General features: G+C 39.3%; 13 protein-coding genes across 26 annotated transcripts; 6 read left to right on the top strand and 7 right to left on the bottom strand.

The window, feature by feature from the left end:
* Positions 1–6,590: 6,590 nt before the first annotated feature.
* On the top strand, positions 6,591–14,232 carry LOC133515350 (neuronal acetylcholine receptor subunit alpha-4-like). Of its 3 annotated transcripts, none has more exons than XM_061847876.1 (6): positions 6,591–7,950; positions 8,844–10,639; positions 11,085–11,231; positions 12,360–12,601; positions 12,963–13,170; positions 13,509–14,232. In XM_061847876.1, the coding sequence occupies exons 2-6, from the start codon at positions 10,514–10,516 to the stop codon at positions 13,617–13,619; spliced, it is 834 nt and encodes a 277-aa protein (XP_061703860.1). In that variant the 5' UTR covers positions 6,591–7,950; positions 8,844–10,513; the 3' UTR covers positions 13,620–14,232. The 3 variants fall into 3 exon arrangements, with proteins under 3 accessions (XP_061703860.1, XP_061703861.1, XP_061703859.1); XM_061847877.1 differs by lacking the exon at positions 6,591–7,950 and having other exon boundaries at positions 7,957–9,335; positions 10,475–10,639; XM_061847875.1 differs by lacking the exon at positions 6,591–7,950 and having other exon boundaries at positions 7,957–10,639.
* A 1,399-nt stretch (positions 14,233–15,631) lies between these two features.
* Positions 15,632–21,633, bottom strand: LOC133515345 (glutamate receptor ionotropic, delta-2-like). Its single transcript, XM_061847870.1, has 12 exons — positions 21,414–21,633; positions 20,875–21,032; positions 20,230–20,412; positions 19,773–19,874; positions 19,418–19,533; positions 18,967–19,134; positions 18,284–18,510; positions 17,763–17,971; positions 17,390–17,512; positions 16,966–17,114; positions 16,733–16,865; positions 15,632–16,356 (listed from the first exon to the last, which is right to left on the bottom strand). Exons 1-12 carry the CDS (start codon positions 21,493–21,495, stop codon positions 16,264–16,266), a joined length of 1,743 nt encoding a protein of 580 aa, XP_061703854.1. The 5' UTR covers positions 21,496–21,633; the 3' UTR covers positions 15,632–16,263.
* Positions 21,634–25,879: 4,246 nt separating this feature from the next.
* On the top strand, positions 25,880–43,595 carry LOC133534879 (solute carrier family 52, riboflavin transporter, member 3). 5 transcript variants are annotated; one of them, XM_061874181.1, is made up of 4 exons: positions 25,880–27,053; positions 27,687–27,791; positions 41,609–42,686; positions 43,218–43,595. In XM_061874181.1, the coding sequence occupies exons 3-4, from the start codon at positions 41,664–41,666 to the stop codon at positions 43,422–43,424; spliced, it is 1,230 nt and encodes a 409-aa protein (XP_061730165.1). In that variant the 5' UTR covers positions 25,880–27,053; positions 27,687–27,791; positions 41,609–41,663; the 3' UTR covers positions 43,425–43,595. The 5 variants fall into 5 exon arrangements, with proteins under 5 accessions (XP_061730165.1, XP_061730163.1, XP_061730162.1 ...); XM_061874179.1 differs by lacking the exon at positions 27,687–27,791 and having other exon boundaries at positions 25,883–27,053; XM_061874178.1 differs by lacking the exons at positions 25,880–27,053; positions 27,687–27,791 and adding an exon at positions 30,086–30,714.
* Positions 43,596–47,779: 4,184 nt separating this feature from the next.
* LOC133534880 (reticulon-3-B) lies at positions 47,780–83,695 on the bottom strand. 7 transcript variants are annotated; one of them, XM_061874184.1, is made up of 7 exons: positions 82,628–83,695; positions 70,062–70,097; positions 57,624–57,831; positions 54,206–54,307; positions 53,265–53,371; positions 51,691–51,796; positions 47,780–48,038 (listed from the first exon to the last, which is right to left on the bottom strand). In XM_061874184.1, exons 1-7 carry the CDS (start codon positions 83,292–83,294, stop codon positions 47,984–47,986), a joined length of 1,281 nt encoding a protein of 426 aa, XP_061730168.1. In that variant the 5' UTR covers positions 83,295–83,695; the 3' UTR covers positions 47,780–47,983. The 7 variants fall into 7 exon arrangements, with proteins under 7 accessions (XP_061730168.1, XP_061703762.1, XP_061730170.1 ...); XM_061847778.1 differs by lacking the exon at positions 82,628–83,695 and adding an exon at positions 80,990–81,136; XM_061874186.1 differs by lacking the exon at positions 82,628–83,695 and adding an exon at positions 70,174–70,329.
* An 866-nt stretch (positions 83,696–84,561) lies between these two features.
* Positions 84,562–103,859, top strand: LOC133534878 (serine palmitoyltransferase 2). Of its 2 annotated transcripts, none has more exons than XM_061874177.1 (9): positions 84,562–84,898; positions 89,771–89,953; positions 97,093–97,247; positions 97,540–97,732; positions 98,090–98,317; positions 100,004–100,235; positions 101,287–101,461; positions 102,574–102,744; positions 103,580–103,859. In XM_061874177.1, the coding sequence occupies exons 1-9, from the start codon at positions 84,743–84,745 to the stop codon at positions 103,695–103,697; spliced, it is 1,611 nt and encodes a 536-aa protein (XP_061730161.1). In that variant the 5' UTR covers positions 84,562–84,742; the 3' UTR covers positions 103,698–103,859. The 2 variants fall into 2 exon arrangements, 1 of the variants encoding a protein (XP_061730161.1); XR_009802091.1 differs by lacking the exon at positions 103,580–103,859 and adding an exon at positions 102,211–102,335 and having other exon boundaries at positions 84,569–84,898; positions 102,574–102,690.
* An 8,983-nt stretch (positions 103,860–112,842) lies between these two features.
* On the top strand, positions 112,843–118,044 carry LOC133515518 (uncharacterized). The gene has a single exon (XM_061848064.1). It carries the CDS (start codon positions 112,843–112,845, stop codon positions 118,042–118,044), a length of 5,202 nt encoding a protein of 1,733 aa, XP_061704048.1.
* Positions 118,045–119,819: 1,775 nt separating this feature from the next.
* Positions 119,820–147,400, bottom strand: LOC133534877 (WD repeat-containing protein 26). Its single transcript, XM_061874176.1, has 13 exons — positions 146,716–147,400; positions 141,907–142,075; positions 135,496–135,677; positions 135,108–135,234; positions 134,475–134,588; positions 134,096–134,229; positions 132,436–132,553; positions 132,038–132,166; positions 131,438–131,574; positions 128,906–129,006; positions 127,860–127,975; positions 126,764–126,920; positions 119,820–123,925 (listed from the first exon to the last, which is right to left on the bottom strand). Exons 1-12 carry the CDS (start codon positions 146,865–146,867, stop codon positions 126,765–126,767), a joined length of 1,635 nt encoding a protein of 544 aa, XP_061730160.1. The 5' UTR covers positions 146,868–147,400; the 3' UTR covers positions 119,820–123,925; position 126,764.
* On the bottom strand, positions 124,889–125,615 carry LOC133515517 (uncharacterized). The gene is made up of 5 exons (XM_061848063.1): positions 125,573–125,615; positions 125,430–125,525; positions 125,171–125,257; positions 125,037–125,123; positions 124,889–124,989 (listed from the first exon to the last, which is right to left on the bottom strand). The coding sequence occupies exons 1-5, from the start codon at positions 125,613–125,615 to the stop codon at positions 124,889–124,891; spliced, it is 414 nt and encodes a 137-aa protein (XP_061704047.1).
* Positions 136,934–138,200, bottom strand: LOC133534875 (histidine-rich glycoprotein-like). Its single transcript, XM_061874174.1, has one exon. The coding sequence runs from the start codon at positions 137,774–137,776 to the stop codon at positions 137,042–137,044; it is 735 nt and encodes a 244-aa protein (XP_061730158.1). The 5' UTR covers positions 137,777–138,200; the 3' UTR covers positions 136,934–137,041.
* A 577-nt stretch (positions 147,401–147,977) lies between the features above and the next one.
* On the top strand, positions 147,978–153,343 carry LOC133534874 (out at first protein). The gene is made up of 7 exons (XM_061874172.1): positions 147,978–148,134; positions 148,390–148,503; positions 148,922–149,056; positions 150,712–150,892; positions 151,749–151,879; positions 152,398–152,520; positions 153,151–153,343. The coding sequence occupies exons 1-7, from the start codon at positions 148,051–148,053 to the stop codon at positions 153,178–153,180; spliced, it is 798 nt and encodes a 265-aa protein (XP_061730156.1). The 5' UTR covers positions 147,978–148,050; the 3' UTR covers positions 153,181–153,343.
* LOC133534876 (small ribosomal subunit protein bS21m) lies at positions 153,335–154,527 on the bottom strand. Its single transcript, XM_061874175.1, has 2 exons — positions 154,247–154,527; positions 153,335–154,112 (listed from the first exon to the last, which is right to left on the bottom strand). The coding sequence occupies exons 1-2, from the start codon at positions 154,418–154,420 to the stop codon at positions 153,996–153,998; spliced, it is 291 nt and encodes a 96-aa protein (XP_061730159.1). The 5' UTR covers positions 154,421–154,527; the 3' UTR covers positions 153,335–153,995.
* LOC133534873 (WD repeat-containing protein on Y chromosome-like) lies at positions 154,443–168,824 on the top strand. The gene is made up of 18 exons (XM_061874171.1): positions 154,443–155,057; positions 155,433–155,624; positions 157,500–157,611; positions 157,922–158,079; positions 158,375–158,551; positions 158,757–158,933; positions 159,283–159,516; positions 162,712–162,964; positions 163,182–163,318; positions 163,624–163,712; positions 163,786–163,980; positions 164,480–164,605; positions 165,074–165,234; positions 165,566–165,777; positions 166,375–166,556; positions 166,843–166,984; positions 167,432–167,629; positions 168,071–168,824. The coding sequence occupies exons 1-18, from the start codon at positions 154,800–154,802 to the stop codon at positions 168,254–168,256; spliced, it is 3,189 nt and encodes a 1,062-aa protein (XP_061730155.1). The 5' UTR covers positions 154,443–154,799; the 3' UTR covers positions 168,257–168,824.
* Positions 168,825–172,431: 3,607 nt separating this feature from the next.
* On the bottom strand, positions 172,432–177,841 carry LOC133534872 (ELAV-like protein 1). Its single transcript, XM_061874170.1, has one exon. It carries the CDS (start codon positions 177,430–177,432, stop codon positions 176,350–176,352), a length of 1,083 nt encoding a protein of 360 aa, XP_061730154.1. The 5' UTR covers positions 177,433–177,841; the 3' UTR covers positions 172,432–176,349.
* Between the last annotated feature and the right edge of the window lie 30,082 nt (positions 177,842–207,923).

Raw genomic sequence — 207,923 nt, 5'->3', positions numbered from 1 at the left:
AAAATACACTATAGAAATACATTAAATGTCAAAAAGAAATAATTTATTTTAAAGATGAAATTGTTAAATATGTCAATTGAGATTTTTATACAAGTCAATGCTTAATATTATAGAATTCAGTCATTGAGTAAAAACAGTGCTCATTCAAAAACTTCACCAAAAGATTCTTAAAAACTACCTCGTCATCTATCAACCTCAGTGATTTTGGCAACCCGTTATAGATTTTCGGCGCCATTGCAAAAATACTCTTCTGGAAAAGAGCTGATTTGCCAGGAACTGGGTAAAGTTTATCACAATGTCGTACACTAGCAACATTTTTAAAAAGATGTGGATTTCTTTTGACGAACATTGTAGTCTCCAAAATGTACAAATCGGACACGGTTAGTAAGTGAAGTTGCTTAAAATATGGTCTGCAGCTGTCATTATACCGCAACTTACAGATCGATCTTACGCACCGTTTTTGTGCTTTGAAAACATCGTTGGCTTGGCTAGAGTTCCCCCAGAAAATAATTCCATATCTTAAAGCAGAAGATACGTAGCCGTGATAAGCAGACATAACAGCAGTGCGATTTACGACTTTACTTAGCATATATAAGGTATACGAATATTGCATAAGTTTTTTACAGAGATTGTCAGTGTGAGTTGTCCAATTCATTTTGTCGTCTATGTATAGTCCTAGGAATTTTGTGACATGTGTGCTAGCAATGTTGGTATCGTTAAATGCTACAGCAGTGCTATCCTCAGTTTTTCTTTGGCTAAAACTCATTATTGTAGTTTTTTGTAAATTTATTTTCAGGTTATTTTTATCTAGCCACTGTACTATTGATTCTAGACTGCTAGTTATTTGATTTTTGTGTGTAAGCACAACCGTACAATCATCTGCATACAAAACTGTAGGATGTATGATAGCTCCTGGGAGGTCATTTATGTACACAAGGAAAAGTAGGGGACCTAAAATACTACCTTGTGGCACTCCATAAGTAACTATTCTTTTATCAGAAAGAAAATCTGATTCAGTTTTAGTCTGAGGTGATATTCTTGTTATATTTGTCCTTTGAGTTCGACCAGTAAGGTACGATTTTATCAAATTGTACACATTGCCTCTAACACCGTATAAATATAATTTGTCCAGTAGTATCTTGTGGTCAACATAATCAAATGCCTTAGTCATATCTATGAAGACAGCATAGACTGGGAGACTATCATCCATTCTAGTATATATTTTATGTAAAAAGTCATATATGGCCATGTTTATTGATAAGTTTTTCCTGAATCCCTTTTGTTCATCACATAAAATATTATTCAATTCTATGTATTTATATAGTCGGTCATATATTGCCCTTTCGAAATTTTTGGAAAATATTGTTAACAAAGCAATAGGTCGATAAGAATTCATGTCTAATTTGTCGCCTTTTTTGAAAAGTGGTTTAATGATAGTTACTTTTAACTTGTCAGGGAAAGATCCTTCTTCTATACACCTATTGAGTATGAAACTTAATAAAGGAGAGATTATGTAAGCTGTTGATTTAACTACACTAGTTGTGATGGTATCGTAGCCTGTGCTTGTTGTGTTCTTAAGGCTATTAATTATTTTAAAAATTTCATTTTCGTCTGTTGGCTGCATGAATATGGAATTATGTTTATTATAGGTACGTGATAAAGTTGTTTTTACTGATTTATTAGGGTTATCTTTAACCTGATTTGCAAAAAACTCGTTAAATTTTTCGGTTATTACTTTAGCATCACAAACCTTTTGGCCATCCGCTACAATGGCTGCAATATTTTCCTTTGGGAAGTTAGTCTTTGAGTTGTTTATAATTTTCCAGGTTGCTTTAACTTTATTTTTGGCCGCTAAGATTTCATAATTGTTTTGACACTTCTTGGTTTGTTGAATAATTTGCTTTAGTTTCTTAGAGTAAGCTTTGTATTTAGTTTTGTGTGTTTCATTTTTAGTTGACCTATATGTCCAAAGCATTTTTCTTTTATTTCTGCAGCATAGTTTTATTCCTCGTGAGATCCATTTCGGTTTTTTTGTTGTGTAATTTCTTACTTGTAATATAGGGAAACAAAGATCATAAAAAAGCTTATAAATTTCCAAGAAATGATTAAATGAATCGTTTGCGGTCGGCGCAGAATACATTTCGTCAAAATTAAGTTTGCTTAGATAATATGCGAATTTAGACATATTTTCCTGGCAATAATCTCGTCTTGATACGTACCAATATCTCAACTTGCAATGTTTCCTCACTGGACATTTTAATAGCTGAGCATTGTGGTCGGATAAAGCAAATTCAAAAAGATCTACTGCACAACCACGAACATTATGTACGATATTGTCTATGCAGGTCCCATTGCTTAGACGTGTAGGCTTATTTACTGATAGCTTCATATTAAAACCTTCTAGCATGTTCTTAAATTCCTTACTGTATTTGGTATCTTCAAGAAAGTTAATGTTAAAGTCACCACACAATATTAACTTCTTGTTTTGGTCATAACAATGTAAATTAAGAATGTCATAAAGATTATTAAAAAATATGTCAAAGTGTTGATTTAAGTTTCTAGGTGGTCTATACATACAATAAACAACAATGTTAAAGTCTGTCAATTCCACAGCACAACATTCAAAAATACCAGAGACACAGTATTTTGAGGCTGTGTCTATTACTTTATGATTTATACCATTTTTGATAAGAATGCAAGTACCTCGTAGTAGTTAATATATTGAGCATTTCAAGATCATTGCTTATCATATTATGCTCAGAGATACAAAGAACATCGACTGGTTTCTTGTTGGTTGAAAGATCATCTAGGGCTAAAGTTAAAACGTCGGATTTATTCAATAATCCGTTAATATTTTGGTGCATAATATTTATATGATTAGTGACGAAAAAATGTGTCATCAGTATCACTTAAATTATCATTATCATTGTTTGCATTTTCATCTGTGTCATTAACTTTGTCAGTAGAAAGATTCGGGTCCAAGTCACTTAAATTATCATTATCATTGTTTGCATTTTTATCTGTGTCATTAACTTTGTCAGTAGAAAGATTCGGGTCCAAGTCACTTAAATTATCATTATCATTGTTTGCATTTTCATCTGTGTTATTAACTTTGTCAGTAGAAAGATTCGGGTCCAATTCATGTGGAGTATTCGCTTCGATGTAAATAGCATCATTACATGCGTTATATGGTAAATAATTATAATCGATATATTCCAAGATGCTAGCTAAATCATTGATAATAGTTCGCATGCCTTTGTTATTTAGGACACCCAAACTACCTGCAAACATGTTTTCATTGTAATCAAGATTTCGATTAGAGTCTAGTAACCAAGCATATTCATGTGTAGCCACATCTAAATGCAACATGTTATTAAAAATTTCAATCCTGGTATTGAAAATGTTTGAGAAAGCCCCAGATCTATATGTAGGAGCGCATAAAACGAAGTTAGTGTGAGTAAGATCTTTAAGGGTTTCACGGATGTGAGTAATTAAATTTGGATAGTTGCACGTAGATGTGAAGTCATTGTGCCCTATCAAAACTATACAATAGTCATTATTGGTTAAATCTAGAGTCATTTCTTTTATATTTTTAAGTAGTTCCGCTACTCCCCCACCTGGAGTGATAAAATGACATATATCGAAATCATCGTTGAACATGTTTAGGGCTATGTTTGTGATATTGTTTCTACGATTTGTACTTTAGGTTCTCAGTTATGTCAGTAACAACCGTAACCTAATAAAATATATAAATAATAGTGACTTTGTCCGCTGACCCATTGCCCACAACAGAGGACAATCTAGCTTATTAGCTATCATGTTTAGAATGAATGAATGTTTTTGGTTGGGCTTAAAAAAAACAAAGGATCGTTTTACCGTATTTTTATTACTTAAATGTTACATTTCTAAATAATAAATGAATGTGCCAAACTTCCAAAAATGTCTACAAAAATATTTTACGTGACGCTGACAGGTAAGTAGGTACTCCATATAAAAATGAACTATCATAAAAAGTCAAAAGCTATCATTCGGTGCGAGAGGTATATAAAACCTAATCCTAAGTATGTGATGAATTCAAATAAATTTAAGAAAATAATTATGGCTATCAAAGCCGTAGGACTTATAGAAGACCATATAATAATAATTACATGTTTTTTTTTACAAGTATGTCTGTATATATGAATTGTCAATTATACTAGCTACCTCACTAACCTAGCCTAATCCTAAATCCCAGTCACGTCTAGCCTCGAGTTGGGCGATAACTTTCTTGTCAATGCGTTTTTATTTGTAATATAAATATAGAAGAACTTGTTTATAACGTTAGCATATAAAAGTAGATTATAGTACGAATCGCCTGCCCTAAAACAAAACTCTAAAATGGGTATTCTTGAGTACGATTTTATAAAGCGCTCAATATTAAAGCGAATACTAGATTTTGATTTAGAACATCGAATTATGTATATTTTTATAGCAATCAGTTTTGTTTATGCAACCTAATGAAAAGTTAATTTAGTTTTTAGTTTAAATCCAGTGCTTGTAATAATTTAATTTTCAACGTTGAAAACGTATTTATATTTACCTAATTAATTTAACAAATATAGTATTAGTATTGAATATTTAACATTACAATTTTCAATGCATTTTTTGACGTCTAGCGTCACCTTTTGATGAGTAGCAGTACTATACTCAAGGTAATGTAAGGGGGGCGAAGTGCGCCATGTCGTCTAAGTGCGCCAACCTTTAATATATCGAATACTGCTTATAGAATACTTAGTAATATTACTAGTAGTTTGCAGTTTTATTAGTAGTATTACTAGTATTCGATAAGCAGTTTTAGATATATTATATTAAAGGAAGGCACACTTAGACGGCATGGCGCACTTCACCCCCCTCACAGTGAGTTTTGAACTTTACCTGCTTTTGACAACCATTACATACACAAGTTTTGACAACCATACTATAACTGCTTAATGTACGGAGCCGTACAACGCCATCTACATCGCTGTGCAATTTATCTTAGATTTTACATGTACAATCAATCAATTATTGATTATAATTAAGCTCTCTGAGAATGTTGCCCGATTGGTAGTTGGTTTAATATTTAATAAACTTAATTGTTATTATTAGATTTATAATTTGTTTTACATGTTAATTGTTCTTGCTACGAGTACTGTTAATAGTGAGTAAGTTATTTGTTTCTGTAGTATTTAATTAGATTAGTAATGTAGTTCTGTATTATATTACCATTCGCATTTTATTTTCAGTAAATCTACAAATTAAAAATAGAGAGGTTTCAAAATTGCACCCAGTTGACGGCAATGAATAATGCAAAAAATTTCGCACATGTCACGCATCTCTTGTTTTTTTTTTTTTAATTCAGAGACAAACTAGAGTCATATCGTTCGATATACAGCGAAGAGATATCAATTATCATGCGAGATCAAATTTGTTTGCAAGTGACATCATCTCGATTGATATTAGAATAGAGGCCTAGGAGGTTTTTCAGAGATGTTCTGAATGTAATTAAGGTATCGGTTAGAGTCTGTTCGGAAAGAGAAGAGTCGTAAAATGTATTGGGCCCCATATATTCCACGACTTCTCTTTCCGCACAGACTCTATCGATACATTAAACTGAAAATAACGATGCACCTACTGATACAGGTTTGTTAATATATGCCGTTAGCTTATCGTGTCTAAATATATATATGGTTATGATATGGCTTCTATAACCTATAATAATATTTGTGTATTGCCTGTGTCATGCATATTGGCCACTGTAAGCCAAAATGGGTCATTATTTGAGGGTTGAACCATCTCACAACACAATACATGTTTGCCTGTAGATTTTTAACAGACTGGTAGGAGTGATAGAGTGCCCTAGCGTAGCCTACGTGTCAATGGCTAATCGACAATTCTTTTCAGACATTATTGATTAAGCGAAAACCTGGGACTAATGAAAAGGGGTACAGTACAAGTCTCGCGCAGCTCAGGCGGCTAAGGGTACTTGCAAGTGTTATATTATATTATATGGAACTTATATTACCCCTTTAAAATATTATATGGAACTTATTTTGTATCCTTTTTCACCTACGCTATACGAGACTCGTACCCCTTTTCACTAGAACCACAGATTACGTTTTAGACAATTAAAAAAAAATCCAATGTACATAATTAGCGCAATAAAGTTCCTTACCAAATAACTACGAGTTTACATCTAACCTTTTTGTTTAATAAATCATGGGTTCAAAGTGTCCATTGAACACTATATAAACCATGATAACGCCGTATAAAGCAACTGGAAAAATTCACTAGAGGATGAGGAGGACAACATGGCGACTTTTTGCAACAATTCAATAGCGCGATAGTAGCGATGCAGAAGAGTGAAGTATAGCACTTGACGATACATAAAGAGAAAACAGGAAAAAAAGGAAGTTTTTTCACTTTTAAATATTTTCCATTCTCCATGATTTTTTTAGTATGTTATTGACACAATGAAAAACTAGATTTATGTTTTCCTTTTTTTTTCAAAATTAGCAAAACAAAAAAAAAGTTTTTTTTTTTTTAAGCTAAACGAATATTTTATCCTGAAGCGATCGACATCAAAATCAAAGTGATTTGATAAGATTTAATTAGAGGAAAACGATATTTCCCGAAATGGGATTTCATAGAAAAATACCGTTATTTCGTTATATTTGAAAAGCTATTCTTCCCACTTAATTATGCGAGGGTATTTATATGACCAGCGACAGCATCGCTACTGTACCGATACTGTATCACGGTTGTATCGCTACTGAATGATACATTAAAAATAATGTTAATTATTAAAAATAGGAGTTTTAGTAAAAATACTGAAGGGTCTGATAGGAGCCGCGCCCGCCGTCCGCGGCCTTGCCGCTCCGGGCGGAAGCTGGGCGATAGCGCCCACGCGACTGTGCGGGCGCACGTCGACAACATTTTATAAAATAATGTGCCTTCTTTGCTCCTAAATTCGAACATTAATTAAAGATTCAAAATTCATTATAAGTATTGTGGTAGCTATGTTATTGATATATATATATATATAAGTATGTCAATTTAAAGTAGACCATGTCATCACTAATATGATGTTGTAAAACTTAAATGAGGTGTTATAGTTTTCGCTAGCAAACCGCCCCGGTTTCGCACGCCATAATCACTTTATTGATAGGTGAAAAACGCATGAAAATCCGTTCAGTAGTTTTTGATTTTATGGCAAATATACATACATACAGACAGCCAAACAGACGCGGCGGGGAACGTTGTTTTATAAGCCTATAAGGTATAGTGATAGTGATAATTATATGAAAACTGAGGGAGCACAATTACCCAGTGGGGAGCAAAGTAGGCACATTCTACGGTACTATACATAACAGCTAAATGAAGGAAAATAAAGGAATGAAGGCAACCGAGTTCAACTTCCGACCCTGGTTCAGCTTACAAAAGAAATCATAAATCACCAAGTGAATACTTAGAAAATGTCATCAGATAAACAAAAGTAAATAGTATAGTATAGTAACTCGGTGTTGTTGCGGTTTGTCGCTGCAGACTATCCCGTTTTTGGAGTCAGTTGAAAGACAAATAACTTTAACGAGAAGAAATTTAAAAAATAGCTAACTAATCACAGAATAAAGTATTTAAAGTAATTAACTTCTGTAATATGAATCCTGACTAAACAGCGATTGTTGCAGTCATGTCACAGAAGGAGTCAAGGAACTGGATAGGATCAAATCAAAACATGTACCTGCATTCTTCATCCGCTACGCCACATTAGCAATAAATACGTGATGACTTGATGAAGGTTTTAATTTTAAACAAATTGCAAAAGGTTGTCGACGCCTGCGTGCGGTCGCAAGCTGGCACGGCCCGCAGTGCACAGTGCGGCTGGTTACAAGATGGTGTCGCGGCTCCTAGTGCTGCTGGCTACCGTGCACGGTAATACTGCTTACAAGATAACTCTGTACCCGTCTTTGACTTGACAAAGTGTAGCACTGCCATGATAAGCGTCATATTTTCCACACTTTGTTATTGCAAAGTCTGTTCATTTTGATTTTGGAGAGAGGTAGATTGGTCCGACTATGTCTCGATGACTGTGACTTGGTACGACTCTGGAAGCCCTGGTACAAGTAGTTCTTGAAAGCTGTACAACCCTTCGAAAACGCGGTTTCATGGGTTCTGTAAACATACCTAACCTAACGCGCTATAGGACTATGAATCGCAGGCGCATTGCAGGAAGTGCTGTGCTAAGACTGAAGAGGACTTCCCCTTTTGACATTATTTTGTTGTATTTGTCTTGAACGTGAGACTGGGCCGGATCATGGGAGTTTCGTGTGAAGTTGTGTATTTGTGTTATATGTGCATCAGTGTTTGGACGACGTGGCAATTTGATATATTTACATTACCGGCCAAAAGTACTACTGCGAAAAGTATATATTTACCTACTGCTTCTTTTCACAATAAAGTAAGGTATTCTATGAAAGGAAAAACAAAAACAGATTGCTTTTTTACAACATAATGTAATATATCCTCTGAAAATGACCTAATCATAAGACGTTTGAATCAACTAAATCCGCAATATGTACCTACGTGCATTTAAATACTTAATACATAGAACATCATTCTTATCACTGCAAACGAATGCGGAAATAACAACTAATCTATATAGTCCGTCACGGTAGGCTTTTATCATATCAGTAGAATGCACACCCCTATAAGAGTATTTTTTTTTAAATATTGTTAAGTACAATTACTTAAATTGTAATCAAAATTACAAAGTTAACTTTCGTATTTTGTTTTAAATTATTCATGTATCCTCTACTGTGTTTCAGTGAGCAGAGCGGCTGCAGCGTGCAACAATGTGTCGGCTGTGAGCGCCGCCTTAGACACACTGTTTGCCGAATATGCGCAGTACATGGCGCCTGTGACGCCTGTAGTCGTTCGGGCGGCGTTGGACGTCCGCCACGCCTCCGTGGACGAAGGGGCGGCTGTAGTGCGCCTGCTGGCAGACCTACGACTAGTAAGTACAACGTGTGTTACTGGACAAGCTGCTAGCATGCGCGGCATATTGAGCCTGCGAAGTCTGTGGCCGTCCGGGCGGCGTTGGACGTCCACCACGCCTCCGTGGACGAAGGGGCGGCTGTAGTGCGCCTGCTGGCAGACCTACGACTAGTAAGTACAACGTGTGTTACTGGACAAGGTGCTAGCATGCGCAGCATATTGAGCCTGCGAAGTCTGTGGCTGCTCGGGCGGTGCTGGACGTCCACCACGCCTCCGTGGACGAAGGGGCGGCTGTAGTGCGCCTGCTGGCAGACCTACGACTAGTAAGTACAACGTGTGTTACTGGACAAGCTGCTAGCATGCGCAGCATATTGAGCCTGCGAAGTCTGTGGCCGCCCGGGCGGCGTTGGACGTCCACCACGCCTCCGTGGACGAAGGGGCGGCTGTAGTGCGCCTGCTGGCAGACTTACGACTGGTTAAAACAAAGAGTCTAACTGGACAAGCTGTTAGTAATGCGCAGTAGATGGGACTTGCTGAGCCTGCGACACCTGTGGCCGTCCAAGCAGAGCTGGGCGTCCAACATAACTTCGCAGATGCAGAGAAATTGTACCCTTAGGTATGTTGATTGAAAACTAAGCCATTTGTACGAAATACTACACATCAAATTAAGCTTAGCTGAGTCGACTCATTCAGAGCAGACCCTTAGCAGATCCATTAACAACAGAATAATATTATATTGACTATCTGCTGAAATTGAGTCCATCGAAGAACACGACGTATTTAGTATTTATTTATTTATTGAGGAGATAACACAGAAAACATACATGGCATGAACAAACACTTATATAGCATAAATGTCCTTAAATACAGATGCTTCCATATATGTATCTCACGAAGAACATATACCTAATACCACTTAATACTTAACACTAACATGCGGTTTACAACATTATAAGTGTTTAGAGAGACTTAGTGTATATACGTATGTACTTAAACTTAGTATATATGTAACTAAATAGAAAGGAAAAAGTTACCTATGTATTTATAATTTTATTTCTATATAAATTTGTGACTGCTGTCTTGAACTGGGCGCGGGATTGTGAGAAAATATCGATCTCGAGAAGAGACTTATTGTAGTGGTCGCACATTCTGTATACAGGTGCACGTTATCCGGCGTTAGTCTTTGTTTTCGGTAGACTGACGAGGTGTGTAGACCGCGTTAGTTTGAGAGGAGCTCGAAAGTATATTTTGGATAGGAGACTTGGACAGTCTAAGTCGCCTGCACATACGTCACGTAGCATGACTGCGTGGGCGACGCAACGGCGGTCCCGCAATCTTAGTATAAGAATTAAAGCGTAGTTAGGTTACCTACAAATGTGTATGTTACGTAGCATAATTATTCAACATTCCAGAGATTTCAGATATAAATATAAAAAGCACACTTTATCAAATTTTATTACAGAGCTGGCAAGATCCGCGCCTAGCATGGAGCGATACCGAGATGGAGTGCAAGTCCGTCTTGGTGCCGGCCGAGCGTCTATGGCGTCCAGACGTGGAACTGCTTAATGGAGCGGCGGGCGGAGGCGCTGACGGCTCGGTGCGCGCACGGCTGACTTCAGACTCTAAGGTTAAGCCAATTGGCCACGTAATTAAAATTTTTCATAAACTTGTCTTCACGTACAACGTACATATATGGCGCTCAAACGTGGAACACTTGTATGGCGTGGCGGGAGCGGGCGCCCACTATACGACTAACATCTCTCTCTCAAACAGACTCTGAGTTACGCCAAGTAATGTAGCTGACGCAGACGACGACGGGTGTCGTATCATCAAAAAACGTCCTATTACTCAGCACTGTTCACTTTCTAATGCAATAATATTGCGAAGCCACACGGCACATTTCGAACTTGGCTTGGATTCTTAGGTCTAGACAAGCCCTAATATTTGACGTATCTTAAAGTTCGTATCGGGCCGACAGTAGATCTGATCGGATCTTTTCGTTTTCATGCCTAAAATCTATCTTTAAGGTTACTACGACTGCATAATGCAATATGTTTCTTTTCTCCTTTCAGGTGCTATGGATTCAGCGTCTCAATGTGGCTGTGCCACTAGCAATTGATTTGTCAGATTGGCCGAGCGATCAACAATCCGCTGTCTTCACTTTCGGCTCAAGGGAACATACGGCGGAAGAAATTGCTTTAGGCATCGATGATTTTAAGGTAATAGCTGGGGAGCCGGCGATGCTTAATGTGGAGTTACTCGAGCGTCGTAGAGACCAATTGGAATCGAAAGATTAGACTAAGTAGGTTGGAAGAAAAAAAAAAAAAATTCCGTCGTCTTCAGATTTTTTTTCAAATTTGGGGGGGGGGGGGTTGGTGGAACGTTAAAAAAACCGGCCAAGTGCGAGTCGGACTCGCACAGGAAGGGTTCCGTACCATTATCTATAAAACCGGTTACCCATCCAAGTAGTATTTGTTTTTATAGCGGCAACAGAAATACATAATCTGTAGAAATTTCAACTGGCTAACTATCACGGTTCATGAGATACAGCCTGGTGACAGACGGACGGACAGCGGAGTCTCAGTAATAGGGTCCCGTTTGACCCTTTGGGTACGGAACCCTAAAAACGATCAAAAGTTCGACGCCCGATTTTCACATTGTAACCGTTAGATTATGAAAATGCGTACCTATAAATAATTGTCACATTTAGTAATAGCACAATGAAAGCATTAATTTGGACTAAAATTACGATTAGTTAAACCTCCCCCCTCCCCCCCCCCCCCACTAACCCCCTCTCAACATAAACGCATCAACATAGACGGCTAAATTTAAGGTACACTCCATCACGGGTTAGCAAGATATATCACTCATATCTGAATCTAACGCGCTCGAGTAACATAATAAGTTATACACAAAAATCATAATAAGTTCATTTCATTTATCAGGTGGTCAAAACTTCAACTGTTGAGGTACCTATATATTCCGATGTCGGCCTGACTGTCACATTTTTCTTAAATCTCCTCATTTGTACAGTAAAAGTACTTAACAGATCACATATTGTGAAACAGAAACATAAAGAAAATATTGAGATGGCCATTTTATGTAATTTTTGTTGTATGCAGCTACCCCCCACTCCTCACCCCTGGATCTCAAATTTTACATACAACGTTTGCCCCTCTGCAGCGTCTGCCCCCTCCCCCCTCCCCTTAGGCCTCCGGCGATATCAACTTGCCCCCCTAGTTCACTGGCTGGCTACGCCCTTGGCTACCCCCTTGGCTACCTAACTTAGAAATATGTGTATGTTATTTCCTTGCAGAGACTTTAACTCTGTAAATATTAACTTTCAGTACGCAACAGTATGGGAGTCTGGTACCTGGATGATCGAATCCGTGGTCGGCGAAAAGGGCACCCTGGGCTCGAAGCCCGTAACCTCCTGGAGCGTCATTCTACGGAGGCGCGCGGCAGCCCACATACTGGCCAGTGGCGCCGTGCTGATGGCGGCTGCTCTGGTGCTGCTTACGGCCGTGGTTCTGCCGCCGCAGCAGAGACATTCGCTGTGTGCCTGCGCTGCTTTTACTGCTGCGCTTTGGTTAGTTCGGAGTAACCATTCCGAATACTTTAGGATCAATACTTTTTCTTTATGTTAAATTTTGATTGATGCTATTCGGATAAATTAAGAACCCCGCGTACCGAACCTGGAAATTTTCGAGCAGCAAGTTAAAGCTACTAAGTGATAGCAGGGGTCAATAGCATAGCTCGATAAGTAGGTATATACTATTAGGTATACTATCATCGAAAAATAATATTTCAAAAATGTTCCATGATGCTCTTTTGTTGCAAGAATCTTCATTGTACACGTATAGTCAGCAAAACTTTTAGCTTAGCACCTCTAGTCGGCCTACATGCTTCTTCTCTGATTAATTGAAAACTATTTCACTGAATCATTACAGGTTGACCTCAGCGTTGCTACGACTTCCAGGCTCGGCCACATGTCCGCGCACACTGTCGTGCATGGCGGGCGTGCTGGGCGCAGCTGGTGCGTGCTGTGCTGTCGCCGCAATGCTGGCGCGCCTGGCGCGGGTGCAGCGCCCGCCGCCACCGCAGCTGCGCGCGCTGCTCAGCAAAGCGCCCGCGTGGGCCGTCGCCACTTCACCGCAAGTAGGTTATGTATACATCTCTCAAGACTGGGAGCTGTCGTCTGACGTATTGCGCAAACGTTGTAGCTGCGCGTTCTGCTGAGCAAAGCACCTATAAGTAGCTATTTTAAGTCAAGTAAATTACGTATACCTCTCTTAACCCACGTTTTCTGCCGTACATGCTAATGATGGCCAGTGTTCCTAGACTTGGTGCAATTGTGTCATTAAAAATGCGCAAAATTCAAACTGCATTGGTTTACTACTATTGTTGCACATTAATGCATAAATATGTAAAAGATAAAAATTATTATTTTAATTAAATAAATGACCAAGAAAATATATAAATTCGTCTGTATACAGGACGGCGACAGCTCTTCCGCGTCCTGGGCGGCAGCAGCGCAGCTCCTGGACAACGTGCTGCGTGCAGCGCTCGCGCTGACGTTACTCGTTCTTGTTTGCGTTGCGCTATAGCAGAACCACCACTACACTCCTCGTGTCTATAGCACCACTAGACTCTCCTATCTTCCGCGTCCTGGACGGCAGCAGCGCAGCTCCTGAACAACGTGCTGCGCGCAGCGCTCGCGCTAACGTTACTCGTTCTTGTTTGCATTTCTCTATACCAGAATCACCACTACACCCCTCGTATCTATAGCACCACTAGACTCTCCTATCTTCCGCGTCCTGGGCGGCAGCAGCGCAGCTCCTGGTCAACGTGCTGCGCGCAGCGCTCGCGGACGTTACTCGTTCTTGTTTACATTGCGTTATACCACAACGACCATGTCAATTGACGACGCGGTGTCGTCGACACCCCTCCTATTTTGTAAAGCCGTCTCCACACGTCACCGATAATCGCATGCGATTTGCGATACATTCGGTCATAATCGCATGTCATTTGTTGCAAGGTGTGTAGACTAGGGCTTGCAAACCGAGATTCCGGAATTTCGAAATTCCGGAATCTCCGTCAATTTTCCGATATTACAATTCCGGAATTGAGACCACTGAATATCGAAAATTCCGGAATTTGATTTATGTACTTTAATTAGATTTGATTACGTTTAATACTGAAAATCGTTAAGAAACTACACTATGCTGGTATTATTAGCCGTCGCTGACAAGTCTAGCAGCATTAACCATCGATTTTTTTTACTTTTGATACTTATAAGCTAGGATTCGTTTTTTTAGCGTCAGAAAGAATGTGAGCAATATTTGACATGTATTTTTATTGAATAACGCGTTTGAAAAATTAGTTAATATGTAACAATTATAAATCATACGATTGAAAAATAAAACATTACTTTGCTGTCATAAGTAAAAGTTACTTATTTCTAAAAAGCGTTTTGCAATAACAAGACACGTCAAGATTTGATTGTTTACCCTTTTTTATAATGCTATAAACGAAGTTTAAAGCAAAACCATACAACTATATTTTCCCAGAAACCTAACTACCCGAAACTTTTGTATTAAAATTTATAAATATTTGGATATTTTATCCACAATTCAGAAAGAAGTTTCCTTGATGAAAGATTTCGGATCCTGTAGCGGAACATATTATATTCTGAATTAGGAACTGATAGGAAAAAACCAAACTTGAAAAGCGTAACGTTTAAGTACATGTTTTGCATTAAGTCTATGAGGCTCTGATGATAAAAAGGCGCATCCGGCTGTAATGAAGCGCTAATAAAATAATTTTAATCATTTGGTTTAATCTTAATAAGGCTTGAGTTTTGGGCACTAGTCGGCAATGCATAAAGGTAATAGGCATAGCTGAATACTTTAATACATAAAACACAATAAATGCCCTTACCGAGATCGGAACCCCAGGACCTTCATCTTCGTAAACAGAGCCACTAGGATACGCAGCCGTTATATTTAAATATTATATAAAATTTGGCATCAAATGGTTTTCTAGCATCCGTAGTTTCCCCAAATAAATACGCCGTATCATTGAAGTGTATAAAAGTGACCATAGTAATAAGGTGCTAAAATAAGAGGTGCAAAGATGGCACTACACAATTTATTAATATTTCTCGATTAATAATACTTCAAACTAATTTCTATTGAAACAATACTTTCTTTGATAAACGTAAATTATCAGAATTTTAATTTTTTGTAAGTTTTTTATTAAAAAATGTAATAAAATTATGGTGAACCTCAATTCCGGAACCAGTTCCAGAATTCCGGAATTGGGACTCAATATCGAAAATCAGTTCCGGAATTGGAAACCGTCCGATATTGTAAGCCCTACTGTAGACGCCTTAATTTTCTAACTTTCTTTGTGAAACTTGACAATATTTAAGAGATTCTCAATAGAAATGTGATACATTTTACTCCATTCTGAATCAAATTACCTCAATGAAAACTGTCAGAAAAATAGTTTACAAATCTTGGTAAAACAGGCATCAGTTCTCTTCTAACTTTTACATGACCTAATTTTAATAAGTAAAAGAAACAATAAACGAAATATCACCTATGTTTTTGTTACCTACTTACTTTAAAATAAACTGAAAATTTGGGAGTAGATTATTCTTCTATCTGTGGAGTGTAGCTATGCTCTTTCTTTCTGCAGTGTGTGTTTTGAATGAATAAACCATTAAGTTAAGGTATATTTTGCTATAGTGCTAAGATAAGGACGCTTAGCACGAAGAATTTCGTACATTGACCCGCCTATTCCTATCTCATTCGCATGCGAATATTTATAGTTAGACCAAGCTAAGCAACTTAGCTTGGTCGGACTCTATTGCTGTCCCGCTTGCACTGATCGCCGGCGCCGGCATCATGGGCGGGATAGTAATATAATTACGCGCGTACGATAAAGATAGGAATAGGCGGTTCAATAGAAATACTCTTTATTGCACACTCCAATAAAATAAAATAAATACAGAAAGAAAACAGCAACACAAGTACCGGCAAGAAATAGGTCAATGTACGAAATTCTTCGTGATTAGCGTCCTTACTTTATCAAGTAACATTCAGGAAAGTTACCCTGAAAAAAGAGACAGAGCGCAAGTAAGCATACGCAAAATCATTCTACAAAGACCATATTTCTGCTCTCCATGCATTAATATGTGCAAAATCCATGACTACAGTTCCTTAGGCATAACTTTCTCACGTAGCGTTAGGAGCCGCGGACTCCACAGCACTTTAGGCGCGCCATGCTGCGCTCGAGGACCAGGAACAACACCGACGCTACCATTCCTGCAGCCAGCACCTGCCGTTAGGTAATACTTCTGTTGTTATGATATGATCGAGAACGAAATAAACACTGAGAGAAAAATTAATCTCACACCAATTAAAAAGCGTAATCAAATGCGCAATTTTAAAGAGTAAGTAGACTAGAACTATTTTCAAGCAATAAAGTGTTATTCCAATGTCAGCATCAATAGTTGCGGATGAAACAATGTACCACAAGTATCTGACACCCTGGAATACTTTTTCAAATTGCTATTTCTACAGTTCGCGTTCAAAAGTCACAGTCTAATTGTTAAACATATAGAGACATATTCCTTTATGTTGAGTTATTAGAAGTAGATACTTCTGATCTGCTGCTTTTGACGTTGACTGTACTGTACTGTGTAGTAACGTACATGCAGAGCAGGCAAGATGTCGATGATGCCGACGCTCACGAATCCGCCCGAGTTGGCGTCACAGCGCGGCTTGCTCGCCAGCCAAATGCGTCGAGTGCGATCCATCAGCCCAGTCTCGCGCTGCCATCGTAACCTGTCAACAACGTTTCATCACGAATTTATAGCTTGCTTAAACTTAAACTTAATTCAGACGCATACGCCAGATCTGGACAAAAGTTAATATAGACTCAAACCTGGTGGCGAAGAGTTCCTTATAACCGGAATGTTTCCGTATGGGCACAGCCACCATGGGTAACTTGAAGGCCTGGATCTGCATGAGGCCGCATTTTTCGCGCTCTGTGAAAGTTTTGCTGATGATATCGTAGCCTGATGGCTCTTCAACCTGCATTCAAACAGAAGAAAAATGTCCTTACAGATAAGGTAGTGGTCCCTAACCTTTTCAATTTTATGTTACCACTGTATGAGAGACCGATTTTACTCCCTATTTAAAATGATTTGAAAAGTTAGACGTAAAATTACGTTTCACGAAATAACGCTATAGGTATCTAATGTTGCTCTCGATATGATTTGTAGAACGTTGTAAACATAGGAACTCGTATAAATTGTAACTGAAACTGTAGAATTTTTAAAGATCTGTGTTAACAAAAGAGAACAGACCTGGAAGGCGAAAAGGCCTGTACGCATGGCCGCCACGCCATCCACAACGCTGAGGTACGCTCGGTCGCCGAGAGGCAACAGCTTGTGCCGGTACAGCCTCTGTGTCGCCGGCTGAGTGCTCTCCTGCAAGCATATCGGTAAAACTTTAGGAGATGGCTTGGTTGAATTGAGAGAAGTGGAGGCCATACCATGGAGCCAATGTAACTCGACCATACTTGGCTAATTTTACAGGTGCGTCTGGTGATTATACTATCAACATAGCATAAAATATTAGTTAAGAAAGTCAGAAAAAAATTGTGAAGACTTAAATTTTTTCCTGTAGCCGGATATATCTCGAGAGAAAATGGATAGTGATTATTATAAATTCCCGTACAGCAAAATAAACCCTCTTGTACGTGGTCTCCTGAACTCCCATGGTCATGGGCGAGTTCGTGAGATCATCGATGGTGCGGATTGCATCACTGGGCGTCTGCAAGATTGCCACAATCTTGGCGGAGTACGCGGTGAACGCGAACAGGGCCGTCATCAGGGCGCAGAACATCACCACGCGCGCTGAAGCCAGTTCAGGCACGATGTGGAACCCTTAGAGACAATAGAATGTTAACTACCAGTTTTGTATTTCGTCAAGTTCAATGATAAATTAGACTTTCTGCCAATTTAGGCAGACAGATAGCCCAATGTAAACTAATAAATTCACGGATTGCTAATCGGTAGGCAATTAATTTAATATAATAATATATTTAATTACACTTAGAGAAATTGTGGGAATATACTTTTCACACACAATGAGTGCTTGCGCAATGAGCATACGAGATATGTTAACTTTACAATGACCTGCACAGAACAAGGGGACATGAGATGTGGGGCGGGTGTGAGAACCTTGCATCTACACACCTTGCTGGCACGCGGTGCCGACGGTAAAGATGACAGCCTCCCCTATCGAGAGCTGTTCCAACGACGCATCGACTGCTCGTAGCCGTGGCCGCCGCGCCAGCAGCGCCAGCGTTACTGCAGCGAGCACCAGCGTCAGTGCCGTCGCTATCCACACTCCGCGGCTAAACGGCAGAAGGAACACATTGGAGACTGCGGATTTTGACGGCTGTCGGAACATGAATGCTCCCCTGTGAATATACACATATAAATTTTCATAATGGCTCATATAATATCACATTATCTTACAGTACTTAACAAATTCGCAGTCAGTCACTTACCCTATCATCTAAAAACTTTTGGAGACTATGATAAAATCTCAAACAAAATAAGAATAGAATAAAGTCCTTTCGGTGAAAAAAACGATCACACGGTTCGACCAATGGTAGACACAGAAAAGGTGCTGAGACATGTGGCGTCCCACAGCAGACCTTGCTTATGCTTACCCGTTTCCTACATGATAATTGTCAACCCGCCAGATCCTCTGGGTGTACTATTTACACCATTCTCTAGACTGCAAGCAAATTATAGAAACAAAAATCGTAATTCAAACCCAAATATTCACTTGTCACAATTCGCAATATGACATAGCCTGGATATTAAAAGCGGAATTGGCGGAATGTGAAGGGTATGTTAGTAGGCCAGACCTGAGTTCAACGGTCTCGGAGCAGAAGTGCAGAACTTGCATGCGATCGGCACGGAGGAACATGGAAGTGATGCCGACTTCGATCTCCTGGCGCTGCAGCTGCCCCGCCAGGCCGTCGAACGATCCATTCCGGTTCTCGCCATATAAGTCCACTTGTATCAAGTTGTACCTGTATTGATTTTTTTTTAAAGCAGCCTTTTATTGTGAGTTTGAATGGCGGGGTCGCTAGCTACTTAACGGCGATCATTGCTCATGGTACTCCTATTTTTTTTTCACAGTTTTATTAGTGCTTAATTGAGTACTGTTAAAGTAATGGAAATATAAATAGGAATGATATACAGGGGTCGGCGAATCAAACGGAGTAGGAGAATCAAATTGGCATTGGGAGTATAAAATATAAATTCATTGTTCTTCTTTTAAAAGTATGCCAATTCCTGGTAAAGTGAAAGCACCTGAAGTGTAAGTCGTCTGCCAGCAGGTGCATGAGCGGCCACGTAAGTTTGGGGAAGGTGTCAATTTGCCGCACCGTCAGGTCATTCCAGCCCTTGAAGAATTGCGGCTGCGATATCTGTGGCATAAATCATTGTTTAGATATAAATGCGATAATTTTATACTAAGTAAGTATTTATGGTAAAAATATTATGTATATTGCAAGAAGTTAATAAAAAAGACCAAGTGCGGGAAATTTGAAAAAACGTGCCGCCTAGATGAACATGTCTTCTATTGCCAATATTTCTCCGGGATCGCGAGGCTCACGATCAAGTCTCGTTTTAGTGAACAATAAATCAGTTCATTTAATATTCTTACTATAGTGGAACTCCTCAAGTACACGTTGTTGAGGTCTCGCCTCCTAGTTGGGGCAGCAGGGAGTGCTACACGTGCCGCGTCGTCCCCCAACGGCATAGTAATCTGCAAAATTCAGTATTATCGCTATCAGTTGATAGAAGTGCTTCGTGCTTCCCTATTTTAATAGCGTTTTGTAGTTTATTTTAGACTAAAACACAACAGCCTTCTATTTGAAAACTTATTTTAATCGTAGGTTTATAGTATTTCCTTTTTTTCAAAATTTGCATAACAAAAAAAAAGCCTTTAAACCTATAAACCTAGAAATATGATGCTGAAGCGATCGACATCAAAATCAAAGTAATTTAATAAGATTTAGCGAGTGGAAACTGAGTGGAAATGGAATTTCATAGAAAATGTACCGTAATTTCGTTAGGATCGCAAAGCTATTCTTCCCTCTTAAGTAATTGGCTGGACTAACCAGCGCCTGGTCGTGCTTGATTCGATACACATCCAGAAATTGGTCGTTGGCCACCCAAGCGACGTCAGCGTCTGGTAGCACTAGTGTTGAGTCCAGGGTAACCTCCATCAGGGATGCGTTGAACGGTGCGTTGTGCAACAATAGCCAGGTGTGGCGGAGATTGAAAGCGCGGGTTGAAGACGCCTGGTAACAGATGAAGTTTTGTATATAGACATGATAGCCCATTTTAAGGCTCAGTCTAGATATGTCAAATGCCCGCTCTCGTGACCTCTTGCGTATTTTAAATCATGCTAAGAAATGCTCGCGAACAGCAAGTGATTCACAAGATCTACCTTGTAAGCAAGTTTTCGCGTCTTTAATGGTGAGGTGGCGATTATCCTTACAGCTTTACCCTCTACTTATTCCTTTTCTAACACGATCGAGGCGTCGGGAAGTCATTGTAGCAGCATGAATTCCCTATGTGTCCCGTACAGTTTGAGCGCTGGCAGCCACACCTAGTCCTAGCAATGCTTAAGGCAAACGTGTACCCTTTCTAAAACAAGTGGGTCGCCAGGACAGATCACGTCCAACAGGGTTCCGTCCTTTCCTGGTGCATCCCACCAGATATGTTTAAGTTGAGGCACGATTGTTTAAGTTGTTGTCAACCTTTTCTAAAACGAGTGGGGCGTCGGGACAGGTAACGTCCAGCAGCATGCCTTCCCGATGTGTCGCATAGGGCTCGAGTGGCGGCAGATGCGTCCAGTCGGCTATGCTGATTCGCATGCCTTGGCGCTGCGCGTCTCGACATAGCGCTGACAGCTCCTCTGTATCAAAGAGAAGTTAAATTATTTGAGGCACACAGTAATTGTTCGGTAAAGTGACACATTGCAAATAAACTGGAATAATTCCAATAAAGCCTAATTACATGTATTAAGCTTTATCACTTTCGTAAATACTAGTGCAGCGCACACGAATTTTGGAATTAGCTGAGCTGAGATATTCTCGAAGGACTACAGTATGGAATTATTCAAAAAATGAGTTTAGTACAGGTTTTTAAAGGTTTGGCAACGTTGCCATAAGCTGCGGTGACAGCTTACCATCAGACGGGCCGTATGCTCGTTTGCCGACGTGGTATAAAAAAGCCTCCATTAGGAACGATGCTTACCGAGAAAGCGCTAAGAAGAAAAGTGTTCAGGAGAACGAACCTGGTCTCCAACAGAGAAAGGCCGTGAGCAGCGACAGTCGCTTGGCAGCGAAGTACGCCAATGCGAACGACACCAGCTCCATGCCAGCGAAGATCCTCGTCTGGACTTGGAGTTATACCACAGACGCCGCTCACTAATAGGCACGTTCTAATTTTAGCACGACGTATTATGACGACAATACTTATAAAGGCGAAGTTCGCATTTATACCTACATAGGTTCATAATTTACAGATAAACGTCCGATGCGGAACAAAAGATCTTTATTGTGGGATCTTTGGTATAAGTATAAATTATAACGACCAACATAGAAAAAAATATAAACCAAATAAATATAATAATGAACCTCCAGGTATATGATTCTTAAGTATGTTAAGTACTCTACATTGTACTTCAAATCCATTTGTATATGTGACTGTTTGTGTTATAAATAAATTAAAAAAATATATATATTTTCTTGAATCTATTGTACGTATACAAGGTGCCCGTGAGCATTGCGAGACATTTTAACTAAGCATTCCTGGTAATATTTAGAAACTAAAATGTCATATAAAATTTTCTGGATTAGGCCTAGTTTCAGAGATAATTAAATGATTTTCGAAATCATTCTTTCGCCATAAGTCGGTACAAAACACATTTTTGACTGCGGTATTGCCACTTCGAGGTCTAGTCTGGACATACCTATTGATTGACATCGAAAAATTAAAAAAATTTATTCGAGAGGCTACCCCCAAATAAAAAAAAACTTTTTAAGTTAATTTTAGGTTATGTGTTTATCAATAAAAATTACGTTTTATGTACAGGAGTGTTCAAAAAAGGGGAAAAAAAACCAAAAAATTAATTTTTTTTTTCGAATTTCACAAAAAGTCATATAACTTTTTTTGCTTCTGTTGCCATCAGGAATGCACCGTTAAAATCTCTCGCAATGCTCACGGGCACCTTGTATATAAAATTTGTACCAATAGACCTTGAATAAAATACATAGTTTATTTTAATAAACTACAATTTTCGATGTTCACATAACCCTGCCAAATGAAATAATCATTTGAATCTGATGTCTGAAAATGAGCGTTATTATTGACGCACAATATTGCGCTAAATATTTTCCTCTTAATCTAATTATAACTTAATGACTTGCAGCAAAATTCTGATCATTACTAGAGCTAACAACTAATGTGGCCCATCATTATTGTCGTATACCGTATTTGCGGAACAATTTTCTGTGCCTCATTTAGGTACCATCTACTTACGCGAAGTTCAACTGTATTGATTTGCATGTCAAGGATATTGATATTGTAAAGCTTATCGTATGTAATGTACGTGTTTCGTTGTAAGGTCATTATAACACTAAAGTCCATCTAAGGCTACGAAAAGGGCTAAGGGTGTACGAGAGGCATTCCAAAAAAATTGATACTCAATGCTCATTCATTTGATACTGGCATGTTATATACCATCGAACCGACTGATTATTCAGTTATAAATTTAAAACCGGCCAAGAGCATGTCGGGCCACGCTCAGTGTAGGGTTCCGTAGTTACTCTTCCGTTACAATAAGCTAAACTGGAGCTTAAAGTATAGTAAATTGTTAACCAAGGGATGAAACGGTACCTTTCACCCGAGTTAAACAAATAGGCAAATTTGCATAATCAGTACCTAATTAAAGTAAGTCGTTTTACTATGAAGGGAAAACTTTTTGCGATAACTCAAAAACGGCTAAACTGATCATGTCCGCTATAGTTTTCATTTAATGTCTTTCTTAAGCTCTACTTCCATGACTTTTTTCATATTTTTTGGACCTATGGTTCAAAAGTTAGAGGGGGGGGGGACACATTTTTTTTCTTTCGGAGCGATTATCTCCGAATATATTCACTTTATCAAAAAATGTTTCTTGAAAATCCCTATTAGTTTTGAAAGACCTTTCCAACGATATACACTCTGGAGTTGAAGCGAAAAAAAATTTTCACCCCCACTTTACGTGTAGGGGAGGTACCCTAAAAAAAATTAAATTTTTAGATTTTATTGTACGACTTTGTCGGCTTTATTGATTTATATATCCATGCCAAATTTCAGCTTTCTAGCACTAACGACCACGGAGCAAAGCCTCGGACAGACAGACAGACAGACAGACGGACATGGCGAAACTATAAGGGTTCCTAGTTGACTACGGAACCCTAAAAATGGAACACCTGGTTAAACAGAGTCATATTTTTTAAATTATTTTGTTTTTCTGAATGAATCTGGCGGGATTCGCCACAACGATGAAGCTCATTAACAGACGTCCGAACGGGTTTTGATTTAAGTGATTTAATTATGACTTCAAAAAAGGTTTAAAGCCTTAAGAATATTTCGACTTTTATTTACAACTTTCGGTGAATCTGTGTGTCCTCGTGCAACAGCTTTTAATTGGTTTTCTGAATTCAAATGAGGGCGTGCTAGATTTAAAAATGAGCAGCCTAAGACGGGGCGGTCGCCAACCTCAGTTACTCTTCACAATGTGCAAGCTATAGAAAAATATTCGTGAGAACAGGTGAATTACATACCTACTTGAGCGAGAACTGGGCATTGGATCAGCAGCATTACAAACAATTATTCACGAGCAGCTGTCTCTTGGTAAGCGTTGTTCGAGAGGGGTGCCTCACAAACTCAACGACTTGCAGAAAGAGTATCGCGTAGATTGGTGTAAATTTATGATATGATAGAAAAATTCGGTGCCGATGAAAAAAAAAAACGTATACGACATACTGACAGGTGACGAAACGAAACATAACCACGATCCTGAAATAAAGCGGTAGTCGGCGGTATGGTGCTTTGAAGATAAACAGACTCCAACAAAATGTCGCCGAGCGCGCAGCACACAGAAACAAATGGTTGCCTCATTTTTTTTTAATACTACGTCGGTGGTAAACAAGCATACGGCCAGCCTGATGGTAAGCAGTCTCCGTAGCATATGTACACCTGCAACTCCAGAGGAGTTACATGCGCATTGCCGACCCTAACACTCGACTCCCTCGTTGAGCTCTGGCAACCTTACTCACCGGCAGGAACACAACACTATGAGTTGGGTCTAGTCTTATTTGGCTGCGGTTTTCTGCAAGACGTCCGTCTTGGGATATTTTGCTATTGTGGTGCTGGAGGATCAACGAACAGTTAACTCTGAATGGTGTGTCACCGTTTGTGCCCCAAAAGTTTTATCAGCTTGATGTGACAAAGCGACCGAAGTCAGGAACCCGGCACCTGCTCTGGTACCACGACTGGCACCACTTCAGCAAGAACACTCAACTCAACTATTAATTTTGCTTCAAAAAATATCTCTATTCTGCCTGATGAGACACCATATTCCCCTGACCTAGCACCCTGTGATTTTTACTTGTTTCCGAAAATTTAAGAAGAAAGCGGTATGTCATGCATGACGAAACCGACTTACATCTTTTCTCGCTGCTGAAAGTTACTTCGTCGCAACTCGAGCCAGCATTCGAAGATATTATGGCAAAATAAACAACAATTTTATATGTCTCACACAACCATGGCAGGACCGTCCAATTTTTTTTATTTATTTAAATATGTTTACATGACATTACATAAATCTAATGCGTCATGCAACTAAGATTAAACAACAGCACATAATAAAAGAAGATACAATAAAAGTGTACCTACACAAAACAAAACAATATTACATTACACTCGAGGGCCTGGCATCCACCACCTCACAGAACCTCAAACATTAATTTCTCACACTCACCAATAATGGGTCGTCCAGAAAAACCGTCATATTTTTAAGAACTTGACATTTCTGGAGACATTTGTTCACATTCTTTTGACTTTGGACTGATGTTACTAATGTCTGACCCTCTGGTTTTGGCTTTGACGAATAACCCTAAAAACCCTAAATATATTATCTATTATCTATCGCCCTTAATAATAATAGATACTTATAGCTAAATAATTCAGGCCATAATGGCTTAATCATCTCATGATTGCTACCAAATACCTAAATTACCTGCAAGTTAATGCCAGCCAATAGCTATGAATTTTACTTTGAATGTGATAATAGTGAATGTGATTTTGTTTGTGGTGAGCGTTGCCAGCGTTCCGACTGAACGTCTAGTGACCTTCAAGAAGGAGGAGTTTTGGCCGAAGGGTGTCATGTTTCGGTGGTTCCGAGGCCGTCCGGCTCCCTGACACTGCGGGGTTGCGTTATGCATCGCAACCATTATATGATTTGTAGTGTTTAGTTTTAAAATATATCATTGTAATATGTATGTTAGTTTTACGGTATTTATCTATTTTTTAATAAATAAATTAAATTAAGATTTTCATACGTTCATAGCCGATGACTTGATTGATAAATGATAATGACAATGCGCGCAGTGTAATGACAATGACTGTGCGCCTGAAATATTTGCAAAGCAATCTTTTTACCTCGTTACGCGAAGCTTAATTATATTGACTAGGCGCCGAGATTTGCATTTATAATAATAGAAATAACTAGTAGTTCGCCTTTAACAAGCTGTTTTGTTACCTTTTATTTTGAAATAACTTCAAAATATAGAAATCATTATCTCTTAGGACAAATGATGCCTGTGCTTTTGATTAATATCATATCTAACATAATATTTTTCTACTTAAGAAATGCTTATAAACCGGCTGTCAATTTTAGTTCTGAGATACAAAGAGAGCGCTACTAGACTAGTATAAACGAAGTTTTGAAAGGGACATTTTCTTGTATGGAGGTAACGTTCTTATGGAAGGTAGAGGCAAGGAATAGAATCTCCATAGGCAGAACTGTTGCAAAAGTGTCCAGCTGTGAGCTATAAATAATAGTTCTAAATCTCTCCAGCGCTAGAGTAGCTAATAACCTAGGCGTTATTGACGGTATGAAGTGCGCTGTCTATGATTAGATTTTTTTCTCCTAGTGAGTATTGTATTCCTTGGTCTACAGCGTCTACAGGGTTTAATAAACTTCATCTGGCAGCACTGGCCGTAGTGTCAATGCGTGGTCAATGCCAATACTTGACAGTTGAGTAGACATTGACAATCAGCTGATCCTTTTTCCTTGACCCAAGTTTCGCGTTTGATGTAGCATATTCTCGAAATCGCTGTCCTTTTTTTATTTGTGCAACTTATATGTATTCATCCTTTTTTATCGACATCGGACTAGGAATATTACATTATGAAATCATGATCGCCACGTCTATCGCCTATCAGTTTCAGACGTTCAGTTTGATAGCTCACGTAAAGAGTTATCAGGACGGCTGCGATAAGTTAACATAATCCTGACGGTGTTTTTATTGAAATCCCAGCCGTGACAAATGTACTGAAAAAGTTTATATTTCTGTGATCGAAAATCTTTACATAATTGCAAACTTACAAAACACATGATGATGCAATAAAAGTTTGACTACAGAAATCAAGTTCAAAGTGCTAAACAATTGGCGTTGAATCGAATTCTACAGCGAAGCAATCTCGTGCGTCACTCGCTTATAAAGCTAGGTTAATTGAGAGGAACATGATTGGATTGTGTGGAAAATATTGTAATGTATTGTAAATGTGTGAAGTGATTTAAATGGTGGCACATGCTGGACAGTTAGGACCCGCGAGCGATCCTGTTGGAAAGGCCTACAATGACTGATATCAGTGCCGTCAGGTGAGTACTTAACATTACTAACAGTGCCGTCAGGTGAGGACCTAACATTACTAACCAAGTTCTGTCTGCACATGTCAAAAATGCCCATGTCCTCATTGTGGGGACAAAATCATCTGATCAACAGGTAGTATTTTTTGACCTCTCCCTCATATTTGTGCTGGCCATAAGCCACTTATTAGACACATGGCTCTGTCTCATTTGAAATATCCAAACATACACCGACCATCACATCTGAAATTTCCATAATTTGCCATAGATTGGAATCTGTCCAGGGATTGTCAAATTGAAATCTGGAAAGTTATACCTACAAATAATCCGATTCTTCCAATAAGAATTGTTTTCTAAAACTAGCTTGGGAAGAAATTATACTATAACCTTAATTTTTGTTGTGCATCTGCAAGGTGAATGACAATAACAATTCTAACCAATGGCTTCTAGAATTCCAGATGATTATGGCCCCACAATAAAAAAAAAATTAATATTTTATTCCTTTTCTGTCTAAACTTCAATTCCATTACCATATTACATAATATCTTATTGGAATTGGACATATTTATTACACAACATGCAGATTTGATATCCATTAACACAATTTTGTCCCATTAGTTTTGATGTTAAGTGTGTGCATTGCAGGTATCTTCTCACTAAGTAGCTATTCTCCACACCCTTCCGTTGCTTGCTGTGCCCCGCACGGTCTCACTGTTCTGACACACTAGCACTCTTCATTAAGACTCACTTGTAAGTTGCTTCTTATTTTATTTCTATTATATGGTTCTCTGCTAAATTATCTTTTGCTTCTTATTTTTTCATTTTGGTAATCTCATATAGAGTCAAGGTATTAAATATTGACACAAAGTGCCAAAAATATGTATACACTACCTTAATACCTTGGCAATAAAGTCTGGCCAATGCTGCTGAGAAGTACCGGTACTGTTTTCGTACAAAAATTGACAAAATTTGAATCTCAATTGATCGTCAACTTACAAATTGCTTGTAAAATATCAATACGAAAAAAGTGCCAAATATATGTTTGCTATTTAGACATTGGGTTTTGTGACTGTGGAGGCTGATATGTGAGTGGCACAACCTCCCACATTTTCGCCAGAGAAAGCTCATGCTACCTGAGGCTCCAGTCCCGGGTTGCTTTCTGCTACACCTTCTGCTAACTAACACATTAAACCAGGCTTCTTCCCTTTCACAACACGCGTGTGCCATCCAACATTGTCTGCAGCTAAGGTTTCCCAGGCATGGTGTTCGATTGGAAATGATGACATGTCTTGCTTAATATAGTACTAAGGTAGTGTATACATATTTTTGGCACTTTTTTTTCGTATCGATATTTTCAGACTACTGTACATATCCCTTTAGTTTGGGGCAACTAAACTGTCATGTCATGAAAATATAATTAGATTGGATTACCAACCAATAAAACGACGAAAAATAACAGAATGATAAAACTAAAAAAATATATATGATAATATTACCATGCAAACTTCCATCGAAAATTGGTTTGAACGAGATCTAGTAAGTAGTTTTTTTAATACGTCATAAATGGTATGGAACCCTTCATGGGCGAGCCTGACTCGCACTTGGCTGCTTTTTTTAAATCTATGACCTGTCTAATGCTTTGTAGACATTCGGCAACACTATGCATTTAAGGGTTAAATTTAAGCCTGTTTCACACACATTTATTACCTACATTTTCACAATCCACTTTCCACTTCATTCTTACAAATAAATTTAGACTCGAATTGTTTAACTAACTTTAAAGTCTGACAAGATGTTTACATAGTTTGGCAACATGTTACATTAGATAAGCCTTGCAGCCTTATCACTGTATACTTTGGCCCAGGGCATGCATTCAGTGATACCAATTTGCTTATCAGATAACAAACCGTGACAATGTTAATCCTTAGACAAATCGTAAGATGTCACTGACTGCCACTTGCTATTTCATAACAAAGATGTACTTCTAATACTGGTTTTCTATACAAAAGGTGGGGTTGTCCACCAAACATAGTCCACATGATTCTCCATACATAGTCCCCATTTTGGTCTCTGAATATTAGCATTATAGAAAATATTTATATGTAATTTGATGTATTTTATCCATAGTTATGCCCCTTCGTTCGATTTATTTAGATTTTTTAATTATTATAAGAGTTAAGACTTAACTCTTAAGCTTAGCTTAAGCTCTTAACTTAAGACCTTCCAATAATTTGTATAATACTTTTTTTCGCTCGTAAGTCTTATAATAATAAAAAATCGAAAAAACGCATAGCTATAGCATAGGTTGATGTATGATGTACATAAAATAGTCTATTAATATTATGCATAATGTCAATATCCAAAGAGGAAATTGGTGGCTACAGCCTCCTAAGAAACACATCCAAAATTTACCAGTGAACATTTGGACCCTATAACATAGGAAATAGAGTTAATTTTACTGTTTTGAAATTTTACCAAGCAAAATAAATACAAATTAACAATTAATTTATTTGAAAATTATTTATATTTCATCCAGCTAAATAATAAAGTACATTCGACCTTGAGCCTTCGAAGGATAGAAAAGCAGTCGTCCACTATCTTCTTAACCAGTAACCAGAGTATTAGGAGCTGGGAGCATTTATTGTACATAATTCATATTCACTAATCAAGATTATGGAACTTGGTACATAACTGAATATAACAGAAGTAGGTATGTTGGTCAGATAAAGTTACTTTACTAATATACTTTTTATTTTAATGTCATTACTTCTTAATATACTTAGTAATAATAGGCACTAATTATTATTCATCATCATTAGTACAAGAGTGGACTTAATTAAATAATTATTTTACGATGTCAGCTTTTAAGTCAGCTAAGAAAGTTAAATCTAAGGGACACTGCACACCGCGTTTTTCATTCCATGAGGCATGCCTCACTACCCCGTCTTAAGCTGGGGGGAGAGTCCAAACGTTTCTGACCCTCCCCTCCACTGGCGCGGGTGCCCCGGCGTGGCGTGGCGGTAACCGCTAACCGCAATCCTACAACGTCAAAGTACTAGGGAATAGGACATATGTGGAATTGGAATAGGCGCATTTCGTACCGCAACCCATTGTTAAAGGATAGGTAAGTATTTGAGTAATTTCAAATGTCCTTTTTTAGTTGCCCAACATCGTAGTGTGCTTAATGATAATTAGATATGATTTTTATCCGGCATCAGTACGTCAGAGCGTTACAGCGGTTCATTTGCACAGTTCGTTAATGAAAGTAGTTATTGTATAATTAGCTACGTACGCATGAAGTTTTCTGTTCTCTACTCAACAGAAGGTCGATTGATCACTTCTCGTTCAATCACTTTATGTTTATACTAATAACTTTTAATGCGTCCATTAAGAGTTTTTACTTGGAACTGACCGGTTTTTTGATAACACGCACATTTAGATAAAGATTAAAAATTCCTATAAAACTAAACGAAACTTCTCATATAATTTAGTCGTTTCAAACCAAGTTTTATTGTTGTTTGTATAACTAGTGTCGGTAAAATATTGTACAGTAAGTGTGTGTTATGGTGACTGAAGGCTCCGAAGACGAGCGCGCAGGCGCGGGCGCGGAGCCCGGAGCGGCGCCGGCGTCGCTCGCAGACCTGGGACAAGCTCTTACGCATGCAGTAGATAGGTACGGTAACTTTTTATACTACTTTATAGAAGTTCATCAAGAAAATATAGTTATAAATCCGTAGATTATATTGGTTCCAACTGGAATCCTTAGCAAACTCTGGTGTCCATGATATACTCCGTTTGTTTTTGTTGGTTATCATTATTAGACTAACATAAAATATTATATTTTGCCTTGTTTACCATATAAATGCAGTACTTTCATTTGAAAACTCGTTTAAACCCTGTTAGTATGTACTACGTATGTTGTTATTGTGGGTCAAATCTTGGAAGCAAAATTTGACCCACTTCCCGATTTCCGATAGAGCTGAAATTTTGCATACCTACATATGTAAATCGGATGACAATGCATTATTATCATGACATAGGGCTGATCTGATGATAGATACAGGAGATGGCCATAGGAACTCCGATGTGATAAAACAAAAAAAACGAATTGTGTTGTGTTTTTAAAATTGTCTCGGTTTTATGTTGTATATTAAAAATTGTCTCTATTAGTTGCCGGTGGGAAGAAAAATACAGTCAGCGATAAAAGCTTGTACCAAAAATGAAATTTTTGCCAGAAACTTGTTTATAAAATCTAAACCTGGATCTTGCAGTTGCACACACAGAAGATGGAATCGATCGCTTTGTGCGTTTATTTTCAATGAACTTTAAATATACCCACGCGCAACGAATCAAATTGAGGAAATTAAACACAAATGAGTCTGAAGTATTTTCATCTCGCTTAGGTGACAGAGGTAACCGCAAGAGAATACCTACCGCAGCTGAGTAAACCATGTAAGTAGTGTTTAAGAAAGCAAATTGTTCTTGTATAATAGTTATTAAATTATAATAAAATTATTTTAAACTAATCTTTATGAATGACAAATCAACACTATAATTATATTGAAATTCATTATGAGTAATAAATAATTAGTGAGTTCTAGTTCTACTTACAAATTACGGCAGCATATCTTAAATTTATAGATCTAAATTAGTTTATAGAAAATTTTTTTTTCTTTCAATAACGTCTTAAATTACTTAATACTAACCTAACCTATCTAACAAACTACACTCGAAATTCACTCCGCGACCCCCCCCGACGCAAAAGTACCCATGACGCTCGCCGCGTTGCCATGTTGAACGGCTATGGATAACCTTTGCATCAAGAAGGTCCCTGTGCGAGGATCCAACCCTCTCCCTCGCATGCGTCTCCCTTCTTCTTTAATCGTTATTTGGAATTATAGAACCCCTAAACATCGAAACATAATAAGGAAAGCGATACCCAAAGCCGTGACCTATTTATTGCTGGTTCGGTTTTACGTCGCCAATCCGATAACTGCGAAACGTCTAGATAAAAGGGGAACGACCGCTTATCCATACAAACGTAGTAACCATTCTCCTCTCTGGATATTTATTTATTTAACACAATTAATTAAGCACAAAGTACAAAAAAATACTTACAAATGGTAGACTTAAAGGCATTCCCTGCCAGTCAACCATTAGGGTTAAACAGAAATGTAAAAATAGCGCAAGAAGAAAAGTAAAAGAATTTCATTTAAAACTATTGCAATAACTAAAAAATATAACAAACTGAGGGCAATAGCTGAGGTTGGTGTACTTGATATACATCAAATTGTGTCACATTAATGTTAATATCCAGAGGAACTTAGGGACTGCGTTTGTACGAGTATGGAAAGGCGGCTTTGCTGCGGTCGTTCACTTTCGTCTTAGCCTAAGCTCTTTGCAGGTACTTTTATTTTCATACCAAATTAAATATTGTATTGCGTTAGTAACCACTACTAACTTCTCGCCATATTAATGTATGTATGTATGTATGTATGTATGTATGTATATACTTTATTGTACATAGAAATAAAAACACGAAAAACACAGTTACAGAGTAAATTAAATACAACAAAGGCGAACTTATCCCTGTATGGGATGTATTTTCAGTAACTGTGATTTAACAATACCTGAATAGCTACGCTTATTAATACAGTAAACATTATAATATGAACTATATTATGTAGGTATATAGGTCGTGTCATCCACGATGACGCGCAGATTTATCAAATCTAACCTTAACCCTTAATTTGATTTTGTCCGGTGCGGCGGACATGACATTTACATTACGAATCAAGGCACACGTCTTCGTGAATAACACGATATACATATATATATATATATATATATATTTTAATTTATTTAGGATCACCAACATATATATCATTGACATGTACTCGTATCTAAGGACGGGTCTTACGGGCACTCAAAATGGTGCTAGTGCAGTGGTGTCACTCACGAGTTCAAGCCAATCGTGCAGTCTAACGCAACTAGTTGCGAGGTTGTGACCAATCGCGCGCGTGATTCGAACTCATCAACCAATCGCGTTGTGGCATTAGTCTGCACGATTTTTCTGGAATTCGTGTGCTTGACACCGCTCTACTGGCCCCATACTCATTGCCCTTAAGGCCCGTCCTTAAATATATGTCAATGATCTATACATCGTACAACGCCAAATCTGCATGGGAAGTGACACTTTTTAGGGTTCCGTAGTCAACTAGGAACCCTTATAGTTTCGCCATGTCCGTCTGTCTGTCTGTCTGTCCGAGGCTTTGCTCCGTGGTCGTTAGTGCTAGAAAGCTGAAATTCGGCATGGATATATAAATCAATAAAGCCGACAAAGTCGTACAATAAAATATAAAAATTTAATTTTTTTGAGGATATCTCCCCTACACGTAAAGTGGGGGTGAATTTTTTTTTTGCTTCAACCCTACAGTGTGGGGTATCGTTGGAAAGGTCTTTCAAAACTAATAGGGGTCTTCAGCAAACATTTTTTGATAAAGTAAATATATTCGGAGATAATCGCTCCGAAAGAGAAAAAAAATGTGTCCCCCCCCCTCTAACTTTTGAACCATAGGTGCAAAAAATATGAAAAAAATCGTGGAAGTAGAGCTTAAGAAAGACATTAAATGAAAACTATAGCGGACATGATCAGTTTAGCTGTTTTTGGTTTTATCGCAAAAAGGTTCTCCCATAGTAAAAAGACTTACTTTAATTAGGTACTGATTATGCAAATTTGCCTATTTGTTTAACTCGCGTGAAAGGTACCGTTTCATCCCTTGGTTAACAATTTACTATACTTTAAGCTCCAGTTTAGCTTATTGTGACGGAGGAGTAACTACGGAACCCTACACTGAGCGTGGCCCGACATGCTCTTGGCCGGCTTTTTATTTTATAGAACATTTCAAACACCAAAGTCCCTTACTGAAAGAGGATCAAGGCATCAACATACGTCTCGAACTTTTCTTTTCACGAAAATTTCACGTTATTTAAACGGTACCGATTTTTTTAAATAAGTGATAATTAAATAAGTATATAATTATATATATATATATATATATATATATATATATATATGTACATGAGTTTTTCTAGGACACAATTTGTAATATAAGTATCAATGATTACTAATCACCTAATCATGATTTTTTTTACTTAACTTACCTAAATGAAATAGGAGAATTTGCATTCTTGCACATACACCTAGTTAATACACATCTGATGTTAATGCTAACTTTATTGCGCAAAACAGTGAAAAATACTTATGTTATAAAAACGCACTTACTTTAGCAACAGTTATTTAAAAAATAATATAAGTATAAGATGCTGTTAGTTTAATGCTTCTTACTAATTTATTTTTTTGCTAGTTTCGTTTCACGGCAAGTGGTCAGTGTAGTGAGTATTTTACTGGTAATTTAATAACTGATATTTACAGTACATATGGTGCTACTTTACCTCACTAGTGCGAAAATTAGCATATTACGTTACTGCGTCGAACATTTAAACGGCCATATGTACTGTAAAACGTTGTACTATACATGTGCGAATAGGTAATTCGCCACTCGTTTCGAATTTCCTATTTTTCGCACTTGTATCGTAATGTACTATTTGCGGATCGGAAAACCAACACTTCTGTCGTCTTAAGACGTAAGGAGACAATGCCTCGTGACCGCTTTTCCATTCAAACGTAGTCTCCATTTTTCTGTCTGGATATTAACATTATACGAAATCTTTTTACGCAATTTTATGCCCCTTCGTTTGATTTTGTTAGATTTTTCCTGAATTTTGTTAGACCTTTCAAAAATTTGTTATTTTTTTTCTTTCATAACTCTTATAATAATCGAAAAATAAATAAACGAAGGGGCATAGCTATGGTTAATAAACAATAAATTGTGTAAAAATATTTCTCATAATGTTACTCGTAATGTCCAGAGAGGAAAACGGCACTACGTTTGTATGGAGAAGCGGTCGTCCACTATCCTCTTAATTAACTTTTCATGACGCCGTACACATAATACAAAAAGTGAACTTTTACTAGGGTCACTTTTGGTTCGGTGCCTCTTTCTGGTGATGGTGTCACTGCTGCGAGCCATTTGTGGGTCATTCTGTACATTTAACTTTTTTTTTAAATATTTAGCTTTCTTAAATTATCGAGATTCAATCCTAGTGTAAATTTTATCGACATCATAACGTGACGAACGCGTTTGCGTTAAGTCTCATTTTGTATAGGATTTTGAGTTTCCAAAACGTCCCGCTTGGCGCGCTCTTTCTAAATCCAATATAAAATGAGACTAAACGCAAACGCGTACGTCACGTTTCAAAATCGAATTTATTTACACTAGGGGTACAGAACTGTTTTGAAACTTTAAATCTAGATAAAGGCAACAGACGCAGGTCTTTTATAAACATGGGTATAGGGGGAATTGTTTTGACTACATTTTGCGGAAGCACTGAAAGAAATGTTTGCATAACTATTTTTTATCACACTTACTCGAAAAGATCTTATTTTACGCAGGTGTACTGAAGGAGAAAGGCCTATATTATTCCCACGGGAGTGAAAAATAAAGCTTTAACAAAGCTAAAACTCCCAATGGGCGTTATATATGTAGCTTCTTTTTAATTATGTCACTAATTCATACAAACCAAGTACGAGTAGCGTAAATGAGTTTTACTTTAAAAATACTGACGTTTATAATTTAATATTTTTGTTTATGTTTAAAAATATTTAATTTGATTATATGATAGCCTTTTAAAATATTTTTACATAATTTGCAATCGTGGCTGAATGCCGCATAGGCTTCAATATGGCGAACGAATGTTTGATATGTTAAGAATTGTTTCGCTTAAAATTTAGTTTTTTCTTGATCAAATGTGTAACACCGAAGGTAAGAATATTGAAAACTCGGGTCTTTAATTCCACCCTCGTTTCCAAAATTTAATTTACCCCCCTCGTTGCACAATGTACTATTGTTATCGACACAAAAATTGGGACTTGCGAACTATGTGTTACACCGGCCAACAGTACCCCTAGTGTAAATAAATTCGATTTTGAAACGTGACGTACGCGTTTGCGTTTAGTCTCATTTTGTATTGGATTTAGAAAGAGCGCGCCAAGCGGGACGTTTTGGAAACTCAAAATCCTATACAAAATGAAACTTAACGCAAACGCGTTCGTCACGATATGATGTCGATAAAATTTACACTAGGGGTACTGGTCGGGTCGTAACTACAAAATCGGTTTTACGATATTGATTAAAATTTATTATTACTTAGATTCAGTTATTTTTTTGAGAAATTAATTTGAGTTCGGCTAATTATTTTTTCAGTCATATAATGAGAGACTGTGTTAAATGTGCGAATGATTGTTCACGTATGATATTTTGATCAAAGATTGTTGTTTGATGATCGGGGTGACTTTGTCCCGTAATTATTTTTTGATTTTGCTACTGGGGGGATTTCATACAGACTGTTTTAACTCTTCTCGGTTATATTTTGTTTGGCTAAACTGATAGTAAGATGAACTTACTGTGGGACTTAGTCAATTTGTGTAATAACGACCCATAATATTTATTGATCTATAAAATATTTGCATCTAATAATGTACCCTGGTCGTGTCCCTTTTCACCTGAATCTCTCATTCCGAAGGTTCCACCAAGGAACGCAAAATACCAGATTGGTTTTAACCAATACTCCAATTAAAAATAAGATTATTATTTAACAATACCTAAATAGCTGCTTCTTATTTACCTATAATACATATATACGTCATAATTTTATAGAAGTTTGACGTTCATAGAAGTACGAGAAAGAAGTGCATAGAAATCGTTGCACACTAATCTTGGTCTAACTTTATTTATCTAGGTTCTTTTAGTTAGCTGCTTAAAATAGCTAAATAAGTTTCAGGTTTCATATTTTAATGGAAACAAAACGCTATAAATAGAAGATAAATAATCATGAAAACATCAAAGTCTGTGCCTTTATATCAATAATAATTACTTACTTCTTTAATTAATATTATATTTGTTGATTCTGATCTCACTTCACTCGCGATGGGTAAATAATAGAGCACTTAAACACTGCGTTTGCTTCAGACTCTCTCAGTTCCTTAGCTAGAGGCTCTTGATGCGGACCGTGTTCTAATTAATTTAATTTACTTAAATGTTCCTTCCCGTTCTTCAAATCATTTATTACAACTTAGCATTTTATGCTGAATTTTACCTCGTGTTAATTGTTTGTTAATCAACATGACTGACGGGTATGTCCTCATTGCATATTATTTCATTGTTATTTCAGTTCGCTTACGTATATCTATTACGTGTAGGTATTTAATAATAAAATTATTAACGAGTTCCGACCTAATAATCATGCGCCGCGATATCGATTGGTAAAATCCTTAAAAAGCGACTACATAATCGCTAGTTCAATCATCATTAAATAAATTTTAAGTGGCCAAGGTTGGTCGATGTTCATTAATGATATGTACTTTATATGAAGTTTCAAATGCAGGAATTTCTGATTTATAATTTAGCTATACTTGTGGAAGTAGGTTATCGTATCGAGCTTCGAGTCGATCTGAAACTTATATTCTCGCAAGATACGTTACGTTATATTCTCGTAAGTACCTACTGGTAAAGGTTCTACTTATTTTTCAAAAACGGATGAGAAAGTTCCATTTTATTCACAACAACTCCGGCTCCGACTTCAAACATATCATTTGCTAGTGCATGTAAATAAAAGGGATTAGGTATATTTTATTTTATCCTTTTTGAAGTCGGTTTTATTAATTTTTTTAAGTTCCGTCTTCCTAATTATTGATCTTCTTTTATGTAAGGTGTCATTTAAATCGTCTGTTCTTCTACTCCAAGTTTTTGTCAAAAAAAAATGTTGATACAAGCTTTTAACTGACTGACTGACTGACTGACGTACTTTTATTTCTACGGCAACTAATTAATACTTATCGAGACAATTCTAACAACCCCAAACACAATTAGTTTGCGTTGTTTTATTACAGAGTTCCCATGGCCACCATTTCTTTCATTTCATGGTTTCTATCTCCATCATCAGGTCAGCTCCATGTCATCATTATAATAAATTTTCAGCTCAATCGGAAATCGGGAAATGGGTCAAATTTAGCTTCCAAGATTTGACCCACACTAACTAACAGACATACTAACAGGGCAAGTTAAATAAAACATTGTAAAAATTACTTTTACAGTACATATGGGGCTACTTTATAGCACTAGTGCGAGAAGTAGCATATTATGTTACTGTGTCGAACATTTAAAGGGCCATATGTACTGTAAAACGTTGTACGATACATGTGCGAATAGGTAATTCGCAACTCGTGTCGATTTAAAACACTCCCTTCGGTCGTGTTTTAATTTATCGCCACTCGTTTCGAATTTCCTATTTTTCGCACTTGTATCGTAATGTACTATTTTACTTGTTTTTGACCAAGCCATAGCGAAGATCTCCGTTTCAGCTTGGGTAAGAATACTTTCGTATGTCCGGATGTTCTCCTCTACACGTCGCAATTCTCAACCTATTTTGTGAGTAGGATCGATGATTAAATATAATGTTTTTATCGATTTATTTACTTTTACGTTATGCTCACGAGGTCTACGCAGGTCACAGAGCCAATAGTTTAATTGACTTTTTACTTGAATTAATAAAGTGACGTGGTTTATGAAATCATTGTCTAATAAGCACCCACAACACAAGCCTTATTGAGCTTACTGTGGGACTTGTGGGAGTTAGTCAATTTGTCTATGGCCTGTCCGATTTCTAAGATCAAGTATACATTAAGAGAGGTATGGGCATTGTGAATGTCATCTCGCTCTGTGTGGTAGGGCACAGCACAGCGGATGTCATTCCAGATCTAGAGCAGAGCCCAACTGGGTAAGTACCTCCACCTTACAGAAAATCGCAGCCAAATAACACTAGACCCTACTCATAGTGTTGTGTTCCTGCCGGTGAGTAAGGTTGCCAGAGCTCAACGAGGGTGGGAGGGGGTTAGGGTCGGCAACGCGCATGTAACTCCTCTGGAGTTGCAGGCGTACATAGGCTACGGATACTGCTTACCATCAGGCAGGCCGTATGTTTGTTTGCCACCGACGTAGTATAACAAAAAATATATATATATATACATTTACTATGGCTTACTTGATCTTCGAAAAACGGACCAACTATAAGAATGTTCTATATTATTTAATATTATTATTATAATACTATTACTTTACCTACACATAACTTCATATTAGTTGCTAGGACACTTTGTAATCCTATCGAAGCATTGTAACAGGTTATAGTATTTTATGCAACAGTTGTATAAGAAGGGTCAAAAAAGGCGAGTGGCGTGAGTTACCTTCGGCTCCGGCTCACATTGTAAAGGAATACGCCACGAGAATTTTTTGACCTACTTATACAACGTTGCATACAATATTTTTCCTACGAGTCAACAAAAATAAATCTTAATTTAGGTAAACAAATTACAGCAAAAGTATATAGCCAAGACGCGCGAGCATACCTTGTTACGCGCCCGGCCCGCCCCGGGCCGCGGCCGGCCGGTCGGCGACACCTCCTCGTAACTCATGAGGCCCTGGTACTTGCTAGTTGCTAAATTAATTTTTTGGACAGTTTTTTCTCAATTTTGGCCACCGTAGCCTACGGAGACTAACAAGCAACGCTAAGCGGTCTTCGTAGTCTATGGGTGTTGCTATATTACGGGTGTCACATGCGTGTTTCTGACTTATGAAGTAATTATTTTTACTATGCAACCAAATTAATATTTTGTAAGTTTGTTAGGTTGGTAGCCATTAATCGCAGTAACGTTATAGCTTATAAAAGCACAAGAGCTTTTATGAGGAATAGACAATATAGATTTTTCTTGAAACCTTTTATGTATGTTCTTATATTCGTGTTAGTGAATGCATAAATGACAGATAACAGTAGAGGAGTAGGAAAATAAAATAACATAACCACTTGTTTTTGTGTCCTCGATTCTAGTGGACATATGACTTGTGTATTGTCATCTATAGTTATAGTTTAGTTGTCCAGTAAAATGTTTTCAGCTATCATTTCAGGAATCAAGATAATTCATTAATTCAGCCATCTAATACTTAATTCAGCCTGGTGTTACATATAGGATAGCTGATCAACTCCTTTAAATTAGGCAAGCCAGTGGGAATCAAGTTCAATGGGCGCTGGTGCCGCTGCTGATACCAACGTATTCCTATTTACTATATCGTTTTTTAGGGTTCCGTACCCAAAGGGTCGAACGGGACCGTATTACTGGGACTCCGCTGTCCGTCCGTCCGTCTGTCACCAGGCTGTATCTCATGAACCGTGATAGTTAGCCAGTTGAAATTTCTACAGATTATGTATTTCTGTTGCCGCTATAGCAACAAATACTAAAAATAGAATAAAATTAATATATCTTTCCAATCTCGAGGTTCTCATCCAATCACCGAAGTTAAGCAACGTCGGGCGGGGACAGTACTTGGATGGGTGACCGTTTTTAAAGATAATGGTACGAAACCCTTCCTGTGCGAATCCGACTCGAACTTGGCCGGTTTTTTAACGCTTCGTACAGTATATTTGGCCACTTTGGCTATCACTACTTATTTGATTCTGACACCAACGACCAATTTATAACTGAAAAAGTTTGGACGTGGGTGTACACCATATGATTGGCCTTGATCGGAATTGGTTGTTTATTGATTTGAAACTTTGGTAAATAGCTGTCGCGTCTCATTTGCCAGACGGTCAACGATCGATCGTCCTTATCTTTCATTTAATTCCGAAGTTGTCTACATTAAAACGTTGCCAAAGGATGCGTTGCTTATAGACAAAAACCTTTAACTCGCTTGCTCTGAAGGTGGAACCAGTTGGAACCAATGATAGGTATTATAATAGATAGGTTATAGGCGTTCCAAAATGGAAGCGTTTACCTTGTACATGTTGCCTTAAGTCGCGCATAGGCAGGTGAGAAATGTGCACGTGCTAACGATCTCCAGCACACCGATAGAGACAAGCTTATATTTGACGAGTATAACAAAGATGAATGGTATGTGAAAATTAATCAACAAAAACAGATTAATTCATAGGTAATGAAATAAATATGAAAGTATTATAACTATCTAATCTATCTATAGTAATATTAATATCATTGGTTGGAACACAAAACTTGTGTTTAGGTATATACCTGCAGTCTGCGGTAATCTGAGTCATATCTTGTACATGTAGTAACAACTTAATATTATCTGGTAATATTTACAATCGTTATCATAATCGACGACTATACATATATTATATTATATCAAATGGTGTTTAAATACACCTGCCGCAGCATTCGCACAACATTAGAACAACCGCGGTCGCTTGACTTGGTCTTCTCCGCTCTAGGCCTCCTCGCTTTAAGACAGTTGACATCCACTCTCTTAATCGCAGGTAGTTCCAAGTAATCATAAAGTGAGAAAGCGTACACAAGTTTAAGCTTTAATTTTACCTGTGTCAAGTAATTCATCATCTATTCAAAAGCGCCTCATTTTGAACCTCGCTTGTTACAGGTTGAACGAGGACCGAGAGCGCATACCGTGCCTGAGCTCAGACAGCGACCGCACGATGTGGGGAGCACAGCGTCGCGTCCTCCTGGACGTGCTGCTAGCCTGCTGGGGCGTGGGCACGTGGCTGGGCGTCAACGGGCTCTTCGTCCAGCTGCCGCTGCTCGTGGAGCGCCTACCCGAGGGCTGGGCTCTACCCTCCTCCATGGTCTTAGCTATCCAACTCGCCAACTTGGGATTAGTGGCTTACGCGCTGTTACGCCGTTTCCGACCGCGAGCTTCCGACTCTCCCTACATATACGGATTGCTAGTTGTAGGAACCCTCGCACTTGCACTCAATGCCTTCCTCTACGAGCAGACAGTCGCTAACCGCTCCCTCGCATTCCTCTTCCTAACCTTCTTCGCGGCGCTCGTAGGATGTACGAGCTCTGTTTTATTCTATCCGTACTTGAGGCACTTCCGCGAAGTGTATCTCGCGACGTATTTAGTCGGAGAAGGGTTGAGCGGATTCATCCCGGCTGTCTTAGCTTTGATTCAGGGTATCGGCGGCGAGCCCACGTGCATACTCAACGATGAAGGCACAGGGATGGTACCGATCTATCCGCCGCCACGATTCGACACGACTGTGTTCCTACTGCTGCTGTCAGGCTTGTCAGCGATGAGTTTGACCAGCTTCGTGATATTAGATCGATACAGTGGGTTCGCATCGGAGCGTGTGGAACCTGCTGCCGCTGCGAAGGACGATGAAGCGACATCGGAGCCGGTAGTGCTTCATCGCGGGCGTTGGCTTTCCGTGTTGGTTCTCATGGGAGTTCTCAACGCGCTTTCAAATGGAATTCTTCCGTCCGTGCAGTCGTACTCGTGTATGCCGTACGGGAACCTGGCGTACCACCTGGCGGTGACGTTGGGCTCGATATCAAACCCGGCGGTATGTTTGGCGGGCGTGTGGCTGGCGCCGATGCCGGGCCGCGTGCTGGCGGCGCTGCTCTCGGCCGCGGCGGTGCCGCTCGCCTACATCCTGGCCACGGCGCTGCTGAGCCCCACGCCGCCGCTCCACCACCACGCCGGCGGAGCTGTTTTAGTGGTAAGTTTACATTACCTTTTAGATATTTGATGAAAACGAGCCCAAAACGAGCTAGACCTCGTTTCTTTCAATGTCTTAACGTTAACACAACACATACATGTGCAAGTGAGACTGACTGTAGTTTTCTCATTTACCGGGTCCGGTTCGATAATCGGATCTAGCGATCTCGGTAAATAAAAATTTAAGCATTTCAGTTACATTCTAGTGGCTTTACATTTCCACCGAATAATAGATATAGGTACCTCTACCTACATACAATCACAACTCATGTGCGACACTAATCAAAAACTAGAGAATACAATTTCTCCTCCTCCCATTGGCCATCGGCTGGCGACGTCCTTGTCTTAACTTTTTAAAAATGATCTATGATACTGCCCTCCTAAGCACAATTATGGTGTCTCAAAAGCAAATGACTTTGAAAATCGACTTTCAAGTAGAGAATTATTTTTATTTAATATTGGTAATTGGCTCAGTAGGGTGTTCTGAATATCATGAACATAATATAACAGAATGAGTTCATGTTCGTTCCAGATCTTGTCGTGGACGGTGGTGAGCGCGGCGGTGTCGTACGCGCGCATGTGGGTGTACGGCTGGGCGCGGCGAGGCGGCGCGCGCGGCATGCGCGCCACGGGCGTGGCCACGCAGGCGGGCTCGTCGGCCGGCTCGGTGCTGCTCTACTTCGTCGTCAACTATACCAGCGTCTTCACGCAGCCGCCCGCCTGCCCGCCGCTCAGCTAGTACCTCCACTATAAAGTTGATGGCCACCAACTTAAAACGTGTTTGGGGTTGATGGTGCTTGCTTTGTAGTTCGGTAAAAAGCACACGACGCTCGGTATCAGTTACAGTTAGTGAATTATGTCCGTTAGAACCGCACGTTGATGGCCACAACTTACATGTGTGTTTTGGTTGATGGCCACAACTTACATGTGTGTTTTGGTTGATGGCGCTTGATTTACACTTGTAGTTTGTATAAAGCTTACGACGCTGGATGTCAATGAAAGTTACTAAATATTGTGTGTTCTTAGTTTTACTATAAGTATTTGTTAACAGTGATATCAAAATATCAAAAATGCCTGTTTTGTGACGAGTGGAAGGCTTGTTTGATTCGTAAGGCTAAGGTTTTTTTCGAGTTTAGTAGGGGAATTTTCATAAGTATGCACGGGTAGTTAGCGGCTGTAACAAAACTGAGAGTTAAATGTGATTTAAACTTATGTTAAGGTAAATTATGCAACTTAAAATGAAAATGCACAAGTACTTACCTAAAATGGACTGACGGCTGGCCGTTGAAGTGAGCTTTACGGGCGATCTAAGTATCTATGTAGACACTGAATATGTTTGATCATTTGCAGGTAGAGTACCTGCTCCATATTTGTTCCTTTCTAAATGAGTTTCATAGATACTTATTTGTAGTATCAGGTCCGTGAAACTTTATAAAAAATATTTAATTGACAGCTTTTTTTGTACTTATACGTATAGGACTAGTCTGGACAAGTCTAATGGACTTCAATTATATTAAAACATTGAGTGCCGGGAATCCGCTTGGCGGGTTTTCTGTTCGAAGTCGCTTTCGTCTACAAAGCGGGAAAACGCTGGGATCGAATCGCTGGGAGCGTAGCACTACGAAAACGTTGGCAGTAAATGTGTTAAAGCGATTGCAAAAGCATGTTGACTTCACTTGACAAAGACGGCGCATAGTAAATGCACTTTTTTAAAATAAAGTAATTAAGTATATGAAATATAGACAATATTATTTAGTTAGGTAATGTAAATAATTACTTGTATTAATATTATGAAATTGAAAAATAAAAGAGATATTATTCAAGTGTTTCAAACGCTTCGCTTTCTTGGACACATTTTTGGCTAATTGACATACTTATTCGTTATTTGGTACAGGATCTCTACCAGTTAACTGGAAACTCCTTCATAATATATTTCTACATTTACCTAAAATTGTCCACTAAAGCGATAAGGATGAAACGCTCGCATAATAATAGCCTCGACGAGGTCGTTCAATGCGCCATTAGCATACCAGAGGGCCTAGAGAAGACGCTAATCGTATGCGCCGTACCGAACGAAACGCTAATGTCTCTCTGGCGCACTTATACAGAGAAGAGTGATAGAGAGATATTACCGGCAACGATTTTCTAGGCTAGGCCCTCAGGTTACTGTATGGAGCTACGGGTAACTCATTCTTCACCTTAAGTGTAAGGCCTGAGTGGACGCTCGAGTTGGGCGTGCAGCGGGGCGGGGCGTGCGGCGTGCATGTTAAACAAATGCAAGCGTATAGGAGCGGCCGCAGTGCACGCTGCTCGAAGCACTCGTGAGCCCGACGCCACGCTGCACGCTCCGCTTCGAGCGTCCACTCAGGCCTTACACTTACGGGAGAAGGGTTGTGCGTAGCGATGGAGGCGTATAGTTTGGCTGTGGACGTTTCATGGGCCATTCGGCATGAATCTCGTCAGATATTGATAGACACTAATATCATTATATTACAAAAGAGGTACAGTGTATCTAGAACGACATCTTATCTTTGATCCAGTATAATGAACCCACTGTTATCTATTACACAATATAGGTTGACGTTTAGATGTATAAGTGTACTTGTATCCAGAGATAGATAAATCACCGTTTCATAGTGTTACCTTATGATTAAAATTTTATTCACATGGTTCCATGCATTTTTAATGACATTTTATAAATATGCTTAAATCTTGTTGTTTCTAACTGGTGTCTTTACTTTTCCTTCTGGAACTTCTGGATAACGGTATACTTAGATTATCTAAATCAATTGAATAGGTAGTAGATATATACTCAGTGCTACCTTTTTACTTATTAACCTACCTACCAAATTATGTTTATTTTAATAGTTGCTTAAATTATACTAAATTGTTATACTTTAATAAAGTTTCCGTTTAGGTTTTTGTAATTTGAGTTATTATCCTATCTTTCGTGGTACTTATATAGTTACTGAAGTTTTATAGATGATTATGGTCAGTAATACTTACCTACTTATACCTAATAAATTGTTTATAATTTGCAGAGTTACCTAAATTATGATATTATACCTTGTTATGGACATTTTCGTTAATATCACGTTTTAATTATCCTATGAACCGGGTCTGTATTCAATGTAATATATGAGCAATAAAGATGTTACGAGTTATGTTACTTATGAAGTTTTAGATACTTACCAACAATTATACAAAGCTGACAATAATGTTGTTTTTTGATTTCAAACATTCTCAATTCTCATACATAACTCGTACAAACAATATACATAGTTACGAGAAAAGTTTTTGGCCTATGTACAAAATAGAGTTTGTGCGGAAAGAGAAGAATCGTGGAATATAAGGGAACTAATACATTCCATTACTTTTCTCTTTTCGCACATACGCTATCAATCGCATTTAAGAAATTGTTTTAAAGTCAGATGACAGTGGTCCTTCGGATTACACGACCCCGAGCTATTTGATAACATTTTACAGAAGTTTTCACAACTTGTCTCACTTGACTGTTCTGTTTTTTTTTGTTTTATCACTGTTATACTTTAGCATTCGGCACCTTTAGGTGGCACCGCAGATGCACCACGCCTTTTGCTGTAAAGATAGTCGTCTACTTTGTCAAGCATGTTTTCCGAGAGACTAGCAATGATGAATTTGGACATAATAATCCTCCTGACCCGCCCTCTTTTACTAGCGCTTCTGCTTTTCTTTCAACAGTCAGCTAATACGTATTGAGACAATTTTAACAAACCCAAACACAGTGAGGTTGTGCTGTTTTATCACAGAGTTTCTGTGCCCACCTCCGGTATCTGCTGTGGGTATCCGTCATCAGTTCTGAACCCCTAATGTAAATTTATTCGATAGCGTGACGTGACGTACCTACGCGTTTGCGTTAGGACTCATTTTGTATGGGATTTAGAAACAGCGCCAAGCGGGACGTTTTGCAAACTCAAAATCCTATACAAAATGAGACTTGATGCAAACGCGTACGTCACGTCACGATATGGAATAAATGTACACTAGGGGTACAGTTAGATGGTACCATAACATTGCATTGTCACCCAACTTACATAATAAGTATGTGTAGTTTCAGCTCAATCACTCAAGAACCTAGTAAATTAAGAAAATTGGCAACCCTCATACAACCCCGCGAGGATCATGTTGTAGATGGCTTTCAATATTATTTTTAAATATTATTTATTTGGCGTATGAAAACTGCACGAAAACGTTAAGAAGACATAAATATCGGTAGGCGACATATTTTATACGTATAAAGCTAAAATGGAAAATAGTAAAAAGGCACGGGAGGAACATATTGTGTGGAGGTTGTCCGTTGTTCTTTATATTTACTAGTCTGGCTCAATCGCATAATGGGAAGTAGGTCTATTTAGGGCTAACGCGTACGAGTTCGCCGCTAGAGGCACTAGTGTAGCGTGAGGTCTACCAAACGTCAATTGTCACTGTTTCTGGGTGGGTTACGCATTTCGAGCTACACCGGCTTCCGACACGTCGTTCCGAAGCCCTAGCGATAAATTTTACCGTGGAAATCGTTCTGCCATTTTTGGCGGGGAGAAACGTGCACACAGTCGCACTTCTCACTCACTACATACAAAAGCCAATCTGTAATGACGACACATTTGGATTTGGACATGTATGCTTTGGCAGAGGGGAAATAGTCCGGATGCCGACTCCCTTCTCGGTGTTGCTCGAAAGTTACAAACGTTATTTTGTGAACTTTTCGTTATATCTCGGATTATTTATTGAAAATGTGAGTTGCGAATCAAGTACTTTAAAAACGGAGTTAAGAGGTGCAAAACTAAGCATGTCGAACATAACGGGACTTTACGGGATTGCGCAACACAGCGGAATGCTCGATATTTTGACGTTATGGTGTTAGTCTTGTATTAAAAAACATTTGAAATTAAAAACTTTGTGGTGCCCATAATAACAATGACTTTGACAGCTGTACTTTGGATCTACTCAACAGTGGCGCCAACGGGTGAGAACAAAAACAGGAGCTCTTATTTGGCTTGCAAGATTTTATAGGACGGCAACAGGACAGAATAATAGCTTTTAATAAAAACACCTGACTGGTTCGACAGTTATTTTAATTTAAAATTTCAAAAAGCAAATACAATCTCCGCATGACTCGTCATAAAGCTTTACACATAAAGTATTATCTTTAATAGTACAATAAATATAATAACAAAGAGTGAAGTACTCCGGCGCTAATTAAAGATCTGTCTGCACGCGCTCTCGCTCGCTCCCGCGTCGCTCCCCATCTCCCGTCCCGCTTTACTTGTCCTTCTCGCTCTCGGACTTCCTGCCGAGTGGGACTGCTGCTCGCACTCTGTAAATACGAAAACATAGAATTAGCATCGGTTGTTTCAAAGCCAGAGTCTGGCTAGCCAAATATTGTTGACAGATTTTTCCTTGTTGTATCACCAATTGACTATGATTTAAAAAAAAAACCTAAAGGCTGTTGTCAATTTATGTCATTCATTCAAATTATTCGCGGTCTATAAGCGAATATACCGAGTGGGGTCCGCAAACTATTATTTAAGCTCGTAAATAATTACGACAATGTGCGAAGTTGACGTGAAGCGTTGTATAACGAAAAACTGCTATGTTTACAAGTCGTAAACAATTTAGTAGGTTGGTGCTCTATTACTATTTTAATACTGTAAGTACTAGTTCTAACATTTGCCTATAACTTTAATTAATTACGTGAATTTATTAATCTCTGAATCTCATGAATAGGACAATGTCTGTAAAGAAACGGATAAACTAGAAGTTCTGGAAAATAACAATAAAATCCAAACATTGGAACATAACGAGTTACTGAAAACCAATATTTAGAAGAAATCTGTGGAGTGAAGTGACTGGTCAGTAGTAATTTGATTTAACAATATAAAATATATAAAAATATCTTGGCGAAACATGTCTATGTATGTCTTTGTATTTTACATAGTGGTATGAATTATGTGTGCACGTCAACGTATATTTAACTGGTTTCCTTAGGTACCTTACGTGTGCACAGAAAATAAAAAAAATGTTCTAGTATCAAAACTATAATTCCTACTACACAAAGTGTGACCAGCCCAAGATTTTTTTAATTTCCCGCCAAAAATTTGTGTAATGGCTCCTCTACATGATGGCCCAGCGTAGGCCAGTCCTAGGGACGCATTTATGCGTTAGAGGGAGCATCGTGTAGAGGAGCCCTAATATTTCGGTAGCCAGACTCTAGCATGAAATGATCGGTTGGCCAAATCATGAAGAAGTCAAACGTTACCTAGCGATATCATGAAGTGATTTTTTAAACATTTCAAGTACATAATAGCATATTTTTTTTAATTTTCTTTTTTTTGCATGTTTTACAGAATCGAAAAACTCCTACATTTTTTAATTTGTACTGTGACGTCATTTTTCCGTAGGGCAAATCTTGATAATAATATGCAAGGACGCGAAAACATCACGATGACCGATTTGACTGAAAGTCACAAAAACACGATTCATAAAGTGTGTATCATATTCGCTATTGATGTAATTAAATTAGAGACACGAACAGCGTTGTCTCGCTCAAACTTTGGAGCGACGTGCGAACCAGTGTGATAGCTGCCTAACATGAATAGGAAATTAAATGACAGATTGAAACTGACAGCTTATTTCATAGGGAAAATCGTTGCCATGTAAATTATTTAAAAAAATGCATATGACACACACAGAACAAACTTTAATGATGATTAAAACTAGGGAATTAGGTAATCAAATTACATATTGTGTCTTATTCAATTGGAGCGGGTACCGCCGTAAGATGGCCTAGAAGTAATGGCCACGGCTGCTAACCTAAGAAACCAGAGCTTAAGCCGTTTAAATTGAAGCCGGTTCGATTCTGGCTTCGGCCACTAACCTCGCCATATCATGATTATCATGAAGTGATCAATTTTAACATGGCATTTAATGAAATGATGAATATCTATGATCTAACAACAGCAAGTAGAGTCTGTGCGGACAGAGAAGAGTCGTGGAATATATGGGGCCCAATACATTCCACGACTCTTCTCTTTCCGAACAGACTATACAGGGTGTTTTTTTTATTTCCGTTAATTTCAAGGGCATCCCCGAGCTTAAATTAAGTACCTTTCTCAATAGTTAGGGAGGCGAGGTAGCTAAATGGCGTAATTCAACGGCGCCGTCGAGACTTATCAAAATCGAAAGATAAAATGATTTCGAAAAGAAAAGCTCGTATGGTAAAAACCATTTTAGCGGTGGGTTTGGCGTGTACGGTTTTTCAAAAATGTAAAAAAAAACAGTTACTTGGGCATTCTCGAGCGCGTCAGATATTCATACTACGTATGCCCCAAGTGCCTCTGATAACAACGGTATACTAATCTGCCGGTTTGCGTGGTGGGGGTAGGAATATAAAGTAGTCAAAAATGCAAAAAAAAAAAAATTTACTCGAGCGCGTCAGATTTTCGGAAGGGGTGTTAAGTAGGCCCCAAGGCTCCCTTTAAAAAAACTGACGATTTTGGCGTGACGATAAGTTACGATGAATTTTTGAAAATGCAAAAAAAAAAGTTTTTTTGAAATACTCGAGCGCGTCAGATTTTCATAGGGGAGGTTTATCTCGGTATCCTGAAAGCATATTTTCTTAATCTGCCAAAAATGTTGGTGGGTTCTCTTAATCTGACCGCAAAAGGTTTTTTGGTTTTTTCCTTTCTTTCTCCTTGATAAAACGGAGATTTTAAGAATGACAATAAAGCGATAGATGCAACCAACGTAAATGTAGATGAAATGTAGTACGAATTGTATTATTTATTGTATAAAAAAATGAAATGATATAAAAATTGTATTATAATTGTATTGTTATGTATGACCTTTACATTTTTGCTCAATACAATTCATCTTCTTCTTCTTCACTGGAACTTTCATATTGTTCTTTCATTTTCACTCGGAAGACAAAATGGCTCCTCCACACTTCCGGTCATGCGGAAACCGGCAGATTTTGTATTTTTAGTAAGTTTTAGATTATATTCTTCAAAATAAAAAAATAAAAAATCGCGTTCGAGAATGCCGGATTAACGTTTTTTTTTTACAAGTTCGCGACCCTATAACTCGGCGGCGTCAAGGACTTATCGTCAGATTAGTTAAATTTAGTCTTAAAACACTAAAATCAACCCCCAATATCTTAATCTGACGCGCTCGAGTATTTCAGACTATCGATTTTTTTTTACTAATCTGATCGTCTATCCTAGGCGCGCGTCACTACATATAGAGCTAAATACTTTACAAGGTTGTTCTATTAGGTCTAAGGTATCTCTCATATCTTAAACTGCCACGCTCGAGTATTACCGAAAATTCCCCTATTCGCCGCCCTAACTACAAAGACACCGGTATTCTAATTAATTCCATTTCGGATATAATATATATATATTTTTTTTATTATAAGGCCCTTACGAGCGTGTACACTTGGCTTAGGGCCTTTTTTTTTTTATACTACGTCGGTGGCAAACAAGCATACGGCCTGCCTGATGGTAAGCAGTCTTCGTAGCCTATGTACACCTGCAACTCCAGAGGAGTTACATGCGCGTTGCCGACCCTAACCCCACCCCCCTCGTTGAGCTCTGGCAACCTTACTCACCGGCAGGAACGCAACACTATGAGTAGGCCTCTTTACATATTGATTAGTGTTTAGTATGAGTTAATACATTTGCTACAAAACGTAAGTACTATCTCGGACAATTGATGTTCGAAATGACATTGTATGTTTCAATTGTTTGGTTAAGTTCAACGTAATACCCATGTTACAACAACGCTATATGCAACATTTAATTACTTTTTACAAAAATAAAAAAAATAAAAAAATTATTATATATATTTTTTTAATGAACTATACCATTTAGTTTCCTTAAACGTACTTACCGATACCCCAAAGTTAACGCAATTCAATAAAAACACGGTGTATATATGACAAGTATTTCAGTTTAGACGACAACACTTACTTGGCGGAGATCTCGTTGATCTTGGCGCGCGCCAGCTCGAGGTTGGCGTCCACCTGCGCCTTGTTCATCTCGTAAGCCTTCGGCAGCGTGAACAGCGCTATCCAGCCTGCAATACACCACATATATCCATGTTAAATATAGTTTTCTCTTGTGTTTTTAAACCGGCATTTTGGAATTGCAAAATTTACTTATTTATTTTCACCACACCAGCGGGTAAAGAGAATTTGAAATAGAGGTGGAACGGTGGAAATGTCGCTCGAAACGATGTCGCCATGGCTTTGGCCTATGACCTATTAGATGGCGCTATTTTCTGATATTTAACACATCGGTGAATGAATAAGGATTAAAGTCAAAAAGCGTTCTAATAGTTTTAATAATGTGTCGAAAGATGGCAGTAAGTTTACTGTGACTCAGTGGCGGCGCGTCACAAATATTCGTAGGGAACTCGGAGCTAATTTTGCTTTCCTTTTGTTCATGAACCGATCGTGAAAGTACTCAACGGGCTGAAATTAGACAAGCCGATGGGAATCGAGTTCTTTGAACGATCCGCCACTGCTGTGACTACAAAGTTTATTTGACAATCCACCTCTATATCAAATTCTCTATGCCAGCGGGTAAAGGCTCTCTTGATTGTTCAAAAACATGAGAAGTTGCATATTATCCACATGTGAGGCAAAGTAATTAGATGCAAATTTTGAGTTGTTTCCTTAGCTGGTAGAATTGACTTTTAAATGATGATTTTGAGTGAGAAATATTTAATGACGTTCATTTGGATTTGATATTGTTTGATATCTTAGGGTTAAAATTTTCTTCAGGTTAGTGTAGTGAAAAATTTTGTATTTCACTCAGTGGCAAAATTTGTTTAACCCTCGACATATACTTGAAACCCTAGCAACGCTCAAGATTCCATTTTTCGAATCACTCGCTACTCTCGTTGCTCAATTTTGGAATCTTTCGCTTGCTCGGGTATCAATATTAGCACGAACAGTTAAAAAACAACTTTGCCCCCTTGTAAAGCAAATAACTATTAAACATCATTACACAATAAATGAAAGTATCGAAAGAATAATTTAGCTTTTGGAAAAACTAGTTACAACCAATAAAACACGCCGTAAAATGCCATATATTCGTAGCTGTCATAGCGTCCTTAGTGAATTCATTGATGAAGTGATTGTTTTTGTGAGTGAGAAAGATCGACCCAGTGTCGGCAAGGTTCTAAGGTTAAATAGCTTCATAGGAGGTAGTTTAGCAAAAAGGATTCATCCCGAAATTTGGCGTTGAAACCAATATAACCTACATGAAAATCGTTTGCAGAAGTCGAAACGAATCGCTAAAATAAGCTTAAATAATTTATGGAAATGATAGGGTTATCTTGGCTCGGCCCCCAGGTCTTTTTTCTTAAATTAAGTCCAAAGTCCGTACTGCTTAGAAATATAGGAAAAAGTGGTTCTGGGATACCAAGACATTTGGTATCGTTTGCAGAAGTTTCTTCTTAATACATAATTAATTATCCCTATAAAAAACGCTGGTTCCTTACAATTCGCTAACCAAATTCTATTAAAAACAATACTGACCCAGGATGATGAGCGTCATGCCGTTGAAGCAGGCGCCCACGTACGTGAGGCACCACAGCAGCACGCCGAACTTCAGCGAGTCCACCAGGTCCTCCACCAGGAACAGCCTGCAACGTTACAAAGGGCACTTAACAACACATCCAATATACCTAATGTCCGGGGGACACATCTATTGGCGTAGTGCGGTGGAAGAAATAAAAGCGACAACGCACAGCTAAATATTAAACTTTTTTTTTATATTTATTTAGGAAACAAACAGTCACATATATATAAGCTTAAGTGATAACAAACAGACCTTTAGTTCCATTGAAAATAAAAACACGACTTTTAGGCACGATATCTTCATACCTATTTGACACTGTCAATAATCTGACAACTTCTGTCCCATAAACGCCATGGTGGTAACACCGCCATGCGCAATGCGAATTCATATATAAGTAAGGGTAATAGCATGTGTTCCCATGAAAAGACGGCAAACAGCCCCTACGGAGGAAGTGCTTCCTGTAGGCTTAGCACAGGAGCGCTGCTACAGTATCGGCGCGCAAAATATACTACTCGTCCGTCTCTAATTAATACAGTTAGAACAAGACGGGTAGTCTATCTCGCGTGAGAGAAACTGTCGCGTCCCTCCTCTGCTAAGCATGCCTGTCTATAATATGACCGCCACGTAACGAGAAACTGGTAACGATGAGCGGAGGTTTATCCAAAAAAATATCTTCACCGGCAGCGTGTAAACAGTCAATGAATATCATCTCTTTTATTCACATGGTGTCTAAATCTAACGCGAAAAGTTAGTCGGTGGCTACTCGATCTCTAGCCGCCCGCCAGACGGCTGTCTAAGACATAACTGTGTCAATGTTGTACAACAGAGTTAAAAAACAGTTTTCAAACACATTTAAAAGTGTTGGCTGCCAGAATGTTAGAATGTACGAAACGTTTACCTGCGAAGTTCGCTGACTGCAGCATTGAGGTGCGCCGTGGCAGAGGCGGCCAGCGACTGCACGCGCTCAGCGGGCACGCTTATGTCTTTCTCCAAGAGGAATCTGGAACGGAAAAGATTAATTTTAGTCTCAGCTATATATAATGCTACCAAATTCAGAAAGTTCACGTGTTCGAAGAATTCCGCGAAACTTACAAACTAATGTTTTTAGGAGTTTTTTCTGCGTCTTGAATCTATGATTATTGTAATGTGCATTTTTTTAATGCTTTGTCACAGAAAAATACTGGAATGCTCTATTGCGTCCTACAGATGAATTAAATATGTACTAATCAGTCGTCAACTAGCGACAGCTGCTTGTTAGAACGACTGTAGGTGTGTGCCAATAGAGACGGTGATCTGTTTCCTTTAATACTAATCTATTGGTAAATTGTACGCATCGACTCAAGCATCGGTCGAGTAACTCAAGTAATATTAGGGTGAATCAACTTTTTTTGTTTTGTTATCCAGTCCCGTTGTCCAAGGGACAACAGTAGCACAGTTTGTTTGAAGAGACGTTGTATGCCGTTCTAATAACATGCTTAGTAGGGGGCCCATTATGGACATTGGTTATAACGACCACAAAAACGCAAGTTTAATACATTTAAGTACCATAAAATCAGTATTTCAATGAACTTTTGTCCCCTGGACAACTAATCGTAACCATGGCAACGAGTGACGCTAAAAAGTTGATTCTCCCATTAAATAGATAGCATTGGCGTGTTACAATTAACGGTTGGTAAACATGACAAGTTACGTTGACGACCGAAACAGTTTTAAATTAGAACGTCGATAGTTCAATCCTCGATAAGGCGAAATCCTCGTTACCACTAAGTACTAGTGTACTAGTGTACTAAGAACGTTAAAGATGTCATGTTACTAGCAATGACAACCATAAATCAAGAAAACACTTATACCATCGATCGGTTTTGACAGTTTGCTACATCTTGTCGAAAAACCATTTACGAACGTGATCTTACCGCAGCTTTCCCGATCTGCGGCAATTTTATACCCTCGACCGGGGATACGAGTATTTATACGTTTTTCCGATAGAGTAGCTTTCTATCTTTGGATCTGCCAAATGCCAGGTCATCTAAACAAGGCTTACAGGCTATAAGAATATGTTTTAATGTGTTAAATGTGTAAAAATATTGTTTAAAGCTACAAGTATCTTAAAATATACGAAACTAGTTTCTAAAAATTGCAACAAAATTCGAGCACTTCGTGTCGTTTTGAAAGCTTAACCAGACTGGAGAAGTTAACTTCCAAAATTGACAATATCACCACCATGTCACAAGATTTGCGATGCCATTTTCTGTCAAAAAGCAAAGTTGAAACCAATCTTGTATGTTTAGTCTAACATCGCCCACGAACGAGTGTCTAGTTGGTGACAATGATGACAATTATGACGCGTGCCCTGGCGCTTATCGCGCGCGATAGTCTCACCACGGCCAAGGCCAAGGTCTTCAGCCAAAGCTCCAAAACTCTCAACAGTTTCAGAAACTTCATTGACAAAGTTGAAACTGCTCTTGTCTGTTTAGAACATCGCCCACAAACGAGTGTCTAGTTGATGACAATTTTGACGCGCGTCCTGGCGCCCATCGCGCGCGATACTCTCACCAAGGCCAAGGTCTTCAACCAAAGCTTCGAAACTCTCAACAGTCTCAGAAACTTCGTTGACAAAGTTGAAACCGCTCTTGTCCGTTTAGAACATCGCCCACGAACGGGTGTCTAGTTGTCGGCGATGACGATTATGACGTACCCTGGCGCTTATCGCGCGCGATAGCCTCGCCACGGTCAAGGCCAAGGTCTTCAAAGCTCCCAAACTCTCGACAGTCTCCGAAACTTCCATTCTCCAATAATAATGCATTTAAGACTCTATTTAATATTTAGAGAAGGAATTTTAAGAAACATCAACAGAATAGAGGTGGTCACAATGATCAGCCATGTGATTTAATCTTTCACAGACTTTTATTGTCGTTTTGTGACATTTCGGCGTTCTTTTTGTCTGTCCTTCAACTTTAGTTAGTCTATTTGGAGTATTCTATAAGAAATTTAACGATTTCTTTAACCTAATATGAAAGGCAATTCACTCAACTGGTTGTTACGTGACTATTATCTATCCCTTGCTCTTTACTTATGCAAGAGTATGGTAAAAGGAGTAGAGAGAGTTTATAGTTGTTATGATTTATGATACCTATAGTATTTTCTCATTAAAGCAGAAACTGCAGTAATTTAATAATATATTAGCCATGCCATATAATCGACTTCAGAAAGATGAAAATCATTAGGTGCTTAGGTACAATTATTTATGGAAAAGCTCAAAAATATGTAAGTGTGTACGCGCTAAATTAATAGAAAAAATCGGTGAACAAAAGACGGTCGAAGACTGTTCAAACACAAGTGTTCTCTACTGTTCAATCCAAGACAGAAAGGTATCTACAGACTGTCACGGAAGCTAATTACGTTAAAATTAACGACATTACGAATAATAGCGAGTGAAAAAATACTTTTGAAACGAATTTAACGGAGCAAGAATGGATAACAGGCTCGATTATTACATTTATTTAGTAACCAGTTTAAACACTGTCAATAGATTTAAATTAAGTAAAAGTTATAAGACTACGATAAATTTGTTATCTTCTATTTATCAAGTGATAAAGCGACCATCACTGTCATAAAAGAGTCTACGAATACAGTGAAAAAGTTTTGATATTAACTCAAGAGGTATCGCTATTACTATCAAGAGTGTCAAAGTGTTTCAGTGATGGCGATACAGAATCGCGGTGAATTTCAAGTAGAAGATACCTAGTTACTGTTAAACTTAAGTTTTCAACTAAGCATTGCACACGGCCAAACCAAACCTTAAACCTACGGTGCAGTCAACCACTTTGTATTAAGACGATATTTAAACCTATATTTATAATGTGAGACGGGCTTTTCCTTCCCTGTTTTACGTCTTAAAGAAAGAGATGGCACATTAATATTTTGCAAGTTCCCGTTGCGGTCACCGTCACGGATAAAAGAGATGTCTGACCGAAAATGTACATTACATACATAATTATATATATGAATGTGTCGAGAGGTCCCCTATCGAGTTTCTTTTTCACGCTTGCGCGGCTGACGCGACTGGTTGCGCATCTCGGCTCTATCGCTGTTGCATATATAAGTATAGGTCCCTGTATTTACATACCTATATTATGTATCCCTTGTTTGTTACAATAACTTTGGGGTTTTTGGTACGCGAATTATTTGTTACTAATACTAAAAAAATACTATCTTCTCTCTCTCCCTCTCTACGTGTTTGAAATTTAATATGCAATTCTATTGCACACTGCATGATATACTTTTTCGCTATACTTTCATAAGTAGCAGGCACTCACTTGAAGGGATGTCCCTCGTTAGTCTTCTGCACTGCCTGGAGCACATTCTTGTAGATGCGGAAGGCAACGGCCGCGCTCAGCGCCAACAACGAGACGTAGGCCGCCACCGACACCACGGAGCAGCACGCCAGCGCCAGCAGCAGCGCCAGGCCCGCGCCCAGCGCGGCACCCGAGCGCGCCGCACTGCGCCAGTATATTAGCGCCTCCACTGAAACACACAAACGCATTGTTAGTATCTTATATTGAAAGAAACACCGTTTACGATGCCGGTCGCTAGTGCCAGTCTAGCACGGTCTTATAGCTACGAGTATTACACAGGTTTTTTACTGGCAAGTAAAATAACCCAAATCATTTAACTGTTTGAGCGCTGGCGGACTGGTAAGAAAATAAATGTTTACAACAACTGACAAGATTGTCAACTCTGACATTCCAGGGAGATTGGCACTAGTATTGGCATAGTCTAATTAAACTACCTAAGCATAATGACAGGTTCAACCGAGAGAAGACTTGTCGTGCGTCAACAATGCAAAATCAGAACTTCTGTTGAGAAAAAAACTGATCTCAAAATATACTACGAAACGAAAATTTGTGATATACCTAACCAGTCTGATATTTAATGTTACAGTGTGTGGCAAAGTTTAGCGAGTCGTCTCTCAGTCCAGCACGCATTTTGCATGTTAATAAGCTCAGACTAACGTGGGTGGGTGTCGATCGAAGCAGTGAGGAACATTTCAACTCAAAGTAACAATGTGTCGGGTGCATCATTTTCGGATTTGCCATTTCAGCCGATGCCAAAAATTGTGCAACTTCGTTTGTTGAATATTCAAGTTTATTTTACTAGTAGGTACATAGTACAATTACCATAGGTAGGTAGGTTCCTGGAACTAGGACTAAAATACTTTTTCGGCGATTATAAATTATGTCTAAAGAATTTTAACAGGTCCACGGAAAGAAAGGAAGTTAATCCAATAATCTCAGTGCAAACTTAGTAAGTAAATACAAAGTTGCGCAAAGGCATCCCGCCTACTGGGTCATCTGCTGAGTAAGCTCGCGGGATGCGGTGAATAACCCCGGACCGGTCCCGTGCACACTACGGCCCATTGTGCCTGTCTCCTTCTAACCGAACAAACAAAACAACTAAATACACGAAACCAATCGAAACAGCAAAACAGGAAGACACTATAACGGGGAAAACAAAACCGCACCTTATGGGTCACTCACAACACTTATTCCACTACGAAGCACCTGGAACTATATACGAATACAACTCAAAAGTAAGCATAAAATGAATTAAACTACATACATACACAAACACGTTCACTCTCAAGTGCATCTTGAAAATGATAAGATAAGTATATCGTGGCAGTTTCGGCGCAGACATCATGTTATGATCCCGACACGTCGACAGAAAGTCCGCGGCGCTCGCCGATCCCAACAAATTTATGTTTTTGTGCTTTGTGTGAGGGTTCGGGGGAAGGTATGACGGGAAATTTTAGTGATGATAATGTGGTGTACCTGGACCGCGGGGCGGGAGGTCCTCGTATTGAGCGGCGTGCCGGGGCGACTGCTTTGAACGCACCATGGCGGCGGAGTGAGCGAGCGCACGTGTGAGAGGCCGCGCCGCGCCGCGCGCGCAGCCACGAGGGCACACGTCACCGCGCAACTACTGACACCACGACAACCCCAGCTCGGTAGCCTTATCGCGGCGCCTTTCTTTTATTTCGCTACGATAAACTTGCGGCACAGATGCCTTAATTAGCCAGTCAAAACTCATTCGTGGAAAGGTTTAGCGAGACAAAACAAACTTATGAAAGTTATGAATAAGCTTGAAAGTAGATTACGGAAAATTTTAGTCTCGTTGGCTGCAATAATATTTCAATTGCTTTGAAGTATCGATAAAATATAAACCGGCGTCTGTTCGTTTCGATTATTGAAAACGGTGACTCACAATACTAAATCGGCCTCGAATCTCGAGCCTCGGTCAACGACTTCGATACGATTAAGTTAATGGGGCTATTCATTTTGAGATACTTACATGTCTAAGTGAATGCATTAGTATCTAAAGTAGGCTGATCGAACAAAGTAGACCTGCATACATAAATATACATGTGTGTGTTTCGGTCTAATGCGAGACGTGTTGGACTAGATAACAGGAATATTTTATCCACAATTAATTTTTTAATAAGTTGGACGTGTCATGTTTTTCATGGCCACCCTACACACAAAGCATAGTGAAAAATTTACTTTCATTCCAACACGTATTTGCGTGATCGGTCCGTAAAGCCCGTGCCTATACTTCATAAACTTGACATGAGGCTGACACGAAGCATCATTCGGGGGCAGGGAGTGGTACAAATATGAAAGTAAAAGTTTAAGAGAATAGAGAGTAACAATGATTTCGGCAAAGAGTGAAAGGCACATCCTCCCACATTAGTCTGAGCCCCCCGGCTATTTGTTACTTCTTCCCAGCATTTACATACTGTTTCTAACGAACTAGAGATAGTATACCTGTGACCTCGAGATCCGTAAAGAAATGTGTACTTAATCGGAGACCAGGCTCAGACTAGTTCATCTGAGGCTAGTTCACTGAATACGATTGGAACAACCGCTTTGGGATGAAGTTGCACTACAATATCTCCGAGTCTGAATATTTATGAGGAAAAACAATTCTCTTGTGAAAGAATGCTTGCTTATTTACTTATTCAAGCATTTCACACTCCAATTACTTATTTGCCTCGTCAATTAGTTACTGCAAACAATATGACAGTTAGCAAAACTATTTGTGTGTGTGTAGATATCTAATTATCTAAGCATATCAAATATTCGTTTCTCCATTCTAATATAACTCAAATTCTATTACCATTTAATAAAAGTAACCTACATTTTTATTTACACAAAATAAGAAATACAACAAGTCAATAACACAGGCAAATTCAGTTTAAATTCTGTAGGTATAAGATTAGAATTAGAAATTCTTACCTCCATTTCGAAACAATAGCTTTAATAGATTCCGTCTAAGCTAACTTTGCACGGATTTGGACAGTTGCCATCAGATGTACCGGGGCGGCCAAGGTGCTCACAAATATCTGAACACGCACTCTAACGCCTTAACAATAGAGGCATGTTCAGATATTTGTGAGCGCCTAGACCGCTCCGATATATCTGATAGCGACTGAACAGAACAAAGTTGGGTAATGCCATTATTCACGTCATATTTTCATACAAATTTGACATTAATCACGACATTGCCACACGGTATTATTACAAATGCCATGCACAGATAGCTTAATCGAACTCTATTTAATACTGGAGATCGCCAATATCAGTAGACATATGAATTTCAGTTCAGTACGTCCAGGTTAAAAACACCAAAATTTTGGGATATATTTAAACTCTCGACATGTTAATGACATTCAAAATGAAATTGAATGCTTAATTTATAATGGGTTAAGAATGGTGCATGGCAATTGACGAGCAAACTTCAAGAGCAATGTCTGCGTCGTGAGCATTGCCAAAAGCAACACGCAGGCGTCGCGTGCGCACCGCGATTGCAGCAACGATCAACGTATCTAAGCCACTCTAAGCTCTGTTTTCAGTGAAAACTTTTCTACGAACATTACTAGCAAATAATCCTACCCTTGTACTTATGTACTAGGATCGGTTAAACAAGTTGGAGCAATCAAACTGTCATTTTAGTATCTGTACAATCGAGTACCTTTTCATTACATAGGTTTCGAAAAAAGGATACCAATTTAACTCTGGCTTGCCTACTCATAAGTTTGTTACCCCTGTCTCCATCTCTATATGCACATCTTCCGGTTTAGGATCAATTCGGCCATATACGGTATCATGTAGTCAAAATCCTCAATCACCAAATTGGCTATATCGTCTTTGGACCGAACTCGACGAGGGTGCAACCGGAATTAATTCTAAGATGAAAGGTGTGGGTTCCTCCTAAATCCCGATCCCTACTTGATCCTATGGAATCAAATTAAGGAATTAAGGACCCGGAAAGCCCATCTTCTAATTAAGCTGTCAAATTGGACTCTTGTTTTTTTAGGGTTCCGTAGCCAAATGGCAAAAAACGGAACCCTTATAGATTCGTCATGTCCGTCTGTCTGTCCGTTTATGTCACAGCCACTTTATTCCGAAACTATAAGAGCTATACTGTTCAAACTTGGTAAGTAGATGTGTTCTATGAACCGCATTAAGATTTTTACACAAAAATAGAAAAAACAATAAATTTTGGGGGTTCCCCATACTTAGAACTGAAACTCAAAAAATATTTTTTCATCAAACCCATACGTGTGGGATATCTATGGATAGGTCTTCAAAAATAGATGAATAGTTTGCGCGAGAGACACTTCCAAAGTGAAAAAATGTGCCCCCCCCCCCCCATGTAACTTCTAAAATAACAGAATGAAAAATCTAAAAAAAATATATGATATACATTACCATGCAAACTTCCACCGAAAATTGGTTTGAACGAGATCTAGTAAGTAGTTTTTTTTAATACGTCATAAATGGTACGGAACCCTTCATGGCCGAGTCCGACTCGCACTTGGCCGCTTTTTTCATCTTAATGAGAGACAAGAAGGCACAAAATTCAGTTAATATGACAATAGACTAAATATGCGCAGACAGTAGCTATAAATATGCGTTCCCACCACCACAAAGATACATTCTGTCTGTCATCAATGCTCCTCGGCGTCGTAATTTCGTACTTGTAGCCTGCGTATTAAGCTGAGTTTTGAGAACTACATAACAATTTAATAATGAGAATAATTGTCTCATTAATTTAGGTTTAAACAGGACCAGGACAGAATAGCAGGTTGTGCTTTTGTCTCGCCCAGGCGCCATTGAAACTAGGATTCGTTTCGTTCTGATTTTAATCCCGTTACCGGTGGTGTTTATTTCTTGATGTAAATAAGAAAAATACGAATTTAAATAAGCAGGTTCTACATTAGTGGTTTTAGACTTCACATCGAAAACCGACATCCCACAACGCCTTAACACAGATCTGCAACAGACTTATAGCAAAAGATATGAAACGCTGCAGCAAACTCTCATACTGTAACAATGTTTATTAATGTTAAACTTTATTATAACCACTAAGCCACTGATAACATCGTCACTTCAATACAAAAACATGTACTGGTGAAATGGTTTTGCTCTAAAGAAAACATTGTTCTTCAAAAACCAACTTTAATCAACGTTCATTATTACTAAACCATAAGCGAAGGACTAAGTAAACATTCGGAGACCTTAAACGATCAAGGTCTACTAATTGGCCTGTTAATTGTATCTGTTCAATTGTTGATACAGACGTGAGGTACATACATTTACGCAGTGCGGAGACCCAGCCTACCTACTCAGTATATCATTACCGTACATTACGCGAGTAAACAAACTACCTACCTAATCTATACCTACCACCACCTATACATTGTGTATGTTTTTTACTTTGTGTACGTTTTCCTAGTGTACTTTATGTAAGTTCGTAAATCTTTGGCTCGCTCTGTAGCTCAATATTTTTTGTGTCCAAAACGTTGGAGATGTTCGCGGAAAAAATATGGAAATTTTCCCAAGGCAAAAGAAATTTATATTACGGAAAGAGGAAATTTCGTATTACATACTAAATTGGGAGAAGTTTTCCAGATCTTTCCGTGTGGAAAATTTCTGTCGGTTGGCAATGTGAAGTGTCGTTAGAGTTGTTCAGACGTTTGAGACATTAAGACATTATTCATTACATTGTCATTGTTGGTTGACAAAAAGACGATTTATATATTAATAAGGTATTTGCGTCTTATTATCAGCCGACAAGTTAACCAAAGTAGTAACAATACTAACAATTACAAATTGTTTTAAGACGGGTATTTATTAAAGTGCTAGGAAATGACTAAGGCATATTGCAAAGATGTTTTTATCACGCTGCAGAACCAGTCCGGTCGTCCTGAGGCACTGACCTAGCCCAAGAAAACTGGCCTATTTTTCATCACTTACGGAGAGTTGGATACAGTCCGGCACACTAAGACCAGGCTAAGCGGAGTCTCAGAATAAGCAGTTGTTACGGATCTCGAAATCACATTTATACTGGCTGATTGGCTTACGGCGAACTAACGGCACTTGTGATGTATAAAAAATTAAAATAACAACTACCTTGTTAGTACAAATAGTACGACATTATACACGAAGCGGGTATATTTTATTCACCACAGCAACCCGTAAAGGCTTTCTTTATTTTTGAAAAACTTTTGAGAACGTTGCATTTTATCCACAAGCGTAACAAAGTCATTTCATATAAATTTTGATTTTTTTCCTCATGTTGGCTGGTAGAATTGACTTTTAAGTGATGATTTTCAACGATAAATAATCAAACGTCACAGTTTGGGGAGTTTTATGAACTTTATAAAATGTATTTTATTTACTTTATCATGATTTAAAAAAAAAGAGTAGCGATGCTCCAAGGTGATATTTATAATGAGTGGCTGGTGGTACTTTAATTATTTAACCCTAAATCACGTTAGCAAAGCAATTTAGTTTAAACATTACGTGTCATGTATGTGGATTTCAATCAACTTAACATTGTAACAGCACTATGAACAGAGTAACGCGTGTAATGGTTAATAAGCATTTACTTTCCTTTGTTTTTTGCTGTCCAGTTAATAAAATCGCTTACGGAGCGTACGAGAACTGAACGCAAGAGTTAACCAGTACAAAAGAGCTCTGTGATTGGTCAAAAAAAATTTTTTTTTTCATTTTCCCGGATCCTAAAATGACAGGTTGATATGTTCCATTAACATCTATTCCAGTAGCATTCCTGTCCAGTGATCGAATCCAGCACTGGAATCTGGAATATATTTATTGCAGTGCGCATTCCAGTACCGTGACTGACAGTCTACTTTTCGATTCCTGCTCGTCCAACAGCACCACTGGGAAAGTGAAGACAGCCAATCCAGTGCTGGATTGAACGTTAAACAATGAACGCTTATTGTTATTTTTGGTTAGTCTCTATGAATTTACTGGATGATGAAAGTAGCTGGAATTAATGTAAAGGATATGATCCAGTTCACCACTGACTCCGATCACTGGACTGGAATGCTACAGGAATAAATGTAAACCGCTGATTTAAACTTTCACGATTTTTACACATTATCAAAGTGCGGGTAGTTTGAAAAACTCGCGCGGCTAGAAGATGTTGATGTCAACTTTAACCAGTCTTCTCCGAGACCACAGGGACAACGCCGTCCTCGAAACGTCGGAGGTAAATTTAAGACTTAATACGCGATTAAGTCCCGTTTCTATAATTTAATAATAATAATAATAACCGGGCATAAAACTGAGAAGTAATGTGGCTCGCCGCAACAAAATTTGACCTTTTGTTTTGATTATCTAAACAACTATTGTTTTTTTTTTTGAAGGAGACATAATGTCCTTATCGACCTGTAAATAACACCTCCCTAATGTTAAAATAGTAATATCGATAAAATAAATGAAACTGAAAATTTAGCAAAAATATAGAATCTGGGATAGGTATACATAGAAATAGTTCAAATAATTGTGACATTGGTTATACGAGTGTTACATTCCTGCCTGCACTTCATAAGCTGGGACAATAATCGGTCTGCGCATGAGTGAAGCTGCGTCCACGCAACTGTTGCGCATAATCAACGTAACGAAAGTGAATCGCAATTACAATGCAGTTGCATAGACGGGAGATAAGACCTAACCTGTTTTTCCATTGGTTTACAGAATGATGCCTTAAGCTAACTAGTATAAGCACGATCTTCGAAGCATTTCAAGCCTAAGTTTTTCCTTGGGGTTTGAATGACAGATAGCAGTTCCTTCTGTAAAATTTAGTACCAGCGCCAATTACTAGATCAGGGAATTCTTGAGATAAGGAGTCGTAAAACTTGTAACGAATTATAGGGAGTAAATCTGCAGTGACAGTATAGTGTAAATATTTAGTAAATTAATTACAACGTTGTTATTGGGTATTAGCTTTATCAAGTGAGAAAGCCTGGGTACTGTAATTTTATATGTTTAACAAAAGTTGTCAATAAGTGATAAGTAACGATAAGTTTAAGTTAGTTATTAAATATAACTCCATATTGTTGTCAACAGGACGGTTTCAAGTTCAAGTCACAACTGGAGATAAACTAAGAACAATGGACACATTAATGGAATTTATTGTACTTTATTACCTAAAGCGATTAATTAAATAATAAACGAAATAAAATATTAGAAAATATACGGACCGATAATTTTGGGAATCGAATGGTTTGTAAGTAGCAGAGACCGGAATTCTCGTGCAGTTTGAATTGTCATTAGGGACTTCTCATTTAATGACTTGATACACCTATATCGATACTATATATGTAGAATACAACATACTAAAAAAGATTAAAAGTAGAGGTCAATAACAAGCAATCTTATCGCTAAAGAGCGATCTCTTCCAGATAACTTTTGAGTAATTAAAAATGCGAAATAGAGATGTGCAATAAAAACAATGAAAACTTGAATAGTTAATAGTTTCAGAACTTTCACATTTAATTAATTCAGTTCAAAAATGCCACAATAATTCCGGTCTCTGGACTAAGTAGGTATTATAATAAATAGAAACCCTGTCTATTGATGATTGTACAGTTGCAATTTCTGACGACCTCTCTGGCCTAGGCGGGAGTGACACTAGAGACCCTGCCTACGAAGTAGATGGTCCTGATAAAGGCGAACTTATATTTATTTAATTTGAAACAGATGCTCATGGCCAAAACTTCTAATTCTAACGTTTAATTTTTAATCTTCATTGTGACAAGGCAGGTGTACTTTGATAGCATCAGTTAGTCGGGCACCAGCCAACGACCAACAGTTTAAAACTAAATTACAAATAGAAATACAATGGCTGTCCTTGTCGCTAAATATACCGGCCACTTCCGCGCAATGGGGGACGTAGACTCCTTTAGAAAGAATGCGAACTTGCCCACATCAAACATATTCCGTTTAAATGCTCTGAAATTTGACAGTGTACGACATGCAGAAACTATCCACTAACTTTTAAGTCAAACATTACGCGGAAACCCGATAAATAATTTCGTTATCACATTTTATTCGCGATCATAAAGATAAACAGGCGGCGAAAGAGTGCACTGTCAATTTTGAGGCCAAACGTTATCATAACGATGAAATTTTTGCTTGAACTAATTAGCTAAATACCTAGTAAATTAAAGCTTAAGCAATAAACAAAAGGTTTAAGACAAGGTCTCAAACAAAAACACGGCCTCAATTTAAATCAACGTCATTATAAACTGCAATCAGTGGAGCTAAAATTAGAAAATGATAGTGCAAGTGTGACCGTCACGTCCTTCCACGAAAGTTTCAAATTTGACGTAAACAATGATGAAACTCTGTCTGCATTACAATTTACATTTTACCTATACCAAGTAATATACCTACTTCTGTGGATATAATTTGTCTTGAATCTTGATGATTAGCTACTAACTAACACATGTTCACATTTGAAAAAAGATACACTTAGGTAATCAAGCCGAACACGTCAAACATTTGTCCAGACCAGTTAGTTTAGTCGTTCTGAGAGCGCTGATAAATCTTGTTGACTTTGAGGAAAGTAATAACGGATAAATGTAGGTAGGTACATGTACAGACATGTATGAGCGAGTTGCACGCGCGAATGATAAAAAAATGACACCTTTGTATGGCAAATAATAAATTATAGTTATCTCCGGTAAATGAGCGGGTCACTGCTAATGTACATGCATAGTATAGCTCTGTAACCAATATGAAGCAACCGTCCGCCGATAATTGTCACGGAAGCCCAACAGTGCTCTTATCTCATGTCAAGAATTACCGACATTTCTACAAATATGTCAACTTAGAAAAATTACCTGTTTCACGAAACAATTGTCCGCGACATATGTCACAGCTTTTCTATGAACTTGTCACCTGACGCTTGACATATGTCGAATTGTCGGCCGACATATGTCGCCGACAATTGTCAGTTTGGTGAAAAAGGGGCCTGATGGAGGTAACCACCACCACTTTTCAGCCTGGCAACATCGGGTTTCTTGAAGCCCAGGACCACCACAAGGATCAGAAGTCAAACTGCATTGCAGTCTAATAATTATGCATACGACACAGTTCTAGAGTTCCTCAAATCCTCATCTACTTCCACAACATTATTTTAGTAAGACCTCTCAGATGGTGTTGTTTCCGAGTAGATGATTATTTCGATACAAGTAGCTAAACCTGTCGTGTGTAAAAACACGTGTCGGCTATCGGGTCCCACGGGACGGGAATCACGATAAAAACGTTTCGCCATACGTATCAGCACCACGTGTAATCGGCGTGTCCTGGCGGTAGATATATATATCTATTGTAAGTACCGATAGTCGACGGACGCGGGAAGCGACTCATCTGGCCTCTAGCTTAGCTACCTACGAGTAGCTTTATGTTATGTTGGGGCCTAGTCTGTCAAACCTTCATATCACATATGTATGTTAACTGTGATTTTTTACCGAATATGAAGACCGTTTCGTCGTATGGAACAAATTAAGAGTTTTACCCCAAACCTAATGTAGTTTTAGAGAAGAATCAAAAAGAATTATCCCATGCTGTTAGTTGTATACTATGTATTCATATTTTTCATCACTTGTATAACTAGCATTTTGTTTAGTAATAGAGCATTAGTTAATTTTCAAACGAATGGACGAGTCGAGAACACGTGGCAGCCTGACAGTTTTGTCTTTAGTGACGGCACGTGACAGCCTCTGTCTTTAGTACCATACTATGGTATTAAAGACAAAAGAGACAACGTAGGAAATTAATTGCAATGTAAAATATCGATCGTCGGATGTTAATACTCGAAACCTCAATAATACCTACTACAAAACAAAACTAAACTAACTACAAAACCTAAGAGTTAACGTAAATCTCGTCTAATATGTTACTTCAATATTATATATAAACTATCAAGCAAAATGACCAATTTATCAAATACAGTAGTCAGTCATGACTGAATATTAGTCTTGAAGAAGTTCCAGGGTCACTTTAGATCAGTAATTAATTTCCAGCTTTGATTTGCTGATCACCGGAGTCAAAAACAGAGTAAAACGTTGTTAAGGAATGGCCGATATGAACAGATTATTAAAAAGAGATGGGATACGAGCACCGCGGCCGGATCGTGTTCCGTAGTGCAACAGTAGTCATCAGGTACACGCGGAACCAACGAGGAAATAGCATCGCAATCGCAACCCTGTGTGGACGAGATAGCCTACAGGTTTACTTGCTCGCCCTCGTCTGGCCTACATGACATCAGAGCGAATTCGCTTCTAATTTAATTAGACCCAGCGTAACGTAGACGTAAGTGTCGGGTATTAAAGAGAATCGCATTAGTCAATACAATAGCTTAAACCCGAGCTGTGTTGGCAACTGACTACTGTCTTCGCGAGACTTTTAAGGGTCAAACAGTCATACCGCTAACCGAATTATAAGTACAAATTTACATGCAAATCATGCAAACTACACAATACACATTCAACAATCACAGACAGAAGCAAACTACGTTGTCCTGTACACAACGGACCGCGCATCACGGCCCGACCTCATTCTTCCCGAGCCCTCCTGCCCTCACTAATTGCTTATTCTATAAATGAGCACTTATTTATCTACATGCGACGGGTCAATCACGACAGTTTGTATTGTTTAGGCGTCAATGTCAGTTCGAAATTAGTCTAATTTGATCTTGGCAGAGCTGAAGTTCGCGAGATGAGAGTGCGCGTGTGCGAACTACATTGGGCGATAATTTCGAAACAAAAACTATTGAAGGAATTTATGAATTGTTTCGAGGATGAGACACGCGGCCAAGCTCGGTTCCGCATTGCGGGGACAGTGGCGTCCTTCGCACGTTTGGGCATTAGGACAGATATAAATACACGGAGGCAACAACCTCAACGAGGAATACCGGATAGTAATATTTTTGAGCGCCAATATATTTTGGCAGATACCAGCCAAAGTTTAATGATCCCCATACTGAACTGGGCTATGGAAACTGACATGTGGTTTACGTCTGTATCGAGTTTAGCAATGTAATTTTCGATGTACCCAGCACCGTGACAAAGCAGAGCGCTGAATGATAATCGCAAGTGTTTGAATGAGGTCGGGCACGTCGGAGTGACACGCGAGGTTATATATCGGTCTGCGTCGTCGTGAAGTGTGTGTGTCATGTGTGATGGATTTCATGGGAGGAACCGAGGGCTTCAGGGGACACTGTGCACTGTCAACACTGGGCTCACAACACCGACGCCGTCGGTCACTGGGTCACAGTGCAGGGGGCGCGACGAGCGCTCCCGGGCGGCGGCGGCCCACTTGGCGGCGCGCCGACCTAAGCGGTCCTCCTATTTCTGCCCTCTGCCTTGGACTCACCTTCGGGATGCAGCCTCTGCGGGTCGAACCAAGCATCTGCAAGAGAAGGCTGCGAGTTAGCGGGTTAGTCGCGACAGAGGCAAGCGAGCGAAGCGGGCCATCGGGCACTTACGGGGGTTGAGCACAGAGCACAGGGTAGGCCCGGAGTCCGCCATGGCCGCGTTTTACGTAACGCGCGCTCTACAGTACGGCGGGTGCGGGTGACACGCGCGGCGCGCCAGACTCTCGCGTCGATACTGGCACCACTGGCGCGCCGCCGCGCCCCGCCCGCGCATGCGTCCCGCGCACCCTCGCCCTGCCCAGCACCACCACCCGCCGGTGCATGCGCTTGCATTAACAGGTGTTAGTTGCGAAATCGGTTAGTTGGGAAGCGTGCATACAATACATTTTGTAAAATCCCTCAGCTGTAGCATATATATACAGGTATGATGATGGTGACTGCATCAGATTTATCGGAGCGACCCAGGTGCTCAAAAATATCTGAACATGGAATTTAACGTCTTGATCATAGAGGCCTTGATCAGATATTTGTGAATACCTTGGCCGTTCCGACATATCTGATGGCGACTGTACATCCCTAGCATACAATAGCACCCGAAGCCATAGATAAGATGCAGCGCCTACGAGTCGAGTCGTAGGCAAATAGTCAAACGGCACTGCTGTCAAGGGTCAGCCGACTACAGATAACAGTAACACAATCGTCTAGGGTCCAGACCGATTAATTCCTAGGGCCGCAATAATGGCTAGTGCTGGCCGCTCTCCCATTGCCTGTCGCAGACAGGTCGCGAGACATCATCGCAGCGACCTTGCCCTGTTGTTGTCCACCGGTGACTCACCCGGTCTTGATGCTGCGTCATGTTATGTAGCTTTACTTAATCACTTAATGCGCGTCAACACATTACTTATCAGAGATTACCGCATAACATCGAGGCCGGTATTCATATCATCGTATTCACTGTCAGGTAACTATAACTTCATGGATTTTTCCTTTAGCTTATCGCTAGTTTATGATAAGTTAATCTTAAAGGAAATTTGTTAACCACAACGACGACGACCGGTCTGACCTAGAGGGTCACTACCCTGCCTATGAAGCCGATGGTCCTGGGTTCGAATGCCGGTAAGGGCAATTATTTGGGTGATGAGCACAGATATTATTTAAGTATTTGTATATTATATATATCGTTGTCTGAGTACCCACAATGTAAGCCTTCTTGGCTTACCGTGGGATTTAGTCAGTTTGTGTAAGAATGGGACATAATATTTATTTATTTATTTAGCGTTAAAAACGATACAAGTAGCTAAACTTTTCTAACAAATCACTTGTCGAATTGGAATCCCAACCTTGCTTGAACTTGACTGCCGAGAGAAAAGGTCAGAAGAGAGTCAAGTGCAGTAGCAATGTTATGAACATCGGCGACGTAAATTAACCATACACACGACACGTGTAACCGAGACAAGACAATGCAACCTTTGCAGGAAACACGTGCTTCGGCAAATGTACTCGTATGATGACATAACATAAGTCAATTTGTCTGGTAGCATAGTTTACACATGTTGTTTTATTTATCAGCACTTCAAATTGTTATTAATATACCTACGTATTAGCTATAATTTATTAATGGTATTTTCAAGTGAGGCAGCTAAATAAGTAGCTATCTCAAGCCTAAAAGGCATTCATGAGAAACCGAGAACCACTAACAAGGAACGGCGGCAAACGTTTGTATCCGAAGTCTAAAGGGAGGAGGTTCTCGTTTCCTCGGGGTCTATGTCTATGTTTATGTTCTCCTTTTTTACGTAGGTATGCAACTGGATTTCACGAAAACGGCTAGAACTGAAACCGCCCAATTGGGGGGGGGGATTTAAATCCACTCGGGTCAGAGGTGTAGGGTTAGAGCCGACGTAGCTTTATTTGACGTTCCTAAGCGCATTGTGTATATTGTGTACTTGCCTACTTGAATAATAAACTATTTTTATCTTTATCGTATCTACAGTTTCTTTTAAAAGCATAATATATTGACAGGTGGTCCAACTGTCATCATCATCACATACAATATAAGCATCGTGATTGTTGGATTTTCTTTCAGAGAGCACCATTTCGCGAAGTGCTGCTGAATTGCTAATGAAAACAATGAAATGACACACCTGTTTTGTGAAGTCGATTTTGTTAACACTATTTAAGTAGAAAGGCCAAGCCACATATTTTGAATAAGGTGAAAAATTTCCAAAATTAGGGCTTGTAGACGTTATGTATAGACTGTAGAGTTAGTAGCTTCGATCTACATGAGATCTGAACACTTTTTGACAATGCGAGCCATATGGTCTCGTCTTAGCAACATTTTACATGAAAATTTGGTGGGGATATACATGTATATACGATAAAATAAAATAATTTAAGAAAAAGGGAGAAATTATTGTTATATGTATATGCCTAATATTTATAACTTAAAACTTAAAAAAAATCGGAAAATTTCCTGAATTGAAAAGTACGTATCTCAAAATTTTCTAGAAAATTTCAGCGAAATTTCAAATTTAGAAACGGAAAGTTTCAATATCCACACAAAAGTATGAGAACTTTTCAAAATTTACACTTGTAAAAATTTCAGTTTTTTGTAAACTTTCCAGCGGCACATCAAACTGCATTGTATGTGGATGCGGTAGTCGGATTTAAAATAATTCTATTCAATTCATTTTAAGATTTAAAAAAACAATGTAACTAATCCGCTAAATTGTGAATAAAAAAATAGTCTAGTGATATAATAATATTATGTTTAAATAAATAATTATCTCAATCTAAAGAGCACGTATGAAAAAACTACCCGTGCGACAGTGCCAAACTCGATTGTGTATTGTGTTGTTTCAGCATCGCCCAGAACACACTAAAGTGTGTACCAAGTGCGAGTCGGACTCGCACAGGAAGGGTTCCGTACCATTATCTATAAAAAACGGTCACCCATCCAAGTACTGACCCCGCCCGACGTTGCTTAACTTCGGTGATTGGATGAGAACCTCGAAATTGGAAAGAAATATTTTTATTTCTTTTAGTATTTTTTCTTATAGCGGCAACAGAAATACATAATCTGTAGAAATTTCAACTGGCTAACTATCACGATTCATGAGATACAGCCTGGTGACAGACGGACGGACGGACTGACGGACAGCGGAGTCTCAGTAATAGGGTCCCGTTTAAGTCTTTGGGTACGGAACCCTAAAATCTGTAAACTTCAAATGAAAAACACTGATGCAATTGATAAGAGACTATGTTTTAAAGAATAACTACAATGAAAAGCTACTTTTAATTTAGATAATTATCAGTTTTTTAATTATTATTTTTTCTTGCTATGAATACAATAGGCAGCTTCTTCCTATTGCATTCAGTGGCAGCTTTTTTTCATATTTGTCTGCATCAGCCCATCTGGAGTTGTTAAATTTTTTGGCTGTTTTATCCTTCCCTTTTAAAACACTTTTGATTTGAGCCCAATAATAGTCGAGAGAACGGCACTGCAGGACGTTTGGTGCTCTTACCTACTCTGCTTTTCGTCAATAGACAACAGAGTATTACTGCAATGTTCTATCGCCAGAGTGCAGCACTAGCACCTATCTTTAAACCATAGAGTAACTTATACATACTGTGCCTTAAACTGTTTTTTTACGAGTTATACAGATATAAAATAAAACATTGATGCATCAAGGCGGTTTGTTTACAAAGGGCCTACCGGGAAACGCGTAACTCGAAATGAAGTTATCTATCGCTCGATTATGCAAGAGTGATAGGGAGGTTAGATAACGAAATTTCCATCTTCTCGTTTCTCGGTAGACCCTCAGATTGTGATGGATTGTGGTAGTGGCGCCCCCTAAGCAGAATTTCGCGTAATATTCCTTGTTACCCAATGCGATTTTTGTACGAAGGAAATTGTATGATTTTCGACTTGGCTTAGAATTAAATAATGCAAATTTTCAGTTACTTTAGCTATCCCAACCTTCGTACGAAGAACTAACTGACTTTCGTCGTAGTTTGTTGCACTTTAGCCGCATATGGGCTCCAGATTTTCCGATAAATATGTCAGGCATGCTTCGTTTCCGCAAATTCTATTAACAATCTTTCTGATGGGCCCTAGGGTCACTCTTTCTGATGGGCCCTAGGGTCACTCTTTCTGATGGGCCCTAGGGTCACATAGTATGGGACTGCCGCTTCGAGGCCTCTGTTCAAAATACAACATAGTAAATTAGTTATTTATTATGAAATGCACGAAACTTCGTGGTCATTTTAAGTGTTTCGAAATCAAGAATGTAGGATGTAGCAAATTTTCTTGCTATTTGGAAAATACCAATTTTCAGTTAATGACTATTTACCAGTGTAACGTCGCACAGCGTAAAACTAAGGTAGAAGTACTAGTGCTCGACGCTGCACTAGTACTCGACATGGGCACTTTATGTCAAAGTGACAAGGATTAAGTTCGAATACAGAAAAATCTTCGTTGTTCAAATTTGACCCATATTTCCATGAAATAAAGTGCCCATGTCGGTGACTAGTGCAGCGTCGAGCACTAGTACTTCTACCTTATATATTGGAATATATAATATAATAGTAAGACTTTCTGATGATGATGTCCTCCTAGACGTATCCGTCAACGGCGACATCCTGACAAGATTTTTCTATTAAGTCTTTCTATCGGGGTAAGAAAGCCGTAGTGATCTTGTTTAGAAAAAAAATTACAGCCGTTTAAAATTTACAGTTTTTTATAGCACGTGCAAGTGTTATTTTAAACGTCAAACTTCTATAAAATACGCGACGAAATCGCTGAAGAGGTATCTTAGTCAGACTCTATAAGACTGTATGAATGAATGAACATACACTGAAAAATATTGGTGATGCCGATGCTACAGAAATTAGAAATAATTCGAAAATTACAAAGTTTTATGATTAGCGAATCGTGGAAGAGAGCCAACTTTCCTACTAATAAAGACCATACAAAAAAAAGATCGTGAAGAAATGTATGAGGCCGTGGTAGTGGAAACGCACATACACTTCGAAGAGTCTGACCATCAACCCACCAACCAATTACATTATATTCTAGATTTATCACATAATACCAATACACAATTGTCAGACAAAACGATTACGATAAGTAGAAAACCGGCCAAGAGCATGTCGGGCCACGCTCAGTGTAGGGTTCCGTAGTTACTCTTTCGTCACAATAAGCTAAACTGGAGCTTAAAGTATAGTAAATTGTTAACCAAGGGATAAAACGGTACCTTTCACAAGAGTTAAACAAATAGGCAAATTTGCATAATCAGTACCTAATTAAAGTAAGTCTTTTACTATGGGAGCAACTTTTTGCGATAACTCAAAAACAGCTAAACTGATCATGTCCGCTATAGTTTTCATTTAATGTCTTTCTTAAGCTCTACTTCCACGATTTTTTTCATATTTTTTGGACCTATGGTTCAAAAGTTAGAGGGGAGGGGACACATTTTTTTTCTCTTTCGGAGCGATTATCTCCGAATCTATTCACGTTATCAAAAAAATGATTGTTGAAAACCCCTATTCGTTTTGAAAGAACTTTCCAACGATACCCCACACTGTAGGGTTGAAGCAAAAAAAATTCACCCCCACTTTACGTGTAGGGGAGGTACCCTCAAAAAAATTAAATTTTTATATTTTATTGTACGACTTTGTCGGCTTTATTGATTTATATATCCATGCCGAATTTCAGCTTTCTAGCACTAACGACCACGGAGCAAAGCCTCGGACAGACAGACAGACAGACAGACAGACAGACAGACAGACAGACAGACAGACAGACAGACAGACAGACAGACAGACAGACAGACAGACAGACAGACAGACAGACAGACAGACGGACGGACATGGCGAAACTATAAGGGTTCCTAGTTGACTACGGAACCCTAAAAAGCAGTAAACGAAAACTCCGAAGATTTAAGTCTAAGCAGGATTTCTGTTTGTTTTTCCTTGTTTGGAATTAATGATCGACGGTAGATAGGAATGGGCAACAAACTACTATCACTAAAATGTCATACAACGTCTTCTGACATCGGTCTTGTTTTAGAGATAATCACAATTGTTGTGAAACTTTGTTTCTGCCACAACTCATGCAAAAAACGCCTTTTTGGCTGCGATTTGACCAAAAGTACACATTATATAACCAAGTCATGTAAAATTGTTTGCTCATTTCGGCCTCAGGAATACGTGGTAAAAATCTGTCAGGTTACTCGAGCCCACGGTGTACATATAACCGATTTTAGCTAACACATTGTCATTAGAAATTTTGGTGTCCAATTTAGGCATAAAGTCAACCTACGGCGGTGCCCAGAGTGAGTCAGGCACTGTCACACACTCAGGTCAGGGGCTGTTTTACCCTCGCATGATATCTACTAACACCCGCATGATTCATACCAGTTACGATAATTAGATGCTTTGATTCGGGGAAGTTATAAATGTAGTATAATTAATGTAGATGGGGAAGTTTTCACATTTTACGATCTCATATTCCCAACCCCCTTTGTTTAACATTAAACCACGGAGTTTGTGTAAAAGTACATATTAATCTCCTGAACATAAACAAAACAAGGACGGTTGAGTTGGAAACTTAGTTCCTGGTGACAAATAATGTTTTAGAACATCGGTTAAAGCACTGGGATGACATTGCGGGACCCGAATTTGTCAAAACTGTGAATCCACAACTTTAAGAAGGCGCATGTGATGGGACATGTGGCAACGAATGCAATTCAGGATTGATCTAGTTGGGCTCGCCAGTATTCGATAAAAACATGAAGTTTAAATCACATGGGCTTACCTAACATCGGAATGGGAAGATTATTGCTTAATTTGTTACATGCCATTAAATTCAGAAAAAGTTTTATGCATCTAAAAGTACTTAACCGATCCTAACTCCCCATCTACTCCACAAAACTTGCTTGTAACTTAGTTATGTACAATAACTAGTCAAAACTGTAGGTAATATCCTCCTGTTTCACAAATCGCCCTGACTCGTAAATAATGACAAATGGAAATGACCACGTTGTGAACGGAACTCAGACCGAGGGGCATTTCTACTTCCGCATACATAATTAGGATCAATATGGTTAATAACTGTATACCACCGGCTCCCTAAGCGGAGTAGTTCCGTTCCATTCCGTCGAGACAAGTCAGGCACGGCAGACGACATAAATATAGACGTGACGTCACCGCACCTGCAGCACGCGACAAATACCCATCTGTCTGTCAAGATTTCGACCAGGCCGTGTATTCCGAATACTCATCGTGTGCATTCGAGTTCTCAGAAGTACTTTGAGTATCTGAGCTCAAACAATCGCTGCTGAGATCTTTGCCGTGTCTAATTAAAAAGCCTACTTGATTTGCATTTACTCGCTAAGAAATTGAAATTACATCCCACGCTCCAACAATAACCACATTGACTCTGTTCCCCTACAAGCAGTAACTAGTCAAAGAGACCTGGGCATAACCACATTGACTCTGTTCCCCTACAAGCAGTAACTAGTCAAAGAGACCTGGGCATCACTATTTCACATAACTTAAAATGGGACACGCATATCACCAAAATTACCAAGAGAGCAAATTCTATGCTGTATATGATCCGGAAAGCATTCCATGTAATTACTAAGGATCTATTTGTTACAATATACAAGTCATATCTCCGTCCTTTACTTGAGTATGCTTTTCAGATATGGTCCCCCTACTTTAAAAAGGACATCACTTTGCTGGAAAAAGTACAGCGAAGAGCAACTAAAATGGTTGCTTCACTGAAAGACAAGCCATATGAAGAACGGCTTCAGGAATTAGGTCTTACAACATTGGAGGACAGAAGGAAGCGAGGCGATCTTATTGAGACATACAAAGTCTTGTCTGGACACTACAATGTTCCAAATATTAAAGACCTATACATATCAAGCCAGAATGTAAGGTTAAGAGGACACTCTAAAAAACTTGTCAAACCTCCATGTGCTAGCAACCCTAGGAAACACTTCTTGCCAAATCGTGTAGTAAATGTGTGGAACTCTCTACCAGAAACTGTTGTTAGTGCACCGTCAGTGAAGTCTTTCAAAAATAGACTAGATACACATTTTAGAACATTAAAAAGTGCTAAATAAACACAAGTGCTGCGATATACACGCATCAGCTCCAAGAGCTGCTAGTGTATCAAATAAAATAATAATAATAAATAAATAAATAATAAATAATAAGTGTCGTATGCATTCAACAACACGTGTTTCGAAAGCCTATCGATCTTTGACGAAAATAACTTGAATAAATTCTTAATTTGACAAGTTGAACACAAAATGACATTTGCCCCGTTGCATAAAATTAATAGAATCTAGTCAATCAACAGAAGTAGCGCTTTAGTCTCCATCGGAGTATTCGAAGTTCTAAATAAATGAAGACGCATTTATAGAGCCATTTGGAAATAATGTAAACTGTATTTCAATGCGATAACGTCTGCTACTTTGTTTCCAAGAAAACCACAAACTTGTATAGAAAATAGCTGAGCTCACCACCATAGGAAACAATGTTACCCTTGTTATTTATTAACCTTCGGGCTTAAAATATTTACGTTAACACAAAATTATACATGAGCCAATACTAATAGCAATAATAGAAATAAATAACTAGCTAATAATAATAGGGTTACCAATAGACATAGGTACAACTCAAACTCTTTATTGAAGTCGAGTGTAAATTTAGACTCAGTCATAACAGTACTCGAACTGCAACACCGCGAATAAGTATGTACATAAATTTACATAGAATAATAGATTGGTGTGAGTCATTCTTAAGCGATAGGTACTTAGTGAACTCATGCGGGAGATGTCATCGTCTAGCTACTTATACAACTTAATGTCTTAATCAATAGGTGACGCACTTCCTTATTATAACATAAGTATATTCTTTTTAGCACTAGTTTTACGTGTATTCAGCAAGTCGCCGAGATAGCCAAGCCCAGATAGACAGCCAAGAGAAATTGACTATAGTGAGATTAGTGAGTAAAAGAACAGGAAAATCTTTGACAAGTCAAGATCAAAGAGACGATCAGCACGATCGATAATGAGTTCAGAGTTACCACTAGTCAGTGCCAGGTAATAACAATCTTCACTGATGATCATAGTCGTATCATGGCAGGACGGCTACAGACAAACATATACATAAAGCAAAGATAACGCACGCGACATCATAGCTTTTCAGATAAGTAGGTACATATTTAATATATCAGAGTAAAAAACACGAAGGTATCATTGATCATCACACTTCAACTTTATTAGATCAGTTCATGTATAAGGGTTGTTATAAAAATAAATGATGCGAAAGAAGTAAGAATTCGTGTCTCCTGCTACCTCTGCGGATTAGCCGTCATGTTTATATGTGAAAATGCTTCAATTTTTATAAGTGGCAAGTAAATAATGGTCGAAGCGACTCGCGCGGTTTATTCGCCTTATCGATTGCTGTCTATTAACTGGGACAAGAAACATCCTATACATGACGGATTACTATATGGTAAACCTTTTCAAGCGAGACACCCCATCCGAGAGCTAACACAAGATACCCGATAACACAAATGCAATAAAATAGACCTACTTTCCAAACATTTGACCTACTTAATCTTTACAAAAGGACAATATCTTTCAAATGACACGGTTGCTTAGTCACCCAGAATGTTGCCGAAATTAACTTTCTCCCCACAATGCACGCGGGCACGAAGAATGGAAACCATTGTTCGCAAAACTGTACTAAAGGGGTGACAATGTCGTCGACTCGTCGCACGCCGCAGCGGAATGCTTACATTATTGAGTCGCTTTCGAACTTAGATTCATACTTTTTATTCAGTTTCAGTGGTGAATGTAAACTGCTGCTCGTTCGTCAGTAAACGAAGTTCGAGACGGTAGGTATGCGTCGGCCGCACGATATCGATCCAGGCTTCACCGCGCGACCCCTCGCCCCGTTACAACCCGTCTAGGCTTTCCGGAAAACCCAACTACGGTGCACTGCAACTAAATAATTTGAGTGCTGTCTATCAACTTGAGCTTTTTGATCCCGGAGGAATATAACCATCATCAATATGCGTTTGCATAGTAAAAGTAATGTTCAGTTTTTAAACCCGGGTGTTGAAATATTACAAAAGTCTGAACTAGTTTTGCAAACGTCTAGAGATCACTATTCCAAGGCAATTGCCATTTAGCTGTGTGCTAACCAAAATACCACTTAGCGTCTGTTGTTTTTCCGCCGGCTAGCGACGAATAAGAAACGATTACAGCTCCTGAACATCTGAAGTTCCACCCTTTGTGTGTGCCTGCTTAACGTGAGGGGAGGGTCGCTCGCTACTGCCCACTGCGTCGCATTTTTGAAGGGCTGGAATTAGGTCAGCAGTGTTTAGAGATCTGCTGACGTATCACCGGCATATCTATATACACATATCTACAAAACTATACGACGCGCGGAATTTTTATACGCAAACGTTGCATATAATGCGAGACATAAATAGCACGACGACTTTAAAGACGCCAGTTGTAGTGGATGCGCCTTAGCGACGCCCATGGCACTTGATCAATGACAGATAATTGCAGATAATGGGGCACAGGCCTGCCAAAACCAGCCGTGTAGATAACAGAAAACAAGGAAAAGGTTATGTATTACACAAAGTCCTTCAGGGGCACAGGATATTTTTTAGCGTCGCCAAGTGGCAAACGCTCCGTCAAAACGAGTAAGCAAAACTTTTGAAATTCAAATAATGTACTGACTCGGTTATCCTTCTACGGTGCCGTCAAATTGAAAACACAACTAACATTCCAATAATCGTCAAACGCGGCTGATCATCTGTTACACTCGTGAACGCCGGAAAAAATAGCAACTCCACCCAAAACTAGAACATTTGGAAGGAAGTGAACTCGATACTCACGAGTGATGTCATCGGATCCCATTTTGATTAGATCACAACAAACACACAAAAGGTAATGGTCCTTTAATGAGTCACTAGGCACGGTGTTCGCGAGGCTGCATGGATCGCAGGTGCGGGCGACGTGAGCGCGGCGGCAGGTCGCGCGCTTGTGAGCTGCCCGCGGTTCGCGACTGCTGCTAAAAATAGCGATGGTGGCACCCGCCCATCCCGCACCACCAGACTATACCCTATCTATGGAACGCCAATGATCATGCAATATTTGTTGTTATTGCTAGCTCTATTGCTGCTGACGTAGATGCTCGTATTATTTAATAGAAGTCTGGTGGTTTTTCTTCTGTAGCAATACTATCTAAATTCGACAGAGGCGTGGTTGTGAGGCAATATAATTATGAGTTGCACGCGACATTATGAATTGGTCCGAATTGCGATTATTCGCGGGACTTTCACTTCACGTTGTTGGCTCTCTGCCGCTTTCATGAGATAAGATAGTGCTATCGTCCTCTCCCTGTTAATTGCTGATAATGGGCAAACAGCGAAATGTTTGCGATGTACATTCATCTTTTAGGATACCTAGGTATATATCTATTATCATCGTGGTATGAAAGTCACAAGATTCAATTTTTACAAAAGTTAGCTACTAAAATTAAAAAGGATTCATAATTTTGTCTCAATACGTTTCCGTCAACATTTTTCTAGATATCGCTTAAATGGTAAATAATCAACGGTTATAGCGGAGGAACAAATTTTGAACCCAATTAAATGACATTTACCTACTTGCGGGCGCAATTATTTTGTGTCTGCAAACGCTCAACTCAAACTACCCATTGTTTAATAGCCGACAGAAAGATTTAATATAATTTCGGGAGGAAATCGATAAAAATAAAAAGTGTACATATGGTAGCTGTGGTAACCATCAAATGCGTCCGTGAGTCACCACGTCCGCTTTGGGCCGTGGATAACATGCATCGATTTTTATGCCGATGCGACACGTATGCCACGGGTGGCTTTGGCACGACTACGATACGCGAGCATGGATGCAGTAACTCGAGGGTCCTTAATGCAGTACGAATAAAAATGCAACTATACACAACCTGATTACAATAACATAAAACCCACTTAGGTATTAAGTTTGTACAGCTTCCGGGGTGCTCTCATTGTTGGCGGACGTCCTTTCTTTCCGCCTGCAACGTGGGTCGTTGCGCCGTTAGTGCAGCGGTCAACGCTCTTGCCGCTCCGCCACCTCTCAGACCCCCGCAATCCCGCACCCCGCGCGCATCACAATCTTAATACCTACTTACTGAAGTCTTCGTCGTGAAAAAACTTAATGACCCATGATTCATCGCCGTCACGCGCCTACCAGTTTTTACTCAGGCTTTTTGAGACCTTGAACGGCCATTGTTGCTTAAGATCCAGCGCGTGCAGCGCCGGTTCGAGACGAAACTGGACAATGAAATCATGAGATGCAAATAGCATTCCCTTCAAAATATTAAACACGCTACTCTAACTTTGCAATCACAATCATTTCCCAGACTTGTGACTAATCTTGAGAACATAAGTCATTTTAACGAAGGGTCCTGTAAATAGCAGTGCTGACGAGAAAAAGAGAATTAATGGTTAATAAGTTCGTACAAGCCTTACCAAGTCCCATCTGGCAGAAGATGACTTCAGCTTCGATGACGTGGGCGACCGGCGTGCGGCTGGGCTCGGGCGCGGGTTTGGGCGGTTCTGGGGCCGGTTTGGGCGCCGCCACAGGCACGGGCGCTGGCGCGGGCGCGGGTGCGGGTGCGGGCGCGGGCTCGACTGGCTTTGGCGGCTCGGGCCGCGGAACCTCCACCGGCGGGGCGGGTGCTGGAGCCAGTGCCGGGGCGGGTGCTGGAGCCGGCGCCGGCGCGGGCGCGGGCGTGACTACGGGTGCGGGGCTGGGAGCCGGAGCAAGCACGGGCGTGGGGTCGGGCGCGGGCGCCGTCACGGGCGCGACCGGCGCGGGCCGGTGCAGCGGGGACTCGCCGGCCGTGTCCGCGTCCGACTCGCTGTCGGTGAACTTGTCGGCTAGCTGGTCGGCCAGCTTGTCCGCCGCGGAGGGCGCGCGCGGCGGGTCCGCGAACACGTCCCGTTCCATGTCCAGGAAGTTCTGGGTGGCGAGGCGCGCTGGCCCGTGACGCGGCGATTCGCTGTCGTCGCGACCCTCGCGGCCCAGGTGCTCAAAGTCATCCGTTGAGTCCTGCTCGCGCTTCATCGGAGGCAGGGGTGCCGCCGCCGGCATCTGGTCGCCGAACCCTCCTAGAAGATCATCGGTGCCGTCCATTCTAGTGTAGTGGTGGAAGAGTGTGATCGGAAGATGGGCGCGTCTCTAGGGCGCGGTGGAAAATCGTTAGTGCGCAGTTGAGACGGTTGCCGTGTCGTGGGGGCGCCGGGCGCCGGAGGACTGAGGCTCGCGAGTGAGCGGCTGTGTGGGGTACTGTGCGACGTCACTCTGCAAGACGAGCGGTATTACTCATCGCCGGCCCGCCAATGTGAGGAGCCCACCCTTGCCTTACTACGTGAGCGCGCTTACAAAAAATATAATGCTAATGCAATACAAACTAAAATGTATATATAATAAAGCTCCAATATTTTTTTACTACAATTTTACACGGACTATGCCAATCTTTTAGCGTTAGCGAACTCAATGCAGGAAAATGCAAAATTATCGACTTCCAGTTCCAGAGTTTCTGCTTTACCGACGGAGCTTATTTGACAATTCGAAAATTGATTAGAGTGCGGTCAGAATGCAATATTTGTTTTCAATTTATGTTGCACTGTGAATGGCGCTAAAACACCAGGTTTGAATAACAAAGTATTGTTTATTACGCCAGCAAATTATTTAAACATTTTTTTCTTTAATGATATGGTCAATGATTTGGTACCCATTTACGTATTTGAACGCCGCTCTTAAGACGTTTTTCAAATTTGATTAACCTTAAAAATTCTTCAAACACGATTAAATAAAATTAATTATTCAAAAATCGCAGAAAGCTTACTCATATTGTGATTTGATTTGATATAAATTGTAATAGAAATAATATATTTTACAAGATTCTACTTCGTCATAATTAGTTGACTGACTACTAGTTTTGGCCTCTCCAAAAGTTATCGATAATCGGATGTGATTTGCAATCAAAGAATTTTGCAATACATTGCGGCATTCGATTGATCGATTGAATTAGTTGCTCCTATTTAGCCATCAATTATCTAAAATCTCATGTCATTCTTTGCAAGATCTCGTCTCTTTGGATCTCGTCTAATTCGTCTATGTATAATATAGCCAGTCAATATGTTTGTCAGTAGGAAATCGCGCGAATTTCAAATTTTCTATGGGGCGATAACCTTTCACAGCTGCATTCGTTAAATTTGCCGCTTTTTTCTACTGACGGAAACATGGACATCCCTCTACGGACGGAAACGGTTTGACAAACTATAAAAAAACCACTCAGCGGTGGCGTAGGGCCGGCAGCTGTCACTGTCAACGTCAGTCGTTGTGTCATTTGTCAGATTTGTTTGAGAATTGAGAGGCACGCCCAGTGGATAAAGCAGATACGCAGGCAGCAGTTTCTGGTTGGTTGTAAAGCGCATAAAGCGCTTGTATAACACGACATAAATAAAGCTAAAATTTCTATTTCTACGCCTTGATCAGACAGCAGAAACATCGCTGCAAGATATTGTAGTTCAATCTGAAGTTTGTACACTGCACAGTGCTGAGTGCAGTGCACAAGGATGGCGGCGACTGCTGCGAACGGTAGTGTCGGCTCGAGTGAGGCGGGACCGTTGAAGAAACCACAGCATTGTAACGGAAAGGAATCTAGTGCTAATGGCAAGATAAACAATCACAAAAATGGATACACAAAGTCTACTCAGCACAGTAGTCATGACGTGAGTAATTGCGATATTTTCCGTGTTGTACCTCGTGCATAAACGTTTGAGGGAAAGTTTTCCTAGTTCCTTTGGGCGCATACATATTAGCCCCAGGACTCCAAGCAGGTGTCCAGGTCCTCATGGCGGCGAAGAACTGTAGTCTGAGTACCTCAACAAAGTGAATGTTGCGAGATATCATGTCCGGTGTCCCGAGTGTGGTTACGGGCGGTACTGCCCAGGCCCCGCTGCGATAGCAACTGAACCATGAAACATTCCAATAACTACTGTCACTAGTAGTATCAAATGTGATCATGAATGAGTGTATTTTTACAAGCTTTTATTTAACTTGTCCTGTTAGTATGTATGTTTCCCAGGTTTAGATTGAACTGAAATTTGCATACATATAATAACCCGATTTACGGGTTACAATGCAATATTATGGAACCATCAAGCTGATCTGATGATGGAGACAGGACATGGCCAATTGGCCATGGGAACTCCGGGATGCAATTATTATTATTATTAAAGCTTTTTTTTTCACTTAACAAGTTTTGCAATGTGTTTCTGTTTCTAATTTATAACTATTTCTTCCATCTTTGTTATGTGGCCCCTCTGAGGGTAAAAGCCTCCTCCATTCCTTTCCACCTTCCTCTGTCCTTTGCCATATGCATCCAACATTTTCCTGCTGTGGTTATTATATCATCGGCCCATCTTTTCTTTTGTCTTCCCCATTTTCTTTTGCCTGTTGGGCCTGGCCATTTAGTTATTTGGTAAGTCCATCTCCTGTCTTCGTATCTTGACAAGTGCCCGGCCCAGTTCCACTTCTGTTTTAAACTAAATTCAAGGGCATCTGTCAATTTAGTTTTCATGCGGATGTCTGCGTTTCTCGTTTTTTGTATTTTTCTCAGCCTCAGTATACTTCGTTCCATAGCATGTTGACAAGATACAATTTTATTTTTTACTTTTTCGGTGTAGACCCATGTCTGGCTAGCGTAAGTTAAGCTTGGCAGAATGGAAGAGTCCATTATAGTCTTTTTTATATTGAGACTATAGTTCCCTTTAAGAATTTCTTTTTGGGCCCAGTATTTCTTCCAAGCTATACTTATTCGTCTGTCTATTTCCTTTTCATTGCTTCCGGGATGTAATAACGCAACCTAATTACATTTGGGGTTTTTAGAATTGTCACGATGAGTATTAGTTACCAGTGGAAAGAAAAGTACAGTTAATGATAAAAGCTTGTACCAAAATAGTACATTACGATACAAGTGCGAAAAATAGGAAATTCGAAACGAGTGGCGATAAATTAAAACACGACCGAAGGGAGTGTTTTAAATCGACACGAGTTGCGAATTACCTATTCGCACATGTATCGTACAACGTTTTACAGTACATATGGCCCTTTAAATGTTCGACACAGTAACATAATATGCTACTTCTCGCACTAGTGCTATAAAGTACTGTAAATGTACTGTAAATGTAATTTTTGCTGAAAACTTATTGTTTAGTTTGATAGCAGAAATGATTAATGTGTTCATTCTAAATTCAAAAGTGGTTTTGTATTATTTTTCATTGCTACCTGACAAGTTCTATCCATTTATTTTGTACAAATGACTATAACCACGCTACACCCTACTCATACTGTTGTGTTCCTGCCACGGAGTAAGGTTGCCAGAGCTAAAAGGGGTTAATTCCTCTGAAGTTGCAGGTGTACATAGGCTACAGAGATGGCTTAAATACCATCAGGTGGGCCATATGCTTGTTTGCTAACAATGTAGTATTAAAAAAATCGGCAATGTGTGAGTCGGACTCGCACAGGAAGGGTTCCGTACCATTATCTATAAAAACGGTCACCCATCGAAGTACTGACCCCGCCCGACATTGCTTAACTTCGGTGATTGGATGAGAACCTCGAGATTGGAAAGAAATATTTATTTTATTCTGTTTTTAGATTTGTTGTTATAGCGGCAACATAAATACATAATCTGTAGAACTTTCAACATGCTAACTATCACAGTTCATGAGATACAGCCTGGTGACAGACGGACGGACGGACGGACAGACAGCGGAGTCTCAGTAATAGGGTCCTGTTGGACCATTTGGGTATGGAACACTAAAAAACAAATTACAAAAAACTTACACTGAAGTAAGTGATGTTGTCTTTATTTTCACAAGATTTTATTTAGTATTGTGGGCAGTGGCGGCTTTAACCATAGAGAGGCTCCGGGCGGCCCTTGTAAAAATCTGATCTGCGAGGCCCTTGTAAACATGTGATCGGGTTGATGTGAGGACCTCGCTAGCGCTAGGCCCCAGGTGACTGCCCTGCTCGCCACCCCCTAAGGCTGCCACTGATTATGGGTCATATCTTGGAAACTAAATTTGACCCACTTCCTGATTTCCAATTGGGCTGAAATTTTGCATACATATGTAAATTAGATGACAAAGCAATGTTATGTTTTGGAGTTATTTGGTCAGAGCCACTACCTATATTGGAACTATTGGAAGTAAAAATTGTCATCATCTTACTTGATTTGTCCCGACTTTCACCACGGCTCATTAGAAGTCAAAATATTATTTGTAACTCAAATTATAACTAATATGGAAGATTTTCATATGCTGCTCATACCCAGACAGAAGACAGGCAGATAGTACTATGTACATAGAACTTTAAAAAGTGCTAAATAAACACAAGTGCTGTGAGATACACGCATCAGCTCCAAGAGCTGCTAGTGTAAAATAAATAAATAGTCTATCTAAGCTCACTTTGCATGGACTTGAATAGAACAAAGTGGGGATGTGTCACTCTAAATGTCATATTTTCATATAAATTTGACATTATTGATGATATTGCCATTTTGCCATAGCATTCCCCATGCAGAGAGTGATTGGTCTGCCTCTAGATAACCAATTTTAATAAATATTAGTAGAACCAAAAAGTAAATATAAAGCCACCAGTGTGTGGTGCTGTGCGGCACAAGTATATTCAGTACAAAAATGCTTGTGCCACACACTGGTGAAATCCTTACATACATGAAGAAATAGGTACCACATGGATTTACAACTGCAATCTTACAGTTTTATAGTGCCACAACCAGCAAGTATGATATGAGATAAGCTAGTTGTTGAATGCACTGAAATCATGACCAAGTAAAATGTTAAAAAAACTACTACCCAACTACTATGTTATTTTGTAGAGAACTCCTTCTCTCAAAGCCAGTTGTACTGTATAGTTGTGTATAAAGCCAGTTGTAGCCTATGTTAGCTATTGATTCACAAAAAAGTCCCGTAGTCAAGTCCCATATTATCTTTTGAAATTATAAACAGCAGTAGGGTGGGCAGTTCTCATACTCCAATAAATAAAATGTAAAAATGATATTCAATGCCACCTACAACATTGTTAATTCTCGAGGCGTTGCATTAGGATTTTTAGTCATCTTAATAGAATCACACTCGCACACTCTGTCACCTTTGTTCCTTCCTTCACTGTCTGTGTTTTTGCACCTTGCAAAGTATGTTTTTTTCATATATCAATTTTTGTTTAAATAATAAGCCCTACTATAATTACCTAATGAACTTTGGTGTGCTGATTTAGGTTTTTTGTGGTTTGGTTGAATGTTAACCATTCTGAGTGGAAAGAGACACTTGTTGGACTGATGGTTTAGGTGTGCAACTAACCCCTAATTTCTAGTCAAGATTTAGACCATCTTATTTAGAAAAACTTATTTAGGATGTTTTAGAAACAACAATTTAACACAGACAGTTACGCTAAATGTGTTCCGAGCATACAGTTGACGTACAGCTAACATTTATTCCTAACTGTTCACTATGATACTTTAAATGCACGCGCTCGCTCCATCGGCACAGAACAATCGCACCATAATGCGCAGGTGCCATGGCGATGACTGTCTGAATGATGAGTGCATTTATTGTGAGACTGTAGTAAAGGTATCAGATCCAATGGTACTACTTAGGATTTATTTATACCACGTCAGTACCAAACAAGTATACAGATTACAGCCCAGCCAGATTATGATAAGTTTACCATAGCCTATGGAGGCCTGAAACTGAAGTGACACATGCACATAGCTGGCCATTTAGAAACCTTCAATAGTGTGCACTATACTATTAGAGTCATTTGAGTAGATAATTTTGAAATCAAGGTTTAAAATTATGAATAATGCGTTTTACCATATTGTGACTTATTTCTCTACTAACAAAAACTGAATTTTTATTCTCACTATAAGAATGTGGCGTGGCCCAATTTCTTCAATGAATTTAGTACCTATCAGATAGTAGCCGCAGCGCGTAGGCAATCGCGGCAGTCGCTTGAACAAACTATTGTGTGACAATTAATACACCTTATGCCATTAATATAAGGTTTAAAAATAGCCATCAATGAATGTCAACGTTAGTGTAATACTCAAGTGTCCATTTATTTATCTGCCTTACAACAACGTAACCTTGCGTAGACCCACTTTAATTTGACTCTGTCCTTGTCTAGGCCATGCAGGCTTGTTTCACTTGAGCAGTCAAGAAAAACATTGCTTTCCAGTTTCTATACTACATAATACATTAAACGAATGAATGGAAGATCATGTTCAGTTCCTTGATACTATTCACATCAAAAACAGTCACGCTGTGGCTGTGAAATGGGGTTTTTCAAAAAACGAATACTCAGGATTCTCGGTGGTTAGCAACGTATAGAAGGTTCTTTTAATGTTACTGATGTCAACACAACATGTTATCACACTGATGCGGATCCGCAATCCGCTTCGGTGTGTGAGCGAAACGCATTATCCATCGCATATAGCGATGTGCCGCTCGCACACCGGGGCGGCGTGCGGCCCCGCATCGCATATATTTAAAAGTGCTCAATAAAACTGATGTTCACAGAACCGAGCGCCACCCATACCTCCCCTGGACTGGAAGACATTGGGCGGTACCGAGGAGTCCTTCGAGCGCTGTTCACTCATCACTGCAGCTCTCACGCAGTTCAGCTTCTTCCTCCTTATCTTCTTGAGCTACATTAATCAGTTGCTCTTCCCGCCCAAGGTCGCCACAGAAAGGAAGAGAGAGGTATGTCCTAACTGAAAAATATCTCTCCTTATCCTTATAGCAGCTAAATTTTTACCACGTCATCTTGTGCTAAGTATATCAACATAGCTGAGCTTCTTCCTTCTCATCGTAAAAAAGTAGCCGAAAAAACCTCGCGTGATTTGTGCACAAGCCCTTATTGCAGCTCTGAAAATTGTACTTGTAACTTGAAATAGGACAACTCGAGCACTGATATTTATTGTACCTACGTTTGATGAATGAGTCAGCAGGCAAAGTATTGGCATTATCAGGATTCAGCGAGCGATAACTCCAGACACATCGGACCATGTTTATAATCTTATAATCTCATTCGTTCATGTCATGTTACCTTATCTGCATGATGTTCTCAATTGTGAAGACAGATCATAAGGTCGATTTTTATTGTCTTGTTTTCTGCTTACGATAAATGTAGCATTCGTGTTTTTTAGCAAATAATAAGGAACTAAAAAGGACCATAAAATGATATCGCATCTGTTTATTTTCTGATCGAAGTCACATTCAAGTCGCCACAGAGTACAAGAGTTAGATTAGAATACAACACAGCTAGGAGTTAGAAAAACACTCAGGTTAGGTCAGGGTAAGTAATAAGGTCGATGAAAATACTTTCAAATGAAACATTTTTATTTCTTTGATAGTGTATAGTAAATATAATACAGAATTATAGGCTATGTGCGAAGTGCTTCGTAGATGAAAGTGATGGTGCCCGCTATGGGCGAAAAGTTATTCTGATATTGGTTGGTTCATTGATATTGGCTTTAGTTAGGCATAAAAACAACTATGTATGTAGATGCAAATTATGCAAAAGTGAACATGAGTAGTGTTGTTGAATGAATGAATATGAATATGCAAACATAGCAGATTAGGCAACTTGTAAACGCGGCAATCATGTTTAACAGTTAACAGACATGGCTTAAATTATCTGGGATGAGAAAATTTTACATAACCTTTTGAAATATAGACCTTAATGTTAGGCTGTAAAGTTTAATATAAACTAATATTGGTTAGTAAATGATGTCCATCTCAAATAATTTCAAATATAAAGGTGAGTATATTGTCAGTCTATCTACAGTTTTTTTACTTTTTGTGTTGTAAAAATGTAGTGATAAGATGCGACATGTCGTAGTTTTCGTAACAATGACAAAAGTCCTTACTTATTAATTATATTGAAAGTAAATGATATACTCTTAGTTATAAATAAATATTTAGCAACAATTAGTTGAGCATAGTCGACACAATAATTGTGGGCTCATTAGGTTAAATGTGGTCTGGCTTGTATCGTATGAAAAGTTTTTGTACTACCTATAAGTGGCTGTTATTTTATCATATTCTTAGAAGTAATTGAAAACTAGTTAATGATCTTGTTGACCAAATTATTGACGTGATTTAAACTAGGTACCTTATTTGAATAATTAGATGAGAGCGTTTAACTGGTCAAATGTAATATGTATTCGACAATTTACCTAGGTGACCTAGGTGTACATCATCATCTTCCTCGCGTTGTCCCGGCATTTTGCCACGGGAGTCTGGAGTCCGCTTGGCAACTAATCCTAAGAATTCGCGTAGGCACTATTTTTTTACGAAAGCGTCAGACCTTCCAAGCAAGAGGGTAAACTAGGCCTAATTGGGATTAGTCCGGTTTCCAGGTGAACTAGGTGTACGATGCACTTGTGATCGCCAAAGTTGGTGCCACACCGCGGGATTCCAAGTAGAAATCTTCTTGTTTTGCATGTTTTTGTTCTACCTGACACACACCACTTTTATTATATTAGATTGTTTTTCTACTACTTACTAGCGCGGCACCATTATTTATGTGTTTACTTTTATCGCTCACTAATTTAATTTGTAATGGATTGTTGTTTTTTCTCATATAAGTGAATAATTGTTATTCTTTTGAGAAATAAATCTTTAAACGGAAATCTTAATATGGACATGACTCAAATGCCGCGATCTTGTTCGAAAATTAAGTTGAGTATTAGAATATTTAAATTTATTTATTAAAAGATAGACATTAATTAAAAACATTGATACACTTTAAACGAGAATTGTTTCAATTTCCAGTATAACTAACCTTTCTTTTTTATGCGGTTGGTGTATCTAGAAAACTGGACCGAACTTGCAAAATATTTGAGTTTTTCTTTGATTTATACACTAAACACTAATTGTATTCTAAATTTGAAGCTTCTATGTCTGCTAAGAGTGCCTTAGAGTTTTGATGATCGGTCAGTCAGTAAGTGAGTGACAAAATTAAGAAACTTTGACTAGTTATCATTCTTAAAGTACTGGTTGAAATTGAATGAAATTTGAAATATACTGTGTTTATACAATGCCTGTTTGGTTACTGAAAATTAAGGCGTCCAGATTTATCCACAACGAAGATATAGGGGGGTCGAAAATGGCCTGAACTGCTCCGAGAAAAGGATGGTACGGCCGTGCCGCTTTTTTTGCTCGACTTGGCAGGGGCACTGCCATGCCCCTAGATAAATCATTCCTCTTATTTTTAACACGGGTGTTAAACATAGTATTGTTTAAAATATACTTATCTAAAGTGATAAATCAATAACCCTTTACCCGACTACCTGGCTTGTCGAAGGTTACTGTTGGATTTTCTATTCTTTGCGTCGTGCAAAGAATGCATAGTTGAAACTACCGCGAAAGAGATAGCAAACAGTGTCCCTTTATTAGTTAATGCCATCCTTTTCTAATTGAATGATAAATAATGATGAATATGTAGTTTTATTTTATGGTAAAACCTTTACCCCTGTTCATTATTATACTGTAATATATATTTATATCATTAACTTATTAAAATGAGGAACATTGTAATAGAAAGTAATACAACACTAATCCCGGGATTCCCGCGGCATATCCGTATTAGCATAATGATTGAGGTCATTAACCCCGTATGGCACCGACTTCCCCGATCAATAGTTGTACTAAACGTATAGGATCTGCCTACCAAGGACCTACGCAATCGGAGTTGCCTACTAAACCTAACTCATATTACTCCTCGTCGTCGTTAGATATTCGTCAAAAATGTATACGCGTAATCATTCTATGAAATCATTCTATGAAGGCAAAGAGTTCAAGAGCTTGGATGTTCTATTGTATTGTAGGTTATAAATAGTACTAACAGCAAGCTTCTATCTGTTAATTGGTAGACCTTATGTTGTTGAAATATGGTTTAAAAAATGGTCAGATAACAGTGTTGACGATAGTACTTATACATACATTTATATTCTAGTCTCGTGGGTACTACGAGTATGTAGGCTTCGGAACTTTAACGCGTTTCATAGATATAAAATGCGTACATAAAGTAGTGTGACATATTTTCAACTTTACTAAGTACTTATTTATATTGTTTTTTATTCCATTTATAGTTTCCTTCCTGTTTCCTCATTTTATGTTTCTAGCTTGTTAGAGTAAATTATTTTTATTCTTATCATTCATTATTCTTTTCTGCTTCCCCTTTTGCCGTTTCTTATAAATAATTTTATACATAATATAAAGTAGAGTTACCCTCTCCACCATAGGTTGCGTTGATCCGAATTTGAAGGCGAAATCCTGCCGTGTCTGGTAATTGATCTAAACGAGCCCGTGAACTCCATTAGCTGCCTCTAACAACGCTTACCCTTGTCCTGCTTACACAATCGCTCGCAACTAACAGGAGCAAGGTATGAATATACACTCGAGAGCAAAGTAAACGGGTACATGGTAATTTCTATACAAAAGTCTGTAAAATGACGGATAATCTCAAGATCCTCAGTTCAGAAAAACTTATTGTGTATCAATCACGGTCAAGTTTCGGATCCATGAATCTAAATGTCGCATGCATTCCCTTCGGTACTACCACGAAACTTACACCATTGCCTACCTAAAGGTACTTTCAGATTTAGCGAACGTGCCGCGTCTGCCCAGTTGCCCTCGCGTGTTTGCTTCAGATTACGTGTCCAATTAGCGTATCTTACACAAATACAAGAAAGCGATATCTACACCAAATTCCCTAGATCTAGTCGTGCCTTAGCCTCAACAATCGCCATATCGTTTTATGACATGCGACAATTCCCGTATCGATTTCATATTCATGTGCGTGGGAATAGACGTACGGTGTGGCCCATTGCTTTACGTCTTTGTGTTTTTATTCGAGGGCAACATTACTGGTTTTCGGTGGCATAATAATGCATATATCTAAAAAAAGAAAAGTGAACCCGACTACAAATTTTCTCGTTTTAAGGCTTGTTTGGAGGTATGTCAAAACGTAACGTACGTGAGAGTTTTGAGTTTAAATCTCAAATATCTAACAGGCTTTATAGAATAAATATTTGCCAAAGTTTTTAGCGAGTGTTTTTTTTTTTATTGTAATCCTTATTAAGTATTCTACTGCTGTGCATTGCAATTGCACAACTTTTCTAGAACAGCTAGAAAGGGTTTTTGTTTTATTATATCGACCGATGCCACCGATGGTCTCGTAGCTATTCCAGAAGGTTCACCACTTTGTGACACTGCCCTTAATGGATGGATGAACAAGTATAAATGCTGAACTATATAATAAATAATAACACAACTAGTGGCTGGAGCTATAGACCTCGCGATAGTTCCTACGAACTTTGAAGTCACATCAAGCTGGTTCGACCGAGAAATTTCGCCGGCAGTCGTGTAACTAATAAGAATAGTCGTCAGGTTTCACGCAGGAAAGTAGGTTACAGACTACCGCAGTGACGTCACTTCCACGGGCCTGTCCACGTCGCACCTTCCCGAGAAATGACACCAGGCAAAGTACTCTCATTAGAAACTACACTTAGAAATATAAAAAAATATATATTATAGGACATTATTACACAAATTGACTAAGTCCCACAGTAAGCTCAATAAGGCTTGTGTTGAGGGTACTTAGACAACGATATATATAATATATAAATATTTATAAATACTTAAATACATATGAAACACCCATGACTCAGGAACAAATATCCATGCTCATCGCACGAATAAATGCCCTTACCAGGATTTGAACCCGGGACCATCAGCTTCGTAGGCAGGGTCACTACCCACTAGGCCAAACCGGTCGTCAAAAGAAATATGAGATATAACCCAATATGTAGGGGATGAGCCCCACGTGGTGAAAGTAAAGGAATTTTACGAGTTTCATTTAACTCTTCGCAAGTTATTCCAGCTCTTGCTGGTTCGCTATGAAATTAAGAATTTGGAATTCCACCTGTGAGAAATAATCATCCCAACTGGTTTCCTGACAAGAAAAGGTTTTCCTTATCATTATTTTACAATACGCATTTCTTAAAGGCTCTACACAGTGTGTAGTACACACCTACATGAGCTGCTATTTTAAACTGATTGTATATGTATTTTGTGTTCAGCTCAGTAGCATTTATTCCGTGTAGAGGTTTTATTATCTCGTTTTATTTTTTATTCGCAATTGTTGTTTATAATCAAACGAGTTATTTTTATAGCATATTCTAGAAATGAATAACATGCCCCAATAACATAATATTTTGGCCGAGTCGATTGGGTTTAAAAACAATGTAAAAATATCTAGTAAAATAACCCGTCCATTCTATCGAGATAAAGTACTAAAACATCCGGTCAGGGTACGAATCAATATCTCCCTCAAGAGGACCTACCGCGGACACCGGAATTCGCAAATTGCGGGGGCACCTTTCTCTTTTACTCCAATTAAGATTTAATTAGAGTGACAGAAAAATATGCCCGCAATTGGCGAACCTCGGTGTTCGCGGTAGGCCCTCTGATGTGCCATCAGCCATCACATTTGATTTATTTATTTAACCTTCATTGCACAATATAAGTAAAGTACAATATTCCCCGTTGCATTGACTGTACGAAGATCATTAAAAGTACCTTGAAATATTTATCAAACAAAGTAGGTGCCTATTTGTGATTCATGGAACAATATCAGTTGTGGGCGGAAATGCAACATTTAAGCGCGTTAAAAACAAGTCATGTCTGTTTCCATTGACACTGCTCATTCGTATTTAGATTTGGTAAATAAATGTATTAAATAAAATTTGGTAACGAATACAACTTAGTGTGTAGCGCAGTCGACGAGTCTTCTATTAATTGGAACGACTGGTCGTTGTAATCAATTTAATGGATCAGATTGACGACAGTCTATGTTTCGCTTGAAGCTCGGTAAGTCGGTACGGTACGTTACGGTAAATTTTCTCCATAGACTCTAAATCCGTCCGTTTGTGTGCAGTGGTGCAAAAATACGTCTAGTCGGCTATGCTCCAAAATTTGCACTAAGATTCGAAATTCGAAATATTTTTTTTAATGAATATATTATAGTATGTTAATATAGCCATCCCTACTAACATGTAAGACTTATGTAAACGAGGTTATTATATAGTTTCAACGTATAAATAAAAACTGTTGCACTGTTGGTGTGCAATTACCCGTCCGGGAAAAAGGTAAGCACGTTCTACGGTACCTGTTTGCACTGGATGTAGAAGTAGTAGTAGGATGTAGATAACGATACAATACTAGAGTACTCAGGCACAGTGGATCGATCGCTATCGCCACTGATAAGCACCTGAGTCACGAAGAGGCACGGCATGTGTACACTGACTGACGAGTATGTACTAATTGTATTTGATATTTTTGTCCAATGAAAAGTCTTCTAAATATTTTGAATTTTGTTCATGTCACTACAGGGTACTTAGGTAAGATGCCGATCGTTTACGTAGTCATCAATCTTTTCCTTTGCAATATTAGTGCGACGGACACATTTGCGTTTCGTTCGCTACGGAGCGTAAACGATTGTCAATAGTTAGAATTCGTAAATACGATGCGTAATCAGGTTTGCAGGATGAGGTTCTCTGAAAGTGAAAGGCGACTTCTGCAGAAATGTAGTCACAAAGTGCAGGAGTTTTTGGAATCATGATATGACACTACCTAATAATTCTGACCATACTTTGGATGAGTAAAGACTCACCATATCATCATAAAGATCCAACAGGAGACTTCTTGCTCTGTCACGTTGTAACTAAGTACTGTATGTATTGTTTATGTAAGAAAGTTTACTAGCCCAAAATAGCGCCAGTTATTGCATCGAAAGGACTACTCTTATTGATGATACATATTTGTCTTCGCAGGGCTACGCACCGCTATACAACCCGTTCGATCAGTTCTACTCGCGCTATGTGTACCGACGGGTGCGACACTGCTTCAATCGACCGGTTTGCTCCACTCCTGAAGCGGAGATCACGCTGAAAGAACGCGCCACCGACGATTATAACTGGACCTTCAGGTAACCCTTGACAGTTTTCAAAATTCCTTGCCACATGATGTTACAAAGTTACCTAGACTTCTTTCTTCACCTTTAAACATAGGCCTCCACTCTATTCTTCCACTTCAACTTATGACAGTTCATAGACAGATTTCGTCTTTCTTACTGAATTTCAATGGTTTGGTTTGCCTACAGTTGTGTGGTATTCGTTCGGGGACTGCTTACGAGATTATCCCGACCAACGCATTTCGAATTTCTGCGTTTGATTCTATGATTTTATTTGTACCGCTAAATATCTCTACTCTGATTTCAGGTTCACGGGACGCGAGTTGAAATGCGTGAATTTGGGCTCGTACAACTACTTGGGCTACCGCGGCGGCAACGCCGACGTGGAGGCGGCCACTCGCCGCTACGGGCTCGCCCTGGGCTCGTCGCGGGCGGAGCTGGGTTCCTGCCCGTTGCATGCTCAGCTCGAGTCTGAGCTTGCTGAGTTTTTAGGTGTTGAGGTAAGATAGAAGTTACTGTCTCAGGTTCGCGACAGCCGCCGCAGCCGAAAGGCGGAAGCGGCCTCTCATACCCCCCTGACGGGGGGTATCGAACGACGTCCAGTCACTGTCTCACGTAACAATCCTCCAAAAATCTACGGGCGCCCACAATTATCATAAGGGTTACTCGTCTGGTATTAACATCGTTTTCTTAAGAATTTAGGTTACTTTTTAGGGAGCTTGAGGTTACTTTTATATTTTTCAGGTTTTTAAAAAGTTTGCCAGTCAAGAAATGCATAATGATCTAATAGTTCATATTCATTGTAAGTTTTTTTTTGTCCTTTACGTGTTTTCAAATGTTTAAATGTTTGTCTTCAGGCAGCAGTGGTAGTAGGAATGGGTTTCGCCACCAACTCCCTCATGCTGCCCGGGCTGCTAGCGCCGGGCGCGCTAGTGCTGAGCGACGAGAACAACCACGCGAGTTTAATACTAGGGCTGCGGCTAGCGGGAGTGGCGGTGCGCGTGTTCCGCCACAACGACGTGCGCCACCTCGAGCAGCTCGCGCGCCGGGCCAGGGCGGAGGGGAAGTGGGACAAGATTGTTATCGTACGTCTTTTGTTTGTGAACTTTGGCTTGCAACATATATATTCTTAGTATCTAACACATATGGCTTTTTTCTTCCATCGCTTCGAAATACTCGTTTAAAGTATAAAATACGTTTTTGGTATATATTTGGTATATGTATAGATATGGAGGGTAGAACCAGTCTTGCAATAAATGATATTCTGAACGCACGCCTATTATTTGTCACTGGCGAACGAGGCGTGGTTTTGTTACTGTATTTTAGTAAATACGTGCTTAAATCAAGTATTATCCAGTGTATGTGTGATATATGTAGTGTTAAAAACAATGGGCGTCGGAAAAATACCCGAGTTCGATGTGAAAACGGGAAATTGGACTATGTATTGTGAGAGGTTAGAAATGTATTTCCTCGCGAACGATATTAAGGATGAAGTGAAGTTACCAACACTAATCGCAGTAATGGGAGAAGATGCATATCACTTGTTATCTACGTTAGCAAGCCCCAGCCAACCTTCATCTTTGACCTTCACTAGCGCGGTGACACTGCTCAAAAATCACTTACAACCGAAACCCTCCATCTTGGCCGAGCGCTACAGATTTCGGCAGCGGCGCCAGGCAGAGGGAGAAAGTGTAGCTGAGTATGTGGCGGAACTGAAGAAGCTAGCAAAAACATGCGATTTTGGGTCGTCTTTAGAAGAAAATCTCCGCGACCAACTTGTTTGCGGCATTGTAAGTGAGTCGACGCGGCAACGATTGTTCGCGGAGGACGGCATCGGCTACGCGAGGGCGGTCAGTTTGGCTACGACATTGGAGGCGGCAGAAAAGAATGCAGTCGCGGTAGATCGAGACGCTAATAATGTTAACACGGGTGTAAATAAACTGGAAGCGAACCATAAATGTATGGCGTGCGGGGAGATTGGGCATAAAACGGAAGGTTGTAAATATAAAAACTTTGAATGTAGTTGGTGTAAGAAACCGTTTTAATTGAATTTTAAATTGATTACCATCCAATATTTTAATATAATTAGGTAGGGAATTAAATACACGTATGGAAGTGAAGAAGGCGCTTTTGTAGTACAATGTGTTATTCGCTTTTGGACACTCTAGGTTATACTTGTACTCTTCCCTTAGATTATCTCTTAATAAAGACTTTTTAGCAAAATATTCAATATTATTCTTAACGAAAAGACGAGAGTTCAAGTACATAAATACCCGTAAGGGTGAGTATCCGTTTGTCTTTAAATACCTTTCGAAGCGATTACTCGCTATACATACGGTATATAGTACGTACGCATCTCTTTTGTAAAAGAAAATTGCTTTGTACATCTACAGAATTTCCCCAAAAAATAATTCCGTAGGTAAGCAGTGGAAAAACATTTCCATAGTAAGAATTTTTAACAATGATTTCGGAGCAAATGCCCGATAAGATTGACAAAGCATAACATTGGCTAGAAATTAATTATTAATTCGAGCAATATGCTCTTTTCAGTTAAGAAAAGTATCAATAGTAACACCCAGGAAACTTTTATTAACTTTTTCTATTGTCGTTCCCCCTTCTGTGATATTTAATTCCATGGGATTTGTTTTATAATTCCTAAACTGGATATATTTAGTTTTATTCAAGTTGACTTTAAGATTTAGTGTGTGAAGCCAATCTATTACTTTTTCTCTTACAACCTTCGTTCTATAAAAAGTGTCTCTTCCTTGCAGGTAGTGGAAGGCGTGTACAGCATGGAGGGGTCCGTGGCGGCGCTGCCCGCCGTGATAGCGCTGAAGAAGCGTCTCGGCCTGCAGCTGTACCTGGACGAGGCGCACAGCATCGGCGCACTCGGGCCGCGCGGGCGCGGCGCCACGGACGCGTGCGGCGTGGACCCCAAGGACGTGGACGTGCTCATGGGCACCTTCACCAAGAGCTTTAGGGCTGCGGGCGGCTACATCGCGGGTGCGTACTTTATAATAAACGGTAATATGTACCTACGCGAGGCACACAGTATTAAAGCGCGGTGCCACGGACGCCTGTGGTGTGTCCACACGCTTGTGGGCACGTTTACTAAGCTTTAGGGCTGCGGGCGACTGTATCGCGGGTACGCCCCTATTTATACTATTAGCTCTGTGAGCTGTACATTTGTGTCTACAACTCGCGAACCATTCGCACTGGCTCGGTTAATAAATGGCTATACGGTTCTCGACGAAGCACACAGTATTGGAGGCCCGAGAAAACATGGCGCTACTGATACGTGCGGCGTCGTAGTAGTGCGTCGTTAAGAAAAAAGAGAAATTAATTTTATTGGGATTAAGCAGATAAAATATATGACAGTGCTTAATGTTTAAGACACTTTGAAATTGATATATTCCGTCGCTGGATATAATAGGTAAGAAAATTGAAGCTTGAAGTTTTCATTTCGTTTATACCCTGTTCTCACACTGACATCGTAGTCTAGAAAATCACGGAAAACGATACGAAATTTCCGTAGTTCACGACGTCAGTGTGCAGTAGGTAGAGGTCATATACAATGGGTGTAAACACATTAAAAAAATTGTTTAAAATAATTAAATAACCTATTTATTAAACCTATTTATACCTATATATTTTTTATACCTATGAACTGCTGTAAAAAGTAATTAAATAAACGTATTTGTATTTTTTTGTTTGCAAAATACCAATCGAAATTTTCATCATAAATGTTAACTTTAGTAACATGTTTTTTGTAACATTTAGATATTTTCATTCACTCATTCGATCCATTCGTGCCAGCTCTACTGTAATCATCTATAGGTACTAATGATCAAGGCTTACACTCTATCCCCCTTATTCATAAACGCCTACTAAAGTTACGATGCCGCTAATAATCGTTTGTCCCTTTCCATCATACCAATACGTCGAAAAGAGACAAACGATGACTAGCGGCATCGCAACTTTAGTACACGTTTATGAATAAGGGGGTACGTTGAGCAGTTTTCCCAACGTGTAACGTCCGCCTCGCCACGCGCAGGTTCCCGGCGCCTCGTGAGCTGGGTGCGCCTGCACGGGCACGCGCACGCCTACGCGCACAGCATGGCGCCGCCCGTCGCCGCGCAGGTGCTGAGCGCGCTGCGGGACCTGCGCGCCGCGCCCGGCCAGGCGCGAGTGGCCGCGCTTAGGGATAACACGAGATACTTCCGCGAACGGTCAGTATTGCTATGTGGCTCCTGTCAGGTTTATGTCTTACTCTCGTCAGGTTTCGGTTCGGAGCATGGCACCGCCCTTCGTAGCCCAAGTGCTTAGCGCGTTTAACGATTTCCGAGCGGAGTACGTCCAGGCGCGGGTGGGTTGCGCTTAGGCGTAATATGTACGAAGTAAGTTCCGCGAATGGTTAGTATTACTCTCACGGTGTCTCGTGAATTAAACACAAGGTATGAAGCTTGTTGTTGCGCAAGTGCTCAGCGCGCTCAGAGTTCTTCGTGCTTAGTTTGGGCAGGCACGCGTGGCTGTTCTTAGAGATAATATGAGATACTTCCGCGAACGGTAATAGTGCTATTTCTCCCTCTCTCTCTCTCCACCTTTCGCTGTCTCTCTCTCTCTCTCTCTCTCTTTCAAGACTTCAGTAGGTATTACATTTACAGTGGCTTTCGTAAGGTTTACGCGCAGAGAATGACGTCACCCGTCGTAATGCTTAGAATCTGCGCGCGGAATCCGGACCGCGCTTAGGAATAACATGAGATATTTCCGCGGACAGTATTGTATTACTCTCATGGGCTCTTGTCTGGTTTACGCGCAGAGCATTGCCGGCAGTCTTCGCGCAAGTGTTTAACGCGCATATACATCTACGCGCCGAATCCGACCAGACGCGCGTGGCCGCTGTTTGAGATAATACGAGATTCTTCTGTGAACTATAATCGTAGTATTACCAGGTATTACTCTCACTGGTTCTCGACAGGTATAGGTGCAGAGCTTGAGGCCTGCTGTTACGCAAGTACTCAGCGCGCTTAGAGAACTACGCGCTGAATCTGACCAGGTGCGCATGGCTGCGCTTAGGGATAACAGGAGATACTTCCGCAACCGGTTAGTATCACTATCTCTCTCTCAAGAAGTCATTTACAGTGTCATTCGGTTTAGGCGCAGAGCATAGCGCCGCCCGTCCTCGCGCAAGTGCTTAGTGCGCACAGATCTACGTGCCGAGTCAGGGCATGGATATTAGATGTAAAGGGTGGTTATTATTGTCTTCTGAAATATTTCCACCGGATTATTTTAAAACGGGCAATTATGAACAATAACAATCTCATTGTTTATTTTATTACAGACTACGCGCGATGGGAGTAGTCACGTACGGGCACCCGCAGTCGCCCGTGGTGCCCATGATGGTGTACTCGTTCAGCAAGATGGCCGCGTGCGTGGAGCGGCTGACGGCGGCCGGCGTGGCCGCGGTGGGCGTGGGCTTCCCCGCCACGCCGCTGCACCAGGCCCGCATACGGTGAGCTACGACTCCGTTCTGGGCAACTGAATGATGTTTTTCTAAGAGGTGATATCACATTTATCAGTATCAAGCCGTATTCTTTATATATGAAAATCGCTCGTTGTAATTATGAAGATACGTACGCATCTTCATACTAACGAGCGATTTCTCATAAAATCATCAAGTGCGGCTCCAAGCTTATAGATGTGGTTCCACCCTAAGTCACCACAGAGATACCTGGGTCCGCCATAAGTCTGCGCCACGCTTTCCTATCCTCAGCAATACTTTTAGTTTCGCACTAATAGCTTGCCTCCGATGGACCGTCGCCATCAATGTGTAGGACGCCACGGCTTCCGTCCGAATGTGTCCATCCGGAAGCGATGCTGACGTTATTCGCTTCAACCAATTACCCCCTTATTCATAAATGTCTACTAAAGTTAACAAGCCGCTAATAATCGTTTGTCCCTTTCCATCATACCAATACGTCGGAAAGGGACAAACGATTATTAGCGGCTTGTTAAATTTAGTAAACGTTTATGAATAAGGGGGTTAGTGTTTGACAACCTTGTTACTGCATAGGATAGGTTACAATACTTTGCATTGCGCGTCTTACTTATCATTTGTCCATGGTTTATCTAAAGCCCATTCACATCATGTTTCGCCCGTTGTTAAGTAAAAAAAAAATCTCATAACATTGTCATATCGCAATTTTTTTCTAAACGAATAACACTTGCAACTAGACAACAATTAAAATTATTTTATTAAATATTTTTGATTTGTTTTAAGTAGTCACACTACTATATATAAATCTTCCGGCCACCTGGTCACTTATCATCTAGCACCTCGTCCACAGGTTCTGCCTATCGGCGGCGCACACACGCGAGCAGCTGGACAAGGCGCTGGCGGCCATCGAGGCGGCGGCCGACGAGCTCGGCCTGCGGTACTCGCGCCTCCCGCGCGTGACGCACTAGCTGTACGTTACTCCTACTTTACACGGTTATCATACTGGTGTGAGCGAGACACCGCGTGTGCGTTGTCCCGCTTGCACACTGGAGCGGCGATCCGCATCCAATGTGAAGACCGCCTTAGCGTACGAGTGTATGCGAGATTACTCAATAAATTATTTTATGTTGCTTGGTGTATCATTTTCATTTACCAAAGGACCGTCCCGATTTTGGTTAAAAACTTGTTTCGCGAATAAAATCAATAGAAACTTAATTTCTGAGAAATGTATAAGTACCTACTTATTTATTGTATCGTAAATATTTATTAGGCGGGTCCACACAGAGCGAGCGCGCGCGTTTTCCTCGCCTGAGCGCGCCGCTTCGGCCGAGGCACGTCTACACTGGCCGGTTTGTGCGTGAGGAAATTGCCTCGTGGGTATGCTCTCTGTGTGGACTCGCTTATTGTGTTTATATAAGAAAGTAATTAAACGAAAGAAATTGTCCAATTTGCTTGATTGTTTTCGATCGTTAACAAAAGTCAAATAACACAATACGTTCTATATGTAGTTCATATATTGTTATTAAGTAGACACCTTTCTAATATAATCTTTTTTTTTTTCAATGTTATAAATTGGTACACGGAAGTTCAATAAATAATATGTTTGCCTTTCTAGCTCACAACTAATGAGAATGCTTTTACACAAATGAGGTTGTCAACTTGTCAAACATAAGGTGAAGGCACACTATTGGAGTATTTTAAGTGACTTTGAGAAATAATCATAAAAAGTAAATTACGTTTCTCAGTGGTGCATAATATTTAAAAGTAAATAATGGTTTTGTAAAACTTGCTTGTTTTGCTTAGTCCACATATAATATGAGTGCAAATCTTAATAAATATGTGCGTGTTCGTAAATGAAAATGGATGAAAGAAGCATTTTTCATACTTCACGTTTGCAATATGATTTGCGGTTTTCGTGTTTATAAGCGTAAAAAAAATATTTAGGTAGTAAGGTATTAAATACATGGCAACATCTAAAGTAGCTGATCAGACTCCGCCCCAAAGGATACCATTCTCAAGTAACAAACAGGGATATGTATCAAAAATTATTTGAATTTGGCGCCATCTAACCGGGCATCGGCTAAAGTTTGTGGCGCCATCGCTCAAAACGATGCCATTGATCTATTAAATGGCGCCACTTATGATATTTAACACATATCAATAAAAGAATAAGGATCAAAGGCAAATGGCGTTCTAAAAGTTTTAATCATGTGTCAAAAGATGACGGTAAATTTACTGAGGCTACAGTTTTCTTTGATCCACCTCTTTCAAATTCTCTTCTCTATCTATCTCTGTTTTTTATCTCTGATATGTAGGTAAAACAATTAGACTATAACGGATACTTTTATTTATTTATTTAATCTTTATTTCACAATACATGAAGGTACAAATGGCGGACTTAATGCCTTAAAACATTCTCTACCAGTCAACCAATGGGTTAAACCAGAAAGATTAAGTAGGTGCTGTGGTGTCTTTTAAAGTTAATAAATTTGTAAGCAAGACTATATTATGAATATATACTTTTGAATACGAACTGTAAAGATATATCCCAACTTAGGAAAGTATTCTATGGTGGCAGATACTTTAAGCGCGTTGTTTCATACGCTACTTTTGTTGATGACTGTACCTACTATACCGACATAATGTTACCTTAACTACTTAAATAATAGTTTATCTAAGATCTACCACTTCCGATAAGTAATGCTTATTCGGCTCCTCAAACAAGACAGAACTACCGCGTGAAGTGAAATAAAATGAATAAAAATTATAAAAACAATAACAGACACGTAGGATGCCTGCTTGAGAATTACATTGAAAAGGAAATCCTAGACGCCAATTGGCCATTATTTTTCTGCCAATCTGTGCTTCTCATGCCCCCATTTTGTGTAACCAACGGTTATGTAACGCCAGTTGACAAAAAGTATTATATAAAAATACTTCTTGGCGTTTGCTTACATATCGCAGCCAGAGTGTACTACTACATTTGTTTATACGAATTATTCCTGCAAATATCCATGAATCCGTTTGTTATCTTCATGGCAACGGCTAATTCTGCTACATACTGCATTGCAATAATCGTGATATACTTCGTTAATGTAATACAAAGTCATAATAATCTGCAAGTTATGTTGAAGTTACGCCAAGCGTTATTTACTATTAATTTGGAAAAACAAGAAATTTTAAAGGATCACAAAATCTGGAATTTTATTTACATCATAGGTCTTGTGTCGATCGAAGTCGTTGTTAGCATATGTCACTGTAGAATGGAACAACGTATGTCATTTATTTTCTCAAAAATTACCTTTTTAGTTTGTGATATTAATCTCGTCTGCCTTTACCGAACCGTTTCATTCGGAGCTAGTCTACTAGCGTCATGGAATCGCAAGATGATGATATATACGAACCAAATAGTAACTAAAAAAGAGATTGAATCGATGTTTAATGCATATATGCATATCATCGATGCATTGGGCCTCTGTAAAAAAATATATCAATTTACGGTATGTCGTTACAGATTATAATTATTTTTCATTTCTCATGTTCTGAAACTCTTTGTTGTTCTATAAAGTGTACCGAAAATGTAACGTTTCTGCTCTAGAGCATTTTACTTTCCAAATACGTTGTTTTTTTTTCATTTGTTTACGATAGCCAATTAGGTTTTAAATGCATTGTTGTACAATTTCCATTCTGATATTTAACTCCCCATCTTTGGATAAAACATAACGTTGTCATGATTTATTTTTTAGGTATTGTATCAGTTAATAGTTTTCTTTAACCACGCTTTGTATTATGTGGAGCTGGAGATTTCAAAATTAAATATTGAAAAGGATACACAGGTGAGTTTTATTTGATTATTTCTATTTTTATACCTATTTGACTACACCTGTAGATGGGTAAGGCCACGTCTAAAAATATAGATACGGAGGATAAAGTGCCAAAATACGTATACACCTTAATACATGGGCAATAAGATCGTGTATACATATCGTATTTTTGGGACATTGTTGGTATCGATATTTTCAGACGTGACTGTACTACATTGACCTACTACTGAAATGTAGTGACGTACATCACAGTGGGTAAGACGGTAGGTAATTAGGTATCACAGGATTGATGTGGTTACGAAATTCGGAATTATGAATTAATCTAAGTATATCTTTATTACTCGTATATTATGTACTTTTAAGCACGAACGGATCATTCTACGATATTGTATGGTATTTGTGTGGGCAACGAAAAATATCGTGCTTCTGGTCAGCCTGAGTGCGGCCTGCGAGCGGTTCTATAAAAACAAGCGAGCCGCCGAAATGGTCTGCGCGCAGGCTACAAACGATGTTTTAACGGATGTTGATGCAGGTACGATATGTTTACAGTTATTTATATATGTCGGCACTTCGGCAGCCGATCGTAAAGTTCCTGAGTAATGTTATGACGGTACATTAAATCAATAGATAAGTAGGATAGTCGATAGGTTCGTTAGGTTGCTTCAGATGCCCGCTTGCCCTGCGGACTGTCTATAAATAGAAGCCCCGCATGGAGGGGCTCCGTCGACTCAGGGAACGAGAAGATGATATTTACGATATGCTTAGGAGTTTCATGATCTGCCTGAATTTACGATCGGTCGCCGACTTATATTATTATCTAAGTACCTAATTTGGCACCAATAGATGGTGTTTATAAACTTTCTAATTTAATAGCTTAATTTACATAGGTATACCATCTCACCGAACTGGTTAGGTAGGTACATGTCCGAATTGTCCGATTCTTTCTCTATTTAGACAATTCGAATCCCGGTAAGAGCATTTATTTGTGTGATGAACACTAACATTTGTTCGAGTCATGGGTGTGTTCTATGCATATAAGTTATGTATTTATCTATATACGTATGCATATGTATATTATTATATAAAACGTTATTATTATTATATATATATCGTCGCCTAGTACAGTCAAGGTATTAAATATCGATACGGACAAAGTGACAAAAATATGTACACACTACCTTAATATATAGACAATAAGATCGTGTATACATACATCTGGCACTTTGTCCGTATCGATATTTAATACCTTGACTGTACCCATAGTAGCTTTGCTTAGTTTGGGGCTAGGTCGATCTATGAAAGATCAACAAAGAGAATTTGAAATAGAGGTGGATTGGCAAAGTAAATTTTGTAGGCACAGTAAATATACTGCCATCTTTGGACACATGATTAAAACTAGAACATGATTAGAACGCCATTTGACTTTGCTCCTTATTAGGCGGGTCCACACAGAGCGAGTGAGCGAGCACGTACGTGCGAGACAATTTCCTCACGCACAAACCAGCCAGTGTAGACGTGCCTCGGCCGAGGAAAACGCACGCGCCGCCTCGGCCGAGGCACGTCTACACTGGCCGGTTTGTGCGTGAGGAAATTGCCTCGCGCGTATGCTCGCTCTGTGTGGACCCGGCTATTATTGTACTGATATGTGTCAAAATTGTTAAATATCAAATAATTTCCCTGTAGTAGTTACCATCTACTAGATCTTAGGCCAAAGGTATGACGGCATCTTTGCGAGCGAAAGGATGTGACGTCACATATTTGACAATATTGTTTTCAACGAAATCAGCAATATTATTTTAATGTTTTTTTTTTTAAATACGAGTAATAATAAAAATTGTACGACTCAAAAACGATTAGTAAAAAATTAAACGAATAGATAAATATTTATCATTGCAAATACTAGTTATTTAGCTGTAAAGTGAATACAAAAAAAAAAAAAACAATTTTCGTTTACTGGTAAAGTTAAAGTGACATTCAAAGTTGATTAATCCCCGCTCCCCCTTGTCGCAAAATGTCACATTTTCTATTTGATTTTGTTATGTTAGTAGCTATTAATTGCAGTAATGTTATAGCGATTTTAAAGCACAAGTGCTGTTATGACAAATATACAATATAGACTTTTCTTCAAACCTATTATGTTCTCATTTTCGTGTTCATGAATGTAAAAATGACATAACAATAGAGGAGTAGGAAATAAATATTATTATTGTGTGTAAAATATCTATGGGTCTTAGTTGCCTGATAATAAATGATATTTGATGATCAGTTACAGAAACGCGAAGGATTTATAAGAACGTGGTACGCTACAACCGGGCTGTATTCACGCGGCTGTCCGTGTACAACGCTTTCGAGATTGACGCGACGACTCCGCTTCGAATCGTGCTCGCAGTCGGCACCTATACCGTGGTTTTGCTGCAATTTGCTCTGTAAATGACCTTTCAAGCTGTAAGTATTACACATATAGGGACATTTGCCAAGTCAGCTCATATTCAAGTGCGCGTGTACCGCGATATGAGCTGACTAGGCAGTGCCCGCGAGTCAGCTCATATCGCGGTACACGCGCACTTGAATATGAGCTGACTTGGCAAATGTCCCTATACACATAAAACATAGCTTTAATTAGTTAAACCTCGAAGGAGGTGGCGGGCACGATATTGGCGTCTTTCGGAAAGTTTGAAATCAGAACTCATCGTATTTATGGCATCGCAGATTGGCCTAATATTGCCATAGACCGAGAAGCGTGGAAGAAAGAGTGGGAGGCCTTTGCCCAGCAGCGGGATACGACAGGCTAGCAAATAAAAATAATGTTTAAACCGATTGCATAATAATATGTATGACGTTTATGGTGGAGCTCCCACGCTGCCGCTTACCAGGGTGTGTAGCCAACATGCCAATCGTTTATGCTCCGTAGCGAACGAAACACAACTGTCACTGTCGCACTAATATGGAAGAGTGATAGAGAGACACAAAGCGTTTCGTTGACGTAGCGCAAGCGTCACGTTGGCTAGGCACCCAGGTCACTTTACTTCAAAGTAATAGGATTTAATGTTGCATAATTTCTGATACCGTCATACAGCTTTTGTATTAAAGTGACAGATCGATTGGACAGATTCTTTTTTTTTTTTATATATTATAGGACAGTATTTAAATAGGTACATAGAAAACACCCATGACTCAGGAACATGATCCATGCTCATCACACGAATAAATGCCCTTACCAGGATTTGAACCCGGGACCATCAGCTTCGTAGGCAGGGTCACTACCCACTAGGCCAAACCGGTCGTCAAAATTAGTTATTTTCTCGATTGATCGATTGTGCCACATTATTATAATGAGGCGCAGGAATAGGTAGCTGCACCCAGGTAGTGTTGCTGCAAATCGCCGACACATATTTACATAATATACTATGTGTTAAGTCGAAATTTGATTAGCTATACGCACCTATACATGTATACCTATATGTACCTATGATGAGCCAACCCACCGCTCAGTGCCGGATTAACCATTAAGCAAAATAAGCACTTGCTTAGGGCACCACGTCTAGGGGGGCACCAAAATCGTAGGAAAAAAAAACGCGCAGGCTGCATCAGCATCGCAGTCGTAGTGTAGTACTTATGTACACGAAACTTTTTTATATGTGTGCAAGTACCCATCTAATAACGAAGGGTCGTAAGAGAGTGAGAACACGTAAGCACATCTCCAACCTTACGCGGAGGCCATCAAAGTTCATGGCCAAAAAATTTTACCGTCGGGCTTGTGGCCACCCGATTTTCTCGACGTAGATTACCGATTTTGTAGCGTATTTTGCTCTCTTACACACCAGATGTATCGGCCAGGCCGAGTGCTGCAGAGCCGCGATCCTGCGACCTAATTGTCAAAGTGTAATAAAGGGCCCTGCAAAGGCCGAAAAACAAAAGCATCTTATCAAGTTGCGCTTTCGAGTTAAGCCAAAGGCCGAGCAGTAGGATTACATAGGTTTGATTTCAAGCCACTCCTTTGCAGTTCGGCGTTAGGTCTTATGCGACGCCAGGCCTTCTACTTTATGCAAACTGCCTCACTTTTGCTTGGCCACGGATCCAAATCCATGCTGTCCTCTTTCGCAGCTGAGCTGCCTTGCTCACACCTCGCCATTGGTTGTATTATACGATAACGCGCCGCGATCCGAGGCTCCGGACCAGGGATCGGAAACCGGTATTTTTTGTATGGGAACGAAAACGGTATTTTTTCGTTCTTTGTTAATTACTTCATTTCTAATTAGGCAATCTAATAATACGAAGTCGTTATCTGAAAACACAACTGAGTCCTACATTTAGAGTATAAAATAAACCGAAATATATGGTTATTTCGATGTTTTTGCAAAAAACCGGTTCCGATCCCTGCTCCGGACGTCCAGCTATTCATACCTCGCCATTGGTCAAATTCAAGCCTTGTTTTCTTCCAGCTCGACCTTTGGCCTCATCCGTAAGCGCCGATCGAACGCTCCGCGCATTCAGCCTTAGAAGTTGCCTTTAAAAACACTGTTGGCCTAAATGGCCAATTAAATTAGATCCTAAAATAGCGTTTTGAGGAATTAATTCCCAGCAAGCTGGAAATTGTTTTAATACATTTATTTGATCCTAAATACGTGTAATGCGAGTTTGCTCTATCCCAGGAGGTGTGCAAACATTTTGGGATCCTTAGGAGATAATTTTTTCCTTTGGATTGCCAAACCACTCGATGTAGAAGGAACCCATTATCAATTACAATAGCACTTGGTGGATCAGACACTGTTAAGAAAGCGTTTTCGGATCATTAACATGATTTTTTAAAAAATAAAAAATGTCGACCTTTTTTTACAATTTACTACGAAGGTACTTACCTTAAATCAATCAATCAATATATTTTATTGTAAGAACATAGTTAAATTACATTTCGGATCCTCAGATATCAATTTTAATAATACTCGTAATTAGAACAGATTTTCCGTCGGCCGTACCGTTTTCGATTTAGGTACAAGCAAAAAAACTGAAAATAAGGAAACATTTATGCACACCTCCTGGAATGGAGCAAACTTGGATTACACGTATTTTTAAGTCGATAAAATCTAATTGTATTGGCCTAATTGTGACACATTATTATTAAAAAAAACGGGACTTCATTGCGTTTGATTAAGTTCTAAAATTACCTCCAACGTCAAAATAATGATGTCGACTTTACACAGTCTTCTCCGAGACCATGGGGACAACGCCGTCCTTGAAACGTCTAGTCAGAGGTTATTTTTTAACCGTACCCTATTAAGTCCCGTTTTCGTAAACAATAATTTGCTATTTAAGACATTTGTTGCCATTGGTACTGGTTCTGACAAGAACCAATGGCCAATGGCTAAGCCTCTACTGAAGCTCGGCCTCACATGAATGAGCTTCGCAGGAAAGCTCTAGAGGTTGCAAAACCCTGCGGAGAACGGCCTATGTCTTACGTCTTCGCATACACTTGGACAATGGTTGGCTTGGCCTCCGGACTTATGCAAAACACGGTCTTCGAATTTGCTTACACTTGACCTTACCTACTCTTGGAACAATACTGCTGCAATACTGTCAATTTCCGTGATAAAATGATGTGACGCATTGAAAATTCTATTCTCAGCAGTAATGCGGCAATAAACGTCACTCAATTTACCAATAAAATTCAATGTAATCTTGATGAGGGGGCACCATGGTCTAGAAATGCTTAGGGCACCAAAATGTCTTAATCCGGCACTGCCACCGCTGCATTTTTAGTTGCAATAAATAGTCATAAGCGTATGGACCTGTTTTAATTTCTTCTAACACCTTCACTCCAAAATGAACCTTAACGTCTAGAACATATGGTCCATCGACCACGGATATCATTTACGGTGACCTATTTCGCGGAGTGAATTTAATGTAATTTGGAGTTAAATATGGACAAATCAGTGCAAAAAAGTGGACAATATAGCGGATTATAAAGTGTTAAAGTGAATTAAAGTGAAAAGAACGATATAGATTGGTAACTTCGGGATTTACAACAAAATGTTTCTACAACCGTTATTGTTCGAACTAAATTGAACTGAGTGATTTGGCAGGTTTCAAGGGACAGTGGAATAGTGCATTTATACATATACAGCGGCAAAATAAGATAGCAGTGGACATTACGTACTTATATGAAGCGCGAACTTACCTACGTACTTATGCGCTTACCCTACACGGTAAAAAGTGAGTGCCGCGTTGGAACATTCTAGAACTTAGTGATTCGGTATTTAATTTGGTGATATTGTGGCAGTGAAATTACACAATGGAGCAAATAGAAAAACGTATATTACTTCAGAAAGATACTTATGAAAAGATAAAAAAGGCTTATAGCAACTACAAAAAGTCGCCTAAGGAAAGGATAACTATTGGATATGTACAAGGAAGAATGGATACTTTAGATACATATTGGAAGGAGTTTAAGACAGTTCACGAGGAGATACTCTTATCGATTTCAATAGAAGATAGACAATTACTTCCGTACTTCGCCGATGATATGTTCGACCAGTTTGAGGAGTTAGTTTATACATATAAAGGAGAGTTAAAGACGGCGTTATTGAAGCTTAGTTCTGAAATCGCACCTGTAAACACGTCCAACCAAATCACTGTGAGTAACACAAGTACATCCAATAGTGAAGTCCGTTTGCCTAGAATTTCCATACCGACTTTTAATGGGAATTATACAGAGTGGCAATCATTTCACGATCTTTTTGTGGCATTAATTCATAACAACTCGTCATTGGAAAACGTACAGAAATTACACTACCTGAAAAGTAGTCTGACGGGCGATGCTGAAGTATTATTACGGCAGTTCTCAATCACCGGAGAGAATTATACTGAGGCGTGGGCTATTCTGAAAAAGAGATATAATAACAAGAGATATATCGCGAATACCGTTTTTAAGAAGTTTTTTGGACAACGAGCGTTGTCTCAAGAATCGGCTTCTGCGATTAAGCAGCTGTTAGATACTACTGTTGAATGTATGAACGCGCTGAAGAATTTGGGTTTGCCTACCGATCAGTGGGGTGCAATCGTCACGTTTGTCGTCATATCTAAGTTAGATGTCAACAGTCATAAACAGTGGGAAGAGACAATTAGTGAAGATAGTTCTGATGATCTGCCTGGATTTGAAAGATTGAAGCAATTCTTGGAAACGCGGTTTCGCACACTAGAGATGGTAGAACCTGCAAGTAGAAGTTACAAACAACCACCGAGTATTAAACCGAAGTCATTTCATACAACGGCAAGCAACGATGATCTGCAATGCACCTTCTGCAAAGAAAAGCACTACATACATAATTGTAAGCAGTTTAGTAAGCTACCCATTGAAGAGAGATATAGCCACGTTCAAGGCAACAACTTGTGCTATAATTGTCTTATACCGAATCACACCGTGTTTAAATGCAAACAACGCACGACATGTCAAATCTGCAAGAGGAAACACCACTCCTTATTACATAGAGAGAAGGAGCAAATAAGTGAAGATAAACAGGTTACAACTGCAACGAAAGAGGATCCGCCTGCACACACAAACGAAGAAAAGTTTGTCACCAAGGTCACAGCGCATGTGGCAAGCGGAGAACATCCTGGTGAGAATATATGGTTAGCCACAGCACTGGTAGACGTCACATCGAGTTCAGGTCAGTCACACGTCTTCCGTGCTCTCATAGATCCAGGTTCAGAGGTGTCACTAGTAACATCAAGAGTCGTCGATTTATTAGGTTTAAAGAAAAACGAGATCAGCGGCGTCATGTTTGGTGTTGGTGAAGGTAATCGCACATCTCTTAAGCACTTAGTAGATTTACAGATTACGTCTAGATATGATACAAATTTCTCATTTAATGTAAACAATGCATATGTATTGAGGTCTATAACGCGTTGGTTGCCTGAAAGGGAAATTAGAGGCTATAATTGGCCACAGCTTAAGGATATACAACTGGCTGACCCCACCTTCAACGTACCAGGTAGGATAGATATTTTACTTAGTACGAAAATCTATGCAAAGATAATAGATAGTGGTTTGATTAGGGGGCCAGGTGACGTAATCGCGCAGCACACCCGTCTCGGGTGGATCTTGTCAGGTGATATTGAGGTAAATTCAAATAGGTCTCATAATGTCAGGAGCTTTCACATCACAAGACAGGTCGAGGAAGATAACAATCTACTAAGAAAATTCTGGGAATTGGAAACAGAACTTTACACAACCAAGAAAGCTTGGTCCAAGGAGGAAGAAAGTTGTGAAGAAGTCTACAAAAATACAACGGTAAGAGATGAAACAGGAAGATATGAAGTACATCTGCCTCTGAAACAAACTAAAGAAGAAACAATAAAGCTTTGCGGTGAAACAAAGCAGCAAGCAATCACTAGGTTCCAACAACTAGAAAGGAAGTTCCAGAGAAATGACAAATTGAAAGAAGAATATACAAAGGTCATCAATGAATATTTGAATTTAGGACATATGAAGAGGGCAGAGAAGGACGATGAAAAGGAAGCTATTTACCTACCCCACCACCCTGTAATTCGCGAGGACAAGGACACTACAAAGGTGCGGATAGTATACGATGCGTCTTCAAAGGGCTCCAACGGTCGATCCTTAAATGACAGCATGCTCGTAGGGCCTACCTTGCAGCCTGACCTACGCAGCCTCATCATTCGCTGGAGATGTCACAAAATCTGTGTGGTAGGCGATATAGTCAAGATGTATCGCCAAGTAAAAATGACAAACAACCATACCGATTTACAGCGGATAGTGTGGAGAGATGAAGCTACTGGCAACTTGGAAAGTTATCAGCTGTTAACCGTCACTTTTGGAACCGCTGCAGCACCTTGGTTAGCAGTACGAACCCTACTTCAACTCGCTGACGATGAATCTGAAAGGTATCCACGAGGTGCAGCAGTGGTTAAGGACTCCTTCTACATGGATGACTTGATGACTGGCCATGAAGACTTATCTGAAATGAAAGTAATATGTAACGAAGTTAATATGTTATTAAAGGCAGGTGGTTTTCACATGCAGAAATGGTCAAGCAACTCTGAGGAGTTGTTAAAGTTCTTACAAGAGGTCAGTGACAGTAAAGAAACAGTGAACACTCTGGAAATAAAGCTAGATAAAGTAATCAAGATACTTGGACTTACCTGGGACAGGAACGACGACACCTTTAAAATAACGGTGAACTTACCGGAACTCAGGAATCCTGTAACAAAAAGGATAGTTTTATCAGATGTGGCCAGTCTCTTCGATCCCTTAGGATGGCTGGCTCCAGTCGTCATAACAGCGAAGGTCATGATACAGAAATTATGGCTTTGCAACCATGGGTGGGATGAAGAACTGCCCGCTGAATTGGTCAATGAATGGGTTACTTACCGAGATGAGCTGAACGAACTGCAAATGATGGGAATCCCACGGTGGATGAGAATCACAGCAGACTGCAAGGATATTCAACTGCATGGGTTTGCTGATGCTTCATCTGTGGCCTACGCCGCAGTAGCTTATGTGAGAGTAGTAGATCAGAATGACGAAGTCCATGTCACAATGATAGCAGCCAAAACTAAAGTGGCGCCACTGAAGCAATTGAGTACCCCTAAATTAGAACTGTGCGGCGCAGTCCTACTTGCGAAATTATTGCATGAGCTCTCTAACTTACTAAAGATTCCGATGGCGAAGATATTTGCTTGGACAGACTCCATGGTAGTTCTAGCCTGGTTACAGTCACAGCCAGGTCGATGGCAAGTTTTTGTGGGCAACAGAGTCTCAGAAATCATACAAATAATCGACAATAACAGATGGCGACACGTTCAGTCAAGAGACAACCCTGCTGATCTTGCCTCTAGGGGAATCAGAGCAAGAGAGATAATAGATAATGAACTATGGTGGACTGGACCAGAGTGGCTGAAAGACAAAAACACCGAGTTCACTAGAGTTGACATTCTACCAACAAGTTTAGAAATGAAGAAGACGTTCCACATTAACCTAGGTGACACTCCTATCTGGGAAAGGTTTTCATCCTTGACAAAGTTAAAGAGAGTACTAGCTCACTGCAGAAGATTTATAAACTGGAAAAACAAAACAAGTCGAGAAGATTATTTGTCAGCGGCTGAACTGGAAGAAATAGAAAGAAGATGTATAAAATACTACCAATATTTGATATATGAAGATGAAATTAAGGATCTGAAAAGGAATGGTAAAATTAAGGCAAAGAGTTCTTTAATCACGCTGACCCCATACTTAGATGAACACGGTATATTGAGGGTCGGTGGCCGCCTCAACAACTCTTCTATAACAGAAGAAGCAAAACATCCTATCATCATTCCCAGTAAGCAACATATCACCAAACTGTTGATAAAAGAGGCACACGTCAGAACTTTCCACGGAGATATACTGGCTATGATGACATACATTCGAAGCAAATATTGGATTATTAGTCTAAAGGCAGCTGTCAGACAGATTACGCACGGTTGCAGGACATGTATTGTGGAAAAGGCTAAAACCCAACAGCAACTGATGGGTCAGTTGCCCGCTCCGAGGGTCACGCCTCACCGTGCGTTCCTTAACAGTGGAGTAGACTACGCAGGACCCGTGCAGCTGAGGACGTCAAAGGGTCGGGGTCACACGTCGACGAAGGGCTATATTTGTCTTTTCATCTGCATGTCCACCCGAGCAATACACTTGGAGGCTGTAACGGATCTCACAGCGCAAGCCTTCATTGCAGCTTTCCGTAGATTTGTTGCCAGAAGAGGCCGCTGCTTACATCTTTGGAGCGACAATGGGACTAATTTTGTAAAAGCCGACAAAGAGCTAAGAGACATGTTCGCAAAGAGCAACTCAAGTGTAGCTAAGGAAATAGCGGAATTATTAGCCAATGATGGCACAACCTGGCATTTTATTCCCCCAAAGGCTCCCAACTTTGGTGGACTTTGGGAAGCTGGAGTACGCTCAGTGAAAAGACATCTAAATCGTGTTAATGGCACCACAAAGTTGACATACGAAGAGATAGCGACTCAGCTGGCTCAAATTGAGGCTTGTTGTAATTCAAGGCCTTTGTCACATTTAGATGAAACGTTAGATACCTTAAATCCACTTACACCTGCCCATTTTCTGATCGGAGAACCGATAACTAGCGTTCCAGATACAAATTACGAAAATAGAAATGTTAACATGCTGACCAGATGGCAGCTTATACAAAAACAGACACAAGATTTTTGGCGAAGATGGAAAGCGGAATATTTAAACACCTTACAACAACGTTACAAGTGGCAGGACACAGTTAATCCGCCTACTGTTGGAGATATCGTGGTAATCAAAGAAGATGATATGCCGCCGGCAAAGTGGCTATTAGGAAAAATAATGGCCTTACATCCAGGACCTGATCAGCTGGTGCGAGTCGTTACGGTGCAGTGTAAAGGAAACAACCTTCTAAAAAGGCCTCTGTCAAAATTGGTACTCTTGCCAAAACACCCCGATAATTAATGGCAACAAAAAACGCGAGATTGGCAGGAGTCCATGAGCTGCAGTGTTCGCTTACCATTACATAGATAGTACGCTTGTATGACACCATCGTGATCTACAAACCTGAGTCCAAAAGGGTGGGCGGTCAGCCTTTAAAATACTTACATCCAATTACAGTTTAACGTAAATACCTATTTTTTAGGTAGCATCCCAATCAGACTTAGGTATAGTCGCGAATACCTAAGTAACTAAGGTTAAACGTTCATTACATAGCCGCTTTCCCGTTGCGTATCTCAATACATGTGCATAATTACCTATAAACGTAACTTGTAATCATTGAGATGATTTAAGTGGTTATTTAACAAATAAACCACTCGTTATTATTTCGTCAACATCAAACATCATTCAAAAGACTTTATTATGTTAGAATAAGAATTATACTCGAGTGTATTCATTAGATTGTTTGTGAAAAATAAGATGTAACGAGTTTCCATGTTCGTACTTAATCATAAACATTATTTACTAAAAGGTTTGTTTAGCTAACATTAAGTTTTGTATTTAGTAACTAAAACAATCCATACAGTCCATTACAATTGAATCGTGTTAACCGTGTTAGCAAACAAAATGTTATTTTCTAAGATAAAATGAATTTATAGTCGTAAGTACGCAAAAAATGTTATATATTACATGCCCTATGTCAGATCGCTTTTAATATTTGTGATATATTTGCTTATATTATTTTGTTAAATTGCTCAGTTTACATTATTTAGACGCGAAATGAACTAATTAGGAAACATTTACTATTGAAATTATACTTTAATTTTATGAATCTAAGGTTCAAAGCAGTTCATTCATGGTTGATAACATATGTTCATACACCTCTTAAATGTAAACGAGCATTTGGGTGATGGGATTTGTTTACTTCTTTTACATTATTAATTAGTTAGCACACATTTTGTGGGTACGTAGCTTGACTAGTTATGTAGTACGTAATTAGCACCAAGCTAACTTGTTCGTGATATAATAATATTTTCTACGGCCCGACCATAGATCGATATTGTGTTTCCAATGAATAAAATGTACCTACATTTTGTTAGATTAGATAATTACCGCCGATACAGTAGTTTAAATTGTATTGAGTAAGGAACTATAGTTTTTATGACTATTTGGTTTCATAGTTTGCATGTCGACTGTTAGTTGTTAACTTAATCGACTAGATTTTTATGCCCTATGTTTTTTCGGTTAAAGTTTACAATGTACTAGTGTTATTATGCGGGTTTAGGTCAACGAATATTTTCTTACTCATTCTAGAGCTTGGTTTAAAAACTGTTGTTTTTGGTGGGCGATATGTTAAGTCGAAATTTGATTAGCTATACGCACCTATACATGTATACCTATATGTACCTATGATGAGCCAACCCACCGCTGCATTTTTAGTTGCAATAAATAGTCATAAGCGTATGGACCTGTTTTAATTTCTTCTAACACCTTCACTCCAAAATGAACCTTAACGTCTAGAACACTATGTGTAGACATATTAATTAGGTCGCCTTTTGGGAAATAGGTATACAGATACAGCCACAACAAGCTGTTGTTTAGAATAAAAGTAGATAAGTATATTTTAATAGGTATCTATTAGGCCTGCAGAGTAGTAACGTATTTTTTAAGTATTTTTTTATCTTGAAAAGTTATGTAATGTCGTGTGTGATATTGTTAAGGTAGTTTATGACCAAATAGAATATCATATGTATGAAGTAATATCAGATGTGCAAGGAGGAGTGTAATAAAACGCAAAATACTTTACAATAAAAAATTTATTGATATAATAATTATTTATTTATAACAATCGAAAGGGGCGCGGGCCCTCAGCTATTCTACCGTGACCTTACTCCTTTGTACTTCCTACGACACACATTATTGCCAGTCCCGGAGCCCTAACTTTAAAGTAAGCTGTATAAATATAAATTATTCGAAATAAAAGCACTTAAAAATGTTCACACATAATTTTGAAAGCGGAGGCCGCCGGGACGATCCTATTATCATTACCGATACAATTTAGAATGTAGAATATCCTCACATTAGATATATTTACAAAGCTAAGAATGCCCTGCTTTATTAAGCTACTCTGAATTCTTCACATATGTTACATATACAATTAGTGAGTATTAAGGAGAATAATTGAGCAGTATGCCAATCAAAGAACAGAAATGAGTCCGTTAAAGATGGCGTTAAAATCTGAAGTGCCGCAAAAATATAGATTGGTACATGAATGCCAATAAAAATTGTAGCGAATGTTGAAAACTAACAATGCAATATTTCGAGAGCAGCTTGATGAAACAGGCTCCCGGCCTAACATGCGTGCTATCACTGCAATCTACTGGATACTTTTTAAGTAACATAGACAAATATTGTAATTTCCATAGCGCATCCTTAAAAACCGGGCCCTGCGCGCTGTTAATAATAAAAGCAACAAATTTGATACTGTCAGTATTTTTGAGTAACACTATCAATTAGTTCATTCGTTTTTATTATAGTAATATAACGTAATAAACAGACTATATAGCAGTTAAATACATCGCATGATAGGCCGACATGTATTAGAAAAACGAAACTCCTAGGCTTAAGCTTGGAGGTTGTGGTCGGTACAAAAATAGAGTGGATAGATCGCTACAAATACCTTAGCTGACTATCATACTTAATGTCTTGGCTTGCCCGCCATTTCATTTAAAACCATAACAACCGCACGATAAGGTCGCTTTTAGTAAAGCCCGCGGGTCCTACGTTAAACCATCCTTAATTTTACTGATATTTTAAGTTCACTTTCAATTGAAATACTCACTAAAATAAATATAAGGTAGGTCTCAAGCATTACATATCTCGCCTTAAATGACACAGTTCAATGTTAATATACGTGGAAAACACACCGTGGGAATATAACCACTCATTTTACGAAATAGCTGCATCTCTCTCAACCAGTTATGTAAGTATGAGACTTCTTATGAAACCAAGTCTTCGGTTAGTTCATGATTTTCGTTCATAATTCATTATTTTAACAAAACTCAGAACTTGAACGCGTATATTCATATTTCATACATAAAGGTCAATAAATAAAGAATATACCGTCTGTTTTTGTTGAAATAATGCATGAATATCGTGAAAATATATAAGTCGCCCGTTTAAAGTAAATGTACGTTAGTACACGTCTTACAAGTAAGATAGCTAATTACTTTCGATTTAGTTAAAACTAATTATAAAGAAACCAACTCGCCGCCATCGAATCTAATCGATAAACTATCAGTCGTTTGGTTCCTACGCCTACGTCACAAACACGCCCGGAGACCCTATGCGAATGAGGACCGCGACCATCATACACCAACAACATCTACATCAGATTGAATTGAGCATATTCAAGACGATAGTCACCGCTTCTCCATACAAACGTAGTCCCCATTTTCTTCGCTGGATATTGATATTATGGAAAATATGTTTACAAATTTTTTTTTAGCTAAGATTCGTTTCACTTTTTTGGATTTTATGATTATTATAAAGAGTAAAACAATTTTTTAAAAGCCTCTCGTAATAGTAAAAAAAACGAAGGTGTATAGCAATGGTTAATTATACATCAAATTGCGTAATAATATTTTATATAATGTTAATATTCAGAGAGGAAAATAAGGACGTTTGTATGGAGAAACCGTCACGTGACTTCGTTCCCTTTCCTCTTGAGACCTAAAGCTAACTACATCTTTCTTTTTTTGGTACACTTTCTACTGAGAAGGACAGGTATAAGTTATTTATCTGTCCCTGTAAAGCGCACAGCTGTTATAACTGTAATTATTCGCCGTAAGATTTCAATCGACTTGTAATGTGATTCAATATCGACGTTACAGAAGGGTTGTATGGAAAAGATCTCACAGAAATCGTAGATACTTCAGCGATAATACCTATTTGAAACTACTACTTGATCTGTTGTTGTAGTTTATTTAGATATTTGTATAGAATATTAGACATGTGTATTGCCTTATGGTTTATGGTACACGGTCCTCGTCTAACCCTAGTTAACCTACGTATCTGATCACTCATAATCTCAACCCCACACTCCGGTTACCTAGCATCCAGTTGCAGAAAATCCTTAGCAGTATGAAACTATGGCTTTTATAGAAAATAAGACTGCACAATTTAGTTTTTATGAATGCTCCTGCAACTAGGAATGTCGGAGCTTCAATTCACAATTATTGTACGATACAAGTCCAAAGAAATAAGTTATACATAGTTATGTTTCATAACATGTTTTAAATTTAATTAGAAGAGCGTTCGGATATCAGTTATACGTAGCGAAAGCTAAGTTACAGTGAAGATAACATGTCATTAGTATCGTAAGTACAAAATACAATTTATTATAGATCCGAACACTCTTTGACAAGTCAGCAATTGTGTTTCCCGCCGAAAACATTTTTATATATAAATTGAAATATTGCACTAGGAATGGCACGCGTATTGCACATGATTCTTTAAAAAGTTAATGTTTAGTTACGAAGGAAATTCATATTGTGTTGCCAAGTACTAAGCATTATTTCAAATTGCGACATTTTTTCTGCGCGATAAGGTTGTAGTGACAGGCGAGCCTGTAAACGCCCTTCTTAGTTATTAAATTTCCAAGCAAATTGTTACAAAAGCCGAGAAATTGTCTCGAATTTGGTATTTAAAATGAATCCGACGGGACTCCTCACAAGCCATATTAACTTGGTTTAAATTATACGATCGACAATTAAATTGATACTAAATATTTGGCAGCCGCGTAATACGTCATAATAAATCGAGCGCTTCGCCCGCCGACTTGAACGATGAGTTTACACAAGTTTTACTCCCCATTTTGACAGATGACATTGCTATAGTATGCATTTTATGAGATGATTTTTTCGGTTCGGGACCTAATCTGTTATAATATAACTACAGAGATGAATTCAGTCGATCGACCAAATACCGTAAAGTAGCGAAATGAGAATGCAAGTTCTTGATTCGTCTAAATGGGGCTTTAATGCAGTAATAAAGTACTATGCGAGTCTTCAATAAACATCATGTTGAATGTGGTATCACATTTTGCTGTAGTTTTTTGTTTGGGCCAGTGTTGTTAGTGAACATTTTGAATGACATAATTGGTACCTTTAACACCCGCCATGGGATCATCCATAATTACAAGTAAGTTAATTACAAGCAATACATTGAAATGCGTTGACAACTGTTGGGTGATTGTGATTGAAAATACGCAATTAGGAACAAAATATAAAAGCTCCTACCTCGTTATTTATAATCGTTTATGAAATTATAAATAACAAACACAATAGGAGTCAAAACTCTTGTCTTATTGGACGGAAGATCTGTTACACCAAAGGTCAAAAAGTTAGTTTCGAATATAAATATGTGAAAACAAAATACATATTGATACAGTAACGACTCATTTACTTTACAGTGTAGTATAGAATTTGTTGTTTGCGTTTCGGTATTATGTACAAAAATTTAACAGAGTTTAGAATCACGTTTCACCGCATTTTCTTACCTCCACTATTTATTACGATGTTAGATATTTGTTTTTTGTCCCTAGTTCTAGGATTAGATCTAGTTAGGGGACAGCGTCTATCGTTTCGTATCGATTATATACTATAATGGCGTCCAAAATCATAGTATTATATTATTGGCGATTAACAACTATGTCTCTTGTTACAATCTTATTTTTGAGGTACTCAAATCATAGTTTTTTATTGAGGCAACACGATGAACGAGTAAGAGAAAAGTCGATAGACTTATCTTTAGTTGGTATCAGTCTTGCTTTGCTTGAGGATGTCGATGCTTGGTTGTGGTGGAGGTCGGTTGTCGTGCGAGGCGCTCCCGGCGGGCGCGCTTTCTGTGAACAAACACGACATTAGCATGACGGTGTTTCGTCGACTTTAAAAAGAGAGGCTCGGATACCGGTTACATTTCTAAACCGTTATCAGGTACTTGGCGTAAAACCTTTTAATTTCGGTTTCGCTCGAAAAACTGTTATTTTTAAACCAGTTTTTATGAGAAGAGTTCTTGTCAAATTTACCGGATTAGAGCAATAAAAACCGGTTTCTTCCTACGTCGGTGTCTATGTTTACGTGGCACACCAACCAGCAGCGGCCGTTTCGTCGCTCGTCGAATAAACCGGTTTTTTATGTCGACATAAAATTCTTAAAACGTTATAAAAGTTCGGAGGAAAACCCCAGCCTTGTTAAAAAGTATGATATGTATTACTATAGTAGAATTGACTCGGAAAAACGAGGTTAAATACTTTTTAAATTTCAATCATTTAAATCAGAAAACACTTAATTGTGGCAGTTTTCATCACAATACATAGGGACTTCAAATGACAATTTCCTTTTCCTTTCTCCTTGGTAACATTCTTTAGACATTTCACAAGGAGATTTGACTCGATATACACCGTATGCCTTCTTGTTGGAGTCAACGTTCCCTTCGCCTTTCACATACCCTGGGGTTAGAGCTGGAGGTTACTGTCTCGGGGACATTCCCACACTATTCCCCTGTCAGCACATAATGATGTGGTCTTCATGGTACAGACCACCTCCAAGTACTAAATAGACTCCAAAGACATAAGGCAATCGAGTTCACCATACATCGCTCCCGTACAAATTTAGTATGGAAGCGAAACCGCAATATAAAAAATAAGCATTAGGGGTGTACCTGGACTGTTATAGTATAAAATGGTGGAGAATACAACTTACTCGTGCCGCTCAAATCGTAGTATTTTACAAGAAAAATTGGACCTGTGTGGTGAACTCATCCTGTTTGTAAACTATGGGTCACGGAGGAAGGGTCTCGACTCACACTAGCAGCGCGGGCCCCACAGCCGCTGCGAGTAGTCGTCGGAGGCGGAGGCGAGCACGTCGTGGTGCACGGGGTTCCACGCCACGGCGTTGGCTGTGTAGTCTGTGGGTCAGGGAGGAAGGGTCTCGACTCACACTAGCAGCGCGGGCCCCACAGCCGCAGCGAGTAGTCGTCGGAGGCGGAGGCGAGCACGTCGTGGTGCACGGGGTTCCACGCCACGGCGTTGTCTGTGTAGTCTGTGGGTCACGGAGGAAGGGTCTCGACTCACACTAGCAGCGCGGGCCCCACAGCCGCAGCGAGTAGTCGTCGGAGGCGGAGGCGAGCACGTCGTGGTGCACGGGGTTCCACGCCACGGCGTTGTCCGTGTAGTCTGTGGGTCACGGAGGAAGGGTCTCGACTCACACTAGCAGCGCGGGCCCCACAGCCGCAACGAGTAGTCGTCGGAGGCGGAGGCGAGCACGTCGTGGTGCACGGGGTTCCACGCCACGGCGTTGGCTGTGTAGTCTGTGGGTCACGGAGGAAGGGTCTCGACTCACACTAGCAGCGCGGGCCCCACAGCCGCAGCGAGTAGTCGTCGGAGGTGGAGGCGAGCACGTCGTGGTGCACGGGGTTCCACGCCACGGCGTTGTCTGTGTAGTCTGTGGGTCACGGAGGAAGGGTCTCGACTCACACTAGCAGCGCGGGCCCCACAGCCGCAGCGAGTAGTCGTCGAAGGCGGAGGCGAGCATGTCGTGGTGCACGGGGTTCCACGCCACGGCGTTGGCTGTGTAGTCTGTGGGTCACGGAGGAAGGGTCTCGACTCACACTAGCAGCGCGGGCCCCACAGCCGCAGCGAGTAGTCGTCGGAGGCGGAGGCGAGCACGTCGTGGTGCACGGGGTTCCACGCCACGGCGTTGTCTGTGTAGTCTGTGGGTCAGGGAGGAAGGGTCTCGACTCACACTAGCAGCGCGGGCCCCACAGCCGCAGCGAGTAGTCGTCGGAGGCGGAGGCGAGCACGTCGTGGTGCACGGGGTTCCACGCCACGGCGTTGGCTGTGTAGTCTGTGGGTCACGGAGGAAGGGTCTCGACTCACACTAGCAGCGCGGGCCCCACAGCCGCAGCGAGTAGTCGTCGGAGGCGGAGGCGAGCACGTCGTGGTGCACGGGGTTCCACGCCACGGCGTTGTCTGTGTAGTCTGTGGGTCAGGGAGGAAGGGTCTCGACTCACACTAGCAGCGCGGGCCCCACAGCCGCAGCGAGTAGTCGTCGGAGGCGGAGGCGAGCACGTCGTGGTGCACGGGGTTCCACGCCACGGCGTTGTCTGTGTAGTCTGTGGGTCAGGGAGGAAGGGTCTCGACTCACACTAGCAGCGCGGGCCCCACAGCCGCTGCGAGTAGTCGTCGGAGGCGGAGGCGAGCACGTCGTGGTGCACGGGGTTCCACGCCACGGCGTTGTCTGTGTAGTCTGTGGGTCAGGGAGGAAGGGTCTCGACTCACACTAGCAGCGCGGGCCCCACAGCCGCAGCGAGTAGTCGTCGGAGGCGGAGGCGAGCACGTCGTGGTGCACGGGGTTCCACGCCACGGCGTTGTCTGTGTAGTCTGTGGGTCAGGGAGGAAGGGTCTCGACTCACACTAGCAGCGCGGGCCCCACAGCCGCAGCGAGTAGTCGTCGGAGGCGGAGGCGAGCACGTCGTGGTGCACGGGGTTCCACGCCACGGCGTTGTCTGTGTAGTCTGTGGGTCAGGGAGGAAGGGTCTCGACTCACACTAGCAGCGCGGGCCCCACAGCCGCTGCGAGTAGTCGTCGGAGGCGGAGGCGAGCACGTCGTGGTGCACGGGGTTCCACGCCACGGCGTTGTCTGTGTAGTCTGTGGGTCAGGGAGGAAGGGTCTCGACTCACACTAGCAGCGCGGGCCCCACAGCCGCAGCGAGTAGTCGTCGGAGGCGGAGGCGAGCACGTCGTGGTGCACGGGGTTCCACGCCACGGCGTTGACGCAGCGTGAGTGCCCCGCCACCACCGCCACGGGCTCCTCGCCGGAAATGTGCCAGATGTATACCTACAAATTATAATAGTATTTTTTTTTACTGCTACATTATGAAAGGCATTTTGGGTGTGGGTTTAAGAAACATACGAAGTGAGTTTTTTAAAAGGACCACACGAGTGTTTAAATATTATTTATTTTATCTACACACATACTATAAACTGTCTATCAACACGAGTTGCGAATTACCTATTCGCACGTGTGTCATACAAAGTTTTACAGTACGTATGGCCCTTAAAATTTTCGACATACACGTAACGTGCTAATTATCGCACTAGCGTTAAAAACGTACGAAACACGTGTGCATTAGTCATTACACATATCGGCTTTCTTAATGCGTGCTGGCTTTCAGCTCGCGCGCCAATTATCGCCTCGAGTGTGGTGACCAACGTAGCACATTTGTATCATAATGTACTATAAAAAAGCAGTTGTAGGAAAAGTACACAAAAGATATAACAATATAAGAGTGCATCATTCCAACAACCTACCTTCAGTTTGATGACACCATCGTTTTTTTTTAAATATATACAATGTCTCTGGCAAATAAGCATATAGCCCGCCTGATGGTAAGTAGTCTCCGTAGCCTATGGACGCCTGCAACTCCAGATATGTTACATGCGCATTGCCGAACCTAACACTCCACACCCTCGTTGAGTTTTGGCAACCTTACTCACCGGCAGGAATACAACGCTACGAGTATATTAAACGTAAAACCTAAATATTATATTTCCTTTACCCCTTCGTAGGACGCACTCTAGGCCGGCGTCGTTCGGCCATTGTCATTTCATTTCATTTCATTCATTCCCAGCGCTACATACAAAATACAGTCTATTGCGTTAGAATTTTAATCAGCTCATGGTCCATCGATATATTTTTATTTATTTTATTCCGCTAAAACTTTGTCAAACGTTAACCATTAGGATAAAAGGCATGTGGAGCGTGTGTGTAAGTGACCTTGTTGTCCTCGCTGCCGCTGGCCACGAAGTCCTGGCGCGCGCCGCCGAAGCACGCGTGGATGGTGAAGTGGCCCTGCGAGAGTCCGCGGAACCGGCGCACTAGCGCGCGGGCACCTGCAATACGATACATACTACAATTTACTGTACGTGTGGAAAGTGGGGCATTATGTACGAGTCAAGAGATGTCTTTACGTAATGGCACTTGCAAACGTACAATAAACGACGTGTGAACAAATCTTGACCGTCGAACGCTCACCATAAAACAAATTGATGCAAAGCAATTTGAGCCATATTGATCTGTGGAAGCACAAGTCGAATACTCAGTCGCTGTGACTTAATTTGTGTTAGTATCACACGTGTGATACTAAGGCGCTCCGCGGGTTAAAATAAATATTGGCGACATAGGTACAGTATTACAGCTACGGTTATGACTTTTCCCCTGAACTTGAATAGTATTATCAAATCAGCAGTTTGTATTATGTTTAGCGATAATAAATAAATTGTACAGAATTCATTTAATACAAAAACACATACAGTCAAATTTTTAGATTAATTATTTTTTTCTAGGGACTACCCGAGCGCACGGCATTATTGTCAAATAATGGGTTGCACACAACACTCACTACGTCATTCGCAAATGGTTCCTCCACACTATCCACCGACGACCCAACACAATTTTCCCACTCGGAGGCACTGACCAACCACAATCACGGTTAAAATTCGGATGACTAATCTTGCAAGCCCCTGACGACTCTCCTCGGTACGGAGTGAAACAAGTCGAGCGTTTCCCGTCGTCCCCTTTCCTCTTAAAATCGCATGCCCCGAACAGTATTCTCCATTAACAACCGCCAACAAGGTAGTCAACGAAGAAGAATCTCGTGAGTCATGTACTGGTACATGCATAGCGGCGCTATTAAAAAGGAACTAAAAGCAACGGTTATTAGTTTATGTTTAAATAGCGCCGCCATCCACTTGAAGTCATCCACAAGTAGAACACGAAAAGATACTACAGATAGGAAGACAACCAGGACAGCAAATACTCACGAATGTCCCAGAGATGCACCCCCTGGTTGGCCACGTTGAGCAGCAGCAGCGAGTCGGCCGCGTCCACACACAGCGCCATCACCGCGTGCTCTTCTTGGATTCTGTACAAATACACACAAAAATGGATTGTACCTCTATTCTATTTCGTTATTTATTATCATCTGATTTTTTATACGGTGTGGAAAACTACGAGTAGTATAAATTAAACGTTCGCTACGTTACTCTTCGTAACGATCGACGATTCTCTCTTAGAAGAATTGGCATTCATCAGGTGACCATCATCAGTGCAAAAATTGAGGACAATATTATTCGCAATACATATTTAGTGTTGACATCGAATATTAGAAATAGATAAAATGGAAGAAATTCTAATACTTTCTCTGATCGACTTTATTTTACCTAGGATCGCCATTCAGTCGCAGAGGAGTGTGTAGATGCCTGCGAGCCTGCCAATCCGACTCGCAGTATACCAAAGTTTATACATTCCAGCCTGCGAGACCTTGGCTCTTGGGTCAGAAAGTTTGGTGACCCCTGGGTTGCAGTCGGTGAGGTCGGTGAAGTCGTAGTGGCGCACGCCGCGCCCGTCGCCGCGCGTGGTCACTACATGTATACACCTGTACTCACAGGTTGCAGTCGGTGAGGTCGGTGAAGTCGTAGTGGCGCACGCGGTGGTGCGTGTCGGCGGCCAGCACGCCGCGCCCGTCGCCGCGCGTGGTCACTACATGTATACAATACACCTGTACTCACAGGTTGCAGTCGGTGAGGTCGGTGAAGTCGTAGTGGCGCACGCGGTGGTGCGTGTCGGCGGCCAGCACGCCGCGCCCGTCGCCGCGCGTGGTCACTACATGTATACAATACACCTGTACTCACAGGTTGCAGTCGGTGAGGTCGGTGAAGTCGTAGTGGCGCACGCGGTGGTGCGTGTCGGCGGCCAGCACGCCGCGCCCGTCGCCGCGCGTGGTCACTACATGTATACAATACACCTGTACTCACAGGTTGCAGTCGGTGAGGTCGGTGAAGTCGTAGTAGCGCACGCGGTGGTGCGTGTCGGCGGCGAGCACGCCGCGCCCGTCGCCGCGCGTGGTCACTACATGTATACAATACACCTGTACTCACAGGTTGCAGTCGGTGAGGTCGGTGAAGTCGTAGTGGCGCACGCGATGGTGCGTGTCGGCGGCGAGCACGCCGCGCCCGTCGCCGCGCGTGGTCACTACATGTATACACCTGTACTCACAGGTTGCAGTCGGTGAGGTCGGTGAAGTCGTAGTGGCGCACGCGATGATGCGTGTCGGCGGCGAGCACGCCGCGCCCGTCGCCGCGCGTGGTCACTACATGTATACACCTGTACTCACAGGTTGCAGTCGGTGAGGTCGGTGAAGTCGTAGTGGCGCACGCGGTGGTGCGTGTCGGCGGCCAGCACGCCGCGCCCGTCGCCGCGCGTGGTCACTACATGTATACACCTGTACTCACAGGTTGCAGTCGGTGAGGTCGGTGAAGTCGTAGTGGCGCACGCGATGGTGCGTGTCGGCGGCGAGCACGCCGCGCCCGTCGCCGCGCGTGGTCACTACATGTATACACCTGTACTCACAGGTTGCAGTCGGTGAGGTCGGTGAAGTCGTAGTGGCGCACGCGATGGTGCGTGTCGGCGGCGAGCACGCCGCGCCCGTCGCCGCGCGTGGTCACTACATGTATACACCTGTACTCACAGGTTGCAGTCGGTGAGGTCGGTGAAGTCGTAGTGGCGCACGCGGTGGTGCGTGTCGGCGGCCAGCACGCCGCGCCCGTCGCCGCGCGTGGTCACTACATGTATACACCTGTACTCACAGGTTGCAGTCGGTGAGGTCGGTGAAGTCGTAGTGGCGCACGCGGTGGTGCGTGTCGGCGGCCAGCACGCCGCGCCCGTCGCCGCGCGTGGTCACTACATGTATACACCTGTACTCACAGGTTGCAGTCGGTGAGGTCGGTGAAGTCGTAGTGGCGCACGCGATGGTGCGTGTCGGCGGCGAGCACGCCGCGCCCGTCGCCGCGCGTGGTCACTACATGTATACACCTGTACTCACAGGTTGCAGTCGGTGAGGTCGGTGAAGTCGTAGTGGCGCACGCGATGGTGCGTGTCGGCGGCGAGCACGCCGCGCCCGTCGCCGCGCGTGGTCACTACATGTATACACCTGTACTCACAGGTTGCAGTCGGTGAGGTCGGTGAAGTCGTAGTGGCGCACGCGATGGTGCGTGTCGGCGGCGAGCACGCCGCGCCCGTCGCCGCGCGTGGTCACTACATGTATACACCTGTACTCACAGGTTGCAGTCGGTGAGGTCGGTGAAGTCGTAGTGGCGCACGCGGTGGTGCGTGTCGGCGGCCAGCACGCCGCGCCCGTCGCCGCGCGTGGTCACTACATGTATACACCTGTACTCACAGGTTGCAGTCGGTGAGGTCGGTGAAGTCGTAGTGGCGCACGCGGTGGTGCGTGTCGGCGGCCAGCACGCCGCGCCCGTCGCCGCGCGTGGTCACTACATGTATACACCTGTACTCACAGGTTGCAGTCGGTGAGGTCGGTGAAGTCGTAGTGGCGCACGCGGTGGTGCGTGTCGGCGGCCAGCACGCCGCGCCCGTCGCTGCGCGTGGCCAGCGCGTTCACGCGCACGCCATCCCAGCTGTTCAGCAGCTGGCCCTGCAAACATTACACACATTCTTACCTTTTAGGAGTCGTTTTCTATGTTTTTGAGGTCAGAAATTACAAATAACTGGTGATTTTTATGATCTTTTGTTAATAGGATGCAGTTTTCCTTATTCTTAATGTGTTAAGCAAGAAGCAAACAAGAAAGATATATTGTTCTACTGTGTATGAGTTAACCGCAGTTATGGCGAACGCGGATCCACGTACGAGGAAACTATTTGAAAAAAAAAAATCAAACAAATATTAATGAAAAGAAATTTTAATTTTCATCCATCCAAGTGTCCTTGGGCCCATTTCTCGAACGGTATTAGTTTAATATTATTAGTGTGTTGCCATGGTGACTTATACAACTTGACAGTTCTTGGACTGTTATTTTCTGGGTCACTCCTCCAAAGCGGAAGTCCTCTTGTGAATTTGAGAAATTTCAATTGAAATAGAGAGTGAAGTAACGGCCCACCTCCTTGCTGCAGTGGTAGAACTGGCCGCGCGCGCCGCCGCACACGAACTTGTCGGAGCCCGCGTGCCACGCCACGGCGGTCAGCGAGTCCTCTTGTGAGTGCGACATTTTCGTCGCCAGGGTCTCCGTCTGAAATTGTATTTGTGTCGCATCACGCTATTTGCGAATCTGGAGGAGGAGGGCCAACATGACTATGGTACAACATTTGATATGTGACCATTTGAGCAACCATGAAATCCCGAAGAATAATAAGCACAGAAAACGTCAGCATCTGATTAGAGGAAATTTATAGAACAGCATTTTTAACAGATTCTAGGTTCTCGAAATTCTCAAGTACGACCTACGTTAGAAAAGCAGGTAAAATATTTATAGAAATTTGTGAGCGATATAATGGTCACCTCCATGTTCCATATCCACAGGTCCGGGCAGTCCTCGGGGCCGGCCGCGATGAGCCAGCGCCCGTCCGGGCTCCAGGCCAGGTACGACACGCCGTACGAGTGCCCTTCCAACGACTTCCTGCAATCACACATTGTATACTGGTTACCGATCATGTCGCTTCAGTGTGTAGAACTAAGGTCGGCGCCACCGGTATTCGACAGCGTTGCCAAGACAAGCCTCCATCCGCCAAGTCCACACCGTGGGAGGAGGAACTTCGTTCAAATAAATTGCAATTGCAAACAGCCAGGTAGTCTATCTTGATATTGTGAAGCACTGTTGCGAATGCAACTTATTATTATATAAAAATATTCCCAATGCAGTAGCTAAACGCAGCCGGCGGGCTCGGCTAGTATTCGGAGGCTTTTCAAAAGCACTAATAGGAGCGCTCCACATATTTTGTATCGCGGCCAATTAGAAGCATCTAAATTTAAACCACTTTAAAGCAAGAAATATTACTTTGCTAATCCGCGAGAAAATAACGTGTTAGTCAATCAGTGCTAACCCGTTATACTTACTTGCGTATTTTTACATGCAATTAATGTTCCCACCCTCCCACCTCAAAAATAAATACGCAAATAAATATAACAACCCAGTGGAGTTTTGTACTTCTGGTGGTGGGTTGTTATATTTATTTGCAATGTAATATTTCTTGCTTTAATTAGCATGGATTTCCGCAAAGTAACGCCTGATTCTATTAATTATTTAAACCACTTTTGTACTGATCAAATATTGCAAATTGACTCTTTCATCATCCTCCATACTATCAACACCCACTTTCTACATTTAACCGTTTTGGCAAGAACCCTTGTAAACCAGTACCTTTTGGAAGATTATACTTCACTTTATTATTAATCGAAGTTTTATTTGAGTCGTCGAGATCCTGACCTGCACGGCGGTTACAAACACTTTTAAACTAGGGGCATAAACTGGTGGTTATATTTGTTCAGACTAAGAGCGCTTTCACATTGTTCGATCCGACATCAGATGTCGGATGACCTTTTGAGAAAAAGAGCTGTCAGAAAATGCCCTATAGCATCAAGTCCTTTTAATTGTATATTAACGCTTTCTTTTGAATAACAAACAATAATTACATGCATAAAAAATATAAATAGGGGAAATTTTTCTTTTCGATTCTTTGTAGTCGTGTCCGACATCCGATATGACGTCGAGATAATAGACGTGACCAAGGTCTGGTTGAGCGTGTGATTAAAAGTAGCCGCCATTAATTGTCAGTTAATGGTTCGATTGATGTAAAAACAGACACCTAAGGGCATTGTTTCTTTAGCGAGAAATGGTATTCGACATTGTGATTTTTCGGAGCAGCGATCTTCCAAAACAATAACTTTGGTCTGTGCAATGAATTCGATTGCAGTTCCTATTCATGACAATGATATAATAAACTTTCATATTTATTTCATTACTTACGAATTAATCTATTTTTGTTGATAAATATTCGCATACCGTATTCGTTACACTCCTTTTTAGGGTTCCGTAGTTACACAATTGCTCTCTTTCGGGAGCTCGTTAGCACGTACAGTTATAGCTTGCTGAGGCGCGACTAGAGAACGACTGTACAATTTGTACTAGCCGCTTCAATTTTGTAAGAGTTATAATTGATACCTGAAGGCGAGGCGCCGCGCCTGCGGGTCGTAGTCCCAGATCATGACGGTGTTGTCTTTGGAGCCCGAGGCGAGCTTACTGCCGTCGGGGGACCACTTGCAGTACCACACTTCGTCGCAGTGCTCGTTTAGAACCTGCGTGAATAAGAAATGTAATTTAATCATTTGAAACGGTTTTATAAATGTTATCAAATCAGTTAACACGCGAGATCTGATTAGTTATAGACAGACGGCGGAATAAATCTGTAAACAGCGCAGTATCAACAGCGTCCACCTAGCTTGCAGGGCCTACAGTCTGTTTTTTTTTCGAAATTGAAAATTTATAACCGCAAAGTAGTGGTAACTTTGCAATGAATTATAGGAAGCATTAGGTTTTGTACCTGCAGGGGATGTATGGGGAAGGAGTCGGGCGAGCACTGGTGGTCCTGCAGCAGACTGAAGGGGATGCAGTCGGGCGGCGGCCGCGGTGCTGCGTGGAAGCGGCAGCGGGCCACCTAAACAGGAATAAACAATCGTAATAAACTAAAAAAACAATTTGTTATGAAATTATAAACTGTAATTGATCACAATTGATGACGATCCAAATCTCGGCTAGTGGATATGGCGTCAACCGAGAACGCAGAAGACGCTGGCATGATTTCGATCCCAGCTGGAAGCCTTGGTCACTTCATCTTTCGTATATGGTATATATTTAAGTTTATGATCCAACTCTCGGTTAACGATTGAACCAAGTCATTTATTGAATTAATCGCGGGTGGTGAGACAAAATCATTAGATTTGATCTATCCTCGTAAGGCCCAAGGTCCTACCTATAGGACTTATTCAGTTCGATGAAATTTAAATCATATTTAATTAGGACAGAGTTGCATTTGTTTTGTTTCGTGCAATTTTCAAACAAAATAAAATCTACTGTATTCCGTGCACTATAGGTTCAAATTCCAGTGGCAAATTTTGGATTTTTCATTTCTATGGCTGGGCCTTAAGAGGATATAGCACCACTGGTATGTACGCACCTGTGCCTGAGCGGCCTGCGCGAGCAGCGCGCGCAGCCGGTGTGGCGGCATCATGAGTGCCGGCGGCAGAACTGCTTGTACGCGTTGTAACACACGCGCTCTGCTGTCCGCGCCGGCACCCGGCCATCTAGAAATCGAAACACTGCTCAGTAAATGTTTCTAGTGGGTCTTTTGATACATTCCGCGTACGATTTGGTGCGATAATAATATTCCAATTCATTTGTTGGTCTCAGCTTAGTATAAGCTTGAAGTTGAAGAGATCGGAGATGGTGCCACCAAGCCTGAAAGTCCGCAGGACAAGAAACGGTCAACCGAATCTTCCCAATTTAGTACTACACTCTCGTTCCAGGTTCACGGAGGCTGAGCGTGGCCGAGGCGGCATACCCACCTAGCGCGCTGGTGCAGCTCCGCGGGGTCGGCGCACATCATGAGCGCCGACAGGCGGTGCACGCGCGCCGTGTCGTGCCCGAGCGGCGTGAGCTCGTTCCGGAGCACGTGCAGCGCGTCGAGCGCGCGCCCGGCTTCCAGGTGCTCGAGGTACTTCTGCTCGAGGACCACGAACTTCATCTCCTGCAGACAATATTGTTGAAATACACATTTTTTATTTTCATTTGAAAGTGGGTCGTTGTTGTTCTAAAAAGTGTGCAGACAATGATACTTTCTGCTCTAGAGCACTGTATTTTCTAAGTAGGCTTTTTCTTTTTTTACGATAAGCAATATTAATTTTGGTTTGTAATTGATTTATTGTACAATTTCCATTCTGATAATTAACTCCCCATGCCATAAATAACGATATTTTTTTACTTTCCTCTTATTAGAAATAAAATATAGTATTTAACTGGGGTGAAAGGCAGGCACTATTTCAGTCTCGGAATATTGGTGCTCAAACGCAGTGAGCTAAACTACCTCGACAGATATGGTTGCCTTTCATTTCATTGGTTACGTACATACGTTTGCAATTTGTATAGACAGATCAAATCTCATGACATACTTCATTTAAACCTGAACTTCATTTGATTCAGAAGTAAATAAGAGCTCAACGAGGGTGCGGAGTGTTAGGGTCGGCAACGCACACGTAACTCATCTGGAGTTGCAGGCGTCCATAGGCTACGGAGACTGCTGTCCATCAGACGACCGTATGCTTGTTTGCCACCGACTTATGTGTAGTATTGAATTCAATATATATTTATTTCAGACCAAATACAGTCCATATCCATATTTGTTAGTTAAGTACAGTAAAAAAAATGTAAAAGATTTTTTTTTCAAATCTCAAGTCTGGCATGTCACACTAACTCGGGGTCTATAAGAAATCTCATTATTATTAATTAAATAGGTACCTGTTTTTCAATATTACGTGCAGGTATAGTTATATTATGGGATTTTAACAATTTTATATTCCTCGAAGTCGAACTTCATACGCGATATGAAAAATTTCAAAATTTAAATAATTTCAACGAAAAGCTTCGTAGCTTCAAACGACTGACCTTGAAGTGTATTAATAGGCTTTAATTAGATGGTTAACTTGAAGTGAACTTTTTGTTTGTTATTACAATTTATATATATATATATATGTATATATATTTTTTTTTGTTTTTTGGTTCGTTTGTACGGGTTTTTTTTTGTAACTACGATAAGACAACTCAGAAATTATATTTCTAGTTTAGTACAGGAACATCACAGGAAACTGTGAGTCTATAAGTCTGATTATCCTATATTGTAATAATTTATTACTAAAAGAGACTGTTCTACATAAAGAAAATAAGTAAATAAATAATTTTTACACAGTTTAATTCATATTTGAGGAAGGTAGCAATAATAGGTAAACGTAATAAAAACTTTTATATTTCATCTTTGTATAAACATAACAAATATTTACAGTCGTTAAAAAAAAATTAACAAATAACAATAGTTTTGGGGTTAGCGAGGGCCACGGTTTAGTGTCCCTTCTTGAAGTCCCAGTGCTTGTGGTGCTCGTGACCGCCCTTTTTGCCATGGTCATGGTGGCCGTGATGAAGCTCGTGGTGGCCGTGCTCACCGTGGTGGCCCTTGTGGTGGTGGTGGTGACCGCCGTGCTCATGGTGTCCCTTCTTGCCGTGGTGGTGCTCGTGGTGTCCGCCGTGCTTGTGTCCCTTGTGGAAGTGACCGCCCTTCTTGTATCCGCCTTCGTGGTGGTGTCCGCCGTGGTGCTCATGGTGGCCCTTTTCACCGTGGTGGTCGTGGAAGTGCTTGTCCTTTTTGAACTCGTCGTGTTTCTCGATGCCATGGTGTCCCTTGGTGTCGTGACCCTTGTGCCAGTGGCCGTGCTCCTCGTGGCCGTGGCCATGGTCGCCCTTTTCTCCGTGATGGTGGTGGTGATGGTAGCCGTCATCGTGGTGGTGGTGCTTCTTGTGTCCGCCGTGTTCGCCATGGTGGCCCTTGTGTCCCTCGTGGTGGTGGTGGCCGTGCTTGCCATGGTGGTGCTCGTGGTGGCCCTTATGGCCCTTGTGTCCCTTGTGGCCGCCCTCGTGGTGGTGGTGCTCGTGGTGTTCGTGGCCGCCGCCCTTGTCCCAGTGGCCGCCGTGGTGGGAGGCGGCGGGCTCCAGGTCGGCGTCGCGTTTCTCCCGGATGTCCCGGGCGGCGACGGCGGCGAGGGCCGCGAGACCGATCAACACTACCACACTAACTCTCATGGTTAGTCAACTGAAGTGAGCTTGTTGACTGATAGCTGCATCAGTTGCAATGCCCTTTTATACCGATTACAAAGCGGTTAAGAAAGTTTGCGTCGCTCAGTAGAGTCAAGGTTACTGTAATGAACTCTTAGTTAAATTTAGTATTTCCGATAGAGAACATCACTTTAAAATGTATAGAATCCAAGATATATTAGTTAATACTAATAAAAAATATGTATTTTTTAAGCAGTTTAGGTAATAGCTGGTTCAGAAAAAAAACTTGATGACTGAATGTTAAAGAGAAAGTCATGCAATACGTCTTGGTACGATGTTTCTATTTTACTTTGTTTCATAATTATTTTACATTTTACATGAAATATTATTTACATTATTAGTGGAAAACATACTTTTGAGTTTAAATATTTCTTAAAGACTGTTATATTGATAGAGTATTAATCATTGCCAGAATAATTGTTACATTTAAACCTACAATAGCAATTTCATGGAGTTGGGGACATATTTATATGCAAGTACTGACGAATAGGTATAGAAGATAAGTAGGTGATATGTGAAGTGATGATGACGTCAAAGTTAACTGGTTAGGTCATCCCGACAACTATTCCATGGAGTTAATAATACACATTGCCTAAAATGTACTTTTTTGTACCTATCAATTACTTGAATTAAATATTAATTATATAGGTATATATTTTCATACAAGTTGAATTGCTTCTATTACTTTACGGAGATTGCATTATTAAGAAAGTTAAATAGGCCACCCAATGTTTTAATTTATCATAAAATTGCAAATTTCGATGTCATAATTATTGTGTGTAATAGTGAACACAAAACATGCTTAGGTAAGCACTATTTTATAAAATTTTATTTCACTATAAAGGTCACAGCTCATTAGAGCCACCCCGCACCCGACCCTCACCGCCTCGCCTCGAGCGGTTAGTATTCTTCGTATGGATTTCTATGGGCATGCGCTCACTACATCAACTTCGTACCACCACCGGATAAGTTGATGTAGTGAGCGCATGCCCATAGAAATCCATACGAAGAATACTAACCGCTCGAGGCGAGGCGGTGAGGGTCGGGTGCGGGGTGGCTCTAATGAGCTGTGACCTTAAGCTTTCTTTCGCAGAATATTCATTTCATAGGAAAAAAAAAATCTCTTTCCTACAACATTTATAATAGTTAAAATATATATACACTTAGGAGCAAAACTGTCCCAATAGAAGCATATTAGTAGAATGTGGAGAAGTTTATGTCGATCGAGGGGAGGGGCACATGATTAATACATAACAGTACTCCTTGAAATTTTCTACAAATCCGCCTAGTATGTGATCTACTTGGCATTTACGTTTATTTTGTAATTTCGGATCGAAAAGTAGAAAAAAACACATTTTTATTCTTTCCAATATTTTTATTTCCTCCTATGGAAACTCCAAATTGGGAACCATTTATAATGAAGAAATCCTTCCACTATAAAATCATCATGAAATTGTTTTAATGGGGCATATTTTTGAAGTTACTTTTAGGTGACTTATAGTTCGGTGCAAAAGTGTACCATTAAAAACAGCCATAGAAAGTGTCTATTAGTTCAATGTTAAAGGCGACTGTTATTCTGCCATAACTAGAAAACTATGTTCACGATTTAAACATATGATACTTCATTTTAGAGAGGCTAAATTTCTTAATTATGTATGGTTTCCTATTTGGAGTTTTCATAGGAGGAACTAGAAATATTGTAAAAAAAAGTGTTTTTTTCTACTTTTCGATTCGAAATTACAAAATAACCGTAAATACCAAGTATAATCATATGTTAAAAAGCTCGGAGGAAAATTTTTTGGACTAAAAAAAGCGAAATGAAATAAAGCGTAATTAAATATTTTAGATAAGTGGGCGCCGATAACTATAACAACATGTTGCCCTTAATTAAAATAAAATACCGGCCAAGAGTTGGACTCACGACCTGAGTGTTCCGTACCGTCACAGTATATTTTACAACTAAACCCTTATAGTTTCGCCATGTCCGTCTGTCTGTCTGTCCAAGGCTTTGCTCCATGGTCGTTAGTGCTAGAAAGCGACAATTTGGCATGGATATATAAATCAATAAAGCCGACAAACTCGTACAATAAAATCTAAAAAAATTTTTTTTTAGGCTACCTCTACACGTAAAGTGGGGGTGAACTTTTTTTTGTTTCAACCCTAGTGTGGGGTATTGTTGGAAAGGTCTTTCGAAACTAATAGTGGTCTTCAACAAACATTTTTTGATGAAGGGAATATATTCCGAGATAATAGCTCCGAAAGAAAAAAAAATATGGGAGGGCCCCCGCTCTAACTTTGTATGTCGTAGTAGTGTTTGTTGTAGTGCCCAAAAAATATTAGAAGTAGAGCTTAAGAAAGATATTAAATGAAAACTATAGCGGACATAGTAAAAAACTTACATCCACGCTATCCACAGTTAAACGTTATTACAACATTAAATGGGTGGTTAAAGTTATTTGCCATTTTTCATGTAAATAAACTAAAAGTTAAGATGAATATTGGTTATTTTACTCATTCTATTTTCATTTAATACTTAATTTCTCTAAAGCAGTTACATTGGCTGTATAAATAATGCCGTTGGCTATTGGCAGTTTCAGTACGAAAGAGTAAAAAATTAAAAAGAGGCATTTCCGCTAATTTTATATTCATATTCATATCCATTTATTGCACTCATGCACAATGCATTATGTCTAGGACTTATTGCTCTACTTTACTTTCTCATGCTTGAATGAACAAAATCATTTTAAAATTTCTGCAGTTTGCTAAAACATGTGTTTTTCATCTATACAGCAATTATCTTTAGACATGCAAAGTCTCCGATTGCAAGTAAGTCTAAAGAAATAAATCATGGCCATACATCTATTACTTTAATTAGGTACTGATTATGCAAATTTGCCTATTTGTTTAACTTTGGTGAAAGGTACCATTTCATCCCTTGGTTAACAATCTACTATATTAATAGCTCCAGTTTAGCTTATTGTGACAGAAGGGTAACTACGTAACCCCACACTGAGCATAACCCGACATGCTCTTGACCGGTTTTTCATTATTTGTTGTTATGCAGAATATTTTTCTTTAATATCACACTGAGTTTAAATATTTTTGGTGATAGACAGAGCCCGGAATTTTAGCGACAAAGCTAGACTGTTGCAATCTATCTAATGTTAGAAACATTTTTATCGATATTGAGTATTATTATATTTAAAAAACACATGCCGATATATTTACATAATTTTATAATCATCAATCAACCTGAGCATCATAACAATTAAGTACAATGAATTTTATAAATTTGCTTCCTTGACGTCGTCGAATGAAGTAGAACGTTAATTTAGTAGGAATACATAAATGGCTTTATAGTGATGAAAGAAACTCCCAGACAATGTTGAGAAATTATTGATTATCTACTCCTATCACTAACTAAATATAATGCTGTGCATGTGCTGCCGTGTGCACTGCCGTGGATAACGAAGAAGATAGTCCATCTGTTTATATACTATAATTTTATACAAACCTCACGTATATTTTTTTTATCTCGTGGAGGTGTTTATTTCTTCCATTACCCAAGTATAGAGTGACATTAAATTTCCATCAAGCTCATTAGATACAAAGTATCAAAGCGCCTTCTCGTGACCAGAGGGCTGGCCTATACTCCACTCACTGGATCATCAATTGTTATCCAGCAGGGGAATACGGCCAGCCGAGCGAACACGACATATGGCATTTTGTTTATTTATAAACAGGTATTTCATTTCAGTGTTTTTATTATATTTTTACCCATTTACCAAAAAATAACTAGAATTGGTTGTAATTAAAACATTATTAGCTGGCAGCCCCGACTCGTTCACCAGTGCGGATTGCGTCTGAACTGTACGTTCCACTCACAAGTCGGCCACGTTACGTACCGCAAGTGAGTGCGGGTGGAGCTGCTCGCCCTGCAGCAGAGCGCGCAGCTCGTGGTCGGCCTCGCCCCAGTCGCCGGCCAGCACGTGCGCCCGGAACGTGGCAGCCGCCGAGAGTTCCAGGGGCAGCCCCTCCATCCCGAGCACGGCTGTATGTCCCAATACAAATTAGACAGTAACTCGCACATTACGTACCGCAAGTGAGTGCGGGTCGAGCTGCTCGCCCTGCAGCAGCGCGTGCAGCGCGCGCAGCTCGTGGTCGGCCTTGCCCCAGTCGCCGGCCAGCACGTGCGCCCGAAACGTGGCGGCCGCCGGGTGCTCCAGGTGTAGCCCCGACTCCTCCATCACCAGGGCGGCGCTGCGTCTGTATAATTTGTGCTTATTAGTAGTTGTACATACTTAATAAATAATCTACTTAGCAAGTTCGAACGTTATTGTAAAGAGGAGAAGAAAGTCAACACTAACAATGAAATAATTTGCTTATTACTAGAATCCATATTATGCATGACTTACTCAAATATTAAATTACCCCTGCATCAAATTCAATTTACTTAATTGACGGCTGGCTGGAGATCAGTATATTTAAGAACCGATACGACAAAAGACACATTTGAATTTAACATAAAGGTTATATGGTCTTGTCTTTGTATAAATTGCCTGGTTTGGACGAGGTAACAGGGTATGTACCTGTGCAAGATGGAAAATGACTAGTTTTAGTTATCTACAACAGGCTTAACCACTGCAAAACTCCAGGCGGCAGATCTGTGCAAGTGCCTTGTCTTTTGTGTTAAGTAAAAATAAAATGTGCTCGCAAGAGCGAGGCTATAAGCAACTGCCCTGATCGCCATCCACATAAGACCGCTGATAGATTTAAACAGAATAATGTATAGTCCTAATAGCCAAAGGGATCAGCATGGCCCTAGTGGCAATCAAAACGCAGTCAAATTGGGTTCTATGACCTCATGGATTGTATATACAATTGTAAACATCTATTGTCTCTCTTTATCATGATGAGTCTGAATCAATGCTTCTCTACAATTTTATGTACTAATGAATGTATGCTTCATCGGTTTTGTTTGTCAGCATTAAACATGTGTCATTCTCAATGAAAGGGTACCAGATTGTCGCTTATGGATTCCGAGATATCAATGATTTTGTAAATCAAGTCGAAATTGATGAAATTTTGTTTAGTTCAGAAACAGTCTCTAGACGCTTAAAATAACTATGTGTATTGTACATAACTTGGAAAAAAACACGCTTAAAATTTAATGACTAGGGTACCTCATTGTCGTTCATGCTTACGATCGACAATCAAGTAACCTAGAAGTAAAACTTCTTATTTAGAAGGCACGATATAAATACATGTGAAGTTCGGATTCAGACTGCACGTATCGCTGCAGTATTGCAGCGCGACATTACTGCAAGAAACGTCAAATTTACTATAAATTTCTCGATTAGTTGTGTTTTTTTATGCATTTCCTGCAGTAATTAAATAAAATAAAAGCAAATTGACTGCAGTAGTATTGCAGTGTGACATTACTGCCGACTGCATTACTGCCGCAATTGTCAAAATTGTAGTTTTAACTGACAAATCGAGTTTTTGACATTTGCGATAGCAAAGCAGTCAGCAGTAATGTCGCGCTGCAAAACTGCAGCAGTAATGTTTGAATATTTTATGCAAAGTAACATTATTAAGGTAAAGTAACCTTAGTAGGTGAGTATGAAGTTAGGTAGACGTGTTATTGAGGACATTATATTTTTTAAGTCCTTACATCAGGAGGATCCAGCAAGGGGTTATGAATGGCTAACTACTACTATTTTTTTTTTGCTATGGGCCACTGTTTAAGAGTTATTTACAAAAAATTAAAAAAGATACCTTTAAATTGACCTAAAACTACAATGAGTTAGTGGCGACACACACAAAAAAACAGACATAAAAAAGTAATACAAAAAATGAAGACACATAACTGAACCAATATTTATAAAAAAAAATGGATATATCAATAAGACTCATTTCCTCTTTATGTGTCTTGGCGTCGACACTATCGTGCCTCTGCGATGATGCTATGTAGGCTAGTTTTAAATTGTATAATAACATAGTTATTCTGTGATAGTAGTATGTAAGTGCTGTTTAATTTTAAATTGATTTTATTAGAATATGTCTTGATCTCAAAACGCGACAATGAGGTATTCTAAGACTAGGTAGTTAAACTTTAACCTAAAATTATTAGTTAGTAATTAACGGAGAGAATCGTTTCTTCTATCCAATTTGTTTTTTTTTAGTTACTTTCTTTATAATATTTGCAGCAGAAATAAGCAATTATAGCTTTCATTTTGAGAAAAATATGCATGTGGAACCCTTAATCACTTTTCAAAAAAAAATTGTATTCAAAGTACTACTCCTCGAAACCACTTTTTTAGGGTTCCGTACCCAAAGGGCAAAACGGGACCCTATTACTGAGACTTTGCTGTCCGTCCGTCCGTCCGTCCGTCTGTCACCAGGCTGTATCTCATGAACCGTGATAGCTAGACAGTTGAAATTTTCACAGATGATGTATTTCTGTAGCCGCTGTAACAACAAATACTAAAAACAGAATAAAATAAATATTTAAGGGGCTCCCATACAACAAACATAATTTTTTTGCCGTTTTTATAAATAATGGTACGGAACCCTACGTGCGCGAGTCCGACTCGCACTTACCCGGTTTTTATACATAATGTTGTTTTATTTTGTATTATTTTTACACTTTTTGGTTAATTTTATGCATAGACTAATGTGTATGATGCTTGTTGACAATGGACCTAGAACTTGTTCATTAAAAGTCATAAAAAATATTTTATTTATTTTCAAGTTTCAATACCCTACATGCTTTATTTTATAATATCTCAATTATATGTTAAATATTAGACGTCAAATGTCATTTGTTTAGGAATATAATGATTAAAGCACATTTTAAAACCGCTACTTCCATAACTTCACACTTAAACATGGTCTTTTAAACTTTCCAACTTTAAAATCGAATATCTCAAAACTATACATTTACACGGTAAATTTTCAATTAATCATAGAAAAATAAGTACTAAACTTAGAGGCTTGATTCTTTTTGCATATAAAAGAGCATGTTTTGAACTATATGCTGGTAGCCGTAACTCAATACCAATATTAAGTTACCTTTTGATTGAGAATGACACATGTGGTTCATTAATATAAAAACTAGGCACAATGACTGGACTTATCATCTGGTTACATAAAACATACAATAATAGATAAGACAAAAGAAACCATTTTCAATGGTTGCTGGGTCCAATTAGGTAAATTATTGCATTACAACTAATATGATTAAATGAGAATATTAACTGAATATTAGAATGAACTAGATATTAACTGAAAAACATTAAAATGCAGTCAATTTTAATAATAACTATGTTAACGGTACCAATCATGGGACATTTAAGAGAAAATTTGGAGTATTTTTGATATTCCACCGACATCTGTTAAATTTCTACCGCTTTATGCTTTAAAAGTTGAATGTCCAATTAGTCCTTTATGTTTTCTATGTAATTAATGAAAGCTACTGCAATTCGTTTCAATATTTATAAACCATTTAACACTATGGTTTTTTGCTCCAGTCATGGGATGTATAGCGCCATTAATTTTCAAACCAACAAATATCAATGAAAAATTAAACTTAAGCAGCTCTTTGGCTATGCTTTTTGGTAAAATGTTGCCAGTGATTAAAAAGTAATGGTAAATACTTGTTTTAAAAAATTTGTGTATACCATCCCATAACTGGTGCCTGTTCCATTATAGGGGTGTTTACTATAGTTCCTCAGATCTCTAGATTTCGGAAATCCAACTCGTTTGGAATATTGTTGTAGTTCCCTACCTTTATAATGTTACCTTAGTAACATTAAAATAATATTTGAAATATCATATTGGATTAAAATCAACAATCAATAACATCATTGTAAGAAAATGATGAAACCATAAAGCAAAATATTACATAGTCTTTACAAATAACTTGAGTTATCATTAGATTGCCCAGTGTTGTTTACAATCTTGGGTCATGAAATGGAAACTTAACCTCAAATACCTATTCGAAAAAAAAATCAGAATCATCCATAATGACAAAGAACAATTGAATATAATTATTATATGAAGAAAAGTGAAATAAATGTCTTAGCCAAATATGCTTTTAGATCAGCAAACAAAAAGATCAGTAACCTGGCAGCCATTAGGTTAATGACACCCAGTCTAACAGATGTGAATATCTTGTAAGATATATATTATAGGTTATTTAAAAGCATCATTTCTATATTTTTTTTGTGCAAAACTTTTCCTTCTAATAAATAGTATTAGTGAACAACCAGACAAAAAAACATCTAACATAATAAATAGGCATGTTGTTTTGATGCTATGCTCAAGGCTATGCAAAATAGAAACACTATTACATCTTATCAGATATCAGAGCCATGACTTGCACAAATAAGTCATTGTTAAACATTTACTTGTTGTTAGTGTCTCAACATGTTAGATTCAAATTCAAACAACTTAACTTTCAGAAATAAAGAATTTTCAACACAATGACATCCAAACATTGATCTTGCAAGTAATTTTGTTGTAATGGATTTGGAAGCTGAAATCATTACTGTTGTCAGGCAAATTTGTTGCTCAAATGTTAGGTAGCAATGACTTAGATCATGTAATGCATTATCAAGTTTTTTGGTCAAGGCCTCAAGGGTATTAAGTAGCTGGCATTACCTAAGCATCCCACACACCTTGACTTAACTGTTTTATTGCTTAGAAAGGATTCATGGTGTAGCAAACTAGATAAATAGTAAAATTGTAATGTAAAATTGACTAGAATTATAAAGCCCTCCACTAGTTTAACCAGAGATTTGCCCAGCAACATGAATAGCTACTTTGTATATTGCATTAAGATTGATAAGGGGTCTGAGGAACAGTGTAAACATGGCAACTATCATAAGATGATGAGTACTCACTCAAGGCCAATAGAGAGCAGGTGCTGGCCTATGAGGCGAACAATTTCTTGATCAGTCTGGGCCATGCGCGTGCCAGGCGCTGGCGGGGCGCCGTTGCGGTCAGCGTCACCATTGACGTGGGCCGCTTGGCCGTTGGCCGTGGGCTGCTGCATGGCGGGCGCTGGCGGCGACAGCCTGCGGGACCGCTTGCGCGGCGGCCGGTGCCCGGCGCCCTCGTCGCCCGAGTCAGTGGAGGCCAGGCTGGCGGAGCGAGAGCGCCGCGCTGCCCCGAGCGCCGAGCTCAGTCCCGCGCGCGCCGCATCGGCCCGTGCTGGCGCTGCTGACCGCCCGACGCCCCGGCGACGCTCGCGCTCTGACGTCACGACAGTCCACTACGCACCACCCGCGCTCAATGGACCATCTCCCTTTGTTCGTCACGGTGAGCTGTACTTCTCGATTGTTCCCTTTTTATGCCCTTTGTCTGCGAAGCGAAATCGGAGTAGCGATCTTAAAACTCTTTCTCGTTACGAAACTCTTGAAACGCGAGTGCAGTTCGAAGCGTACACAAAAATCAGCTGAAAATGAAGCGACAGCTGTCTTTCTTCGCTGAGTACAACATCGCCCTTCTCTCCGTTTCGAACGACGTTCGTGTCTCATCGAGGCGTTCGGACGCGCATCGGGCGCAATCGTGTCGTAATGTAATGACCTCAAAAATAAAATTATCATGTCATAGAAAAATGGCGCAAGCTAGAACTATTCTAGTTGCACATGCAATAAGTCTTGTTGAAATTCAAACAGGAAATTCATTATTTTTACCTTTATTTAATCCAAAAAGAATATCCAAATAAACGATAAAAAAGTTAAAGCTTACAGAACAAAAGTAACAAATGTTTTGATTCTAATTTAAATAATAAAGAAAAAAGTATATCTTAAAATCATATATGCATTTACGGCCTAAATATTTATTTACTCTATTTAAAAGTGATAATTTTATTTAGTATCATTTATTATCTCTGTCTCATTAATTATTTTATTATTTTTGTTTTAACTCATCGTGCGTAAAATGGAGTACCAGTGTGAGCATTTACGAAGCATGGTATTAGTTTTACGCAAATTTACGATCAAGGAATGTAATTAGTCGTTGATGATATTCAAAAAACATTTTTGCTTCATTTGGCCCTTAATGAAAGGTATATGCTAATTCAATTTTTTTATAGTAGTTATCTATTAATGCACCTTAACTGTATTGGGAAAAGGACACAAATACTGTTTAAGGTGTTCTCCTTAAACACTACAAAAACCGAGAAAATGTCAAAGCTGTCAAAATAAATTTATAAAAAATCTTGTAAATAGGAAATGAAGATATTTATTTTAACTTTTCTATTCTATTTCTTTATTTCCCCTTCTAAATTGCAACTTCTCATCAATGTAAGAAATCAGGTAATGGTATAATTTTGTCTGTATATAATTTGTGCACTCATTAATTCGGAGAATCTCAGGAAATAACTTCAATGATCTTTACAACTTCCTTGTAATATATATCCAACTTAGCTTTTTCTTTGGGGCAGTTTTTTATGCGACCATTTTTTGTGATAGGTTTGACTGTTTTAGTGTCTTGTTTACGTTAAAAACTGACATATTGAGCTGATGATGTGCGGGTGAACGTATTGGCATTTAAGCGGGAGTGTGTTGTAGGGAGGCGATGTGGTGCAAGAGACCATCACGGCCAACGTGTCGGAGGACACGGTGACGCTGGAATTCCTGCGGATGGACGGCGTCTTCGTGTCGCAGATCGTCGATTTCGCTAATGTCAGTTCATTCTTAATTAACATGGCTTCCTAACTGAATTTAATATAGTGCTATCTGTAAATGTCCAAAATTGTGGTACAAGTTTTAAGAACTGTTATAAACAGGAAAGAACACATTAAGTTAATTTTTTTTTCAACTCGTACAATGTAGAGATGTGAATATATGCATTAAATATGTATGTAATTCTACTGAATAACTGCCTTAGAGCTGCTGTGTCCCGAGGCCTTTTGGCGCAGACATCAGCTGAGCCACTTTCCCTTTCAATTAGTTTGTAAGCATTATTGTGTACTTTTATTATGTACCTATGTTTAAACTTTTTGAATAAACGTCTTTATGTGTCAACACATTTCTGTGTCATATATAATAAAATTGACATTGTTCTTCAAATTTTAAATCCTGAACTAAATAACTTTTATAGGAAGTGGAGGCCATGAAGGTGGTGATTCCAGCAGAGGAGGAGCTGGGGCAGACTGGTGTGCAGACCTTGTGCTTCTTGACACATGCTGCGCAGGCTGACTTTATTGCGCCTGATGCCATGGCCAAGCTGAGACAGGTATTTTTATACCAATTACAGGGTTTAGCTCTTGTAGGAGTATGAGTAAGTTTTTAAAGAAACCAAGTCCCCAATTTCAAGCATAATGCCTTAAGGCATGCTTCTCATGGGTGACCTGATATGTTTGTCAACAACTGTAAACAAAATTGTTATTATGAGTCACTGTATTCTGTTCTTTAGTCATTATAATTTGAACAAAAAATTTGTTGGTTATTATCCTCACATGTGCCCCAGTCTATATTATATACTAGGAATTGTTAACTACACCACTCTCATAGCCAGAAGAAATGTGTCACTTGTAAGATATTTTTATCTTCTAATCCATGGCCATACACATAACCTTCAGTTGCTAGCCCTTTCGAGTACCTGCCCACAGCAGTATTCAGCTGCACCCTTGTTGCCGTGCTGTTCGTAGTTCTGGCGCCCCCTGCATTATTCCACTGACCGCTGCATCACGCATTGTCTCTCCTGAACAATAAATTGGACATTGACAGTAAACTGGACATATTCCAAAGCACGAAGCTAGTTTTATGACAGTAACTGATACCTAGTCTATAGAAATGCCAAGCTCCATCAGTGTATAGTTAGCATTTAGGTATGTACCTATACTTGTTATTAATTTCTCAATGTTAGTTTTATGTCACTCCTTTTTTGGACCCGGATACGTCCTTAAACTACGTCCACAAGAGAGGTATGGGCATTGTGAATGTCATCTCGCTTTGTGTGGTAGGGCACAGCACAGCGGATGTCATTTAAGATCTAGAGCAGAGCCCAACTGGGGAAGTACCTCCACCTTACAGAAAATCGCAGCCAAATAACACTAGACCCTACTCATAGTGTTGTGTTCCTGCCGGTGAGTAAGGTTGCCAGAGCTCAACGAGGGGCGGGAGGGGGTTAGGGTCGGCAACGCGCATGTAACTCCTCTGGAGTTGCAGGCGTACATAGGCTACGGATACTGCTTACCATCAGGCGGGCCGTATGCTTGTTTGCCACCGACGTAGTATAAATAAAAAAAATAACAAATATAGCTTAACTGCAAGTGTTAATCCAAGGAATAAATAATAAAAAATAATAATTCAGCCTATATACATCCCACTGCTGGGCACAGGCCTCCTCTCATGCGCGAGAGGGCTCGGGCTATAGTCCCCACGCTAGCCCAATGCGGATTGGGGACTTCACATACACCTTTGAATTTCTCGCAGATGTATGCAGGTTTCTTCACGATGTTTTCCTTTTTGGTGAAGGAATAAATAATAAAAAAACATATATATCTGAGTTTAGGGCAAAGATCTACAAACCAATATTTACTTAGATTTTATTTATAATTTTAGGTGTTTGCTGCTTTCTTAGAAAAAATTAGACGTCACATAATTAGATCTTAAAATTCTCTGGCCTGTCTTTACAACTTCGTTTGTAACTTCGTCCCTTGAATTTTAAGAACTCTTATTATATACCTGCTGCACAAAATACTACAGAATTTATAGAATTTTCATTGTTTGACCAGAAATAAATATAATTCAGACACAGCTAGGTACACCTCTTATATTAAAACAATGTTGTGTTTGTTAAACTTTCTTTTGTATTTAACAGTCACAACAATCATGATAATTTTAAACTGATGAGTTAGTTCTAAATAAAACTTTGCATGTTCCCAGAAAAACCCAGGCACAGTTCGGGTAGCAGAGGAAGCCCGAGGCTGGAGACAGACCACAGCCACGGCGACTGGCGCGCGCGCCGTGGCGTTGCTCTCCGCGCCCGCTGCTCGGCACTGTGCACAGGCCCGGGACAAGGTGTACCTGCGCCAGACTGATCTGGCGCGCTGGGCGCCTAGGCCTGGTGAGTTATACACAGCGACTCCGAGACTTAAAACAGATCACAGCCTCTGCATCTGGCGCACGCGTTGTCCGGTGCGGCACTTTGACTGAGCCAGGAATAAGGTGTACCTGCGACCTGCGCTAGGCTGATCTGGCGCGTTGGGCGCCCAGCCGGAATTGTAGACTTAGCAAGTCTGTAGGAGCACACAACATATATCTGTGGGAGCAGATCCATCTTCTCATTAGGTTAAATTAATCTATAAGCAATTACTTTTGTTAGTGTCTGATATGTTAATTTTATCTTTTTATTTCTATTTAAATTTTAAAAAATTTGTACTATTACTAATTAAGGAAGAGCGGTGCCTCTTAACACAGGTATTTGTTACTTAAAAAGAGGTGCCAACACTTACAACTGTATAAGTAATTCTTAAACAGAATAAACATTTTTTCATTTTCATTTTTCATTTTCAATGTGCATCTGAGGGTTACGCTGCATGAGACATTGCGAATTGCATTAAGGCACTCCAATCCGCACATTGCACAATAATTTGCATAGAGTTCAAACTTAAATTGTAGGGCATACAACTAGCCAAGGCTAAAAAGAATGTATAGCCATCTGATTAATATTTTTATTTTATTTTATTTTATTCGGAATACCAACAGCTAAAGTAAACTAAAACTAGGTTAACATAAATATGTATCAGAGAAGCCAATTATATATGCTTTTATTTCTGACGAGTATTTTTTGACTGACGTGCTCAGAATCAAAATCTATACAAATGTCACTGTTTCCCTATACAACGTGACGCTGTGTGTAGGCAAAGTAGGTACTACGTTACGGAGACCAGCAGGGACTAACATGATTAATGTATTTCCAGGCCTAGATCAATCGTCATACAGTAGTCTAGTGACACCGTTCCCAGCGCGCGCTCTGGACGCGGACGGCGCCGCGCTACCGCCATGTGTGAGCGAGACCGACCGAGGGAAAGAGTGCATCTGCCACATGGAGGTAACATGACAGGCAAACACCACAATTACTCACACACAGTACAGATAAACCACCACCATTTCTACGTGCAGGCTTAGGAGCATATCACACTGCTTGCTGCTGCGCTCTGAAGTGTCATATGGAGGTACAAACTCATTGAGACCTCCCTCAAGCATATCCTTTGATATATTCTGTTGCTGCTGATATACAGAGGTAACAATGAGCGGCATTGGTCGTACCTAAATAAAATCATCGTACAGTTGCTTGTTAAACGACATTGTTGCTTTACCACGTGCCTAACATGGGAGTTGACCGCTCGCATAAAAAAACAATGGCTTTTGTTTAACAAATTAGGGTCTTAGACGTAAAAATCATTTCAGAAAATTCATACTATAGTTACGTGCACGAAAAGCATGCGCCATGTGTAAACTCTATTACAATGACCCTCAGGGAAATGATCTTGGGGAATTTGTGTGTTGACGGTACTGTTGTGTTCCTGCTTCATTCAGCAAAAATAATAATACATATATTCTTTTTAGATCTGTGTCAACTGGTACCCTTGTGGTCTCAAGTACTGTAAAGGCAAGCCCCAAGGAGGTTTAAGCTACCGCTGCGGCATCAAGACCTGCCACCGCTGTTACCGCTACCATTTCTACGTACAGGTGTGTGGCTCACCAATGTGAATGTGACTTTTGCCTAGGTGGTAACCAGAGATGGGCAAAAGTTATTTAAATAGGCGGGTCCTCACAGAGCGAGTGAGCGAGCACGTATGTGCGAGGCAATTTCCTCGCGCAGAAAACGACCTGTGTAGACGTGCATCGCCCGAGGCACGTCTACAGTGACCGGTTTGTGCGCGAAAACATTGCCTCGCGCGTATGCTCGCTCTGTGTGGACCCGCCTAATTATTGAGAATAACCAAATCATGCGCGACTGACAATTTTTTTTCCCAATGATTATTCATTTCCATTCATTCTTGGAATAAATTATTCGTTAGTAATTTATTCCATGAATTAATTATTCGTGAATAATTTATTCCAAGAATTAATTATTTATTAGTTCGCGAATAATCCCACGGCACATGATTTTTTATTCGATTAATTATTAAAATACATAGAAAAAAAAGATGATGTCATAACTCCTCTCCTTTTTTCTTTGTTTTTTGGTTCTCCGGGTCAAATTGATTCAAATAGCCTAAAGATCAATCATACAGATTTTCATGCTTTTAACACAATTTCCAGCGTTTTTGGCATACCACCTCCACCTAGCACTGTAACTGACATTGCTTGTTTCAGTTCCGGCACAATTGCTGCAACTACACGTGACCCCACGCCCCGCCTCCGCGCCCAACGTATCTAGTCGCTTCTACCATTATTCTTAGCTCTATTTTTATAACCTCGGTTTTGTAATGTGATAATATTGACTTGTAAATATTTTGCTAAGACTCTGTATTTTTTGTGATAAGCAAAAATGAATGACTGTCTTTTTTATGAGTGTTTTATTTACATTATTCTAATTCTAATTGCTAAATATTATTACATTTTATTATTAACAACAAATGCAATCAGGCTTAAAGGGCTCTTTAACAACAATTTTCGAGTATACTTAGATTCCATTATAAATATATCAGCATACTACACCTCATATACATTCCCTTTGTATAGAAACTCCAAAATTACTGTAACCGGAGCATTGGCACAGCGAATCACACTTTCCTTTCCCTGCATTTTTTACGTTATTCTCGTGTTACTGATGGATTTAGACAAGACTACTTAAAAACCATAATGTAAATTAAGGATGCCAAGCACAGAGAATTTCATACATTGGCCTGCCTGTTTCTATCTCTATCGCATGATTATATTGCTGTCCCACCCATTGTTTTGGTGGTCATTGCCACTGTGTAAGCGGGACAGCAATATAATTATGTGCGTGCAATAGAGAAAACAAATGCCAGGTCAATGTACAAGCTCATCATGCTTAGTGTCCTTTACAAAATCTTAGGTAACCTACTCTACATTTAGATTGATACTCTAGATCCATCACCTATCATCTATGGTGGTGGCTGATATTATTAGAGTTAACCCTTTACATGGATATGGGCGCATTTGTTGTTAATTGAAAAGATAATCTTTATAGGTCATTAGTGGCATCCAGGGAATGGCTCATGTCTGTTCTTGCGGAGCACAAATTGAATTTTCCTCTCCATATCTTCATTGTAGATCGCTTTGCACTTTTCATGGTTGATTCGTCGTCTCGTCTAAAACAAAATGTTATTTATACAAACAAAAATGGGTCCAGTTTACTTCTAAAAACCCATTTAAGCTTTTTGGAAATATTGGAATATCACATAAAATGTTAAATAAAAGGATTTGTAAACTAAGCTACTCTGACCTGGAAAGGTTTCTCATAGTATCTGGTTAGCCTGAACTGCTCCAAGATGCCTTCTTTGCCCAGGATTCTGTTGACCAGCCTGCAAGCATCGTCTACGTTGTTGTTCTTCACAAATACCGTCCTGGCAATGAAGGGCGGATGTCTGTTAGCCAATAGTCTTAAAGTTAATTGCATTTTGAAAATTTCAATAATATAATTAGAATATTAAATAGAATTTAGAGGTTATGTTTTTTTTTTCGTCCATCGAGATAGACTAAAGCTCTAACCCATACTGCCATGTCATAATTAAGGTTTTTTTTATGTTATCGAAGTCCTCTTTGACAGCTTTGAGACGTTCTACGTTCCCTCTTTACTCAGTGCAAGTTTGAAGCCGTGTAAAGGTGAAGAACGCTTTTACGATTTCCTTTTCCGTTCCAAGTGCGCGAAGCTTAAACGTCGCACTTCGCATACAGTTGACACTGACACTGCTTTGTCAACAATAAAAACAAACAGCTTTGTGATATTATTATTTTGTATTATAGAATCAATCTTATTATTTCTTATATTAAGTACCATGGCAAATGAGAGCGAAATTGTGGCAATATCGAACTCGTCAAGGGTGTCGGACGCGTCCCCGTCGCTAACAGTGCGTCAGCGGTGGCGCAACGTACCCTTGCACGAGCGCTGCTCCATGGCCGATATGATAGTGCTCAAGAACGCTTTCCAAGAGGCCTACCTGCACAAATTGCTACCGAATCAATTCAGGGAGCTTTTGAGGACCCAGTTTAACTTAGAATACGATGATGAAGAGTTCAATATATTGTTTCTGAAGGTACCTCACTCACCTACCTGAATTTTTAATAATTTTTATTCGGATAATATCCCAGAGAAGTAGACTGACGAGGCTATGTCGCCTGCCAAATTTTATGCCGTTGCCATAGGTACATAATCACTATAATCAGTATAATCCTCACTGATTACCAAGTGTGCCAAGTTGGTACACCACAAACTTAGCGCCAGCGGCGGACCAATTTTTTTTGCTGTTATGCTCTTGACAACTTTCGTTTAGCTCTGGAAACATGTATGTAGAGTTAGACCAAGCTAAGTTGGCAGCGATTTTAATAGCACAGACTGTGCAAGTATTATTTAATATTATACGTCATAATTTCATAGAAGTTTGATATTTAAAATAATTAACCCGATCTAGATAAACACGAACCGTAATGGCGAGATGGAATGGGATGAACTGGTGTCGCACCTGCTGCTTGGCTACTTCACCAATGACCCTGAGAACCAGCGCGCGTCGTTACAGCTTGCTATCATGGGTCGCCCCACCATCATGCGCTCCCAGCACCGACATCCCATATCCAAGATATGCTTCTGTCCTGATGTTGCAAAGGTTACCAATATGAGCAATATGTTCTTAACCTCTTTAGGTGGTTAAAGTCTTACATTAGTAATAGAAGTCAGGCGGTTGCACTCAAGGGCTATAGGTCGAAGTTTCTGCCCGTTCCCTCAGGGGTTCCCCAGGGCTCTCACCTGGGGCCTTTTCTATTTGTCTTATATGTAAATGATATTGATACTATCTTTCAGTCTTCATCCCACATACTTTATGCAGACGACACAAAAATATATAAGACTATTAGAAATTATGATGATTGTGTTGCGTTACAATCCGATTTGTCACAATTTGAGGACTATTGTCAGCGAAATCACTTAATTCTAAACGCTGAGAAATGCTACGCTATCACATTTTCCCGTAAACATAATCCTATAACTTTCGATTATAAGTTAGCTGGTAGCAGTGTCTCACGGGTGTCGTCGATCCGAGATTTAGGGATTACTCTGGATGCTAAACTCTCCTTTGTTGAACACATAGATAATATTGTGGCGAGAGCATATAAAAAAATAGGAATGATTTTGCGTTTAAGTAAACCATTCAAAAGTACATTCACGTTTAAAGTTTTGTATTACTCTTTCGTCCGTAGTATTTTGGAGTTTGGCAGTGTTGTTTGGAGCCCACATTTTGGCATTCATAAGTCACGACTTGAAAAGATTCAGAATTTTTTTTGTAAGTCCCTTGATTACAGAACCGGCCGCTATAACTGTGATTATTTTTCGTCAGCAGCTAGACATAGGCTCCCTCCGTTGGAGAAAAGAAAAGCATATCTAGATGTTTTATTTTTATTTAAAATTATTAGACATCACATAGATTCTAACCTTTTATTAGATAGCGTTTCCTTCAAAATCTCTCGGTTCCACTCACGTTCTAAACCCACATTATCTATTTCCTCCTGTGGCACACAGTATGCTAAAAACTCTCTTTAGGCGCACTTGTTATTTGTATAATTAATCTCTTAACGATATAGATATTTTTGTTCATAGTTTGTCCGTGTTCAAGAACAAAGTTCGGCAAATTTTGTTTTCTAGAAATTGATCAATTTGGTTCCAGTCATATTTTTCATAGTTTTGTATGTTTTCTTACTTACTTGCATGTAGTACACAACTAAACCGGTAATTTATAATTGCGTAATTTACATTTCTATGTTATAGTTTTCTTAGTAATGTAGGAAACTTTAGGCCTATTTTTAGTTCATTTACTTTAGATATATTTGTAAAAGGCTGTTTGTTTTCTAAAAATAAAATAAAAACTGGCAAAATGCAGTGTATGTGTATCTACAGGTATAGTAGTGCTGCCGACACTTTAACTCGAAATCAGATGCTGCGAATTGTGAAACTGCTACGGTAAACTGTTGCTGTAGAAAGAATAAGTAGGTATAAATCACTTTTGCAAGATGTTCGCAGATCATAAATTGTTGCTATTTGCGTGAAACGCAACATTGTACAGACCTTGGTTAGAGCCAAATTTATAAATTATTTTCTTATTCTGACATGTTACTAAAAAATTTTTTTTCCTAATTTTCAAATGATATTATTTAATTCATTTTTCTTTTTACTGTTGGCATTTTTATATATTTTTTCTCGTATTTTTAATTTTTTATTGACAATTTTTTTATTAATATTCATGTTTTTTTGGGCTATCTATTTGAGCGGGCGATTTATTTGATTTAGTTTTAATATTTATTTTTATGATGTATCTTGTTGATATAATTTTTGTATGCATGTGCCTAGATTTAAGATTTTTCAAACACAATGTAATATTATTAATGAATAAAAAATGATGATGATGATGATGATGAAACGAACCGAAGCAAATAAGTACTTAATATCAAAATTGTAACTGATTACTAATTTTTGCTAATTATGTATGCAGGATCGCAGCATGACTCCAATGCAGGGCGCATACATCACTGCAAGCCGCGACGGGCAACTCAACTGGTGGACGCTGAACATGACGATGCTTCGCACCGCTTATTCATCCAGTCGTCAGTGCACTATTATATTCCTCTCATTTGTCACACTTTCATTTAATACGTTAGAGCAAACGACGCATTCTTCGATCGATTGATCTTAAATTCTTAATGTATCTAAACATAACAAAACTATTATTTATTACTTTTGTATCTGATAGTTATTATGTCGTAATCAATTATAGAACTCCAATTGAGTTTCAGCACCTCCCAGGCATATAAATCCTAGACATCTCTTTTATTCTAGCATATATGTTTTGGTATAGTATATTTGCGCCTGTATTGTAAAAGTATCCTTCTCCTCAAAAGTCAATATATCTGTCAGCTGTCTTGAAAGTGCGCACCACATGGGTGACGGACTGCGTGTGCCTTCCGGACGTGAACATGCTGGTGACTAGCTCAACGGAGCGCGATCTGCGCTTCTACGACATCACGGCCAAGACTTTCACGCTCAAGATCGTTATCACCAGCTGGGAGTACATGGCTAGTATCTAACAGGATGATTTATTTCCTTGTCTACTCTTGAATTATGTACGAACTATGCACATGCACACCCCATGAATGTCAGACTGCGCGAATCCTCAGGATATAAAACATTGAATATTCTGGGCCTGAATCTGTTGTTTTACTATATATTATACTAACATCGTAACAATTAAGAGCTCGATTATCTCTTTTAAATTTAGAAATGGCGATCTCTTCTGTCTTCACCTATTTTTGGTTGTGTTAAACGAACTTACTTTAGCTGTGCCCTAACTGTCACTACTTTCCTTTATAGATATGCACAATGTACTACTACTTCCAAAAGGACATAAACGAGAATTGCATCTTGATCCTCGGAGATGTTGGAGGATACGTGCGAGTCCTGCAGTTCTCTCCAATCGAGCGTGGACCATTCCGGAATGAAGCTGGGAAACCGTTGCAGACGCTGCGTCATATTGATCTACAACGCAAAGTATGATTAAAAAAAATAGGGCAAAGTGTTGTTTTATTACATAGGCATCGGTACTCTTAACTCCGATATTAAAAGGCCATCATAGTTCGATTACCTACCTACCGCAAGAGGGGTTCACATTTATAATAATACAAGCACGCGGGATCACGTTTCATAGTTTTCAACAGACCTTTAGCGTGATCAATCTTATGTTTGTTTCTACCAGCGCGCGCTACCAGAATTGCGCCTGATTGAAAAAGCTCGGGTCCATACAGATTGGGTGCGACAGGTTTCATACTACTCGCCGCTACACTGTCTCGTGTCCTGTGCTACGTGCCCTGACGCACTGCTCATGTGTGACCTGCAGGGCTCCAAGACACACAACATGTTCCATGTCGATAAGGTAAATCCGTAAGTTGATTGAAGCTTATTAAATTGCATACGACAACACGTGTACAATCAACAAGAACAATTTCTTAATATGCGGAATCACATTTGCCATACGTTACTAACCCTCTTCCTAAAATATCCTTGCAACCCTTCACGATTTCAAATGAGCCTCAGAGATCTTGGAATTGTCAAACGTTAGGTTCGAATATCTCGGCCCAAGCTCTCGTACTAGATCTCAGAGATTTAAAACACAACTTGGTTTTGCAAGTCAAGCTGTTATTGACTAGGTACCTAATTGTCCAGGTGTCGCCGTCGCAAGAGCAGAGAAGTCTGACAGGATATCATCATTCCTTAATTTTTAGGGTATCCAATGCTTCGCGTTTGACGAGGAAGTCCATGTACTAGTGACAGGCGGGCCAGACTGCACGGTACGCGTGTGGAGCCCCTTCGTTCCTGCCGCACCTAACTTAGTTCTCCAGGGCCACCATGCGGGCATCATTGCTCTCGTGCTACAGAACGGTGGGCAGACCATCTATTCGCTGGCGAGAGACAGGGTTATCAAGGTCTGGGATGTTCAAGGGCAGAATTGTGTTCAGGTAAGATATAGTTCCTCAACACAAGCCTTTATGAGCTTACTGTAGGACTTAGTCAATTTATTATTTTATTATTTATTGTTCGGAGAACCAACAGCTATAGATTGTACAATAGTTATATATATAGATAACAAAGAGCCAATTATAGGTTCCCACCGGTAGCAACAGGTTAACAGATAATTGGTGGTTAGCACTAGATTTTTTTTTTTTTTTTACAACGTGTTACCACTAATATTTTTAAATATTAATACTTATTATATTATATACTGAACAAAGAAACCAAAACTTATTAGTAATCTTAATACGTTAATCGATACAATAATATGCCAACACATACGACTCGCTCACTCAAGTAATTTGTCTGTTAGAATCCGTCTTATAGTTGTGATGTTGCTATTAAAAACGTCTATATCCCGCTCCTTCGTTAGTTCATTTAGACTTTTACCAGCTCGTAGTAGAAAGCTATTCTTTCTGTAATTACGTGATGAAAAAGGAATTGAGAGGGGAGGGAAGTATCTTTTAGACCTAGATGGAGTATTGAAGGAGAGCTTAGCGAGCAATTCAGGACAATCAATGTTACCATTTAAAATATTAAGTATATAAGTAATATCTGCAATCTGTCGACGTTTATGTAGTGGGATAAGGTGATGTTTTTTACAAATATTCTCATAATTGGATGAATTATAAGGAGTTTTCATTTTAAAGCCGAGGTATTTTACAAACTTTTTCTGTATACGTTCTATTCTGTTAATGTAAATATTATAACTGGGGTTCCAAATTTGAGACGCATATTCAAGTTTACTTCTGACATATGTACAATAAAGAACTTTTATAGTTTTAATTTGGGTAAAATGTAAAGAACTACGCATTATGAATCCCAAAGTCTTGGTAGCACCAGTTACTATATTATCTATATGAGTATCAAATAAAAGCTTTGAATCATGGGTGACTCCCAGGTCCTTCATACATGACACAGATTTAAGCACATGATCATTTAGCTTGTACGAAGTTGGAATTGAACTTTGTTGTCTAGTGAAGGTTAAAGTAAAGCATTTAGATACATTTAGATCTAATTTATTGGTCTGGCAATATGCAACAAGACGTGTAAGGTCATCTTGTAAAAGAGCAGAGTCATCCAATGAATTAATTTTGGTAAAAATTTTCATGTCGTCAGCGAAACATAGCAATTTGGAAGTGTGGAAACAATCACTGATGTCATTGACAAATATATTGAAAAGCAAAGGCCCCAGCAACGATCCTTGAGGAACGCCACTGGGAACAGTTACCCAGCCAGACACATAGTTGTTAATGACAACAGCTTGCGACCTATTGTCAATATAAGACGTGAACCAGCGCAACAGATCACCGTGAATACCCATATTACTTAACTTGAGGATTAGCAATTTATGGTCAATTTTATCGAACGCTTTACTATAGTCTGTGTAAACTACATCTACTTGACTACCTTCAGACATGACTTTAGTTACATAATCATTAAGGAGTATCAAATTTGAAACGGTAGACTTACATCGCAGGAAACCATGTTGGAAAGGACTAAAATAATTCTTAATTGCCGCATATACTTGAGTATAAACTAGTTTTTCAAGTACTTTAGCAAGTATACAGAGTTTTGAGATTGGCCTATAATTAGTTACTTCCGTTTTTGGGCCTTTCTTATGAACGGGTGTAATGTAGGCTGATTTCCATATGGAAGGGACGTTACATTCAGCAAATGAGCGCTTGAATAGTAGAGATATTGGAATCACAATTGTATTCGCGCAATTAATCAGAAAGAGGGCCGGCATATCATCAGGTCCAGCTGATTTGAACGGATCCAATTTTAACAGTAACTTTATAAGAGCATCTGAGTTAACTTCTATATTACTTATATGTGAGATAGAACCACCCACAGAGTCAACCGGCACCGCTTGATCAATACTAGGCGCAGAAAATGTTGTATAGAAATAGTTAGAGAAAGCCTCACATATATCAGCGGCCGTATTGACCAATCTTTCGTCATACTTTAAACAACTCGGTACACCATGTGAGCTAGAACGCGACTTAATGTAGGACCAAAACTGCTTCGGGTCTCTAACGATATTATTTTCGAGGCGTCGAACATATGTTGCAAAACATGACTGTTCAAGTTTTTTGACCCTGTCCCTTTGAAAATTAAAAGAGATTAAATCTGATATATTACCATATGTACGGAATTTTCTTAGATATTTAGATTTCTCTTTGATAGCTTTTTTTTAGCGCGGGCGAATACCACTTAGGAAAACTATCAGTATGACATATTTTACTAGGGATATATTTAAATCGCAGTTTTTTAAATGTGGAATAAAAAAAGCTAACCGACTCCTCTAATGAGCGTCGCGAGAATTCATCCTCCCAATTAATCAAGGTCAACTCGTTGTTAATGGAACTATAGTCACCTTTATTGTAAAAATATTTTATGCGAGGAGCGGGTTTTAAACTACTTATTTTTGCAAATTGAATCGAAACTAATATAGCTTTATGATATGGATCAATCGGTACTAAAGGGTCCGAACACTCACTAACATGTACTACATCATTGGACAAGACAAGGTCTAATAACTTACCATACTGGTTACGGACATCGTTATATTGATTTAAGTTTAGCGTGTTTAACTCATCAATTAAACTACACTCATCGTTAGTTTTATAATTCGAGGGAATCAAAGTAGAATGCTGATGTGTCCATATAATATTGCTCATATTAAAATCGCCTATTATTAAATACTTGTTGTATTATTAAATACTCTTTGACATTTGTGTAATAATGTCTTATTAATAGTACCTGCCTACATACTGAAGGGATGGAAAACTTCGATATTGGTACTGGAACTAAGTATCTTCTTTGGATTCTTATGAAGTTCGACAATATGCAATATGCTCTTCAACTGATTATAACTTTTAGTATATCTGTAACATAAAGTCTGTTACATGATGTCAATTTTGTCCGTTTTGTCCAACTCAACCTGGTCCTTCATTTCCTTTGCATACTGAGCGCGCACACGAGTCGAAATCTCGGGCGCATCGGTGTAATAACTTTGATTTCGAGATCACTAAGAAGTTTGCGTTATCATCGACCGCATAAAGAATGGCTCGCCAAGTCTTTGACCTGCCTACGATCGATAAGCGGTTAGAATACATCTGTGTACTTACCATTCACAGACGTATATAGACGTGCCGTCTGAAATCGGCGAGCGTACCCCGATCTCAGCCGTCTACAACCCAGCTACGCGAGAATTTATTATGGCAGCCATCAAGATTGCAGTTCTGGTGTTGGATGAACAACTAAACACCAGCCATACGGATGGCTTTACACATTCGAGAGCTATTGCGAAGGTGCTCTACAACCCGCTCTTTAAAGTGGTAATCACTTGTGGGTTGGACAGCATCATCATCAACTGGAACCCTCTAACTGGTGAGAATTTGAATTTAGGTTTAGCCCCTAAACTACCATTAAACCTGTGAATTGCACATTCCCATCTGTTACCGCAATGCACCTCCTTAGGTAGGTACAGTACAATTGACAACCACCATGGAATATTTTAGCGTTATAAATAACTCCACTTCATTGAGTTGTATGCTTATCGACCTTATCATCTATCGTGGCACACTTATATTTGATGTACTTAAAGGAAAGCGCAACGTGATGATGAGGGATGCGCATACCCGGCTGCTCCATGGCGAGCAGATCCCTGTAGAGATCACTGCCGCCTGTTTCGACCCCGGTTACCAGCTGCTGTGTACCGGCGCTAGAGATGGTTCGCTTAAGGTTAGATACTCGTATTGTATTTTTACGTACAGACGTAGATACTGTTTAACGAACGCGATGTATGTCGCAGTTATTGTGATGTCACGCTTTCTGAGCTGTTCTACAGCCTAAAGAATACACAAGAAATAAAATAAGACGTAGTAGCTTGATATTGTAACGAACAGCCAAGGACCTCCGCAGACCCTTGGGATACATTGTGATATTTGGGATGCGATTTGCGAAATCTCTCCTTTGCTTCCAAGTTCTTTTCCCAAAATTCACTACCCACTAGCAGCATCAGCTATTTATTATTACAAACATTACAGACTTGGAATTTTAACTCTGGATTGTGCCTGAGAACCTTGACGATTGAGTACATGTGCGAAGTTACCGGCGTGTTTTGGGTTGAAGGACGGTAAGTAAAGGACTACTACTATAACATGTTCCAACTGGCCATTATCAATGGATTAAAAAGCTTTTGCTTGCAGCATTATGGCAGTTGGATGGAATCGACACGTGACTGAGTTCGAGGACACTGGCACAGCTACAACAGGCAAATCGTGGGAGACGCGACACAGTGAGGACGTCCTGGCCGCGGCGGCGCGTATGCCATTTTCACTTGCTACCAGCTCCTATAACTCCGAGATGATACTGTGGAAGTTGGAGACGGGTCAGCCCTACAGGTGAGAAGAAGGGGCATGGGTATAGGAAATTAGGAAAGACATCCGCTAGGCCACGGTGGTGGACGACCACCACCACAAGGTCGTCGTGCTGGTGGCATGGCACCAGACAAGCGCGCTCGTCTTCACCTCTCATGTTAGCGTACAAGATGGTCAACTAACAGTAAATGAGATAAACAGTGTTATATTAGGAAAGACATCCAGGGATGAAAACAAACTACTAAACATAGACAACAAAACGCAGAAGAGGAGGTAGGCATTATTAGATAATCTATTTATTTATAATGAAGCAAGACATGGTCACAAATTTAGTTGAAATAGATAAGTGAAACCGTTTTTCTACTGCCTTGGTTGGCGAAACTTGAGAGTTAAACTTGAAAGACTGACGCCCACACCTAAACAAATCTGTTGTTACTGTTGCCTTTGCATGCCACTGTGGGTGTGAGGGAGGAATATTAGTAGAGTTTTATTATTATATTTACAAAGTTATGTTTTTTTACAGAATGTTCTCGTGCACGGAGCCCATGCTGCGCATTAAGATGCAATTCAACAAGCGCGACTTAAGCCGCGCTGCTAGTCCCGGCGGCGCGGGTGCAAAACGGCACTCGTCGTCCGTGCACAGGCCCAGGTATCCTTTACTTATGAAAATATCGTAATTATATGGGTCAGCAAACAGACATCCATGAGGACTCTGATTCGATTCACTCTCCTTTTAAAGAATGCCATAATATCGCCTATTCAACGGACTTTAATAATCTTCACTGATTATTGATCCATCTGAATTCTGAATACTTAGTTTCGGTTCTTAATAGCGAACGAAAGTAAAATACGTTCCGAAAACAGCAGGATCCATTCCCCCTTTAACCCAACTGTTTAACTTTAGCAGCTTAGGATGAACATTTAAACTTAGTGAGTAAACGAAATGCGCGCTGGAATTATAGATAGTAAACAATTACTAAATGCGGTTTAATATACCCGGCCTCACGCAGTTAAACCTTCGATACTTGAAGAAGAAGAATCTATAATTTCTCCATGCAAATCTCTCTCTGAGTTGAGCACTAAACCTGTGTGGTTACGTGTTGTTTTGGTAATGCAGCAGTATGAGCGGGCGCGGCGTGGACACGACAGCAGCGGTACAGAAGGCGCGCGCGCGCCGCGTGTCTACCGTCTCGCTCCCGCAGCGAGCGCAGGCTATGCGCCATCTCGCCGTACACGCCATGGTTTTCCTCGAGACCCGGCCTATGCACATGCGCGTTGGTTAGCAAAAGTACTACTTACACCAATGTCTCAGTCTCGATAGTGTCCGTCGCAGCCGATAAGCTGTTCAAGTGTTCCATACTCTTTACTGTTTACGGTGCTTATGGTATGCTTTACCTGTGAAGATCTACTTAATTTATAGACCGGAGTTTCCAGTATACATTATTTTTGAACTCGCACAGGTAGAGACGGTAGAGCACTACAGTAAAAGTAGATATTCACCATCATCTTTCTGTAGTTGTTGTAGTCAAACAGCCGTGTCCGTTTAACTCTTGTAGCATTGAATTCGCAAGTAGATCTACGATCAAAATACTACGATCCTTGTTTTCAGCATCACTGATGTTGTCTCTCGAAAACGGTATGGTGCAAGCGTGGTCGGACCATTCAGCCGGCGGGTTCCAGGGCTCTTTCCAAGCCGTGCACACAGCTGGTGACTACGTCTCGGCGCTGGCTACTGACTCACAGAACAACTACCTGTTTACCGGCACTACCGTGGGATACATCAAGACTTGGCTTATGGCGAATTATCTTGTCAATAAGGAGGTTAGTATAGCAATGCTGGAGAAGGACCAAACAGGTTGCCCAAAAGTTTATACATTAGACATTTAGACAAGGTCAGGCTTCTGGCTTTTACCAATCGCAGCATCATGCTAGCTAAGAAATAATATGCGCACTTCGTTAAGGGAAATGAAATACCTATAGCATGGAGAAATTATCTTAATTTACATTCTGAGGAAATCTGTAGGGATACTTCTGCACATTAATTCAAAGGAAATTAATTTAGAGGCTGTGTCTGGCGGTGCAAAGGGGTAGGTAACGCCGCCAGCATTCTGGGGTCTTATGCCGGAAACAGGGTTTTCGAAGGAGGTTTTTTTTATATATTTCAATCGTAGTTTTAGTTTGTTCACTTTAGTATATTATATAGGTTATATGTTTACTTTTAAGTTTTTTTTTTTACTTCTTTCTTTCTTGTTTATTTGTTTGTAGTTGTCAATCTGTGCTTTGATTAATAAATAAATGAGTAAATAATACTGGAATGCTAGGGCGGTTGCCCACCTTTTAAACTAAAGGAGTAAAGGCCTATGTCACGCAGGACGTGTAAGTATAAGCTGGTGGTGACAATTAATTGTTTCCTCCCAGGTACATGTCAACATGCCGGCTCTCCGCCTAGAGTTCCCATTCCTGTGGCGCGATCGCATCGAGGGCCGCGCCAAGCGTTGTGTTCGCGATCAGCCTTTGCCCTTGCTGCTGAACAGCTACAGAGGCCACGTGCGTTGCGTCACTACTCTCGCCTATATCGACGAGTACAAACTACTGCTCAGGTGCTCAACGAAGACCATGTCTCTTATAAGTATACATCTGTGAGTAGGTAGATACAAGCTGTTGCTCAGGTACTGTTTACCACTCCCGACGAAGGTTGCCCCAACTTTTGAGTATATCTCATGCTCAACTACCTACCTATTACAGTGCCAAGTGCTTCGTCACGTACAATTTACACACTTTTGTAGAGCATAGGTAGATAGCTTAGAGCAGTAACCCATTAACGCTATTATGTTACTTTCATCTTAACCGGCCGCATCCCTACATAAATCTAATCTTTTCACGCAGTGGCAGTTCAGACTACAGCGTACGAGTCTGGCGTCTTTCCGGCGAGTACCTTCAGACCCTTGGCTCCTTCCAGCCCTGGAACCTGGACGTGACCTCTGTGCCACCTGATGTCAAGAAGGTCGCGAGCTTTACCACAATGAAGGTGAGCTATAGGCTCTGGCCTACAATTGATTTGGCCGCCGCCAAATGGCAAGATTCATTTAATGGCTGGTGTTGAATAATTTAAAGGATTCAGAAGAACAAAAATCATTTCATGAAATTAATTTCTTTATAAATCATAGTTCATTCATTTGAGTGTCTGTAGACTTAGCACGCTTTATAGCGACGGCATCTTGCGCGCGAGTAAGACTACTTGTCCCTCCCCAAAAAGTTTATCTCGCGGGCGAAATACTGTCACGGCGCATTCTTGCTCGTGCTATGCCTAGTGGAATATAAAAAGAAAGCTCTTAGCTACAGGATACGACGTAGACGTAGGACGTAGGTACTTAAGTTATTTTCAAAGAATCATCTTGCTTCATTTTGAAATTGACTCATGACTTCCCTATATTTTAAATAAGAATCCCATCAATCTTAACCCTCTCGTGTGCAGGTATTCCGCAGCGGTTACGTGTCGCGCTACGTGCCCGGCCAGATCGAAATCGACAAGCTGCGCGACATCACGGAGCGCGAGCTGCGCACGGGCACGTTTGGCGCGCCGTGCGCGGAACCGCTGCTCGGGCACCACTTTAAGCTGCCGCGCCGGCCGGAGACGCAGGCGCCGATTGTGCTCGATGATTCTCTGCAGACGGTTAGTAATAAAATCGAGGACCTTGAGGCGGGCTTGCCTCTTTCGTCGCGCCGTGCGCCGGGTAACATAACATGCAAGCCACAGCTGCCGCCTGTGACAGATGCTGTGTCAGATAAAAGGAGGACTCTGTAAGGCATTATATAAGTACTGAAAATGCTCAGCTATTACGTTGTCAAGTGGGAAAAAATAATACCTACCTCATGAGGTGTGTTTCCATCCCTCGTAACACGAACGGAATTGCGCAAATGATCAGAAGGGAATAAATACTATAAGTGACTTTTGTGGCGACCAGGGTGCTTAGCCAACGTGCCAATCGATAACGCTCCGTAGCCGTAGCGTCGTCGTCGCGCTCACAGAATCACAAATACAAGGAAATGAATAGGATGCAGCTGCCTTGACAGATTCAAATTTTACCGTACCGTACCACTTTTTCTTTTCCAGATCCCGCTATACGCGCATCTGCGCATGGCATCCACCACCCCAATACGTCGGCCGCGCACGCCGGAGCTAGTGCGCGCCACGCGCCTGCGCCGTGCTGCCGCTGCAGGCAAGAAGGCGCATTTCGGCTCCACTGCTACTATGGAGGCGCCCCAGCGGATGAGCACGGAAAAGCGCTCGGAGACTTGAGAAGGGTTAGATCTATACTTGCGTGGGATACTTTCAGTCTTGCTACTAAAAACTGCTTATAGGAGATATTTTGTGCTATCCCTGTCATCCAGATAGATATACCTATTAACCCCTTGAGACTTCACCAAAGACAGTAAACTCAAGTTGGATAGCGCGTCCGAGTGATTTTATTGAGGCGTAATATATTTATAACCTTGAATGGCGACGTCAAGTTGGAATTGCCGTTTCTTTCTGCAGATTCCCTTGAAAACAGCTTTTGAGCAATTTCAAGAGAATCACCTCACAGAGATGCAAAACGAGCTTGACGTCATTAAAGGTCAATATATATTATAACTTCACACCTCAACAAATAACTTCGCTTAGCAGCTTGGGTTAAATTAGCGCTCCACACACTTTACTTCATTCAGTAATTGACGACAGGGACAAACAGCTACGTACGTTTAACCTATAGCTGCGTACCTGTCGTCAGTTCTCAGCTTTAATGTTTTAGATATGTTGTGAGTTTATTTACATATTTTACTTATAGATTAATCATGTGATTCTTTACAGTATATTTTTTGCGATATCACTAACGTGTTTCATTAATATCTCAATTACCTGACAACCCGTAGTCAGTCAACTCCAGTCCTCGTTGACAAGGCGCCGTGGTGGTCCACGGAGGCGCCCAGCGGCTCTGCGTAAATAACCGGCCGTAGACTGGACTGTTCCAGTCTGATAGTCGTGCTTATAAAATGTATACGCTTAGGGACGCGGACGCAGGCTGCGTTTTAGCTGCGTGACTTAGATTGGCCTACGTTGGCCCAATAATGAGTAAGTGGCCCGGTATTATACAGCACTGCACAATTCCGTCCGAGTTGTTTTCACTCCACGTGATACCTTCGAGCTTCGTTAAGTATGACGTCATTATAGGGTAAGTGTGGGTATTACTGCGGTTTTTATTTAAGGCCTCACTTTGAAAGTGTTTTTTCTATAATTTATCTCAAGATACGTATAAGTTTTTAGAGTTCCGTAGCCAAATGGCAAAAAACGGAACCCTTATAGATTCGTCATGTCCGTCTGTCTGTCCGTTTTTTTAGATCTAAGTTTTACTTATTTTGAACTTTAAAAAAATCTACAGTGTGATAAATTAATAATTTCTTTAATTAATAAGCATTTTTAGGGTTCCGTACCCAAAGGGTCCAACGGGACCCTATTACTGAGACTCCGCTGTCCGTCCGTCCGTCTGTCACCAGGCTGTAGCTGTATCTCATGAACTGTTAACCAGTTGAAATTTCTACAGATTATGTATTTCTGTTGCCGCTATAACACCAAATACTAAAAACAGAATAAAATAAATATGTCTTTCCAATCTCGAGGTTCTCATCCAATCACCGAGGTTAAGCAACGTCGGGCGGGGTCAGTACTTGGATGGGTGACCGTTTTTATAGATAATGGTACGGATACGGAACCCTTCCTGTGCGAGTCCGACTCGCACTTGGCCGATTTTAATAAAAGTCCAGATGCGTTGTATTACTGTGGGTGTGTGGTTTAAAATGCCTGGTACCTATTACTGCGGATTTTAGTAAACTATAAATAGACAGTTGAATGATTACTGGACACATTAAATCGTTGTTAATAAGTTTTTGTTAAAACATTAATTTCATTATTATATTTCAAATTTTTATACATTATATTATAAATATTGTTTGACGTTGATTCTTCAACAGAATGCTTATAGAATTTATATTATTATATAAACTATTTTTTTTATTTTATAAAAAAACAACATTCTTTTTAATTTAATTCCAGGTTTTTACTCTATTTTTGTACACACGAACATATATAATTTAAAGCAAGTAAATAATAAATTCAACTATGACAACTAAGGAATGCTATTTTTACAGGTTATGGATCTCTCTATGATATTTGAATCGCGGACCGCAGTAATAGGGACGACTACATGTAAAAAGACTATGCTTGTATTACTCCGATAAAGTAATAAAACCACAGTAATACACACACGTCTGAAAATTTGGTACCAATTACTGCGTTAGTAAATAAATAACAAAAATAAAACAAAATTAAATTATTCTTTAATTTTTCATAACAAAATAATGTAATCTAACTGTAGATTTCAATAAATGACCGTAATAAAACGTTTATTTACAAAATATAAGATCATTTAAGATAAGCTTTTTTTTTTGCCACCGACGTGGTATAAAAAAAAAGGTTCTAACAACTTACAAGCGGTATTGAACCTTTAAGTCTAAGGAGAGACTTTGCCTCCTTATGTTTTCTACCGCTTCTACAATGGGCTGTGCTCTGAAGAATTGTTTGACATGATGCCAACGGCCGCTTTCTCTCACCGCACCGCTCACCGTCAGCAGGGTGTTCATTCGTGAGGATAGGATATAGGGTGTGAACCCTAGAACCTAAATGGTCACGTACTGTGCGGTTTAAGAGGAATTTCCTCCCGCGTCGCCTTGGCTATTCCACAGCCAAGGCGACGCTCCCTGCCCTGGTCTTCCCAAGGGCCTACAGTATAGTACTTCTTACAGTACTTCTTCAAAAAAGGAGTGTATAAAGCCACCGACGTGGTATAAAAAAATTGTTAAGGTTAGTTGGATAATGGGTTTCATTAGAAATTGAGGAAGTTCCTCAACTTGATGGAGATCTAGACCTTTAACAAATTCACTGCCAGCGACCTACTGCCTGGTGGTGGGCTCTGTTCGTAAGAGCTTTTCGCTGCATATGGTTTTTTCCCGCTGGCAAACAACTTCAAAAAGGATAAAATAAAATATAATCCTTTTTACACATATATGCGCCACCATAGCAACTGATATGTGAGTCTTACAATACCGGTCAATAATACCCCCAAACAACAAACGGACGCTTTCTTTCTTACTTATCGAACCGCCCCAGAGTTGTTATTCGGTTCGAGAATGTGTGACGACTTCGAACATATCAGTTGTAGGTAAGCGAATGTAAAGGGATTTCAATATTTAATTTTATCCTGTTTGCAGTCGGTTCTAAAATAAAATAGTAGGTAAAATACTTACCTAGTTTATTTATGCATTACAACCTCGCGATGAATGACCATGATGAATATGAGAAAAAATCCAGCCAAGTTCAAAATGAGTAAAAAATAATTTCGACTTTACTAAATGTTAGGGAAAAAGTTTTTTAGTAATTTTACTATGAATCAAAGAATAAGTATAATACTCACAATACAGAAAAAGGTACTACGTTAAAGCTACAAAATTCATAAGCGATAATGACGTGAGGACGTGACGTAGCTGTCTCAACGTAGGGTTGATAGGTCATTGAACGCCAAGGGCAGGGTGGCTTTCCGACATTCAGTGATTCAGCTAATGAACTTACCGATTTCACTTAAATTGAATTAATACCGTTACTAAATTATTATTATTATAGTTATGTCGCACAAAAAGACGCGAATTAACTTTTTGGATTTTTTGCAGTTTAACTACTCTAGTGTTTTGCCCTGAATATCAAGTTTTTTCATATAGGTATTTATTATATATTAAGAAGATATGATTATTGTATGTCTTTCCCATAACGGTAAAATGGTGTTCCGGACCTTTGGGAGGCGTTGGCGGAGCCGAAACCAACACGTAGAAGCCCTTTTGACACTAATATATTTATCATTATTGCTTGGTTATCGAAAAATAGTGTTTCATAACTTAGTACAAGATCTAAAGAAAATATACAAAACAAGACTAAGCGCTGTACAAAAGGGCAATTCACAATTCAGACGCTCACACAGTCCGCAAAAAATCATATCGATTTCCTTGTCCCTTGTTATGATGCAGTTAATTGCAGTTCATAAATAAGTTGGCGTGCGCTGGAACTAATATTGCCAAGGCAACGTGAGGGGGACGCCAGTGCGACTGCGCCGGCGGAACTCGGGGTGCAATGAACTCTAGGGGTGACATCGTTTCACCCTCCTAGCAAATCTGGTGGCTTAAAACTGGGTGTTCCAATTTTGTTTAAACAGAGCCCTCGCCTGCTACTGATTCGTTTCAACGCGAGGGTTATTGTTCACTCACCTAGATTTAAAACAAGTTGGGAGCTTTTTGAATCTTTTATGCTTTAATAAAATCAATACTGTATAATATTTGCCATGGCATGCATGCTTGAGATTTTATATCGAAGTTGGTATGGGTAAAAATAAAACATTTTTTTATATTATTGCTAATGTCAATATTTTAATGTCTATATATTACCTACATCAGATTACATTCGTTGACATTATTCCAAAATTAAATGTAAGCAAGTCCACATGTTTGTATTTCCTCATACATTTATCGGCGATTTGTACTTTGTCTTAAATAACTCTAGAACTACATCCTAGGCCAAAACCTTACGATACCCAAACCTGCCCGAGGTAGGGCCACCGAGACTGCCGCACCCTAGGCGCCGCAGTCTCGGCAGCTCTCAGAACAAAAATAATAAAATAAATTGTTAAAGTGGTTAAATATACATAAGACGCCTAAAAAAAACAAATGTTAGTTGTTAAATTAAATTAATCTAAATACAAACAAAAACTAAAACACAAAATATGAATGGAGAACAAAACTATAAATGGGTCAGGTGTAATGGCAGCGGTATGAATTTAGTGAAGTTATGATTGGAGGATTCCGTACCAGTTACGTAGGAGTAGCAGAAGCTCAGTTCGAGAGTCATTTACTGGAAAAGTTGAAGGGCCAGCCAAGGGTCTAGCCGAAGCCAACGCCAAAAGCATAGATGGTCAATAACTTGGTTAGAACGCGGATTTGCCCCCAAACTTTTTGAAAAAGCATGGGACAACCCAAAACTTATTTCATTACTATTGTAATTGAAAACTGTAAAGCGAAATTCGTATAGCCGCGATGATTTTGGCGACGCGAATTAAGCTCAAGAGAGTCTTTAAGGTACGGAACCCTATTATTATGAGCAATATTCCTATAAAAATCCGTTGCTCCTTCATCCAAGCCAGGGACGACACAATATACATTAAATTACAATTTAAGTAATAAATGAATGCCCTAACTATTAAAACGTGTGACAATTTTAATTATCCAGCTGCCCAGTCGAGAACAAAATTGTTTAGTGTTATCGTAACGTTATCTTAACTAAGTAGCCTATTCCAGTGCCAGCCAGAAAAGGCGACTTATTTTGTTTTCGACAGAACTACTTGGACAGCTTTAAACAAGTTAATTAAAATCTATGAAATCAACGTGTGAAACATTGAATATTATACCACTGCATTGAAATGAAGAGGTACATTTTAACCTGACTAGTTCCAAACACATTTGCATTTCGCTGTGTTATATGCATTCACGGATCAGCCCGCTGGCTTCCACGAGGACCAAAGACGGCAACGAGAGTCCGTTCGCGCGTTGGTGGTCCGGCGCGGAGGTTGTCGAGCTTGGCCCGAGTTATAATACAAACTAACGTTAACCAAACACCACACCAACATAATTTGAACTCAAAATCCTAAGCAACTACATTTAAGTTTAAATTAGAGAACACAGTTTTATTTAAACACTAAATATAATAATTTATGTTGCGCAAAATTATAGCTGACTAGTTCCGTGTAGTTAAGTACTTTAAATAAATAATTATATACCTTAATGAAACATTTATTTTATACTTACGTGAATAAGAAATTAAAGAAAATACTTATTCCAAATGCATTCATTATCCTTTCTAGACGATTTATTTAAGAAATTCTCACCTCTATAGTTCTTCCATTTACGTTACCTGATATGCATTTATGTTATCTATGAGTAATTAACTATGAAGTTACGGAATCTACTAGACACGAATGGGAACGACACAAATCTTGCGGTAGGTAGGTACATCTTTACTCAGTTTACAGAAAACTTACACTAAGTAATATTCAATACATTAATATTATAACATCAAATGAAATCTATTACATGTCTATTATGATTACGATAATAAATTATGTTTATAATGAAATATAAAATTACTTAAGTAAATGTAATAATAAATAGTATGTATTAATGATTATTTAATTAAATGAATTAGAGAGACAATATCATATTTCATGTTAATGCCTGAATTTTGTGCGAGTTCAAAGGGGTAGCAAATGGGTACATCCTTGGAGTATTGCTTAAATATTCACTAAACCTAATATGTAGGTCTCGGCAGGAGCTGGCGCCCTGCCGCCCCATCTGCCCCTTCCAACTGCAGCTTGAGCCAGGCATTGCCTCTAGCGTATCAGAGAAGAGTTTGTCGTTATTTCAAATCGACATTCACTACAAATATGTGCGCACAAGTCTGATACATATATTAGACACATACAAAATTTAGTTCAATAAAATGTTGATCAATAATTACAAAGTTATGTCATGGTCCTTCAACTTCATAATTTCGATTGAGATTACTTTTTAAGGTAGTCAATAATAACCCAAATCAAACCTTAAATAATATCTATCCACAAAACACCTAAATGGAATTTAATCAAGAGTTATACATATGAATATACTGTAAGAGGGTATAATATATGATTGAATAATAATATCAGTAACACTATTTTTCAATGATTTTGTGCATTTGAGTCTAGCTCAAATCAAACAATCAACCATCATCATAATATTACATTACTTTGCGTCCTTGTCAATGAGAGATGAGGGTCCTTACTTGTAAAACTTTCGGAAACATGTACATATTTAATGGAAGAAGTAGAATGCTATTATACACTTTATTACTGTGAATTCACTTACTTCAAAGATGCGTACATTACTTTATCAGTCATAGTTGTATGTAATTATTAATAAACTTTGACATCTTTGGTAGTCCACAAAATAAACCATATTAAAGTTTAAAACAGTATTATTTTTATTGCAGTTATTTGAGTTTTTATAGACATTTGTAGGTAAGTAAATATAATTGCACCTGGCATTTTCATATACATAAATAATAAACTTTAATTTACTTTTACTTATAGTAAAAAGTTTCATATTGCACTGTCAATCCGTAAAATATTATTGCAAGAATTAAGAAAATTCTGCTAGTATATTGGTTCCAGTATCATGTAAATAATATTACCAGAACTTGTCTAATGTAATTCACTCAAGTTTATAAAACATCTAGTACATGCACATGTTCAGCCTGGTTTGCAACTTGGCTTAGCACACTTCTGTGCATGTTTCACCATAACTAATGTATATGCAAATTGGGCTTAGAGCAGATGTAAAAAAACCGTTATTGCAGTTTAGGTAGGTAACATTCATATCAATGAATATGATTTTATCAGTCACCTAATTGGGCCATAAACTTCAACATGGGCCAAATATTATACTGAATTATGAATGTATAGTATTGCTTGGTAACATGAAGCTATTTCTATTGGTGTTCCATCCTTGTTGGGCACAGAAGGCAAGTATTTGATTGGGGACTTATCGTCAAATTGCAAGTTTACCCATAGTTTATTATACACATACAGGATTACAAAATTTCCTGCTCATAACAGCAGACTATAAATACCACTTGGACATCATAACTGACACAGTGTTACACCTAGCACTGCCTAGCTTACATTAAAAAGTTTAAATATGAATTTTAGCGATAAATTTAACATTAAAATTGCTTGAGATAGAACCATTAGTCTATATCAGTTGCCTGATTGAATCAAGAGTAATGACGAGTGACAGTAGTCTGTCAGCAGAAATAACTTCAATATAAAAAGGTTATCTTATTAGGAAGATGAAATAAATATGGGATCAATAATACAGTCTCACTGTTTTATGGGTTATAGGTATGAAACTATGAGTACATATTAAAAAAGTGATGTTATGTATTAAACCTTCCATGAATATGAGATTGTGAATAATTCTACTTCTCACAGCAATAGACATTCTGTCAAAAACTTGTCTATTTTAAACAGCACTGTTAAGCCACAAGAAGATAGTCCATTTCAAGGAAGGTTTATATTTGTACTTGTTATTCACACACTGACTTTAAAAAATTCTCATGTCACTGTTACCTATGTCATACTAAAATTAATCAATCTTTTGTGATGTCCATGACAGTAATGATCAACATTTTTGTATTAGCTACAATTTATTGACTAGACTTTGCAGAGCTTAAGATTTACTCTTATTCGTTTTGAAGCTGACCTGGAGCACCTGGCCATTCAATGAGTAGCCATTGAGCGACTGGATGGCCACCACTGCCTCATCATAATTGGTCATGGTTACAAATCCATAACCTTTGCACTTATTGGTGGTGGGATCTCTTATAATTTTAACACTCTGGACGGCACCGAATGGGCCAAAGAGCTGCCACAGGATGCTTTCCTCTGTGTCAGCCCCAATATTGTACACAAAAATGCACCAACCTGAGCCTCCTAGAGCATTGCCTTGAATCAGGGGGTCAGCTAGGGGAGAAAATCTCTGCAAACCTTTGTTGATGGCCAGGAGAGCCTTGCCTGCAGGTCCAACGAAGCGGCGTGTGGACGTCGGTGCCAGATACGCAGCCAGTGGGGCGAGGGCTTTGTTCTGGTTGCTGGGGTTGTTAGCGCACTTGACAGTCATGGGTCCTGTCCCGCCGGGCGGCACGGTGCCGTTGAGCTCGCGGATGGCAGCTTCGGCTTCGCAACGCTGGTCGTAACGGATGAAGGCGACGCCGCGCGACGGCCCCTGGATGGTTTCGCCGTCGCCGCCGCCCTGCAGGAGGTGGCCCACATTCACGTTCTCGTGCAGGATGCGCGAGCTAATGATGGAGCCGTAAGGCCCGAACAGCTTTTCTAGCTCCTGCTGCGTCATGTGCTTGGGCAGTCCGGACACATACAGGTTCGCGCCTTTGATAGCGTCAGAGCTTGGCCGCGCGTACGACACTTTGATGATCTTGTTCTGTAATCTCAAGCCGTTCAGTGTGTTGACCGCTTTCTCTGCGTCCTCCGCTTTGTGGTAGTTTACGAAGGCGTATCCGAGACTTTGTCCGTTAAGGATATGGTCGGGGAATACGGTCACTTTGTCTCTTATTAACTTGCAACTTTCTACTTCGCCGACGCTCGAGAACAGTGACCTGATCTCCTCCTGTGTCATCGTCTGTGGCAAGTAGTTCACTATTAGGTTGGTCTTCGACTCGTTATTGCTCGGCTGCACCTTGCTACCATTTTGCGTGGGTTGATTCGCGTTAACGGTGTCAAGTGAATTTGCCATCATTTTTAATAATTTATTTTTACAGATTTCCGGAGACACGGTCCAGTCGCTGGACTAAAAAGTTAATTAAATATGAACTAGATCATATATTCTTAACTAGTTTCGTTAACACCACTTCGCGTTGGTTGAAAGCGTATGCAAGGAAAGAAAATCAATAAGATGCTGTCCACATTCGTACTTATCTTGCGTTCGGTGTTACGGCACCGACTCCGTTGAATCAAAATATAACCAGAAACACAAATTAACGTTAGTTTATTAGATCTTACGGAGAATACGAAAGCAAAGTGAAAAGGAAATCAACCAAAAATCTATGCGACGTGCGACCTATTCTCGTAAATTCATTTCTTTCACTTCACTTTCTTTTTAAAAGGTTGCCACATTAACATCTATCTTTCCACCATCCACCACATCAACAGTTTCGATTCATCAGTACACAATGCACTGCAAGAGGGAGCCACTGTCTACGAATAATTCTTATTAGCTTCCAACAAGTTTATTTGAAATTATCGTATTTTTTGGAATAATATCCAGTAATAGTATCGTGCAAACACGTACGCTGTAAATTGACGGTTAAGCAAAAAACTTAGGTACTCTTGGCGGTATTAAGGTTAATTCACATACCACTTTGAGCTGCATAATCTCTTATGTTTTTTGTGAGGTTTATTATAGTATGTAGATACGAATCATTACAAATGACAAAGATAACGAATGCACGTATGAATGAGTTGAATAATTTATCTTTTTCTGGGTAAATAGATTACCCCGAAATATAATTAATTTTGTCCGCTGGCAGCATTATCCATCGTTGCCAAAATAACAGTAGACTAAATCAAAGTGACAACATACAGAAGTAATTCGATAGCGTTTACAAAGATTGCTATGTGATTAAAGGTTTTACACAAAAAGTCTTTACATTTTAGTGTTTTTTTTACTGAAATTACTGCTTTTGTCATTAATCGCGGGTAAACGTGCAAAACTCAACACATATGGTGCTATAATCGTTTATTTTTTTTTTTATCAACTATCAATGAGTTTATGTAAGTTAGAATTATATATTAATAAATATAGCTATTGGGAACTATGTTTGAAATATGACAGTCGGGCCAAACTTTAGGTGTTAGTCATAGAGGAACAATTTACTATCACGTTTCGCAAATTTATCTACCTTGTGGAATATTTATTACCAATAAACAAAAACACGAATCAAAGTTTTATAACGGAGGCCATAGACTACATATGTTGGAACAGAGGCCTAACGCGAAAACCGAAATTCGCAAATTGCGGTTATCTTTCTCTTTTATTAACACTAAGACGTAATTAGAGTGGCAGAAAAAAATGACCGCAATTGACTAACTTCGATTTTCGCGGTTGTCGCCCATGTTGGAACTATGGAAGGTGGAGTTAAGGAACGGAATCTCCATGTACCAAAAAGTGTCATCAAAAAACCTTAAAAATGTGGCGCTACAATACACAGAATACTTAAAAAAAACAAATCATAGACAGCGCACTTCACTCCGTCAATAACGCCTAGGTTCTTAGCTACTCTAGCGCTAGTCTGGAGAAATTTGGAACTATTATTTATAGCTGATAGCTGGACACTTTTGCAACAGTTCTACCATCAGAGATTTCACTCCTTCCACACTCCATAGTTGGAACCTTGGAACCAAAGAATATAATACTCACTAGGAGCTTGGAACCCATTTCAAGCGCCATCTATATTGAGTAATAGGCAAGTTTTAACTTTACCATGACTTAACCTTTCGTAGCGCCTACAATTATAAAACAATGTTCAATAGCGTCAAAGCTTTTGCTATGTTATATTTTGCAGGTATAGCAAGGAATAAAAACAACAAATATTGAGTGAAATGAAATGAAGAGTTAATGTGTCTTCGTGTGGTGGCATCATAACTTCTAAACAGAATATAAATTATAGACTCAAGTCTGCTAGCTCTATCAGTAGAAAAGAGCGCGAAATTCAAATTTTGTATGGGAGCTCGACCCGTGCATGGCATTATACCTACACTACATTTTCTTTGGCCTTTCTGCTGTTTTATATCTTATCTCTATCGATTCTTCCCTCTTAAAAGTCCGCAGTATGTTCTTTTCTCCATACAAACGTAGTTACGCTCACATTTTAAAACGACTAGCTAGATTGCTCTGAAATGTTGTACTTACAATAGGATAAGGTGTATCTAGTCCTTTAATTAGTTAATGTAGCTACAGATACTTACCGTACATAGGTTAAAAATACAGCGAATTAAAGTTATTCATACCAAACTTGCTCTATTTCGTTTATTTAATAAACTGAAGGTACGAGTATATAAACTAATTACAGGACTAGATTTAGGACTGTCATTGTATGTTTAGTGGACGTGAACTAACATACCAATTTTATGAAATATTTAGTTTTCGTCCACGAACGGACGGAAACCCAAATAGCTAGGCGAATATCCCTAACTCCTATCTATGATGATTTTATATCAATATATCTACTAAAAACATTTGTTTTACCCCTCAAAATGATCTGTATCCCCTATTAAAGCAGACATTTAGTATACGTCCACTCCTTTGTCAACGGTGTGTGAATAAAATGGCATTTTGTTGTACCATTGATTCTGGCCCAATTTAAATTAAGGATTGTTGAATTTGGTATGAAAATAGCTTGAGTCCCAAGGAAGGACATAGGTTAGGTTTATCACGAAATAATCATTATACGCAGTTAAAGTCGCGGGCAGAAGCTGTAAAACCCACTATTTAAAAACGATTTATATATAAGATAAGAAATAAAAACGAAATATAGGTATAATCGATTTTCAACTTAATAATGCAGTTGTTGAAAACTAGCTCAGAATACGTGGACTAAAAGTAGCTCATAGGCGTACGGAAACTAGGGTGTGCAATCTCGGTATTCCGAGATCTCGAAATACCGGAAATACCGAGATCTCGCACCTTTGTGCAAGACCAATCTTGCACGTAAAATTGTGCGCGATCTCGCAAGATTACGCAGCTATACATTAAATGATTTCCGTAACCAAATTTTCCTTACACAAAACCTGTATATCTACGGCACTTCGCAGGTAAGAATTAAAGACACCGAATCAGGCCACATTCAGAACAATAGTGGAGCCAGACAGGTGTCTGTGTATTCTCTCGCTATAGCTGTTCAATCGTAGGCGGATACATCATGAGAAAGTTCTTGGGGAATTGGAATGGAGGCATACCGATAGGCAGGGCTCCTCATCAATAATCTACGCTTTGCAGATGATACTACCATTATGTCTCTAACCATATTATATGTAATATGCATTATTTCGTCCCTAGAGCAGTTTCAATAGAATATCTTTCGCAAAATACTGAGATCTTGCGAGATTGGACCTCTTCAAGCTTGCAAATACCGAGATCAATGATTATGCTGTAAGATTGCACTCCCTATATAACGGAAACTAAAATATCACTATGTTTACAAAATATATTTTTTTTACTATAAAACTGTAAACATTATTTATAGTCAAGTAATATTGACCTAGAATTGGCAATATAAAAATAAATAAATAAATATTATAGGACATTATTACACAAATTGACTAAGTCCCACAGTAAGCTCAATAAGGCTTGTGTTGAGGGTACTTAGACAACGATATATATAATATTTTATATTTTATAAATACTTAAATACATAGAAAACACCCATGACTCAGGAACAAATATCATGCTCATCACACGAATAAATGCCCTTACCAGGATATGAACCCAGGACCATCAGCTTCGTAGGCAGGGTCATTACCCACTAGGCCAAACCGGTCGTCAATCAAATCAAATATGAGCAATAACTTTAAGACATTTCGCATTTCAACGTTGGCAACTCCTATAATCTCTCCTTCGATCCTATCTCAGTAACAGGAAGCAGTTTGTAGAAATTAAGTGGTTGCTAGATTTTACTGAAAAAAGTGTTAAATCAAGAACTGCTCCGGTGTATAAGGGCGTTCCTCAGGGATCTATACTAGGCCCAATCCTGTTTATTTTATTCACAAACGATATGATACAATATATGTACAACTCCTTGCCATGTATTCAGCTAGTTGTGTTTGCTGATGACACAAATGCTTTGATATTTGCTGACAAAATTATGGAATTGTGTGAGAGGGTTAACAAAGCTCTTGAATTATTCAGCACATGGTTCAAAGTTAATAGTCTCAGGCTCAATTGCAAAAAAACAAATGCACTACTTTTTCGCACCACAGCAAGAAATAACGATTCGCTGAGCATTAATCTTGAAGGTACTACGATTGACCAAGTAGAATTAGTAAAATTTCTTGGTGTACATATAGACTCAAGGCTGAGCTGGAAAGAAGAGACGTCTTCGTTGACTGCCTCACTCAGCTCAGCATGCTATGCACTCAGAAGTCTAAGAGATGAACTGATGTTGTGTCAACTTAAACTGGTATACTTTGCGTTAATTGAATCAAAAATACGTTACAGTATTAAGCAATGGGGCAACAGTCTAAAATGTAATGTACAGTCTGTTTTTATATTGCAAAAACGTGCAATTAGAACTATGGCAAAAGTTCCTCAGTGGATCTCATGCAAAGAATATTTTAAAAATTTCAAAATCCTGACTGTTCCAAGTCTCTACATTCTTGTAGTACTCAAAAACCTGGTAAAACAATTATATGAAATCGAATCTCCTGTGGAAAGGGATCTAAGACTGGCCACAAGACGTAAAAACTTGCCTAATTCTATTGTCACTCGACTAAAAGTTGTGAAACAAGCTGAAACATATCAGGGAATAACTCTTTTCAATAAGTTGCCGTTGGACCTAAAGGCTGTAGCAAATTCATACATATTTGGTAATAAACTTAAAAAAATCCTGCTAAACCAGTGCCTGTATTCAGTAGAGGAATTTATGACTAGTGCAATTGATTGACATGCCATAGCAACATTTACACTTTATGTTAATATTAAGTGATTATGTAAATTTGTAGGTTTCATTAGAATTTAAGTAATTATATAAATCTAGTGTAATTTGTGCATGCTTAAATCTGAATATTAATATGTTAATTCTTACTTGTGACCTGTTTTTGTTATTTAAATTGGATATTTTTGTACTTGTCCTAGTCTTTGACATAGATATAGTGTAATAGTTACTCTGTATAAACTTTGTCTTTTATTGTTATTGTTCTGTGTTATATAATTTCAAACACAATCGTGTATTGTTTAATGAAATAAATAAATAATAATAATAATAATAATAATTGGACCAAATCTAACGCACCTACCCTTTTTGAGTTTAACACGAACATACAGACAAACAGACTAGGTGTTTGCTGCTATCTTTTAGAATTATAAAATTGTGTGCATCGGTACAATAACTAAGGTCTTTAAATTCTCGGGTCTATTTTAACAAAATCTATCTATCCTTACTATTTTATCATATAAATGGCCTGACAAAAAATCTCTACCTTCGTTGAATTTTTTTATAGGCCCAGCTTCTGGGCTATATGTTCAAAAAGGTTAGTTTTTAATGTAAAAACATAGCACCTAAATACTATTTACCACAAAGTTTCTGATAGAATGGTTTTTTGTAATCAAAACAACTCTTGTTAATTGTCTTTTGTCAATGTCAGTGAAAATAATAAGTGTGTTCGTGCATGATAACTCTTGCCCATGAATCTACCACCTAGTCTATGACAGTAAAATGATAAGATTCATATACTAGCCGTGGCTTATCCAACCTCGACATTGGCAGAATCATCAACTCCTTGATGGAGCCATAACACGAAAAATGTATTGATATATGCTATACGGTTTGTGCTCCTGCCGATGCCGTGATCTTGATGGGAGTACAACTTTTTTCTTGCTAATACTTAATGTTTAGTGATTGACGGTGGATATTATCTGGATTCCAAATACCTACGAAAAACGTAAGTACAATTGTGTAGATAGCAGTCAGAAATTGCTTCTGTTTTTGAAATTGTGCAAATAAATCTAGAAAGAAACACTGCTTAGGATGGTATTCCACCTGTCCAATTTCTTGGTTCAATTTGTATTTGCGTCACGTTTTGCTTAATGAGAGAGTGAGACGCAATGCACATTGAACCAAGAAATTGGACAGGTGGAATACCACCATTATCCTCTAGCCACCTACATCCAAAAACCATTAGGACTCATGACATGACTCTCTATCGTGTATGCAAGATCGATAGAGAGTCAGATAATTGGCGGTAGGACCTCAGAGGGCCTACCGCGAACACCGAAGTTCGACAATTGCAAAATGCCCATCTTTCTCCTTTACTGCAATTAAGGCGCCGCTAGAGCCAAGTAAGTTCGCTTTCAAAAAATCATTACGTGCTTTCTTTGCTAGCTTAGCTTCATATGTATCGTTTTTAGGGTTCCGTAGCCAAATGGCAAAATACGGAACCCTTATAGATTCGTCATGTCAGTCTGTCTGTCCGATTATGTCACAGCCACTTTTTTCCGAAACTTTAAGAACTGATCAAACTAGGTAAAGTTAATGTATTCTGTGAACCGCATTAAGATTTTCACACAAAAATAGAAAAAAAAAACAATAAATTTTGGGGGTTCCCCATACTTAGAACTGAAACTTTTTTTTTTTCATCAAACCCATACGTGTGGGGTATCTATGGATAGGTCTTCAAAAATGATATTGAGGTTTCTAATATAATTTTTTTCTAAACTGTATAGTTTGCGCGAGAGACGCTTCCAAAGTGGTAAAATGGGTCCACCCCCTGTAACTTCTAAAATAACAGAATGATAAAACTAAAAAAAATATATGATATACATTACCATGCAAATCCACCGATCTGAGATCTAGTAAGTAGTTTTTTTTTAATACGTCATAAGTATACTGAACCCTTAATGGGCGAGTCCGACTCGCACTTGGCCGCTTTTTTTTAGGGTTCCGTAGTCAACTAGGAACCCTTATAGTTTCGCCATGTCCGTCTGTATGTCTGTCTGTCTGAGGCTTTGCTCCGTAGTCGTCAGTTCTAGAAAGATGAAATTTGGCATGGACATATAAATCAATAAAGCCGACAAAGTCCCCTACACTTCAAGTGGGGGTGAATTTTTTTATTTGCATCAACTCTACAGTGTGGGGTATCGTTGGAAAGGTCTTTCAAAACTAATAGGGGTTTTCAACAAACATTTTTTGTTAAAGTGAATATATTCGGAGATAATCGCTCCAAAAGAAAAAAAAATGTGTCCTCCCCCTAATTTTTGAACCGTGGGTCCAAAAATATGAAAAAATCGTGGGAGTAGAGCTTAAGAAAGATATTAAATGAAAACTATAGCGGACATGATCAGTTTAGCTATTTTTGAGTTATCGCAAAAAGTTTCCGCTTCATAGTAAAAAGATGTACATCCACAGTTAACGTTATTAGTTATTACGACATTAAATGGGTTGTTAAAGTTATAGAATGAGAAAGGTATAGTATAATAGAATGAGTAAAATAAGCTATAATTTAAGATAAAATTTTGCTTATTTTACTCATTCTATTTTTATTTAATATTTGTTTAAAACAGTTTCATTGGCAGCCGTTGACTATTGGCAGTTTTAGACCTAAGTAAAAAATAAAAAGTGAGAGGCAATCCCGGTAATTATATATTCATATTCGATTATTGCACTCATGTACGATGCATTATGTCTTGTCTATGACTTATTGTTATACTTTACTTTTTCATGCTTTAATGAACCAAATCATTTTAAAATTACTGCAGTTTGCTAAAATATGTATTTTATTCATCTATATAGGTATCTAAATGTTTTACGCTATGGGATATTTATCTTTAGACATGCAAAGTCTCCGATTGCAAGTAAGTCTGTTACTTAGGTACTGATTATGCAAATTTGCCTATTTTTTTTAACTCGGGCGAAAGGTACCGTTTCATCCCTTGGTTAACAATCTACTATACTTTAAGCTCCAGTTTAGCTTATTGTGACGGAAGAGTAACTACGGAACCCTACACTGAGCATGGCCCGACATGCTCTTGACGGTTTTGTTTTATTTTATATATAGCAGTGGCGGCGTGTCACAAATATTCGTAGGGAACCCGGAGCTAATTTTGCTTTCCTTTTCTCCATGAACCGATCGTGAAAGAACTCAACGGGCTGAAATTAGACAAGCCGGTGGGAATCAAGTTCTTTGAAGGATCGCCACTGATATATATTATATGTGTATGTGTATGTTATTATATGTATTTTTGTTTGATTTGCTTTTGCTGTTGTAATTGTAGCACCGCTCACAATCTCTCTGCTTGTCTTAAGGTTGACTGGTAGAGAATGCCTCGTGGCATTAAGTCCGCCTTTTGTACTGTAAGTTTTTTTTTTATTTTGTGCAGTAAAGATTACATAAATAAATAGAGTGACAGAGAAAGATGCCCGCAATTTGCGATCTTCGGTGTTCGTGGTAGGCCCTCAGAGCCTTTCTACAATTGAGGTTGCGTAGCCGATGATTCTTCCGGAATGGTGCGGTCGTTCTCAGTGCGTTCAGTGCATGCGTACTCACCACGCGGATGGTCACAGTGTAGACATCCTACAGAGGTGACAAAGAGGCATTATTCTGATTATATTAATAACGACAGGTCTTAACCTGGAATTAGAGTTTGATCTGGATTTGTTATGTCAATAGTGAGATTTTATCAGCCATTTCGCTGTTGAAAGCTGACAGATCATATCCACAACAAATCATCATCTGGACTGGGCCGGTTCCGGGCCGGAGCTTCCGGCGCTTACTTTTCTATGACAGATGACCGTTGATCACGTGATCCTTTTCATAGACAACAAAGTGCCGGAAGCATCATCATTCTTAAGGCTATCAACCGGAATGAAACGACTAAACGAATATCGAATTATAGTTACATGTTTAGATTACTAACAGTTAAGAATGTCTACTTTACAAAAATATACTCAACAAAATTAGGAGTTGTAATTAATACGCAATAGTTTTTTTATTGACACATTTTTTAGCATGCCACAAAGATAGTAGGTATAAAAATAAATAGAGTATTTAAAAATTGCCTTTTAGGTAAGAGGGGTGTAGCTCTGCAACGAATCAACGGATTTCGATGCGCTTTTTTACCTGAAAGCGAGTTTCCTTACGGTGATTCATTGGTTAAGTTTGATAGAAATCGATCCAGTGGTTTGATGAGTATCAGGTCTTTTCCAAAATGAAGGAAAGCATTTTTGGCATACAATGTTTGTTTTTTGACATATTATAGCGTAGGGTTTTTTTTTAAATTTCTAATTTAATAGTTATTAAGTGCATACATAATTATGATCTACGATTACGCACAGAGAGGTACTCCTGCTTAAAGTGAGGTAAAATCAGCTAGAGATGAGAAGCTCAACAAACAGCTCTTGAGTGAAGGTAAAGTTCATTTAATTTTAAAGAAGTAGAAAATAAAAAGTAAAACAGTTGTGTAAGGCAATATGGAAGACAAAATCTGTAGGAACAATATCTACGTCTCCGGTTGACGCTGGATTAAGGTGTCATACACCGCCGATATGTATTGATTTAAACCTTTAACCTTACGGACGCCAATTACGGATATATCCGCACCGTAGGTCCAACGCCAAAAACGGATTAATCCGTCATAGTCCACAGATGGCGTCCCAGTGACAGCTTTTTTTGTGTGTTTGACACGGCGTCGAAAAGGTTAAAAGGTAGAAAAACATACGAAAATATTTCTAATTATTATTTATTTTCAGTTGTATATAACGATATGTTATACCGTGCATACCATGACATATTAACAGTATATTTTTTTTACTAAAATTATACTGTTATGTTATAGCTAGGGATATTGGGAGCGTGCACGACTGTCACGCAACCTAGTGTCCGCAAGTCTAGGGGAAAACATCAATTCACTACATCTTATAAACCTACTCCAAAACTAAAAACTTGTGAACGGATTTTCATACGACTTTCATCTATCAATAGAGTGATTCTTGAGGAAGGCTTAAGTATATAACTTGTTAAGGTTTTGTGTACCTAAATTGTTTCAAATATAACGATGTTGTCGGAAAAAATCACGCTGGCTAGGAGCTTTAATCGAAAACGCTGCCTAATCCGTTTGAGCTATAACAACACAATGTATGGTGGGGTTGTTTCTCATTCATAGGTCTACAAAAAAGTCCGCGATGTTAAATGTCTATCTTTTAAGGATAACTTACTATACATATTGGTAACTTCTAGAAAAAGATCACGTAATATGTGGCATTTGCAAAGCTATTTACATGGATACATTATTAACAATTATCAAAATACATACGTTAGTTATATTAAGCATTTCATACAGCTTACAATTACAATGGTCCCTTACACCATACAATTTAAATGAATATTTCAGGAGTAATCCTAAATCAAAGTTTCATTTCGAGCCATATAATTGTACGAAATGTTAAAGACGCTATCCGCAGTTATCTAGTTCAAATTTTTACCACCTTATGCGCTGGGATCGCTTTACTTACCCCCACCATGCACTTCGCACGGTCCCATCTGACGAGCGAAATTTTGAACAGAAATATATTTTCATAGTACTTAATTGAGAGAAAAGGATAATCCCGCGCGATGGCCAAATCTTCCGTCGCAAGTTTAGCGCAGCGCGCCATATCTTTTGTTTCCTTCTAATTTCATGGGTTTACGTCCCCTCTTAGCTGACCATTGGTAGGCTTTATGGCTTTGCAATTTCTTGGCTTTGTCAGTAAATAGTTTGGACGATGGTCGTGAACGATTGACACGGACAATGTGCCAAAATGAGTGTACACTGTACACGGCCTTATCGCTCATACGTAAAGGTAGTGTGTATGTACATAGGTATTTTTGGCATTTTGTTCATTGAGGTACTGGATATGTTTGCGCTGTGACGATTGCGAAACGACAGCTCGGATCGTTATCCGCTGTAATGGATCGGCTAGCAACGCAAATTCAATGCACTCGTTTACCGTAGGAGAATGTGTCACAGGGGAGAAAAAATTATCTTGCACATTGCCGTCTGTTAACAAAACAGTTAAAAAAAAATGAAAAAATAATTTACTCGGATTCGCGACGCAGAGATACCAACTGAGCTACTGAGACCGACCATCTACGGCGAATATTTCCACAAAAAACACAGCTAAAGTCCGACTACGCTTACATCTTAAAGTAGTCGGTGCAATACTTGTGTAGACGTAAAATCACCTTATGAGTGATCAACTTTTAAATTCCTCTACAACAAGTTGTAATATAAAAGATCAAAAAGTAGACGGGTAATTCCACGAGACTGTAACGTCAGTTAGCAATTCTTTCGTGTGTTCTTACTTTAATTAAGCAAATTGAGGTATCGAGATATCTACCTGTAGGGCTACGCCAGACATACAGACACTTGAATTTGCTTAATTAATGTAAGAACACACGAAAGAATTAGTAACTGACGTTACAGTCTCGTGGAATTACCCAGACTACAACAAGCGTTCTGATATTAAATCACCTAACAGCCAATTAAAATCGAAAATAGAATTGTTATATGTTATATTGTATGTTCTTACAATTACGAGTAGCATGTTTTTTTTTTACGAAACGTTTTCTAAATACCTAGACTCAAATCAATGTCAAATGTTGGATATTTATAGTTTCGATAACAATAATTGATAAAGGTTTGCGAGTAGGTATTGAAAGAGCTGACGCTTTATTTAATAATGTTTAATTCGATGAGGAGTTTTTCATTTATTATGATTTAAAAATTGCTTCATATCAATTTGGATAACAATTAAATGTATATTTAATTAATAACCAGCACTGGGGCATTTTCGCTCCTGTGAGGTACCCTACCCACATCATCAATAAACCTAATTATTATAATAATTTACTCTTACTTTACTGCATCCACTATAGGAGTACACTTTATCCCCACCGTCTAGAAACTTGCTTCGCCGAGGAGTTTTCTTTGCGCTGACATGTTGTTCTTCAAGAAGTCAGTATTCCGTTTTCAAAATTCACTTACTCATAAGCTACGATGACTGATGGTTAATCTGCTTGAAGGATTTAACAACTGGAGACGCCTTTAAGAGCTTACCCCTCGGTCGAAAAGCTCGGCCAATGGTCATATGAATTGTATGAACTGACGTTTATCTGATATGGCTATTTGTACATACATTTCTGTAGCCATACATTTGACCTGCCCCTCCCTCGCAAAAATCGTCAGACTGTTTTATACAGAAAATTACAGCCAAGGCGTCGCCAGTTGTTAAATCCTCCAAGTTAATCTGCTCGTTTGCTTTTTCACAAATGACTCTCAAGAACTCTAATTTAAGCAATCACTGACCAGTCGTTTACAGCCAATGCACGTTTTTCCGCCATCAAGATAAATGTTATCCGTGGTGATAGGCTACGCCACCATTAATATAACTTTATTCAAACTATGAGTGCAACTTTCAAAAGGCAGAGACAAATTATAATTGTTACTTCAATTCATTCACCTCGTCAGTCAAAATAATACCTACTAAGCGATTTTAACTAAGTCCGGTACTGATATGTAGTAATTCTGTTGTGCCTATAGACTACAGCAGGCATTGCTGTTTACATTTGTCCATGTTCATATTCACTTCAGGTTAACGACCGGCCTCTTCTCACAGCTATAGCTATACGCTGCTCAAGGCTTCAATTGAATAAATTAACTAGCTTTATTTCTGTGTTGCCCAATGTTTGCTTGCTGTACGCATTATAAGTAACGTTATAAAAAGGATTCCTTTTTGTTAAATTCTTATCAACACAATTCACTTGCCATTCTATTTAATTACTTAGGTTCAGGGCGGTATATATTTTCAATCTGTCCATCGCCTGTCATTTCATGATTGACCTCCTTCCTCTCCGCATTGTCTTTCACACAGTCAGTCCATCCTTTCTTTGCCTATCTCGCAGCCGTCACATTAATTGGAAAATATTTAATACATTATTTCCACTACGTAACCCCTACATTTCTGCTTTAGATATTACGAATATATACTAGTTGAAAATTAAAAAGTCCGCGGCACCGACTCGTAAGTCAGCCACAAAATCTCTAAAACCATTTACCTACAAAGCTAGATTTTCCGTTTCCAGAATTGAATATACCTAGCTTAGTGGAAAGTAGGCTAATCCCTAGATTTCGTTTCAGAGTAGATCTCGGGCTCCTTTCGGATGTAGGTGTAAAGTAGGCTTTCTAACCACAAAATAATCTACATCTAGTTTATTCCGGGTAGGATAAAACGTAAGACAAACGTTGCTTTTGCAAAAACTTTCACTCCGACAATTTGAGACTTAGTCAAGAAAAAAAGATCTAAAAGACCTTCGACTGGCCGTTTAGGCTTTCTGTTAGGGCTAGTAGGTATCTATGAATTCCTGGATAGTGAGTGTAATCTAGGCCAACGCAAAGCCTAAGCTAACAAGCTTTAATCGCCTAGGCTAAGGGCCTGTTCTACTAGCCAAGTAGGACTACTTGTATACAATGTTTACCATAACTGGGTCGGTGTCAACTTATGAATAAGTTACCGTAATAAATACCTGTGTTGGTAACGAATATAGCTGTAAAACTAGGTATCATAGAAATTTAAAGGTAATGAGTAATTATAAGCACACCTATATTAGATACATAGAGGATATTACTCGATGGTATAAAACAGCAAGCGGATAGCTCTAACTATTATGTAAGTGATATATGTACTCAAATTGAACTATCGGGCTAGAATTAGATTAATGTAGAGAGTAACGTCTATATTATGCACAGCATACACGCAGCTGCAAAAGCCCACCCCATTTAAGAATGGAATTCATTAAAAAAAATGGGTATGTAATTTTGCATCTCGCTGTACATGTACATACTTATTCGATTAGTTCACTTCAACTATGTTAAATTGACTACTTAGTAGTACAAAACGATTACCACTCATTAAAACGAGGTCCTGATCCAGTTGACTCCAATATTAGTCGTTACTCATCAATCATTGGGTCAATAATTCACAATTATAATCAATGTCAATAGATTTGCTAAACTAGACTAGGTACATAGTAAAGTACATCTTAGGCTATGAATTAGGACACTCAGCAACTACCAGCTCTCTTTATAATTATAGTCAGCATCAAAAGTTACGGATCAGGGGGCTAGCCAAGATGACAATCAATGATAGAAAACGCCAATAGAATCTTAAATAATGTATTGAAATAGTTACAAGGCTTTTCGTAGACGTAGCATTTTGCAATCCCGAAACATTTGTTCTTTTCATTTGGCGTTTGTCAATGTAGGTTTATCACCTTAGCTAGGCCCCCTGACTACGCGTTAAAGATATAAGTCCCTGGATGTAGAACAATTATACTGTGATATGACGCGACCTGTAGAATATATCTCTATCTGGAAAATAATTCCAGGATGGCAATTTTGGAGCGTTGTTCTATTTGCAATTAATTCTACCGCGATGCTAAGCTAATCCGTCAGTGTTTAATCTTTTCGCCGCCATTGGCTTTATATATAGTCAGTACATTTCGTGTCCCACACGTCACGACTTGATATTGTTATACGGGCATTGACATATATCTAAGGACGAACCTTATGGACACTAAGAATGGTGCTAGTTCAATGGTGTCACTCACGAATTCGAGCCAATCGTGCAGTCTAACGCAACTAGTTGCGACCAATCGCGCGCGTGATGCGAACTCATCAACCAATCGTGTTGTGGCGTTATACTGCACGATTGGCTCGAATTCGTGTGCGTGACACCGCTGTACTGGCACTTGATTGACGTGGCGGCGAAAAGGTTAAAATGATCTGCACTCAGAGCGTGTCCAGATTTTGAATATTTTGTTTCGTCAGTATCTTTAGTTGCTGACTATAATTAAGCGCGCGCGAGTGCACTCGGTGCACGCGCACCGGCCGAGTTACATTACAATCAGGCTTTCAATCTTTGCAGGCTTTCAACCTCTGCCACAGTTAACCGCGTTAGCATTCCTTTGTGACTATTGTGACTGTAGCTGACATCTGTTACCATGCATTTACTGGTCTGGACAATTAGTAAGTAAACCTTATTGCAAATATATGATAAGTATATTAAGGGTATATAGAGCATTCTATCCAGAGTGTCGGTGTGGGGTTGGGACAATTTAGTCCGATTCAACCCCACCAAGACACAAGTTTGCGCGTTTACCGCTAAGAAAACCCCATTTACTGTGGTCCCAGAGTTCCAAGGCACAGCTCTTACCATGTCATGTTTTTTTAGCTGTTAGTTCTTAGTACATTGGTTCAATTTCTGAGGTTCAGTTGGTTGTTATTAGCTGTAATATAAACGAATATCTAGTAAACTGATAGAGTGATGTGTCAAACTTGCATATATTATATTTTGGCCATATGCAGCAAAATTGTGTACCGTGTGTGTATTGTGTTTGTGGTTTACAAAAGTACGACGATGTTGTGACTCAATTAGATCCCGAAGGACTCTTCTTAAGAGGGAAGTACATATACCAGTATACCACGTAGTCGCCCTTACAATAAGAGGAAATGTTTTCCATGATTTTTAGTATGCTATTGACACAATGAAAACCTAGGTTTATAGATTTTCCTTTTTTTTATTTGCAAAACAAATACATATATATTAAGAATATATTGAAGCGATCGACGTCGAAATTAAAGTGATTTGTTAAAAAAATTTAGTTAGTGTAAACCGATTTGCTCCCGAAAATGAATTTCATAGAAAAACTACCGTTATTTCGTTCGTACAAAATCCATAGTGTATAGAGTTGGCGTCAAGCAGTTAAGATCTTGAGGCTGCGCCAGCAGCGTCGGTTAATGACTAGAAAGTACCTAATACCACTCAGATGCTATGCGCAGTGAGAAAACAGATAAATATGGCTAATGTTGTCTGCGAGCGTAAATCTGCATAATTTATAAGCAATTACTTTATGCCAGTTTATGTTTATCGCGTAACTCATAATGTGCTCATAATACTCATAAATCTCTCTCAGTAGTAGAGCACATGGAGCATCTAAATATTCCTCGGAGTGCTTTTGTCTACTATGTTTAGTTCAGTTCCAGACCAGCAGCAGTAGCAGGCCACTGTGTCAAATTAGCTCATATGTATTTGTGCAAAATGGACCGTTTCGTGGCTTTTATGTTATGTTAAGTGTTGTTTTCTTCTTTTATTTCGCCACGAATAAACGTTCGCTCTCTCAAAAAGAGGGCAAATCAAGTATTGTTGCGAGTGCTGATGAGTTCCGAAAAAGCAACACGTTGTAATTAATACTAGAATCAGACTTTTAGTGCGTAATGGTGTGGTAAATAAAATAAGTTTTACTAAATTTGTTACCGTAAGGTCGATTATTTAATAAATATGCGTTTGTGCGTTTGATGTTAAAGGGTACACTGTCTTTGTAATCACAACGTCAATTTATTGTTAATCTGAATGACAATGTTAATCAAAAACTTTTAGTACTTATTACTCAACTGGCGATATTGTTTAATTAAAGACTACTCGAAATCATCCTACGTGTGGTTTGACGTCATCGGTACTAAAAGTTCGAGCCCTGATCACGAGTGTCGTAACGTTAGAGAAAAACGACATTTTACCTCAGCAACCATGAGAGGCATTCTTTACCAGTAAACTCGCTATGCTCCCCGTTCAATCTTAAAATCCTTCGCTTCCTCGGCATCCTATATAAGCACGCTCGCCAAACACAATATTGCAGACGTGCAATAACAAACAACTGTTTTCTTCGCCGCCCGCATCAACTTGCAGAGTGCCTTCTTGTGGGTGTGACGAACAAAGAATTTCCTTACCTGCATTATGCATTATGTTATTACAACGGAAGTGTAGGTAGGTACCTACTATAGAGGTTGAATAATAATAAACCTTATATCACACTCATACTCAAGGACATAATGCGTGTCACGTGGAAACCCCTAATAACTCAGGGACTCAATCATCAAGAATTATTTATTTATCTGGTAGATTTTCACCTTCAACTATTATTATACCTTACCAAGTTGTCCGCTGCGCCCTCATAAGCCCGAAGTATTTTCTAGGTACGTACCTACTCAAAATTATAGTATGGCACGCCTTATCTACGAGTAACCATCATGCCAGGCTCTTTGGACTTAGTCACCATTCTGGAATCCAACTACTTTGGCAATTTTGACCTAGACCACCATTATGTTGGTACGTATACACAGTAAACACACTTGGTTGATACATTCCTGCGAGTCCATTTCTTAGTTAGTAATGCGTGGTAAAAGGTAAGTATCCATATTTTCAACACTTATATTTGATATTAGCTAAAAAGCATCGTATCGTACAATATGGTACAGTTGGCTCTTATATATAATTTATATAAGAGCAAATTACTTCAAATTTAACAAACTAACAAACATTCCATTTAAATATCCAAACATACAATCTCAATTACAATACACAATTATATAGATAGGATTGCGGTTCCAAAATATGTGTATTCACGCCACATTTGTGTCATTTGACCATAACAAAGTAAACATATCTCAACCTATGAATCATTAACTCACAAATATGTTTTCACATTATTTTATTATTTATTATACCTATTGATATGATAGAGGTTTAGGCAAAGTTACATGTTGAATGGGATTTTTAGTCCTCAATTTTTACTTGTTATACTTGTAAGAATTGACTTGGGATTATTTTCCCCTCGCCTTTGCTCTATTAACTAGTCAGTCTCGATGCAATCTTGAATATTCATTAATGGTAATGACATACTTATACTAACTAGGAGGAGTCATGGCATACGAGACGTCGAAGAACACTGGCACTATTGATTGACATAGCAACGGGCATTTAGTCCAGTTGACATTTTCTTGACATCAATTCATCAGTATGATAGTCAATCATAGAAATATTTACGACAATGATCAAAGATTCTGCTACGTACAACTCAATATAATATTACAAGATATAATACCTATACTACCTACCTGTTATCGGATCTGCACGATGCTATGCTGGCCAGCGATCCATTGTCACTAATCAATAATCAATCCACCACAACACTTAGGACGGTATTCTTCCACCTGTCCAATGTCTTGGTCCAATGTGTATTTGCGTCTCAAATTTTAATGATACTTAATGAGAGAATGAGACGCAATGACATTGGACCAAAGAGTTGGACAGGTGGAATACCAGTACCATCCTTAGGTACGAAACTTAAAACATCTTCCCGCGTATCCCTCGCATTTCGCGTTCGATAATTCTGTATCAAGCCTTGTACTTAACCGTACGTTATCTTCAAAAATGCGTTATCACAGCGCGTGTATAAAAACTTGGACTCAACATGACACCGTTTATAATCATTGTTCATTACAACAATACCAACTTATTTAGCTGGGCCTTGGGAAGTTACAGTAATAAGTTATAAGCGGGTCAATGCGTGCTGGTCGGTGGTTTCCGTCGGCGGGCAAGGTCCGGCTTTCAGTGCACTCGGTGCACGCGCACCGGGTTGGTACGTTGGTGCGTCATTAGGGTCACTAACACTGGAACAATTCATTGAGACTTGGGGTCTTGGTGTTTTTTCAATGTTTCTTTAGATAAAACAAGTTCCAATGCGCATAAACACACTTCACAACATTTACGAATAGGAAGTCATCAGCCCCAGATTTACACTTCCTAAACCGAAACCCATATGCAGCAAAATAATCTCGGTAATTTTATTATGTTACCTGTCCGCCTGGCTGTCACAGCCATTTTATGGGTTCTGTAGTCAACTAGGAACCCTTACAGTTTCGCCATGTCCATCTGTCTGTCCGTCCGCGACTTTGCTTTGTGATCGTTAGTGCTACGAAGCTGAAATTTGGCATGGATAGATAAGTATTTTAAAACGAATAAGGGGCTCCAGCAGCCATTTTTTGATAAAGAGAATATTTTCGGACATAATAATGTACATGATACTTATAGCCCCCGTTCAGACTATTGTGACACAAGGGTAACTACGGAAATCTATACTGAGCATAGCCCGATATGCTATTGGCCGGTTTTTTAAACAAGATAAAAGCAAATATATCTCTGTAAAGGGTTGCTTCTGACCTGCTTTATCAGCCATCTTCGTATTATTTTTTTCCTCTGTCCAGTAGGTAGGTATGATATAATATATCATTATATAGGTGCTCATAGATCAATGCCGAAGCACGTGGCTAATTCGTTGAGAAATAGTCTAGAGTATTTTCAGAATGGTCAGATCAGGCTATGTTGGCGCCTTAGTTCAGCAGCTTCCTCATACGTGGGGCACTAATGTAAACTTATCTTATTAATAATTCTCAAGCACTACATTGCAATCCTACTTCACCATAAATGGCGATTATTTGCCAGATTACAGTTACTGAGAACTGGTAATTGCCAGCTATTTGCCCCGCACCATGTTTGCGGCAAAAACTGCTCATACCTATGATGATGGAATGAATATGGAAGTTTCAAGATCGCCTTACGTCGTGCTCGTGGAATACCTGTCCATTAGACTCTGCATTGTGAAGTTTATGAAACGTACTTATAAAGACATTCGTAGTTAGTAGTTAGGTACTACATGTCTATACTTAGACACCCTTAGTTATTTTTTATCTAAAGACGAAAGGGGACGGCGGCTTCTCCATACAAACATAGGTCCCATTTTCCTCTCCTAATATTGACAGTACCTGGGCGACCGAGCTTTGCTCGGTTATAACTATTTATTGTAATATGGTGGTCTATAGGTAATAATCTTAACTACATTTTTTTACTAAATTAAACTTGTCTAAAACAATAAAAATTATATATAAACTTGAACAAATAAAAAAAAAACAAAAGTTTCACCGGGCGAGATTCGAACCCGCAACACTCGTTTAGCAGTCCGCGTCTTAACCCGCTGGACCAGACGGACAGCGGCCGACAACACGAAATTAGCGACCATATTCTGCGTCGAAAGAAAAACGCATGAAAACTCGAAAACACGCGTTTTCCCAAACATAAGACTAATCTAGATAGATTGTATACCCCCAAAAACCCCCATATACCAAATTTCAGCGAAATCGTTAGAGCCGTTTCCGAGATCACAGAAATATATATATTTATATATATACAACAATTGCTCGCTTAAAGGTATAAGATTATGGAAAATGTTTTTACATAATTTGATGTACCTACATAGACCATAACTATGCCCCTACATTTGATTTTTTTTTTATTATTGTAAAAATTAGGAGCGAAATACAGATTTCGTACAAATTTTTAAATGGTCCTAACTCTTATAATACTTAAAAATTCGAAATAATCAAGTAGTTGGCTACGGAACGCTAAGAAATGAAACATTAACAATTAACAGCAAATAAATAAAATACTAGTGGCTCTGTGAGCTGTAGACCTTGCGATAGGCTTATAAAATGTAAAAGTGAAATATATGTCATTATCACAATGAACTCACAATGGTCTCAAGCGCAAAAGAAGCGTCTTTTGCGCTTTGGTACTTAAGGCCTTTATGCTAATTTCCGCATAAAAAAAATCCTAAAACAGAATCGACACAATAAAATATTTCATTATAGAACCTGGTCACAAAATTTCACGAGACTCGGTTGAGAATTGCGACCTGTAAGGAGAATATCCGGACATACGAAAGCAGATTGCCCGAAACAAAACTGTCAACATCTCAATGAAACAAAGCTATTAAACATTTGGCAAAGAACATAACTGCCGACTTGAACCTATTGATTTACATAACAATGAGTATTTAGTTCACTTGACATCAGTTCATCAGGATGATTATGGAAATATTTAAGACGTTTATCACTCACTCCAATACCAACAGACAATAGTTATTTGTGCAACAAAAAAATGTTTGTACGGGTTAAATCTTGCAAGCTAAATTTGACCCGCTTCCCGGTTTCCGATGGAGCTGAAAATTTGCATATATATGTAAGTCAAGTGACAATGCAATATTATGGTACCATCGAGCTGATTCTGATGATGGAGACAGGAGGTGGCCATAGGAACTCTGTGATAAGAAAACGCAACCTAATTGTGTTTGGGGTTTTTAGAATTGTCTCGATGAGTGTTAGTTGCCTGTGGAAAGAAAAGTACAGTCAAAAATGAAATTTTTGCCAAGAATTTATTATTCATCGAGGCACAATAATTGTTCGAGCTGCTGAGGTGAAAAGGTACTTTGCTTGTACTTAAAAACGTAAGTTCTCACCTTGATAGATTAAGTCATTAAAGCTCCACTATATCTTACTTCAGAACACTGTTCGGTAATCAGTGCGTTTGTATCGTTTCGAATTTGTAATGCTTCACCTAGTGGGCTCCCAAGCGATCTGTGGCAGTGTCGTAATAGTTGTAATGGGGTGATGAACGCGAGTCATGCAATATAATGTCGGCGAGTACTCTGTGCCAGGATGTAGGTGTTCATGAAAACATAGGTTGTAAACATCGTATTTTGTGTTACGCAGTACGTGTTACTCTCTAATAGGGGATATCCTTTCTCAAACCATCTTCAATGTACAAATATAATCTAGCTGACCATGATTTGTTCAGATATTGTAGTTACCGTTGCAGTCTTTGTGAGGGAAGCCTTAAGTTAAAGAACCTTAGATATTCGATCGATATTAAGTACCTATTTTTAAAATACAATATAGGTATTATATGTAGACAAACGATTTAATGATTGACCCATTTAGTACCTTGTCCAGTGACAATAGTATGAGGTCTCTAGCGACTGTCATGTTGTTTGTCAGTGTGACAAGGTATGAAATGGGTTACAAAATAAATCTTGACTGTACAGTTAACTTTGCGAGCTTAATCTCTTCATATTAAGCTCGCAAAATTAATACTAACGTTAAGTCCAATTGAATTTGATATAAAAAGTATGTAAAATGTAATTAACTAACTGAGCTTTTAGTATAGCTAGCGTTCAGAGTAACACAGGTTGAGATCGATCGTTGATACTAACTTCAAGGGAGGTCAAGATAATACTTCAGTCCCATGAGTATGCTTCAAAGATAAAGAAAGATGAAATCTCCGTTAGGTTAGGCGGATACCATGTCGGGATTGAAAGTATTAGAATTTACTCTAAAACCGGATATCATCGGTATTATTTTGTGGTATGTTAGCATGGTATGAGCATGTAATGAGGAGGGATGTTTGCCATATAGGTAAAATAATGTTAGGGATGAATGTTGATGGACGGAGAGCGAATGGTAGACCCAAAAAACGAGGATATGAGAAAGAAAGGAGTGAGTGCTGAGATGACGAAAAATAGAGGAGAATGGAACGCGGGATAAGTGTAGGAAGAAGAAGAAGAATATTTATTTATTATTTGAATACACAACACTGCTGTTGACAACATATGAAGTATGGTGGGTGGTTAGAATATGTGATGTCCACTCCCATATTTTTGTAGACTTTTCGGTTAGTTAAATCAGGCTACCCTCCTGTGAAACCCTAGTCAAAATATCGGAACAGGGTAAACAAATAACTTCAGGACAGATTCGTATACACATATACAATTGCTTTGTATTCCAAGCAAACCGCGTACACACATACATATCTATCTTCGCTTATTATAAATGTACCTAATGAATATTAGTGAAGACTGAATCAAAACTGGTTAAGAAGTTTCTAAGTTAATCATGAATAGACAATACTTTAAGGTATCTTCTTCTTCTTCTTAGCCCTTTTCAAGAGATGTAGGCCTCCTTGAATTTTTGTCATTCTGGTCTATTTTACGCTGGGTGTACCCATTTCGACCCTACTATTATTTTTGATATCATCATACCAACGCATTTTTCGCTTCCCTGCTGGGCGCAACTCTTCCCAAGGTTTCCACTCTACGAGCCTCTTGAATCATGAGCCGTCTTTTCGGGCCACATGCCCAGGCCACTGCCACTTCAGGCACTTAATTCATTCTCTTCTCTTTCGGTCGCCGTGTAAGCAAAAAAAAAAAGCGGTCAAGTGCGAGTCGGACTCACCCATGAAGGGTTCCGTACCATTTATGACGTATTAAAAAACGATTTACTAGATCTCGTTTAAACGAATTTTCGGTGGAAGTTTGCATGGTAATGTACATCATATATTTTTTTTAGTTTTATCATTATCTTATTTTAGACGTTACGGGGTGGGGCAACACATTTTACCACCTTGGAAGTGTCTCTCGCGCAAACTATTCAGTTCAGAGAAAAAAATTATATTAGAAACCTCAATATCATTTTTGAAGACCTATCCATAGATAACCCACTCGTATGGATTTGATGCAAAAAAAAATTGAGTTTCACCCCCAAAATGTATTGTTTTTTTTTTTCTATTTTTGTGTGAAAATCTTAATGCGGTTCACAAAATACATCTACTTACCAAGTTTCAACAGTATAGTTCTTATAGTTTTGGAAAAAAGTGGCTGTGACTTACGGACGGACAGACAGACAGACATGACGAATCCATAAGGGTTCCGTTTTTTGCCATTTGGCTACGGAACCCTAAAAACAGAGAGTTTAACAAATATGACTTCTGACTGCCTCCGATATGCCTGCCTAGGCACATGTTTGTTGATATTTTTACCTAATCATAATTTCAAGGCATAGTATTGAAGCGTCCGTAAGGTTTGTTTATAATTTAAAAATAGGTGTTTAAAAAATTGAACGTGTTACGTGTTCTGAAAACGTTAAATTAGATTATCCAAACACTCTTAAAACCAAACATACTCGCGTAGATACCCGGAGATAAAAACAGGTGACGTGTTTTCTACGGTATAGCCCATTGAAAATAACTACATGTTACGTGGAAAAATCGTGGAAGCCAGGATGTGGAAATATATTATTTCGTTATAAGAATGAGTCAATCAAATCACATGTCGGGACTCACGTGGCAGGTTGGTTAACAGAATTCGCGTAACTTAAGTAGGCCTAAGATGGTCGGCTCTTTATCATTTGTCACCATGCCTGTCACGTTCTAATAAGTATGTAAGTGCGAAAGTGACAGGCATAATGATAGGTGTTATAAATGGAATCATGCTGCTACCGCTGCAGTGGTAAATTGGTGATCAAATTTGCCAGAGCTCTCAAGGATTTTGTCTAGTTAGTTATGCTTTCTGATTGTGGATTGTGCAAAAATAAAACATTATAAAGCGCTAAACGAACAGCTTTTTATATACTTACGCTTTATTTTCCAAATAATTCGTGTTCAATAGGTACATATCTTTCTTTAGTATAAAAAAAAAACAAAAACATTGGCCAAGAGCATGTGGAGTCGTGCTCAGTGTAGGGTTCCGTAGTTACCATTCTGTCAGAATGGGCTAAACGGGCTCTATTAACGGGGTATAAGTATCATGTACCTTAGTACAATAAGGGAATACCACTCAGTACCTTCGCACTCTTCGCAGTTTTTTTATATTTTTTATATTTACTCATGGTTCAAAAGCAAGAGGGACACACACACCCACACACACACACACACACACACACACACACACACACACACACACACACACACACACACACACACACACACACACACACACACACACACACACACACACACACACACACACACACACAAACACACACACACACACAGACACACAGACACACACACACACACACACAGTCACAGACACACACACAGACACACACACAGACACACACACACACACACACACACACACACACACACACACACAACAACTGTGTGTGTGTGTGTGTGTGTGTGTGTGTGTGTGTGTGTGTGTGTGTGTGTGTGTGTGTGTGTGTGTGTCTGTGTGTGTGTGTGTGTGTGTGTGTCAACTAGGAACCCTTATAGTTTCGCCATGTCAAACAAAGACATTAATTTAATTAGGGGTTCTTAATTTCTAATCAATTCTCACTTTTTACCATATCCCTGCGACATATGTACTGCCTTACGTAAAGTGAAGTGTCGCTCTTCTTTGAACTTGACCTCCCACCACGAATCACATTCAAAATCACACCGTGAATCTATAGGTATAGAATTCTGATCCTAGTTGATCTGCGGTGTAAAGCACATCGTGCCGTTATCAATCGACATATAGGTAGATGCATCAATTGGAACAATTTGCGGCTGTTAACATACTTAACACCAATTGCCTAATGTCGACTCAATCGAAACGCGCACAGATGTTTGGACACTGCACTCTGTGGGTTCCATTTTATAAGCAACCTTAATACGTACTTAGAAAGACCAAAATAGGTGAATTTCCTATAGCCGTTATTGTCGTGTTATTTCGTCTAACACGTGGCTTGAAATTATACAAACAGCGAATGGAACGAGCGATCATTTTACGTGACTATAGTAAAAAAGAAGGATTATAATTTTAGCAGTGGCAATATACTTATTTATCCTTATTATTTATGTATTTCATTTCTCCCTCAACACTTAGCGTCGAAACTTTATGTAGGTAAGCTAGGTGACAGAGTAAATATTGAATTTCCTTCCAAAAAGGTGCATGAGTGCATGACTTATAAAACAAGTTCCTAGTGACTTAGTGAGGTTAACGTTTTTTTTTTAAGATTTTAGATACCCATACCCAGGTGTAGTGTACCGCGACGAATTATTACCTATTCAGATAGCTTACTAGGTAGGTACTTACAGAATTCAAATTTCAAGAGTAGCAATTCCTAAATAGGTAAGTTTTGGTTCTATGCCCCGATTATAGTGCCATTTTGATTGTGTGAAGTACCTATTAGAGAACCACTATGGAAGAGTAACTTTTTTTATTACAATTATGGCCTGGATGGAAGAGTAACTATGATAAGGGGTTTTTTATGTATTCATAAATTAAAGTACGTGAGTGCAGAGCGGTTTTTCCATCATGTGCAAGTCTAATGTCTCATGTCAATCTATATCCTAACAATTAATTATGTCACTTATACGCATATAATCGCCTTTTGTTCTATTTAATGTATGAATGAGCATACGCTAATGCGTAATAATTGTTTTCACATAGAGCAAAAACCGAACGAATCAGGAAATGAATATCGTCACACAACTCACACGCTTAGTTGCTATGTCGCAACCATACTTGATAAAGGGTTAATCTCAAACGCTGTTCAATCGAAATAATTTTGTTTTCATCTACTGATACCTTTTTTGAACAGAAGGTAACATTACCTACATCAAAATCGGATTAACTAATATACTGAAGTTGCACAGTGAACACTTATACCCTTTTCGTAGATTCCACAAGATTCTTCCAGAATAGAGACATACTGGAAATGAGGCAGGTCGGCTTAGAGCCCTAGTACTTTTCGTAGCTATTGGCAGAAGACATATTCAACCGAAATGAGTGATGAAAAAGAGGGGAATCCTTTGCCCATCAGTGGGACTTATGTAAGGTAGCCCGCGTAAAAGAACAAATGCTGTTACATTTCTCTGAGAATCACCATCTTCGACTACAGTATGCCGCCGAGTATACCGGGAACAAAGGAGGGACTTTGTACAGCACGTGGCGATGAGTAAGCGGACTGTTTGTTTATTTTTATGTTTCTAAGGACTAGAGATATAAAAATAAAGTAAAAACAAGAAAATACAGTATAGACACACACAAAACAGTATACAGTAGAGTTGGCGGTACTCGTAATAGTTAGCTTGTATCAAAAACTTTTTTAAAGAGACACTGGCTTTTAGACATCCTACCATTGCTAATACTGACATAATTTCTCATAGTGGATACATTAATAGGTACACAATTTCTGATAGATAGTATTGCAGTGTCACGGTAAGTTGTCTTCGTTGTCAAGTTTAGCCCACCGGGTAGTGTTGTTATTATACATCACCTCGGATGTAATTATACCTACGTGTAAACTTTGAAAGGGTTTCTGCGTTGACAAATTAAGGGACGAAGCTGTCATCACATGGAATCCTTAACACCGAAACGGTCATTAAGGCGCATTTGAGACCTTTAAATAATAATAATGTTCATGGGATACGGACCCTGAGGCTAAATCGAACTTACATTTTGCTAAATAATGTCATTTTAGAGCGTGAATTTCGTTCGTACTAGTCTTAACAAAATTACACCATTTCTATTTCAAAATGTGAGTCCAAATTATCCACCTTGGCCGAAGAAAAGCAGCAACTCAGAACGCAACCGGGATAAATGCTGAAATGGGACAGATAGAATACAGTCTGTTTTGCATCAGGCGTGTGTACTTGTTTTCCATCATCAATAACAACGTCTGTTTGCTTGACTGGCGTGTGCTACTACGCCTAATATGTACAAATAAATTACGAACAAAATATTAGTCGTCGTCTGCCCCTTGTTAACATTTAAATCTGTTACTACAGCTACTGGCAATTGAATATATTGAAATACCTTGGGATAATACAGACAGACGTTGTGAAATACGACACCTTGTTTCTGTATAAGACGACTTACACACTAATACTGCAATCGGAGCGACAGATTTAAGTTAGCTATTAAGCTGTTATAGTTCGTGTCACCTACGATGACGCGCAGATTTGTCAAATCTAACTTTTAATAACATGTAATTACGAGTTGAAGCACGCGTCTTCGTGAATGACACGATCTATAGGTTGCCTCCTGCGGAAACCGGATCGGTGTAATAATAAACGACCTAAATCATTACCTAAACAAAGCAAGTACAACACGCACGGTACATCATATAGAGGATGGAGAGATCGCGATGTCATTGTGTGTATTGCTCTAGATTTGCGTGTTTGTTAAACTTGACAAAATATCGTGAACTTCAAGATCAGAACCCCTAGTGTAAATTTATTCGATAGCGTGACTCTACGTACGCGTTCGCGTTAAGTCTCATTTTGTATGGGATTTAGAAACATCGCGCCAAAGGTTTTGGAAACTCACAATCCCATACAAAATGAGACTTAACGCAAACGCGTACGTCACGTCTCGCTATCGAATACATGTACACTAGGGGTACAAAGGAGCCAATGCAGTTCAGATAATTTGTGAATGCACTAACATGTTGATACGACAACCAATATCAAAACAATGGCAAATGTCGATCATAATTGATCATTATTGTGATTCTATAGTCAGAGCAGCATCAAAACAATCGTATCATTTGCGTCCTATTTACTATTTTCTGTGTTACTCGAGATAAGAGATTTACGCAGGCTCTGTTATCATTTTAAATATAAATATGTGTTTTAGGTATATGTTACATTTGTACGGTCATTACTCATTAGCTACAGTGGTAGGTTTTTAGTATTCGGTACGGTAAAATTTGTACTAGTAAAGAGATTATATTTAATGAGGTTAGGTTATCGCTTTATTGTCTTATGCATTTACTATACTATAGCTTCTGTCCGAAGCTTCGTCTGCGTGGAGAGTATTTTCATAAACCTCCCACTTCCATAGTAAATGCCACCCCCCTTTTCACGCCCTTTCCGGGATAAAAACAATTTTTCTACTCGGCGACTGAAATGCTTGAATTAAGATTTTGTATTCCAAACTATAATTGCGTATACAATAGTGATATAATCAAGCTTTTCAATCTCGTACCTCACTTAGGCAACTCAGCAAGCTACGTTGCCTAAACACGGGATTTGACTGAAAAGCTCTCTATTCACGATTATTAAATATATTATTATTAAATATTATTAAATAAAATACTAATATATACTAATATATAAAGGCAACAGACAGACAGACAGAGTTAATATTATCACACCTATAATATTAGTGTGGATTTATTAACCCTGTGACCGCCACAGGCGTCCGCAGAAGCGCATGATTACAGTGTAATAACCTTCGTCAATTTCGATAAGCGTTAGAATACTGGGTTATAGGTTATTTAAATTATTTAAAAGACGTGGCGTTCTAAGAATAAAGCTATTTTTAACCGACTTCAAGATTTCAAAAGAGGAGCTTATCAATTCGGTTGTATGTTTTTTTTAAATGTTTGTTACTCCATAACTCCGTCATTTCTGAAAGATTTTGAAAATTATTTTATTGTTTGAATTTATATGTATACAGATTGGTCCCATTTTTGTCAAAACTCAGTTCTGATGATGGGATCCATGAGGGATTGAGGGAACTCTTCAAATGTGAAAGGCATATATATAATGATATTTGTATTTTCTGTAAAAAATCAAGCATTTACATTTAAAAAAGTGACATTTGATGAAGTGGAACTGCTGATGATGATCAGACTGGTACTCTTCAACAACGCATAGTAGACGTTTGGCGATTTGTCCTCTTCGCTGTGTATGTTAAGCAAATTAGATTTTCAAGACAAATTTTTGTGAAGTTCGAGTTCTGACGATGGGGTCCATGAGGACTCGAGGGAACTCTTCAAATGTTAAAGGCATATATATAGTGATCTTAACTTAAAATTTTCATTAACAAATCAAGTATTTACATTTGTAGAAGTGACATTTGATGAAGTGGAACTGCTGATGATGAACAGAACGGAACTCTTCGATGATGCATAGTTCACGTTTGGCAATTTGTTCTCTTTGCCAAGCAGTTAGGTTTTCAAGGCACATTTTTATGGGTGCGTCATGAAACGTATGTACGCACTTTTGGTATAATTTTACTTTACAAACGTTCATAACGTATAATAACGTTAAGTATAATGTACGAATTGTCTATTTTCAAATAGTATAAGCTCATAATGATATAACATACATAAAATATATCATTGTTTCGCCTAACGAGCATAAGAAATAATTCCGTTTGAAACCATCTACATTTAGTACACATATCAAAATGTCGAATAACATTTTAAATAATATTTGAATACAAAGCAGCAGAGCGTGTAGATACTGTCACGGAAGAGTATTGTTTGACAGAGTGTAGATAGGTGCGACGACGAGCGAAGCGAGGAGGAGCGTGTTAGGTTAACTGCGAGCTAATTGAACTGACTTATTTTTTTATTGATTTTCAAATAAAACTCTTCGTGTTAATATTTTAGTTTCTACTCATAACCCTACAGATTTTTTGATTATTATTGGTAATATTTGATATATGTATATTATTAAATTATATTAATTCAACATTATATTACATGAACTTTATACTGAAAGGGTGTTATTGATTATGAAATTATATTTTTCATTGTTATTCGTTATAATCATTATTCTTGTTATATGTTAATAATGTTATACTTTTAAATATTATACTATTAGAGTTTATATGTTCTATGGAATATACCATAAGTACGTATACGTTTCATTACTTACCCCATTTTTATATTTCTATCCTATTTAGTTTTTTTAATAATTATCTGGTGCTTTATTTCATGCATGATGTGAAATAATTTTTCTTAAATATAGTCGAATACCCTATTGCGAGTATCTTACCAGTCAACCATAGGGCAAATCTGAAATGTGTCAAGGTGGATTCAGTGGCAAAAAAAAACATGTAAATTCCTTTTCTACATAATTAGGCGTAGGACGCTCTCTTTTTAATTTCATTGTATGAAATCTAAAATCAACAATAATCGTTCTTTCACTGGTCTCCCTCATTGAAGTCGGTTTTTTTTTCTTAAAAATTATTCGTTTA

This window comes from Cydia pomonella, chromosome 2, assembly GCF_033807575.1.
Source record: "Cydia pomonella isolate Wapato2018A chromosome 2, ilCydPomo1, whole genome shotgun sequence".
In the NCBI taxonomy this organism is placed as follows: domain Eukaryota; kingdom Metazoa; phylum Arthropoda; class Insecta; order Lepidoptera; family Tortricidae; genus Cydia; species Cydia pomonella.
Note: the sequence above shows the minus strand (reverse complement) of the source record. Positions and strands in the feature narration are given on the sequence as shown.

Coding starts and splice junctions, on each gene's coding strand:
- LOC133534876 (XM_061874175.1), bottom strand. CDS start 154,420: ATGCAATTAACTTTAAGACTATTGGCTAACAGACATCCGCCCTTCATT. Junction 154,113..154,246: donor ACTATGAGAAACCTTTCCAG/GTCAGAGTAGCT, acceptor ATTTTGTTTTAG/ACGAGACGACGAATCAACCA.
- LOC133534877 (XM_061874176.1), bottom strand. CDS start 146,867: ATGCAGCAGCCCACGGCCAACGGCCAAGCGGCCCACGTCAATGGTGAC. Junction 135,235..135,495: donor GAGCTGCACCAGCGCGCTAG/GTGGGTATGCCG, acceptor TTCGATTTCTAG/ATGGCCGGGTGCCGGCGCGG. Junction 134,230..134,474: donor TCCCCATACATCCCCTGCAG/GTACAAAACCTA, acceptor TTATTCACGCAG/GTTCTAAACGAGCACTGCGA.
- LOC133534878 (XM_061874177.1), top strand. CDS start 84,743: ATGGCGGCGACTGCTGCGAACGGTAGTGTCGGCTCGAGTGAGGCGGGA. Junction 84,899..89,770: donor CTCAGCACAGTAGTCATGAC/GTGAGTAATTGC, acceptor TGATGTTCACAG/AACCGAGCGCCACCCATACC. Junction 98,318..100,003: donor AGTGGGACAAGATTGTTATC/GTACGTCTTTTG, acceptor TCTTCCTTGCAG/GTAGTGGAAGGCGTGTACAG.
- LOC133534875 (XM_061874174.1), bottom strand. CDS start 137,776: ATGAGAGTTAGTGTGGTAGTGTTGATCGGTCTCGCGGCCCTCGCCGCC.
- LOC133534879 (XM_061874178.1), top strand. CDS start 30,605: ATGGTGACTGAAGGCTCCGAAGACGAGCGCGCAGGCGCGGGCGCGGAG. Junction 30,715..41,608: donor CTTACGCATGCAGTAGATAG/GTACGGTAACTT, acceptor CGCTTGTTACAG/GTTGAACGAGGACCGAGAGC. Junction 42,687..43,217: donor CCGGCGGAGCTGTTTTAGTG/GTAAGTTTACAT, acceptor TGTTCGTTCCAG/ATCTTGTCGTGGACGGTGGT.
- LOC133534874 (XM_061874172.1), top strand. CDS start 148,051: ATGAAGATATTTATTTTAACTTTTCTATTCTATTTCTTTATTTCCCCT. Junction 149,057..150,711: donor CCATGGCCAAGCTGAGACAG/GTATTTTTATAC, acceptor GCATGTTCCCAG/AAAAACCCAGGCACAGTTCG. Junction 152,521..153,150: donor GCTACCATTTCTACGTACAG/GTGTGTGGCTCA, acceptor TGCTTGTTTCAG/TTCCGGCACAATTGCTGCAA.
- LOC133515345 (XM_061847870.1), bottom strand. CDS start 21,495: ATGGAGCTGGTGTCGTTCGCATTGGCGTACTTCGCTGCCAAGCGACTG. Junction 21,033..21,413: donor CTTTCTCTGTTGGAGACCAG/GTTCGTTCTCCT, acceptor TCTTTGATACAG/AGGAGCTGTCAGCGCTATGT. Junction 18,511..18,966: donor TCCGAGACCGTTGAACTCAG/GTCTGGCCTACT, acceptor GTATATTCACAG/GGGAGCATTCATGTTCCGAC.
- LOC133515518 (XM_061848064.1), top strand. CDS start 112,843: ATGGAGCAAATAGAAAAACGTATATTACTTCAGAAAGATACTTATGAA.
- LOC133534880 (XM_061874184.1), bottom strand. CDS start 83,294: ATGGACGGCACCGATGATCTTCTAGGAGGGTTCGGCGACCAGATGCCG. Junction 54,308..57,623: donor AACGAGGGACATCCCTTCAA/GTGAGTGCCTGC, acceptor TTTCCGTTCCAG/ATTCCTCTTGGAGAAAGACA. Junction 48,039..51,690: donor ATCAACGAGATCTCCGCCAA/GTAAGTGTTGTC, acceptor TCGTATTTACAG/AGTGCGAGCAGCAGTCCCAC.
- LOC133534873 (XM_061874171.1), top strand. CDS start 154,800: ATGGCAAATGAGAGCGAAATTGTGGCAATATCGAACTCGTCAAGGGTG. Junction 155,625..157,499: donor TCTGTCCTGATGTTGCAAAG/GTTACCAATATG, acceptor TTATGTATGCAG/GATCGCAGCATGACTCCAAT. Junction 158,080..158,374: donor TCACCAGCTGGGAGTACATG/GCTAGTATCTAA, acceptor TTTCCTTTATAG/ATATGCACAATGTACTACTA.
- LOC133515350 (XM_061847876.1), top strand. CDS start 10,514: ATGGAGTGCAAGTCCGTCTTGGTGCCGGCCGAGCGTCTATGGCGTCCA. Junction 10,640..11,084: donor GGCTGACTTCAGACTCTAAG/GTTAAGCCAATT, acceptor TTCTCCTTTCAG/GTGCTATGGATTCAGCGTCT. Junction 12,602..12,962: donor GCTTTTACTGCTGCGCTTTG/GTTAGTTCGGAG, acceptor GAATCATTACAG/GTTGACCTCAGCGTTGCTAC.
- LOC133515517 (XM_061848063.1), bottom strand. CDS start 125,615: ATGCTCGCCTCCGCCTTCGACGACTACTCGCTGCGGCTGTGGG. Junction 125,526..125,572: donor CTACTCGCTGCGGCTGTGGG/GCCCGCGCTGCT, acceptor CGTGACCCACAG/ACTACACAGACAACGCCGTG. Junction 125,124..125,170: donor CTACTCGCTGCGGCTGTGGG/GCCCGCGCTGCT, acceptor CGTGACCCACAG/ACTACACAGACAACGCCGTG.
- LOC133534872 (XM_061874170.1), bottom strand. CDS start 177,432: ATGATGGCAAATTCACTTGACACCGTTAACGCGAATCAACCCACGCAA.